The sequence below is a fragment of the Halichoeres trimaculatus genome, unplaced genomic scaffold, assembly GCF_033239565.1.
Source record: "Halichoeres trimaculatus isolate MK-OKI-2021-1 unplaced genomic scaffold, fHalTri1.1 fHalTri1_scaffold_19, whole genome shotgun sequence".
NCBI classification, from domain to species: domain Eukaryota; kingdom Metazoa; phylum Chordata; class Actinopteri; order Labriformes; family Labridae; genus Halichoeres; species Halichoeres trimaculatus.
The window spans coordinates 4390227-4678584 of NW_027437197.1; the positions used below are offsets into that span (position 1 = coordinate 4390227).

The 288358-nt window shown below is 40.0% G+C and overlaps 13 protein-coding genes and 1 long non-coding RNA gene across 27 annotated transcripts in view; 5 read left to right on the forward strand and 9 right to left on the reverse strand.

The window, feature by feature from the left end:
* xpo4 (exportin 4) overlaps positions 1–13432 on the reverse strand; it is a 61274-nt gene extending 47842 nt beyond the window's left edge. Inside the window, exons 1-6 of one of the 2 annotated variants that reach the window (XM_074695246.1) lie at positions 13312–13432; positions 9211–9316; positions 8973–9114; positions 8741–8879; positions 6601–6717; positions 6362–6515 (exon numbers count right to left, since the gene is read on the reverse strand). In XM_074695246.1, coding sequence (XP_074551347.1) covers positions 6362–6515; positions 6601–6717; positions 8741–8879; positions 8973–9114; positions 9211–9316; positions 13312–13401 — 748 coding nt within the window. In that variant the 5' untranslated portion in view covers positions 13402–13432. The remainder of the gene's footprint in view (positions 1–6361; positions 6516–6600; positions 6718–8740; positions 8880–8972; positions 9115–9210; positions 9317–13311) is intronic. The other variant, XM_074695245.1, reaches the window with a different exon arrangement.
* Positions 13433–19353: 5921 nt separating this feature from the next.
* Positions 19354–49567, reverse strand: lats2 (large tumor suppressor kinase 2). Its single transcript, XM_074695477.1, has 9 exons — positions 49383–49567; positions 39821–40503; positions 27276–27408; positions 25582–27188; positions 24460–24687; positions 23992–24346; positions 22453–22635; positions 22052–22158; positions 19354–20933 (listed from the first exon to the last, which is right to left on the reverse strand). Exons 2-9 carry the CDS (start codon positions 40184–40186, stop codon positions 20382–20384), a joined length of 3531 nt encoding a protein of 1176 aa, XP_074551578.1. The 5' UTR covers positions 40187–40503; positions 49383–49567; the 3' UTR covers positions 19354–20381.
* A 6565-nt stretch (positions 49568–56132) lies between these two features.
* On the reverse strand, positions 56133–60123 carry LOC141808518 (uncharacterized). Its single transcript, XM_074695155.1, has 2 exons — positions 59887–60123; positions 56133–58156 (listed from the first exon to the last, which is right to left on the reverse strand). The coding sequence occupies exons 1-2, from the start codon at positions 60062–60064 to the stop codon at positions 56841–56843; spliced, it is 1494 nt and encodes a 497-aa protein (XP_074551256.1). The 5' UTR covers positions 60065–60123; the 3' UTR covers positions 56133–56840.
* Positions 60124–60892: 769 nt separating this feature from the next.
* Positions 60893–65180, reverse strand: ska3 (spindle and kinetochore associated complex subunit 3). Its single transcript, XM_074694940.1, has 11 exons — positions 64890–65180; positions 64726–64787; positions 64338–64509; positions 63670–64255; positions 63463–63524; positions 63168–63367; positions 62852–63058; positions 62006–62197; positions 61794–61873; positions 61474–61613; positions 60893–61379 (listed from the first exon to the last, which is right to left on the reverse strand). Exons 1-11 carry the CDS (start codon positions 65002–65004, stop codon positions 61222–61224), a joined length of 1974 nt encoding a protein of 657 aa, XP_074551041.1. The 5' UTR covers positions 65005–65180; the 3' UTR covers positions 60893–61221.
* Positions 65181–71334: 6154 nt separating this feature from the next.
* On the reverse strand, positions 71335–81737 carry hcn5 (hyperpolarization activated cyclic nucleotide-gated potassium channel 5). Its single transcript, XM_074694469.1, has 10 exons — positions 81309–81737; positions 79903–80089; positions 79175–79279; positions 77203–77340; positions 76495–76656; positions 76314–76407; positions 76081–76208; positions 74317–74463; positions 73990–74227; positions 71335–73239 (listed from the first exon to the last, which is right to left on the reverse strand). The coding sequence occupies exons 1-10, from the start codon at positions 81491–81493 to the stop codon at positions 73067–73069; spliced, it is 1557 nt and encodes a 518-aa protein (XP_074550570.1). The 5' UTR covers positions 81494–81737; the 3' UTR covers positions 71335–73066.
* A 67-nt stretch (positions 81738–81804) lies between these two features.
* Positions 81805–103745, forward strand: popdc2 (popeye domain cAMP effector 2). Of its 3 annotated transcripts, none has more exons than XR_012599890.1 (5): positions 81805–81859; positions 94472–95387; positions 98752–98860; positions 99565–100103; positions 102331–103745. XR_012599890.1 is itself a non-coding variant. In XM_074694475.1 (5 exons), the coding sequence occupies exons 2-5, from the start codon at positions 94894–94896 to the stop codon at positions 102411–102413; spliced, it is 1083 nt and encodes a 360-aa protein (XP_074550576.1). In that variant the 5' UTR covers positions 81805–81859; positions 94472–94893; the 3' UTR covers positions 102414–103745. The 3 variants fall into 3 exon arrangements, 1 of the variants encoding a protein (XP_074550576.1); XM_074694475.1 differs by having other exon boundaries at positions 99565–99961; XR_012599891.1 differs by lacking the exon at positions 81805–81859 and having other exon boundaries at positions 94028–95387.
* cox17 (cytochrome c oxidase copper chaperone COX17) lies at positions 90008–92266 on the forward strand. 2 transcript variants are annotated; one of them, XM_074695100.1, is made up of 4 exons: positions 90008–90118; positions 90967–91091; positions 91168–91277; positions 92070–92266. In XM_074695100.1, exons 2-3 carry the CDS (start codon positions 90979–90981, stop codon positions 91250–91252), a joined length of 198 nt encoding a protein of 65 aa, XP_074551201.1. In that variant the 5' UTR covers positions 90008–90118; positions 90967–90978; the 3' UTR covers positions 91253–91277; positions 92070–92266. The 2 variants fall into 2 exon arrangements, with proteins under 2 accessions (XP_074551201.1, XP_074551202.1); XM_074695101.1 differs by having other exon boundaries at positions 91168–91274; positions 92069–92266.
* A 1649-nt stretch (positions 103746–105394) lies between the features above and the next one.
* pla1a (phospholipase A1 member A) lies at positions 105395–115285 on the reverse strand. 3 transcript variants are annotated; one of them, XM_074694470.1, is made up of 12 exons: positions 114994–115285; positions 114808–114953; positions 111870–112092; positions 111617–111794; positions 111370–111478; positions 110896–110997; positions 108963–109055; positions 108677–108859; positions 107836–107925; positions 107638–107743; positions 106081–106236; positions 105395–105749 (listed from the first exon to the last, which is right to left on the reverse strand). In XM_074694470.1, the coding sequence occupies exons 2-12, from the start codon at positions 114872–114874 to the stop codon at positions 105659–105661; spliced, it is 1398 nt and encodes a 465-aa protein (XP_074550571.1). In that variant the 5' UTR covers positions 114875–114953; positions 114994–115285; the 3' UTR covers positions 105395–105658. The 3 variants fall into 3 exon arrangements, with proteins under 3 accessions (XP_074550571.1, XP_074550574.1, XP_074550575.1); XM_074694473.1 differs by having other exon boundaries at positions 114984–115285; XM_074694474.1 differs by lacking the exon at positions 114994–115285 and having other exon boundaries at positions 108677–108841; positions 114808–114993.
* A 1756-nt stretch (positions 115286–117041) lies between these two features.
* hsd3b1 (hydroxy-delta-5-steroid dehydrogenase, 3 beta- and steroid delta-isomerase 1) lies at positions 117042–124068 on the reverse strand. Of its 3 annotated transcripts, none has more exons than XM_074695664.1 (4): positions 123782–124068; positions 120271–120473; positions 119672–119836; positions 117042–117906 (listed from the first exon to the last, which is right to left on the reverse strand). In XM_074695664.1, the coding sequence occupies exons 2-4, from the start codon at positions 120419–120421 to the stop codon at positions 117098–117100; spliced, it is 1125 nt and encodes a 374-aa protein (XP_074551765.1). In that variant the 5' UTR covers positions 120422–120473; positions 123782–124068; the 3' UTR covers positions 117042–117097. The 3 variants fall into 3 exon arrangements, with proteins under 3 accessions (XP_074551765.1, XP_074551764.1, XP_074551766.1); XM_074695663.1 differs by having other exon boundaries at positions 120271–120497; XM_074695665.1 differs by lacking the exon at positions 123782–124068 and adding an exon at positions 123123–123590.
* A 2715-nt stretch (positions 124069–126783) lies between these two features.
* LOC141808397 (kelch-like protein 9) lies at positions 126784–141466 on the reverse strand (the record flags this gene model as incomplete). The annotated part of the gene is made up of 11 exons (XM_074694968.1): positions 126784–127384; positions 132045–132158; positions 133745–133917; positions 134088–134652; positions 134747–134822; positions 135088–135284; positions 137665–137797; positions 137891–138072; positions 138162–138313; positions 138827–138871; positions 141339–141466. Coding segments are annotated over 11 exons (2262 nt in total), but the record flags the coding sequence as incomplete, so codon positions are not given.
* Positions 141467–143372: 1906 nt separating this feature from the next.
* On the reverse strand, positions 143373–151216 carry hao2 (hydroxyacid oxidase 2 (long chain)). 5 transcript variants are annotated; one of them, XM_074694127.1, is made up of 8 exons: positions 151145–151216; positions 148089–148241; positions 147125–147276; positions 145099–145382; positions 144731–144952; positions 144392–144550; positions 143912–143981; positions 143373–143813 (listed from the first exon to the last, which is right to left on the reverse strand). In XM_074694127.1, the coding sequence occupies exons 1-8, from the start codon at positions 151159–151161 to the stop codon at positions 143758–143760; spliced, it is 1113 nt and encodes a 370-aa protein (XP_074550228.1). In that variant the 5' UTR covers positions 151162–151216; the 3' UTR covers positions 143373–143757. The 5 variants fall into 5 exon arrangements, with proteins under 5 accessions (XP_074550228.1, XP_074550229.1, XP_074550231.1 ...); XM_074694128.1 differs by having other exon boundaries at positions 144731–144949; positions 151145–151202; XM_074694130.1 differs by lacking the exon at positions 151145–151216 and adding an exon at positions 149358–149566.
* LOC141807932 (uncharacterized) lies at positions 149800–178981 on the forward strand. Its single transcript, XR_012599879.1, has 3 exons — positions 149800–149937; positions 151483–151547; positions 178899–178981. It is a non-coding gene; the product is annotated as an uncharacterized LOC141807932 (long non-coding RNA).
* A 13177-nt stretch (positions 178982–192158) lies between these two features.
* On the forward strand, positions 192159–221849 carry wars2 (tryptophanyl tRNA synthetase 2, mitochondrial). Its single transcript, XM_074694947.1, has 6 exons — positions 192159–192299; positions 209095–209355; positions 214350–214430; positions 214894–214976; positions 215344–215462; positions 221252–221849. Exons 1-6 carry the CDS (start codon positions 192195–192197, stop codon positions 221698–221700), a joined length of 1098 nt encoding a protein of 365 aa, XP_074551048.1. The 5' UTR covers positions 192159–192194; the 3' UTR covers positions 221701–221849.
* A 5050-nt stretch (positions 221850–226899) lies between these two features.
* tbx15 (T-box transcription factor 15) lies at positions 226900–267942 on the forward strand. Of its 2 annotated transcripts, none has more exons than XM_074694827.1 (8): positions 226900–227604; positions 233782–233989; positions 238592–238693; positions 248829–249000; positions 256095–256262; positions 256612–256676; positions 262639–262736; positions 266208–267942. In XM_074694827.1, exons 1-8 carry the CDS (start codon positions 227418–227420, stop codon positions 267038–267040), a joined length of 1833 nt encoding a protein of 610 aa, XP_074550928.1. In that variant the 5' UTR covers positions 226900–227417; the 3' UTR covers positions 267041–267942. The 2 variants fall into 2 exon arrangements, with proteins under 2 accessions (XP_074550928.1, XP_074550929.1); XM_074694828.1 differs by having other exon boundaries at positions 226902–227297.
* The last annotated feature ends 20416 nt before the right edge of the window (positions 267943–288358 follow it).

Sequence of the window (288358 nt, forward strand, 5' to 3'; positions counted from 1 at the left end):
TTCCTCTTTTATTACTCACTAAAAATATTAGTCAAGTATCCCACGACGAGTCGAGTAAGGGACAGAGTTTGAACGTCAGCGCCTCAATGGAGGAGGTACAAAAGGCCACACTTAGGGATGCACCGATATGAAAATTTTGGCGAGTTGAATTATTGAATCGTAGTTTTCTGAAATGGCATCTGAAATACTAAACCCATTGCAGTATGAGACTAAGACACTACAACTCCCATGAGCACTGCCTGCACACAGTGTTTGCTCATTGGTCCATTCGCAAAGTCTTCTGCTGACAGGCGTCCAGACACGCTCGTCTCCAGCCTCCGTCTTGGACACCGTGACAGCGCCCAGTGTTTAGCGCCTGATAATGTGATTCAAAACTTCACTCGCGTCTTTTTTCCTCTATATTGTGAACAGATTCTGAGCTTTGAGTCACAAACTAGCGCCAAAACTCCCATAACTTTTTAAAAGTGAGGACGTTCATTGGATGGAGCTCATTTAAACTCACACTGCACAGATCTCACCAGCAACACTCACCATGAGGAGCTGAAGGAACAATATTTAAACCTCCTAATGTACAAAAATTTATCACAGTTATATGTAAAATATTCACTCTAAAAATACTGTAAACAAACCAAACCATTCTAAATAAATGAAACTTATGATCCAGTGTGACTTATATCTGTCGTTTTCCTCTTCATGACATATTTTTTGATTGATACGACTTAAAAAAAATGTATGATTATACTCCAGAGTGACTTATAGTCCAGAAAGTATGATACTTACTTTATTACTGAAAAATTACTGCTGTAAATAAATATTCAAGCAGACAGTGTTTCTAGCTAGTTTTTCAGTTCAGTTTTTATCTTTTCAATTAATCTTCAACCTAAACAACTTTCATTAAATGCAATAATAAACTCCTCCTTTAATTACTTTGTTTCAATAGTGTGCATATTTTCATATTTAAGGAGCACAACCGTTTCAGAGATGAATACCTGATTTATGTTAATCTTTATTCATTTACATGTCATTTACATTTAAAAAGGTTGTAAATCTACTTTAAGTCAACTTTACCATGTCATCATCCGCTTTAATCATATTAAACATAATTATCCAACAACAAAATTGTGGCTGGTGAAAATGCTGAGTGACTAGTAACTTTGGAAAACCACTAGCCACAGTGGCTGGTGAGCAAAAAAAAGTTAATGTCAAGCCTTGTAGACATTGGTGAAAAAATAAATAAAAAAACAATCTGAGAGGATGTGTCGAGGTAGTTATGAGCGGCACGATCATGAGAAAAGACGACCGTGGAAAGGATCAAAGGATGGAGCGCTTGGGATGAACGCGATCAAAAAAAGTCCGTTTTGTCTGTTTTTTGGATCAAAAACAGGAAGTGAGACATAAAAGAAGAGAGTCCACTCTTCTTAGGTAGTTTTGGTGTTTACATAGTCAGAGAAAACAAGATTATTTTGGTCTTGAAAGATCGTTCAAGATGCTCTGAAAATACCGGCAGCTAATGAGTAAATATCGGCCAATACTGATATTGATACAGATATATTGCGCATTCCTGGCCCCACTGCAAAAATCTGAAATCTTATCAAGTGTTTTTATACTTGATATGAGCCTTATTCACCTAAACAGTCCAGAAAAGTGTCTTATTTCAAGTTTTTTGAAGACAAAAATGAGGTCTGAATTGCTTATAAAGAGATTTTTTAATTTGTTACAAGCAATTCAGACCTCATTTTTGTTTTTGAATAACTTAAAACAAGACATTTTTCTGGACTGACCAGGTGACTGTGGCTCATATTGGGTATAATAAGACAATTTTGACAAAAATAAGACAGAAACACTTTATAAGATTTCAGTTTTTTGCAGTGAGAAACCAGGAGAGGAGACTTTCTGCCATCAGTGTCTAAAGCAGCACGGTTCATGATCCCCCACCAACAGCAAAGAGAGGACCTATGAGAGGACCTATGAGAGGACTGATGGAGCCTGACGGGGGCGGCGGGGCAGAGGTGATCCATCTGTCAGCTCAAACAGCCATTTACAGCACCTGACTGCTGCCTCGAGCCCGGACCACGACCCCAGCTCCAGTCAGCCTCAGTGTGGAGTGACACGGTGTTGTAGCGACGCCCGGGGAGCGTGTCTCCGCCAGATGACACCAGAGCTGGAGGGGTTCAAACGGTGGCGTGGACAGATGACACGCATGCCGCTCGGTGCTTTAAAAAGGAGGGAGTCCTCTTTAAAAAGGCTCTTTGATGGCTTGAGGAGCGCGTTTGAAAGGCGGCGGCTGTCAGACGCGCAATTAAGGAGAGGCCCCCTGATACCGGGGCTGGCACACGTTAGCGACGCATCACATGAGCACAGGCGTGTGGTAACACTTGCAGACAGGCGGCCATGCTTATTGCAGCTCTCCCAGCGGTCTCCATCAATCTGTCCTCCTTTTCAGGAGCGGGGCAGACACTCGAGGCTCACAAGCAGAACTTCAAGGAGAATGATTTGAGGAGGCTGACAGACGAATTCAACATTTGTGACGACTCGACGTCAAGAATGGAAAACCACAGCTCAATGTAACGTAACAAATACCTCAAGGAAACCTCTGTTTATCAATTTAATGATACCTTATAGGGGTGGGGGGGGGGAATTAAAATACAACATATTAGGATTTTTATGTCTGACAATATCAAAATCAAGATTCTTAGTCAAAAAATGTTTTTTTGTTTTCCAATTTTTTATTTCAGTCTGTTTACAAATTGGATTAGAAAAAAGTTCCCACTTTTCTCCAGCAGAGGGCGGAATGTTTCTCTCTGATTAATGTGATTAGCATTTTACGGAAAGACATGGCTCCTTCTTTAGTCTGTAGACACTTTTTCACATGGTCTGGTGCTAAAAAGCAAACTAAAAATCACAAAAATAGTAAATACCAATAAACCGCAATTTAAACCAGATCAGCACCCCAAAAATTTTAAAAGAATCGAATCGCAAGAATAGCAAATGGTCCTAGCCCTAAATTCAACACTTTTGACAACTCAACATCAAGACAGAAGAACTACAGCTTAATGTTACGCAACAAATACATTGAGGAAACCTCCGATTATCAATTCAATGATACGCCATAGGGATGGGACAAAAAAACAATATATGATATATCAGGATTTTTATATCTGGCAATATCAAAATCAGGATTCTTTGTCAAAAAACTATTTTTTTAATTGTAAATTCTTTATTTGTTTATAAACTGGATTGGAAAAAAAGTTACCACTTTTCTCCAGCAGAGGGCGAAATGTTTCTCTCCAACTCATGTGACGAGCAATTTATGGGAAAATATGGCTCCTGATATAGTCTGTAGACATTATCATATTTAACTTTTTCACACGGTATGGTGTTCAGGTATTTGCAGAGGCAAGTTTTAATGTTGCGTTAAAACTGAGAACTCTGTCAAAGAATAGATGGACAGTTAAGTTGCAGATTCGTCCGACAGATAACTGTGTCTTCCTAAGTTTTTAATACATTTCACATCTTTGTTAATTGGTCCCTGAGTCTGGATATTTCTGGGCATAATTAAGGAGAAACAGGTAAAAATTGCACACAATGTGACGTTGATGTACTGTGTTGTAATGTATTGATAATTCAAGTAGGCCATCTAGTGTCTCAAAGTGGTTATAGCAATGGTTTAAGTTGTTTGGAACCTTTCCGTAGTTATGAAGTCAGCCATGAGCCTTTCATTAGCCTGTCAGCTTTTGACATTTGAAATACTCAGTATTTTTTACAAAGAGTTGATGTGATATGTTTCTGTGATGAAAGTTGAAATTCTATTCTGAAGCTGAAGTTATACTGATGTATGCTAACTGCTAGCATATCAACGCAGTTTCCCATTTACGTTAGCATCAAGCTTGCACTATTTTGTTATTTTGGTAAATAAGGTGATTTATACCATTTGGAATGTACTGAATATGAATCTCCTGAGAGAGAGTAATGTACATTTCTTTATGAAGTCAGTTCTTCAGTAAAACTTGGAAGGCCTGGCGGCTCCGGCACAATGTAAAGAATTGATAAGGGAGTTGTTAAGCACAAAGACTAACGATATCGATGGATTGAAACATTTCTTATCGATTCTCAACAGGAGCCGGTTTTCGATTCCCATCCCTATCTTTGTAAGGTGTTTTTTGGGGCTATTATAAACATGAGCTGTATTTGTGAATATAGATTCTAAAAATTTCTCACCCATATTATGGGATTCTTTGTGAAATGTAACCAAACTTGTGAAGCTTCATGATTTCCAGGCCCACACTCACCTGCTCTAACCCTGAAATGTCCCAAATATTCAGCATCACTGCTCTGCTGACTCCACACACACATCCAGCTCCTCTAATAATGTTATTCTGTTGTATAAAAGAGGCTGCAACAGCAAACACACACACTCACACACACACACATACAGAAGGAGACACGCAGAGGACTTAAAAGTGCATCTGAGAGAACACACACATATCGAACCGAGCGTGCCGGGCATACCAAGGGGAGCCTGAACAAGCCAAGGCGGGGGCGGAGGGCTCTGGAATGATACGGAGATGGACACGCTGGACACCTCTTTGAAAGTGATACACGGCCCGGGCTGGCAGCAGAGCGCCACTGCAGATCCCCTCAGACAGGCAGAGAGGATGCCAGGCTGGATGGGATTTAGGCCGTAATGAGCCTGGCCTTGTGCACACACACACACACACACACACACACACACACACACACACACACACACACACACACACACAGACATTCACACACTCACCAAGTGCCTAAGTTTGCTCAACAATGCGGCCAACTGCTAAGATAATCAGGACGTGTACACATGAGATGAACTACAAAGGAAGGCTGATGGTCAGATATGCGTCCAGGAGTGTCGCTTTCATACAAACACACACAAACACACTGACCACACACACACACTTAAAGTGATAAATGTTGATTCAATAAAGGACGCTGCAAGTCGACAAACATTTGCAGCCAGGAGAAAACTTCACCCACTTTCTTTCTTTCTGCTTTAAACCAAAACTTCTGTCTGTTTCTTTACACAAAATAAAACTTTTAGACAAAAGTTCTGAGATTTGTGAGATGCTTCATGAGCACGCAGACTTTCATTAAGTCAATTAGAGTCAGCAAAACGCTCTACTTCACCTCCTACAACATCAACAGCCCACCAACTTTCCATGCACCTGTGGCTAACCTCAAGTTTTACAGCCCTGGGAAGATAACTACATCTACAAAAAGACTAATCTGGAAGAAAATACAGATTTTAATTCTGTGTGGATGGATTCACTTAACTGACAATGTGCCAGATTCATATACATGATTGAAATGTGGCAAGAAATTAGCAAACAACGAAAATAGATGAAATGTTCATTGTTATCAATATAAGATATCAAATTTTAAAATTATTTATAAAATTGTAAAATTCTTGAAAATGTTTACAAATCCTTTTATAGAATTTTTTGCACATTTTTTAAAATTCCTATTTTTCAATTTTGAAAATTAATCAATTTTTAATTTTTGCTAATATCTGAAATCTTGAAACTTTTTGGAATTCCATTTTTTTTTAACATTTTTGCACATTTTTGAAATTCCAATTTTTTTTTTAAAAAAATGCAGTTTATATGAATTTCAACTTAAAAAATAAGTATTTATTTATTTACAAATTTTGGAAATATTGATATATATGGGCAATTTAAAAAAAAAATCAAATGTTTCAAAATGTCAATATTTCTGCAGTTTTTATGAATTGCCTTTTTTTAAAAAAAATAATCTATTTACAAATTTTGGAAATTTTAAAATATATTGGCATATTGAAAAAAAAATCAAAATTTTTTGAACTTTCTCATTTATAAAAAATAATGAATTTATACATCACATATACGACTGCATAAAATCAAAAGAGTTCTTGTTCATATATTGTTTTCTAGATTTTAATAATGTATAGAATTTATATGCTGTATTATCTTTATTGTGAAGGTAAAGTAGATTTTTATAGCTTTCCCAAAATGCCTCCTCAGAAATTAAAGATTGCAGACCCCTGGAAAATTGGAAAATGTTTATCTGGTTAAAACCCCTCAAAACACAACAATGGATCAATCAAAAGTGAAAGTGGAGTCAAAGCCTCAGTCAAGACTCTAACTCACTAATGTTCAGTGGTTTCCAGTATCATGGTGGATACGTGATGAGCAAAACAACAAAACCAACCTGATACTCTCACCAATCTTGATGCTAAAGCATTAAAACTTCCACTTTCAGACTTTGGCAAACAGAGAAGATGATTTAATCACTCAGCCTGACCTGTTTAGGTGAACGACTCCCACAGCAGACAATTAAAGGATATGATTTGGCGGCAGGAAGTTCCAGCTGAGGACCTGGTTGGCGAGTGCCAGGTAGCGCTGGAAGACGGACGACATCTGGGCGTTCAGGTTTTCTCTGCGGCTGAACTCCTGCAGCACCTCCATGGTCAACATGAAGATCTGGCGCAGGCCGTCCTCCTGGAGGAGAAGGATGAGTGAGCTCTGAATAATTTAAAAAAAATGCAGGTGTAGAGTAGAAAACAGGGGGGGGCGGGGATCTAACCTGGAACACGCGCTTGCAGCTGCCGTGAAACTCCATGCTGAGGCCGATGCTGCTGGTTTTGCTGGAGCTGGAGAACTCGCTGAGCAGAGCGGTCAGGATGGAGCAGGCCAGCGTTTGCTGCAGAAGAAGAAGGTTCAGAATAAAGAAGAGATGTCACCAAAAGAAAAGATCCATAAGCTCAGAGACAGAGGGGAGGGTTTAGAAATCAAGGGGTAGAAATTCAATGTCAAACCCATGATAGTTCAGCTTTAGTTTTAAGTTTCTTTTTATGTCATAATGCTAACGGTTAGCTTAAATAATGCTTTCAGTTGAATAAAAATGTAACACCTAAATGAAGTCATTAAAAAGCTAAACTGGGGCTGAAAATTAGGGTTTAATTTGTAGAGATATCACTCACTAAAATCTGATTACAATGAGATCAGAACTTTCATCTCTCTGCAGCACAAAGCTGCCTTCATGGGTCATGGTTCAGTGTTGGGACCAAGTGAAACAGTGCCCCCTACTGGATCAGGAGAAGAGGTCAGGTTTGCTTTTTGAAGAGTTTTTACAAATCAGCTCTGACCTCATGTATAAATAATTCACTGTCATGTTATCTTTGAATCTGTCTGAATCTATTTTAGTTTGTTTTTTGATAATGTGATGTTTGATTGTGCTGCATCCTGTGGCTGCCTTTTCCTGATTTTTACTGCATCTAATCTGTTGATGCATTTGAATTGGACTGAATCAGACTGTCTTCACATATTTAGCCCTCATTAATAGGGGTGGGTACTGGATCAGGTACTTTTACAGGTACTGACCCAGCTCTGTCAAAAGTACCGGGAACTGATTCACATAAAATCAAAAGGTACCATGTTCAGGTACCTAAACGCATCCTTGTGACTGTGAGGGAGTGGGAAAGTAGGTGATTTTCCATGCTGGACACGAACACAGCATTTCAAGGTTATATAATGAAGAATAAATATGTTAAATTGAAAGATATATAAGCCCAAGGGTTAGCGCTGCAGCATTACAGCAAGAGGGTCATCGGTTCGATTCCCCGGCTTGGCCAGTGGGCCTTTCTGTGTGGAGTTTGCATGTTCTCCAGCTTCCTCCTACAGTCCAAAAACATGCTCATCAGGTTAAATGGTCACTCTAAATTGTTCCTAGGTGTGAGTGTGAGATTGAATGGTTGTCTATGTGTCAGCCCTGTGATTGACTGGCGACCAGTCTAGGGTGTACCCCGCCTCTCGCCCAATGACAGCAGGGATAGGCTCCAGCCACCTGCGACCCTGACCCTGACCCATAAGCAGTGATGAATGAAAAATATAGATTTATTTTATTACTAAACAAATTGATATTTTTTACCACAAAAACAAAAAAGGACCAAAATTTGTCGTTATTGGCTTGTCTAAACTTAAAAAAAAAGAAAAAATCTTGGTGAGTATTTCTGTTTTATTTTCAGTAGAAAATGCCTTTTTAACTTAATATGAGCCACATTCACCTGATCAGTCCATAAAAAAAGTCGTATTTCAAGTTATTTAAAGACAAATTGAGGTCTGCATCAAGACAATATTCTAGTTTTAAGCAAATTTTTCTTGTTCCATTTGCATTTTTTTTTCCTTGTTTCAAGCAATTCAGACCTCATCTTGTCTTTAAATAACTTGAAACAAGACTTTTTTCTGGACTGATGAGTTGAATGTGGCTCATATTAAGTGTAACAAGACATTTTTTAGTTAAAATAAGAAAAAAACACCTGATAAGATTTAGTTTTTTGTAGTGTAAGCTTTAGTTACAGATATTATAGTTCAAAAAATTCTGCAACAATCAGTCACTTGATAACAAACTTTCCTCGAACCACAAGAACACGCCTGGAGCCTCTTTCCTACAACTGAGCTGTTTTTAATCTTCAGACGGAGCTCTCAGCCGAACGTCTCAATCAAGAGGAAATGTGGCAAAGCAAGACACAAACAAACTTTACTTCAGTGTTGTTGACGTGACTGTGAAGTTTTTCTCAATGAGTTGGTTTGAGTTTTAATCTGAGTTGATAAATTCTGACAATCAAAGTGGGACAGCGATCAGATATCAGCTGAGTTTTCTGAATGCTCCTGTGGTTCAGAGATCTGCTTTCACTGATCTTAAAGAGTGAGGGGTTATTTCTCACCACGTTGGGGTTCCCGCTGCTGATGAGCTGTCCGACCTCGTGAAAGATGCTTTTACAGTTGATGCTTTTGTCGAGCGAGCCTCTCTTCACGATGACCGCCACGGCCAATAAGATCTGCTCACGGACGTATTTCTGGAGGCTGGAGGGAAACAGGAGGGTAGACTCATCAGGGGGAGACCCAAACACGTCTGATTGGATCTCTCTGGATACCATCTCAGCGTTTCTTTCTTACTTGGGTCTCTGTAAGACGTAGGTCAGGAGGAAAGCCCGGAGAGACTCGATGCTGGTCTTTTCCAGCAGGATCCACTCCCGCACCACGGCCTCCATGACGGCTGTGGCGGCCTGGAACAGCACATAGTCCACCTTACTGGTCTCTGGAGCGGGAAAAGGGGGTTAACAGAAAACTGCTTTGTGAATCCAAACATGATAAAACCAGGCTCCTCGTTGAAAAGTTTGAGGTTGAGACTTACCTAATATGTGCTTGCAGATTGCAAAAGGAGATTTGGATTTCCTGAAGGAGAGGAATATGTGCTCAGCATGCTGCCTCTGCTCTGTGCTGACCATGGACGGCGGTGCCTGAAACAACATGGATGGACAACGTGGTCACTTCTGTTGGATTAAACATCAGTCTGAACTTGTGTGTATCTGTCCTGAGCTCACACAGACTTAGTGTTAAAGAAAGAAAGCACACACACACACAGAAACACACACACATACACTGGTATACACTCAGACTTTTATTGAGCAGTGTCGCCATGATACAGCTCGGCAGGAAAGTCACATTCCAGGTCTAATTGCAGTAAAAGCAGCGCTGCGGCTGAAGGCAGCAGAGGAAATAAAGAGCCTTTTATCTGAGAGCACCACTCTCTCTGACACACACACTCACACACACACACGGAGGACTCAAGACATAACACACTGATGAGACGGTAGACACACCACATGCCATGACTTATAAAAATCAAGCATATTGATAAATCTAATAAAACTAAATAAATCAAAATCTGGTTTCCCATTTATCTGTGAAAAGCAAAAAGATTGTTTTCCTTCAGTTTCCTTCAAACAACAGTCGTTATTAACACACACGCTGTCCCTAATTTATGAATTTCTCAGGCACCACAAAGCCAAGCAGAAACAAACTTTAAAAGTAGCTACTAAAACACAGTCAAGCTAGAGATAGCAAATACTTAAAAGAGGTGGAGGAGACCAAAGCAGGCAAAAACTGGTGTCGTACAAAAATCAAAAAGACTGTATTTTTTTCTGTGTTTTCTTTCCAGAGAAATCCTTAAAAGTGTCCTGATGTCAGTTTGGGATTAAAGGTCTCATGTCCCAGCAGGACCTGGAAAAACTGGTCCATCGATTTGTTTCCAGACTACTTAATTACCGTAATGACGTCTTTACAGTTCAGACAGCTGATTCATGACGCTGCTGATTTCTGTCTCCTGAGTCAGATCCAAACATGGAGGAGCAAAGGTCAGTTTTATGATCCAAAATATCTGAAACAAGCTCACAGAAAATATCAGGTCTGATGAAACTCAGGTCTTCTAAATCTGAATTGAAGAGAGTAAAGCTGGTTTTTAATCAAATAATATTACAATGTTATTTTATCACCTATTTTGAAACGCGCAGCAGCCCATTGTAAATGTCATACTCTTGTTCTAAATCAGTCTTTTTACCTAATTTCAGGGACTTATTTAATTATTTTAAATGCTTTCCGTGTGTCTTCATTGATCTTTGAAACAAATATTTAAAGCACTCTGATTCACCTTATTGCCAAAAAACACGGCTTAGAGTTTCAGGGACACTGGTTATATAAGAAAGGCTTGTCCATAAAGTCTCTTTACAATTAAAAAAATATATATTAAAAAGGAAACTGATATCTGATCTTAATCAGATCTGTTGTATGTACTCAGTAGTTATCAAAGTTTTAAATCACACTGCATTTGAGTATTTCAGGTATCCTGATGATAAAATTCAAACTGCTAAATCTCTACTCCTTAAGAAAAGGCTCAGTGTGTGTCATGGTGTATTAGGGATTGGTGCCAAATTGGGTACTTTTATAGGTATTGACCAAATTATTTTAAAAATACCTGGTATGGATTCACGTAAAATCGAAAGGTACCATGTTGAGGTACCTTGTTGAGGTACCTGAATGCATCCTCTTGACTGTACGGGAGTGGAAGAGTAGGTGATTTTCCATGCTGGACATGAACACAGCATTGCAAGATTATTTATTAAAGAACAAATATGTTAAATTGAAAAACTCTGTGATTTTATTCTGAAAAAAAATATATTTTTTACCACATAAACACAGAAAAAAGTTGGTACCGTTGAGTACCAGTACCGACTGCCAAGTACCCAGCATTACCGTATCATTTCAAATGTAAAAGGTACCCATCCCTATGGTTTATTGGGACAAAAATCTGACACGCAGACTCAGCAAAACTACAGAACCAAGTACGAAAGAGATTCACCGTCATGTCCGTCAATTTGTGTACAGCACAAGAAATTATTAGAGATGGGGACTGTGTTGGATAAAAGGAGGAGTAGGCAAGCAAGAATATCTGAGGAAAACATTGATGGTGTGAGACAAGCCTTTTAGCATCCTCCAACTAAATTAGCTCCTCCATCAAATAAAATGAAAAAAACATTGAATTACTCCACATTTTGTAACAAATTTCACATGTTTGTCTGTTTATTTTCTTTTTTTATTTTTTTTTTAGTCAAAATCTTTATACTGAGGTACAGACGGAGGAAATAAAAAGTGCAGTGTGGATCGGTCCATATTACAACTAGGGGTGCACTGAGCACAATTTTCTGGCCGATCATCGATCCTTAAAAAGCCTGACCTGCCTTTACTGATTTGGGCTGATACTGATTTTTATTTTTTATAACTGACAGCATATACTTTCAATCTTCCAATCTAGTTGTATTGAAAATCATTGAACAATACCTTTGAAACAATAAAATCTTTATGTTTTAACTTAAACCAATAAAGTGTCCTGAGTTTTAGGTCTCAGAGCAAAAAGCAACAATGGCTGGCTGTCAGACCTTCCTGGAGGTTTATAAGATCAGTTTTATCTGTAAGGATGGGTCGATCACTGATCTCTGATCACTTATCACGAATCACTGATCCCCCAAAATTGAGGATATCAGTACCTATTGATCGGTGCATGTCTAGTTAAAGCACATTATGACACCAAGTGCAGATAGCAGCTACATCTACATAGAAAAGTTTGAGACGTGTACAAAGAAAACAGACTGCGTTACCATTTTGCTTTTAGGAAAATGAAGAAAAAGATCCAAAAACTCTCCAAAAAAAGATCTAGTTATGCCTCTGGGAAAGGATAGTCAAGCTGCATCTAGATCATGGTTTTACGTGTTTAGAATATGTGTTTAAATCAAAAAGAGACTTTATGGACACCATGTGTAGCTGCACTGTCAAAGGCTTGCTGTATGAAGATCTGTCAGTTTGACCACATCATTGTTTTTAGTCTCTCTACTTGAAATATGTAGAAATACTAAGTATGTGGGATGCAAAATAATGAATCAGAAATTCTGCAGGTCACTGGTTGCATCTTTTTTCACATTCAGACCACTTAGTGTGAAATAAACAGAGTTAAAAATGTGCATCTTCTTGTTTTCACCATGTTCTGCAGGGCTGCTGCTGATGGCATCAAGAGGCTAAAACTGGATACTTGGCATCTGTAGGTGAACCCTTATCTACATCATAACATTTTAACTACAAATGTACTCAGTTAATATGTTAAAAAGCTGTGGTGTAAGTTGTTGTTACAGCAGACCAACCTGGATGCTTTATTTTATAAATATCGCGATAAATAAAACGAGATCTTCTTTAAGAGAACACCTGCTGAACACAACGTGAGGGTGAAACACTAAAGCATGAAAACAAGTGAATAGTGTCTCATTAAAGCGTTAAACTGAGCAAAACGAGTTAGAGAGTGATACCAAAGCAGCAGAGCGGAAACAGCCTGTAGCTAGCTGATTTATCCAGCACTGTGACTCATGGGATGCACATGGTTAGCCAGTTGCTCTTAGCTGGTGTTGTTATCTCATCCCGCGGAGGAAAAAACAGGAAAAGAGGCTTTAAATAGATTTAAATGTGTGTTAAAAGGGGGTGTAGGAGAAGCTAAATGAGCATTACGTGTGTTAACAGCATCGTGATGCTCCAAATGTCTCCGGAGTGTAATAAAACTTGATGCACCACAGCGTCAAAGGAGAGCAGAGCAAGGCGCTGAAGTTTTTAGGAACTGAGTCTGAATAAAAGCGAACACTTCAGGATGATGGTGAGCTTAAAGAGAGGAAGACATGGATGTCTGAGGAAGAGGAGGAGAGCAGAAGTATGAGGGTTTCAGGGATGGAGAGGGGGAAAGAAGGCGCCACGCATCGCGCACTAACGCAAAGAAAAACTGAACACATTTAACAACAGAAACCGGGAAGAGGGCTCAGAACCGAGCCAGAGCCGACCCGCTACACACTAACACACACACAACCAACACACACACGCCTTCCCTCCACTCCTGGTGGTAAAATCAGGTGAAATCTCTCACCATTAAAACTTTGGCAGCGCTCTCCAGCTGTGTGATCACTTCTGGTGCACCGACCGCCGCCATCATCGTCCCTCTCCAATGACGCGCCATGCGCTCTGCATTGTGGGATTACAGTACTGCTGGTACCCGGCAGGGTTAAACCCGGGAGAAGATTATGTAATGTGGAACAGAAGAATGTGTCCTCTTCTAACAAATGTCCTAAAGCTCCTCTCCTGGTGACAGCAGTGTCCGGGTTGTGATATAAAGTGATATTAATAGTGAAGTCCTGACTACCAGGGGCGTGTCTTCACTTTTCAGCTGGGCTGGCACAGACTTGTGTAAGGGGTGGCATGAGGTATGCATGCCAACTCTGAAAGGATGAATTCATTTAATCTGTCTCCTCATATCACTTATTCTTTTTTTTTTTTTTTTTTTTTTTTTTTTACAATTTAAACTCCATCCAGCGTTCTTCTTATGTTATACATCTTTGTGCTACAACAGCGTATTAGAAATAAAAAAAAAAAAATTTTTGAGAAATTAAACTCAAAGTTTTTGAGTTTGTAAAGTCACACATTTATAACTTTTTGAACTCAAAAATGTACTTTCTTTTTTTTTTAACAGATATTTTACTTTCAAAGTGGACTCAGAAATTACAAAATAATACAGGTTTCAGGCTAGAGTCATAGCATTATAATTATTAACATTCAGACTGTGAAAAGACATTGTTCTATCATGGGGCTGTTCAGAACTACTTTATAAAATTCTTAAAATTGTGACTGAAAAAATCTAAAGTTTCTATTTTTTTTTCTTGAAAGTGTATTTCTTTATTAAAGTTCTTTAGTGGCCCTAATTTGCTATCGTATTGTACAGAAAAAGAAGAAGGCACACAAAAGAGTTGAAAAATTTAAAATCTCAGTTCCTTAGGGGTTCAAAAAGAATGATGATACACATGGACGTAGTCTCCTGGGCGTCATTTGATGCTAAGTTTAGAAGCCTATTCTTTAAAAAAGTGTTCACAGATAAAGAAATTAGCTTTTCAATCCAAACCTGTTTCCAGGACCAGGTTGTAAACATGAAATTTTGGCTGTAAAGATCAGCTCATTTGAATGGGTGTGTGTGTGGTTTTCAGTGCTTCTTCAGACAGCCTCTAGTGGACACTTGGTGAACTGCAGTTCTAGCACTTCCACACTGATTTCACAATTTAAGAATGGAGGTTGCAGCTTGGTTTAGATCAAGGGTCTTCAACCTGCGGCTCTAGAGCCTCATGTGGGTCTATGACTCTTTTTAAGTGGCCCCTCATAGCTTTGACAAAAAAATTATTGAATCAAAGATTTTTTATTTTTTCTTATAAAGGGTTACAGAGATTTTAATTAAAAAAAGAGTGAGCCTATACTATCCATATGGTTTGAAATTTAAGTATTCTCTCAGGAGTTTTTGGAATGGTTGCATTTTTTTTTAACTTCAAAATTGTTTGAAGTTTTGGCAAATTTATTACATTTCAGTTTTATCTTAATTTTTGCAAATTTTTGACAGTTTTTTCAAATATATTACATTTCTTTTTTTTTTTTCAAAATTTTGGATTTTCACAAATTGTTGTCAATTTTTGCAAATATATAACAATTTAATTTTTTTTGCAATTTTAGCAAATAATTTTTTTTGCAAATGTATTACAAAAAAAAAAAAATAATACACCACATTTACAATTTCATAAATTCAAAAAACTCTTCTCAGCCATTTCTTTACTTATATTATTTGTAAATGTGCTTTTTTATGATTTTGTTTTTATATTTTTACACCACCACTAACCATCTTACTATCAATTTCAACAAATAAAAATTTGCATATATATATATATATATATATATATATATATATATATATATATATATATATATATATACACATGTGTGTGTGTGTATGTATATATATATATATATATATATATATATATATATATATATATATATATAGTGATATTAAAAAGTTTTCCACTCACACATAAATCAATGAAGCGAAGCGTTTGTCAAAGTTGGTTAATTTAATTTATACATACATTTTACACACAAAGACTGTGAAAGCATTTTTACAAAATCTCAATTCATACGTAAATGTAAAAAAGGAGACAGCTGACATCATGCTGATGTCACATTACATCATCAATAATACTGCGTAGACATGAATTTTTTAACATTAGCACAAGGGAAATTGAAAAAAAGGGGAAAAAAAGATACAAAAAATATGTATATCTGTATAAATATAAACGCAAGAGTAACAGAATTGTATCATACATTAAGGAGGAATCTCCTTAGAGTAGAAATACAAAATGAAAAGGATACACGAGTCAGTCTCATGAAGAACTCAGAAATCAAGTCAGTCAAAGATTGTCAGTCATCACTCTAACTTTAGAAACAGAAAAAAAAAACACATCCAGAAACACCTCACACACTCTTTATAAAGCTATTTTTCATGAAGCAGTCTGTCCTGGTCGTTGAAGGAAAGTCTGACCGACCGGCTGAATACTGGAGAGTGAAAGTAAAACCAGATGGACTGAGATGGGCTGCTTTTTAAAAGTCGGGTTTGATTTGTTAAAGCAGCTCATGAGAAACACTGGATTTGTTTACATGCAGCAAATCGGTCCTTGAAAAAGGAAAGAGCTTTCAGAGTAAATTAATCTCGCCGTCTTTCATTTAAAGGTGCCAACTCCTGACAAATGGCAGGTGAGGGTTGGTAGTGGGCCACATGGAAGGAGCAGGCAGCCTCGGGGAACATGTTACCTTTGACTCGGTCTCTAAATCCCACAGATCTCAATCCAGTTGAGAATCTGCACTAAGGCCGTCCTCACAATTTACAAGCCTTAAAGGATCTACTGCGAGCGTTTTGGCGCCAGATACTACGGCAAACTTCACGCTGTGGCTAATCGTTAGCAGCCTGAGAGACTGGAACTAGCGTATGCTAATAAGGCGATTAGCTAACTGTCCAGCTCTGGATGTCTACGGTTGGGTCCAAAATCACTCACTCATTCCCTACTCACTACTCGCTATATAGTGAATTAGATGTAGTTGACAAGTAGTCCACTCAATCAGCTAAATTGAAACGACATTACGGACTCTACTCACTCATACGCAAGCCGCTGACAGTGACGTATTTACTCTCGCGTCTATCACGGACGGCTGGGGATTTACAGTTATATCTTTTCTTAAAAACTGCAAAACAGTATTTATTTTAGTGATATCTAATATTATATTAAGCTTATTTTCTAAAACAGCCAAATATAATAAAAAAAACGTTATTTTAAAATAAATAAACCATATATTTGCGCGGAACTTGTGCTGTGTTTGAGAATTACAAGGTCCAGTGAATGCATCACCCGCGTGGAACGGTTTAACGGCTAACGTCCGTGTTGTTTGTTTCTCAGCTCAGAGTTGTGAGATGGGCTCGTCTGAAAGTTAAACAGGGAGCTAAGTGTTATTCTCTGACAGTTTTTAATGTTGTCTCAAGCTATTAGTAATCATTAAACATGTAATCAGCCATTTCTTCTGTTTGAACCGAAATGCATGATGGTATATTGCTCATATAGTGAGTATCGCTAATACACTACTTTTCAAAACGCATTGTGGGATACATTGAGTGGACCATATAGTGAATGACCATGCTCACTCAGATTTTGGACAACACTACAAAATGGCGTATTCACTATATGGTGCACTATATAGTGAATAGGGAGTGATTTCAGACACAGCCTACGTCTTTTTAGTTCAATTTCTCCCCAACTTGCTTCAGCTTTTGCCTTTTCTAGTTCCACAGACTGTTACCCAAAAACTAGGATGGGATCAGGATGTTGCTGCATGTAGTCAAAGCCAGTGAACATACCTAAACCATGAGCACTGACCGGTAAAAGAGAGGAGGAAAGCAATCAGTTAAGATTGTGCTGCTCATATAAGAACACAAGGCACATTTACAGGAAGGGAAAAAACGTTCAATACATTGTCAAGCAAAAATAAAAAAACAAAAAAATCTTATCCACACATTTCAATCATCCTGCCAGTTACACATCAGAAAATCAGAAAGGCTCTGACTCTTGTAGCATCCGCAGTCGATTACCAAATACTGTTGGAGCTGCTGGAGAATGAAGAAACAGCTCATTGTGATGCACAGAGAGCGGTTATTGTTTGATTGTCATAAAGCATCGAGGGTGATAGAGTTGTCAAATACAGAACGTGGCACAGCTCTGTGGTAAAAGGACAGAGTTCACACAACACTCAAACTTGTGGTCATTTCGGATAAATAAAGAAAATGTACCAAACACTTACACTTTGTTGAAGTTTGCGGTTTTTGTAAAATACACAAAAGCTTTTTTTTTATCAGATTACATCTCCTGAAGCCAACCTGCCTCACTCCTCATCGTCTGATTTATCTCCTCTTTCATCCCAAACCACAATCCTTTAGCCCCCTCTCTCCTGCAGGTAGGACCAGCCCGTCTACAGGAGGCGAGGAGACCACCATCAGTAACTCTGCAAACACTCATCGTCATCATCGTCGATCACCTTCGTCACAGAACGGAAACACACACTCCAACATTCACTAAGAAAGGCACACAGCTCATTGCTCTCAGACCCAGGCACACTTTGCTAAGCCACAACACAAGGAAACAGGTACAAATGTAACAATTATAATAATAATGTAAATAATATTAACCACAATAATAAGCAGCATGTTGTAACTGAAAAAAGAAAATAATATAAACCAATATATTTGTACATTTCAGTACAAAAACAGGATATTAAGTGTTTAGAAAACTATATATAATGTATTTTCTGTATTGCACATAGTCATACTATCACACGCTTGTTGTTGTAAGAACTCGTCGCTTTGTTTTCACCTCCAGAAATCAGAGGAGGCTGTGAAAGCAACTGAAGGACTGATCTCTGCTGTGAGCGTTGTGCACCGTGGTGTTTGAGATCTGACACTCAGTCAGAAGGTGATTCAGTCCTGAAGGACTCTGTCCAGGTCTGGCTCTGATTTCTGTTTTCAGTCAGCTCTGTCGCTAGAAGACGGCGCAGGAGAGACCTGCAGTAAACAACAAGGGTGATTTGATCGCAGGAGAAATGTTCGTCTGAGCTGATTTGTTCTCTCAGGAAATCTTTGATCTGACGGCAAAACTGATTTATACGACTGATGCTCCAGCCTGGTGTTTGTTATTGTTTGTCTGACTTTGTCTGGTTTTCAGTAATGAAACAAAAACGTATTAAAATTTGATTTAAGCAACGTAAAACCTGTGCAAAGGTGCTGTGAAAGAGTCGCAAAAAAAAGCTCCAAATTTGTCTCGGACAACATTCATTTGTACGGAAGAGAATAAGGGCCAAAAAAAAAACATCCAAATTATTTATTTATTTTTTATTACTTCTTTACATGTTAATTTGGCCTTAAGGATCAGCTCATTTGAATAGGTGTGTGTGTGGTTTGGGGTGCTTCTTCAGACAGCCTCTAGTGGACACTTAGTGAACTGCAGTTTTCAGCACTTTCACATTGATTTCATAACTAAAGATTTAAGGTTGGGGCTTAGTTTATATGTAAATCCTGCTACAATTAATGAAATAATTATTTACACTTGGTCATGAGACTGATTTAAAAATTTTGACACATGTACGTTCACTTTAGTTTGAGCTGCAATTGGTTAAAATGCAGCAAATCGAAATAGCTTGGTTAATAAAAGTGTCTATTGCGTGTTGTAAATTAAGTAAGAATTATTAAGCAAATATAAGCTTTTTTTTTTTACCAAATAATCTATTAGAATTGGAGAATAAGGCAGCAAAACATTGAAAATATAAAAGTAAAGTGGCGCAAAAAAAATTCAAAAATGCAGTACTTAAGGAACAATGTGTTTTTTCTCTAAAAAATATCAAGTTAAGTCAGAAAAATGCTGAAATTTTTCTAACAATGAGACAATTTTTACTTAAATTATTTGTGAATATGCTACTGAGATTAAATTCAGAATTCAGATTATTTTTCTCAGAAAACATAAAAACAAAAAAAAAAAGGACAATTTTTTTTTTCAGTGGCCCTAATCCTCTTCCGTACATTTTTGTGGTTATTTAAGTAAACAGATTTCTTAAATCAATCCGGATACACCAGAAAAAAACTATTTTTATAATTTCAGTCTGAGCTTGGCCTTAAAGGAGAGTATCAGTAACAGAAATATCTCATCAATACACAGATGTTTTGTAACAGCAACCTCTGAGGGAAGAAGAATCGTGCTCCATCTTTCCAAACATTTAACTGAAGGAGCTACAGTTGGCACAATTTTTGGTTAAACAGTCTTTAACTCTGGTCAAATCAAACTGAAACACAGAAAAAAAAAAAAACATAACCTGATGTTGGCAGACAGGACACAGATCCTCTCACACCACCACGTGGAAGCCAAACATTGTGTGTATGAGTGTGTGTGTGCTTGATTCTCTTCTCCATGCAGTCAAAGCAAATATCTGAACACATTGTTTCTGCTTTCTGACTGCGCCGTGCACGACCTGTGCAGGATAACCTTGTGTGAGTGTGTGCACGTGCATGCATGTGTCTTTGTAGCTTATTTTGCAGCAGCTGTGAAAGAGACGTGTTGCTTATTCAGTCACGATTAACATGTTCCACTCCTCACTTTCACGTGTCCAATACTGAGTGTAAAGCAGCTCAGGTGAAACAGGAAGTCGAGCCTGTTTTTTAAAGGAGTAACGCTTGTGGAGGTTATTCAGTTGTCTGTAAGACACAGGGTGGAAGGAATGGGACGAGGAAGCGCCGGAGGAACCAGGAGGTCGCCAAATCGTATCCAGACATCCTCACGTTCCCAAGAATGTTTGTTTCTTTTTCAGACCTGTGCAGATTTTAACCTCGTGACAGTCAGCGCTGTTTCTTGGTCCCGGATCGTGGGAGGTTTTTATTCAAAATCGTCGTGGATGCGCTATAGATTCCACAAGGTGGCGATGTTTGTCAGTCCTGAACCTGCAACAATCACACACGTCAGATCTGCACACACACACCTGAGCAGCATCTACACACAGACAGGAGGAGAGCAGGTGAGGGGGTCATCATCAGGTACAGCTCTAAACGTAAACCGGCTCACACCCCTCCCCTTGCTCTCCCTCCTCCTCCATATCCTCCTCCTCCTCTTCCTCCTCCTCGTCTTCCTCGTCTGGGCCCATGCAGGCAGCTCCGGCAATGCTCTGCGGCCCCTCGCAGCTCTCAGGTGGTTTAGGGTAGCGGAAGGGGCATCCGTGGTCGTCGAAGAACCTGCGGAAGGTGAACTCGTAGAAAGCGTGCTCCGGGTGCTTCCCGTGTGGCGAGCAGAGCATGTCAAGAGCCCGGGTGCTGTCCCCGCTGTCACTCCACGCTCCTGGACCCCCCTCCTCCTCCACGGGGTCAAAGTTGGACGTGTCCATCGGGTGGGCGATCTTGGGTCTGTAGGGCGCCGGTTGCTGCCGCAGGTTGCTGGAGAAGTCCATCTGGGTGAAGAAGGGGTGGGATTTGATCTCGCCGGCGCCGTTTGCACCCAGGCGATCTTCGGCGGAGCAGCAGAGGCGACCGATGATGTCAACGGCCTCGGGGCTCAGTTTGACCTGGGCGGGGACCTGCAGCGTGCTTTCCCAGTTTATGACCTGCAGGGGGAGACAGGTGTGACCTCTGTTAATGATGTTTTAACTTTGTTGGACAGAAAACAAGACAAGCACAGTACATTTTTAAAATTTGCAAGTTTATACACATCCCCTTTTTTCTCATCACATCTATTTCCAAAGATCCAGTTCAAACAAAATTTCTCCCAGACATTGGTATTAACTCAAATAATCCACACATGAAAAGAAATCACATCGTTCAGGTCCATAAATAATGATTATGGTGAATTAAGTACGATAACACAGGAAAAAAGTATTGAACGCGCTAACTGAGATGATGCTGAGCAACAATCAAGTTGTGAATGTCTTCAGAGAGCTCTTTGCCTTTACCCATGATGAGGTGTGTGGTATTTAACTACATGGTGAAAAAACAACCTTTTTTATAGGACCATCAATTTGCTCTAGCCCAGCTGATGTTGGTTTGCACTAATTGGAAGTTCAAGTAATAATTACTGACAGATTTCAGGTGGTATGGTGCATTTCTTTACCAAAGTATACAGCCTTTCCATGATGTGTTCAATACTTTTTTCCTGTGTTATCGTACTTAAGTCACCATAATCATTATTTATAAACCTGAACGTTGTGATTTCTTTTCATGTGTGGATTATTTGAGTTAATACCAATGTCTGGTAGAAATTTTGTTTGAATTTCAGCTTTGGAAATAAATGTAATGAGAAAAAAAGTTGATGCGTTCAATACTTATTTTCCCCACTGTAAATTTAACTCAGTATTGAGGACGACTCAGCAAGCGCAGAGCAGTGACAGAAAAAGTATTTGGTTTGTCCATTTTCTCATATATCGCTCCCTTACATCTGCACCTCTTTAATAAGTCACTCAGACTCACAATTTTGTTGCTGACAGATTTCAGCTGGCCTTGCCCTCACCCGGCCAAACAAACCGAACAAAAGGAGAAAACCCTGCAGAGCTTTGGTGATATGATTCAAACATGATAACTGAGGTCTCATTCAGCCGCCCAGAAAAGAGGTGGGCAGACGGATCAGATGTGGCTGATCCAGGGACACCAGGCTGACATTGATCCGTCCATTGATCAATGTTTTCATTCGGACATTAAAGCAGCTTGAATGTTCTCTCTTTTCACCGACCTTAATCTGAGTCTCGGTGGGTGTCGGGGCGAGGAAAGGCGGCTGTCCCACCAGCATCTCAAAGAGGATCACTCCCACGCTCCACCAGTCACACAGCTGGGTGTAGCCTGAGCAACACATGCAAACGGCAGATTCATCTGTTAGTGCACGTTTCTTTACAAGAAGACAGAAAACTACAGAATGAGAGGGTGACACAAAGTTTGCAGCTGTTGTTCTCCAACGATTAACACGCTGAGACAAAGACGGGATACTGCAAATAGACATGAACCTATCTGTTATTCAGGCTGAAACCATATGACCTGTCTGTTATATAGAGCTGCATAAAGCTGCAGCATCTTTATTCCTATTTCTGAGACAGATTAAAGATCTACTCATCAGTTGTCCGTCATATTCTCTATCACCTTTGCGCAGCAGCACTTCAGGTGCGATGTAGTTTGGCGTTCCCACCAGGGAGTGGGCGAGGCAGCGCTGGTGCTGCCGGTTGGCGCGCTGCTCGAGTGTCATCAGTCGATCACCGCAGCGACAGTTTGACACATCGTCCCAGAAGTCACTGGGCTCCATGCTGTCCTGTCTGACGTGGCTCCCTGGAGAAAAAACATTCAGAGACAGAGGGAACTCCTTGTAGATTTAAAAATATATATTGAAAAAAAGAATTGTTATTTTTCTTATAGAGGGTATTGATGATTAAAGACTCTGACACTAAATAAAATCCTGCGTTAACATTTAGTTGAACTAAATCCTCATCCCATCTGTCAATAAAGCCTGCCACTGCTCTACTTCACCTCCTACAACATCAACAGCCCACCAACTTTCCATGCACCTGTGGCTAACCTCAAGTTTTACAGCCCTGGGAAGATAACTACATCTACAAAAAGACTAATCTGGAAGAAAATATAGATTTTAATTCTGTGTGGAAGGATTCACTTAACTGACAACACAAAACAAACAAACAAAAAAAAAAAATGAGTTGAGCAATATTTTCAATATATGTAATCAAATCAAGTGTTATTTCAAAATTTAAGACATTTTTGATAATTTATTTGATTATTTTTTTACATTTTGTAAATTAAAAATTGTATATATATTTTTTTACATATTGTTATATTTATTTAGTTTTTTTAAATAAGTTATTGAAAATTATTATTATCATTATTATTATTGAAAATTTTTCGAATTTCAAAATTTTGCAATCTTTTGATATGACACATTTAACAACATATGTTACCATATTGAGTATTATTTCAAAAATTTTTAACTTTTTTGATTATTTATTTATTTTCCAAATTTTGTAAATTTCAAAATTTTATAATTTTTTTTAACATATCTTTTTATTCAAAAATGTTTTAAATAAAAAAAAAAAGTTGTTTCGCAAATGTGTGATATTTATTTATTTTTTATTTTTTTGTACAATAATAAGATTTCTTTTTCCGAAATTTTGCCCAATTTTTTTAATTTTAAAATATTGCCATTTTTGATATGATAAATGTAAAAAAAATCTTGGAATTTAATTTTTTTTTTACATGTGGTTAATTTTTGAAGTTTTATTTTTTCGTGAAATTTTGGGATTTTTTGCAAATATTTGAAAATCTAACAACTTTATAAAATTTCTGCGAATTTCAAAAATTGCAATTTATTTAGAAATCTTTTGCAATATTTTTTTGTGATATTAAAATTTTAAAAATATTTGCCAATTACAAAAAAATCCAATACATCACATGTACAATTATATAAATTCAAAAAAAATGTCTTGTTTATATAACTAGATAACAAGATTTAAACTAGGTTTAGAGTTTTAAACATTTTTCTGTCTTCACTTTAAAGATAAAGTAGATTTTGTGGCTCAGAAATGACTTTAATCCAGGTGAGCCAAAATAAAATGGCTCCTCTGAAAGAAAAGTTTGCAGACCCCTGCTCTACAACAATGATCCTGAACTCCTCACCTTTCTGGTAGTACTTTGAGTTGTGCGTCCAGCGGAAACCCGTGCACAAACCGAAGTCCGTCAGCTTGATGTGTCCGTCCGAGTCGATGAGGATGTTGTCCGGCTTGATGTCTCGGTGAATGAAGCCCATCTTGTGGACGCTCTCGATGGCCAGCGTCAGCTCGGCGATGTAAAAACGAGCCAGCGGTTCGGGGAAGACGCCCATCCTTATGAGCAGGCTCATCATGTCTCCTCCGGGGATGTAGTCCATGACGAAGTAGAGGCTGTCTCTGTCCTGGAAGGAGTAGTAGAGACGCACCACCCACTCGTTGTCCGCCTCTGCGAGGATGTCTCGTTCTGCTTTCACATGAGCCACCTGCAACGAGGAGGGAGCCCGACTGAGCCACTTTCATCGAACTGAATCATCAGAAATCTAAATATGATGAAACTCAAACAGCAAAACATTTAAATGAAATTGATTTTAGTGACCTGGTTGCGGTTGAGGACGTCTTTCTTGAGCAGAGTCTTCATGGCGTAAAGTGCTCCCGTGTCCACTTTACGTGTTAGACAAACTTCCCCAAAGGCGCCGATGCCCAGAGTCTTGATTTTGACAAACATTGATTTGTCCATTTTGGCGCGGCGCAGCCGGTTGTAGTTGGACTCTTTCTGGTTCAGCATCTTCCTCATCTGCTCCTGCTCTGCTTCTGATAGGCCGGCCTGGAGACGAGGAAGAAGATGGAAGGTGAGACAACTTGAAGACTCTTTAAAAAGCAGTCCTCAAACTTAAAAACACTTTAGTTTGACATGTCGTGAACCCTGTGCCCTGATCTTTGCCAAAATGACTGTCTGGGTTCAGCTGTGGTATGTTTTCTCCTCTTTAAAAACAGCTTCCACTGGGTCAAAAGGGCAAAAGGCCAAAGTCCTGACTCAGGACAAGCTCATACAAACACAAGAGTGAACTCACTGACTTCTTTCTCCTGCACAAAGGTCTCACTGTCTGAAACAAAGTCCTGAAGGTGAATTCTCTGCATGACAAGCTCAGGACATCACTTAAAAAGTCATTATCATTCTCATCTCAGACAGAAACAAGAACTTATCCAGCGCTAAAACATCAGCCTTCACCATTTTCCCCAAGTGTTTCACCGAGTTCATGCTCTGATTTTCCCTCTGAAGAGTTTGATTTCCTATCAACAAGTGATGAAATCAACCTCAAGAGACCGAAAACTCTTACTAATCAAGCTAAATGTCACGTAGCGGGTCTTCGATGTTTAAAAAGTCTCCCTGACTGGAAACTCCCACATGTTTGACCCTGAACTTTGTGCTCTCTTGGCAGGGTCTCCCTCAGATAGGAGATTTTAATCTCAGGGGACTCGCTGCTAAACAAAGAATATATTTAGAAATTAGAAAAAGTAAACTTGGCTGTTTCTAGGAAATATGTTGCTACTTACATAATTGCGGGGCTTACATAAGAAGAGACTGAGTAAACATACCAGCTGTGTTTTCAACTCCGGCTCAAGCATGTTGTGAGCCTCGGAGGCTGAAATACTCAAACGCAAATGGAAACTATCAGATTAAAAATAAAAATGAAAATGTTAAGAGGTTTGATCTCACCTTGGACATCTCCTGCTCCAGCTGAAGTCTGCGGTTCAGTTTCTGCTGATACGTCTTCATCACGTTCTCGATGTGCTGCTCCATGTAGAACTTAAAAGCGAAGGGCGAGTACGTCTTGATGCGTGACTCTCGCTTCTCCTCGTCGCGTGCGTTCTTCCTCACAGGGACAGGAGACGTCTGGATCTGCTTCTTGTCTTTCACCGCCTTCTCGCCCTTCCCAGCCTTCGTCTTCTCCTTCACCTGCTGGCTCTCCTCGCCTTTCCCGCTCCCTCCGCTGCCACCGTGGGTGTTCCTGGGGGCAGGGTTGTTGAGGTCTGGAGCTCCACACATGGCTCCTGCTCCTCCTTCCATGGCCCCTGGCTCACCGGCTGCCCCGGGCATGAGCAGGTTTTTGGGGTAAGGCGGCGGAGGGCAGCGCGGCTCCTGAGCCGGCTCCAGAGGGTAGGTCTCCTCGGGCATGTAGCCCAAAGGCTCGGGGGTCTCCTGGGTCTGCGCTGTCATCCAGCTGGGGTGGCACGGCCCCACAGCGGTCTTTGGCTCTGGCCTCATCACGCGGATGCTCTTAACCGGCTGCTGGATGGGTGGAGAGGTCACAGCCGTGATGGTGTTTGGGGGGCCCAATGAGGGGTCCTGTTTTCCGGCTGTAGGTGGAGCCGCCATCGCAGGTCGGACTCCGTTCGGCCCCGCAGAACGACTGTTGAAGGAGTTGGTTCGGCTTGGGACGCGCACCTCTCCCCTGAACGGGCCCTGAGGCTGCGGCTGCCTGGCCGGAGGGGCCCCTTCGGGACCTGGAGGCCCCGCCCAGTGGTGCTCATACAGGTCCAGGTTGAGGCTGGCTCTGGATGGTGTCATCAGGCCCTGAGGCATGTCAGAGAAGTCTGGCCCCATGGCTGGGACCCCGCCAGGGGAGCGGGACATCATGTGGACCTGGTGGGAGGTGGGGCTTGCTTGGCGTGGGTGGGAATGAGGCGGCAGGTACAGGTTTGCTGGGTAACCTCCCCCTCCTGCTCCTCCTGGACCGTTCTGGCCCATGGCCCCTTTCCCCTGCATGTTGACGTAGTTGTCCGGAGGCGCCATTTGGGGCGGGGCCATCTTATTCTGGAAGGAGGCGGTCCTCTTCACTCCGTAACCTGCGGGCTCCATCATGTGGGGCCTGGCATGGCCGTAGTCATAGTGAGGACCAGGGACGGGGCCCCCTGGTGGCTGAGGCTGGAGCTGCAGCGGCTGACCTGGGACGTTGTAGCTCATCATGGGGCCGTGCTGCTCCATGCCGCCGGGGTAGCCCTTCTGTGGGGCCCCTGGGGGGTACATGTTGTTGGCCTGGGTGCTCTGAGGGGCCATCACTGCAGGGTAGGTGCCCATACTGGGAGGTCGGCCCATCGGGTTCCCCATGGCGGGTCCCTGCGCTGCACCAGACGGAGGCATCATGTAGTTCATCACCGGGGGAGCGCCCATGTAGGGTCTGGGCATCTCCCCCTCAGGACCGTATCCTGCTGCTGCTTCATACATCGGCGCCCCCATCTGGTGATACGGAGGCATGGCGCCCCCGTCCCCTGACGCTTCCAACGCAGGGCGGTGGTCCATAGAGTTTGGCATGCCAGCTTTTCCTAAAACACAAGAACAAAACCGCTCAGGGGAGACATTTTAAAGAGTAATCTGATGATAAATCACATTCCTGAGCAGCGTTTTCATACCTGGTGAAGTCTGCTTGATGACACGGACGATGAGCTCATTGCGGGGGTCGAGGTAACCCATTTTACTGATGTATTCCAAAGCAGCTTCGATATTTCTACTTCCTGTCTGCTTCAGCGCCCGCACAGCCATCTCCTGTGAGGAAAACACAGAAAACATTGAGAAAATATCCCACTAACAGAGCTCAAAATGGGTTTTCAGAGCAACATGAGACTCAGAACAAGCTTATGGGAGCTGGGTGACAAAAATTATATTTTCTCTTCTTGACTCTACCTCCCAACACATTTTACAATCCCCGAAAAAAATACACGAGAACAGCAGCTGTCAATCATCATTAAACGTGACGCAAAGCCTCGTTTTTAACCTCTTATAACTAATGAAACTTTTCAGAAAGAAGAGGACTTGAATACAAGGCAGCCAAATAATATCGTCAAATCACCACAACAATCGGATGTGAGAAACATTTCTTCAAGGTGTATTAATGTTTTAAAGTTTGACCACAGCCCATCTGGAATGACTGGGGAGATGGATTTTTTGACCTATGCTGCAGCCAGCCACCAGGGGGAGCAGTTTTTGTGGAGACCTCACTTCGAGCCGAGCAAGATGACTTCCTATATTTTTTTTTACACTCCATGTGGTTTACATTAGGCTGCAAACCGCCCTAGTGCAAGATTGAGGTCAGTGATCAATGAGGCCCACAGGACCACATCATTTGCAAAAAGCAGAGATGGGATCCTGAGACCCTGGAACCTGACTCCCTCCACCACTTGACTGCACCTAGAAATCCTGTCTTTAAAACTGATGAACAGAATCGGTGACAAAGGGCAGCCCTGGTGGAGTCCAACCCTAACCAGGAACAAGATTGACTATTGGCCCTTTTCCACTAGTACGCCTCGGCCCTGATCTACTCGGCTCTACTCGATCTGCAGCGTGTTTCCACTACCCTGGTATCTCCTAAAACAAGCCAATTTTAGCACCTACTACGCTCTGGTTCCAAGCGAGCTGAGTCGATACTAAAAGATGACGTCACTGACTGCCGGCTACTGATTGGTCAGACAATGTCGTCATCGATGAGTCATGAGCACGACGCCCAAAACAAGTCGGGACATAAGACAACGAGAGTCACCCGGCATTTTTAAACAACAACTGCAAGAATGGTGTCCTGACAAGTTCCTCCGTCGTCCAATGACGAAGTCCAGACCTTTTTGGGTTTGGTGGCCGAGGACAGGATCCAACGGGGGCTGGTCGGAGCCACGAGGAATGAAGTCTCAAGGCTAATGGAGGAGCATGGCTACCACCAAACTTCCCAACAGTGCCGGGGGAAATTGAAGAAACTTAAAAGTGATTATAGGGCCGTTAAGGACCACAACGACCGAAGTGTGTCGAATCGCCAAAAATGGAGGTGGTTTGACCAAATGGACGCCATTTACGGTCATTTACTGATGGCAATACGGACCAAGCTCTCACTCCAGAGACTGAACAGTGTGTAACAGTGGGCCGTTGACTCCATATTCACGGAGCACACCCCACAGGATACCTCAGGGGACACGGTTGAAAGTCCTTTCCAGGTCCACAAAGCATATGTAGACTGGTTGGGCAATGCCCCCTCTAGCATCCTTGCAAGGGTACAGATATCTTCAAATCACCACAACAATCAGACATCAGAAACATTTCTACCAGGTGTATTCATTTTTTAAAGTTTGGCCACAGCCCATCTGGAATGACTGGGGAGATGGATTTTTTTTTACCTTTACTGCAGCCAGCCACCAGGGGGAGCAGTTTTTTGTGGCAACCTCACTTTCAGCCGAGCAAGATGACGTCCATTTTTTTCCAGTCTATGGAGTAGTCATCTAACTTAAAAGATCTCCAATCCTTTGATTTCTTGGTTTGTATCATGTATTTTAAGCTAAGAATAAGCAAACAAGAGGACGAACCTGTACTAACATTTAAAACTCAGCAGTTTCTGTCCAAAAGTGAAGATAAATTGTTTTAAGGGTGTTGGAAAAATAAACATTGAAACAAGTGTCCCAGTAGGTGCTCTAACACCTGCTTCCTCTCAACTTAAGGTCACATACCAGTGACTTCCTGCTTGCTCCAACACAAGACAGTAAATAAAGTCAAATCACAAGAGCTCGATGACACAAGAATGTTTTCAATCAAACTTTTAACGCAGTAAAAAACGAGAGAGAGATTTTTAAACTGGTAGAAAATAAAACTATTAAAGCTGCAGAATCTGGAGAAGCTTTGATGGAAAACGATGATCACACAGATCCTGAGTCAGCACCAAAGAGAAGTGAGCCAAAGCATTTATCATACCATCGTACGATCATTTGTAAATGGTGCAATTATTTCCCATAAATGAATCAGAAGTTGTAGCAGGGTGTGGTGCTGTGTTTCCCTCAGGGGCACAGACTCGATGAGTGTGACCCAAAGAGCTCGCACGAGTGTTTTCACACGTTTCAGTTCGTTATAAACTTTTTTACACTTTTTTTCCCAGCACACACTCAAAATATTTGACATTTTTAAGTACAATTATTCTCAAATTTGACTGAGCTTTGCAAACTTGGTGGATATTTTAGGATAGTTTTGGGTATCAACTGTTTTTTCCGCCAATATCTTCATGTTTTTATCCACTCTTGTGTTAGTCTGCTTCATATTTGGCTCATCTTCCCTCTTTATATCCACAGGTGGTGCTCATCCCAGACTCTAACAGGTGGGTCACTATGAAAGCCCAGAGGTATTTAGGTCACCGATGTAAAAAATGTTGGTTAACCACTTTGGCATTTTCTATTCATCGGCCTCCGTGTAATTTAAGACGGAGCGGTGAAAATGTGAAGGAGGGAACATTCCTTTTAGGTTTACCTTTTATTAAGTAATGCCAATCATTCCTCAAGGCTGTGATCTTAGAAATTTATTCAGCTTGAATTCATCCTGAACAAGAGTCTAAAGTGAAGCATCACTGCTGTAGAGCGTTTTGACATTTCTAAGCTCAAAGTAAGATCATATATGAGTGAAAAACTGAAATATGACCAAGTGCTGTATCTAAATTTGTTTGCAGTTGACAAAATGTTGAAGAAAACTGTGTTAAAATCATGAAACAAAGAGCTGTAGAGAGGAACTGACCTACTAACCTTGATCTACAAATGCAAAAATAAGAAAAGCACGTCGTTCAGTGTCCAGGAAACGCCATGCTGCAAAGGTTTTAACAGTTTTTATGGAGAAAAATAAATAGTTTGTCTTAAAGCAACAGTACCATCTTCCAAAACAACAGAGTAAGACTTTTCTGTCTGTCTTTTCTAAAACAACAAACACATAAACACGTCTGCACAGAGCGAGACAAACCAAACAGAAAATCTGTCTTTCCCTCGCTGACTGAAGGACCCACACCTAGATGAGGAAATCCCCTCAAATGGTACATGACCTCACTGCAAAGACATTTAACTCAGACCTCTGCCCGGCCCTGCAGCTCTGACTCCATTCAGCCTACGCTGCCCCTGCTGGACACAAACGGGAACTGCAGGAAATCATTTTTCCTCTCCATCTTTTGGGTGACTTCATTTTAGGGGAGTTTTATGATGATGGTCTTAAAATTGTAGTTGGAAAACCGTAAATATAAAACTTTATATTTAAAAAAGTGCTTCAATGCTTCCAAAGATTTACAGACGACTGCGACGGTCTTTCCTCCCGAAAAGACCGTTAAACCTTCAGCACATTCAGGCTGCTGCCGCCAGATTTCTAACAAGAACCAGGAGAACTGAGCAGATTATTCCGACTCTTAAACATTTAGCGTCTTCAGGATCATTTAAGAAGATTTTAGAGTTCTGCTGCAGGTTCGTAAATCACTCAGCAGCCCAGAAGTCACGTCAGAGCCAAAACGGTAGAAAAGGGTTAAACACGTACTCCTCAAAACTCATCCTAAATTTAGAGAGATGTAACTTTTGAAACCTGTTTTCCTTCCTCTTTTTCTCTCTTGTTTTTTCTGAATATTCTCTGTTACACTTTTATCCTTGAGGAGATCCTTGAAGCGACCTTTCAGCTGGACGCCTGAAGCCGACGCTGTGATACTCTGTGTCCTCCAGTTTGTGTTTTATTTACGTACATTGTCCCAGAGTTGTGTTAAACAGAAACCGTGGGCACAGCCTGCTCTGAAAGCCAGGAAATGCCAAGGCCACACACTTTCTGCCCCTTTGTGTGTGTGTGTGTGAGAGTGTGTGTGAGTGTGTGAATAGGTGTAATACACACGCAGCATGCACACGCCTGCTTTCGTCCCTGTAACTACATCCCTGAGTATAAAACTGACAACACACACACAGAGCACTGTTTATACTCAGTTTCCTGTATGTGTGTGTGTTTTTGTGTGTGTGTGTGTGTTGCATTCCTGTGTAGCCAGTAGAAAAAGAGAGGGAGAGCGCTGGCTACGTGAGACGCCCTGTAATGTCACATTTTGTCCTTTCTCCCTGTCCCAGAATCAAACCTCTCCTGCTTCCCTCCTTTTTAACTTTATTTAAAACTTAACTTTAGTATTTTTATAGTATTATGAGAAGTGACTCAAAGACTGATTTATCACACTGATTTTACATTTTGATCCAAGTAAAACAGAAATATAGATGAGGAGGACTTCATGTTAGGGAGTCTGTTGACTCACTTCAAAGACTAAATTTAATCTGAATTTTAAAAAGTAGTTTTCTTTCTTGATGGGTAATATGTAATCCGTTTCCTTAGTTTTTGCTTGGAATACTGGCTCAACAGCTCCCCCTCTGGAGATTTTTGTATTTATCAAAAAACATCCAAAAAAATACTTAAATACAGGGATAAAATATGCTCTTAATCTTGCACCTAAAATGGATTTTTTTTCTTTTGTTGATGAACTTTTGCACTTTTTATTATTGTTGTTAATTTACTTTATATTTTGCAAAGCTAAAAGCATGCTGGCCTTATTTTGGGTTGTCTGTTTAAATGTCTATTAAACAACTGTGTAAGTGAAGGGTCAGATACTATAAGACCTTTCTTCTTTCTGCTCTTTTTCTTTCATTTTGAGACTTATTTTGTTTTCTATTGAACTTCTATTTTTTATGTTATCAAGGATGAAATAAACTAAACTTAACTAAATGTTGTAGGTCAGTGTTGAGTTTGATAGTTAGGGGCCAGCATTTCCAAAACAAAGACCACCATGCCTACGTACATGTATATGTTAGACTGTCATGAGTCAGACTGGTGGTGGTGACGTTCAAAAATAAGTTTTTCACTTTGGAGAATAACAAACCAGAATTCATAATAACGTTGAAACTTGATTAAGTCCTCAGTGTAGTGGAAAAAGTCAAATAGTGCTGTAAATTGTATGCACAAGCTAATATGTTAGCACCTTAGAGCCTCCTGTACTCCACTGTCCACTGCTCATCTATGGTGCAACTACAGTAAAGCTAAAATGAAAATGGTACAGGTGGCTTATAACGATGCTTTGCGAATATTTCTTAAATTTCCTCGATGGACGGGTGTGAGTCACATGTTTGTTTATAACAATGTGCTCACATTTCATGCTGTTCTTATAAACTATATGCACAAATTCATAGCTCATTGGGTTGATTCAGACAATAAAATAATAATGTCACTTACTCAGCTCAAAATGAGAGACACAAAGTTCACATCCTGCTACTGGAAACATTGGTACAAATGTCTCTTTGTGTTTTAAACTGCTGTCAACATATGAACTGTGTTTTTCCTTTCTTAATTTCTTTTTATTAATTACCCGTTTTTCTGCTACTAATACATTTTTGGGGGATCAGTGGTCAGCTCATCCTTACATATATAACTGATCTTATATTCCTCCAGGAAGGTCTGACAGCCAGCCATTGTTGCTTTTTGCTCTGAGACCTAAAACTCAGGACACTTTATTGGTTGTTTAAGTTAAAACATTAAGATTTTATTGTTTCACAGGTATTGTTCAATGATTTTCAATAAATAAGATTGTAACATTGATGGTAAATGCTGTCGATTATAAAAAATAAAAAGGAAAAATCGGTATCGGCCCAAATCAGTATCAGCAGGTCAGGCTTTTTAAAGATCGGTGATTGGTGATCAGCCAGAAAATTGTGATCGGTGCATGCCTATTTGAAACCTTTAAATTGTCTCAGGTAAATAACAAAATCATGAAAATGAGAGGTGAAAAAACATTTCGGTAGCTGAAATGAAAACAGTAGCTAACTTAATCATGAGTTCACAAAACTAACAAAAAGAAACTAAAATTATGGAGAAGTAGTTTCATTTTTTCCATCTTTGACAGATAGACAAACTAAACTAACAATAACCCAAGTTAAGAATGAGCATTTTCAAAAAATAAAAACTAGTAACTCACTTAAAAACTAAAACTAATTGAAATTGAAAACAAAAAGTCAAAACAAAATGAAAACAAAAACACTTAATGCGACCTATAAGGGAGTCCATGAAGGGTTGAGATGGTAGAAAGATGAGGAGTGGGACACATTAAAAGATGCATCATTACCTTTTGGGACGAATATTGGCAAGAAGCTCATAGTACAATACACATCACAAAACTTGGGTCATTTCAGAGAAATATCTTCATTTTTTGTCTTTGACAGATAGCCCACATTACAGAAAGACAAACCAAAAATAAAACTCACAAAAACCCAAGTTAAGTATGAGCATTTTCAAAAAATAAAAAGTTGAAAACCTGCTTAGAAAACTGAAACTAAAAACAAAAAGTCAAAACAAAAACCAAAGAAACTTGCAAAAGTACAATAACTTTGGTACACACTCTCATCAACAGCCTTATTCCCAGCTTCATACTGTTTGTTGCTTCCTCTCAGTGTGTGTGTCAGTGTGTGTGTCAGTGTGTGTGTGTGTGTGCTGGGTGGAGGTGGGTCTGGTGACCCTGGCTGTCATGGCGGCAGATGTTCCTCTCTCACATTCCTCAGCCCAGGGAGCAGGAATTCAAGCTATTCGCTCTCTGAAACTCTTCCTCCAAACCTCCTCTTTCTTTTCTTTCTTTCTTTCTGTTTCTTTTCTTTCTGTTGAAAATATCTCCACCACATTTGTGCCCTTGTCATAATGGTTGTGGGACGGTGACCACCAGGCGTAATCACAGGGCTACAAACACAGAGCCAGCATCATAACAAGCTCAGACTCACACAAACACCTTCTTTTTTAATCTCAGGTTTTTTTATATCAACTGTCTCTTTGACCCATTTCTGGCGGAAACACATTCCAGCGCGGGACCTTGAAAATCAAAGCCACATGGAGGATGTACGATGGATGGACAGGTCGAGAAGAGGAGCTATAAAACACATCCTGCTAACTTTTTCTCCTGATCCACAGCAGAAACTTGCAGAATAAGGTCATTCTCACAGATTCTCACACTGTGAGCGGAGCGAATCCACGTCCTGTAACCTCAACGTACAGACCATGAACACTTAAACACCCTGCTTTAAAGTCACGTCCTGTTTTTTTATCGTTACATAAACGCCGCAGTGTTCGCCTGCTCACACGTCGGAGGCTTTAATATGCTTAGCGTGCATCAAATTCCTTTCCAGGCCGCAGTCTGTACAGAACATACTCACATATACACCAGCAGGGCTGCGGAGGTGCTGAGAGTCCAGGGGAAGGAAAACACCCCTCCTTCCCTTCATTTCCTCTCTTCCCCTGTCATCTCCATGCGTGGCATGCACCCCCCCACCACCACCACCTTCGTTCCCCCTCACAAACATTTCCTCCCTTTAAAAAAATGATTATGTAACAGGCCACATTGCTCAGTAATTTGCAGCTGGAAAAGATGGGAGAGACTAAGTGGAGCAGGAAGATGAGGCTGATAAGAGTCCGGAGAGAAGAGGATACGTAACCCTGATCTGTGAGGGTGCTGAACTGCTGAACTCTCACAGACGTAAGGTGGTCAATGAGCGAGTTCGTGAGGGGTTGAGATGGCAGAAAGATGAGGAGTGGGACATATTATATTTATATACAAGATGCACCATTATCGTACAGGGTGAGTATTGGCAAGAAGCTCACAATACGATAAAATCATGATATCACAACATTGTTTTATATTGCAAGTTTCTACACAGTTAACTACCTGATTGGTAACAGCTTTTCTATTTATTGTAGGCATGCATTGATATCAAAATTATGGCTGATACGATGTTTAATATTAAAATAGCTGTTATGGATAACCGATATTTACCAGTATCGATATTGGTTAAAAAAAAAAAATCTGAGATGATGTGTCGACGTAAGCCACTGTGGGTGAGAGCGGTGCTCTCTTTGGACGAGAGCTCAGCATGGATATGAGGAGATAGATGTGAGATGATAGAGACATAGCGAGACACTGCAAGTCAGAAAAGTTCAGGCAGCTCACGCTCCAACTGAGGATGTGTCGTGGTAGTTCAGAGAGAAAGAGCGGTGGGATTGTGAGAAAAGATGACCATGGAGAGGATGAAGCGCTCGAGATGAATGTGATCAAAAAAAGCACATTTGGTCTGTTTTTTGGATCAAAAACAAGAAGAGAGTCCACTCTTCTTAGGTAGTTTTGGTGTTTACATAGTCAGAGAAAACAAGATTATTTGAGTCCTGAAAGATTGTTCAAGAAATTCTGAAAATGCCAGTAACTAATAAGTAAAAATCAGCCGATACTGATATTTATATCGATATATATCGTGCATCCCTGATTTATTGTGTTTGAAATAATGAAAGTCAGACGCAAAGTTTCATACAAACGCTGAACTTGAAAACATAAAGTTTGTCAAGTTTGCCACTTAAACTACTGTGACATTTAATTAATGCTGGAAAAAAAAATATTGGTTGAAAGTCATGGTCAGTTGCTCATAAAAAATCTAACATTGCTCAAAACATGACTGATTATTATTTTATCAGTGTGCTTCACTGGAAAAATTAAACTTTTAATGATTTGAACTAGCTGACACAGGAATAGAGAGAAAACATTGATGTTTACGGCATCAAAACCCACATCAACAAGTGTAGGAACAAAATATTTTAAATAAACATACAGTGGAAAAGCTCTTTGGCGCCATCTACTGCCTTGGAGGTGCAGAAGATGTACTGGACTTCCAACTCAACTAAAATATGAATTTTTAGTGTAACAAAAACATTGATTTTAAGAATTAAAATATCAATTAAAATTAAAATCAATTAAAATTTTTATTTAAAAAGTAAATGAAGCAGTAGGAATAAATGTTATGTGCATATAACATGAATGCATAAAACATTTGCGGTATATTGTTGTATTGGTATTTTTCAAATCTCTAATTACCGTTAAATTAAAGGGAAAACGTGCAGATCTTCAGTTCATTTCAGTGGTTATGCACATAAGGAATCCCAAAGGTCCCTGACTTTATTTCCTGACTCTAAAAACCAGATTGTAGATAAAGTTTTTGCCACAGTGTCAACAGGCCGAGATGAAATGTGTCAGTTCTGTGATCCCTTGTGTCATGATTGCTCTTAATTATTAACAAACCACACTTGTGATTGGGTTTCGACCAATCAGAATTGAGTATTTAAATAAGTTATATTGAAAAAGTTGATACTTTTTCCACTGCTTTTCGCTTGTGTACACCGAGAAACTTAAAAAGTGATTGTCTTGTTTTCTTTTATTTTTTTTTCTGATTATCATTTATTTCTATTACTCACTGTTTAAATTGTCATCTACATGAAAGAAATAAAGTCATTTACTAAGTATTTAAAGTGTTTTTTTTCATATTTCAAAACCAAACATTTAGTTAAAATGTTAGAAAAATACTTAACGTTTAAAATTGATCAATCTGCAAGGCAAACATGAGTTGGAGTGCAAGAGTTGAACCGTCTCTGAATTAAACCACATCCTGTGCTTTAAGGTTTGGATCTTATCATCTTGTAAACATGAGATTCACACGTCTAAGACACTGTTTTCTGAATAATGTGTAGTTAAACGATTTTCTGCTGTTTGATTACAGCCACAGCTCCACTTTGTCTACCTGCACTGACGGGACTTCAACACGGCTCCTCCTTATTCCTAGGAGTAATACCTCATCCACTGTATTTAATCAAAACAGTGATTCAGAATGTGCGCTCTTATAAAAATGGAGCAAACAAGCGTATTTATTTACACCCAGGAGGGACAAAGACCCTGACAAGGCAGAGACAAAGGAGGAGGAGGAGAGACGACATGTTGGGTGGCGACTCGGCTGCAGGAGGAGGAACTGGTCCACCCTGCTGCCATTGAATGTTCACTTCCTGTTTGTATTGACTGGACCCAAACCGCTCTGGTCCACTCACAATAGTGACAGCAATGGAGGTCGAATGACTGGCAGGAAAAACCGGGAAATGGCAGCCAATGTCACCTACAAGGTTTTTTGGATTGTGGATTCGATTCAGGAACGTGAAACCGAGAAAACAAACAATCAGGACACAGATCTCAGGTTTGCTGTCAGAAAAATAAGCAACAAATGGTTTTGTGTTGCATTTTTTGTTTGGCTTGGCCTGCAGCCTCTCCCTGCAGGGGCAGCCTCATAACTGCGGGTCTGGTGGGAGGATTTCTTCAGAGATCTGTGCATGGGCTTGAGCTGAGCATTCTTCACATGCCGAGCTCCATCACAGGGCCGTCCTCCAGCCCGTTAACCACTGCTGTGCCAAATCCAACCAGGAACAACAGCTTTTTGTGATGACAAGCAGTTATTTGGTTGATTTTCCTCTAAAACCTGGATTCAAACAGTTTCATGAATCTGCTGCAGAAGAATCGTTACCTCCAGCTCAGGCTGCGAGTCCAAAGGTTGGTATGAAAGGTTCAAAGAGTCGGAGGATAATAACGCAGAGGTCTGGTCAAAGGAAAGTGAAGTGACCCCAGCCTAACAGCATCCACATGACACTGACTCTGATTTCTGGGGCTGAAGGTGAAACATGTGAAGGAGGCCCTCGCTCTTCATCGTCTGATGGCGACCTGCATTCCTCAAACTGGACCGAGGAAGAAACGCTCAGCAGCCCACTTCGGAAACCCACCTGAGGTTCCAGCTCAGCAGCGCTCAGGCCTGTGTTATGTAACCTCAGTGAAGTACACTTGGCAGGAAAGGCTTGTATTGTATTGCATATAAGAGGCCGTAGCTCTCCTGGCTGCTTTCATTAAGAATTCCTGACTGAAGGAGGCAGAGCGGCTGCAGACACCGGACTGAAGTGGAGTTTACAGAAACACAGCAACACTTTCCAAGACGACTAACACGCCTGTGTACTGTTACCACCAGAGAGAAACAGCCTGAGTCTGCGCTTTGTGTGAGGAGTCGCTAGGCCTGTCACGATAATCAATAAATCAATTAACCGAACGATAAATAAAAACATCCTCGGTAAGTTTGCCAGCCTCGATAAACTGACACGTGCATGCATGTTTGTTTTCCTCCTCTCTTTCGACCAAAGAGGCTGAATGAGAAGATGGCTCACTACGTCTATCTTTCCTAACATCGGGGTGCATAGGTTCTATAGCGGATTTATAGCAGAGTGAGCATCTGTCAAAAATGCGATCTTTGGGGTTAAGACGGGACTGCTCCTGTGTACACAGAGAGAGAGTTGAAGTGAGCGTCCTGAGGGGTAAGGAGGAAACACACGCTAATATGAGTGATGGCACCAAAGATACGGTTCTTAAGCTGCCTGCCACAGTCCCAGTGTGGGAATATTTAGTTTTTTATCAGAATGAACAAAGTCTATGCTCATGAACACCAACGAGCTGATATGTCGCATTTGTTTGAAAATAGTGGCGACGAAGAAGAAGGAGGGGAGGTGCAGCGGAGCCTTGTTCTTTGACAATCCGCTCTTACTGAGGCTTTTGGTCAGCAAAGTAATAGAAATAAAAGCTCCAAATGGTGGGCGCTCAAAGACAGATACATTACCAAAGATGCAAAATGCAAAAATGCAGCCCTTCAATACGGTTGAAAGCCAGAAATGTTAAAAATGTTTGACAGACAGTACGGATTGACTGGGAAAAAGGACATGTTACAAACAATTCAGGAACTGTATAAACTCCCTTTTATTTAGGCTATAGTTTTTATTGTTTTGTTTTTTTGGAGTTTTGTTTTTTCTTTAGAGACAGGGTCTATGTTTTGTTGTTTTTGATTAGTATTAATTATTTTCATTGACATGTATTTTTTTCTAAAAGAGAGTCCATTTCATTTTCATTGTATTTTTTTTATCTTTCTTGTTTGTTAAATTTATTATATTTTTTGTTTAATTTATTTTATTTAAAAGATCCTGACCTTTTAATTACAGTTAAATAAGAGAAGAAATAAGATTTTAAGAAATTAAAGTTTCTTGCTTTTGTTATCGTGTACTCACTTTATTATCCCATTTATCATAATTACATCAATGAAAAAATGGGAAAAAAAATCAAAATAATATTGACAATAATATCGTTAATCTGTAATAATATTTTGGAAAATTATCATCTTGCAAAATTTGTTATCGTGACAGGCCGAGGAGTTGCACATTTTGATGCAGCATGTGGAAGAAAAGAACTGTGAGGATAAAAAAAACTGCAGATAAAAGTCTAAAAGTCTAGACTCACCTGGTCACAGCCGGCGTTGACGAGCTCCTGCAGCATCTGCCGGTTCACCTCCCCGGCTCCTGCAGGGTGTCCCGACCCGGACGAGGGGCCGGACTCGTTGGCGAAAGGCATGAGGGACTTCCTGATTTCCCTCAGGGCGTTCTGGTAGTTGTTGAACTTCTGCGGGGGTCGAAGCTGCTGCTGGCGGCTGGCCGTGTCCTTCCCGCTCTTGCAGTCGGCCCCTCTGCCGCCCTCGGTCCTGGAGCTGCCCCCATGTAGGGCCTGGCTCACCAGCTTGGCCGGCTGCTTCAGGCCCTCCTTGATCTCCTGAAGCCTCTGGCGCGTGTTGCCCACATAGGGGGCAGCGGGAAAAGTTTTGGGCCTCATGGCCTCAGTGCCCAGAGCAGGCACCTACTCTAAAAGGGAAACACACACACTCACACACACTCCTCCAAATGACTCCTTTCAAGCCGGCTGACCTAAAAAGATAAAGAGTCTCCAGCAGCGCAGGGTCCTCCTCCTCTGTTTGTGTCTCTCTTTGTGTTTGTGGTTCCTGCTGATGCTGGTGGGCCGACGGAGGTGAGGTGTGGTACTACAGGCATTCCATGGTGTGGCTTTCAAGGCTCAGGTTCCAGCTTATTCCAGGAAATGCAGCCGGTCACGCGGGCACCGTGCAGCCAAACCATGATGCAGCCAATCTGCGCCTGTGGAGGAAGGGATGGAGTCAGAGCGTGGAGACTGTGGTCATGCATATTGCGCATGTTTTTCTTATTTTCTAAAATTAAAAACAAGCACTGGGCAGCTTACGTCCTGAGCACAGGAGAGCTTTTAATTAAAAAGGAGAAATATGTGGAGGTGAAGCAGGACTGTCGACAGCTCACTGGAAGGGAAACAGCAAAGAGTTAACAGGAGTAAATGTAGAGCATGACGCTAGATCAGGGTCTGCAACCTGCAACTCTGTAGCCTCCTTGTAGTGGCTTCCTCTGACCATGACAAAGAAAATAATTAAGATGAAAAAAAGTTTTTTCTTAAACTTACTGTATTTATTTATTTATATATTAATTTATTTTAATTTTTTTGCACAGTTATCTTGGAGTTCAAGGTAATACCTTTTTGTCATCAATTAAAAAAAAAAAATTAATAATATTTCAGCTAAAATATGCACGTGTGTGGCAAAAAGGTTGCAAATAACAAAAAAATGTAAACTTGAAAGACATTTTCAGGAGAAGCACAAAGTAGTTTCTGAAAAGTTCCAAATTAAAGAGGAAAACGGTTACGGAAAATTGAGATCAAGGTCGCATCTTACAACATTTTCTGTAATTAATTACAGAATTTGTAACTAATTAATCCAATTAATCACATTTTAATGTCATTTCTGCTGAAGAATTTGGATTCTAGGACATTACAAAATTGTAGAGCATGACTAATCAAATGAATACACGAAGATTAGAAGATTTGTAAATCTACATTTTTTTCAACTCGCCAATATCAAAATGTCTCTATTCGCTGCCGTTGACGTCTATAGTCGTCGATTGTAACCGTTTACTGCGTCTATAGAAGTAAACTATGTTCTTTCATCCACAGGGAGGCAGGGTCTGGCGGAGCTTGTCAATCAAAATCCTGCTCGTAAACTACTGTGGGTGAGAGCGGTGTGCTCTTTGGACGAGAGCTCAGCATGGATATGAGGAGAAGATGTGAGATGACAGAGACATAGCGAGACGCTGCAAGTCAGAAAAGTTCAGGCAGAACACGTTTCAACTGAGAATGTGTCGAGGTAGTTCAGAGAGAAAGAGCGGCGCCATCGTGAGAAAAGACGACAGAGATCATGGAGAGGATGAAAGGACAGAGCACCCAAGATGAACGCCATCAAAAAAAGTATGTTTTGTTCATTTTTTTTGGTCAGAATCAGGAAGAGAGACATGAAAAAAGAGAGTTCACTCTTCTTAGGTAGTTTGGTGTTTACATAGTCAGAAAAAACAAGATTATTTGGGTCTTGAAAGACTGATGAATTTATGAAATTAACGCTGTTAAGTGACAGACCTATAAAAACTTGGAAAAGGACTTAAATAGGCCTACACACTACTCTTTTGTTTGGGGTTTTCTTTTGCTATAACAGGTTGTAACAGACGAAGAATAAAACTTATAAAACTTAAGAAGCTGTGTTATGTTTCGTTGCTCCAGTAGGGATGGGAATCAAAAACCGGTTCCTGTTGGGAATCGATAAGATATGTTTCAATCCATCGATATCATCAGCCTTTGTGCTTAACGACTCCCTTATCATTTCTTTACATTGTGCCGGAGCCGCCACTATCTTAGCTTAGCAGTTGTTTGCCAAAAAAACTCTGATTCAGGATTTTCAGTTTGAAGTTTTACTGAAGAACTGACTTCTTTAAGAAATGTACATCACTCTCTCTCTGGAGATTCATATTCAGTACATTCGAAATGGTATAAATCACCTTATTTAACAAAATAACATAAAAAAGCGCAAGCTTGATGCTAACAAATGTGGGAAACTGCATTGATATGCTAGCAGTTAGCATACATCATAACTTCAGCTTCAGAATAGAATTTTAACTTTCATCACATCAACTATTTGTAAAAAAATACTGAGAATTTCAAATGTCAAAAGCTAACAGGCTAATGAAAGGCTCATGGCTGACTTCATAACTACAGAAAGGTTCCAAACAACTTAAACTATTGCTATAACCACTTTGAGACACTAGATGGCCTACTTGAATTATTTATATATTAAAACACAGTACATCAACGTCACATTGTGTGTAATTTTTACCTGTTTCTGTTTAATTATACCCAGAAATATCCAGACTCAGGGACCAATTACATTTCATTCACTTACAGTATAAACTCAATTAAATGTTGTTGACACAGAAAACCTGTAAACTTACTTTTTGTACCATGGAAATTCACATATGTACAACATGTTTTTAATTAGAGGATTGCATAAACTTCACAAAAGTAACCTAAAACAGTGTCCATCTTGATGTAAAACACGGTTTCAGGAAGTGTTACGAAGAACAACAAACATCACATGAAACCAGTCTGAGGCTGGCATGACCTGGAGGTTTAGGAGTCAGATTCCAGAGATTAGGAGTTCATTTGTAGAGCTGTTGCATACCGAATGCATCACTCAAGAATGTCACCACCTGCCCCCCCTACACACACACACACACACACACACTCACACACACCGTCAATGCATAGCTGTGGTTGCAAAATCGGCCCCTGTCGCTGCATACTTCTGCTCCGTGGTCATAGGTAAACACCCCAGCGAGAGCGCCGAGCGTCCAGCGTGGGGTCAAAACAAGTCAGCAGCCCTCCCATCCTGCAGCGCTCCCCTGTGATCGGACATTCAACACCGTTTCTCTGCCTTATCTTGAGAGACATACTCCACATTCTGCCACAGCGGTGTTACTCCTACAGGGCAGATGGTATGACGTGTGAAATCAATCCACATGTTTCTGTCAGGAGCCTCACGTGAGGGCCAATGAGAGACACAGAAAGTGGAACAACGAGGTACTAAACGTTAGGAAAGAAATCACAACATGAGGACACAGAGCCAGAAGTACCAGGAACCAACAGACGGGCTGGTTTCCTGTCCAGAAATAAGCATCCTCCTCCAGTCTGAGTGGATTTCTGTTTGGCAGGCAGGTGAAGCTTCAGATACCAATCTGGATTGTTTCCTTCGCTGACAAAACGCCAGACACAGTCACATCCTGGCAGGTTCGGACTTGGCGGCGGTTTTACAATCTCGTCTGCAGACTGTTTCTGAAGCAATCATTGTTTAATTGATCTGGTTGATTTGAGCCACAAATATTCTGCTGCAAGAAAATAAATCACAACTTGAGCTGATATCTTATCTGTTAGGACATATTTTGTGCTGACACCACGCTCACATGCAAAACTAGCATGAAAGAACATTTTATTCTCTGCTTTTGTTTTGATCACGCCGTGTTCTTGCTCATCCAGACCAATCAAAACCTGAGCGGAGAGATGTTTAACTTAGTATTTCCATCAGCTTTAATCTGTTTAACATCTTTACTCTGTGTTTAAAGATGAGATACCCACGATGCCTGTTCCTATCTGTTTGGAAACATCAATCTGAGTCGTATCAGTTATTTCCCCGTACAAACGCAGAGGAGTTCAGGGACTGAGACAGTCACACCAAAGTAACCAAACATGAGAAGCCCTTGAACTATTTCCCCACCCGCCCGCCTCCTTCCTGGCAAACTTCATCCCTTTGGGCAATTTCTGAGAAAGACACAGCCCTCACTGTTTGTCCAGATAAAACTTTTATATGGATGAAACCGTTTCTTGTTTTTATGTTCGAGGCTGGTGTGGAGGGAGGGCAGGACCCGCGGATGCCTAGCTACATAAATGTTGCTCCATCTCTGGGATCTCTCGCCTCCATTCCTGCGATGCTTCAGGCGCCGTGTCCGACCGATGAGCATTCCATTCCACAAGTAACTACAAGTAAGCTCATACCACTGCTGAATCATGGGACAGTCTACGGTGACCAAAATAAACCAAAAAACAAGAATTATGGAAGGTCGCTGTCTGGAAACTGGCTGGAGGGGGACTGGGACTCAAAGGCAGAGATACAAACACACAGACTTTGATATTTAACCACAACCTGCCTCAGATGATCTGGTTTGATTTGGCTCTAACTTCTGACTCATAACTGGACCGCACACAATGTGAAAAAGGATCCGCTTTGCAAAAGTACTGAGAAATGTGCACAAAAACAAACCCATGGGAATTTGGACTGACAAGACTTCTGTAGACTTTGTGTTCAGAGTCCTGTTAGTCCCTCTTCTTAAAATATCACTGGAAAACATCTCAACAAACTGCATCTTCTTCATCCCACGTTTCACACATTTAAAACCTCAGAACTGAACAGATAAACACCAGCTACTTAATGTCTTATCAATGGACAAATACTGGATTCATCGGTGCAGCGGAAAGACTAAAACTTATCTTCTCATCAACAAATGTCTCATAAGTTTTCAGGTCAACAAAACTCTAGTGAAAGTCAAAACCTGCAGAAACCATTAAAGATGTTTTTAGCTGCAAAAAATGGAACAAGAGTGTACAATACTGTTTAAAATCTTTAAAATGACCAAATGTCAAATGAATAAGAAGAACAATTAGGAGTACATCTTGTTAAGATTTCTTTCCCCTAATTTCTGTTGCTGATATTCTGGGTTATTTCATGGATTGTAAAGGATAGGCCTTGGCTTCAGCCTATTCCTTTTCCGGTTACAGAGCTTGTTAAAAAAAGTTTGTGGAAAAGAAAATGTTTTATATCCAGAACTGAAGTGTGTAACAGAAATAAAATACTTGTGTCTGATTTTTTAATTTGCCTGTTTGCCAATATTTTGAACCCTACTTTGGTCAGCTCCCCTGTATGAGCATTTCCCTGTAACTTTCGTTGTTGTTTTTCTAAAACAGACATAAAAAAGACAAAAAACATTTGATTCACCATAAATAATCATCCTTGTTCAGACAATCAGACATATTGTTGCTTAAGTAGAGGCTTCTGACAGATTTTAGTGTCTTAGATGCTCTCACTTTTCAGGAACTCTTGGTGATGTTTTCAGGATGACGGCTTTTAAAGGAGGTCAAAGGAGTCCTGTTTGTCTCCTCCTCATGTCACCTGTGCTTTGAAACCATCATAAACAACTATTCTTCTGTCTGTTTATAACATTTCAAAACATTTTTGACATTTTGCATAGGGATGATTACTAGGGATGTCCCGATATTACATTTTCACTTCTGATACGATACAGATACTGCTGCATTGAGTATTAGCCGATATTAATCTGATACGATATCAGCATTAAACATGCATAGTTTAATTACTTATTTTTGTAGTTTCTCTGTCCTGTTAGAAAAGGCTTGATTAAGTGATATTATCCAAACAAAGAAAAGTAGTCAGCAAAAGTAGGTATGAGGAGAAACTGACCCATTTATTATTTACCAATGGGTAACAGAAACTGCTTATATCAGAGATTTTAGATACATTCCGATATGATACCGATACTTGTTTTTTTGCTGATATGGGACTGATATCCGATATCAAAATCAGACTGGGACACCTCTAAAGGGTATCGAATCAGGTACTTTTGCAGGTGCCGACTGAATTCTGTCTGTGGTACCGAGTACTGACTCACATGAAATTAAAAGGTACCATGATTAGAAACTAGGGATTGGGGATGGGTACCTTTCAAATTTGAAACGATTTGGTACCAATGCCAGGTGTCTGGCACTCGGTACCAGTACTCAACGGTACCAATTTTCAGGGGTTTTTTTGTGTTTATGTGGTAAAAAAATATCAATTTGTTTGATAATAATACAATTTACTTTTGTTTCAATTTAACATATTTATTCTTTAATGTAAAACCTTGCAATGTTGTGTTCATGTCCAGCATGGAAAATCAGCTACTCCTCCACTCCCTCACAGTCACAAGGATGCATTCAGGTTCCTAAATATGGCACCTTTTGATTTTTCATGAATCATTTCCTATGAAAGTACCTAATTCGGTACCCATCCCTACTAAGGATGCACAGTATATTGGTATCAATATCGGTATCGCCCGATGTTAGTCACTTTTTTAACATATTGACATCAGCTGATGTGTGTAAAAAAGTTCCCAGCCAGTGTCAGAGCATCTTAAACGATCTTCCAAGATCCAAATAATCTTGTTTTCTCTGACTATGTGATAAACCAAAACTAACTAAGAAGAGTGGACTCTCTTCTTTCATGTCTCTCTTCCTGTTTTTGTTTCAAAAAAACAGACTAAACATACTTTTTTGATTGCGTTCATCTTGGGTGCTCCATCCTTTGATCCTCTCCATGGTCGTCTTTTCTCTTTGAACTACTTTCACACATCATCTCAGATTTTTTTGTTAACCAATATTGATATCGGTAAATATCAGTTATCAGCCATAACAGCAGTATTAATATCAGATATTGGTATCGGACAAAATTTACATATCAGTGCATCCCTATTAGGTACCTAAACGCATCCTTGTGACTGTGTTAGAATAGGAGATTTTCCATGCTGGACATGAACACAGCATTGCAAGTTTACATATTGAAGAATAAATATGTTAAATAAAAAGAAACTTTCAGATTTTAACATTAGAAAAGTATTTATTACAGCATAAACACACACAAAAGTACCAAAAATTGGTATCGTTGAGTACCATCAGTACCGTACCATTTCAAATGTGACAACCAGCGGCTTGCTACTGGTTTGCAATAACTGTTATTGTGTGCTTATAATAAATGCATTAACTTATTGTAACACAGATGGACATTTTTATACCTACAGATACAAAAACTTAATTTTAAGCTTTTGTTGGTCAATGCCTTCATAATATATAATTCAAAAGAAAGAATCATAAATGTCTTGTCTTGTAAACTTCTTGCTAGAAAATATTTGTCAAATATCCAAAATAATTTCCTTGTGTTTTCTTTCACATGCAAGAATATCCTGCAACTAAAACCTTGTTTTGACATGTCTAGATGCATTATTTTGTTCTGCCTTTGAATCATTCAGACATTTTTAAAATTTCAACAACAAATTTCAGTTTCCTTTTCTCTGAAATGCCAAAACAAACCACTTCTAGCAAAGATACTTGGACCAAACACAGCCTTGGATCTTTATCAGATTGTCCACTCAGCACAGTATCTAAAAACATCAGAACTTCTCTTTCAAGCTTCTCCACAGATAATATCTAAACTCTTTTTAGAGAGTCATGAATGATGGCAGTCCTGTTGTGTTTGGAAAGTTATGAACAAGGAAGAAAAAGTAACTTCCTTGAGGGCAGCTGTGGATGTTGTGGTGCCTTCAGCAGGTCTGATAGATGGAGGAGGAGAAGCTCGAGGCTCTGACTGACTCAGCAACTTTATCTACAAATCCATATCTTATGTGTACAAACAAAGAGAATGGTCAAGATTAGCCAGTTTAAAAGAAATTCATTTTTCACGCTCAACCAATAAAAACTAAACCCAGCTTCACTTTGCATTCAAAACATGTCTTGTGAAATCTCCAGGTGACGTCACAGACACTATACGAGCATTGTTCTACAGTTTGTGGAGCGCGGTGATCTCCAGAATCAGACACACATGCACATCGAATCAAACCCAGGCCTTCCTTTGGCACAGGAGCACAAATATCAGAGCCAGGGTTTACATCCAGCAGCCAGAGCGGCTGTCTCATCCCAAATATCTTTGCTATCTTGTCACCTGATGACTTGTTTTGTTTACAGAGGGACAAACAGCAACACACAACAATACCTTAAATAGCAAAAGCTAGCGTCTGCAGTGGTGCAGTCCTCTCTATGCTTCTTCCCTGACAGATGCCTCTGCAGGATTAGATCCAGCTGTGCAGCCTGATACCTGACCACACTGTTGCACCATCACCGCCTGTTTATAAAAGGCCTGATTGTTTCTAAAATGTGACCTCCCACCTCAGGAAACACACAATCAGAAGCACAACATGTCCAATTGAATCTTAGGTTTGCATAACTCTGGACTCAGCTGGGACTGGAGGCGTTTTAACAGCTTAGAGGTGAGCTCATAAGAAATCAAACACCTGAACTGATAAGTAGAATAAACTGCTGGTGATTACACGGTGTACAAGTGTGTCAGATGGACGGAGTAGGTGTGTTTGTGGGTAGTAGTAGTAGTAATAGTAGTAGCACACCTGAATGAAACACATGGCTGCATCAGTGCCAAAGTATGCAGGCCTTTAGGCTTGGGAGTGAAAACCAGACACTCAAAACAAATGATTGAAACTTTACCCCGTTATATTATCATAATAAGCTTTTATACACATTATTAATAAAAAAAAAATGAGTATCCAGTAATTTTTGGGGTTGTTTTGGGCCCATTTTCTCACTTTACAGCCTGTTTTCCAACACATACAACAACTTGTGAGACTTCTGAGTATAAAGCTGGTTCAGAAATTTCATTTTTATACAAATATGACCACAAAGAAAATAAAAAGAAAACATAGCAAAAGCAATTCAATACCTGAGTGATTCCTGAGCCCCTTATTTTATACATAAGAGGTCCCAAAGTAGAGATTGGGTCCCTTTGAGGTTTAGAAAATCCATATCTGGTGCAGAGATTTGGCCATAACTTTGAATAAACACACCACAGGATTTTCAATGAATCAAATCTGAGTCTTTGTAGTTGTACCAAAGTTTTAGAACTGTTACAAAATGGTGTCTGAGCAGTTTACAGTCTTTGCCTGAGGCCCCTGGACATTAAACGCAACGGAAACCCCTGTTTTACCGTCCTGTGGCCTTCCCCACTGTATCCAGGCTGGGGGCTGAGAGAGGAGCAACACCAGAACATTCCTCTGCAGAAAGAATTTGGGGAGAGTCCTATTAACCCTAAAGAGGCCTAAAGTTAGGGAAAGAGTTTTAAAAGTGTCTTTTTCTGGTTCAATAACGTCAACATACCTGTAACGGAACTTTTTCCTAAAGAAACAAGTCGTGGAAATAAGTTACACCACCACTCCCCTCCCCAAAAAAGTAACTCTCAACTTACCATGTGATAGAAGTAGCAAGAATAACTCAGATTAGAGGGTAAAATCCCGTCAAATAACAGCGTTTAAAGTCCGGTTCGCGGTCGAAGAGCTCGGCAGAGACGGAGGGACGGGGTAAATATGATGAAATGAGCCTCCATTTTCTCCCCAGACTGCAGCAGGATCAGAAATGCAGCACAAAGTTGGACACTCGCTGCATTGTTAACATTCCTCAGGTCACGTGACGGACCGACGAACGTCAGCAGCGCTGCGAAGATCGTCTATTGGAATAGTGATCCACTCGGAGCGCTTCACAATCTGAGCTAAACCATAAATAATGTATATAAACCGATATAAACCACTCTACTACTAATATTTTTCAGTTTATTTTTTAGCAAATATAAATAGAATCCTCGTCTCAAAGAGTTTAATGTTACTCTCACTGTGAAGACAAACTAGGTTAATCTTGGACGGCTCACTACATCACTTAAGCTAGCTATTACTCTTCTATTCATGTTTTCAAGCAATGGTGAAATTTCTAAGCTAAGATTTTAAACTTTTGTAAGTTATAATTTGTCAACACGACTTTTAAATTCTTAAAATGTGCAAAGTTTCAGTGAATGTTCAATAATAACCAGTGCTTGTGAGTATTGGATATCTAAGGTACCAACATTTTCCCAAGCTCTTATAAACAAAGTGTAAAGATTTTGAAAAAAGTTCTTCCAGTAACAATAAAAAAGTATAAAGAATGAACTCCAGAGGGTTACATGACAATGAAAGTCTTGTACAAACCAAGGTTATAGTAGTTAACTAAAACGAAACTAAAAACGAAAACTAAAATTTAAAATACATTGCAGTTAACTCAAACTAATAAAAACTAGAAAAGAAAACAAGAATGATAAGTAAACTAAAACTGTATCTTGTGTTCATAAAACTAACTGAAACTAACTAAAATGATAGACAAAATGTCCTTAGTTATAGTTTTTGACAATATTAATAGCCTTTAGGATTTAAATTAATCTGACACATTTTCCCAACCAATTTTAGACAGTTTTCGGCAGTTGTCAGCGCCTTACAGCACCATCACAGCGACGTACTGGGACGTGCTTGTTTACCGCACTGACTGGCTGTGCTCTGTGCTGTGACAAAATGTAGAGGAGCAATGAATGAGAGCATCTGTAATAGTTTAATTGTTACAGAGTCCAAGTTTTTATTTATTGAAGCTCATATTATATATATATATATATATATATATATATATATATATATATATATATATATATATATATTAATAATTTATGTTAATATTATTTTTATGTAATTTATGTCAAAATTATTTTATATAATTTATGTTTATATTTTTATATGAAGTTTATATTATTTTCTTGTAAATAAACAGTATGACAAAATATTTACTCTGACCTTTTTGAATCTTGCACCTGGTTAATAAGGTATGAAAAAACTAAAACTAAACTAAACTAAAACTAAGTCTTGTTGCAAAAATCAAAACTAAATAAAAACTAGAATGCCGCTCAAAAATTAGTTAAAACTAAACTATAATGCAAAATAAAATGTCAAAACTAACTAAAACTAAACTATAATGACAAATCTAAAACTATTTTAACCTTGGTACAAACAAGGAGGACATCAGCAGCTTGTGTCTGAGTATTACCAAAAAGATAAATAACAAATCGAAAGTTACATTGATGAGAATGGGAATTATCTTATTTTTTTTCTGTGACACCATAAGGAAGGATTCAAAGGATCAAAAATGTTTTTTCTTTTTTTTTTCTTTTTTAAGAAATAATGGTTAAAACTGAATGTTAACCTGGTTCATGGGGACTCTAAAAGGCAACAGTGTGAGAGGTCTTACTCTCTGCCCCTCTCTGACCACACATATTCTGGGCGGGGCTTCCTCCAAAGCATTTCTCCCTTTGATTAATCCAACAAAATATCAGGACATTACTCAGTCACTCCCCTCTGGCCTTGGAAGAAATCTTTACCAATGAGTCAAGGGCAGTGACTGAATCTGCAGAACTGCAAAAAAAGACTAAATCATTACATGTGAGGCACGTCCACAAGAGAGAAAACAGCCGAACAAGACACTTAAACCACATGGAGGAAGAAATTAAAACAACACAGAGAACAGTTTGATGCCTGATGCATTTCCTAAACTTTAATTATCCAGCCAGTAAGGAGAAACTGAGAATCAAACCATTAAGAGGTTACACATGATGGAAGCTCATGCATCCATAAATATGATGCAAACCGCATGTCTAATAGCAAGAGATGTGAGATAAACAGAGATAATGTAAGGTTCATCTCAACTTAAAAGCTTTCTAATCATTTTAGAGAAGGAGCTACTGAGTAGTAAACAATCAAACACTTTATGTAAAAAACAAAAAAAAAGATGCACTTTCATGTAAGACTTAAGACATTTAACCACCGACCATTTATTACTCAAGAGTTTCATTAGTCTTAACCCATTTTACACCTCACAATAACCACCAGTATGTCTAAAAAACACATTAATGCTCTAAAACTGACAAAAGAAATAAATAAAGTAAGAATAAGACTGTCAAAGTTGAGCTGCTCTAAAAGATTTCTTCTTCCTTCTTTAAACAACAAGCGCCAAAGTTCACAACTTAGCAGATAGCCATGCAGGAAGTCAGATATTTACCTTCAGAAAGGATTTACATTAATATATTTTGAGATATTAAACACAATCCTTAGTAAGTGCTAATGTCTTTTGAGTTACCCTATCACCTGTGATTAATTTTTGGCATTTCTTTCTGTCTTTTCATCCTTACATTTTATTTGAGATCTGACAGTATTACTGAAAGAAAGCTGAGGGATTAAAGACCAAAAAATTCTAAGACTTAGAGAACAGAATCATAAATTAAAGTTTTCATTGATATGAAAAAAATCCTAGAATATTAAAGGTCCCACATTATGCAAAAATCACTTTATTAAGTCTTTTAGTGAAATTTGTGGGTCTTTGGCTTTCCTCCCAGCCCACAAAATGCGATATTTAATGACAAAACCTGTACTAAGTAGTGCTTGTGAATGTAAAATCCTGACCTAAAAGGAGCAAGTCTGACCTGATTGGTCCACCAGAGTAGATACCCCCTAACCCCCTCCCCGCCCACTCCTCTCCCCAGCAGCGGGGAGGAGAATGCCAAATTTGAAGAGCCATCACTGCTCTGTTTTTGGCTGTAAACAGCCACATAGTTCCATGCTCAAGCTTCCCATCTCTGAAGAAGACAGACTAAGTGTCTAGAGTTCATTTATCAAGGAAATGTTCCAGCTACACTCAGTAAAACTGTGCATGTGTGTGCTAGTCACTTCACGGCCGACTGCTTTTCCAACTTTGGACAGTACAACAGAGGGCTAGCCAATAGACTGGTCCTGAATCCATGCGCATTACCAACCATCCTCCAACAAACCTGGGACCCTGGAAATGTGAGTATTTTAAATGCTGTGTGCTGTGGAGCAGATGGAAGAGCTTTTCCTCAGTGTCCCCCTTGTCTCTGTGTTAGCTTCAGGATGCTAACTTTAGCTGCAGTTAGCCTGTTGTTTTAGCCTGTAATGTTACGGTAAAAGAGCTTCACTGTTTTCTAAACATTGTGCACTCGGTGATTGTGGCGCCGCTCTCAGTGACGCTGAAGAGCGGGGCGGTATCAGCGGTGGCTCATTTACATATGAAGGCCACGCCCACTAAATCAGAGCGTTCTGAACAGAGGGGCTATGAGAGCCTGGAAACAATGCTGCTGTGCTTGATTTATTGGCTTTTTGGACCAAAACATGTTACTACCATTTCATGAAGACATCAATGATCCATATTAAACTGCAGAAAATGAGCAGAATATGGACCTTTAAGTTGGAAACTTTGAACAGTAGTTCATAATCTCTAAGGAGGAAAAAGAAGTAGGATCTTAATCAGATAGCTTTTCACCAGGATAGACTTGTTCCTTTTAGTCTTTTCAGTCTTCAAACAAATGACTGTGGTACTGATGGTTGGTAACCGGTTGGTAGCCTTCGCAGACTTTTCTCAAACCAAAGGTGCAGCTGACTAGATTTAACATCACAGAGTTTACAAAAGATGCCGTAAAAAACAAAGAAAAAGGACATCACAAGTGCAGAGAGGAAGAGTCTGAAGTGCTTAAGGGAACTCTGCGAGTGTAAAATATGAACACATGAAACATAAAACAGTTCATGAAAGACACACAGCCATCCATGGAAAGGAACATCCAGTGGAAAACAGAAGGCACATTCCTCTTTGGGCAACCGCACACCGTCTGCTCATGAAGAAACACCTTTTAAAGCACTTTGAACTGAGCCGTTTGAGTCCGCTCTGTGTGTGAAAACCATCTCCTCAGTTGACTCGAGCCCCTTAGCTGAACCACTTCTGAAACATCTAAGCCGCTTAAGGTCATTTTCTATAATTAGTTGACATCATTTGGAAATTATACACATTAAACTGTAGAGGGTGAACCTTGTGACATATAAAAACTGAATGTGAACATTTCCCACCGTACACACACGAAACGATTTGCTAACACACTGTTTGTGTATGTTTAGCTAAGCAACCAAGCCAGACAGAAAACTTCAGCATACTTCTGATGCAAAATAAATGTTTGTATAAACACAGCACCAGCTTTGCAAACTAAGGCACCAACAACACAAGTCATTTCAAAGCAATGAGATGTTTTCTGATGTTTTCCCGCTTTAATAAACTGAACACAAGCTGGTGAATTAACTCGAGTTTCAAAAATGATCACAAACACTAAAAGGCATTTCAGTGTCCGGGGAAAGTTTTTAAAAATATCCTCCAGCCTTGTCCCAAACCCAACAGACCCGTCTCTGTTGTCCCTGGAAATCAATTAGATCAGAATATGCCGAACGAAGCGATGAGAATTTAACTGTGAAGGATGAGACGTACGTCTTTAAAGCACACGTGCTAAGCTACACAAAGCTGTAGTCAAACTCTGCCAACACGCTGGTTGCCTTTGGGAAATCCTCTCTGTTTTGACTTAAGTCTGTCCTTCGTTTGTAATCAGGTTTCCATGCTGTGTGACTGTAAAGAATCACAGAAGCAGCTGGAAGAGAAAGGGGCTAAAATCCAGGAGAACAATCGCCTGCTTGTGCGATGCGTTCGTCCTCTTCCCTGCATCGTGTGGCTTAGACCAAAGTTGAGGAAAATTAACCTGGAGTGTGATCTCTCTTTAAAACAAGCTCGTAAATATTGACATCAATAAAATCTCTGAGTGGACATCCATCCACCAGGTCTGCATATGTGCTGTAAAGTTACTCCTGCAGCTTCCACAGAGAAAAATACACCAGTACGAGGAAGGATGTGTTGAAAATAACACAAGCAACTCTTAGATTTTCTCTCAAAGGGAAGCTACGATTAGAAAATCCTGGAAATAAGCAGCATGTTTCTAAAAAAGCAGTTAAACACAGTCTGACTGTGCTGAAAAAGCCAATGAAGGTTAGTTCACAGAAAAAAGTGCCACTCTGAAATGACTGCATTACCTCTCTCTGCCAGCAGGGGGCAGCTTCATTGACCACAGGTGGAAGTTTGAAGGTAAATCAGCAAATGAGGAAACTATTTTACCGTAGCATCATCTTTCCTTTGAGTTTATACTCTCAAAGCTTCTATATCCTTTTTAAAAGCTCACTTTTACAGACTGGCTTTAGCCTTTCTCTCATCTTTTACCTCCCACTACTTTTTAGTCCATACTCTTTTTTCCCTTCTTCTATGTTATATTATGTTAAAACATAATTGTATTTGGTTACTTTTATTAAATCTATGACTCACCTTTTTTAACTTTTAATCTTTCCATTGATACCCTCTTAGGCCTTTTGCTGACGTGTGTTATTTTACTTTATCTTTCCTTAATAACAATTATTATTTTATCATCATAATTTCATCTTTTCATATTTGCTGTCCTACTTTTTTTTGGTAGAGCATTCCTATTACAATCATTAAAACCCTCTCAAGGCAGACGTTGCAGATTTGCAACAGCGAATTGCTAGTTACCTAATTACTCCACTTCCACATTTTATGAGTCTTTTATTTTTTTCACAGAAGTGTCACTCCATTAATTTGAAACCCAAACTGCATAAGATAAATTCTGAATATATATAGATACAGTACACGCCAATTAGTAGATTTTATCATCTTTGGGTTTTTCCCTAGGGGTAGCTTTATTTCAATGTTGCAACATCCCAGAATGCATTGCATGTGAAGGTCTCTCCCAAAAAAGACAGAATTGTATATAACTACCTCATATGATATTTTTCCCCAAATATCAGATTTTTTCTGTCACTAAAACTTAATTTGAGCCTGAAAGGGTTAAGTGTCACTTCAACCGTTTAGCTGAAAGTGAAATCACCAATCATATATGTTGCAAAGTTATCGATTTAATGTACTCAGTCATTTGGTCCAAATCTGAAAAAAAGATATCCTTTTGGATTCTGAGGGGAAATGATAATTTCTCTGTTTTTCAGATTTCTTAAATAATGTCTAAAAAAAAAAAAAAAAAGATTAATAAAAAAATATATAAAAATCATTTATTTAAAAAAAAAATAATATAGTAAAAATAATAATAAACAAAAAATAAAAAAATACTAAAAAATAAAATTATAATAAAAATAAAAAATAAATAAATATATATTTTTTTAAAAAACTAAAAAAACTAAAAAATGTGCGTGGCTCTGGCTTTAGCCACTTTATTGTGACAGTTTTTTGCTTGCTGCTGGAAGTATTCAGGACCACTTCTTTTCATTATTATTCCACCTTTCAAAGGGTATAACACTCTTGTATATAGCAGAACATGTAAAAGGAATATCCACTCAAAATATGTTCTACTTTTTGTTTTTAACTGCCTTTTATTGCTGTCTTTTTCTTACTGACATTTGCTTCTTGCTAGGGTCTTTATGTCTTATGTCCTTCTGTAAGACTGCTTGATTTGAAATGAGCCTTTTGTTTTGTTTCCCTGTGTTTGTTGTCTACTCATTTCAGTATTTTGTTTTGGAAAATTCTTCTTTTAAAGTGATTATTATTATTATTATTGTTATTACTAATAATACTATGGTAACTCACAGTCTGCACCATGCGTACCCCAGTGTGAACAATCTCCAACCTGCTTCTAACCACATTTTGCTCTAACTGTTCTTGTGCAATCCCTAAATTAAAGAATAACACCGACTACAACCCTGCCATTCTTTATCAGCTTTGTTGCATAACTAAATGACATCATATCTTAGCAATGTTATTTCTGGATTTGGGAGACATGCTCTTATCTTCAAGTACAGACCGGCCCAGATAACAGGAAGCCTTATGTGCTGAAAGTGTGAATTAAAGCAGATTAAAATGTTTCATTCATTTTCTGCAGTAATCACAGAGTGCAGACACAAAGATGAAGTGTAAAGAGCAGGAGTAAAGGGTGCTAAGGTACCCGGACAGCGTTAAGGATTCACTCGAGCGGAGCAGCAGAGATGCACAGGTTGTTTAAGGCACAGGCGACTTGGACAATCTTATCAAAGGTGGAGAGGTTGGACGTGCGCTCCGAGGCCGTGGTAAAGGGGCTCTCCACGGGGCCTGTGAGCATGGCGTACCGCTGCTTCACCATGGAGATCACCCTCTCCACATGCCTCTGCACACTCAGCGTCTCAGAGGAAGGATCAGTGCAGGCTGAGCCCTCTGAGCTCCCGTAGCTGATGGCAATTTTAAATATCGCTCCTCGGGCAGCTACTGAATCTGCAATGTCTAGATCCCGATTTGCTAACACAACATCACCTGGAAGAAGCTTACAGAGAAATCCACAGCCCTCAGCCAGGCTTTTATCGCTGACGTTTCCCAGCACGCCCCTGGAGACGAATGTGACAACGCCCTGTGGCGCCACACCGATCAGATACTTCAACACATTAAAGCTCGTCCCCACGCCTTGCTGCTGGTTGCCCCTGGAAACCGGCTCCTCAAAGGGCACCGTGAAGCAGTCGACGATGACGGCACAGTCAGGGTGGGAGGCACGGAGAGCGGCGGGGAGGTTCTTCCTGAGCTCGGCTCTTGAAGGCCAGAAGACGGCCGTCGGCACCAGAGTGGAGGACATGATGTTGACCATCTGATGGACTGTTCTGGTCACCATGCTGACTTTAACTCCAAAGCGGTAGGCCAGGTCCTGGTTGCGGAGGTCCAGGCGGAGTCGCATCAGTGTGAGCAGCAGCTGCTGAAACTTGGAGAGCTTCACGTTCTTCATCCCTTCCATGTGAGGCGCCAGCAGCCACATGACTGTCTCCAGCACAAAGAAGTTTGGTAAACCCGTGTAAAACTTGACTTTTTCTGCATCGTTCCTCAAAGAGCTCTCAGAGAGGGACATCCTCTCCACAGACTCCCTGAGGGCCTGGTTCTCCCTCTTCAAGGCTTTCAGCGCGTCCTCAAAGTTCACCGCTGCATCACACACCTGAGCAAACCTTCCTTTCTTACTCTCACTCATAGATCCTTCATCATCATCTTCGTCATCTTCTTCATCAGAGCTTAGAGAAGAGGAGGCGCTCTCCTCCACAGTAGTCTCTTGCTCCCCCTTCTGAGGAAGCTCCTCCTGGCCCGTCTCCCCTGACGCGGAGCTGCCCTGACCCTGCAGGAACAACAAGGCATTGGCAGCTTCCACCCGAGCTTCCTGCTTGTCCAGGACCTCTGGGGCACCTTTCTCCTTCATCTCCAGGGACAAGGGAACCGACGTGAACACAGACGGGACATAATCCGGCGAGCGTGGATTCTTCACCTGCTTACCTGCGTGTGGGAGAGAAGATGGAGTGAGCTCGAGGAAAAACAAGGCAGACGACTGGAAAACGAGCCGCCTATCATGGCACATCTCCAAAGAGCTGCTAACATTAAGGGCTTGTTGTTAAAGGACAAACTGTCATGGGCAGGCGGCCATGTTTTCTTTCCGGGTGAGCTGATACATTGTCCCTGGCTGTAACAGCTGATTATGAGGTTCATTATCTGTCTGAGGGTTGTGTGGGAGCAACTGTTGAGAGGCTGTCTGGGGTTGAAAATTAGGAGCCAGCTCACAAACTTTAAACACTCGAAGATACACACTCAAAAAAAGAAACATTGACTTTAATCAAATGTAACGTGAATATATTAGACTGGATGAAAGCAATACTTTAAGTTCAACATAAATGACCCTAAAATTATTGTTTTTAACTAACCTAATACATTTAATTAAAGACATTTTTTCATTATGTCTTTCCTCAAAATGGAGATTATTTTCCGTAAAAAAAAAAAAAGAAATTGTTTTTTAAGACCAGTCTTCCCCATTTAAATTTTTTTTTTTTTTTTTAAATTTCATTATTTCATTGCTTTCTTATTTGGTAACTTTCTTTTTAATTATTTTATTGTGTGAACCTGATTTTATGTTCTATAATTTTCTTTGAAAGCAGAAACAATGTTTGTGGTTTTGTTAGTGCAAAAAAGAAGAACATTATTTTGAATTTAAACCATTGTATTTCCTTTAATTATATCTCTAATTAAAAAAAAAAAAGAAAAAAAAAATTGAAGAAAAACAAATAAAAAAACAACAACATTTTTTCATGTTTTTTGAGTGCATGTAGTATTTCACAGCTGAACTGATCTTTATCCATGGCTGTCATAAAAGCTCAAAGAGAAAATAATTAGGGATAGACCGATTATCAGCCGGGCCAATTTTCGGGGCAAATTTTTGGCATTTTGAAGCATATCGGCATCTGCTTTTTTTAGAAATCCGACGGCCAATAAGAAACTAATTTAAAACTGCGTTGTTGCGGCTGCTCCACTGTCTGCAGTCAGTACTCAGTCCCTAGCACTGTCCCACCCACAGCGCCATCTGATTGGTTACAAGCAGAGCCATGGGTTGGAAAACAGCCAATCAGCAGTACAGTTATTACAGTTATTGCAGTTACATTGAATTTTTGGAAAACTTTATTTACTGTAGAAAACTTTAGCTATTTTTTTTTTAAGTTTTGATTTAACTTTATAAAACATGCTGCTAAGCCTGGGTACTGTTTAATAAACTCATGCTTAGAGGTATTTGAAGGAAATTAAGTGTTGGAGTTTGCATTGTTAAAAATTTTAACACCAATATTTCCACTTTCACTGCAAAATAATATCAGCTTCAAATGTAGGTTATCTGCCTCCTTGACTACAAATATCAGCTTAGCTCTAAAAAAAACTGAGGTTAAATAATAGTAAGTCCAAATAGCTCAAAAAGGGACTTAATTCATAACAGTGATTAATTGCCTCAACAAAAGATTTATAGAAAAAGTATCACGGAAAAACAACACAAAGAAAATCGTAAAACAACTAGATGGAAGATTATTGAGTTTAATTTGATTTTAAATTTACTTTAAGGCTGTAAATGTGTGTTTTGATACAGAATAACTCACCCTTCACTATGCATTTAAAATCTCCAGCTATAATCCCAACAGGCTTATTTAAATACACAGCACTAGGCATGTTTCATCGTTAACCTGCATCCCCACCTGAGATGAAGTGAGTACTACACAGCCGACTGCCGTCGTTGGGCACCCAGCCCTCCCGGTTCACAGCTGCTATCCAGCGCTGCTTCCTCTCGGGGTCCCGGGGGAACCGGTAGAAAGATAAGGAGGTTCCGGGAGTCCTTCTGTTCCTACAGCCTGCCACCACACATGTGTGAACCATAGTAAGGCCACGGAGAAGCGTGGAGGTGTGCGCTCCTGTTTGTTGGGCGTTTTGACTCCCAAAATGGTGGTCGAGTAGAGGATGAAAAAAAAATGTGATGTCATCTACGGGTGTGTGTATGCGGGAATCTGATTGGATGGTGTCGCGAGGACGTCACTGCAATGTGATTCTTGCTAGTGCAATGATGCACCAGAGCTGACAGTTAAGATTAGTACAAAATCATCCTAAAACTGCAAATATTCGTCTTTAAAATAAATAAATAAAAAAAAACACCCTTAAAATTAAATTAAATTAAATTAAACCTTAAAAACAGCTTCATCTGACCATGATGTCTAAATAAAATATTTTTCTTCAAAGTTATTTTTTACCTACACGGCAAATCCACAAATTTAAACTTCTATGGTTTTGTTTTGTTTAGGATCTGAATAGACTACTTAGAGGAAACTTTTGCAAAGACAAAAATCTTGATTAAATCAAGAACTACCACTTTTTGTGTCTGATTTAATCTAATAAGTAAAAAAACTGAGAAACTGTCAACAGTAATACAGAGATCAGGAACAAGTTGTCTTTGAAAATTTAAGAAATGAAGGTTTTTTTAGTAATCTGAAGTGTTTGTAGTGTTGTCCACATTTTGGAATACCTTACCATACCAGCTTTATCTATAAAGCACTTTTAAAAACAACCAGAGTTGTAAACAAAGTGCTGGACATGTAGATAAAATAAAGAGATAAACACAGATAAGAGACACAGACACATAGACGAAAAAATTCTATAAACCACTAAAAGCAAATAATAAAAAATAAGATCAGGCAAAGAAAGTAAGTCTCACTAAGGTTTATTGTCAATTTAACCTTTTTAATATTTTCAGCAAACTTTTGTTATTTGTTTATTTTATACAGGTCAGTTGAAAACTACAACCAGGCCACAGAAGAGCAAATCACTAAGAAGCCATACAACACAAACATTTAGGTCTAGGAGTGCTATCAAAGAAGTTAACAAGTCTGTTTCCTCAGGATTCACAGGACTCCTCTTGTAAAATTTCCTCTATGCTTTAAATGTACAATCGTGGACGAACAAGATACAGGCAAGGACGATCATCCATGTCACAGGTTTTTGTGCATCCAGATGGGAGCGCACTTGAGTGTCTGAATCAGTTTTTAGCAGAGTGTGTTCAGTTTGTACACTGAGGCATCTCTGGCTCCGCCGACATGACTCAGTCTCTTCAGCTCGGTCAGACAGAGGATGTATACAGGGGTCCTTGCTCCAACACTGGTAATCCTCTTCAGCTCCTCCATCCGAAACTCTGTCTTTTCCCCTGCAGAGGGCGCCACACGACAGTGAATGGTTAAACGCAGGGGGAAGCAGCTGTGATGAAAAACTTTTAGTACTGTGGTGATAAGTGTACCGACCTCGAAACTCTTTTGTGTATTTGTTGATGCTTTGGACGGCCTGGTTGAGGCTGTTTAGAGGCATCTGCTTCAGGTAGCTGGGTAAACTCTGGAACTCACTCTCTGACACTAAAGGCAGACTCTTTGCTCTGGAAAAAGGACTAGAGAGCAGAACAGATACATTAATATCTTAATAAAAACAAAGGGCTTGAATAACATCAGGACACCATAAAAGAAGGAACCATATGACAAATTAAATACTCAGAATCTACTAAAATGGTTACATAAAGACACGGCATGGCTTGACTTTGCGCAATTGTCACACTCTTTTTCATAGTTACCTGATTTTGTCTTTCTCTGGTGTGATATTTGGATTCACAACCTCCTTTAAAGGCTTCTTTTTCTGAGCCTCAGACAAAAGCTACAAAATTAAAAGAGTATTGAGTTAAACAAGGACATATTATGATGACTTTACTCCCCAAAAGTTGAGGAAAATAAATGCTGGTTTTTTTTTACAGCCCTGCATCTTGTCTGTATTTCCGAGTTCACTCACTTTACAGATGTCCTGTGTGACTGAGCTGAGGTCAGGCATCTCTGGCGTGCTGGGCTCCGGGTAGCCCATCCTGACATTAGGTGTCCTGAGGCTAAAGTCCTGGCTGGGTCCATCCAGCTCCAGGCTCTTTAAAGTGGGCTCCTTGTTTATATCTTTATACTCACCTTTCTTTTTTGGCTTTTTTGCACTTTTCTGAGATCAAAAATGCGAAAGAAAAAACAAGCCATCAGTACACGGTATTAAAAAAGCACTTAAATGAAACAGCACTTCATGATGATTAAGATAATTGTTGGAGCTATGTATTTATTTTTTGTATTTAGTGGTATATTTTTAATTTGGAAGTAGGTTGAAGTATTAATTGTTAGATTTAGCTACATTTTTTTTCTTATAATAAATTTAGGTTAGATTTGGGGTTAGATATATTGGCTAGTTATTTGTTTTCTATAATTAGATGTTTTGCATATTTATTATTATTAGTTTTGTTTGTCTGGTAATGATAAACTGTGGGCACCGGATGTTATTTAGGTAGATAGGTGACAGACAGCCAGCATGTACCAGGGTGGGCCTATGGTTTTTTACCAGCATGAGAGAGGCAGCAGGAGCCAAAGAGGGGCAGAGTTGTTTGCCAAAGAATAAACCATTGGAGATCGCATAACTTTTGGAAATTGGACTTCTTTTGCCTGCGTAAATCGCTTCCCCACGGTGCATCAGTGATCCATTAAGTTTGGTTTAAGTTTCAGCTTTGATATTTCGATTTTTTCTTTGAGTTCTTTAAACAAGTGGTCACTACAATAATCTTTGAGGAATGAAAGTCAGTGTGACCTGAGACATTTTCTCTGGTCTTACACTTTGTAAAGTATTTCCCAGCAGAGATTCCAGGTTTGGCATTTCCGGCATCTCCTTGTCCCCCACACCCATGATGGAAATATCCGGCACATTGTACTCCCAGGTGCGTTTGGAGCCGGTTGTTCCGTTGTGAGGAGTGGTTTGGAGTTCAAATAGCTGGTTATTGTCATCAGTTTGCATGGTGATGGGCTCAGTATGCTGTGCACTCTTATGCAGAAAGAACAAGTACATGTCAAGATGAGAACTTTATTCCTCCTTCACATTTTATCTATTGAGTAAAACCACAAAAAAAGCTGACGATGTCATCATTTTTCACCTTTTTGTTGCTGACAAGTCTGCTCATATACGGGGTTTGAAATGCAGGAACCTCAGGGGTTGTGGGTAGAGTTTCAGGAGGAGTAGAGGGGCCTGGATCATTGCTGCCTTGTGCTTGAGGTGTGCAGTTAATGCTTGGCTTTTTAATCTTTAACCCAAGGGTGCAAAACACAGGCAGCTCTGGCGACTCCAACTTATTTGCTGTAGAAAGAGAAACATAGCTGTAAATAGGGACCAAACATGTCCAATTCTTTTTTTTTTCAACTTTAATCAAAGAGGATGCATATGCTTCATACCTTTTGTCTGCAAACTCTCCATCAGAGCATCACTGGGTGGTGTAGGTATGTCTTGTGATGGTCTGTTAAAGAAGAAGAAGACAAGCATAAAGCAGCTACTAGCACTGACTATACCGTCTGAGTGCTGCAAACCCTGCACGTTGCCAGCAAAGGCCAGAAAAAGGTCAATACTGAATACATTTTGATGGACTCATTATCTCTCCCTACCTCTGGGGCTTTGGTTTGTTCTTCCGGAAAAGATCCATTGTGAAGTCGTTGTTCAGACACATGGTGTGCTCAGAGATTCCAAAGTCATGCATCTGTGGTGTCTGCAGCTCATCATCATCCATCCGCAGGGCACGTTTAGGAGTCAAGGGCAGAGGTGGGGGTGCTGGGGTGCTGAGTACAGGATGAGGGAGACTTATTTCTGGCATAGGGGGCACTTGAGAGCACAGCTCTGCCCCTGTCACAGCTCTTTTTAGGTGCATCTCAGTCAGGCCAAAGTCAGAAAGCTGAGGCGTGTGTAGATTTTCAGTGAAAGACGGAGGATGAGGGAGACTCATTTCTGGCATAGGGGGCACTTGGGAGCACAACTCTACCCCTGCCAGAGCTCTTTTGAGGTGCATCTCAGACAAGCCAAAGTCAGAGAGCTGAGGGGTCCTCATAACATCAGAGAAAGGTGGAGGCCCTGGGTTTGAAGGTGTTGTGGGGTGATCACCTCCAACCTCGTCCTGACTTTCCTCTTCAGCTGATGGGTTAGTTTCATCCTCATCTGCTGCTCCATCCTCAGTGTCTGACCCCTGAATTTTCACCTCTGGGGAGGAGAATTTTGATTAGACATGATTTGATTGACTCTAAAACCCATAAATGAAATTGCAGCTGCAGTCATCACTTACTGGTTTGTTTCTGGGTGTCCTGTGGTGCTTGGTAGCCGTATTTCTCCCAATGTCCCTTCAGCGACTGGATGTCCTGTGTGACCCTCTGCTCCATCACTCTACAGGCTTTAATGAAGCTGCTCACTTCTTTCTCTCGGGCTTTCTGCTGAGCCAAATGTTCCTGGATTTGCCCCTGTGTGACACAGAGGAAATAACTGCTATTAAAAGTTAACAGGCGTCAAACCTTTTTATAAATGCTTTGTGCAGAATTATTAATTCTGTAGAAGATTATTAAGAATTTAATAAAGTGCTTTCGTACTGGGTGCATAATTGAATAGGTTTCTTTTTCATACCAGATCCTATTAAGAAATCGAAACACGGGATTGGGATTACAGGCTTTCTAACGTACCTTTAGGTTACCAACATCGCTGTTTAGTTCATGATAGGCTCTCATCGCTCTCGCTGAAGTTTCTGGGAAAAGAGTCGCGAAACACATTGAAAGAGGCTTAAATTACTCTTTTATAAATTTTATTACTAGAACATGATGTGTTTTGTCGTCGCTGGTTCACTCACCGCTGTCATCTTCGTTGTTTCGGCTTTCAAAGTCTTCCTGCAGCTTCGTTGTTTCCGATTCTAAAGTCACCGCCAGCTTCCGTAGTTTGGTGAAGAAACGAGCCGTTGGGTCCATTTTCGGATAAAAGTCTATGTTATTGTCACTATTATTTGTATTCAAAACAACTACAGTTATCTAAAACACCCCACAGGAGGTTTGTTTACCTTTTTTTCCACCTGTGGAAAAGATTTCAATTTTGGCGCCTCTTCCGGACAGAACCGGATGTGAGTCTTCTTCTACGATTTGGATTCACTGCGGAAAATTTCTATGTGCGCGCTCCCTATCGTGACACTTTTGTGGTCTGTCCCTCACCACATATGTATTTATGTAAATTAGAATTTCAGAGTATTTTTTCTTAGCTTTTTTTTTTTTTTTTTTAGTTTTTTTATTTTTTAGTTTTTTTTTAATTTTTCATACCGAACCTTGTTTTATCTGTAACTCTGCTTGATTTCTCACTTTATTTATGGATGCCTTTATAATTGCGTAACCCTCTGTGTTCTAAGATTGTTATGTTCTTTTTTTTTACTTTCACTTTGTTTTGTTTTGTTATGCTATGGAACAGAAATTACCTTGTTTTTATTATCCTCAATTAGAGTTTGTATATTGTGGAATGTTCGAAATAAACAAACAAACAAACAAACAAACCATAGAACCAAACATAAAAAAATCTTTTGTGGTCTGTTTGATATGTGAGTGAATAACTTGACAAAAAAATTTGTGAAAATTTACCTAAGTATTGTGAATCTGGATTCGTATTGCCAACCAGTTGTGTTAGTTTGATGTTTTTCACTGATGTAAATAAAATATATTTACCCAAGAGAATCTCTCTTTAAAGGGACACCACAGCCAGAATGCTTTTGTTCTATTCACGATCACTGTGTTTCTGAAAATTAAAACCTCTGCGCCAGTTATTAGAGTTTTGTGTTAGTAAAATTTGTGATTTAAAGGAACCCCATTATTGTTGAAATAAATAGAACAATATTTTCCTTTTTTGCGAAGTTTATTAAAGATGCTCTGCCAGAGGGCGCTGTTGTCAGTTCTGCAAAGGTCACGTTCACTGACCTCTGCACAGATTTCTATATATTTTTTGCATGATTTGCTTTAATCTGCATTGTTGGACCAGGCTGTTTTTTGATTTGTATTATTCTGGTCCCAAGTTTAAAAAAATGGAATAATGTACAAGGAAAAATTAAAATATTTTTGAGTGCACAGTAGGATTTTGTGTCAGGAAATTGTACCTATACAATTTGCATTTTATTAGATCATTTTAACAATTTATTTCAATAACTTTCTTTAAAAAAAATTAAAAAAAAAAGCACAATTTTGCAACTCTGCATTGCGGCTGTTATCTTAAAATCTGTTTTAAAATGTGTTTTTAACATTTTTTCTCTTTTAATCTTGTTTTGTTTTATTGTATCCTATTATTTTTACTTTTTCAACTGAATTTTAATTGTTTTCTTTTAATATGTTTTGTAAAGCACTTGGAATTGCCTTGCTGAAATGTGCTATATAAATAAACTTGCCTTGCCTTGTCTATATTTAATAAAGAAAATATATTTAATTGGCTCAAATAAACGGTTAGAACTGGCTTGTTGTCCTGTGTGACCAAACTTGGGATTAAGCCACTTCCAAATTGTTTTCAGCACAATATGTTCCTGAAAAAGTTTTATAATAATGTGCAGCACCTTTGCCAACAGTATTGCTGATATATGAGACAGGTTTTTATTCACACTCACTAAATTTCCCTCAGAAAATTAAGAACAGTTGAATCTTTTATTCATTCTCCTGATGCAGGAATTTTGTTAGCATCAAATATTAATGTCGTGTTACTTTGTTTTGAGCATCAAGTGTGAGAAGAAAACTCCTTTCCTAGCGCTCCAGATTACACGTTTCCTCCCAGGAAAGCATCAAATTCACCCACAGATCTGGATTTGTGCTTTCAGAAACACTTTGTGGGGCTTTTAAGGCAGAGCTGACCTTGTGGAATAACACTGTGGAAGCCAGGTTTCACAAACTGATGCGTGACAGTGGCTCGACTCATCATGCTAAGCGTGTTATGTAAATGTAGATATGTGACCAGATGTATGACAGGAACATCTGTCTCGTGCCTTTTAGAAAAAAAAAGTTGTTTCAGTTTTGCTGTTTGTGATGCACTCATTAATTGTGTAATATTCCTTTAACTCAACGACAGATCTGTCATTCTGCTGTGTTTCAGGTTATCACCACATCAGAAGGAGACCCAGATGTGAGACGGCTGACAGTGCTCTACAAGCGCCTGATACAGAGCTGCAAACCCAAACACTGGGTGTTGAGGGAGCAACGTGTCAAGCTGGCAGAGGTGCTGTACGGGTCTTTGTGTTTAACTCGTCTCCCTGAGGGGGTCATTAAAGTTTAATTCTCTCTTATTTTACAAGTCATTATACGGAGGCATGCGCCCTGGTTTAACTGCAGCTGCAGGAGGTCTGAGGTGACACAGCAAGCCAGATTCCTCATGTGCATAAACACACACACTCACACAAACACAACAAGAGGAGGAAAAAACGAGTACAATGACAACAACAATGCATTCATGGAGTTTAAATATCAAACTGAATTGCAGCTATTGTGCAAACTTCATTAATGCATCAGAGCAGCCAATTAGGAGGAATTAATTTCAAAGTCCATTCAGTAAAATGATGCAAAAACAGTTTATCTCCTCACTCAGCGACACAGCTGTGCAGGATTAAATATTCAGTTTCCAGACCAAAAAGAAACATTTGACAGAAAAACATTGGGATCCCGTGGGGGGGAATGATGCATGCTGCATCTCTCTTTTTGGTACGAAAATAAACTGAATATTTAATTCAGCAGAGCTGTGACCTTCTACTGTCTTTTCCTTGTGAGCTGAGTTGGCAAATTCCCTTTTGCTTTCACTGTTGGTGTACAGGAACAAATGTCTTTTTACCCATGAAAAGCAGCGACGACTGAGAGCTGCAGCGGCCTTAAACTAAAATTAAACTGAATACTTGTTCTCAGTGGGGAAACTCACTGAGGTGCACAAGTTCTGGACGCACTTAAGTCGGTGTTTACTTTCTTGCGTGGGGTCAAAGCTTTCTTTTCTGTCTCTGAAAGTCATGTGGAGAACTCCATCTGTCCTTTCCCCCTGAACAAAAAGCAAAATGACCAAGAAGAGATGACGTAACTATCATTCAAACACACTGTATTTCAGAGCGTGACCTTTGTTTTACCCCTCATTAAACTCTGTTTATGAGATTAATTCACAAAATAGCACCACAGCTGCCATAAAGACAGAGTTTTATCAGCCCAGAGTTCACTCAGCAGGAGGCTTGATGGTGTGAGGGAGCCAGTAGCAGAGGATTAGCCTTAATGCTGAAGTACTTTTAGCTTGAAATTGGTGCTGAGCGAGTGATTTGTTTGTGTAATGCTCCTCACAAAGACTTGTTTGCATGCGTAGAGCAGAGCGGTATGAAAGCCCGGTGCTTTCAGTGAAGTGTAAAGAATAGTTTAATTTGGCTTTGCTGTGGAGTCAGAGCCAATCATAGTGAAATTAACCAATAAGGAGCTCAACGGATGAAGTTTGTTCAGTGTGAACGCTGCTGAAATGTGACCCCAGACGTCAGGTCAGAGGTGATGAAAGTAAAACCTTTATCCTTCACTAATTTTCACTAACACTGCAAAAAAAATAAAATCTGATCAAGCATTTTTGTCTTATTTTCAGTAGAAAATGTAGACTTAATATGAGTACATTCAACTGACCAGACGTTATTCTAGTTTCAAGCAAATTTTTGAGCAAAGTTTTCTTGTTACGTTTGCAGATTTTTTTTTACTTGTTACAGCATTTCAGACCTCATTTTTGTCTTTAAACAACTTGGAACAAGACATTTTTCTGGACTTGTCAGTTGGATGTGGCTCATATTAAGCCTAAAAAGACAATTCGTACTTTAAATAAGACAAATACACTTGATAAGATTTCCTTTTTTACAGTGTATGAGCAAACAACGAAAGAGCAGGAGCCACTTTCACATGATCAGTCCTGAAAAATGTCTTATTTCAAGTAAAAATGAGGTCTGAATTGCTTGTAACCAGTCAAAAAAAATCTGCCAGTGAGGTAAGAAAAAAGTTTCTCCTATTAAAGCAGAAGTGGCCAACCAGTCAGAGACAAAGAGCCACATCACACACACACTTCCTCTCACACATAAACAAAAATCAACTCGTACTTAGGGATGGGTACAGAATTAGGTACTTTTAAAGGTACTGACCGAAATCTGTCAAAAGTACCGGGTACGTATTCACATAAAAACAAAAGGTGCCATGTTTAGGTACCTAAATGCATCCTTGTTACTGTGAGGGAGTGGAAGAGTAGGCGATTTTCCATGCGGGACATGAACACAGCATTGCAAGGTTATATATTGAAGAATAAATATGTTAAATAGAATTTTTTTACACTGTATTATCAAACAAATTGATATTTTTATCACATAAACACAGAAAAGTATTGAAAACTGGTACCGTTGAGTACCGGTACCTATTGCCAGGTACCAGTTATCAGTACTGTATTGTTTCAAATGTAAAAGGTACCCATCCCTACTCGTACTTGGAGGCGTGTCAAACACAAATTTCTGTTTTTACTGCAGAAGACACAAAGTTCCATCCATCTATCTGTCTGATGTAGAGAAAAGAAACTGAAACTTAAGTATCAATCTTATCACCCAAGTATTTATCAATACTGATCACAACATCAATATATCAATATTTTGGATTGATTGGCACACCACTACTCATAACCATATATATATATATATATATATATATATATATATATATATATATATTTTTTATGAATGGATCAAAGAGCCGCAGGTTGGCCATCCCTGTATTTAAGCATTAATATTAGTTTGAAGAAACTTGATTACACATTTTTCTTTCCCCACTGGCAGATTTTTTTTTTACTTCTTAAAAGCAATTTGGACCTTTTTTTGTCTTTAGATAACTTGAAATAAGACATTTTTCTAGACTAGTCAGGGAAATGTTGCCTGTGTTAAGTACAATACGACAAATTTTTACTAAATATAAGGAAAAAAACTTGCTTAGATTCAATTTTTTGCAGTGTATGGGCAATAGAGTGAAATATCTGCAAGAAAACACATCAGAAACTGTTTAAAGCACTGGTACAAAAACAGCTTTGGCCTTTCGACACATTTATAACATCCATCCATTTATCCGGGATTCATCCCGAGGTGATCCCAGGCCAGGCGGGCTGTTGTCCTTCCAGGAAGTAAGAAATCTCTCAGAGTAAGAAGCCTCTGAAAGGAGGCGTCCAGGAGGCGTCACAATCAAATACCTGAACCACCTGAGCTCCATCCAGAACTATTGGCTCTATCTCTCCGTCATCGTTCCAGATGCTAAAGCTCACGATCACAGGTGAAGGTTGGGACGTGGACCAGCTGATGAATCAAAAGCTTGTCCTTCAGGCTCAGCTCCCCCTTCACCAGGATGATCTGATACATCAACTGCATCAACTGCTGATGCTGCACTGACACATCTGTTAATCTCACAATCCATTTAACCCTCACACCAAGACGCCTGAACTCCTCACCTGTCTGAGGGAATAATCCAGAACCACGGCCTCGGACCCAGAGATGCTGAGCTGTTCATGCTCAGCTGCAGATTGCCTCGATGCCCTGAGGCAAAGACCCTGTCCTGGATCCAGTCCATGAAGATCAAGGAAAAATTACAGTAAAATTAACATCTCCTTTAACCTTTACCTGTGACTGACACATCACAGCCCCTGTTTGTCTAACTGCTCGTATACCACACTGCACAGGATGAGTTTGCGTTTGTTTTCCTCTCCTACAGGCCAAATGAAAGCAATAAAATCTCTGTGTGTCAGACGAAACAGAAGTCCAAACTAAAAATCGTTCCCCCAATTACCACAACGCCTGAATTTCTCCCGAAAATATCACCAAACACTCGTCAGACAGAGACAGCACACGGGCTCTATGTGTGCACTAACCTTGGATAACCTTGCATCGCTGTTTTTCTTTACAAAGAGTTTGTGACATCTGCGAGGTTTATTTTGAGGAAAGGGAGGAAGTCGGACGGTCCCACAGGGCCAAGTGTTCACTTCAGTTAAGGGAACGAGCCAAAACAGCCTCAGCCAGCCTCTGTTCTGCTCGAACCGTGAGATTTGTAAACACTCATTTGTTCAGTGTGGTTCTGGATGATGATACAGAGCTGCACACACACATGCATGCCACACAAAGCACAGATTCAAATCTTGATAAGAAACACAGATCTGAGTATTTTACTTGTACTGGAGGCTAAAAGAAACAAAAAGCTCTTTAAGTTAGGCCGTTAAGATGTGAGAGGTTTGATGTTTGAACACTGAGACCAAAACCAAACAAAGAGGCAGAGATTAGTTTTAGATCTTTACTGCTGAGGTCTGTTTATTGCTGATATCTGATGGGTAAGAGTACAGAATATATACAAATAAAGATTTATTGATTGTTTGAATAATGCCCTGAAAATACATAGTTTTCTCTAAAACTATCTTATTCGCAGAGAGGCGACAATTTCTCCACACGAGGAATCAGTCACTGGCTGTTTTCCAAACCGCCTCCTACATATAACATACTACATGTGCTGCATACTGCCTACTGATTTTACATGTAGTATAACTGTTCTGTTGGGTATGTTTTGCAGTATACTACTCTGGTTTTCAGTTTTGGAAAGCTGAGCTACAGATGATGGAATTTTGCTTTTGCTTTTATTATAAATATACAACACAAACTCAGGGCAGATCTCAGGATTTTAGTTATTTTGTTAATCGTCACAGCAGAATCATCATATTTTCTTTCTTATCCTACACCAAAAGTTTTATCATTTAATAAAAATAAATCTGGAAGGGATTTTTATTTTTACAGCTGATGGAAAAACCACTTCTAAATAATCCAGGTATGGTTTTAAAAAGTGAATTAGTGGTTTTATAACTGGAAGGGACAAGATTTACCTTTGTTTCTTTGCATCACTTCTCTTGTATTTCACCGACCGTAACCTTAGTGTTGTTGTATTGTAGTTGTAATGCTGACTCATTCCAGTAGATGGTGGTAATTCACCAAAACCTGCCGCCCACATTGACAAACCATAGACTGTATAAATGCAGCGTTCCATTTCCGAGTTCCAAGTGGGAACGCCCCTTGAGGTCGGAATTCCGACTTATAAGTCAAAGCACGCACACCACCCTTGAGTTCCCAGTAGGAAATTCAGAGTTCAGGGGTAAACAGTAATTAAGCTCCTGTTATATTCTTTTCATTCTAGAATTTTTAACTCGTGTTTGTCGCATTAAATCAGCCATATACAAAGTATTATTCCATGTTTATATACAGAAATACTACTGTTATCCCAAGTTTTTCCGACCTGGCAACTGGAACACTGAGCTTGGAGATAACGTCATTCCCACTCCCGACATTACCAGTTTTGAGTACAAATGGAACGCAGCAAAAACATGGACGTAGTCTCCCCGACGTTATTCGTCTGTTTCTAAAACGGTAAATGAAGCATATCGGCTATCGCAGCCATATTGGTAGTGGCAAGGGCTTTGTGTACAGCCTTGTACAGTGTTTGCCGATAGTTAAATTAGCGACTCAGACAGATGTTTTTTGAACCAGGCTGTAAATTGGTTAATTTCTGCTTTGAAAACAGTTTTTTTTGGCTTGGTGTGTCTGTGACTTCCTGTACTTCCAGAGCCAGCCTCAAGCAGACACTCAAGAAACAGCAGATTTTAGCACTTCAGCATTGTCTCATGTTCTTAGACCAGAGGTTACACTTTGGGACAAACAGCATTAACGCTGTGCATTGTGGGAAACAGTATGTAGGTAGACTGGTCCATTGCATACTGAGACATTTCCCTGGATCAGTGGGACATCCGGGGATTTTTAGGATACTGCAGATTTAGCAAGTTTTCACATACTGCCTACGACAGACTGACTTTCTTCCAAAACAGTAGGCACTGCTAGTGTAGTCAGCGGTTTGGAAAACAGCCACAGTCTCATTGTCCATCACATGAAGACTCCAGGAAATTTACGTATCCTCTCTTCTTTTCTTTTCTTTTGTAAAAAAAGTCCAACAGTTTTTCACTTCACACAAGCCCACCATCAGGGTCGACCTGAACCATCTTCTCAAAGTCCTTCCTGACATCTGGGAAGCCCTCCAGCGTCTCCTGAAAGTCGGCCCAGGACAGAGAGAAGCACTGGCAGTCCGTCAGAGCCTTCACTGTGGCCAGATGTTTGCCTTTGGTCAGCACACACGTCTCTGTCGTCCACACACACACACCCACACACAGAGGGGGAACCACAAAGGCGTGGTTAATGGGTGATGGGGGTGAGAACTGACAATTAATCCTAAATTAATTCACCAGACTCAGCCGAGTTGTTCGGGAAGCCTGCTTAGCCTCGGCTGGAGTTCACTGCCAAAAGATTAAGACGTGTTCCTGCTTAAAGTCAGAGAATTAAATAAATCCCCCAAACGGAACAGAGAGGGTCCTTCACTTCAAAAACATGATCACAAATTCAAAGAAACACAAGTTCGAGGGTGAGTCCTGGATTTTTTAAGTTAAAAACCTAAATATAAAGTGATGATGAAGAATTTTTAACTTCAAAACCATCTGCCAAAAAAGATCAGCCTTTTCGATTTCACGGCCGTTCGTCTCATGTCCAGATGCTTAAGCTTTAATTTCCTGATGTTCCTGCAAACCCCGGCCCTCTTTGAAAAACTGCTCCAACACCGGAGACAAACTGATCTCATGAAGCTCTGGCAGTGTGTGTAAGCGATGCTCACAACAACAAAAAATGGCAGCAGCATCTTTTCCTAGAAAAACATGATCCCTGTTACCCTGGATAATCCACAGAGCAAGCTGGACCCGCTCTGCTCCAAAGTACTTCTGTGAAAAATATAAATATGATCCAGAGCGGTTTTTGGATTATCTCACTGTAAACGGTTTTGGAGGGACAGGAAACAACAGGGTTTTAAAGGGAGTATTTCTGCTGTCTAGGTCCAACTCACCTCCAAAGTAGTCCCCGTCACACAGCTCCTTCTCGCAGGAGTCCGTCTCGTAGAGGACCTGTCCGTGGTCGATGAAGAACATGCGATCGCCCAGAGCGTGCTGCCGTACGATGACGTCTCCCTCCAGGAAAACCTCATACTCCAGTTTGAGGAGGATGGAGTTGATGAAGAATTCATCTCTGTCCTGAAACATCGGCACTTTTCTTAACAGCCGGCTGCACATCACCACCACGATTTGCTGTTAGAGAAACACAAATATTTCACCAATGACGGACGAAGAATGAGGCACAGAGAGCTTTAACGAGAAGAGAAGAGACAGAGCTGCACCTCTTTGAGCGCCGAGGACACGGTCTTCATGACGTCCTTCTCGTTAAACCACTTCCCTCCGTAGCGAGCCTGGTAGTAGTTGTTGATACGGAGGCAGAGCTCAGGAGGAAGCTTCATGAAGGTCATGTAATGCTCCAAACGACTCATCTGCACAGAGCACAGAGTGTTTTCAGGATTCATGTGCAGAAATTATTAGCAGGCCCTTTACGTAGCCAAAACAATGACTTTAATGTTTGGTATTGAAAATAAAATGTGGCATTGAAAAAACACCAGGAAACTGAAAAAAGGAACAGTGGCATTGAAGAATGTGGGTTATGAAAAATTATAACAACAACAGAACAGAAAATGACATTAATAACCTTGCTTTTGAATTAAAATCAACGTTTATTACTTGATGTCACTGTTTTATCAATGACGGTTTCTAATTTCAATGAGGTTTTTTTCTTTTTTGATCACTCTTTTTGTTAACTTACTGTCTTTTTTCAGTTGAAACTTGTGATTTTGGTGCTTCAGGTGAACTGTAGATATCGTCCAGCCAACTGCTGAGTTATTCACCATCAATATGCAAATAATATGCAAATCACACCCTTTAGCCTTTCCCCCAAATTCCCCCCCCCCCCCCCCCCCCCCCCCCCCACGCCAAAAGACAGAAAGACAGAAAGTTGAAACTGAAAAATGACAGCAAGCGAAAAAAAAACAAAAAAAAAACATGATCATAGAGGAAAAAAACGTCATTGAAATTATAAATTTCATTGGGTGACATCAAATAAATAAAAAATAGTTTAAATTTGAAAACACCAGAATGCAAAAATTTATAAAATTTAAATGATGGAAAAAATGTTATGTCCGTGTTTTTAACTTTAGCAAAATGTTACCAATGCCATTCCCTGTTTTGATTTGATTACTCGTAATTTTTTATAATACACATTTTTCAAAACCAATGTTCCTTTTTTTCAAGTGTCAGCATATGTTTTTTCAATGCCAAATATTATTTTCAATACCAAACATTAAAGATGCTATGAGGAGGATCTGTTTTGATTGCTCCCCCTCGCCACCTTGTGGCCCGGAGTCCCCGCACGCTGTCGTAAATTACTTTCAGTGAGGCATGTGTTTGTTTTGGAATTAAAAGGAGATCCGACTGACACAAATTTTCTTTGTTCAAGACAACTTTTTACTGGATACAACACGCTGAAGTAAGGTATTTATCAGTACAGTTGTGTAGTGCAACGGTTTGAAACGTGACGACAAGCAAACGTTGTAGCAGCCGGCTATATGTAGTGCTATCGGCAGCATGGTGCTCTGACGTATCTGTAGGCTATTATGACAACAAGTAAACACTGTCAGTTTGTAAGTAGTTTAGTAGCTGTTTATATCTAGCACAGCTGGCAGTCCGGTGCTCTAAGACATGTCTGTAATGTGCAACGTTAGTAAATCCTGGCTATGTCCTACCAGTCATCTACCAATCAGAGCTAACGTAACCTCACTCTTCACTTTATTGATAGACTCTCAAGTTTGAACAGACCACTGCAGAATAACTGCTGACTGTGGGTTGGAATGAACATTAGCACAAACAGTTTAGCCCTTTTAGCCTTTAGCTCGTGCTCTATCTCTCCTGTTTCTCTTTCTTCTGTTCTTCTGTCCTTTTTCTGTCTGACAGTTAGGCTCCAGTGTCCACCATCACTACAAAATTAATCACAGACTTTACTGCTAGGTGACGTTATTTTCTTCAACAGAAAAAAAATCACTGAATGAGATGAATTCGACCTTGCTCTTGTACTCCTTGGCAGCCGGGTCGATGTTAGCGATCATGGTCGTAGCATTAGCCACAAGGACGGTGTACATCAAGCAGCCGGACACCATGCTGACCATGACGATCCACATCTCCACATAATCTGAAAAAAGCAGCACTCAGACTGAGCGGCGCCTTAAAATAAGGGGATGGGTATTTATAACAGGTGACACCTGAGCCAAGGATGAAGAAAATCAATGATTCTCACTTGTTGGAGCGTCCATGGAGCCGTATGAGAGCGCGATCATCTGAGACAGAGCTCGAAAGACTCCCCACGAGTACTTCACGATCACAGTGGCATTCTGGGAGAAATGATTCAACTTGAAGTGACACTTTTTAATGGATCTGAAGCTTCAGAAACAAAAAAAACCTTCAGAGGTGGGTCTCACCATCAGGTTTTCCTTGCGGACCCAGCAGTCCGAGGGAAACTCCTCCAGCATGGGGACAAAGTACTGGATGCAGCCGTTCCAGTGACACAGCAGGAAAATCATCATGAACAGAGACAAAACCCTGAAGAAGAGACGAACCACCTCCAGGTTTGCATTCGACACCTGCCAGGAGGAAATGATATAAGAGCATCTGACTCAATATTCACTGATCACCTATAAAACCTGAAACCTCCTCTTTCAATCCTTTAATAAACCAGCGTGAAGGGAGTGTAAACAACATCTGATTACTTTCTGTGGTGAGCAAATATTCACGTTTTCTCCTCATTGCTCACAGTTAAAGTAGTTCCTGACTTTTTATAACCTCCTGCGGGGACGCAGAGTGAGCCGTGATGGTAGTTCCTGTATAATCAGCCCCCTCAGGCGCTCACTGACCCTGTGATTCCTATTACAGGTACAAGTCCAGTAATGCGTGGGTGGGCTACCTGGAAGGTGCCTTTATGCTAATCCATGTTTGTCAGATCAGCTTTTTCTCGTCAAGGTCAGAGCATGGAAATATAACAGCTGTTTCACACTGATTCGTGACAAAGATGATGTTAAACTCAAAGAAAGAAGTATTCTAAAGATGCCTCATATATTAGTTTTAAATCTTTTTTTCATATATATATATATATATATATATATATATATATATATAGGACTTATCATTACCTTCTCCACTTCGTTGAAGAACCGGACCAGCCTGGACACTCGAGCGAGCCGGATCAGGCTGAGGATCCGCACAAACATCAGGATCCTCATCATCTTGTTGGTTTTGGAGGGGTTGTCGTCGTTGTTGTACTGCAAGTCCTGAAGAAACAAAGATAGAAACTCAAACGTCAAATGGGTCAGTGTAGCTGGAAAGCACCTTTAGGGATTTCATTTCAAAAAGCTGAGATCTTATCAAGTGTTTTTGTCTTATTTTGAGTAAAAAATGTCAGATTATACTCGATATTAGCCACATATAAGTGATCAGTGGAGAAAGATGTCTTGTTTCACGCTATTTAAACAAATTGAGGTCTGAATTGCTTGTAACAAGTAAAAAAAATCTCCCATAACTTCTCACTTGTTCCATTAGCAGATTTTCAGGGTCCTTATAAAATGGCGTCGGCTTGAAATTCGCTCAGATGACAGAGTGGATCATGCTTTACAAAAGTTCTTATCAAAGTTGTTATTTCAGACCTGCTTTTCCAATGAAAAGCCCTCAAAGTCAGTGAACCCCAAAGAAGCCCTCTCAGCTCCTCCCTTTAGAATGAATGGGAGTAGTTGGATCAGCTCCATGGAAGCTGCCACATTTGGGCCTCTACAAATAAAAAACATAAAAGTTGTACAGCTTTAAAAATAACATGGATGGATTCCTGACACAATTTCCCACAAAAATATTATATTTTTGCTGTAATTTGGTCAAAATTGTGGCATCTATGAGGAGTAGTTTCTTAAGCTTTTGTCAATTTCACTCCTCCCCTTGCAGCAGTTGGTGATGATGTCACACTCTGATCAGGAGTTCCGTGCAGCTGGTCATGTGACTCACTGAAGGCGGGAAAATGCTATGATTTTCACAGAGACACATTATAAAGGAATGAAACCTTGACAGAGGAGTTGAAACCATAGACTGTATATAGAGTGGACAGCGTGGCGCCGCATTTATCATTGTACGGATTTGAAGTCAAAATCCTTGGAGAATCTGAGTGGAGCCGGATGACAAAAACAATTATACATTTTTTTTCTTTTGAGAGTCAAATCACTTCTTGACTCTACCTCCCCACATAATTTACAATCCCCGAAAAAAAAAGAACAGCAGCTGTCAATCATTGTTAAATGTGACGTGAAACCTCGTTTTTAACCTCTTATAACTAATGAAAACAAAACTTTTCAGAAAAAAAGAGGACTTGAATACAAGACAGCCAAATTATATCTTCAAATCACCACAACAATCAGACGTGAGAAACATTTCTACGAGGTGTATTCAATTTTAAAGTTTGACCACAGCCCATCTGGAATGACTGGGGAGATGGATTTTTTTTTTTACTTATACTGCAGCCAGCCACCAGGGGGAGCAGTTTTTGTGGAGACCTCACTTTGACACCCATTTTTGTTTTAACAGTCTTTGGTTGTTACAAGCAATTCAGACCTCTTTTTGTCTTTTAACAACTTGAAAAAAAAAAAACATTTTTCTGGACTGGTCAGGTGAATGTGGCTCATATTAAGCGTTCTACTGAAAATAAAACAAAAATCTTGATAAGATTTCAGTTTTTTGCAGTGTTGGAAGTCCAAAAAGCCCCTTGTAGTGATATTGACCCAACTTCCTATTATCTAACTTCAACAAATCAAATGATATCTCTGTCAAAATACAAAGCACACGGGAACTATTAAAGCATGTGTAAGTTAAATCACACTGAAAAGATGCACAAAAGTTCCAACAAACAAAATTTCAGTGTTGACATTACAAACTTGTGCAGTATTGAATTTCTGGATCATCTTTCAAAGTTTATATCAGGGTCTCTTCCCTAAAACAACTTCTTACAGCCCTGACAGAAGTTTCTAATAATAAACCCAAAACAAACTGAGTGCATAATTTGTTTTGACAAACTCTGCCGCACACTGGTGGCTCTTGGCTGCCTCCACACGCTCTCCTAATTATTACCGCAAACAGCAGAATGTATCCGATCGGGAAGGCAGCGATAACGTCCGGTATGAACCATGTCCTCAGGTAGCAGACTCGGATCCGCTTGATGTCCAGAATAGCTTCCTGCAAAAGAGGACAGAGCAGCAGAATGAGCAGATGGATGAGGATACAGAGCAGCACGTGCCACGACCACATGTATAATTTAACACTTGAACTGAACCAATATTGTGGAACTTGGTCCAGAAATTAAAGGAGACTTTGTTGTTGGATGAGATTAGCAGAGTGCACAAAGGAGATCCACATTAATCTGAGTGTGTTGCCAAAGCACGTGCATGAATTTTTCAAACAGAGCAGCAGAAAACCAACTGGAAGTAAATCTGGAAAAAGCAGATGCCTGTGCAGTCCAGAGTAAATAGAGAAAGCATCACAGATGGGCTGCTCCTGATTGGCAAGATCCAAGTCGCACAGCATGAGCAGATGAAAACAAAGGGGGTATGTTCAGCATAAAACTTAATCCGATATGTTTAACTCCTCATTCACCCAATACATCATAATCCCTGTTATAAAATCAAGCAGCAGGTGCCAATATGTCCATGCAGGCGCTGCAGGAGGGGACTCTGTTAATCTAGCCTTTCGTGTATTTGGTAGATTACAGATTGAGCAGAGATGGATTGTGTGTGTGCTTGTCTGTGCAGGGATTATAGTCCATCAGATTGTGTCTGAAAATAGCGCGCAGCCTCCCTCACCTCGCTGTCCTCTGCTATGATGCCCATACGGAAATTCAAAGCCACATCTATCAGGAACAACGTGTCTGAAAACACGTTGAAGCCTTCCCACGCCAGCCCGCTGTGGCCGTCCAGAAACGCTATCTCCATGGGGATCCCGATCAGGTTGAGGAAAGTGATGGCCATCATGCACATGATGTAGTAACTCCTGCAGGGGGAAACAAACATATGTGAGCATGTGCAACTTGTCTCAGATCTGGTTTCCTGTGCAGGGTTGTGGTCTCAGATTATTTGCCAGGAGGACTCATTAGACCGTCCTGCTGCAGCTGGTAAGGAGAGACGATTTATGCAAATGCTCTGATACTTGAATAGCAAAGAGTTTGATTGCCAGGCTCACATAACTCGCTGCTCTCTGATCCTGATTGTTTCATTGCCTCTCTGTTTTCACTCCATGTTATCACCTTACAAGCTATTAATAACCGTGCTGCACGGGCGCGAAGAAAACACCCATCATCAGAAACATGGCATGAAGCTCCTGAAAATCCTGCAGCAAAACCTCCAGAAACATCACCATAAAACTCAAATCACAGGATTTATCATCATCTTCATTTTATCATCCTTTATATAGCAATTCACCTCAAATTTTACCTCCCCCAATATTATTTTCCTATCATAATTAATTCCTCCAGCCTTGTTTGAACCTAAAATGCAAAGCATGCTCTTATTTACTCAATTATTTTACTGCTGACTCATGCAAAAATCTAGATTAGGACTGTAATATGCAAGGCTGCAATTAACTGTCAGCTCCCTAATGATTCACTTTATCTGTGTCCGGTTTTTATTCTTATTTGCATCCAAGCATTTTTTTCTGCTTTGGCTATTTTTTGCAAAAGTGTGTCCTGTGTCTTTAAACTGCGTGCCCTGTTTTCAGTTTTTTCCTTTGAAGTATTTTAGGTAGGCTTTTAACACCTTGGCCAGGGACTAAGGATGGAAATTAGGTTCTTTTTGGCTCATTTTTTGCAGCAAAATCAAACTAGCTGTGTGTAATCCTCAAAGAAAATCAACAACATTGTATAAATCTGTCTGTTTTAGTTGATTTCTGATGCAAAGTGTCAGAAAGTGTTTAAAAATGCTTCTCAAACTTGCAGATTTTCCACTTTTTAAGACTTTGAAATTATGAAATCTTCTGTTTTTTGCAGAAAAAGTAAAAAACAGCAAGCAAAGCATTAAAAGTGAAGAGCTGATAGAGAATCTTATTTCTAACAGACTAATAAAGCTCTGATAAGTGGTAAATAAATGAGAAAAATAAAGTTTCTCCTCCCTTGTAGAAATTAATCCCTCACAGAAACTTGTTTAACTTTTAAAGGATGATTCAGGCTCACAGCAGACGAGGAGTTTCAGCCCGATCTGTTAAATATATGAAGTACCTCATGAGGCTGAACGGATGGATGACCAAGACTCCGCTCTGCAGCTGCCGGACGCACTCCTTCTCCACGGCCATCTCGCTGCCGTACACGTACAGCGACTGGCGGTTCACCTGCGGGAGAAGCAGGGCTCTCCATCCACAGGTGGCTTTGCTGCATCCCACGGCGGGACCTTTTAGTTTCTCCATGGCCCGACCTGGTCCCCTCTCATCAGCCGAAAGCGCAGGCCATCCTCCCTCTGCTGCTGCTGCTGCTGCTGCTTTATCTTCTTCTCAGGACAAGTGAAGTCTGACTCTACCCGTCCTGACCTCCCCTCGTGGTCACAAGGTAATTTTCCATCAAGGCTCCCAACCTCCGGGCGTATTGAGGCTGTGTGGAGTGAGGCGAGTGGATACCCGCCTCTCTCCTCCTCCCCTCCCCTCCTCTTTCTCTCCACTCCTCCTCTCTATTTCTGCCCCCACCCCAACCCTTCACTTCTTTTCTTTTCCTCGCAGCTCATCAACTATTCAGTATCTGTGTCTCATCCTCTCATGAATCAAGCCATGTCAAAGAGGGTAAGGTCCAGCTCGCATTAATACTGAAGACAATGGCACATGTGTGTGTGTGGGTGTGTGTGTGTGTGAGTGTGTGTGGGGAGGATCGCAGTAACTGTCATGTGAAGCAGACATCAGGCAGTGTGTGCAGGGAGGAGCTGAGTGTGAGGCAGTTTCAGGGATGTAATTAAACACTGAGCCGTGAAACCTGATGCTCTCAGCTCCGAGCCGGCTCCTGAGATGTTTGTTTGCTATTTTAACATCAGAGACAAAAACAAAACAGGAACTGGAGCGTTTCATTTCAAGGACTTCAGAGTAGAGGAGAGTTTATCAAATTAGGCGATTTGCTGCAAAGTTTGAAACTGCAGAGCAGAGACGCTGCGACAGACGCGGAGCTCTGGGTTTAACTCAGAGTTCATGTCAGAGAGCAAGGTGAACTACAGCAGCTTAGTGCATGTGATGTGCCTAATAACTCAGGGGACATTTGATCAGATTAATGTTTGTCTCCTCGGTAGATGTGACCAGAGAAGAGCTGCAGAAAGGTAGCTTCTCCTCACATATTTATAGAAAGGATGAGGTCTGTGGGCTCAGAGTGAGGTCGAGGGAAACGCTGTTGGCAAAGACATGTTTCTGTGTTTGTGTCCAGCTGCGTGCACACACCTGAATTCCTTTCAGAGAGAGTCTGCAGCCTCCTCCAGGAGAATAAAACTGTTTCGATTGTACATCTTTCGTCTTTTTCTCTTTGCAACTTCTGACATTTAAGGCAAGACAAACTTCTGGCTGATATGAAATTCTCATTGCAGCTGCATCTTGGACTCAAATCCACTTTTTCTTTCAACCAAACCTTTAAAACAAGTTTGCAGGAGTGACAAATGATAAGGATGTCCTAAAAGTCTGAAAGAAACAGATGTTTTTACTGACTGCTCCTGATATGGAGCCAGATCATGGTCAAAATTCACAAATTCAAAATTGGTGTGTGTGTGTGTAAACTATGACGGTTTACTACGTTATTCACCATCAATATGCTAATAATATGCACATCCCACCCTTTTAGCCCTCCTCTCTAAACCTTCCCCTCTGCACCAAAAGAGTGACAGAAAGTTGAAACTGAAAAAAGACAGTAAGAAAAAAAAGTGATCATAAAGGAAAAAACATCACTGGAATGATAAACTGACAATCAGATAAATGAAATTTGATTTAAATTCAAAAATGTCAGAATGAAAAAGTCTATAAAAATGAAATAAAAGAAAACATTTCTGTGTTTTTAGTTTCAACAAAACATGATTAATACTATTTCCTGTTTTGATGCTGTTTTACTTTTTATCATACACGTTTTTCAATCCCAGTGTTCCTCTATTCCGTTTCAGGATGTGTTTTTTCAATGCCAAATTTTATTTTCAATACCAAAAATTAAAGTTGTTGTTTTGGCTCCGTAGCTTTTCTTAAAGCAGGGGTGGGAGAAAAAATTTGAAAATAGATATATTGCGATTTTTTTTTTTTACAATATCAAAATTGGGATTCTTTGTTGAAAAATCTTTTTTTTTTCAAATTCAAATTCTTCATTTCAGTCTTAGTTTATAAACTGGATTGTAAAAAAAGTTACCACTTTTCTCCAGCAGAGGGCGAAACGTTTCTCTCTGACCATAGACTGTATAAAACATGGACGTAGTCTCCCTGACGTCACCCGTCTATTTCTGAAACGGAAAATGAAGCACATCGGCTATAGCGGCCTTATTTGTAGTGGCAAGGTCTTCACCTACAACCATAGGGCGCTTGCCATCACGTGACCCTCAGCTGTGCCTCTTATTGGGGGAGCTCGCGATCTTAATATCCTCTGAATGGCTGCGTTAGAAAAAAATGGGTGGTGGTAGTAAAATTAGCGACTCAGACAGGAGACATTTTTTGAACCAGGCTGTAAATAGGTTAATTTCTGCTCTGAAAATGGCTTTTTTTTGGCTTGGTGTGTATGTGACTTCTGCTACTTCCGGAGCCAACCTCAAGCGAACACTAAAACAGCAGATTTTAGCACTTCCGCATTGTCTCATATTCTCAGACCAGAGGTTGCAGCTTGTCTCTGACTCATGTGATGCGCATTTTATGGGAAAATATGGCTCCTGACATAGTCAGTAGACATTATCAGCATCATTTAACTAATAGTAGCAAAAATCATAAATATTGTAAAATCACAATTTAAATCGAATCAGCACTCCAAAAATTATAAAAGAACTTAATTGCGACAATAGCATATCGTTTGATTCCATTAACTGTATAATTTTTAGATATATATGTTTCTAGTCTGCGCCTGTGAGCCTGAACTCAGGGCAACACATGAATCTACTCAGCTCTGATTGGCTGAAAAGGAGGGAGACATCTGATTGGCTATAGACTTTCCCTAATGGAAAAATTTAATTTGTGGCTCTAAGCGCGTCAGGGACGTCTCAAAAATCCACACTCAAACACAGCAAGGTTTACAAATGACAAACAAGAGTGCATTTGTGGATTTACTTACGCATTTTTGCTCATTTGCAAATCTGTTTACTCATTTGTGGATGCATTTACACACACATTAATTTTGCCTTTGTGAATTGTGACACTGATCTGACTCTATATTCTGGTCTTGTCTTTGTTCAATATGAGGTGAGTCCTCCCAGGTAACTCAAGGAGATGCTGCACCAACATTGGAAGAAGATTTACTTTATTTAAACACTAATTAATGTCGAATTAATTCATTTATGATTAGGCCCCACGTTCACTAAGTTCTGGAGACCAAGATCAAAATCTGCAAAAACTGGGTTAGTGAAATAGTCCATAATCTTATTTTGGATTCTTTACTTTGTTACTTCAAACTTAGCGACAACTTCAAGTGCAGAGTTAACATTTCTACTATTGCAGCTAATGACAATCAGCTTTAAAACTCAGCTTTAGAGTCTATGATTGAATTATCACCATAAAGAAAGTTCTTTTATGGTCTCTCAATCATAATGTCTGATAAAATAAGGGCAGTCAAAATCTTTGTTTACATGCAAAAGATGCTAATGAGTAAAAACTCTGTTGTGTCAAGAAAACACTGATCAGTGTAAGTGCTCCTCAAACACGCAGTGGTGATCTCTTCCCTCTGTCTGAGGCTTCCTGAGGTCTCTTTTATATTATTTTTCCTTTTTTGTTAGGATTTATTTCTTATCCAAACTGAGGGACTGAGGACAGATGGTTTATTTTACAGACGGTTAAGCCCTCTGAGGCGAACCGTGATTTGACTTGACTCGATTTGACTGGCCGCCTGCTGAAGTGTTCTTAGTTACTTTTGCAGACTCAACACCGGACCTCTCTAAGGGGGTCATGGCATCATTACCATCATTATCCGGACTGACGTTTGCTATTAGGCAAAATAACAGATGTGTCTGCAGTGTGGTGTACTCTGCCGCTCACAGACTGACCTGGTACAAATGCTTTTCTCTGAAGTGATGCCTTTGACGCTTTAGTCTTCTTGAGCGATTTCTGCAGGGAAAACCAGAAAGAACAGATTCAAAGGATGCTTCAGTGTAACTCTTACATTTCAGATTATTTCATTCCTCTGCTGCACAACATGCATTGTGCTTTTTCCTCGTGCAAAGCTGCAGGAGAGTTTTTTTTTTTCAAACAGAGGTGCATATCTTTCACACAGTACAGAGCAAACAAATGATATGCTTACTTGCTCATTTATCTAGCACACAGCTGCCCCCCGAACTAGAATAAGTGAGTCAGTGCTTCTGCTTACGCATTACTTTGCTGTGCTGACGCACCGAGGGCCCAGTAGACATGTGAAAACAAACACATACCTACAGTATTGCAGGACAGAGAATGATCTGTTTTCATATTAAAGAAATCTCTGAAGACACACTGTTGTGGATATTTCACCCACCAGCAGAAGCAGCAGCAGCTACATTTTACAGTACAGAAAATGAGATTGCAGCAGCAGCTGATATTGAAGGAAAACAATAACAGAAGACTCTATGAGGAGGCGGATTTTCAAGTCATGAATGATTTTTTTAGGAGCAGTTTTGCATGGATGCATTTTGAATTTCAGTGAAATCCTACAAGAAGATCATGGTTTACCAAAATAATTAAAAGAACTTAAATGTACTTAATTTCGTTATTTAAAAGTGAGCAGTTTGATAGTAATTATCTCCTTGGTTGAATTTCCAACTGGCCAGCTGACAGTCTTGGGTGGGCCTGGGACATGATAAGCTGAGCTGGGCCCGAATCTCTCTCGCGGGTAGCCTGGCTTCACTCCTCTGCTCCGGGCCCCTCCCTCATCTCTCTCTCTATCACCTCCCTTACAAAAAAGAAGCATACTTCAAGTTCATTTTAATAAGTATACTGAAATACAGGTAAAGTGTATTTTTATTTTTTTCAAGTACACTTTTTACAGCAAGTGTACTAATATTAATATACTAGTAGTTTACTTACCAGTGTACTTTTTCAATACTTATTGGGACTAAATTGGCCCATTATAGTTTTAAAAAAGTATACTATAAGTATTTTTTTAGGTTAAAAGAAGTAAACTTTGAGTACACTACTAGTTTGTCTTCAAGTTTTATTTTGTACTGCAAGTATAATACAACGAAACTTACACGTATACTTTAAATTTACTAGTTATAAACTTCTAGCACACTTTTCAGTTTATGAAAGTATACTGTGAAGTCCACTGATTATATGATAGTAGCCTACTTTTAGTTCATAAAAGTATACTAAGAGAATACTAAAAGCATGTTGTCGAGTTAAGAGTGGTAAACTTTGAGTACACAGCTAGGTCATATTAAAGTTTTATTAGGTACTGCAACAATACTACAAGTATTCGGCAAGTATACAACTTATAAAGTTCCAAACCACTTTGTAGTCGAGAAAAGTGCACTCTTAAGGATACTTCAAGTCTCAATATAGTAAAAAAAATTCAATACGCTGCTAGTTTAATAGTTTTTAAACTGTAAGTATACTCTGAAGTTCTTCTTAAGTGAACTTAACATCATACTTATGTTTGAGATTTTATTTATTGTTTTGAAACCTAAAAATAAAAGAATAGAATAAGCTAAGAATAGAATAGGCACAGCTACAACCCAAATTCACTTCAACGTTAAGCATGTAAGTTTGAGTACTTACTATACTTTTCCTTTGTATGTCTTGATCAAAAGGTTAATACACAGACTTTTCCTTTATACTTCTCAGTTAAAGCCAAGTATACTTAGACTTTCTTTATACTTTTAACTACAGGATAAGTATACTTAGACTTTCAAATATACATTTAAGTAAAATCTAAGTATGCTTTCGCATTACTTTGTTAGGTATACCTGGGATAAGTACATCGAAAGTAAAATGAAAGTGTACCGTCTTAAAAATAAGTATACTAATAGCATACTTTAATAAACTACTTTTTTTTAAGGGCTGCCTGCAGCAAGATCTCTCTCTGTCGAGCTTTGTTACTCAGTGGACGTCGACAGAGCTGACCAGTTAGCTTACATTACAAGGCTAACAAACGTATCTGCGCTGTTTCTTACCTTGCTGGACGTCTAATATACTTGTCCTAGCTTCACTGTCATCATCTTTTTTAAAATATTTATTCAGTAAACTCTAAGGGCTCTGTTTTCTTCTTCTCTTTGTCTTTTCTCTTTTCTTTTCTGGGCACCATATTTGTGTTTACCGGACATTCTGACCGTTACTGAACTTCAATTCTCCTGACAACGTCAGAGTTTGATGATGGGCCAAACCATTTTTGTATTAAGGGGGGTGGTGGGATTCTTTACCATTATTTTAAGGGCGTTTAGAAACAACGTAAATACAAACATTTATGTATCTCAATTATTGTCCATTTTTGTCCACAAATATGACAATTTTGAAAAAAAATGAATGGTTATTCAATAAGTTAATGAGGGCCCAGTTCTGCCCCCACCCCCCATGATGGGCCCGGGACAACAGACCCCTTATGATGGCTTTAGTCAGAAACTGCTTTTTGATTGAGAGGTCACGTCAAAATAAACAAAAAGTGCACTATTTACCTCTCAATGCAACTTGACCTAAATATTTCTACATTTTTTCGCACAAAGTTTTTTGTTTGTTTGTTTGTTTGTTTGTTTTTTGTTTTTGTTTTTTTACTAATTTTAAATCTGCTTAAGTTGTGCTTTTAACAGAACACCTTAGAAAAACTAAGTGAAATCCCTTTAATTCTTTGAAGATACTTTGCAATATAGCTTATTTTGATTCTGATTTTTGTAGATTTAATATTGATTATGTAGAAGTAGCCTATCAGTAGGCCAAAAAAGATGCATCTAAACTTCATTGAAGAACAGTTTTTGATAGCCTAATCAACTTTTCATTGCTCTTTCTGGAAATTTAAGTGACTAATATCATCTTAAAATGTGTTTTTTAGTAGCTTTCATGCATTAAAGTAGCTTTACAAAGCTTCAGTCCACCTATGAAACAAATACTCCTGAGGTGAAACGAGGATGCTTTCAGTCTTAGATAATCTGGCAGTTTAAAAAAGGTTTATCTGAGTTTTTACATCACAACGTGAATAATGGTGCAGCAGCAACTTTATCATTGCAGAGCAGCAGAATGATGAATCTTGAGTGAATTAATTTTTTATAGGTCCAGGGGGAATTTATGATTTGTGGCTGTATGCATGTGTGGATATGGATGGGTGGGTGGAGAGGTCAGAGACTATTCTTATATAGCTGCTGACAGGGCAGGTGACACCTCAGGGCTTCAGGTACAAAACAAAACAAAACACATATGAACTAGAAAAGTTGCATTTCCTTGCAGCAAATGCGTTGAAATGCTGAAGCTGAAGAATGAAAACGAAAAACAAATGCTACAAGCAGTAAACCAGAGTTGAAAATGTGGAATGGAGAAAAGAAATAGTAGCAGAAATAGGAAAAAAAAAGTACAGAAGTTGAAGTAGCAGTAGTAATAGAAGAAGTAGTTTGAGAAGTATAAGCTGTGGAAAAAAAGTTGTATGAAAAATGGAGAATGTAGATTAAGTCAAAGAGGGAGGTATGGTGTTATAAGTTACTGAAGTAGTGATGGGAATACCAGTATGTGAGTGCATGTAAAGGCTGTGGAGAGCTGCACCTGCTTAATAACTTCTATCTGAGACAGAGGATGAACAAGCGAAATGTAGGGTCCAAATTTCCTGAAGCTATGAGGCAACTGTGAGTGCTATGAGATAAACAATTGCATAACAAGCGTGAGAATCTGGAGACTCTGATGAGCTCAAAGATGTGTTTTACAAGTTCTTAGAGCCAAAAATGAGCACAGGAGAGCGAGATAGAGATGTAGTCACAAACATTGCTAAAGGTTGCAGAAAAATGAGGGTTTCTCTTACATTGGGGCATTTTTTGGCAAAATAGTAATTTTTTGTTGTTGCTAAAAGACTCTCTTTGTAAGAAGCAGGAGAAGTCAGGGAAGTCAGTGAAGATTATGAAAGTTAAGACGATTCGTTTGATAAAGTTGCTATGAATCTGCAGCGGGCTCCTCCACTCTAACTGAAGAAGTTCTGCACTCTAGGAGATGAGGTCTGAAAAGTTTATGTTGCTTAAACACTTAAATCTCAAAACTGTTAAAGATATCTAAAAAGTTGTATAATTAATAAATAGCTGAAAGATCAACAAACATTTTAAATCAAAAAATGAAGTCTGGACGTGGAAGTGTGCTGAAGTTATAGCATCTCAAAGTTGAGGAAAACTTAGGAGGGAGAGGAGCAGATTCCCTTTCATTTTAGATACTTTTTTTTTTTTTTTTTTCAGAAAAAGCTGAGTAAATCAAAAAGTTAAAGTGTTAGAGATATGAAAAGTCTTAGATCTCATCTCCAGAAAAAGCTGAATAGTTTAAAATTTGAATTTGATTTGAATCATCTAAAATATATGGTTGTGGATTTGTTTCCTGACAAAAAAAAGATAATAACATGAGTTGAAATTGACTTTTTAAAATTGTTGTTGTCTTAAAACTCCAAAGCTTAGCTAAAATGAGCCTCACTACAGGAAGTTGGAGGATTATACAAAACTTTTCATCTCGACAGATTCATTTTGGTCTCAGATACTTGCTGTCAAATCTTAAACGCTTTGTTGTCTTACATTCTTGCCCTCTTATCCACTGTTTTGTGTACTACACTACATATCCCAGCAGCCTTTGCGGGGGTTTCATAATCACGTGATTTTGTATAAAAGCCGACCATGTGAGCCGCTGTAGTGCGTGTTGGTTTCATTTTGAAGGTGAAGCGTCCTCCTAGCTTGTGCAACCAGCCTCACACATGTAAGTTACATAACTTTGCCGTTCCTCTGCTTCATTTATCGATTATTACTTCGTTAAGTATTCGTTAAACCCTGTCATTAATCTGCTGTTCAGTGTCTGTGGTTACGATTCAAATTAGCACATGTTAGCCTGTGTTAGCTCACTGAACGTTAGCGTTATGCAATGTGTCAGAGCTACATGCTAAAGCTACAAGCTAAACCAAAACAAACTGAGACATGTGGTGACACTTTTATGGGCTTCCGTCACCTTTATGTGTGAAATATTAACATTTAAAACTATTTAAGCTACGTCATTAGTATGTATTAAATGTGACCGGAGCAGGTGAGCTTAGCATGGCTAATGTTACATCAGCACAGCCCATGAAAGAGTAATTACAGGGGTGTGATGTGATTGTTTTATTGCAACGAAGTAAAGCGCTTAGCCCCAAAGCTATCAGGTGTTTTTTGTTTTAAAAGCCTCAATTTTCTTTTTATTTTGGCTGCATAAAGTGAATGATTAACAAAGCGAAATATGTCTATAACGCAGCTTTCATGATGGTGGTTTGCATTTTATTAATGTCCAGGTTGAGCCAGTAGTTTTGATAAAGACCTTGTAGTTTTATGAGTTTTGTCCTTTCATTTCAGTCCTTCCAATTCTTTAAATTTTGTAGTGTCTTTCATGATCCTGATTACTTACACCTGTGTGTTTGAACCCATTTCTTGCTAAATGGGGAGATAATTGGGGTAATCTTCATTGGACAAAGCTTTTCCTCAATTCAGAAAGCGTGTGCCATACCAGAGTAAAATGTGAAACTTTAAGCGTCCAAAAGTTTCTCTTAAGTTTTAAACTTGTTCAATTTCTTTCCCCAGTTCAGCCAGAAGATGTCAACCCTGTCTGCTGCCAGCGTGGAGTCTGCCACTGAGGCCCCTGAGCAGAAGAAGCCACTGAAGCCATGCTGCGCTTGCCCAGAGACAAAGAAAGTCAGGGACGCTTGGTAAGTTTCAGATTAAAATTTCTTACTCCCTTTTTAAAAGTGAATGCATTTATTTAGTGCTCTTTGTTTCTTGTAGCATCATTGAGAAGGGAGAGGAGAACTGCACAGTCCTGATTGATGCACATAAAGATTGCATGAGGGCGCTTGGATTCAAGATTTAACTACTCCAGTTTGGTTGTGTGTGTGGTAAGTATCAAACACACACTTGACATGTGTGGATTGTACTGTTAAAAATGAGTTTTCACCTTTGTGCTAGGTTGTTTGTATCTCTCAGCTGTTTCTGATTCATCACATTCAAGCTGAACTGAGTGAAGAATCACCTGAGTAGTGAATAAAGTTGGCAGCTGCATATATTACAGTTGGGTTGGATCACTGTTTATCAAGCATGGGATTCTGCACCATGCTGTTTAACTCAGTAAAGTTCTAGCTGTGGGGTAAAGTAGCCTTTTTTTAAGAAGTTAAACGTTTTCTCAAGCTAGTTCTCTCATAAATTTAAATGTCTTCATGGCTAAAGCGATGACTACTGCAGTTAGCCTTGACTGTGTGTTAATGTGATGCTGCCAGTTGATCTCCTCTCCCTCGTGTTGTGACAACCCATAAGGTTGACTTGAATTGAGTCACTCCAGCGTGTAATGAACTCCTGCCCTTTCTCTGAACTCTTGATGCCCGTCTCAATGCATAGCCCAGAAATTTCCAGCAGCTCCACGTTTAGATCAGCTGTCTCTGAGCTGTTTTTGTGAATTGTTGTGCACAAACTGCTGGCTGGAACATCGGCATAACAAAAGGCAGGGATGGGAGGAGTGTGTAAATGGTATCTGTAACATGACTAAACATGAAATGTGCCTGGAGCCTTGTGGGTCGGTTCATATTTCAGCTTCTCTGGCATCCTCTTAATGTGTTTGCAGAGAAAACGTTATGTAGAAATTCTCAATGTTTTCACGTGCAAAGATAAAACCCTGATTGTTCTCCCTCTTTCAGTGTTGCTGTGCAAATGGACGCTGACCCCACATCTCCTCTCCTCTCCCCCTCTTATTTATACCTTTGGCTGTGAGGGAAATGATGCACTTTGTCTTTGCTGGGTCGACTGTCTTTCTGATTGTTTTTTAAAGTCTGCAGAATGAGAAATGTGTGATTACCTAAAATGTGTGAAATTAAATAAAAGTCCTATGCAATAACTCCTGCTGTTTGCTGCGGTTTGTTCAGATATTTGTGTTACTCTGGAGGTCCATTCTCTCTCTGGATGTTGCTTACCACAGTTGCTGTCCCTGGTATGCACTTAGGCTTAAAAATAACTCTTGCCCCTGCAAAGTCAATACTTGGCATATCTGCATTCTTGCTCTGTAGTGTGTCACAGTTACTGAGGTGTGTCTGGCAGTGGACTCTTACTATGATTCATTCTGCTCTTGTTTTAAACCACTGATTAATATTGCATGCACAAGTCTAATTGTTTATATTCAAAGAGACACCATGCATCTGACTAATTTCTGGATATATTTGGAAGTTGACAGCCTCAGTGCACCAACTTTTTCAAAACTGGTCCATGCTGATGTTTAAAAATCTGTAAAAATAGTTGAATCCTTAAATTATTTTAGCTTTAGTAAAGTGTGTTTACAAACCAAAAGTTTGGTTAGTTTTTGACCTATAGGATCCTGTTTTCTTCAAAAATATGAATTGAATCTGAATACTTAACGGATAAGTGCTTGTTTTATATAAAATCTTCAAATATTGACATACAATGAAATACAGAATAGAATAAACTTTATTGTCATTGTAACAAGTACAACAAAATTGAAGTCACAGCAGCAATCAAGAAAACAAAAGTAAGAAAGTTTATAGAAAGTGCAAAAAGCTCCATAAGAAAATAGATGCTGACAGCTTGTCCATCATTGTCCAGTCAGCCAGCCTCCACCTCCACAGGGTCCAGGACCGAGCTTCTTCAGCAGTCTGTTCAGTCTCTGTCTCCTGGATCCTGTCTGCTCACAGCAGGTGAAGCTCTTCCAATGTGGCGTTGGTGTCTGATGTTAGCTCTGTTAGCCATGTCTGTGGATAGCATGATGACTGGGTTAGCATGGCTAGCTTGCCCAATAACGATGGATGGAAGGACAGGTCCATGTCGTCACCTCTTAGGTCACATCTGAACCAGCACGTTGTCCTCACCTCCTTCTCCTCACCTTGTGGGGAAACATCCGGCCTTGCACCAGTTAGCATTAACATGCTACATGCTGCTAACAGCTGATTTCACATGTACACAATGCAGCCATGGTTACATGTAGGATCTCCAGACAAACACAGGAGAAAAAGTAGTAAAAATATCACTGAAGACACAAAAAGTTTGGTGTCCATGATCAACAAATGAGCCAAACAGAGTAATGATGCACTGCAAATACAAAAATTATGAAAAAGAGATGAAAAAATTTACAAGAAACAGATAAAGAAGAGAGAGCTGCTGCAAAAGGCAGCCATAGCCAACAGGGCGGTGCCTAGCAACCAAGAAGAAGATGGAAGAAACTGACATGACTACAATGTCTATTCAACACTTTTTTGTTTTTAAAAATATAAACCTATGAAAAAAAAACACTAAGATGGAAAAGTTACAAGCTTTGAAAACTAAAAACAAAAGAGAACTTACAACAGCATGCCCATGGTTTCAGGGTTAAGAGAAAAGCAGCACAAATCCTCTTCTTTCCTGCTATGCTAGCTTTCTGTTAGCAGATACTGATCGTACTGGCCTATTGGGAGCTGCACAAACAAGTTTCCAAGTTTGCCCAATTTGGTACCAATATCTAGTCTTACTACAGCTAATCAGTGAAATTTTGCCTGCTGGGAAAAAAACAACTTCAATTTTGGAATCAGCATGCCAATTTTAGTTTTTTTTTAACATAAAAATCTGACTCAACAGTTTTTTTTTCAAGTTGTTCCCCAGTGTTATTCATACCTACACATTCTCATACAGAAAAATGTTTATGTTTCTTCTTGTAGCTGAAGTTAAAGCTTGAATAAAGCTGAAAGGAGACTTGTGTTGCTCTCTCCTGTGCAGTGACTCCTCCTGGCTCAGAGGTCAGCAGGATATGTGGAGCTGTCGTGGTGCTGCTGGGTGTTCATACCTGAAATCTGACCTGAGCTGATTCAGAGTCTGTAAATATGCTCAGGCTGAGCTCAGAGAAAACTGGCCTCCAACACTTTGGGTGAATGAAGAACTTTGTTGTTGCTGAAGGAACTTTTTTAAATGAGGGTGACGCTCAGAGATATTTGTCGTGGTCCCTGTCCTCCCTCCCGTTTCCTGCCTCCCTCTCGTCCTGTTATGTTAAGTAGCGGGCCTGCTTTCTGTCCACCGCTCTCTCCTCCTTGGGTTTCAATTCCAAACATGGTTATCCTTCTAGGGCTCTATCGACGCCCCCCTCCCTTATCCCTGCTCTTCCAGCTGTTGGCTCCACAGTGCAGGCCGGTGGCTGAGAGAAAAGACAGAAAACTGCACTCGACAGGACTGGGAGTAGAAAAAAGAAGAAGGAGAAGCCAGAGGAGAGAGGAGGAGGACGCAGAATGAGAGAGGAAGAAGAGGAGTCCCATTCCAGCTGTGTTTCTCAAACAAACAGAGCTGTGGGAACTTCTTCACATTGAAGGATTTCCCGCCGCACGCCAAGGGAACAAACATTTACTTCTGACATTTCTTCGTCGACCTTTGTTGCTTGTTTTCATTCAAACTAACGTCTTGTTTTTAGTGTCCTGGGACAGAAATAGCACCAAGTTTCATTTGGATCAGAAGTATTTTTGGCTGCTCTGCTTGTCTTTGGGTGTTTTAACCATGAGCACAGAAAACGCCACTCTCCTGGACAGCTTGTTCTTCGCTCCTCTCTGCGATGGCTGGACCAACAACACCGAGGGAGCCATCTACCATCTGGGGAACACCATGGTCTTCCTGGGCTACATGGGGGGCAGCGGGGCCTACGGGTGCCTCTTCATCTTTGGCTTCCTCACCCCGGCCTTCCTGTGCCTGTCCCTGTGGGGCTGGATGACCATGTGCGGTCTGGACGTCTTCACCTGGAACCTGCTCCTGCTGCTGGCCTGCGTGGCTCAGATCTGCCACCTCATCTACCGGCTGCACCAGGAGGGCATCCCCAGCGAGGAGCTGTCCGCCCTGTACCAGGCGGTCTACCTGCCGCTGGGCGTCCCGGTGCAGGTGTTTAAGGACATTGCAGGAGCCTTTGAGAACAGGGTGGTGGAGCTGAAGGCGGGGGAGACGTACGCAGTGGAGGGGAAGACGCCCATTGACCAGCTTTCCTTTCTGCTGTCTGGGAGGTGGGCATGTGTTTTGACCTGTACCATAGATTTAGACCACACAGACTTCCCACACAGAATGAAAACAATCTAATGATAAACAGCAGCTTATTATCATCCTAACATGTCTTATCCTGCCAGTATCTTACACACTTGAGCAAAAGTGGTCAAACACTAATCATGTTGACTGTCTGAAAACACCAAAACATGAGCTTTGGCTTTTTCAATTTTTGTAAAACAGGAGGAAAATGAGAAGGATAGACCAGAGTAAATGAAAAAGCAGCTTGAAGACACAACAAATATATGAGCAGGTTTGTTTTTGTATAAAAATTGTGAACAAACAAAAAATCTAGTGAATAATTATCCATTTTTTTGTGTTTATGAAATTGTACATGTGATGTCTTTGTTTTTCATTTCTAATGAATTTGCCAATATTTTAAAAAAAAATGAGAAATCTGTAATGCCATAAATCTTAAGAATTTGATACTAAATGATATTAAAATAAGTTGCAAACATTTTTTGAAAAATTAAAATAAAAAAAAAATACAGATTTTTTTTTTTTTTTTTTTTTTAAAAGCACAATTTTTAAGTTGAAAAAAGCGCCAAAATTTCATAAATTTGCAAATTGGAAAAATTGTACTTCAAAAAAAATTGCTAAAATTTGCTCAATTTTCAAAACATTGTAAAAAAAATTCAAAAAAAAAAAGAAAAAAAAAGAATTTAAGTAATTCGCAACAATGCAGAAGTTCAAAAATTCAAAATCAACAAAAACTTCAAAAAATTCCAAATCAGTCAAAACTTCAAAATCGTGCAAATTCTTTAAAAAACTTTTTTTTTTTTTTTTTTTTTTAATTAGAAAAAGTGTCATAAACTTTAAGATCTAAAAATTGGTAATGCCATAAATCTCAAGAATTTGAAACAAAATGAAATTTGAATAGGTTGCAAAAAATGTATTCAAAATTGAAAATCAAAATATATGCAAAAATAAAAAAAATATGAAAAATGTTTTAAACTTGAAAAAGCGCCAAAATTTCATAAATTTGCAAAATTTCAAAAAATTTGCTCAATTTTCAAAACATTGTAAAATTCAAAAAAATAAATAAAAAAATCAGAGTTAAAAAAAAGAATTTGAGTATTTTGCAAAATTGCACAAGTTAAAATAATTCAAAAATGTCTAAAGTCCCCCCCAAAAATAGTCATTTGTTTGGAAGTTGTATTTTCAGACTTAGTGAAGGTTAAAATCTAATATTAACCATTCTTTTACCCCTGTGTAAAGGGGTAAAAGCACCTCCTCGTTAATGCATCAAACTCTTCAGCTGCTAAATGCTAGACTCTCTGCACAGATTAGTTGCAAATTAACAAGCCGTGCAAGTTTTGTGTCATTAGTTTCCAGATAATGTGAAAGTTTGTGGTATTAGTTTAATTTCTCAGCCACTGTTTTCAGTTTTAACCGACCACTGCAGATCCACGTTCCTGTTTCTGGGCCTTCCATGCTGCTGGCAGCCTGTAACTGTAACAGGAAGCGAAGCCTCTTCATCCAAACATCCTCAGAGTAGAGCTGCATTACATTTCACAGTCCTGGAGCCGACACAAGAGAAATGTTGTAAACAGAGTATTTTTGTCTGTGACTCACTGCTGTGCCGTCCCCCCCTGCACGCTGCCAGCTGGTTCGATGGTATCTCTGTAGTCTGGACGGGAGCAGACACTGACGGCTGCTTTTAACTTAAATTAAATGTTGGCAGAGTTAGAACAACAGACTAAATGCTGCATCAGATGTTTTTTCCCCAAAAGCTACAAAGCATGGGCTTCAAACTGTCTGACAGGCTTGTGTGGGACATTTTCTCTGATATGAGATAAGAAGAAAGTGGTGGATCCAGAAAAATTAAAAACACTTCAATAAAAACTCAGTATTACTTTAATAAGGAAAGATGTGTCCAAAAGGAAGAAGTGAGCCTGAATCTTTTGGTCCCTCAGCGTCTCTGTGTTGCAGAGCGCAGCAGCAGCTGTACAGTGACACTTTTAGCACGGCGCTCTTCAGTGGAAATCCTTGCCACTGGCTGTGTAAAGTGCTTTAAAGGGTAATTAACACTGCAGTGCAAAGGGAAAAGGCTCTTAATTTACACCACGACATGAGAGGGGACTGACGCAGGACTTCAGGCTGTTTTAAAGAGAGGCTCTGTTATTGATTAACACTCACATGTTCATTAATTCAACAACAGTCCTGCTGTCATCAAACCGTTGATTCCTTTGGTGTTTTTAAAGGTGCAGTGCGTAGAAATGGAAATATTAAAGGTCCAATGTCCAGGTTAATGTGCTCCCTTAATTACACCTATGGTGCTTAATGGACAGTAATATAAGGACAAGAAGCTAGGTCTCTATGGAACCCCAAAAGGTTCAAAATTGGATAAATAAAAACAACATTTTGAAATAAATACCATTTTGATAAATAATAAAATATATAATATAATATAATATAATATAATATAATATAATATAATATAATATAATATAATATAATATAATATAATAATTATTTTAACAATTTCACACTTGAAAAAACATCTAATTTTTTTCTAAGGTTTTATAGAATTAAAAAAAATAAAAAAAATTAATCAAATTGACCACATAGACCAAGCAATTGTGCTGAAAAATGATATGAAATAAAAAGGGCATTGTAGGAAAGGACACTATGAAATAAAAATTGACTTTGTGAAAAACTTTTTTTTCTTTTATAAAAGCTTGAAAAATAAATAGTATATAATCATTTTAAAAATTATGAAATTTTTGAAATAATCATTAGTAAATATTTAATTTAATAATTTGATGTTAAAAAAAATAATACAACATATTTTATAATTAATATTAGTGCCATATTTACAATTCAATGGCCAGATTACATATTTTTCTGTTATTAATCAAAACAGTATTTATCACAAAATGCTGTTTTTATTTATTTAATTATGAACCTATTGGGGTTCTGTAGGTCTCATTTAAACTAACTTATGGGTTTTATCTGCCAAAGCTTCCCAAACTGGCCAGCCCTGTGGTACTCGTTAAATTACCAGGACAAACTTTGATAAATAAGAAAATCTAGCTTACGATAAGCTTTTATCGTTTCTTAGAAATAAAGTTTTGAGGATGAATGATTCTATGAGAACTATTTCCTGGAAAACTGACTCTTCTGACACCATCCTCTGAAAGATTTAGTGTTCAGAGAGCTGGGTTATCTCACTCTGAGGAAGTTATTCTCCTAAATTAAACCTACTTCAAGGGGAAATCTCCTTTGTTTTTAAATATAATTTGTGAGTGGCAAGAATTTTGACCTCAGAGTAAACTTTGCACTTTCAGTCCCAGCTCCTTTTTTAACTCTTTATCTCTTTTGCAGGATAAACGTTTCTCTGGAGGGTCAGTTCCTGCACTACATCCACCGTCACCAGTTCCTGGACTCTCCGGAGTGGGAGTCTCTCAGACCAAACGAGGAGGGAAAGTTCCAGGTAGAGACTCCACGAGCAGTTTGGTTCAGCAGTTGATTTAATGAATCAGGAAACTTAAAGTGAGGCCTCGAGATGTTTGATTAGTGATGTGACGGAACAGGAAACCGGTCTTGGGTGTCGTGTTGTCTTTTATCAGACTGATGAGGAGAAAGCAGTCGGCTCGTTTCCTGCAGGTATCCTCTTTTCACTCAGTTAAAGTAGAAACTGAACCTGGAGGTCATGTTAAACATTTAGAGTTTGCTCCGGGCCCAATGAGGTCTAAATCAGGGGTCTGCAACCTTTACTTTCAAAAGGGCCACTTTGCCTCAGCTCACCTGGATTACAGTCATTCAGGAGCTGCAAAATCTACTTCATCTTCACAATAAAGACAAAAGAGTGTATACTATTCTAGGAAAAGTAAAAATCTAGTAAATAATTATCTAAGATTTGATAAATAAATAAAAAAAAAATTAAAAAATGTGCAAAAAATGTGCAAACATTTTTAAATTAAAATGAAAAATTACTGAACCTGAATTATGAATTATTCAAAATTTTGCTTTATTAAAAAAAATTGTAAAAAAAAATTATAAAAATTGCAAAATAAGTTAAAAATGGGATTCAAATAAAAACTGCAAAAAAAAAAAAAATTAAAATAAAATTGAAGTTAAAAAAAATTCCAAAAATTCCCCCCCAAAAAACCCTGCTGTTTTCTTCACTTCCTGCAGGTGACCCTGACAGCGGAAGAAGACTCCCGCTACATCTCCTGGCGCCGCCGCCGCCTCTACATGCTGATTTCGAAGGAGCGCTACATCGCCCGCCTCTTCTCCGTCATGCTGGGCTACGACATCGCCGAGAAGCTCTACAACCTCAACAACAAGCTCTACATCAAGAGCGGCGTGCTGCTGGACATCCGCTTGCCCAGCCTCTACCACGTGCTGGCCCCCGCCTCGCAGGGCAGCGAGGGCGGCAGCGGCAGCGACAAGGAGCCGCAGGGGGAAGATCCAGCACCGGCTTACCACACGTTGGATCCACCTCAGCTACAGGGACCAAGAAAGACCTCCCAGGAAGCCCCTCAGCGTGACCACTACCAGAGCCCGTGGTCAGACCCGGAGCTGCCGTCTGGTGAGGACTCCACCAGCCTGGTCCTGGAGGACTTTGCTGATGTGGCAGGATCCTTAACGGATTATGGCAGTGAGAGGGATTATTTGAGGTAGAAGGGAGAGGGTGCTGGAGCTAACACACTGGGTCACCTCTTAAGCTACATGTAAGTACCTCACCTGGGCAGGAGGGGGCGTGGGGGAGCTGTGTGTGCATGGCTTGCAGTGCACATTTCTTACTAACCCAGATCAGATTTGTTTTGGCCTTTTAGCTCGATGAAGCTTCTCCGAGGTGTAATGAGATGTTTTCTCTGGAAATCAGGAAACACTCAGGCAGATTAGACTCGTTTGCAGCACAGCGGCCGGCTCTTCATGAAAACATCCCACATGCTCTTTAATCTGCCTCATGTTAGATGGATGTTAAAGATTGGCTTTGCATGATTCAGGCTGGATTGAAATATGTTAGACAATGAGGGAATCCAAATCACATCTGCTGCAGCAATAAAACATGAGCAGATTTGTCTCGGATGTTATGTAACTGAGTTTTCAGGCTCTTTTCATCCCCTGTTTGTTATTTCTCATCACAATCTGCTTTTTTTTTGGCTGCTCTCAACACACAAAAGAAAAAGTAGAATATTTAACCGAAGTTTGATAAAGTCTCCTCCTGTAAGGGTCTGTCATTTCTGTGCTGTGAGCAGGGGTTTGACATTGAGCCCTCTAGCAGCTGTGCTCCGATCTGACGAGGATTACACTTCTGAAATTTAGGGGATGTCCAAAAAACAGAGAATAAATCAGAGCCATGTTATTAATCCAGCGTGCCCACCCTGTAAGCACTCTGTCTGTTAATTCCTTCATCCCCTCCTCGGCCCCGCCTGCACGCGTCCAAACCCAAAATCAGCTCTCGACCAATCAGAGGAGGAGGATCGTGTTTCATGGCTGGGTGGCGTTGGGGTCAGTGCAGGGTTTGGGTTGCAGGGCGCTGTGAACAGAAGGCTGGATCTGTCACCGGCTGTGGTGCACTGCTAAAAACTGAGATCTTATAAAGTGTTTTTGTCTTATTTTAAGTAAAAATAGTCTTTTTATACTTGATATGAGCCACATTCACCCCATCAGTCCAGAAAAATGTCTTGTTTCAAGTTATTCAAAGACAAAAATATTTGTAACAAACAATTCAGACCTCATTTTTGTTTTTAAATAACTTGAAACAAGACATTTTTCTAGACTGATGAGTTGAATGTGGCTCATATCAAGTATAAAAAGACAATTTTTACTGAAAATAAGACAAAACACATGATAAGATTTCAGTTTTTTCCCAGTGTGTATCGTGACTGACAAAGGAGACATTCACCCAGCAGGAACTTTTCCCAACAACTGGAAACCCCTTTTGAGGAACCCTGCGGCCATGCCCACACGTAGATGGGTATTTGGGAAACCGCATATATTTTTATACGTTTACGCCTGTCGTCCACACGAAACCACAGCTAAATCACTAAAAATGATGTTTACTGAAAAGTGAAGATTTTGGAAAACTCCGGTTTCATGGTTTCGTGTTGACGCCGGTAAACTGAGTTTTCGTTTCTCAAACATCACAGCTGAATGACGGGGGCTCGTTCTGATTGGCTGGCTTGGGTTTTACGTCAGGAAAACCCGGCTACGTGTGGATATGGCTTGCTAGTTTCAACAACTTGAACCAGGGTCCAAATTTAGAAGTTTATCTCCTCTTCAAGGATGGTACTCTTTAAAGATCCAGGAACTTGTAGGCGATGCTCCTGGAACCACAATAACTATAGTTCCTGGAACTTAAAGTGCCATATGGTTGAAAACACCTCTGTATAAAGCTGCGTTTCCACAAAGCAGACCAAATAACCAAGACGAGCCGTCAAACTTTTTGCGACCCTTTCGTATGGGTGCCAGACTGAACCGATCCACTCTCAGAAGGTGGAGCTACAACATTGCAGACCATTGATTGGTCGAAAAAATCGTCACTTCCTGTGTGACAGCGGCTGTATTTCTCCTGGCGGCACACAGACTTCTCTGAAACAAAGCTTGATTGTTCTTTGTATCAAAGAGCTACATGCCAATCACAGAGAGGACGAAATGCTGCATGTCTTCATCTGTGCTCTTTGTTTACTGTGTCGCGTTCTTCTTCTTCATTGGATTTATTAGCGGGGTAAACTGTGTCGCACTGCTACGGCGGGATCAGGCTAAACTGTACCAAACCGTACTGAACCTAACCGGACTGCTTGGTGGAAACGTAGCTTAACATTACGGTCTGGATTGTTCCTGTTTCAGCTCATTGCTCGTCCTCTATCAGTAGGACAGTCGTATTTTTCAGCACTTTTAGTCACATTCCCCAAACGTCTTCCTAACCGAAGCTTTGTTTTGTCTCTGCAGGAGACAACAGCGATGCCAATCTTCCACCTCGATTCCAGAGAGGCAGAGCGCCGCTGGCTCCCACCGACACTCCCAAACTGTGAGGACAGTCTCTCCAGGAAACACTCTCAGATTTTAGAGTCTAGCTGTACGAATGTGTCACATGTCACCTCCTCCTCCTCTTCGCATGTTTCTCTGTTCACCTCTTCGTGTCCTCCTCCCATTCTCTCTTTGAGCTTCAGTTCAGGTGAAAAGAGCCGATTGATATTGATGTCATGTAAAAATCAATATTTGGGGCCAATGTTTTTTAACCCTGTTTAAGATGGATTTAAAGGTACAGTGTGTAGAAATGGGGATATTTAGCAACATCTAGAGGTCAGAGTGAAACAAAACACTCACTTCCTAAAGTCTGCTTCACACATCTACCACTTCTTCTTCTTCTAACATGTGTCTAATCAGGTGATTGCACTTAAATTTGAGCAAACTTGTGAATCAGATATCTAATTTCTACCAGATCTGTTCAGCTGAGTGACACAAAATATCACACACTGCACCTTTAAAGGCCAAAATATGTTTTGTTTTGCTAAAATGTAAGCCTGAAGCCTGTAATCTGCCCTATAAAGTATTTATTTGATTCAATAAGATCTATAAAATATTTTTCTTTTGCTGATTTTAAAGAAAAAACATCAACTGAAGTAAAGATTGATATTTTCACTCACAGATAAAGTATAAAACTTTAAAACTTTTTTAAAAATCAGACATATCCAAAGTTAAATCAGCTCATTGGACAGCCTTCTCCTTTTTATTCACCAGCAGAAATGTGTATATATGTTTTGGAAAGTTACTCTATAATTCTCAAACAGAAAGAATTCAATTTATTCTCACTTATTTTTTGATTGTTAAACATTAATTTAGACTTTTTTTCTTCATAACTTGACGCTAAATCAGAGTTTTTCATGTATTTTTCTGTCAATCACTTGTATACACAGTTACAAACTGTATGTCTACACACCTCAGGTGATCAACAGCTGACAGGAAGTCTGAATTTTCTAACCAATCAGATCATTTGAAAATCAAACCTGCGTCTCGATCCTTTCAAGCTAAAAAAAATAATTTCATTTTCTGCAAACTTATGCCACGCTTATTGATAAAAGCTTATCACACATTAATTATTTTCACTGAGTCTGTTCAGTGTGAGAGACGTTCACTGCATGACACTCTGTCTTTCCTCTTAGATGAGACTGTGGATGCTTGTAAACCATGTTTTTGTAAATTTTGTAACTGATTGAGAATGAATACACACCTCTAGACTGTGAATTTCATCATTTTACCTGTTTTTGTTAAAGAGAATGAGACTACAGGGAATGAAGTTGAGTATTTAATGTGTTTCAATGGGGCCAAGATTTCTCCATAAAGCTCTTTGTGTGCAGTGAGAAAGTGTTTCGTTTGCTTCTTACTTCAAGATCTTTAAACAGCTGAGTTACGTTTCATGTCTCTACAACATCTTCAGAGGAAATTACTGTTTTTCTAACCTTTACAACGGGAGGAGATGAAGCTGGGGTTTCTGTTCCCTCTGTCTGTATCCTAACTCACATATCCGCCTACTCGCTGTGTGTCAATTGTACAAGTCCCTCCAATCCGAGTCCCACGCAAGTAGCAAGTCATTTAGTCAACGTCTCAGGCAAGTCTCAAGTTTTTCTGTTGTGGGCAAGTCAAGTCACAGAGGTTGTCAAGATAGGTCTAGGGATGGGAATCGAAAACTGGTTCCTGTTGAGAATTGACACGAAATGTTTCAATCCACTGATATCGTTAGCCTTTCTGCTTAACGAGTCTCTTATCAATTCTTTACACTATGCCAGAGCTACAGGACCTTACGTGACTACCCTGCTGCAGCTTTCTTAGCTTGGCAGTTAGATAACATTTCCCAAGGAAAAACCCTGTTTAAGGATTTCTAGCTTGAAGTTTTACTGATGAACTGAACACTCAAAGAAATCTACATTACTCTCTCACAGGAGATTCCTATTCAATACATTCAAAATAAACAAAAAAGCACTAGCTTGATGCTGATGTATATGGGAAATTGCATTATATGCTAGCGGTTAGCATACATCCGTATAACTTTGGCTTCAGAATAGAATTTCAACTTTCATCACAGAGGCATACTCTTTTTAAACAATACTGAGAACTCTGAATGTCAAAATACTTTCAGGCAAATGAAAGAAAAGTTAGGCTCATGGTTGGTACGGCAAGGTTCCAAACAACTTAGAGTGATGCTATAACCACTTTGAGACACTAGATGGCCTACTTCAGTCAATAACATATTACAAAACTGTACATCAGCGTCACATGACGTGCAACTTTTACTTATTTCTTTATATTTACGCTGGGAGATATCCAGATCCAGTGACCAATTACATACTTATTCACTTGAAAAAGAAGGAATTGATAAGCAGAATCGATAAGGGCATTAATATCAATAAAATCGTATCAATGCCCATCCCTAGATAAGTCGAGTCAAGTCAATGGTTACATCTGAGGTTTATATCTTAAAGAGAGAAACAATATCTTTCTAAAGTAAATGTAAAAAAATACTCTGCAGATTAGTCTGCAGCTCTGCATGTATTAAACCATTTGAATATTGTAATGGAGATGTATAATTATATCGTCAGGCATAATTTAAGCTACCTACAGTGCCTGGCCATGAACATTTGTTTTGCTAGCATAGGGTCCTTTATCCATGCTCCAAAAGAATAACAGAGTGGGCTAAAAGCAGCTATAGCTAGAGGAAAAGCTTATCGGAGGCTAAATGAGAAGGAAGCCTGGGAATTATTCCCTCTGCTGACGAGTCTAGACTGGATGTTTGTTATGAAGAGTGATAAAGTGTTGAAAATGGGGGCTAGCTGCCATGGATGGAGATTATTGATGCAGTCACACAGGCTACAGTAGCTCATATCAATGTTTGCGACAATGTTTGTCCTGTGTTTGTGTTAAGCTTCAGCAGACAGAAATCACACAGTGTCCAGTTTTATTTCTCTTTCTGCAAAAACAAACTGAATTGAGCAGCTCTATTTCAAAAAATACATTAAAAACATATTTGCCCTGCACACTTTAATCTACATTATAAAAAAAGATAAATCAGAAAAACAAAAGACAAAGGACAAGACACAAAGAATAAAGGAATAAAAATGCCGTAAAGATGCATCATCTTACTCATTTTCTGTTAGAGGGTCAGTGGGGTGTCAAAAAAAAACAAGTTTGCAGGGTGAGACTGAATGAAGCTGTGGCTTAAGCTCCAAAATAAAATACATATCTTTGGCTCCACTAGTTGAGATTTAACTCCGTGAACTCCTTAAACGTAGTCGCACAACTGCACAAAGTCATGTGACCACGGAGATCCTCGTCTGACGTGGAAGTTGTTCACGCACAGCGGCACGTCTTGCCTGAAATGAAAAAAAGAAAAAGAGAGTGGTTAGAGCAAACTAAACATGCTCATACGCTGGGTTTCCTGTGGGTTTTAAAGTGGATTTTTTGTGAAATGTCCCTTTAACTGTATTTCATCCAGCCAGGGCCTAAAGTGACAAACAGTTTCTGATCTACTGCTCATATATTTCATCCTCTATGCGGCAGCTCGACAGGCCTGGAAGGTGTTTGGTCGTCTGAATGATTCAAAGTTTACACACAAATAAAAATCTGTCACATGTAAGAGCCTGAGCAGAGCAGAGCAGTGTGTGTTCAGTGTGTGTTCAGTGTGTGTTCAGTGTGTGTGTTCACCTGCTCGAGGGGATCGGAGAGACACACACAGACTTGACGTGGATGTCTCCCTGTCTGTAGAAACGAGCTCCGGTGTTTTTCAGCTCGATGGTTTGGATCTCACACAGGGGCAGAGGGTGAGCCAACACCGCCCTGTACACCGTGGTATCTGTCTGACTGGAAACACACACACACACACACACGCGTCAAAAACACATGATAAACAGAGACACTTTGAGATAAACAAGAGGAAAGTTATCACCCTCTGTGTTTAATATAGATCAGCCACACACTGACGCTGCTTTCACTCAACACCGAGCGACACTTAGTCATAAATCTCCTTTCATTACTTCTTCATAAAGCAAAAAATCAAACATGTAAAGAGAAATACGTCTTCCTGAACTGAAGTGAACCTCTGTATGAGCTTTTCTCCTCCCTCAGCTTCTCTGTTACTGTATGCTGCACCTGTACAGCACCGTACAGTAAATCTTCTCTCAGAATAGAATCTGTTTGCTCAGCGTTTCTTGGGAGAAAAAAAAAACTTCTGAGATTAAGGAGCTGAAACAGAGACTAAAGAAAAGGTGACCATAGATTCAATATTTTTAAACGATTGTATATTTTTTAATTGCTTGGTTACTTTAATTAGGACAAGACTGATCTGGGTTATGCAGAAGAGGATTAGGTCCGCTGTGTAAAATAAATGAATAAATAAATAAATAAATAAATAAATAAATAAATAAATAAATAAATTTTTAAAAAAATAAAAATCCCCACAAAATCAACTTTTTTTTATTTTTTATTTTTCTGAGAAACTGTTATAATAATAATAATAATAATAATAATAATAATAATAATAATAATAATAATAATAATAATAATAATAATAATAATTATTATTATTATTATTATTATTATTATTATTATAACTAATATAAATACAATAGTGCCCTCCGCTCAGGCCGAGGAGCCTAATAATATAAATAATAAAATAATAATAATAATAACAAATCAAAAAAAAATTTCATTCTCAGTGGCCCCAAGCCTCCTTCATTAGATCAAGATATCCAACGTTAGGGTGTTGTTTTGATCAGGTTTGGTCTGGATTCTATGTCAATGTCAACTTTATTTATATAGCGCATTTACTACTTTAAAAAGCTCAAAGCACTTCACAGGTAAAAAGTTTTAAAGTTTAAAAAGTTTAAAAAGTTTAAAAGTTCAGTAGTTTTAAGCAAATTTTTTAACAAACTTTTTAACAAATTTTCTTGTTGGGTTGGCAGATTTTTTTTTTTTATATATCGAGTATAATAAGACAATTTTTACTTAAAACAAGACAAAAACATTTGATAAGATCCTAGTCTTCTGCAGTGTAATACACTCCGACATTAACACAGAGTGTTTGAATCCGTGAAAAAAAACGTTGTATTTTGTTTTGGTTTCTGACTGGGGCGGAGATGGACCGAACATGGATGTGGTGGAATTTTGCCGTCACTACAATCTCTGTCCACAGGGAACGATAAAATCTTATTCATTAATCCACCGTAACCATTACGATCCTGTGATGTCACACTTGGTACCTACAGCCTGAGTCTCTGCTCCTTTCCCAGACTCTCTGTCCTCAGAGTCACCTCCACCTCGGCGCTCTTATCCAGGGGAGAAACCTCCAGCTGCAGCAGGACGTGGTGAGCTGAGCAGAAAACAACACAGAGGCACAAAAAAGCGATGTAAAAACACAGATTCAGAAACTCTCAGTCCTCTCTGTGACTCTGACACACTCACCACAGAACGGGGACATCGAAGACGTGAGGAGGAAGAGCTTCTGCTCTTTGGGAACTGGAGAGATCGTTATCCCACTGTTTTCTGTTAGTCCTGAAAACACACACACGCACACACACACACACAGGTTAGGGGTCATCCTTTGGGTTGTTGTACATCACAAATCAAAGGCTGTGCTGTACATTAGCTTCAGAGTATCAGGGGTTGAGATGATAAGACGTGGCAAAGCTGTGGGCTGATGTGAGCAGTCTGCTGATACTGAGCGACTTCAACAAGCTGCAGGATTTATATTCTTCATTCTGTCATCTTAATTCATCCATAAACACTTCTGAATGTTGAACAAAGTGAAAACTTTAAAGCTCCTGTGAGTAACTTTATTTTTATGTGGGGTTTGGTGCCCCCTTGTGGACAAAAATATATCAGTCTTTTGCTGATTTTGTCCTACAGCTGTATTATTTTTCCTGATTTCTTCTTTTTCAAGGTGCACTTACTCACCAGGTCTGACACCTACCCCCCCCTCAGAGCAGTCTGAGACGTTAAATATGACAACAAGGAAAAACCCAAACTTTTTGCTGATTGTCTTGTTTGCTTTTTTTAGATTATAAAAAGTTATAAATGTCAAAATTTGTCTCTTTCATAAGTATCTGAAAAATAAACACAGGAGCTTTGAGGGTGTTTGCTCATAGTAGATTTAAAGAAGGAGAAAAAGGCTCCCAAAGTCAAAGTTTCTGAAAACATGAGCTGTGAACTCACGTGTCTCTGTAAAATCTTTACTTTGCACACAAAAATAATTAAATGAAGCATAAACAACAGGTGATAAACACACATCAGCTTTAATTTTTACCTATAGTAGGACAGGAGCCCTTAAAGACCCCACAGTCCACGCAGCTCCCCTTCAGGAAGTCCTCATAGCTGGAGCATGGGATCCCAACCAACGGGCACGAGCCGTTCAGAGCGCTCATGTAGACGTGCAGCGCCCTCATGTGGTCACAGATCACATAGCCGTACACTGGAAAGTAGATCAGAACTGACAGCACACACCAACACTGAGGGAGCCAGAGGTCTGAAGGCCTTTCTTTGATTCTCTTCACGTTTGATTTAAGCTTCATTTTCTCCAGTTTTGGACTTACTTGAAGCAAACCTGGAGCGGGCACATCCAGTCTGATCTTTCCCCCCGTTCAGGAAGAAATCCACATGACCCACAGGGATGGAGATGCCAAAGTCTGATGCAAAGAGAGAAAACCTGCTTACTTAACTGCAAACCCAAGGCTAAAAAAGTAAACCTCCCCTAAATACACCGCCTGGCTCGACTTTATTTATACACTTTTACATCCTCACAACCTTGATGAACACACACTGAGCAAACCTGATCATCTGCATGAAATTGGTGGACTTTCACCAAACAGAAGCTGTAATTTAGGATAATTGCACACTGGATTTTCCAACATTTCATCAGCTGTGAGTCAGCTTCTTTCAAAGTGACCTTACCGAGAAAGAGGGGGGAGCTGGACCACATGCAGGAGAGAACAAACTGGTCTCTGTCTTATTTTTGGTACGAGAAACACACAAAAAGATTTGCTGTGTCGGGCTAAAACAGCAGTTAAGAATGAGTCCAAGCAAACAGTTGGTTACACTGCGACTCCTGTGTGAAGTTTGTAAACATTAGCGTTTATGAGATCAAAGTTAAAGTGGTAGTGGTAGTAGCAGTTTAATTCGCAAAATTAGGAGGTGAAATGGAAATTTAGATGAAGATGATGAAGTCTGATGATGTTGTTAAGTCCCTTGTGGAAGTGTTAATGTTTTTGTTCTGATGGAAGATAACAGGCAGGGGTGTGCACAGGAGGGGGGGCCTGGGGGCACCAGCCCCCCTTATGGCCTAATTGTTGGAAAAACATGCAGTAAAGTGCCATCTTCAGTGGTGCACTGCAAAAAAACAAAATCTTATCAAGTGTTTTTGTCTTGTTTCATGTAAAAATCATAATCAGAATCAACTTATTTGCTAAGTATCTCAAGAATACAAGGAATTTGACCCCGGTTAACCACACTCTGTTCAATTATACACCAAATTTGACAAATATAGAAAATACTAGAGCTTAAGTAATGACGACAAAAAAATGAAAAAATAAAAATAAAAATAATTTATGATTAAAACTAAATCATTATTTTTATTTTTATTTTTATTATTATTATTATTATTATTATTATTATTATTATTATTATTATTATTATTATTATATTTATTTAATTTTTAATTTTAATTTTATTTAGTTTAATATTGTTATTTTTATTATTATTATTATTATTATAATGTACTATTGCTATTATCATAATAAATTTAATTTTATTTTTTTACTTTATTTAACGTAAATATATTTATATGAATTTATTTTTTTTCTACAAAGTTTATTATTAATATAATTATATAATGATAATAATAATAATAATAATAATAATAATAATAATAATAATAATAATAATAATACACTTTGTACAGAGAAGAATGAAAAATGTTAACATATTAAATTTAAATAAAATAAAGAATAAAACATAAAATAGTGAATATTAAAATACTGCACATAAAAAAATGTAAAACTAAAACAGTGAAAAATGTTTTTTAAACTTTATATGAGCCACATTGACCACTCCAGAAACATGTCTTTTTTCAAGTTTTTTAAATAAATTGGTCTTTGTTGTTGGAAACAATTAAAAACAATCTGCCAGATGGGTGAGAGAAATGTACATATACTGAGACATTTTTCTAATCTTGACAATCACATTTTTCTTACCCAATTTTAATTGTCACAAGCTGAAATTGTCATTTCAGACCTAATTTTTGGCTTTAAATAACATGAAATAAGACATGTTTCTGAACTGGTCAGGTGAATGTGGCTCATATTAAGTAAAAAAAGACATTTTCTACTGAAAATAAGACAAAAATACTTGATAAGATTAATTTTTTTTATCAGTGGTGAAAATTTGCTGTAGGTGCCATTATTTGCCCCTGCCCTTCAAAAATTCTGTGCACGCCACTGCTAACAGGTATTATATCAAACGTTGTCTCACAGTCAGAGTCTGTGTGGATGGCATCAACAAACTGAGCGTCAGAAGGGTCCAAGCGGTCGAAGGTGTCCGCTCCTTTAAACATGGGACCAGCAGGGTCCAGACCTGGAAGAAACAGATGAAGGGAAAACAAAGTAAATATTTCTGCACAGCTTTCATCTGTTTGAGATTCCTCCCTGCAGCTGCGGCTCCTCTGACTTATTTCCAAACTTGCACCAGCCTCTCCACTCAGACAGAAAGACCTGATATAAACAAGCGGACAGAGCGGCATTGTGCTCCGGGGACTGAGCCTCTCCTCACAGATTCACAGCCTCTCATCAAAGTGTTTTTGTCTTTTGAAGAGCTCGGCTAATCCCTGACGGTCCTCCTGACGCCCACTCTGGCTCAGAGTGAGACCTTCACTGTCTGACCTTCAGGTAACCGGCCCTCAGGTGAGACTCTGAGGGTGCTTGTGATGCAGAGGTGGTCCACACTCACCTGTGATTCTTCCAATCTTCCCTTCAAACAGAGTTCCAACAAAACCGGCCACATGAGCCCCGAGACTGACCCCGATGAAGTGGAAGGACTCCAGTTTGCACCCGTGTTTCTGTCGGAGAAGTTTCAAACATTTTGATTTTCATCCAAAACTTTTTTTCTGTGAAATGATGAGAATTTTAAGTCCATAAACTACGAACACCGATGTTGTTGTTATGTTTCTATGTGGAGGTATTTTGTGATCTCTGACCTGCAGCTGGTTGATGAGGACTGATATCTGCACGGCCACCTCCTTATAGTTCTCCACCACCAGGTTGTAGGCAAAGGAGGCCCCGTAGATCCAGTCCACCACCACTACGTTTGCATCCTGAGCTCTGAGCAGGGACCAGGCCAGCTCCTTCACCCAGGACGGCTTACTACCCAGAGCCCTGAGGGAGACCGGGGTCAGGTCAGGTCAGGTCAGAGGAGGTGGAACCAATCAACAAGGTGTGAGTTTTCCTCACCTGTACCCGTGGACGATAACTTTGGTCGGGCATGAGATGTTGAAGTAGGACGGTTTCTGAGAATCCGTCAGAGACTCCTGGGTGAAGGTCTGAGCACAGTCCAGGTTTCTGCGGGTCAGGAGCATGTACTGAACCTGGAGTTTGACCCTCCTCTGACGATACTCCTGCCAGGTGGTGTTGTTCAAGTCGGCACACTCCTCATCAGGCTGCCGCTCCTTCACACCTGGTTCAGAGGAGAGATTTCAGACCGACTGAGGGCCGATGTCACAACAACAAGGTCACACAGGACAATTCAGCTCTAACAGCTAATGCTTTGAGTCTTTGACCTCAAATGACTACAAAATAAAGTTTAATGTAAAGAGACAATCTGCAGGATCCTCCTCCTGTCCCGTCGTCAGATGTTTCCCTATTAAAAAAGTCAATAACTAATAGATGCTAAGCTAAAACACACAAAACAAGAAAAAAATGCACATTTCTGGACAATATCTGTCATTTTTGCTCTCATAGGTTTTAAAAGTCGTTGCAAGAAAGAGAAAATGAAAATGAAAGTGACTGAACTTCTGGGTCCAGACCGTTTGGTTAGTTAAAAATCTGGTCCAAAACTGGCTCCAAGTATTTTAAGTTTTTTTTAGCATAATTACTGAGTCACTGTCCCCTATTTAAGAGAAGTACAACACACATTGTCTGAAAACTTCATTAATGACTATAATCTCAGGCAGAATCAGACAGAATCTGAAGTTAAGGGTAAAGTGCACAAGCATGTCCGTACGTAAATAACGTCAAACTTTTCAAAATAAAACTCACACAATTTTTCTTTTTCCATTCATGTTCTGATTTAAAAACATACATTAGCGCTCATAAGACGCTCAGAGGGAAAGTGTCTGCTTTGTTCGATGCATGCCGCCATCTTGGTTTCTGTCCAGTTACATCTCATATCTTAGACTGTCACACTGCACAACCTGCACTGTGTACACAGGCTGCTTTCTTCTCTTCTTCTTTTTTTTTTTTTTTTTAATTTGGTTTCCTTATATTTTCACATTTAAATTTCTATCGTCTTTTATCTTATACTTTCTTTTTTATACTTAAATTTTTAACTGTACACTGCAAGTGTTTTTGCCTTATTTGTGGTTAATAATGTCTTTTTATTCTTGATTTGAGCCACAGTCAGCTGGTCAGTAGAGAAAAATGTTTTGTTTTAAGTTATTTGAAGACAAAAATGAGGTCTGAATTGCTGTAACAAGAAAAAAAAATCTGCCAATGGAATGAGAAAAAATTGCTCAAAATTTTGTTTTTAACTAGAAAAATGTCTTGAGGGTTTGGGTTGCAGGGCGCTGTGAAAAGAAGGTTGAATCAGTCAATGGCTATGGTGCACTGCAAAAAATGAGATCTTATCAAGTGTTTTTGTCTTATTTTAATTAAAAATTGTCTCGTTATGCTTGCTATGAGCCACAGTCAACTGGTCAGTCCAGAAAAATGTCTTGTTTCAAGTTTTTTAAAGACAAAATGAGGTCTGAATTGCTGTAACAAGTAAAAATAATCTGCCAATGGCACAAGAAAAATTTGCTAGAAAATTTGCTTTAAACTAGAATAATATCTTAATACAAGCAACTTTTCTCTTGTTCCACTTGGAAACAAGACATTTTTCTGGGCTGGTCAGGTGAATGTGGCTCATATTAAGTCCAATAGGATATTTTCTACAGAAAACAAGACAAAGACACTTGATAAGAGTTCAGCTTTTTGCAGTGTACTGTCAGAAGAGGGGAACAGTGTTTTGATTTTCCTGTATGTCTTTGTGTCTTGAGAAAACCTTTTAATCTAATTTAAAACGAGCCTAATAATTTGCCCAGGTTTGGTTTAATGTTTGAAGTGAACACTGCAAAAAAACTGAAATCTTATCAAGAGTTTTTGTCTTTTTTTTTTCAGTAGAACATGTCTTTTTAGACTAAATATGAGCCACATCCACCTGACCAGCCCAGAAAAATGTCTCGTTTCAAGTTATTTAAGACAAAAATGAGGTCTGAATGACTGAAACAAGTAAAAAATCTGCCGATGGAACAAGAAAAAAGTAACTTGTGTTAAAATATTATTCTTGTTTCAAGAAAAATTTTCTTGTTCCTTTGGCAGGTTTTTTACTTGATACAGGCAATTTAGACCTGATATTTGTGTTTAAATAACTTGAAACAAGACATTTTTTTCAATTGACCAGTTGACTGTGGCTTAAATCAAGAATAAAAAGACATTATTTAACAAAAATAAAGCAAAAACACTTGATAAGACTTCAGTTTTTGCAGTGAAACAGCCTCTTTCCTGGTAAAATTAATATTGAACAGGGCTTTAACTCAGATTGCACTGAGAACTCACAAAACTGTTAAGAAACACTCGGGAGAAAGTGTCTAAAAAGACTTTAACTGAGCACAAAAACCTACAAAGAGACAGGAATTACGAAAAGGACACAAAACATTTAAGAGTCTTTGTCTAGGCTATTTTTTTTTCTTTTTCTTTTTTTTTATAAACAACTTATTAAGAGTTGAATTTTGTGTAATCTATCCTATCCTCTTAGGTTATGCTGACTTTTATTTTCTTAAAAACAGGGATTTAGGGGATCATTGTGTGGCTCCAGTGGCAAAGAAAGGATACCAAACATCTTAAACTAAATCTCAAACTTTTTTCTAAAATAAAAGCCCACTGAGATAAAATTTCCTGATTTTGTTCATTTCAGTGCTTAAATGTACAAAAAACAGTGTGTTAGCACACAATGTTCAGCCCACACAGCCCACACAGGTCAGAGTCTTTTCCAGCAGGAAATCAAATCAAACTTTGAAATGAAAAGTTTTCATCACACTTCATCACAGTCAGAGAAAAGTCACAGTGTTTGTCATGGCACTTAATCTGAATCACAAACATGTTTGAAACCAGTTAGTATTCTGAGTCCACTTACCCAGCACCAGAGATGTGATGAAGAGCGTGAAAACACAGAGCAGGATCGTTGTGTGTCCCTGAGACATGTCTGCACGGACTGAGCGCTGTCTGTGGTCGTCGGAGCAGTTGCCTGGGAGCTCGGGGTTAGTGACTAACGGTGCTCAGCAGCTCTGTTCAGCTCTGTTCAGCTCTGTTCAGCTCTGTTCAGCTCTGTTCAGCTCTGTTCAGCTCTGTTCAGCTCCAGATTGGTGGATGGAGACCAGCTTTGGGCTTGAAAGGAGAAAATCCCAGCTCTGTGGAACGACTACTCAGCATTAAACTGGCACACAGCACGACAGGAATCCACATAAAGGAGCCCGGGGGCAGATTTTTCCCACGTTTCTTTCCTTTTTAAGCTCCTCTCTGGGCCTGAACGTATCCACAACAAACTCCCCCCTGTTCTTTGGCCCTCCCCAGGGGTGAACTTTTCCCCCTCTCCCTCAGAAAGCGTTTGCAACGAGCCGACAAGTGGTTGAAGCTCTTTGCCTGGTGGTGAATCCATGACCTCATTGGTGTTCAATGGGTATTTGTTTTAAATGTTGGACTCTGGCCTGGCTGTCCTCTGTGTGTGTGTGTGTGTGTGGTCAGAGAAAGCCAGGAGAGGTCATCCTGCTGAGTCTGATGGAAATCAATCCCCAGCTGATTGATTTTTCCACTATGAACGCTCCGTTATGTAATCTCTGATTGATTCATCTGTTAAATCTGTTTGTTTGTTTGTTGTTTTCTCACTCTGAAACCTGTGTGGATCTTTAACTTCTGTTGTTGTTCATGATTAGAGGATCAAAGGAGGATTGTGGCTCTAGTTTTCAGGTAGTAATGACACAAAAAATGTAATCTGATCCAAGGATTATGGGTGAAGATTAAGATTTGTGTTAATCACAGGGATTAGGAGCAGAGAGCTAAGTGTGGGAAAATAAACATGTTTTACACTTAGTGATTTGTAACCTTTACAAGACACTGCAAGTTCCTTATAACGTTTTTTTAAAGCTATTTACAAAAGCTCAGAGGGTTTTTTTGTTCTGTTGTTTTTTTTAATTTATTTTTTTTCTTTTTTATTGTGAATTGAAACTGGGTCCTCCTCTCTTTTGTTCCTGCGTTTCCTGACAGTTTCTTTATCAAAATTTGATATAGAGGCTAAATGTACCTTACTCTTTTTTTTTTAACTTTAATTTCATTACTTTACCTATTAAGGCTGGGACAATATGCTATTCCTATTTGATTCTTTAACGTTTTTTTTGGGTGCTGTTTCGATTAAAATTGCAATTCTTTTTGGGGGGGGATTTTTAGTTTGCTTTTTTAACACAAGACCACGTAAAAAAGTTAAATTACAATGATAATGTCTACAGATTATATCAGGAGCCATATTTTCCCATAAAATGCACAACACATGAGTCAGAGAGAAACATTTCGCCCTCTGCTGGATTCAGTTATAATCCAGCTAATCCAGTTTATAAACAAAGACTAAAATGAAGAATAAGAATTTGAAATTTAAAAAAAAGAAAAAAGTTTTTTTTTGACAAAGAATCCTGATTTTGATATTGTAAAACAAGAAATCCATTTTCTCCCACCTCTGTTACTTATGTTATTTATCTTATTTAAATGAAGGGATGTCATTTCTGCCTTACTCCTGCTGTCGTTCACCTAACTCCTCGCACACACACCCTCATGTACTAGCACACTGTGCAGCAGACAGTCAGGAAAAATAATGTCACAATCACCATGAGAGACGCTGATAAAAGAAATCTCTGCCTATTATTTAAGCACTCACAACTATTTTTTTTTCATTTTTGTTACCATCAACAGCCCTTGGCATCCATAGCCAACTGGCTCCACCCCCAGGAACAGCTAAGTGTTCGTGGTGTATTGACATTTTATGGTGACACAATGATGTGGCTCCAACTCTGAGGATTGTAATTAGCACCAATTAAGCACAAGCACCATATGGGCAGAAAAACACCAAAACAAATTAGCCAACTACATATTGGATGCAGAATTTTACCCTGATCATGAAATGCAAATCGTTGCGTTGCGATGTTGGACGCAGAGTCAGAAAGTCTGGACTTGCTCCAAATTAAAATGTACGTTGAGTAAAAGGTTTTTACCAGATGAAGTTTAATGATAAACAAACTGCAAATGAAGCTAGTGTAAAGTCGAACCTTGTGTACATGTACAGCGTGATCTGTAAGTGACTTTTTCAGTTATATTTATTTAAAAAAAGAAAAGAACAAAAATGAAGAAGGCACAACAGAGGCTTATGTAAAAATCTTTCATCATTTCCCTCGTATTTTTTCCCTCTCCAGAGGCAGCTGCGACGCCAGCCACTCAGTCGTACATTTCCGCGCCTCCTGCCAGGTGTACCTTGGCGTGTACCCCAGCTCCCTCTGCGCTTTCTGATAGGAGAAGCTGAACGTCGTGTTCAACATGGTGAGGAGCTGTCGCCGCAGCGGAGGGACGATGCGCACGAAAGGCTGCAGCATCATGCACACCATCTCCATCAGGAAGCAGAGGAAGTAGAAGAGGCGGAGCGGCACCATCAGTTTCTCCTGAATGCTGAAGCCCAGAGGCGCCATCACCACGTGGTTAAAGTCCGAGTAAGAAATATGAGGCGTGTCGTCAGAGACAAAGTAGAACTTCCCTCCGATGACGTCTCTTTTCTGAGGATCTCTGAGGCTGCGTGCTGCTTGGAGGTGAGCCACAGCCACGTTACCGACATAAACTGGATTCACTAAAGCGTTCGGTTTAGACATGCGATACAGGACGTTGTTGTTTCGAATCCCGTCGCCCATGTGGCCTAGGAGGAAGCGGCACCCCTCCCCGTAGATGTACATGGGTCTGAGGGCGCACGTGGCCATCCGACTCCCGTTGGGGAGCAGCTCGTTGTGGAGCCGCAGGGTCCTCTCCTCGGCCTCCTTCTTGGTCTGGCTGTAGGCAAACTTCAGGTTGCATTCGTAAACGGTGTCCTCCGTGCCGTTGACTATGGGCTCAGCCTTCGAGTTGGGTCCCATCACCTCGATGGTGGAGGTGTAGATGACGGACGAGACGCTCTCTTGAAGGCACGCCTCCAAAAGAAGCTTAGTTCCTGCAGAGAAGAGAGCGTGACAAGTTTTAAGACCTGCTATCAGACACCAAAAGTTAGACTAATTCAGTTTTTGTTGTTTGCAATAAATTGTTAAGTCATTTTTTTGGATTCCCTCCCATTTCTTCATTTTGCTTTTTGAAACTCTTCCTAAAATCAAGTTTTCAGCTTGTCTTAAAAATTTGATAAGAGAAATACAGACAAATTATTTTTTTATCAACAACGCCAGATGCACGCACAACTTGGGTGCAGAAACACTGCGGAGTATAATGGTTTGTCAACTGGCATGGAGGGGTTAACCACCAAAAAACACATTTTTAAACTAAATATCATCACTTTCACGGATGGTAAACAGCTCCCAGGTTTGTGAAATTGCAGTGAGTGGACAGAAGAGATCAGCAAGTGGACAGACGTTTCATGACTGCATTATCCGTGGACACTTACCAGACTGTGACAGACCAGGACGTAAATATGTGTCGTTAAATCAGAAATCCTCCCAGACCAAAAAGAGCACACAGACTGTTGAGTCTGAGACCTGGTTCATGATAAAAGAACCAGAAAACTACGTCCAGAGTTAATTATTTACTCGCAGACGTCGCTGGTGTTTCAGTGTAAAGTGTGACCTTGTTAACTGGTGACTCTCGGCCGTTAATCACTGATACTGTCGACTGAGAGTCACCAGTTAGCATGGTCGCTATTAGCTCCAAAACACCGGTTGCTCTGTGACGGTCAAAACTTGATAGACGTTGCCTCTGTTGTAAAGTATCGTTTCTAAAAACTGACCACGGAACAACCATACATTTTTATGCTGATAACAGGTTGAATTTAGTGATTAAAAAACGCTAACTCGTCTGAATGAATGGAGCTTAACGCTGCTTCTTCGGTCAAGATGTGTGCGCATCTTTATGATGACGTAGACCTGGGGTGGCTAACCAGTCAGAGACCAAGAGCCACAAAAATGACTGTGGTACTACAGAGAGCCACATCACACACGTGGTCTTACAAACACACTTCCTCTCACACATAAACGAAATGACATAAAATGAAAATCAATACATTTCCATTTTCAAAGCGAGATTCACCGTGTTTGTGTGTTTCAATTTGTACTAGAGAAGAGAAACTGAAACTTAAGTATCAATCCCAACTGATCCCAACGTTGGCATCCATATAAATATGTAGTTTAGATTGATCGGATCACCACTACTCATAACTATATATATATTCTTTATGAATGGATTGAAGAGCCGCACACCGAAAGGCAAAGAGCCACATGCAGCTTGCGAGCCACAGGCTGGCCACTCCTTAATTTCCTACACTGCAAAAAACTGAAATCTTATCAAGTGTTTTTGTCTTATTTTCAGTGGAAAATGTCTTTTTTGACTAAATATGAGCCACATTCACCTGACCAGCCCAGAAAAATGTCTTGTTTCAAGTTATTTGAGGAAAAAAATGAGGTCTGAATTGCTTGTAAAAAGTAGAAAAAATCTGCCAATAGAACAAGAGGAAAGTTACTTGTATTAAGACATTATTCTAGTTTTAAGCAAATATTTCTTGTTCCATTGGCAGATTGTTTTTGCTTGTTACAGCAATTCAGACCTCGTCTTTGTCTTTAAATAACTTGAAACAAGACATTTTTCTGCACAAAGACAAAAACACTTGATAAAATTTAAGCTTTTTGCTCTTTTAAAACTCAGGAAAAATGAGTTAAAAAACAGGAAATCTTGGCGTTGCACGGCTCAGACTTCAGTGAATGAAGCGGTCATCTCACCTTGCACATTGACCCCGTATATCTCGCTGTACTCCACTGAGTCAGTAACATCGATAATGGAGGCGATGTGGAAGACTATCGATGCACCTCGGCAGCTCCTCTTCAGGAAATCACCGTCTCTGATGTCTCCTTCCAACACAGTCAGCTTTGTGTCGCCTCGACAGTCTGAAATGCAGAAAATCAGAAATTAACACACCAGTGTTTCAGAAGAAAGCTTAGAAATCACCAAAAGACAGCTGGATTCATATTTTATCAGCCTTGAAATAGCAAAGATATGAGTCAAACTTCTCTTTTGTACATGACTAATCAGTTATTGCTGAAAAATTTGACAAGGACACAGAGATTTTTATATCTGAGGGGTCAGAAAAAAAGTTTAAATACTTCATGAATTAAACTTTTATTACAAAGTGGCTCCAATATATCTTGAGTGTTAAATGTTAATATGGCCCTAGAAAGTTAGTTGAATATTGAGAGTCAAAGATTTTTAAACTTTGAAACTTTATCTGTTAGCTACTCCTAACAAATAAAATCTTTGACACTTGTTGCCGAACAAAAGGAAAAGTTATGAAAAGGAAGAGTTTATCAATCGGCTGATCTACCTTCCAGACTCTGTAAAAGTTGAGCCTTTATTTCTTTGTCCAGCAGCCGAATCTCAGCCGTCTTCTCCTCCTCCAGCAGCAGCCTCACCAGCCTCCTCCCCAGGAACCCACCAGCCCCGGTCACCAAACACACTTCACCCCTCAGAGACATCGCAGGTTAACTCGCGGCTGCTACGTGCACTTCAGCCGACCTATTCAGACGCCTTCTCCAAAAAACAGAAAGAGAGCTGAGAAAAAGAAAGAATACAACTCCTGTGGATGGTTCTGGTTCTGTGAGCCAGGGGAGTGAAGCAGCCTCTGTGGTCACAGACTCAGGACTCCCACTTTTGTAAACTGCAACAACTAAACCAGAAGTAATCAGCAATGTGCTAAAAGGCAGAGTGGAAAAGGGGGATGGACTCTGGTGCTTCAGGGAGGAATTTGATGGTTTTTGTTTGCGACAGACAAAATAAGGGGGCTGGAAGGTTCAGGGTGCCAAGGACGGATTCTGCTGGATTAGTTTTATGATCCAGGATGCAGGGTGGGAGACAGAGTGCACCGGGGGAGAAAAGAGTTCTAGGAACTTTCACAAAAAAAAGATGAAATGTTTTGGTAGATTGTTTCTTTGTGATAATTCTTCTTGGAAATAAGTCTTATTCTGTTGGAAAGTCTGTTTTATTTCCTTTCAAATGGAGCCACATGTGTGAGGAAGATGTGTTGGTGGGATGAGGAGCAGAGCTGAGTGTGTTGGTTGTGCCCATGAAAAATTTTGGGATTAATTTTAGTTTAGGGCTCTGGTCCCTGTACTCACCAGAAATTGAAATTGAATTATAATACAGGCGGTCCTCGAGTTACTAATAAGTTCTGTTCCTTCGACGCATCGTAACCCGAAATTCTGCGCAAGTCGGATTTTGACCCTAAATACCCCCTAAATCTTTAAATAACAATCCAAATACATGTTTTATACTTTATATTCATGGGGAAACAGTACAGACAATTAAAATACACATTTCAATTAAAATAAAATGAAAATATAAAACAAACACAGACGATCTACAACACTAAGCAACTCGAGACAAAGTGTACGATGCTGATGACCACGTAGCACAGCGTAGCTGTGTATTCATACACTTCAAAAACTAACACATGCCCCAGGAGCTTACAAACAGAGCAGCATAACTTCGAAAACCCTATTTTCTTGCTACATATATTTATTGGTGTCGTTGAGTCAAAACAACTTAAGTTGAGAACCACGTAAGTCGAGGACCTCCTGTATTAAATTTGAAGGTGTTTTAAATATTGCTTTGAAATTGTATTTGACCTACTTGAAAACTCAACTTTCTTTATTCCTTAAGTTCAAAGATACAAAATTTGATTTCAGTTTAGGATGCACGTTATGTCATCCTGGTCTGTGAGGAAGAGTAATTGATAAAAAAAGCATCCGCTTCTAGTCAAAGATGCTGTGAGGAGGATCTGTTTAGAGTGGATTGCAGTGACACCTTTTGGTCCGGAGTCACACTCACACCGTCTTGAAGTCTTGACTCTCAATAAGGTGTGTGTTTGTTTTGGAAATAATTTGCGATCAGATCTTCTTTTTAACTCTACTTTTCTTTGTTCAAGACAACTTTTTACTAGATCACAACACAATGACATAAGGTATGGATCAGCAGTTAGGCAGAGCAACGTTTTAAAGTGACTTCAAGCTAACTTTGTCGATTTGCACCGTAGTTTAGTAGCTGACTATATTTTGCTCTACTAGCAGCCCAGTGCTCTAAGACATGTCTGTAATGTGTAACGTTAGTAAATCCTGGTTATGTCCTGCCAGTCATCTACCAATCAGAGCTAACGTAACCTCACTCTTCATTTTATTGATAGACTCTCAAGTTTGAACGGACCACTGCAGAATAAGTGCTGACGGTGGGTTGGAGTCAACATTAGCACAAACAGATTAGCCTGTGTTTTAGCCTTTAGCTCGTGCTCTATCTCTCTCCTGTTTATCTTTCTTCTAATCTTCTGTCCTTTTTTTCTTTTTTTCAGATTTTTTTTTTTTTTTTTTTTTGGTGCAGACGGTTTAATTTCAAGTAGTGGATTATAATCAGAAGTGAGACTTTTTTAAGATCACTTGAAAAGTCCTCATAGGGATTTAGTATTAGTATTTAGAAGTATTTATACAGTTTCATATGAAAAAAATTATATATTTATATGAAACAATCAATGCAATGTCAGATTGTGGTTATCAGATTCAGCTTCTTGTGGCACAAACCTCAGCCCATTCACAGATGTCCACTTGAGGCCGGCTGCAGAAGCTATGTGCATGACAATTCCAAAAAAAAAAAGATTTTAATGCAGAAACCTTCTGAGAACTTTGGAAATGACTGGTTTCATTTCATTGTTGTGAGTGTTCTTGCTGTGTAATTTTGTAAACACTTGCAGGTTTGACTGTGAGTGAGGAAACAAACATGAGACCTTTGTGCTCTGGTTGTTTTCACCAAAAGCAGAGCCTCTCTAATCGTTACAGTCTGCACACAGATCTTTTCTCAAGCTGAACTTTCTGATCACCTGCAGTGACCTCTGTGCTCAAAGTGTGTCTCAAACAGCAGACAATTGAAGGAGGCAGCTGCTTCACTGTGGAGAAATTTACGGTTCATTGTAAAACAGAAAGACGAGCTGATCAGATTTGTGCTGCAGAACGTTAATTAAACCTAAATGTTTCTGATCTTCTGGAAAGTACAAGGTTAGATCAGCCAGATAAAACAGTCGCAGTGATTCAAAGAGAGGTCTGTCTGCAGATGTTTTCTCTCACAGTCGACCACCGTCTGCCCAGTAAAAGGTGCATTGGTTTGTGAAGCTGTGTCAGGGTTTTTATCACTGACCTTCTCCTTATATACACTCTCTTCCTCTATACCCTGGATTATTTTTTCACTTCCTAGCTTCCTGCTGTTCGGCAGTGGTCATCCTTGGTGGCATCACAGCTGCCTGAGCTCTTATCTGGAGGTGAAGGATGAAGAATGGTGTCATGGTCAGTCACTTTAGTATGTTTTGTATGCACACTCATGCTCCTCTGAGGATTTTCCCCTAATGTCCAATCAATGTTGGTGGTAAATAAAATCAACTGAAGCATCACATTTCCTGAGTATAAAAGCAGTGTTCATGTCCTCGGCCTGCAGAACCTGGATGAATAAGACTTTCATGGATCAACCACTGGAGAAAATTCACTTATCAAACAAGACTGTTTATACAAAGAATGACAGGAAATAATTAGTGATGTTTTAGTTATTTAGCAGGGACCCTGAACCTGGTGTCACATGAGGGGCAGCATGAGAAGAGGACTCCTACAGACAAATAAGGATTTGGTCAACGAAGCCAAACAGCAAACAAAGAAAACACAGTTACAGACTTTCCATTAACACAAAAGTCGTGTAGAAAGTTTCAAGGACCCTGGGAAAATAAAATGACAACCTTAAACAGGTGAAATCAGTTTACACTGATTATTTTGACACCAGGGTGAAAACGTGTAAATGTGCTAACTTACGCTGGCTGGTCCGTCATGTCGCAGGTGATACGCAGCCGTCCTTGATCAACATCACCGGGCGCGAAGCTGTGACGCATAAAATCAGCGAAGGGAAGATCGAGCGGGACAGGAAGTCAAAACCGGAAGTTATTCAAACACCCAGTGGCTTCCAAAATAAAACCAACCGTGTCGAAATCAGTTCGTGTTTAGCTTGACTACGATGATAAACGGTCACACTGGGCAGAGCCAGACCAGGAGTTAACAGTGCAACGTTTTCTGTGAAACATCCGTCGCTTTGTGTTACACTTTAACTTTTACCCCGTTAAGCAGGTAGGTAAAAACCATATACTATGTTATAATGGACGTAGTCTCCCCTACGTCTGTTTCTGAATCGGATTTCTGAGGCAAATCGGCTATCGCCGCCATATTGGAAGTGACGGGGCTTCGTGTACAGCGAAAGGCCGCCCGTCAGTCACGTGAGCAGAGCTGTGCCTCTGATTGGGCGAGCTCGCGATCTTATTATCCTCTAAACTGAAAAAAATATTGTCTATAGTAAATCAGTGATTTAGAAAGGAGAAGTTTTTTGAACCAGGCTGTAAATAGTGATGGGCGCCCGAGGCTTTGTTGAGGCTCCGACACCTGATTCGAAAAAATGCTTCATTGCTCGACGCTTCAATGATACAATGAATCTCGTGGTCAATGAAATGAAGTGCAATTGAAATGATGATGAAGTCATTGTTTCATGAGTCATTTGGGATTTGAGCTGCTAATGCAAATTGTTAACGTACACTGCATGGATGAATGGTTTCACGCTCACTCACACTATAAAATACATTTTGAAAAATAAAAATAAAGGCAATGTATTTGTGACGTCTAATTGAAGTTCACAGTAGCTCCATACTTAAGCCTGACAGTAGTCATATTACACCCTAAAACAAATTTAAATGTCACATAGCTTAAAAGATTTTGATGATGATTTTGACACCAGATGTCTCATATTTTTAAATAAAATATGTTATCATTGGCATGTTTGGACAGGAATTGAACTCACTGTTTCAGATGGATAGGGATAATGGGAATAATACATTTCATTTGTTAAAGTCATAGAAAACACTTTATTTCCATTAAAAAACAATGAAAATGTACAAGATATAGCAAAAAAAATAGCAATCCATGCAGCATTGTTAATTTTATTCAGATTTAGATGACACAGCAAAGAGAAACAGGAATCTGCGCTTTCCCTAAAAGAGTTTGTGAACAGTTTAATCTTTGTATGACTGTTGTAAGCAACTAAACCACAGCCTGTATCCCAGTTTCACAATCACTGGACTGATTTAGTCAGGATGATCTTTTTGTACTGATGAACTAAATACGCTCTTCATTGAGTTTCTTGTTTCATATCATTTCTGTTCCCTCAGGTTTATCAATCTGAGTTTGAGGTTTTTTGAGTTAGTTACACGTTTAACTAAAAGGTCAGAAAACTCCAGTTCTGGTTTCAGATCATGTGTTCTCAATCAGAGTTGTAAAGGCCGAGCAGCGTCCCTTCATGGCTTCATTGTCATACAAGAGCTCCAGTTTATTCCCCTCAGCTGAGATGACATCGAGCTCTGGATGCTGTCAGATGAACTGGAATCAATACGAACAGTTGAGACTTGGACGGAGCTGTGCTTTTCAAACAGATCAACTCAATGTCTGACAGACACAAACAAGACTATAACATCTATAGCCCCGTTTCCACCAAACAGTTCAGTTCGTCTTGGTACGGCACGCATTTTGTGGCGTTCCCTTTCACTTAAACCAGGACAAATCCTCAAATCACCAACCCATACCGTCCCACTTTTTGGTTCCCTTCCGTTAGGGTGCCAGACAAACCAATCCAACCCCAGAAGGTGGAAATTATCAAGTGTTTTTGTCTTATTTTCAGTATGAAATGCCTTTCTGGACTTGATTGATGCCATATTCACCTGAAAAGTCCAGAAAAAATGTCTTATTTCAAGCTATTTCAAGACAAAAATGAGGTCTGAAAGGCTTGGAACTTGTATTTAGAAATTATTTTGGTTTTAAATCATTTTCTTGTTCCATTGGCAGATTTCTTTTTTTTTTTTTTTTTTTTTTACTTATACAAGCAATTCAGAGCTCATTTTTGTCTTCAAACAACTTGAAACAAGACATTTTTTAGGACTTACCAGCTGAATGTGGCTCATATCAAGTATAACAAGACGATTCCTACTTAAAATTAGACAAAAACACTTGATAAGATTTTAGATTTTTGCAGTGTTAAAACACGTCGATCACAAAGAAGACAAAATGCCGGATGTCTTCCATTGTTGCTCTTTGTTTACCGTGTCATGCTGCTACATCTTCACACTTTTATGTAGCTAACAGTACTATCAACATCTATCTAAGGTCGCCTGTGAGAATGCAGAAAGGATCATGACCCATACCAAAAAGTACCATGATCCTTACCGGACCGCTTCGTGGAAACAGGGCTAAGGCTAGCTGGTTAGCCATTCTCAGATGATCATGTGACCAAAACTATCTCTTGTTTTTCAACTTTGCTTTCCCATATCTGGTGCAACAGCATCACCACCATGACTGAGACCAGTTGAACTCATGAGATTGATGATCATGACGCAGCCATGAAAGATTTAGACCTCGTCTTGTGATAACATGCTGACGTCTGTTTACACCAAACATACCCCGAGGAGTGGATGCCCTGGCTGAGATGGATTTTTGGTGCCAAAGGTGGAAACTGACCAAAATGTCCCAAACACAAAGAAATGAAGAAACTTCAGATGAAAAGAGTTAATTAACAGCAGAGTAAAACTACAGGGCTGAAACAAGTGGAAACCTCAGAGTGTTTGTGTCTCATCAGATCCTTACTCTGACAAACTTTGCCCAGCAGGAAATGAGCAGCCAAGCTTGGGAAAACAAAAAGGAGTCAAAATAATGCAAATGAAGGACACTTAAGATGGCGAACTACAAGATTGAAAACTGTTGACACCAATTTAACTTGTGTCTATTCTTGAATCAGTGACTTCTGCAACCCACACGGTTTCCTGTTTTTCTCACTTTTTCAGGTTCAGTGGTGGCACATATAAAAACCCCTCCATGTCTCTGATGCTTATCAGCTCTTTGCTGTTGGCAGAGGACAGTCCTGGATCTGGGCCTCGTCCACAGACCCCTCAGGGAGGTGAACTGTCATGGTGCAGGCTCGAATCCCCCCAAGAGGCTCCAGCACGTTAAACACCCTGTCCCATGTGTCGTTTTCTGGATCATACCTCTGCACAATGTCCACCATGCACCTGCTGTTCCAGGAGTACCCCCCCACCACGTAGATCTGCCCGTTGAACACTGTCACACCAACGTCGCTTTGACCCCTTGGCATCGGCGCCACCACCGTCCACTGGCCGGTCTCTGGGCTGTAATACTCGCAGCCCAGGACGTCGTCGTAGTCGCTGCTGCCTCTGAAGTGGTTCCCGCCCATGACGTAGAGTCTGTCGCCCACCGTGCACATGCAGTGCAGGCCGCGGAGCTCGGTCATGTCTGCACGGCGGCTCCAGGTGTCGGTGACGGGATCGTAGCACCAGAGCTCTTTCTGGAAGGTGTCGCGGGTGATTCCACCTGTGTGACAGGAGAGCCAGTTAAAACCTGTGTATGCTGATGTTTCGTAGGGACTGAAATGTGCGTGAGTATGAGATGTTTTGTTGCTCTTTGTTTGTCGGCAGTGTTCGAGGAAAAACGACCACCCTGATGTTCATGAGACTTTCCTGGAGTTTGAAACCCCTGAGCCATGAGCCGACAAACAGATTATCTCCTGATGAAATAACTGTTTTTAATAACATTCTCACAGGACCAACACAACATGTTTGTCTGACTCATCATCATTTGAAGACAGAGCACAGTGTTTATTTTGTCATCTGGTTACTGTGTCTTTAGGTTCGCACACTATTAGTAATGAAACTCTGACAGTTTTCTAAGTGAAGCACTTTGTAGCTTGTGTCTGCACAAAAGAGCTGTTTAAGGGCCTGTGTCCACTGACTGGGGTTTAGTTTTCTGGCAGCAAAGTGAAATTGAACTGGAACAAATTTGATTAGCGTTACTATTAAACAGCTGATGTTGAACGCTTCAGGCGCTCCCTTATGCCCACTACCATCAGACTGATTAACAACTAAGAAAGCCCTCGCCTGTCTCAAAACTGAGTAGGACATTATTACACCGCACCTAAACTCACCCAAACCCTTGAAAAAAGAAAATACTTATATTTATTCTGTCATTCACATTCATACACTGCAAAAAACTGAAACCTTGTCAAGTGTTTTTGTCTTATTTTAAGAAAAAATTGTCTTGTTATACTCAATTTGAGCCACATTAAAACTTATCAGTCCAGAAAATAGTTACTTAAAGACAAAAATGAGGTCTGAATTGCTTGTATCATTTTAAAAAAATCTGACAATGGGACAAGAAAAAATTACTTTAACCTAGAATCATGTCCTAATACAAGTAAATTTTCTCTTGTTCCAAAAATAATGATAGTAATAATAGTTATTTTTCAAAAAATACACAAGAATTGCAGCTGTCAATCATCATTAAACGTGACCTAAAACCACGTTTTTGACCTCGTATAACTAATGAAAAAGAAATATTTCCGAAAAAAGAGGACTTGAATACAAGGCAGCCAAATAATAACTTCAAATCACCACAACATCCGTACGTGAGAAACATTTCTACAAGGTGTATTTATTTTTTAAAGTTTGACCACAGCCCATCTGGAATGACTGGAGAGATGGATTTTTTTGACCTATACTGCAGCCAGCCACCAGGGGGAGCAGTTTTTGTAGAGACCTCACTTTAAGCCAAGCAAGATGATGTCCATTTTTTATAGCGGTCCATGATCTGCTACGATTTATCCCACTTCATGTTATCTTACTGTATTATTGTTAATGCTAATTAGCTTTTCATACTTTGTGTGCAATGCTTCAGTGTTTCCTTCACTGCTCTTACTTCTCACTTTTTGTGTACCGCAACAAAAGAATTTCTCCCCTGGGGATCAATTAGGATTTATCTTATCTTATCTGATATCAGAAGTCCCGCCCCTTCTTGACTCTGATTGGCTGCAGAGAGAAAGGCACTATTGCCAGCTTAGAAAATGCTGTGAGTGGACACAGGCCCTAATATAAATCATATCTGCTTACCTTTTATAAGAAACCTCCAGTGTTTGCATCTGAAATAAACATTTAGATGCTAAACTGACAACAATCTGTCATTGCAAGCAACCGAACTGTTAGTTGCTCTTTTACTTTATTTCACCATGTGTTTCTGGTTCTCAGGCACAAAAAAAAATGTGGGAAAAAAAATGTTTTCTATCTGATCTCAATCAGTCACAACTCTCCTGTGGCTGCAGTGAGAACAGCTCAGCAGCATCCTGTGATCACACTGCAAAGGTGATGAGATGTGTGTTTGGTTATAAAACCTCCCACACTGTTTCTCTCTGGCTAAAGAAACAAAAGCCCTCCAGAAATTAATAAAATATGGCGAATGTTAATAGAACATGGACAAATCTATGAATATTAAAATATAAAAGAATTAATTATTAAAGATATGACAAGATTTGATCTAATTCCTTATGATAGGATACAAAATCAGATCTTCGTATAGAAACCAAGCAGTGAACTCTTGAAGACTCTGTGAAATGTGGACGCTATGAAAAATATACATGAGCAAGCATTACATTTTAACTCCTGAAGTCATCCCGATTAATTAACGAGTGATGATTCAGTTCATCCCTCGCTGTGTTATTCTAAGACGCTGTTGAGTCAGCTGATGACGCTCAAAGACTTTCTTCAGCCCACAGGACTAAAAAACTGTTTTAACCTCTGAACAAATTCACATCAAGCCTGTGTGTTTCTTTATCAGCGGTCATCAGTTCACACAGACCCACTGATTTCAATCGGATTTAAAGCGTCTGTTTTGCTGCACCTTTAAAAGGTTCCCAGTCCCGGCAGGGTTCCTGTAAACACAGACAGGTGTTATTGTAACCAAACTCAGCCCTTGGTGTGAAACATGTTTCACACCAGGAGCGGATCTAGGATTTCAGTTTTGGGGGGGCCGGACGAACCTTGGCTGGGCCTTAAGTTTAAAAGTTTGTTAAAGATTATTAGTTAAATCAATAAATAATAATAATGATCATAATTATGCATTTTAATTAAAAGTCCTCATTATCAAAAGATCTCAAAGTGCTACAGCTTTATAAAAACAGAAAATAAGAAATTAGAAAAAGATAAAAGGGGGCAATAAAACAGTTTAAATTAAATTAATAATAATAATAATAATAATAATAATAATAATTATTATTATAAATATTATTATTAATTTAATTTTAATTGTTTAATGGCCCCCTTCTATCTTTTTAAATTTAGTGATAATAATAATAATAATAATAATAATAATAATAATAATAATAATAATAATAATAATTTTAATTTTAATTTCAATAATTATAACACAAGAATATTAACAACAGTTGAATATAATAATTTAAAATCTACAGGTTTTTCCAAACTTATTTTATGATCTCATCCACATGAAGCTTTCAAACTTTTTTTTTCTAACAGGCAAAAAAACATTGCTCATTAAAATTTATATTTAAAAATATACATGTATACACTATAAGAAACGTTATGGATGGGCCTGGGACCTCTGGGCCCCCCCATAAGGCAGCCCCTGTTTCACACATGTTGTTTTCTTGATATTTGAACAACACATTTTATCTCCTGAGAGTCTGAGCTTTGTTTTGCAGAGCACTGAGACCCACATCGACCACAGATCTTTGTGTTTCCGGCCTCTCAGTCCTGCATGTGAAACTTTTGTCTCTGCTCTCGATATGAGAAACTGGTTTCCTGTCCAAAGCTGTGAAGAAACCCCGCTGCTGATCTGACAGAGAGGTGCACGCTGCTCAAAGGAAGTGTTCTCAAACAGGTCGGACATTATTGACTCATGTGCTCCAGGAGCTTAAACCAACTGGTGTTTCTCAGTTTTGGTTTGAAGGACTGGACTACAGGGGAGCATCAGCCTCTGTAACCTGACCTCTGACCTCTAATAACCCTGCTGAAAACTGGTCCTCTCTAAAAACGGAGAAGCCGTCAGTTTCTAAATGGTCACTCTTACTTTTGACGCCTACAACACACTCACCTGTCAAACTTTCCACTCCTGACACCAAATCAGTCTCTTTGGTGAACATCCCACACTCTGACTTCCTCTAACACAAACTTAATAACTCTTAAACCTGTCACCTGATTCCCCAAAACCTTCAAGATTTAAAAGTTGTGCTGTTACAGTTTTATTTGCACTTTATGAGATAGAGTTCGCTTTAAAGGCTTTAAAAGCTCACGAGGCGCTTTGTTAGGTCAGAAATCTCAGGGAGAGGATGTGACTCAGCTGCTTCATAATAAAATCCAGAGTTTTCCTCCAGCTCCTCCTCATTACTTCAGGCTTTGAGTGCTCTTTCAGCCTTTTCGGGCCCATGACAGTGCATTAAATTTGTTTTTGTGTCATGCATTCAGAGTCTGATTGCAATCATGACCCTGAATGTTTCATGCATGATGTTTGATTCTCAGTGCATCAACAGTGACTCCTGTGTGTTTTTATCTGCAGGTGGACTCTATCCGCTGTGTTATAATACCTGTTTACTTTTTTCTTTTGTCTGTGCAACAACAGAAGTTGCATCTCATGGTGACATAGTTGAAAAACCTCAGAGAGGAAGCCCGTTCAGATGCTTGATGCAGACGATGTTTCAGAGGAACCTCTGCTCGTCTTGCTTGTGAGCAGTCTGTGGTGGTTTCTTTTTTACCACATGGACAAACCTTCTGTTATTTCAGCTGTGACCTTTCCCTGACCATGTCGTTCTTTTTAAACACGAGAAGGAGTCTTTAAACAAGAGTCAGAAGAAAAGGAAACTCAACTTGAAACAATTAGACTGAAAGTTTCATGAGCTTCTTCATGCCCTTTAAAGACTTTGAAATGATGATTTCTTGGTTGTTTTATAAGAAATTAGCTGCAGTTACTCTGAGAGGGCTGTTTCAAATCATAGGAACATTTTTTTCAAAGATCTTGAAGCACTTGATTAACTGTTTGGGAACTGTGGATTTGTTTGTCTCTCATGGATTCATCTAATTTCATCAAAGATTCAAATGAGCGACTCAAAAAACGACAACAGAGTTTGAAAATGTGTTCAGGAATGAAGCAAATCTAAAGAGACAGATTTTAATTATCTACAGCATCTCACCTGAGATGTACATCAGGTCACCATGAACCGTCCCGGCGTGCCCGTAGTGAGGCTCCACCATGCTGTTCACAAACGTCCACTCGTTCTTCTTCAGGTTGTAGCACTCAACAGAATCTGAGAGGAAATCAAGAGAGTTTGAAATCCAACTTTGAAAAGGGTTTAAAGAAATATTCAATTTACATAATTCCTGCAAGAGTTGGGAAAAATTTGAGCTTAAAAAACCCTTAATTTATCAGCTGATGCACTGTAAAAATTCAACTCACTTGGGTCATCTTGTTGCTTTGAATGAGTTAAAATGAATTCAACATGAGGTGTCGAATAATTTGAATTTGAAAACAAGGTCAAGAGGATGACAAAAGATGTTGGTTGAACCTAATTCATCAAGTTTTTACAGCAAAGTAATTTTTGTTGTGGTGGCGTTTTGTAACCGTGAGTGAGGAGGGAACACAGTGGATATAAGACCCTCCTGGACATTAAGCTATTGCACAGAGGGCACAGGCTGTCCATGCTCCACATGGCACAGACCAGCTGTTTCCTAATCCTAATGCATCAACACATCTCATTTATCAGCATTGACACCAAATGCACTGTAAAAAATAATGGGTCTGTGCAGCAGGGCGCGGACGGCTGGTCCGTGCAGTGGAGCACAGATGGCCTCTGCTCCTTGCAGTGTAACATATCAATGTTTAGCAGGGTCTCATATCCACTGTGTTTCCTCCTCACTTATGGTTACAAAATCCCATCACCACAAAAAAATTCTTTGAAGTTGAAGTCCTTGCAGCAGGTTTGCCAGTATTTTACTGTTATTTTAATGTTTTTTTTTTTTTTTTTTTTTTTTTTTTTACAGTGCTGTATTTAAACATAAGAAAACAGTGAGGACATAGGCGTTTTTTATTCCCACTCCCACCCAAAATACCTTCATTGTCAAGTTTATGGGGCATCGACTGTGAAGTTACACTATCAATGACAAAAACATTTTTCAAAATTTAACTCTAAAGAAAACATCTCATTTAATGCAGATTTAGAGAAATATTAGTGGAAAAATATTTGTCAAAAATTATAGTTAAATGTTAAATGTTAAATGTCAAAAAATATAATATATTTATTAAATGTTTTTTATATAATATAAAAAGTTAAATGTAATAAATAAATTTCCTGATCTAAATATTTAAATATATTTCTTAACATTTGGTTTTCATTCTAAATATTAAGATACAATTTCTCAACATTAGCTAAGACCAGATTTTTATCCAAAATTTTTAAATCTCAAGCAAAAATTTCTAGATACTTATTGAAGATTTCTAAATATTTTCTAAGATTTTATTTTTTAATATAATCAGTATTTCTAAATCTTGAGGTACAATATCTAAATATTTAGCTAATATGCAAATTCACACTCCCACCCAACAGAAGTACCAAAATTTAAATGAATTTATTGGTATAATATTTGACTAATAAATGCCACAAATTTTTCTCTAAATCTGCAGAAAAAGTGATGTTTTAGAGCTAAATGTGTAAAACATTTATTGTGCAACTATACAATTGGCGCCCCCTTCAGGTTGACACACATTTCTGATTCATGTGGACAAATATTTTTATGTTGAAACGTATTTAATAGTTGAGATAATACCAGTTTATAATTATGTGTTCAACAACAAATGTGCCAAACCACTTTTTACAGTGTAGCAGTAAAAGCTTACCGATCTCTCCTGAGGCGTTCCTTCCTCCGACGGCGTACAGTTTCCCTTTCAGAGCGCTCAGGTGGAAGAACGTCCTCTTCTCGTTGAGGGAAGCGATCTGGAGCCACTTGTCGAAGCGCGGGTCGTAGCGGTAAGCGCTGTCTATGGCCGTCTTCCCCTTGGTGTCGTAAGTGCTCTGACCTGAGACGCAGAAACACAAACAATCAGGCTTAAATTTTGATTTAAGAGTTTTGCTTTCTAACCTGACTGTCCCTAAACTTAACCTTAAACTTTAACTGTTTCAAAAGAAGGATTAACAACCAATTCAGTTTTAAGCCCCCTAACATTTTGTAAACAAAGTGACCTCTGACCTCCAACGATGAAAAGGAAGCTCCCCAGAAGAGCCACACCATGCTGGTACCGCGGCACCTCCATGGGCTTCAGCGGCTTCCAGCACCCCGTCTTCTCTTCGTACATCCTCAGCTCCCTGCTCACCACCAGCTGCTGCCTCATCACGCCGCCCAGAGCCAGGATGTGCGTGGCGTCCGAGCGTATCTGCGTCCGCTCCGTCTGCAGAGCCGGCTGCATGAAAGGCATCATCTGGTAGTTGCTGGCCTCCAGCAGGAGGTTCACGCAGGAGGTCTCAGAGCGCATCATGGAGTCTCCTTCCTCCTCATCGTCCTGGGAAATCTGGATCAGCTCCCCTGGGCTCATGAGCGGGAAACGAATGTGGCGCATCAACGCGTAGACGGAGGAGCGGCGGTTGGGATGGTCGTGGTTGAGCCATCCTCGGGCGATGTTGTAGAGCTCCACTTCGGAGAAACCTTCCAGAGAGTTGCTGGACAGAGCGTTGGCCATCGTGGCTTCAGAGAGCTCCAGGTAGCGTCCGCTTTCCACCAACGCTGAGATGTTCAGGCTCACAAACTCACCTGAATGTGACAACAAAAAGAGTCAAAGATGAAGAAACAACCTGTAAACATCTCCTGCTTCAGCTTCATGTTCGTCCATCATCGTAACTCTCACCGATATTCTGCTGAACATCCTCCAGGAGCAGGTCGGTGGCGATGCGCTCCACCTCCACACAGTTATCGATCGTAATCTGCATCAAGGAGCAACACAGACAACGTGAGAAACTTTGTGACTTTCCGTCTCCAGCTTTAACTTGGAGCTATCTTTGGTCACTCATAAATATCAGAGAGACGTGGAGTTTATCTGAGGACACGGAGAAAGCAGCTGAATCAAAGCCTGAGCTCATTGAGCCATTCGATCCCTGCAGCAGCTCATTGAACCTGACCTCTAATCTCAGTTAAATGAGCTTCACCTCCAGTGCATCTAAAAATAAAGCTTGTATATGAACCCCTCACCTCGCTGCTCAGCAGCTGGTTACAGAAGCTCAGGACGGGCATGACCTGCAGGAAGTTGGCGGCCTCCAGCGTGTCCTGCAGATTCCCCATGTCCAGGCTGACTTTGGATGTGTAAATAAAGTCGATGATGTTCTTTAAACCCAACTTAGTGACTCCGTGCAGCTTGATCTGCCTCATCTCCTGCTCCCTCATGCCTCCTGGACGGGGACAGACAAAGACAAGGTGAGGGGATGATCTCGCATCGTTTTCGAGGATTTCTCTAAAGCAAAGTGTAGTGTCAGCGAGGTAGAGGCGCTGTAAAGCCGGGCTGCAGGATGATGAAAGACTTAGATAATAATAGGGTCAGATGCAAATTTCATCTGACACCACAGAGAGCACAGGAAGTGCTTCCTCTTTTCTTCTAATGCAAAAAATACGAGTGTAAACATGAGTATGAGATCTTATCAAGTGTTTTTGTCTTATTTTCAGTAAAAAATGCCTTTTTAGACTTAGTATGAGCCACATTTACCTGACCAGTCAATAAATTGAAGTAAAAGAAAATCTGCCTTGCTCCCTTTTAGCCAAAAGACTCATCTTGTCAAAATGGAAAGACTCTGTACCCCCATCTTATGGTCAGTGGGTAAGGGAGGTAATGTGTCTTGTTCATTTAGAGAAAATAAGATATAGAATCAGAGGGTGCACCAGAACATTTCAGATAACTTGGCAACCATTTATAACATTTGTCGAAAATATGCCACCTGGCAATTTATGCATGTAATGTACATCTGTTTATGTGTGTTTTTTTTTTTTTTTTTTACTACACATGTAATTTTTGTTGATCTATCTACCTGATTTATTGTATTTATTTTATTATTATTATTTATTTATTTATTTATTTTAATTTGAAGGTCTTTTTTTATTTAATTTATATTTTATTTTAATATATATATATCTATATATATTTATATCTGCAACACTGTCTGGCTGTTAATTCAAAATTGGGGATTTTTTTTTGTTCTGTGTTATGTAAAAAACAATAAAAAATACCTTGTTCAAAAAAAAAAAAAAGAAAATCTGCCAATGGAACAAGAGAAAAGTTACTCATATAAAGACATTATTCTAATTTCAAGTAAATTTTTCTTGTTCCATTGGATTTTTCTGGACTGGTCAGTTGAATGTGGCTTATATCAAATATAACAAGACAATTTTCACCTTAAGATGCAATGAGGAGGATCTATTTTGATTGCACTCCCTCGCCACCTTGTGGCCCGGAGTCTCACGGAATTAAATGGAGATCAGATTGAAAAAATTGTTCTTTGTTCTTTGTTCTTTGTTCAAGACAACTTTTTATTGGATACAACGCGCTGAGGTAAGGTATTTATCGGTACAGTTACGTAGCGCTACGGTTTGAAACGTGACATCAAGTAAACTCTGTCAGTTTGTAAGTAGTTTAGTAGCTGTTTAGCAAAGCTAGCAGCCTGGTGCTCTAAGACGTGTCTGTAATGTGTAACGTTAGTAAATCCTGGTTATGTCCTGCCAGTCATCTACCAATCAGAGCTAACTCTTCAATTTGTTGATAGACCAAAGGCTAATTGGCCCTTAGCTCGGGCTGTATCTTTCCCGTTTAGTTTTTTCATCTTTTCTGTCCTTTTTCTGTCTGACAGTTAGGATCCAGTGTCCACCATCACTACAAAATTAATCACAGAAATCATTTTCAGCAGAGAAAAACACAGATCTCTCTTCTCTCTACTAAACTTCATCAGCTGGCGTGGTGTTGTCTTAAGCCGTGTTTCCACCAAGCAGACTGGTTCTGTTGGTCTCGGTACGGCGCGTGTTTTGTGGCGTTTGCACTGACTTATCCTGGAACGGATCCCCAAATAACCAAGACGAGCCATCCTTTCGTATGGGTGCCAGACCGAACTGATCTGCTCTCTGAAGGTGGAGCTACAACACTGCAGACCATTGATTGGTCAAAAGAACCGTCACTTACCCCGACAGCGGCTGTGTTTCTCCTGGCGTCACACAGACTTCTCTGAAACAAAGCTTGATTGTTCTTTCTATCAAAGAGCTACATGCCAATCACAGAGAGGACGAAATGCGGCATGTCTTCCATCGTTGCTCTTTGTTTACTGTGTCGTCTTTTTCTTCCATGATGGATGTTTTAGCGGGATAAACTGTGTCGCGCTGCAATGGTGTCACGCTATTGTTTAACGACTTACACTGAACCAAACTGGACTGCTTGGTGAAAACGTGGCTATAGAGACCTAAATGTGCCGTAGATTAATCCAGTCCTGGACGACCCAAACTGAAAGCTCAGAAATAGCAATTTAGAATGACCTGTAACCAGTTATATTGGTGCTGATAATCTCATTTCAAGTGTGGATTATGATCAGACAAATATCTAGAAGGGAGGCTTTTTCAAGATCACTTGGAAACTCGTCACAGAGACTTTAAAATGAGACAAAAACACTTGATAAGATTTCATTTTTTTGCAGTGGAAAGATGTGTTTAGTCACGTCCTGTCCACCCAAATAAACATGTAAACAGGAAGTTTCTAGTGTAGTAGTCTCCCCTGATAAATGAAAGAGGGGACCTCACCGGTGAACATGGCCTTGAAGTAGTCACTGGAAGACGCCATGAGGACTCTGTGGACCGGGAAAGTTTCCTCGCTGTCTCCAGGAACCAAAACGACGTCACAGAGAGTCTCATCTCCCCGAAAAGTATCACAGCCCTGCATAAAACAGGAAAACACACTCTGAGCTGATGATTTTAAGGATGGAGAGTTTGTTGAATAGTTCTCGGTATTGGGACAATTTTCAGTTACCTGCAGCACAGCCGCTCCGTGCTCAGTGCTGTTGAACACTTTGCTCAGAGGCCGAGGAGGAAGTTTGGGCTTCGTGGATTTGTCCGGACGTTTTGGAGGCTTTCCCCCGGGCAGGGGGAGAGGAGCCAGGGCTGGGGTTGAAGCCGGAGCCTGGGGTGGAGCTGGTGGAGACGGCTGGTCATCTGTGAAAGAGAATTGAGAAAAGGAATTAAGGGATGAGAGAAGGTACGTGACACAGTGATGTGATCAGAAGAAGGTGAATAGTACACACCTTGTTGAGCCGGTCTGTCAGGAGCCGGGGCAGCAGGTGGAGGTCTCTCCGGCTGAGGTTGAGGTCTGGGAGGATCCCTGGACTGATTCCTGCTGCCGAAGCGGGACAACCTGCGGGTCAGCCTCCCTGGCCCGCTGTCATCTCCATTTCCCCTGCAGAGGACGAGATTATCCATTCTCAAACCCAAACATGCACACTTCATTTGCTTTAGGGGTTTAAACTCTGCAGTACACTTCTTCCCTCTCTGCACTTCCTCTAAGGTTGAGCTCAGAAACCACTTCCTTCAGATGGATGTTAAATCCAACACGACCAAAAACATCAGCTCTGGTCTGAGGGTTTATTAACGAGGTGTGTTTCCTGAGTGGAGCTTTTCGATAAAGTTTACAGAGGAACTTTGACTGAACCGAGCTGTGTGTTGGTGAGAAGGAGGAACCAGGCGACAATTACAGCAACCACTTCTCCTTTTGATACAAACACCTACTGTAAGAGTATAAACAAGGAGCACAGCCGATCAGTGAAAGTGAAAAGCGAAAATAACGGTTGGTTGGGTTAGGGGGAGGATCAAAATATCTCATGTTGCTTAAAACTTTTCATTTACTTTGACCCAATAAACACTTTTTCCCCTCAAAAAAAAAACCTTAAACAGTAAAACACAAACATCTTACCCCATGTCATTGGCCTCCTGGGGTTGGGGACTGTTGTTGCGCCTCCTACATGGAGACAAAGAGAAGCAAAAAGCTTGTTTCTTGCATCATCACCGGTGGCATGCACAGAGTTTTTGAAGGACAGGAGTGAAATGAACAAAAAGACACACTCAGCAAATTATCGCCACTGCAGAAAGATCTAACTGTTTTTAGAGGCACTTTAGCGCATTTCTCCCTCCTGAGTGGGCAGCTTAGCGCATGTTTTTCAACACCACTGATCACCACAAAGTCACAGAAGTTAAAGGACAAAATAATGAAAGCATACGAGTGTTGCGTTTGATTGCGTTGGCGAAAGTTTGTGGGAGTTTTGACACACCCTTGTCAAAAATAGCCCAAAAAGTATTATCTTATTTTTGGAACTGAGATGTTTATAATGATGACATATTAGGGCCACTCAAGAAATTTAATGAAAGAAAAATTTTGGAGAAAAAAACTAAAAACTTTGAGTTCTGAAGTTGCAAATTTACAACTTTAAAAACAAGTAAATTTGTGAGTTCATGTTGCTGCTTTCTGAACAGGCCCATAGTACAAAAATGTCTTTTCTTAGTCTGAATGCTTATAAAACTGCGATGACTCTTGGATAAAACTGGTTATATCTCCTTATTGCTGAGTCCAATTTGAAAGTATGAACTGATGAGGCTGTGAGTTTGGTCCATCTTGCCGAGAAGCACAAAGCTTCATAACAACCTACAAATTCAAAGCCATAAATCTGTGAGAAATTGAAATTCATGAGTCAATAAAGTTGTAAATTTGAAACTTTATAAACTTGTAAATTTTTGAGGTCAGAAAGTTGTAAAGTTGTAACTTTACAAACTCAAAAATTTTGCGTTTAATTTTCTTAATTTTTTTAAATTGTCATTTATTAATTTAATTTAATTTAATTTAATTTATTTTATTTTATTTTAATTTAATTTAATTTAATTTAATTTTATTTTATTTTATTTTATTTCATTTTATTCATAATTTAATTTAATTTAATTTTATTTTATTTAATTTCGTTTTATTTAATTTTGTTTTATTTTATTTCTAAGTGGCTTTCGTAGTTTATTAACCCTTTTAACAAAATCCACGAAAAATATTGCTACATTATTTTGTTTATGATATATTTTTGTATTACACTTGACAAATTGGTTGGTTCAGAAAATACACATTCTGTCAATACATTTAACACCTATTTCTTTTTTTAAAATGAGTAAAAATTTGGATGTAATTCCTAACGTAGCTAAGCTGAAAATGAGCAATGATTTCATGAGAGCAGCAATTATTAAAAAGGGCCAAAGTACAACTTAAGCTGCCTGTAGTGGATAAATAATTCTCAAGGGTGTAAAATACATTCTAAAAATTATATTTAAACAGGTTTTTAAGGAAACTATACATCATATTGTTGAGATAAAGGTCTATGTAATGGAAAAAAAATGAAATCTTATCAAGTGTTTTTGTCTTATTTTCTGTAGAAAATGCCTTATTAGATTAAATATGAGCCACATTCACCAGAAAAATGCCTTGTTTCAGGTTATTTAAAGACATAAATGAAGTTCAAATTGCTTAAAACTACCAAAAAAAATCTGCCAAAGGAACAAAAAAAAAATTGCTCTTAATACAGGCAACTTTTCTCTTGTTTCATTGGCAGATTTTTCCTCATCATTCCTATTCTTCAATAACTTAAAACAAGACATTTTTTCTGGGCTAATCAGTTGAATGTGGCTCATATCAAGTTGACATGACATTTTTTTTCTTAAAATGAGACAAAAACAGTTGATAAGATCTCAGTCTTTTGCAGTGTGAAACTTGGTGATATGTGGTTAGAGTCCCTACATGCAACAGGTGCTGACGCTGTCTGCGGTGATGTGCACAGACCAAACGGGGTCGTCTGAGAGGAGAGGGGCGCACCAACATATATGTAACAGCTCACAGTCTCCACCTGAGCCTCAATCCTCCTCACTCCCCCACATCCTCCATATCTAAACTATGTCAGATGACTCATCTCAGACCACTTCTTTATCTCTCTCAACATTTGAGTGAGGTTGTTTCCTGAGTCTGGAGACCTGTTGTTGTCTTTTCATAAATGTTTGAAGTGGCTTTGCTTGGTAACATGCTGTAAAGATTAAAATTAAGAGACGAAGCCTTGAATTAGAAAAGAAAACCTAAAAAGAGCAATAACTGAAAAATAACATGTTAACATTAACAGTACACGAGCTGAGCATGCACTGAGTTTTTCCAGCAGAGATCATGAAGCTGACGTGCTCCACAGAGTTTGAAACTATTTTATGAAAACTTTGTCTTAAGTTGAGGATATTAATGTAATTAAATCTACTGCTTCATGCACTATCATAAAAACACGGTACAGTAGAGTTAATATCTTTGAAAGGTTTCCTTTTGTGCAGTTGAAACAGAAACAAACATGTAGATCCTGCTGGTTCCTCAAACAAAGCTGGATCCAAAACACTACACACACACAGGTGATGTGACGTACCTGGAAGAAAACTTCCTCAGCAGATTGGACCCGAGGCCGGACTCCAGCCTGATCGTCTTATCCGCCGGAGCTCTGACAGGAACGAGGAGCAGGAAATGTCTCTGCTCTCTGAAGCATCTGTGCAAGCATCACCGCGTCTTTGTGTTAGCGGAGACCTCAGTCACTTCCTGTGTTACTTCTCTTTCTGCATCTTGACACTACACACCAAACCCCACACTTCACACTGTCACACACACCTCACACTGTCACGTACTCTTTACACTGTTAGTGAAATGAGCAGAAGAGTAGCCTTAAATATTGTTTTCTCTTCTGGTTTAACTTCTTTTTTCTTTTTATGTACTTTGTCTTTATGTATTTACTTCATCATCAAACTTAAAATAAGAATATATCTTTCACATGTTTTCGCAGCAGCTCAATGCATTTAGGCATGTAGACATGGTCAAGACGCTCTGCAGCAGCTCAAAGCGAGCATCAGAATGGAGAAGAAAGGTGATTCAAGGGACTTTGAACGTGGCATGGTTGTTGATCTGAGTATTTCAGAAACTGCTGATCTACTGGGATTTTAACCCACAACCATCTCTAGGGTTTACAGAGAATGGTCCCAAAAAGAGAAAATATCCAGTGAGCAGCAGTTCTGTGGGACAAAATGCCTTGTTGATGCCAGAGGTCAGAGGAGAATGGACAGACTGGTTGGAGCTGATAGAAAGGCAACAGTAACTCTAATAACCACTGGTTACAACCGAGGTCTGCAGAAGAGCATCTCTGAACACACAACACGTCCAACCTTGAGGCAGATGGGCTACAGCAGCAGAAGACCACACCGGGTGACCCTCCTGTCAGCTAAGAACAGGAAACTGAGGCTACAATTCACACAGCAACACCAAAACTGGACAATAGAAGATTGGAGAAACGTTGCCTGGTCTGATGAGTCTGGATTTCTGCTCCACATTCAGATGGTAGGGTCAGAATTTGGCCTCAACAACATGAAAGCATGGATCCATCCTGCCTTGTATCAACGGTTCAGGCTGCTGCTGCTGGTGTAATGGTGTGGGGGATATTTTCTTGGCTCACTTTGGGCCCCTTAGTACCAACTGAGCATGGTTTAAAGTCCACAGAAAAAAAAGAAGAAAAAGGAAAAAAAGAAAAAAAAAGAAAAAAAAAAGGAAAAAAACAAGAAAAACAGTTGGGGACAAAAGAAAAAAGAAAAAAAAAGGAAAAGAAAGGGGAGGAAAAGAAAAAAAGGAAAAAAGAAAATTAGAAAAAAAAAAGAGAAAAAAGAAAAAAGGGGAAAAAGGAAGAAAAAGAAAGGAAAAAGAAAAAAGAAGAAAAAAAGAGAAAAGGAACAAAGAAAAAAAGAGAAAAAAGAAAAAAGGAGAAAAAAGAAAAAAAGGGGAAAAAGGAAAAAAAGAAAGAAAAAGGAAAAAAGAAAAAACAGAGAAAAATGAAAAAAAGAAAAAGAAAGGAAAAAAAAAAAGTCCACAGCCTACCTGAGTATTGTTGCTGACCATGTCCATCCCTTTATGAGCACAGTGTACCCATCTTCTGATGGCTACTTCCAGCAGGACAACGCTCCATGTCATAAAGCTGGAATCATCTCAGACTGCTTTCTTCAACATGACAATGAGTTCCCTGTACTCAAATGTCCTCCACAGTCCCCAGATCTCAATCCAATAGAGCACCTTTGGGATGTGGTGGAACGGGAGATTCTCATCATGGATGTTCAGACGACAAATCTGCAGCAACTGTGTGATGCTATCATGTCAATATGGACCAAACTCTCTGAGGAATGTTTCCAGGACCTTTTTTTTTTAAATCTATGCCACCAAGGATTAAGGCAGTTCTGTATATAGTATATTTTTTCATTTTTCTTTTTCAGTGAGTGTTTCCTAATTTGCTAGTGTGACTTATTTGATGCATCCATCCACAGCTGTACAGATCTGAACTTCTTCTCTGTTTATGAAGTTTTTTGAAAGTTATAAAACAAACAACCCAAAAAAATGGACACAACAGACCAAAACAAAATATGTTCTTCACACCAGCCTGCGTTTATTCAACCACAACCATGGCATCATCTCTGTCGGTACTCTGTCAGTATTATGTAACATAAAACCAAAATATTGGATTCTTTGTTAGTTCGTCCATCCCTTCTAAAGCCAAAATCAAACACTCTTTCATTAGTCACTTGGTTAATCTGCTGCCTGAGGCTGTCGGCTCCTCCAACATGCGTCCTCTGCATGTTCACAAATCTGAGACAGAAAGACGCTCTTCTGTTTCTGCGGTCTCTCAGTTTTTCTGACATGATGGAGAGTCTCAGGCTCGTGTTCGTCCTGCACGTGTTGTTTCTGATCAGTAGTGAGTCCTTTCCACTGGCTGCTGGTCTGTTATGTAACCGCCCTCATCGCTGCCCCCTGCTGGTCTGTTAGAGCTTGGAGAACTGAATGAGGTTCCTGTTGATTTCTGCCACGTTCCTGCAACCTGGATGACAGAAATGTACGTTTTATTTCAGCAGAGAAAGAAAACTATTCTTCTCGTTTAGAACAGAAAAACTGTGTTTGTTGTTTTCACTCTTTCACCTGACAGAGCCATGGACAGACGAAACTCATCATTGAGGATTTGCAGCACTTCCCTCACGCCCTCCTCGCCCTGAAACACCACAGAGGACTCGTAAATACCAGAAAGACCAAACTGTAATTCTGCGATAAACCCCACAGAGGGAAACCAATCCTTTACACGGATCTGGTTCCCACCGACTAACATCATTTTATGTTGACTTGTTTACAGCTGCAGAGGGCTGCAGACCCTGCATCCAGAACAGAAGGAGTCTTGTTGATTTTTTTCACTGCTTTTTCTAAAATCTTGATTTCTCTGTCAGTATTTTCACAACAGTGTCTCCTCTGTTTCTCTAAACCACGCAGGCCTCACTCCAAGGCCCGTTCTGCAGAAATACTAATGATTAAGATAAGCTGAAGACCTCAAGGGCAGCCACATAGTCTGCTGAGGCTGATCTATCTTCTAAACACACACACTCACACACACAGCTGTGTTGTTTGTACCTTGTATGCAAGGCCCCATACGGCTGGACGGCCAATGAAAACACACTTTGCGCCCAAGGCCAGCGACTTCAACACATCACTCCCAGTCCTGATCCCTCCATCCAGATAGACCTCGATCCTGCCCTGCACCGTGTCCACGATCTCTGACAGAGCATCGATCTGTCGCAGGAGAGGAGACAAAAACAAGGTCAAATACTTTCCTCTTGAAACTGACGTTTTAACATGTTTACTGTCTCGTAACCAGCGCTACAAGCATTTCTGCTGCGTCACTCCTGGTTTGGCGCTTTTGTCCCCCCTCTTTGAACAGGAGATTAGGACCTGAACAGAAACAGTCAGTACCGAGGCCGGGCCTCCGTCCAGCTGTCTCCCCCCGTGGTTTGACACAATGATGCCCTGGACGCCATGCTCCACAGCCAGCTCAGCGTCCTCCTTGGTCAGGATCCCCTTGATGATGATGGGCAGTCGGGTGATGGACTGGAGCCAGTACACGTCCTTCCAGCTGATGGAGGGGTCCAAGGTGTTGGCTGGGATCCCGTACTCCTCAGGGCCAGCTGTCTCCTGCTTTTTGTACATGTGGTGGAAAACGCAGCTGCTGTTAGAGCCAACTGGAAGAACATGTCCTCAGGACTACCGCTGGGTAAACATTTAAAGTCACACAACCATGAAAGACAGACAGCGTTGAGCCACTGTGTTTTTAATACTGTTACCTGGAACACGCCGTCAAAGTTCTTGACCTTGAGATGTGGCGGCAGCTTGAACTGGTTGCGGATGTCGTTGCGTCTCTTCCCCGTGTACGGGACGTCGACGGTGAGGACCAGGGCCTTGTATCCCAGCCCCTCCACGCGGTGCACAATCTGCTCAGACAGCTTCCGGTCCCGGTATACGTAGAGCTGGAACCAGCGGTAACCGTTTGGTGCCGCCGCCACGATCTCCTCCACGGAGCAGGTGGAGTAGGTGCTGGTGATGTAGCAGGTGTTCAGAGCCTCTGTGGCTGTGAGACGAGAACAGAGCGGGTGCTGTTAAAGAGTTTCCCTCCTCGAATGCACCGTGTGATTTTTTGGTTGTGATGGAGAGTTAAAGCTGTTTTTGTTTCCTTATCTCTTGATAATCTCTGGGAGACCTTCACTGAAAGCTCAGTAACACAAGCTGGAAGTAACTTTATGGGAAGCTAACGGCTAGCCTCACATTTTCTGTCATGGCATCAACATTTATGACAAAAAACTGTGTGAGCGGTAAAACCCACAAACTGTGTTGAACCTTATACATCAGTTTTAGAGCAGACAAAACAAGAGACTGAATCAATGCTGGTCAATAACAACATTTTTGAGCTGCAAATCATTTAAAAATACCTTATAGAGGCCTTAGACTGACACACTGATTATAACAGGTCTCATTTAAGTTGGCTGTAGATTTGAAGCAGGATAAGAACAGTAGTTCTGAAATGGGGGTACAAAAGACTGAAAAGTGTCGTTTGAAAAACAGCAAACAAGCAAAATTCCTTTAAAACTATTTATTCAATCAATGTTGCAATCTAATGTAAGTTTAAGTTTGTAAACTGAATATCATATCCAACAGTACAGCGCTGTATTTTACGTCTCTCTTTTTTTTTCTATGCCCAAACTGCTTTGCGCTTGTCAGGTGGTACTTGAGTTAGATAGATCGTTGTCTATACATATAAAATCTGAGGAGCTAGACTTTCATATTGTGTTTTCAACATGTCTCAGAGCGCTGTTTCCTTTCACTAGTGTGTTTGCAGAAATCAAAAAAGTAAACAAAGTGTAAACAAAGTGTAAACAAAGTGTAAACAACAAAAACATTACGATCCAGATTGCGGTGTTCACATCGCTTCCTACATTGAATATATATCATCATTTTTGAGAAATACAGCCATGTCATTTCTTTTTTTTTTTTTAATAATGTGTAGAATTTTCTTTTTTGTGGCTTTTTGCACTTTTTAAGAAAGTTGTTTAATTTATTTATAAAAGGACCATATACAATATTTAACATAAATGTCAGCATTTGATGCATTGTACCAGTGTTAGCTTACAGCTAATTTACATCTGCAGTCCCTTTGCAGGTCACAAATAAATAATTTCATTGTTGTAAAAATTTGTATTTGGTTTAGAAAAAAGTCTATACATTTTATTTAAGTTTGGGATATTAGGGTTAAATTGATGTATAGCAAACGTTTTATGCAAAAAAATGACACAACAGCATGTAACAATGTAAACATATGCTCTGGCAGACTTGCCCCAGAAGGTCATGAAGCATTAAGTGCAAATGTGTGGTGTGCCACCAAATGCTTGATATCCTGGGGGCATGAATGTTTCTGTTAAGTGTTTAAAAAGAGATGGGAAAGTGATTTTTAACATGTCAAATGTCTCCTTGTATGTTTGATTCTCTCAAAGAAGAGTCACAATTTCCCCCTTAGTCAGTGTTAAACTGATGAGATTAAGGAGAAAAAGCCAAAACAGTTCTTCCCTCACAGTAAGATACCATAACCAGAGTATGCTGCCCTCTAGTGTTTGAAATGTTTACTGCTGTTGTTATTGTTATTTTTTTTCCTAAAATGCCCCTGATTTATTGTTTCTCAAAGATGAACTGGAATGTAGCTTGTCTCTATTTACAGGTCGTGAAACTTTAACCCTTAACCTGCTAACTAATAATTAATCTGATGCGTATTTTTATTTGACCTCCTTTCCTCCCAGTATGAGTCAGATGAGCAGTCTTTACCTCGAGCGGTGGCCACCTCTCCCTCATGCCAGGCGAGGCAGTGAAAGGCTGTTGGTGCGATGCCCACAGGGAAGCTGATTTCTGTCCCCTGCACCGTGGTCCGCGTGTCACTCACTGACACGTCCCGCAGGATACGAGGCCTCAGGCGAATCCTGAATGAGCAGAGTGTTAGCAATCTCTCATGATGACAACATTTAGTTTTCTTTAAAGTTTTTACAATAATAGAAAAAACTTCTGACTTCCTCGACCAGCCCATGAATAAAAACTTCTCATATCCAGAACATTTTCAAATCCATTAAACTCAGTTACGTCAAATTATCCTTTAAGGACAAATCCTCCCTGAGACGACATGAAGTCATATTTTAAAGATCACTCTGAGATTCTTTTTCCCCTAAGGCTACGACTGTAGATCATTGCAGAAAGACAGAGCCCAACAGTTTCCTCCTGCAGGGAAATAAATGTCTAATGTGACCTCGAATGCACCAGCAAACAAAGCCATAGAAACAGCCTCGTGCAGCCAAAACATGCATGTGTACAACCTTCACACTGAGGCAGAGCGGTTTGTCAGAGAGAGGAAACATGGGGAGAGATGCCAAAAGAAAATCATTAGTTTGTCTGAAACGGTTTCTTATTCAGCAACAGGTAAAATATAAGACTCTTAATGTTATTAAACCACATAAACTGTAGTAAACATAGATTAGAGGGAAGAAACAGCAGACAGAAGTTTGAAAAAAAGTATTAACATCCTTTAAACAAGAGCTTCGTTCGGAAAAAAGACCATTCAGTTGATAATCTCTGGGAGTCATGATGATCTAAATCCATGTTTCTGACGTGCCGAAGGATAAAAATGTGTCAAACAGAACTTAAAATGCAAAGAAAAGAGGATTGCTGTGCGAATCAAACCTCTCACATTGATCCGTCTTTCTGATGTCGAGTAAAATTATGTTTTTCTCTTCTCCTGTACCTTTTGTAAGCCAGAAGATTGTCGTCCCTGGTGCAACATTCATCCGCTCCAGCTGCGTAGTAATCCCACGTGGCCTTTGAGAGATGCTCCTTTGCATACTCCTCAAAGTCTGTCAGGCAAACCATAGCCATCTCTGCACAGTGACCCCCTTCTCTGCGTGGGACGGGAGATCAGGAGTTATCAGCTTGAACATCCAAAATCTCTACACTGAGTTACAGCAGAGCAAATATTTACCACAGAATGTCACTCCACACTTTTACCAACTCTGTGTCATCTGGAAAACTATCTGTATTTACTCCAACAGGCACAAACAGCACAATCAAGACATGAAATGAGAAACGACACCCCATGCAGGGACTCTCAGCGTCAAGACTTACCACAAATGATTGAACTGTCATAAACAAAACTGCTCACTCGCACATGACAAAGCATCCACGAAGGACTGAAGTTGCAACATCACTGCCCAAAGAAAAGCTGCCCCTCCTATCAGCAAATTTACACAATCAACAATCTAACAGTGACCTGACTGAGTGAAGGAAGTAACCTCTTTTTCCTTTTTTTAAACTGAGTTAAAATAAAACTGGATCTTGGTCTGTTGAGTACTGGTGTCCGCCGTGTTGTTTTTCTGTCTGTCAGAATCAAACGTTAACAGAGCCGTGTTGAAAGCCACTGACAGTGTGTGTGTGACCTGAGGGTAACCTCTGCTCTTATTGTGTTTACACAAGCTGGAAATGTGCTGATGGTGACTACAGCTATAGTCAGGACACGAAGCGTCTGACACAGAGCTCTGTGGTTCACATAGATACACTCACATGCTGTCTTCATGGGCCTACAGCACACAAACACACACAAACACACACACACTGGGCTTCTTATAGCAGTCTGGCCTCTTCAGGTGACATATATGGTTTTAAAAAGACACCAACTAACATCTTCATAGACAAATAAACAGTCAGTCAGTAAAAAAACAACACTGTTTGATCCATGCTAGCTCATACACAACAGGTACATGATGAAACATTTCATCACAGTGACTATAAACGTGACAGAAGAGTTAGAGCTCCGTTGAAATAACTTTTTCAATACAATAAAGTAAAAATGCTTCAGCCAAATGAATTTTGTTGTTTTTTTTCCTCTCTAAAATTCTGGTTTAAAGCTGCATAAATGCTCAAAATTGGACAGTTAGCCTATTTATTACTCTCATAAATGCTTAAGTTTATGACTTTGAAGGCAACCAAATCCTAGAGGATATAGAGAAAAAAGACTTACTGAGATCTGGGTTGCAGTTGCCGGTCTTACATCACTTTTTTGGCCCATAATTTTTTTTAATTTCGTCGTCTCTGTGATGGATCTTATTCAGTTGGTCGAGTGTTACTTTAGTGGTAGCATTGGCAAAATTAACTTTTGTCGAAATTAATCATCTTTTTTGTTAAATGTTGTCTGTGAAGTATTTATTATTTAAAAAAAAGTTTTTATTATTATTATCATTATTTAAAAAAAAAAAGAAAAAAAAAAAAAGAAAAAGAAATTTCGCGCTTCTTTCGTCACGTGGTATGTTGACGTTTTTGAACGTAAGGCGGAAATTTACGTTCTAACGTCTTGTAGCATCTTGGATGAATTTACCGTGGTCTCATTTGTTATATTCAATTTAGCTAAGAGTCTCTGGCCCTAATTAGGCATTTTTGTCTAAATATTAACGTCTGAAATTAATTTTCAAGGCGACATTTCTCCTATAACCGCTAAAGATATGAAGAAATTAAGGTTGTTAACGCTTTTTCCGTCTGACTGATGGACGTCTCGTAGAGATATTTTGAAGCTGCTTCTGAGGAACAGGAAGTGATAATTAAAAGTAAGTACAGCTCTGAAACGTAATTGTAAGATTACTTCAAAGTGAGAAATCTGAATTTAATATCAGATTTTCGAGAGAAAAGATTAAAAAAAAATGTGTTTTTAGTCACAATTCTGATTAAAAGAAAGAAGAATTTAAAGATCTAAGTCAGAATAAGAAATAAAAATATAAAAAAATATTTATTTTTTAACTGGCTTAACCACCTAAGTAGTAAATATCGTATCTAGTATCTCATGTCCTCCTCTGTATAACGTCTTTATGTTTGTTTTATTGAATTATAATCCAAATATTTTATACCAGTGTTTCCCTTCTTAATATTTTACACCAAGTTGTCTTGTCTCCTTAAATTGAGTCCACTGAGGTTACTTGTTTGAGTCCCATCACTGTTTAAATGCTGGTTAGAATTAGATAAATTTGACCTGTATAATATCAAAAAACCCAAAACAGACTTTACTAAAAAACAAAAACCAAAACAAAAAAACTAAGTTTGTAATAAGAATAAAACTATGTATTCAATATTTTGCAGGCTTCAAGAGGTAATAGCCAACAGAACTTTTGGGTAAAAGCTTTACGTTCTTTTTCCAGCAGCCATCACAGTTTGAAAAACACAAAATAAACGATTCACCGTCCTCTAAGGAATGGAAAGTCTTGCTCAGGTCTACTTACTCTTCAGTAGCATGAGAAATTTCTCTGACTCCCTGCTCCCTGCAGTGTGACATGTCTCCTCTGAAAAAACTCCTGAACTATGCCGAGGATTTCCTCAGGACGCACCTTAGTGGTGAATAATGCACATGTGACGGCGAAAAACAAAAACAATTCAACAGACTTCTAGAACAGTTACTTCACGACAACAGAGAGTGGCGTGCCCTCCATTCACGGCCCTTTGTGCTGTGTCTGTAAGCTGTGGTCTGAGCTGACACTTCGGCTGACAAACTGAGCCAATAACAGGCAAAATGACATCTCTCAGTCGGAAGTTTAATGAATATTAAAACAATAAATAGTGAGAGAAAATATCTCTTAGTGTCCTTCTTTTACCATTCAACAAACAACTCACTAAATAACCTGTCACCAAATGAGCTTTTATAAAATCACCCTCAACTGTTGGAAGAAGTGTGAGTAACAAAAGAAAGATTAAGACTGACATGGACGACATTTTCCTCTTATGAGCTGCTCATTGTGGGAACAGAGAGTAAGAAGATAGACTTACCCAAAACATATACTCATTCTCTCTCAGCAGGACCTTTTTTTCCTGGCAGATTCATAACCTATGAACAATCCATGAGCAAAACAGAGAGCACAGTGTTTATCAGTACGGCTGCTTTAACTATTTACACTCTCAGATCTATAAATAGTGAAATCAGCTCGTACGGCTGTGGCTGATTCTCTTCTTACGTCTGTGAAAACTGATATTCGTTCAACTAAAAACAGTTCTTCAGCATTAGTTAAAGAGGGGGTATCATGGTCATTTTAAAGCTTGATGATGTCCTATGGAAAGCTGATTTTAAGCAAAAAAAAATCTAAATTTACTGTCTCTTTAAATCCTAGATACTCAAGAACCAAGCACTACTGAAGTCTCCTCAAAGTTGTCCCAAGTGGAGCATTTCTGTTTGGTAAGTGTTGCATTAATTGTGCTTTTTTTTTTTTTTTTTTTTTTTTTTTAAGAAGATTTAACATCTATGATGTCGCAGTTTTGTGCCCTTTTAACTTTTTTTATCTTGTGACTTTAAAAATAAATGTTTGAGAGTGACTTACGGTACCCCCTCTTTAAATCAAAACTATTAACATCTTTAAAAAGGAAAAACTAAAGTAAATGTACTTTGAAAATGATCTTAAAATATATTTGTGTTTTGTTTAACTTGTGTCTGCGCCTGAACAATGAGTAAAAATGATAAAAAGACAAACAATCAAAGAAGATTCAGCTTATTAACATTAATTAAATCTGATCTCAGACTCTTTGTCCTTAAATAATAAAACTAATCGCAGCTAGCTTAATTCCCCAAGCTAACAAAGGAGCTTTCCAGTACAAATCTCAGGGTGAACACTTGAGGGCAGTAAAATACTGAATGAAAGCCGATTCTTTAAGCTCCATTCAACATCTGTGCAGCAGGTAAACTTGAGAAGACGTCTCTCTGTGTCCTTTAAAAACAGCAACTGACCTGATTTAACACCTGGAGCTGTTAAAAACACTTTGTGGAAGTATTTAATCTGAATTTATATCACTTTAGATTTGATCGTTGAAGCTGTGTGTGAGTTATTAAAACAGCTTTGATCAAATAAAATCTCTGTAATAGTTTACTTTGTTGAATTATTCCTAAAGGACGTCATTTCCTGTATGAAACGACATTTTTCAGAAGTTAAATTTTGCCACTAGGCCGTGCTGTTTTTTCCTCCCTGAGCCGCATCATTATCACTCACTGTAGTTATTTCCTCAGTGTGTCTGAATGTGTGTGTGCTGAATGTCAGCCTCTGTCCTGCAGGCTGTGAAAGGTGGAGCTCATTTAGACCCAGTGAATGGGCTGCTCAGGGCACATTGTGCAGGTGAATTTCTAGAACACCTGGTGTGTGGGATCTAGAGAGCTAAGCTAAACAAGGCGAGGCTTTAACCAGCTCCTGTCTGACGTTACTCCTCTCTAAAACACAGGCCTGCTCAGATTGTGCCGGGTTAGGCCGTTGGCTCTGAACAGGAGGTGAAAACATCCTTGTTGATTAAATCTTTGTGTTTTAAAAATGTAAACAAAGCAGAAAAGAAGAGATCATGAGTGTGAAAACAGTTACCTGAGTGGATAAAGTCAGTCTTACCTTAATCTGAGCTACCCCGCTGGCCTTCAGTACTTGTAGGTTCCCCTCTCATATGACAGGGTCGTGTCAGAGGCCAATCCAGCCCCCTTTCCCTCCATCCGACCTCCCCCCATCCCGCCTCCCCCCGCAGTGGGATGCTCCGCCCTCACCGCAGCTCGACACCGGCTAAGCCTCTCGTCAGCACTCTGGGCCCCGGCCTCTCTGGCTCTCCACACCTAAAAACACCAAAAACTCAGCCGGGTCAATGTTTGTAGCTCCCCCTCCGTCCTCTCTCCTTCTTTCCTCCTCTGTTTACCTCCTCTGCTTGCTCCTTTTTGTTAACCATTGTAGTTTTGCGTCTTTGTTGACAGTGTAATGAATCATTGTTCTAAAGTTAAATGCATGACTGCATCCTCCTCCTTATCTCCTCTTTCCTTTCTTCTGTATCTTTATTTTCCTCTAACTAAAGGTAAAGGTGTGCTCTCAGAGACGACCTGCAGGTACGGTTCCTAAAAGGAAGACATGACTTCACTTTTTTCAGCTCGTATGTCGCACCAGTTTGTCTTCCTCCAATATTTTGGAGTTTATTTTTGAGTCTTGTGTTTAAATCATCTGAAAGAGTGCAGCAAAGTTCAAAGGAAATTATCGTTAAGAGGCTTCATCTTAACCTGTTCATACCCAGATATTTTTTTAAGGTTGTACGCTTATAGTTTTATCAGTTGAGTCCTTCTGAATCATGTATGTTTTTATTTTTTTTTCCATTTTGTCTTTTGTTTTAGGAAAAAAGCCGGTAGTCACACGGCTTTTCACTTGGTCACTTATTATCATATACGGTGCCAAAAACTGAAATCTTATCAAATGTTTTTCTCTTGTTTTTAGTTTAATGTCTATTTAGACTTGATATTAGCCTTTTTTAACTGACCAGGCCAGAAAAATATCTTAATTCAAATTATTTAAAGACAAAAATGAGCCTAAAAAAGATCTTCCAGTGGTGTTAGAGAAATGTGCTTTTCAAGACTAGAAAAATGTCTTGAAACAAGCACATTTCTCTTACCCCACTAGCAGATTTTTTTTTACTTGTTACAGGCAATTTTGACCTAATTTTTGTCTTTAAATAACTTGAATTAAATCATTTTTCTGAAATGAAACAAAAATACTTGACAAGATTTCATTTTTATTTGCAGCGTAGAAATAATAATAATTATAAAGTTATGACAAAATAATGATGTACTTTAATAAATTAAAAAAAAAAAAAGTAGTGTGAGGGTGGGGGATAATAATAATAATGATAATACATTTTATTTCAGGGCGCCTTTCATAGCACTCAAGGTCACCTTACATAGGGTATCAAATGGTAGGGGATGGTAGGTGTTGGCCATGGTAAGTACATGGTAAGTACTAGTGTGGCAAGAAAATTGCGCCTAACAAGTAGATTATGAGCAATGCTGCAGGCAGTGTTTTCCTTAGTTAGCGACTAGCTATGTGTCCATCGGCAACTTTTGTTGCCACTCACAGAAATTAACCCATGAGCAAAAAATTATTTATCCCTGGTACATTTTTTGGGGGGAGAGTTACTCTAGAGACTTGAATGGTTAGATAATAATAAATATGTTTGGGGAAATCATTAGAAATTTATGAGAATTGCCTCTTTCCAGGACGATTTGCAGCTGCCATGTCTTCCACTGGAATGAACAGGAAGCAGTTAATGTCATGTGACAGGAAACACTTGGAAACTATTTTTTATAAACCAAAACCTTTGTCTAAGTTGTCTACTAGCATATTAGTGGAAAAAGTTGCATTAGTAATGTTAAGATTATTATTAATTTTATCATTATTATAAGTAATGTTAAGATTTTAATAGTGAGTAGAAAATAGGGATATACCGGTTATCAGTCGAGCCAATATTTGGCATTTTGGAGCATGTCGGCATTGGCCTTTTTTTTTCTATCCAAGGTCAATATGAAACCCATTCATAACTTTGTTGTTTTGGCTCTGATGCTTCTCTGCACAATTCAACAATTTCTCTCTGTCTAAACTATGGAAGCCCTGGATGGTCATTTAAAATCAGTCATGTAAAACCAAACAGAAAATTAATTCAACTTGCCTGTAAAAGGCAGCACAAACTCAATTCTGTCCAGTCTTGTTACAGTTACATTGAAGTTTTGGAAATTTTCTCCTTGCCTCCTAATAATCAGTACTCGTATCAGCCCCAAAAAATCCATATCGGTCTATCCCTAGTTGAAAATGACAATGAAACACTAAGGCAACAGTTGTTGCAAAACAGGTTAATGCTGAAACTTTAAACGCAAAAACAAACTGAAACAGTAAAAAGCACATTTGCCTTTAACTGTAAAGCTCCTTTTGTTTAGGGCTCTGTGGTAAGAACGTGTGATGTTTAACTGAAGTTGTCCATGTGTCACTCAGATCACTGACTTCATAAACTTCATCCGACTGATCAGATAAAGAGACAAAGGAGAAAAACAACCCAGCGCCTCTTTGTGGAAATGTCAAACTTGTCAAGTGGAGTGTGGACTTTGCAGGAGGGTCTTCTCGTATAAAACACAGATGTCCCGTCCTTTGATTTCAGGAGCGTGTTATGGCAGGGTTAAGTGATGGATGGACGGCAGGATGTGGGAGAGAAGGCCGTGAATGCTTCAGTGTCTCAGCTTGCAGCGAGTGAATCTAAGCGCCCCAAAAAGTTGTTCAAGCGTTTTCAAACAGCAGTGATGTTAAATTAGATTCTCTCTGATTTCATTTCAGTGTTTGAATTAAATTTTCTCTTTGTAAATGTAATATCTTTGGTAACAAAACCTCGCTGTCAGAGGTGTGTCCGTCTATCTTGACCTGGAATTTACGTGTTTTGTTTTGGCTTTAACAAGAAAGCCTGCGAAGGTGGAGCCAAGGGCCAAATCTGACGAGTCGGACCTCCACAGGGGACGTGAGGGTGTTACCTGCGCAGAGAGGAGGTGCAAATTGTGTTAATCTGCAGCTGGCCTCGTTGCCTCGTACCTCAGAGTCAGATCTGGCTCTGGCCGCCGTACTGGAGGTGCTGGACTTTCAGCTGAGTGGAAAACCTCTTCCACATGCTCGTTGAGGCTCTGCCCCGAGGCGGCGGCCCAGCACGCCGCGGCACATGTGTGTTGAATTGTCAAGGTGTTATCATGCCCCGGCGAAGCTAAGAGCTCCTCCACCTCGTCTCTCTCAGGTTTATTATCAGACTAAATACAGCAGAGTCCACAGACACAGGCAGGCTTTGATTTGGCTTTACAGCTGAACGTGACGGTTGTCCATCAGCTTTAACTTTAACCCACCAGAGAATCACTGAATCTGGAAAAAGAGCTGGTTAAGAGCTGGTTTTCAAAAAGTTACACACAAGTTACTCAAACATTAACAGTCTAAAGATCCAAAGATTAGACACATCTGTGTTTTAATCTGAGATAAGGTTGTGCTATTTTGAAAGATATTCAATTTTTCATTTTAAAGATACAAATTTAAGACTCCAGGTGACACAAGGAAGATTTTTCATACAAAATCAAAGAGCTGAGTAAAAAACAAAATATGATTTTCTTTTTTTTTAACTATAGATGGATACAGGTTGATTTAAAGTAAATAAGAGGTAAAATAAATAGTTTCTACCTTTAAAACTGAGCGATGTGATTGAGTTATTTTAAGGTATTAGACTCATAGAAATCAATAAGTGTGATGGTAAAGTATCAGCCAAGTTGGTCCCATAATCTTTGTTTAAAGGCTAACTAAGGCTTAAAAAAAGAATAAATACATAAATGAATAAATTCATCAATAGATTAAAAAAAATGAATCATACATTAGAACTTTCCATCTTTAAAAAGCCTGATCTGCTGATACCAATTTGGGCCAATACCAATTTTTATTCTATTTTTACAACTGACAGCATTTATCTTCAATGTTCCAACCTTATTTTATTAAAAATCATTAAATAAAATATTTATTTTTTAACTTAAACAACCAATTAAGTGTCCTGGGTTTTAAGTCTCAGAGTAAAAAGCGATAATGGCTGGCTGTCAGACCTTCCTGGAGAAATATACGATCAGTTTCATATGTAAGGGTAGGCCAATCACGGATTAAAAAATTAAGGAAATAGACATTGCACGTCTATTAAGGACAAAAAGAAAATTAAAGTGCTTTAAAAGATACTTAAAGGAAAAGCTGGAAAAGCACAAAATTACACCCGGGGGGCGATTCGGAAAAAAAATCTGTAGAGCTAGATTTTTATGCTGATTAAAACTAAAACTGGCACGCTGGTTCCAAAATTTCTGTCAGTTTTTTTCTAGCACGTCAAGATTTTTCTCCAGATGAGCAAAATTCCTCTGATCAGCTGCAGTAAGACTTGCCAGCTGATTACGATTGGACTCATCTACAGCTTCGTGTCAACTTGTTTGTGCAGTCACAGCTGGGACAGTGCGGTGAGATCAATATCTGCTAACAGAAAGCTAGCATAGCAGGAATTAAGAGGATTTTTACTGCTTTTCTCTTAGCCTTGTAACTATGGAAATATTGTTGTAAGTTCTACTTTGTTTTATGCTGTTTTTTTTTGTTTTCAAAGCTTGTAACTTTTCAATCTTAGTGTTTTATCTATATAGGTTTATTTTTCCTTTGTTCCAGATCATGTCGGCTCCTGTAGCTCCTCTAGTAGCTGTATCCTTTATAAAAACATTGCACTCATGCCTGTTTCTTTCATATTTCACAATGTCAACATTTGAAGATTTTTATAAAATAAGCACATATCTGTTAAGTGAAGTATTTTTCTTTTCTTTTCTTTCTTTTTTTTTTTTTTTTAGAAAATAGTTATCCTATAGTTCAAAAACTTGACATGGCAGAGAAAAACTGAGATCAGTTTTGGATTCCACATACAAAAATCCGTTAGAGAAAGCTGTCAGACCTAACTCAACAAAAACTGTGTTCCCCAGTGCTATCAGCAGAATTCTCTTTATTTTCGTTATTATTATTTTTATTTTTATTTTTGTTAGTTTTGCATAAATGATTTAAACTAGAAGGCAAATAGTTGAAGATGACAAAAACTACATTCAAGAAAAGTATGCAGAGTTCAGTCCAAGGAGATATCAGGGAAGTTGCATGTGTAAGTTTTTAGAGAGCTGCAGTAAATGGTGTTTATTGTTACAGTCATAGATTTAGCATTGCTGTGAAACATTATTGAAACCAACAGATTTTTTTTTTTATTGTTGGCTTAAGTTAAAATTAATGCTATGATTGTCACAGATAGAGATTTATTTCCTTCCCGGACAGTTTACTCTGCATTAATGTGAGGTTGTCAAGAATTAGAGTTCTATTAAATAATGAGAAACAAAGAATAATTGGATGAGAAATATTTATTTAGACATGTATTTGTATTTATCGTCAGAGAAGTCCTTGGAAAGTCTCAGGAACTACAGCGCTGCAGTGCGTCTGTATCTCAGGGGAAGTCATTGTTCGGCGCGCCGAAGCAAAAGCGAAGGAGCGAAGACATCAGTGGCTGTAAATGTCATGTAGCGGCTGAGTGATGGATGTCCAGATCATTTCATGTCTGAGGGAGATCTGAGCCCAACGCACAGTCAGCAGTCACGCCATTTTTAGACTCGTATGATTTAATCCATACACACACGCAGCGGGCCGGGTTCTCACAGCTACCAGAGAGTGGTGTGAACGTATTTTTTACTCCTATGCAGGATGTTCATGTCATCTTTTCTGTATGGACGATTTATTCCTCCTCAGAGCGAGCTTGAAGCTACGGAGGCAGTGACTTTCACTCTGGTTTTCCGTGCTGTTTCCTCCTGACTTTTCCTGTTGGTAGTAGCCCTGTTAAAGGAACATGACGTCTTTAAATGCACTTAACACACCAGTCAGACTTTAAGGAGTGTTAGCTGGACGTGGCATAGAATAAAACAGGATGATGAAGGAGATATTTAAAGGATTTCATTCGATTCCCATCTATTTAAGTTAACAAACAGGATTTCCTGTTGTAATTACTCAATCAGCAGTATGCAGGATAATGTATAATGAGCTGGTGGTTAAATGAAATGATTTCCCTTCTGGATTTGACAAAGATTCAATAAGTTTTTTTTCATAACCAAAATATTCCATAATAAAGTTTTATAAGAAACTTTTGAAGTTTCTGGCGCTCGAGCTCAACTCGTCTAATAATCCTGCAAACAAACTGTGTCCTCGTGCCTCGCCGTGTGAACCCTTTTACTGGGGTCGGTATCTGAACTCGCCTCTGGAGCACAAAGACTTTATGAAAATAACAGACGCATAAAAATGCATAAACTCTCCGCAGCTCTTTGACTCCATAATGTGCAATAACTGCTTTGGTATGAGTCTTTGTGATCAGTGAAAATCCAGCCAGCTTTGATGATCCTCTCCTCCCTCATCATCCCAAGACTTTCATGAGTCCTCGAGCCTCATTTGGAAAGCTTCATGTCCAATCAGCGGCTGCAGAAATGTGAATCCACTGTGACATTTTCTCTAATCAGAGCTTCCCTTTTCTCTTCATACAAATTATGCAAATGGCAGCGTAATAACCCGACCAATTTGAATCAAACCAAACTTTCCTATTCTCTCTTTTTTTGTTGTTGCCTGTGGAGGGGAAGCAGAGGACACAGAAGATGAGCGATGCTGCGGTGCCAGAGCTGCCAGCGCTCAGAGGAGTTGTTCTGCATCTGTTAGTTTTGTTTCCTCTCTGATTGTTTTGTTGAGATGGGTGCGTTATTATTGACACCCCCACACACATGCTGGAAAGTCGACTCGTCTTTCTGAGCTCTTTGTTTTTCAGTTTGCAGCGGCCAAATGTTCAACTCTGGTACAAAAGAGTTTTATTGTCTACCTCAGAGAACAAAGTAGTCTGGGGTTTAACGGGAGAAGCCTTTTATATCAGTTTTATTTCTTAATAAAAAACAAAAGTTGGTGTGCTGTCAAACTGTCAGGGTCTGGATTGTTTCAGACGTATGGCACTGCGGGGTCTGCTTTGATTTCACGCTTAAATCCACGACTCAAAAGTACTGGATGAGACAGGGATACTGGTATCCAGGCTGAAAATCGAACCTATAAAGTATTTCTTCTGATAACTGCTTTTTTAAGAGCTAGTTTTGAAACAAGAACTAAGGTAGAGGGAGATGAAATTTGCTGAAATTATGATGTCATGTCAGTAAATCCTGCTCTGTTCTTTGCTCCTTTGAGTTTTTCTGTCTTTTTCTAATCTTTCCAGGTCAGATTTAGAATCCTAACATCCAATATATCACAATTTCATCAATTTGGATTGAGAAATACAACTTTTTGGCACTGCAACAGCGGAGGAGGCTTCTCGAGTGCTGGCTTTCAGGGGGCTTTAAAAACAGTAGCTTCAATAGGAGTTAACAGGAAACCATTATGAGGCATGAGAAGCTTAATAAACCTCATCAGGACTGTAGAAATGATTGAAACAATGACGTTAAATCCACGTAATCCTTGCTTTAAAATGAGATTATCTGCGCCAATATTGCTGGTTACAGGTTATTTTAAATTACTACTTCTTAGCTTCTCGTTCAGGACTAGATTTATCTATGGCACGTCTAGGTCTCTATGGCAACACCAAGCTGGCTGACAAAGTTTCGTAGAGAGAAGAGAGATTTGTGTTTTTCCCTGCTGAAAATGATTTCTGTGATTAATTTTGTAGTGATGGTGGACACTGGAGCCTAACTGTGAAACAGAAAAAGGACAGAAGAGTAGAAGAGCGCCCGAGCTAAAGGCTAATTAGCCTAACACTACAGACTCCAACATTTAACTGCATTTAAATGCCTTCAAGCATATGGTTATTAAACAGCTCCCAGGCTTAGCAGCATGTTTTATAAAGTTAAATGAAAACTTTAAAAAATAAACGACTAAAGTTTTTTATAGTAAATAAAGTTTTCAAAAGTTTCTATGTAACTGCAATAAAACTGGACTGAATGGAGTTTATGCTGCCTTTTACAGGCATGTAATGCAGTTTAATTAATTTTCTGTTTGGTTTTACATTACTGATTTTAAATGTTTTGACCATCTAGGGCTTCCATAGTGTAGATGGAGAAACTCTGTGCAGAGAAGCATCGACAAGCAGCTCCTGAAGGTCTGCAGTTTAAAACATTTCTTATCATTTTTTTAAGAGGCAGAAAAACTCATTTCTGTGGTTATTGATAAGAAGAATGATTTTTGTGTCTGTGGAAGTTAAAAAAAGCTCATAGACAGCTAACTGCGTTAGCCGGTCATTGGGATTTTCCATTGAAATAAGCATTATCGGCCTTCGGATTCAAAGACAGGCCGATGCCGTTATGCCCCAAATGATTGGCCCGGCCGATAATCAGTCTATCCCTACTCTATGACACAGGAACTAATCTGTTTGTGCTAATGTTGATTCCAACCCACAGTCAGCAGTTATTCTGCAGTGGTCTGTTCAAACTTGAGAGTCTATCAATAAAATGAAGAGTGAGGTTACGTTAGCTCTGATTGGTAGATGACTGGCAGGACATAACCAGGATTCACTAACGTTACACTTTACCGACCAGTCTGAGAGCACCAGGCTGTGAGTAGAGCTTAGTATAGCCGATGACCAAACTACGCTACAAACTAACAAAGTTAGCTTGATGTCAGGTTTCAAAGCGTAGCTCTACATAACTGTTGACTAACCTCGTGGAATTGGATCTGGTAAAAAGTTGACTTGAGAAAAGATAATTTGTTCTGAAACAAACACCCCTGGTTGAAAGTTATGTCTTTAAGACAGTGTATGCGACACTCTGGGCCAGTAGGTGGCGCTGCAGTCTGATTCAAACAGATCCTCCTCCCAGCGTCCTTACCACACATAGGTAGCTGAGATAAATACTTTTAAGTTTTTTGCCACACAATGCCACATTTTTTGTTTAGTTAACCAAAAAATAATTTTCAGGCCAAAGATTTCAAGATTTTATTTTTACAATGTGTTCAGGGTTTCTGTTTATTGACTTTTTTTTTTTTTTTTAAAGCCAATAGCACTACTTTTAGCCAGCTACTAAGCTACATACAAACTGCCAGTGTTTACATGTTGACACGTTAGCCTACAGAAACGTCGGAGCACCTGGCTGCCGATAGCACTACATACAGCCGGGTGCTACAACATTTGCTTGATGTCACGTTTCAAACTGTACTGCTACGTAACTGTACTGACAAATACCTTACCTCGGGGCGTTGTATCCAACAAACAGAAAATTTGTTTTGAACCAATCTCTATTTAATTCCAAAACAAACACCTCCTCACAGCATCTTTAATGTCAACGAATCACAATAAGCTCTTCATTACTCACCAAAATTACACCCTTTGCGGTTTTAAAGTGTCTTATTTCATTTGTAATGGATTGTTTCTTTTGCAATTTCAATTATTTAATTAGTAGAACACTCTTTTACAACTCATTCTAACACATTAAGCAATTAAATCAATCAAAAAAACAAAGGAATACTTTAGCAGAGTGTTGAATTATCCCACCCTAACATCAGGCTGCTGAGTTAAATCACTGAAAAGACCAAAACATTTGGTCTAAATATTTCCTCTTCATTACCCCAGTGAGGGAAACGTAACATGCTTCATTAAAAAAAGTCACTGGAGGGTTTCAAGGAATGAATCGTAATGCTTCACTCTGCGCGCAACATGTTCGACTCAAAGAACAGGACGGAGGGAGTGAGGTGGCATGTTTCTGTTAAAGTGGGTAAAAATAGTGAGGATTCAAACTTTGGAGTAAATCTGCTGCGTTTCTGGACTTCATATCAGAAAGCATCAATCTTCAGATGTGTCCGTTCCTTCAACAAACTGCTTTGCATCTCTAATCTGTCTCAGGACGGACAGACTGATGAAAATCAGGCACATGATTTGTGACAGCTGCACATAAAGAAGGAGCAACAACATTTCTCACGGTCCAATCAGTTCGAGGACGACTGGAGAAGTATATTTAGCTCAAAGAGCCGAGCGGGGAGTAAATATTTTTACTAGACTTTTCCTTTTAATGATATGCAGCAGATGTGGAATGAGGCAAGGCGAGGGGAATCACTTTACTGACTGACTGTGTCACTGCCAATATCAAACCAGTGACAGACAAAAGCTGACTTTAAAGCAGGCTTTAAACATTTGAAGGTTAAGTATGTTTAAGTGGGGCTCTTGTATGAACAAACCCAAGACCCTTCATCTTTGAATAACTGTGTTTTACAACAAAACGACTGCAGTTGTTTTTGTCGGACTGAGCCTTTGATTGTCTGGTTTGGCAGAGAGGATTTGTTCTGCGTTACAGTGCTACACTCTTATTTCCCTTCTCTGATGAAATCCGGACAAATTGTGGGCTCCTCTCAGGACCAGCTGCATTGTGTATGCCTGTGTGTGTCTGAATCTTCCTCCTGGCTATCGCTGCGAGTTGTCAATCACCTTCTTTCTTAATACCAAAAAGATGATCGCTCACATGCTACAGCCTCTGCCTCTGAAGCCCGTTGGTCTGCCTCTCGCCCAAAATATGGCACCATGGTGTCGAGCTCACAGAAACATATTTACCAAATGAAAAGTGGCGCCACATTAGTTTAACACATTTTCAGTTCGATCCAACAAAGCATTAAATCCTGAAAAATAAGCTGTATCAGATAACAAATGAAAAGCACAAGCGTCCACTTGGAGAGTGTGTAAGAGTGTGTGTGTGTGAATCTGAAGGGATGAAGTGAAACGTGCTGTTTCTGTCTTGGCTGGAGGGTGTTTCATTTAAGCCTCGTCTCTAGGATATAAACTCATCCTCATCATCAGAGTGTTCATGTGAAGAAGTCAGTTAATCCAACTCTTGACAGCTGAAGTCATCTTCACTGAAGAAAGAAAACAGCTTCATCTGATTTTCTTCTTAAACAGGTTAACTTGTGAATTGTGCTGTGAGAAATCAGAGGGATTAAAGCCACAAGCGGTGACTAACAGACCCTCGCGTAGCCGTGGATGTAAATGAAGCCAGGCCCCTGAAGCAGGCAGACTTCTTGGGTGGCTACAAGAGATCAGAGTTTGACGTGGCGCCAAAGCCGCACCCTTTAACCACGGTGCCAGAGCTGAACAATGAGGCTGCATGAAGGTCTGAAGGACTTTCAGACGTCCAGGACTTGTATTATTTTCATGCCTCCTGGACGCCTCGCTGGTGAGGTGTTCAGGGCACGTCCCACCGGGAGGAGACCCCGGGGCAGACCCAGGACACGTTGGAGAGACTACATCTCTCGGTTGGCCTGGGAACGTCTTGGGATCCCCCCGGAAGAGCTGGGTGAAGTGGCCAGGGAGAAGGAAGTCTGGGGCTTCCCTGCTTAGGCTGCTGCCCCCACGACCTGACCCCGGATAGGCGGAAGAAAATGGATGGATGGATGGCACTGAGTCATCATAATTTTCAACTCTGTCAGGAAACAAATTATCGTACAAACCTGCAACTAACACCAAATTGTAGCAGACAGTCTGCTGAAAGGGAGTATAACATTAAAGTCGGACTAAAGTGTTGGTGACAATCACAATATACTTGGCGTGCTTTTCTAGTTGTAACTGTGTCCAGTGTACATATTAAATCTGAAGATAACCTGAAAAAAACTCATCAATTTTTTTTTTAAATCATAAAAAAACGCCAAAAACATTTTACTCAAATATTCTGATTTTCTGATTTGGACATGATTTCATCATGCCAACAAGAGACTTTTTTGTAGATCTTGGCCATATATTGTAAAAAAAAAACAGACGTCATGTCTCGCTTGGCTTAAAGTGAAGTCTGAAAACAGCTCCCCCTGGTGGCTGGTATTTTAGGGGGCACATAGCAACACAAATCCATAAAATTTTCACCATGGCTAAATTTTGTGGCATGCTTCTTTAAGACTTTGAGCACGATAAAAGCACACAATCTAGGGTCAAAGAGGCAAGGTTGGAGAAATTTAAACCCTTATGACCCAGGTTATTTGTACAAGTAAAGAGAAATTTTTGTGTAAATGAATATAATTCAGTCCCAGTGACGTTCCCTCTGCGTCTGAGTTACATCACCCCTCATTTATAACCTCCAAACATATTTTAAGTCAAGACGGAGGCCAAGATAAGACTGTTTTGACAGGGTTTGGTTTATTTTCACACTTTGTTCCCTTTGTTCACAGAAAGCTGCCAACTATTGTGTCTGGCAAACAGCACAGCGAGCCTGTTGTTACATTTAAACCTGATGGAAATAATACAAAAGTGTTGTTTTCACTTTCCCATTTTTGCATTTCCCGTCACGCTTTTCTCTAAACACACAATAACTGATCACGAATATCAGCTCTGGACGTCCACTGCAGGCTGACTCTGATCTCAGGTTGTCAAAACTCATGAGGAGGACGAAAAGAGGAAGAGAAAGTGTTGATAGATTTATGAGTAAAAGATTTATGTTTCAGGCTCCATTCGTTCTGCACAGTGTCTGGTATTATACCTGCAATGTGCCCTTGTTTTCCACCTGCCATGTAAGAGGAGGGCGCCCCCACCTGGCCACCTGACGCCTGCACTGACAGGTGAGGACAAAGATCCTGCAGAGAATAAGGGTTTGCACGTGGCACCTGGTTTAACAAGCTGTCACCAGGCTTTAGGGGACGACGGGCTGACGTGAGAGTAGCTGAAGGTAGTCTCAGCCCGAGTGTGTGTGAGTGTGTGTGTGAGTGTGTGTAGGATGGGGCAGGAACATAGGAGGCGCCTGGACCTGTTTCCAGTTAAAAGCAGAAGCCCCCACAACAAAGGCGCTGGCCGGGGGAGTCGTAACGAGGAGAATATCATTTTTCTTTGGCCTCTGTGATCTGCCATTCTTACATTTCACTTTCAAAGCTCGGCTCGTTGGCAGAAGTCCTCAGCTCCGCATCTCTGATGGAAAGAAGGAACACTGCCCGCCGCTTCTCCTCTCCTCACCTCCCATACAGGCATCAGCAGAAAAAAAGAGACAAAAATTAGACAAAAAAAAGGGTCCACATGCCCGTCTTGGTTGCCATGACTGATAAAAGCAGCGTGGGTGTATTTCTCTGACATCTCAGCTCTGAGGAGATCCCGCAGTAATCCTCTGACAGGCCGTTTAATGCCTGCGGCTTCCTAAAGGTCGCTTCAGGAATCCCCCTTTTCCCTGCAGGCAGGATTGAAAATCACTGGATTTCTCAAACTTCACATCCTGCCAGAAATTACCACGGATGCCAAAAAGCAAAGTGGATGTAACTGAACTTCAGAAAAAGACTGAGAATCAGTGTGAAATGAAAATTATGCCCAGGACGCCATGAATAAGAGTTTAATCTTAACCCTCTATGGTACGCATAGGGATGCTAGTTAGAAAAAAAATGTTTTGGGTGTTTTTTTGTCTTAAAATAGATCAAATAATCTAAAGAAATGTTCAAAAAAATATTTTTTTATAGATATTTTTGGCAGTTTGTAGGGCTCGCGTTTGTTTTCACTCAGGTCCAAACAGTTCGGACCTACAGCAGCTGGCTGAGCCTTGTGAAGCCACGGCTCAGTTCTCGTTAACGGCAACATGGTCGGCTCGGTGCAGACCTCTCAGTCAGCTGGTGAAGCAGCGGTCTGATGAGCACGACGTTCGTGACATGTCCCGTTATGCCCGACTATACTCAACGAAGTTTTGACATTGCCAGGGATGATGACACCTGATCATGTGTTGATGCAGTGCGAAAAGTGAATTAAAAAATTAATAAACAATGCTTAGCCTGGGGTGGGGAGAGCAGGTAAAGCCTTGCGGCTAGGCTTATAATACACTGGAGGAAACCCTGTACTGTTGTGTAGGAACCATGACACCATGTGTACCATGGAACAAAATGTTTTAATCACTCACTAACTTTGCTAACGTTACTATACTCAGGCCGTGACTAGCAGAGACAACCATGCTAATTAGCGTGCTTTCAGCAGTAGGGCATTATAATTCATTATATTGTATTGTTGTTATTGTTGTTTTTGTTGTTTTGAGTGTACGGCAGACTGTAGCCAGAGGCTATCAACTTAACTCCAGGCGTTGTGTAAGAGGGAAGTGGTAGCTCTCTCATCTAGGGCTGCAACAACTAATTGATTAAATCGATTGAAATCGATTATTAAATTAGTTGGCTACTAATTTAATAATCGATTTTCATCTGCAACTAATCGCGGGTGTTTTGGTGCATGAAATTGTAGCTTACAGTATGTTAGTTCAAAGGAGATGAGCCCGCTTTCTTGCCGTAAGCTACTGAAAGAGGTGCGCATGCACTGAAAATTAGTCAGTGGCCAATTATATTTGCAGATTCACTACTTCCAAGAAGGAGAAAGCTGTAATAAAATATTACTGAAGGAAAAATGCTTTTTATTGTCTTTATTGCTGTTTAGAAAATACCTAAAACAATTTTAAGCTTGATTGTAAAAGAAAGTGCAAAAATGTGTCATTACCCGATTCATCGATTAATCATTTAAATTATCGCCTGATTAATTGATTATGAAAATAATCATTAGTTGCAGCCCTCTCAACTTAAAAAAAAAAAATTCTCACCTATTCTCTTTTGCTTACTAATCTCTTTTTTGGTTTCAAATCTATTCTTTTTGATTGAATAACATAAAAACAATATTCTCTCCATTTTCCTGTAGCTGCTCGAAAAAAATCTCACAGCCGGCGTCAAAGTAAATGTGTCTTTGTCTGCGGATTGGCTTTATTTCTCGGTTTCAGGAACAGACGGATGTCGTCCCGGAGGCTACGTCCATGTTTTATACAGTCTATGGCTTGATTGCGCTGGCTTCTGTGAGATTTCGTCTGTAGGATCAAAAAACATCGAGTGCGAGGTCTTGGCTCAAGCGATCTGAATCGATCTGATATTTCTTGCGCTTCTTTCGAACTGCAATGTTTGATTGACATTTAACTCCATATATTAAAACAAACTCCTCCTCGCTGCAGTAAAACACTCAGCTCTGTACGGCCGTTTGAAACATATCGTATAGGCTGAGCCGCTCCCAGTGATGGTCATGCCTCTCATGTGTTGAGCAGATCTGAGAGTTTGACTCCATGCCCGTAGTGTGGTGGGGGATATTATTCATTGAGCTGGTATTTATGGGCGGAAGGAAAGCGCCTTTGATAGAGCGTCTCTTGAGCGCTCTCCAACACGAGATGTACTCATGTCCTCGACCTCTTGCCTCTTCCCCCTCTTCATCGCTATCTTTATTTCCCATCAAACAGAACAGGAAACCTCTGAAGCTCATATGTGTTTGAGAAGAGAGGACACATCTTAAAAGCTCTGCTCTTTTAAAACGAGGCCTAAATCTTATTAAACTCTTATGAAAGGTGGTGTAAAGTGCATGCGTACTCGGAGGATACCTCAGGTCAGGTAAAAGTGAGGAAGACACTTTTAATCGTTTGCATTCGTGCTCTTTTAGTGAGCATTTAGCTGTGATTCAGAGCTTTGTAAAGGATTAAACCATGTGTTGCTGCTGTTGTTGTTATTGTCCTCACTGCTGTAATCCTTCAAACACATGTATGCCACATAGAGGCCTCAGAGAGGGCCGGCCCTGCCTGTGTGCCAGTTGTTGCCTGAGAGTTACAGAGCTGACTCTACAGGGTTCCTCCTCGCTGGGAGCCGCTCCAGCCTTTAATGCTTCAGGGGGAAGTACTGAGGCTCTCATGCTGTTTTAAATACAGATGTAGCCTTCATACAAGCCCCACATTTTACTGCACAAGCAGCGTGGTGTACGACATCACCATCAAACCGAGGCACTGCCCCCAAGTGGAGACATTTGGTACCAAAAAGCAGAAAGAGGAGGTTAAAAATCTTCAACCTCCTCTCTCTTTGAAGACTTTACAGAGATTTCCTGCTGATGTGCTGGAGAAACCCAAAAGAAAACCATGTGTGAGTGTTGGCTTCAGACTTACACTAAATAGATGCATATATGAATGTAATTTGTATGGCATAATGCTGCTATAAAGGCTTATGGCTGGATTTATGAGCCAGTCTTCTGATGTTATCCCAGATCTTCCCTCACATCTTCTCTTTATCCCTTTTTTCGTCCTCAGTTTGAGGTTTTTATAGCAAAGCTCACAAAAGTGTCAGACGCTGCAGCTCGGCCAAAAAGAAAATCTCACATCCCGACTTTTCAGGGCCGCAGCGCGTTGTTGTGAAGCTCTGCCCCCGCTGCTCTGTTTCTCCTTCACCCAGGACACTCCAGCATCCATACATCTGTGGAGCAGGTTGAGTATCAGGGCACTGTGCTACATGTGCAACATCAATCTGCCTCAGAGGTCTGCTGCACATGTGTGAGAGATGACGGCTGGTGTTAACTTGAGTGTGTGGGTTTTTTGTGTACATGCATGTGTGTGTTAATTTATTCAAGACATACAGATCAGGAAATGATAGGACAGTGCAAAATGTTGCTTTTCAACCTGAAGTAGCAGGAACTTCCCTCCAAAAATAGTTCCCGTGGCCTGTTGCTGACTATGTTTCCACTGACGCTCGAACTTCTGTGAGAATTACAGCGCCATTTACACCAATCAGTACGGTTTGGTACAGGTGGGCTTGGTTAAACCTGTTCCTGTTTGCGTTTCCACAGCCAACTCTGCCCCCTTGTGGTAGGCAGCGTGGACGTCGAACTCCAATAGCCGGATCAGTTAACTTGATACATGATACTTCATTTTTTTAAACTTTGACCTATCAGCCTCACTAAGGGACACTGCCCACATCATCTTTTGGTGAAATCAAAACATTAAACCCATTTTAGTAAAAAAAAAACAACGCATTTAGGTATAATAACACTAACAACAAACACCTAATCAAGAACTCATAACACAAATGATCAAACTTCCCGTACAAAGACCAAGTTCAATTATACTTATTAGGTCTTACTTATACAAAATAGTTAGGTGAATTAAAAAATGCACACCAGACAAAAGCTCAGGTCTTAAGAGGTTAAATAGTAGCAGTGCGACACAATGTACCCCGAAGAAGAAAAATGCGACACAGTAAACAAAGAGCAACGATGGAAGACATGCAGCATTTCGTCTCTTTTTGTGATTTCCATGTGGCTCTTTGTTACAAAGCGCAATCAAGCTTTGTCTCAGAGACGTCTGTGTGCTGCCAGGAGAAATACAGCCACTGCTGTTGCACAGGAAGTGCCGATTCTTTTGACCAATCAACGATCTGCAGTGTTGTAGCTCCACCTTCTGGGATTGGAACAGTTTAGTCCAGCACCCCAACAGAAGGGTCCCAGAAGTCTTGGTTATTGAGGGACCTGTCCGGGGATTAGTCAGTGGAAACGGCCTAAAATGCATGAGAAAAAGAGAAACAGCAATCGATGCTTAGTGACAGCAGGAACTTTCCAGAGGAACTAAGGGGGAACTCTCTGGGTTTTAACAGCAGGAATCAGAGTCTAAAGCCGCATTTCCACCAAGCAGACTGGTTTGGTTCAGTGCAGTACAGAGTGCATTTTGTGGCGTTTCCACAGACTTATCCCGGGACAGGTCCCCACATGACCGAGATGAGCCGATCCGCTCTCGGAAAGTGGAGCTACAACACTGTAGTTCGTTGATTGGTTGAAGGATTCGTCACTTACCCCGACAGTGGCTGCATTTCTCCTGGTGGCACAGACTTCTCTGAAACAAAACTTGATTGTTCTTTGTATCAAAGAGCTACATGCCAATCACAGAGAGGATGAAATGCTGCATGTCTTCATCTGTGCTCTTTGTTTACTGTGTGGCGTTTTTCTTATTCGTTGGATTTATTAGCCGGGTAAGCTGTGTAACGCTGCTGCAGCGTCACGCTATTGTTTGACAGCTGCGGCTTTCAGCATCTGGCTTACACGCTGCCTACCTTGAGAGGGCACAGTTTGGTGTGGAAACGCAAACAGGATCAGGCTTAACTGTACCAAACTGAGCCAAACTGTACTGAACCGAATCGGACTGCTTGGTGGAAACGCGGCTTTAGCTCTTTAGCTCCAGGGAACTTCTGGGGAAAGTCCGTGCTGGGGATGGTATTTACCAAAGGTGCAGGAACCTTGATGGCAGGGCCTCAGGACTGGATGTTTCAGATTGTCAAAGTTCTTGCAGTGTTTTATTTCACCTTCTGTCTGTAATACCGCTACACTCACTTGGTTTAATAACTCGTAAACAGTGGTCTTTTGAGCCTGACAGTCCTTGGTACATAGAAGAAGACCTCAAGAATAAATCCTAGTTTAGTTTTTGTATTTAACTGTCATCCTTGCAAATTAATGATAATCTATAGACAGGGAGAGGAAAGGGGGACGTTGCAATGTCTGTATGTCTGAATGTCTGAAATTCACAAGGTTGCCTTGTGAACCAAAACACCAGCCAATCTCTGCTATGGCTACAAATGCATCTTTTCTTGCTTTAAATCAAGTAATTCAGGCATTTTCTTCTACAATCTACTTTGCCACCAATGCTAGCTTGCGCTTGACTCCTTTCAAGAATTGAACATTTGCAATGCAGCACTAGTTGGTGGTCGTCCAATTCTTGGTGTTGTGCAATTTCTGTCTTTCTTGAGTTGAGTTGTGTCATCTTAACGGGTTGAAACACAAATGAAAATGGGCCATAGGAGCCATCTGGTTCCTTGAAGAGATGAGCTAGAAGTTCCTGGGACATTCGGTAAAAAACACCTCGTTTGTCACACTTGTGTACACACTTTTGGATAACCAACGAGGTATTAAAGTTTGTCTTACACACTCAGCTTTAGAGTCTACAAATAAGCCAGTTGTTGTTTGTGCTGACTGTTAAAGATGAAGTCGATTAAAAACATCCAAGTGACCCTTTCTTTTAATATAATGCTCATGTTTTTCTGGTTAGGACCCAGAGCTCCAGGCTCTCATTACCTCACTCGTTTCTCTTTGCGTTGTCTCTTTGCGTTTCATTTCAAGAAAATGAGATTTCCACTTCAAATATCTCATGCTCTGTCATCAGAGGACGCTTTTTAATCATAACAGGAATAAGACAAACAACATCTTCATCCTCATCGTTAAAGCTCAGAGGTTTTGTGTTATTGTTTTTTTATAGGCTGTAAACAAACCAGTTAAATGAGGGTTTGATTTTATTATGAGGAGGACCAAATAAAGACGTAATTAATGCAGAACACAGAACATTTGTTTAGCATCAAATAGACGGGGTAATCTGGTTCTCGCGTGGAGGAAAGAGGAGGATAACCACTGTCAGAGAAATAACATCCCCCTCGTCTCCAGACCCCAGTCAGGTGAGGAGTGACGGTTGGGATTGAAGCTGGCACCTCACCCTCTGAGGGGGCTTAAGGGGGACAGAGGCCCAGCCCCAGGCGGTCCGCTGCCAGCCGAGGTGAGGGATCGTGGGGGAAAGGAGACATGGCAGCTCCACTTCCTCTCAGACCTTTGCGAGACTCGACAGCGGACGCCAAATTGGAGAGAAAAAGAGCAGAGCCGTGCCTGATCTCCTCATCTGTCATCCTCCTCTCTTCTCTCACTCTTTTTGTCTCCTTTATCACTCCGATCCTTCATCCTCCTCTGCCTCGGCTGGATTAGGGTGCAGAAATACAGTCCAGATGATGGTTGACCACAAGTCATTGGAGAGCAGCGGGAGACGAGCAGAAATCATCAGGGCTGATAATCGCTTTGCGTCTTGATTATGTTGAGACATTTTGGTGGAAGTCCATGAATTTCCTTCTGCTGTAACATCGTGTATTTTTTGGGAGACTTATTAGAATTTAAATCCCAAATCTTGGGAATCTGAGATAACTTCTTTGACTTTATTACGACATCTAAGAGCTATCAACTCGTGACCAGCGCTGCTTCCCTCTCCGTCTGTACATAAGCTACATTAAATACTTCTCTCTGGCCTGCTTCGTCTTTCCCTCTCTGCTCACACACCAGAAGAGCCGAACTCCTCTCTGTGGGTCTGGTTTCAATTTCTGGAAAATGAAGAGGTTGTGAAGAAGTAGAGAGGAAAGACTCCTGCCTTGTAAATCCATTAATGTTCAGGATATATCCGAAATCCAGCTTTAATACTTGTGTTTGTTTAGGATCTACTCTCAGTGCCCCGGCTCTATAATCCCATTCGCCGAGCGGGGTTTAGCCGCACAAATAAACACAGTAATGGATCCCTTCACACACGGCTAAAGGAAGAGGCGCAGGCTGAGCCACCCTTCCACCCAATCTTTTCCAGATGGCACAGATAGATCACGTTATTTACATCGGCTGTGTTCGGGTTTCCCAGACAACAGCGCTCTACTCTACAATTGTTTCCTCAATGACCCGAATCCTTTCAGTTTTTCTCTTACCCGGGTCTTGATTGGCGGAGAATCCAAAGAAGATGGATCCCCTTCTTGGAAAGAGGACGCTACTGATGCGCAGATGTGGTGTCACTCCAACGCACCTTCCCCAGAGGATGAAACCACCAGGCTCCCACCTCCACCCATCTGGGTTTCCTTATGATATTCAATCCTCCAGCTTGGCCGTGCGTTGCGCTCTGATCAGCGTGCTTCGTTTCCATTAGCGTAGCTCGCTCCCCGTCATTCACCCGTGCACTGTGGTTCAGTCTTTGGGACTCATTACCCCTCTGCTCAGTGTGGTTATGGATAGTTAGCATCGTTCAGGAACCTTAATTGTTTCTCCTTGTCTTCTCCTCTTCTCTGGATGGACGAGGATGAACGCTACAAAATTTGTCCTGCAGGCGGAGACCTCGTGGTTTGTAAGAAATCTGTCTAAGTTTGTGAGTTAGTTCAACTCTTCCTGTCTGTGCTGTATAAGCTTTAGTTCAAGATTCATGGGATCAGACGTTCACCTGTAATGACATAAAATCACCCTGTTAATACGCTGTTTTTTTCTGGCAAGAAACCTGAGGTTCAGAGAAACATACCTAACTCTACAGGATCCACAGAGTCCTTTTCTACTTTAAGAGACGTCTGAAAACTCATCTGTTCAGGGAACACTTAGACCCTTAATCTGAGCCTTCTCCTCTTTGTCCTCAGGGGTAGAAAGAGCCTGAAGGTCTAAGACTCAGCTCTTAGTGAATTTTCAGCACTAATTACTGAATGTTGTTGAAGGTTGAAGTATATTGTTGCAGCAATTAATTGTGGTTCGTTGGCTAGTAGGGCTGAACGAATTTGGAAAATAATCCAATTGCAATTTTTTGGGCCCATATTGCAATTTAGCATACGATTTTTTTGGGGGGCATTTATGACCAACACGACAAGGGATACTGTCAGCATACAAACAATTATTTCCTGCACTTTTTAATTGAAAAAGAAAAAGGAACTCTGAAATTTTACTGACCTCCAGTTGTCAGTGAGAGTAACAAACCACACAGAATAAAGTGAACAAGGGGTTTAGCTCATAGCCTGAATCAAGAGTGGACAATGTGGCTCCACCATTTCCCATTGTACGGTTTTGAAGCCAAAATTCCCCCGTCACAGGCGCCGCCATTGGCAGCAATTGCAGCCAGAGACTGCGCAGTAGAGATGATGAGGGTTTCTGGGAAAATCTGAGTGGAGCTGAGTTAATTTTTTTTTTTTTTCTTTCGAGAGTCTAATCACTTCTTGACTCTACCTCCCAACATATTTTACAATCCCCGAAAAAAATACACGAGAACAGCAGCTGACAATCATCGTTAAATGTGACGTAAAACCTTGTTTTTAACCTCATATAACTAATGAAAACAAAACTTTTCAGAAAAAAGAGGACTTGGATGCAAGACAGCCAAAAATATCTTCAAAACACCACAACAATCAACGTGAGAAACATTTCTACGCGGTGTATTCATTTTTTAAAGTTTGACCACAGCCCATCTGGAATGACTGGGGAGTCAGATTTTTTTTTACCTATACTGCAGCCAGCCACCAGGGGGAGCAGTTTTTGTAGAGACCTCACTTCGAGCCATGCAATGTCAATTTTAATTCGATAAATTGTTCAGTCTAATGGCTAGACCAGTGGTCCCCAACCCCTGGGCCGTGAACAGGTACCAGTTCGTTAGTCAATTGGTACTGGGCCGCACATAAAAAAATACTCAGCTTAAATTATTTCAGTTTGATTTATTATCTGATTTTGAACGATGTTTTATTTAAAAAAATGACTGGATTCTCTCCATCATACCTGTTTATGACCCATTCTTGACGCCATACTCCCATAAAATAGACAAAAACAAACATCTTTGGAAAGTTTCTTTAGTCAGGGTAAAAACAAACAGTGAAGAGCAGAAGAGCCGGTTTGTGAAAATATTGTCTGACATTAAACTGGTGCAAAAAAGTTGGGGACCACTAGGCTAGACTATTCTACATTATTAAAAAAAAAAAAAAAAAAAAAAAAAATTTGTTGCATTTAATGGCAGCACCTGCAGCCAATAACTTGTGGCACTGTTGTTGCACTAACTATGTTTTTCTTTCAGCCTAAATTCTTGCTTGTGTTGTACGTCGCTTTGGACAAAAGCAAACTTTCTTAAAACTTAAAAGTGCAAGAAAGAATTTTTTTTATTGTTTATTGTTTGACAGTATCCTTTGTTATGTTGGTCATACTATGCAATGATTTATTGCTTGTGTTTAGTAAAGAATACAAAGATAAATGTCCCCTCCAAAAAATTGCGTGCTAAACCACAATTGCAATATGGGTAAAAAAAAAAAACTGCAATTAATATTTTTTCGGACACCGTTCAGCCATGTCGTCTACTGCAGCAGGGAAGTAAAAGTCTAATATAGTGCTTACATTCACTACTGGAGGTCAGTGTTTACTGAGCAGGAGATGAATCCTAACTCTGACATGGAGTCTGGAAGTTTTTCTTAAATCTTTAAAAATAGGATGAAAGTTGTTTTTTCCCTCCAAATAACCTGGAAAGGTACGGTACTATCATAGTTTTCCATCCCAGGGATGTGGAGTGAAGCTGTCTTCTTCCCGAAGCTTCTTGTTTCTGGCTGTGAGTCAACCTACGATCTGGTTTTATTCTGACTACAACTGAATATTTAAAATCTGTTTCTATGTGTGAGTTCCTGTCCTGCTCGATCTGATGCATCTTTGCTCCAGCAGGCCTCAGCCTTGGATATGACTCTTGTGGAATTGAAGACTGCAGTTTTTGTAACTTTCTCCTCCTCTACGTACTTCCAGGTATTTCCAAAACAACATGTTACTGAATTAAAAAAACGTCAAATCCCTGAAGAAGAAACATTCAAATCCATCTTTGCTCTGTGTCCAGTGGGCTCTGAACTCCCTCAGTGTTGATTATTGACAGATTTACTTCAGAACAACAGGAACATGTGTTCTCAGTCTTCAGATAAACAAATTTTCAGTCTGCTGAAAAAGCTAATGTGCACCAGCGGAGACCTTACAGCTGGACTTATTCAACCTTTAACACGAAACACGCCGATGAGCCAGCGTTTCACTCCCTGGTCACTCAGGCCGTCCAAATCTTACAGCGAGCGTGTCGATCCACATGCTCCTGCCTGGAAAAATGTGCTCTGACTGTGTGTGTGTTCGATTCCTGGCTGGACCTGCGCTGTCATATTTCTCTCACTCCACACGTTCCTGTCTTTGTGGCGGAATAAAACTAATAAAACATTGCCGAGAAGTGGCGGCCCACCGTCCCCCTGCCGTCCAGAAAACTCAATTAAAACAAAACAATGAGCAGTTAGTGCACGTCCGGGCTCCCTGACAGGGATAAATCATCCCGCTAACGACAGATAGGTGCTTGATTATGTGACATTGAGCTGTTTTGACCAGATGGGAGCTGAAGAAGACGAAGAGGTGGAGGAAGCTGGAAATGTAATTACAATTAATGTGGTTGGTGGGAGGCCGGTGAGTTTGGAGGGTAAGCAGAGGTCTGTCGGTCGGCTCTGCAGATGGTTGCGGGTGCGAATCCCTTGTTGGGACGGCCGGTGAAGGCAGCTGAATAAACCCTGCAGAGGAATGTGGAGGCAGAAGGAAACTCGTGGAGGACACAAGCTCTGGATCAGGAGATGTGAGACGGGAAGGTTGGACAGAAGATGGAAGTTATATTTAATTCATTTATTACATTTCCCTACCTTCCCTTCCCTTCCTCAGCTTCCTTTTTGTGGGGCCGTGCAAATCTCACAGACTACAAAAAAAAAAGATAAAATAAAGGCACAAGGAAGGAAGGAATATATCTCTTCACGAAAAAAAACCCCAGCTGTGACGAATCAGGAAGTATCTGAATTTCTTTTTGAAGCTCAGTCGTCATCACAGATTCACTGTTATTGTCACCCTGCAGACATTTTTCTTCTAATTACCAGCTTTTGGTCACGTCTTAAAATAGCCGCTTCACACCAGACATCCAGGGAAAATCCAAATGAGTCTGACACCAAGCCGGGGTTCAGCAGTAAAGTCTGCCGCTGAGGAGAAAGAGACACAAATAAGAGGAAGTTACTGGTGGACAGGCTATAATTAAACAAACGAGGAGCATCTTTATGTGACATGATCTCTTTTTAATCATGAATGTGTTCATAAACAAGTCTGTGGGAGGAAGTTTTGTTTCCTCTGTGCAGAGGAGCAGTAAACAGGTTTTTAGAAACATTTGGAGTTTGACTTTTTAAAAGAAGGAGCCTGTTGTTTACACATTTACATTTATGCTTATTTTTATTGTTTTATTATTGAAGGCATCCCAAATGACTGTTTTCCTTTGCATCTCTACAGCAGGCGGATGATTTGGGTTTTAATGTGGTATAGCTTAAAAAAAAAAGTTATTTGTTGCAGAGAAATTTGCAGAAACATTTCTAAAAAGTTAAAGGGATCAGAAAAAAGCAGATTGCTTCGTGTGATTCAAACACTGGACTTAAGGGATGGGTACCTCTCACATTTGAAATGATAAGGTACCGATGCCCGGTACCTGGTATTCAGTATCAGTACTCAATACTACCAATTTTCAGTACTTTTGTGTGTGTCTCTGTGGTAATAAATATAAATTTGTTTAATAATGAAATCTTGAAGTTTTTCAAGTTAACATATTTATTCTTCAGTTTATAATCCTGCAATGTTGTGTTCATGTCCAGCATGGAAAATCACCTTCTCTTCCACTCCCTCACAGTCACAAGGATGTGTTTAGGTACCTAAACATGGTACCTTTTTTCCTTGGTACTACAGGTGGAATTTAGTTGGTACCTATAAAAGTACTGAGTTAAGTACCCATCCCTACTGGTTATAAAATCAAATATTTAAAAAAAAAAAATATACTGGCATTTTTATGTCACATTTAAAATCCTAAAATATATAAATATATTGGCTCTGTTCATGTATTCATTTCTTTCTTTCTTTCTTTCTTTCTTTCTTTCTTTCTTTCTTTCTTTCTTTCTTTCTTTCTTTCTTTTATTTACTTATGAAAAATGCATAATTATATCCCCATTTTTTCAGAATAATTATTTATTTTACTAATTATTCTGAAAATTTTGGAGTTATATCCCCATTTATTAATTAATTAATTAATTTATTTATTCATTCATTCATTCATTCATTTATTTTATTTACTCATTATTCTGAATAATGCATTAAAATATCCACATTTATTCATTAATTAATGTATTTCTCTTATTTACTAATTATTCTGAAAAATGTGTAGTAATATCCCCATACATTTATTTATTTATTTATTGTTTTTTTTACCAGTTACTTTGAAAAATGTGAAATTATATCCACATATATCTATTCATTTAATATTTATTTATTTATTTGTTTATTTATTTCTCCTTTTTTAACTTATTTTTCTAAAAAATGTGTTAATATATCCCAATTTATTTATTTATTTTTATATATATATATTTATTTATTCTATTTTATTTATTTTTATTTTATTCTGGGAAATGCGTAATTGTACATCCACCATTTATGAATTTATGTATTTATCTTATTTACTTACTTTTACTTATTTACTTATTTTAATGCATAATTGTATCCCTATTTATTTAGATGTTTATTTATATTATTTGCTTATTTTTCTGAAAATGTGTATTTGTATCCCCATTTAGTTATTTATTTATTGATGTATTTACAAATTATTCTGAAAAATGTGAAATTGTATCCCCATCCCACATCATTTCAAACTGACCACTTGGACTTCTTCTCTAAAGCACAGTCAGTAACACAGATATAATCACACTCATATGCTCAGAACCTCCTCGTGCATGAAAATCATTCATTCATCTCCTTTGACTCACAAACAAAAACACAGAAAAACTTACGTTTGTGTCTCTGTTTTCCACAGTGGATGCGAAGGCGGTTTGGCTGAATCTTAAATGAAACTGAGTCGACTCGGAGGGAAGATGGCCGGCGGTTCCAGCTGCATGACTTGAGTAAAACAATCCTCCATCTCACACACACACACACACACAGAGCCAGGATCGGACGTGCTGACAGCAGTGATGAGGACTTGAAACAGATATTACACATCTATTACACATGTGAGCAGACCCGTGCACATGCACTGAAACACACACTTTACATGTGGGCTATCACCGGGCCTGTCTCTTCCTCACATAAAAACACACACATGGGAAGAAAGAGGAGAAGAAGAGGAGGAATACTCTGGGATGTTTTGGGCTCAGATGGAAAATAGTTCAGTGTAAGTGCGGCCGGAGTGAACGGAGCTGATTAGATGAGTTTTCAGTTTCACAATGACCACACAGAAATATCACATTTAAAGAACAGTTTGTGGCCAGTTTGTTGGTAATTTTATCCAAAAATGATCAAATAGTGACGTTTTTTTCCCCATGAACAAAAAGAAAAACTTTATTCAAACCTGCAGATTAACAGAGACAAGGCTTCACAGGATTTAAATCTCTGAGTTTTTAATGTTTTGTTTTAATTTTTGTTGCTGCTGCACATTTCCCCCACTTAGGGCTGCTGACTCAACAAGGGAATAATTAGCATCTTCACCATCACATGCACGCTCTTCTGCAGCTTATACTCAGCTGCTTGTTAGGCAATCACTTGTTGAATACTTTCCATCAGTTAAGCACGTTTTACAGCGTTGATTCCCACGTTTACAAATATATTTGAGTCAGAATTATAAAGCACCGCATATTACAGTTTTTACAAGGGTTGCATGATATATTTGGTCAATATAGAGTGTATGCGTTTACATCACTTCCCCTCTGTGACACGTTAGTTATGAAGTTATGAAATTGGCTGAATTTTCCCAGAGTGTGGGTAGTGTTATGATTTTTTTCAGCCTTTTTGTTTAAAAGCCATTTTCAGAAATAAATATACAGCTTCAAGTATATATTTTTTCTTATTTTGCATAAGAAATGCATATTACGTAACTAATGTGATGAGAGTGTGTACCATAAGACAATACAGACCTGATCAAAATCTTAAGACCAGCTCAAAATTGCTAGAATTTAGCTTTTGTACATTTGGATCTTAATGAGGTTTTAAGTAGAGCTACAATATGCAAAAGCAAGAAGAGGGAGTGTGACAAAAAGCACTTTGAAAAAGTGATTTGTTGAAAACAACAAGTAAACTGAAATAGGCTGTTTATCAGCTGATCAAAAGTTTAAGACCATCGCTCAAAAAATTACAAAAACTCTCCTAACCAGAAGAAAAGGACTCAGTAATGAGTAGCTCCACCGTTCTTGTTCGTAACTTCAAAAATCAGTTTGGGCATGCTCGATGGGAGTGTTTTCAGGAAGCTTTTGGGAACTTTGCTCCAAGTGATGAAGATGGCTTCATGAAGGGCATCAACTGTCTGGAACTGACGGCCATTTTTATAAACTTCCCTCGCCATCAATCTCCAAATAATATAATATTCTCCCTGAAGAAGTCCTTCATCAAGCCAGCATTGTGACCTGCAGCGTTGTTACCACACAGACCAGGGCCCTCAGTCATGAAGGATGCCTGCTGCAACATCTGCACATAACCAGCCGCCGTTTGACCACCCTGACCACCTGAAGCTCCAGTGTTCAGTGAATGAAAAAGCTCCAGATCATGAAGGACCCCCTCCACTGTGCCGGGTAGAAAACATCTCAGGTGGGATCTCCTCGTCATGCCAGTAACGTTGAAGCCATCTGGTTTTTCTCATTACAGAATCAAATATTTTTTTACACCTTTCATTGTCCCATGATGCTCCCTGGCAAAGTCTAAACAAGAAGTTTTGTGGCGTTGGAGGAGACGAGGTCTTTGAATTCGTTTTTGTTTTTAAAACCCTTTTCCCACAGATGCCGTCTGATGGTTATTGCGCTGCAGTCGGCTCCAGTAAGGGCCTCAATTTGGGTCGAGGACCGCCCTGTGTCTTGACGGACAGCCAATCAGGTCCTCTGGCTTGGCGCAGGTGTCATTTTTTGGGGTCTACCACTTGACTTTTTTGTTCCATAATGCTCAGGATCTCTCAAAACTGCGTCCAACCTCAGCAGCAATGGCACGCTGTGAGAGGCCTCGTTTATGCAGCTCGACGATCCGACAACGTTCAAGAAGAGACAGCTTCTTAGCTTTAGCCTTCAGGAGGGCATGACCGTGTGGATGCCTGACAGGAAATGAACATTTTGGCTTTAACAGCCTTTAATCTTAAACTTATGATCAGCTGATAAACAGCCTATTTTAGTTTTCTTGTTCTCAATGAATTACTTTTTCAAAGTGCTTTTTGTCGCACTCCCCCTTCTTGCTTTTGCATATTGTAGCTCTACTTAAAAACTCATCAAGATCCAAATGTGCAAAAGGTAAATTCTAGCAGTTTTTCAGCTGGTTTAAGGATTTTGATCGGGTTTGTTACTCCCAATACAGAAGAAAGATGTTCATCTCTGCAATTATGTGAGCAGAAAAAATATCGCTATCAGTATCTGCTAAATAAGTTGTTAGATATTGGCATGTCTGATATCAGCAAAAAATCCATTTTGTACATCACTAGTTTTGTACACTGAGTTTTGAAGCTTTTTTTTTTTTTCTAACGCAATTGCATCATTTCAGAACAGTCTGATAAGATTTTCTCTCGTCCTTCATGCTCCAAAATTTTACAACCATCATTCTGTCATTCCCGACCCCCTTCATAAAACCGTTCATATCCACAGTATGTTTGCAGACCATATGTCAGCCTGCAGCTCTCAGTGTGTGAGCTATTTCAGGACAACAGTAAATCAGAGATAGTAAAGACTAAATATCCTCTGATAGAAGGAGGTTTGGAGTAAAATTTTCATTTGCAAAGAGATTCAGAGTCAGATCTCGACTCTGTGGACGTGGGTGACGATTGTGATAGTCGAGAGCTGAACGTCTGTCTCAAAAAGCATCAACGTCCATCCTGTCGGAGTGACCTCCCTGTGCGGCTGCTCCGGATTAAACCATCAAATGTCAAAAATACCAAAAGGGCGGACGTAAAAAGTCTCTAACTGATGGTTCCTCGTGGTCACGGGTCACATGACTCCATCTGGAGTCAGCGGCTTCCTCAGGCAGAGGAGAGTGTTTTAAACCTCCTCGAAGAGCAAACACCACCGACCTCACCTTCGCTCCTTCCTGCTTTTAAATGAGAGTAAATTAGGTGTGATAATGTTGCGGCTGTTTTTAGTGGCTGCTGGGAACACACTCACACACACTCACACACACACTTACATACACACACACTTCCGACAGATTGCTGCATTTGCAGTGAAGTTTGTTCAACGTTCTGACTCGTAATCAGTCATCAAGTTCAAGGAGAGGCAGGCGAGATATGTAAACATGAACACACACTTACTCTACACACACACACACACACACTCTCTAACTGAATTACGTGGTCACATTTGAGCTTCAGGGTTTATTTTGGACTGTGGAGCTGCTCTTTAATGATTAAATCATTTATTTGTTCACGTTTTCTTGACTCAGCGTTGGCACATGTGTCTGTCATATCCGGGCCAGCTTCACACGTCCATCGAGGAGTATTTCGAAACTTTTACCTGTTTGGATTTTTACACAAACTCCAAAAATCCTGAGTTTTCATGAGTCTGGTCCCTGTTGTTCTGTTAGCGTCTTTAAAATCTTTAAAATTCCAGAGAGAATCCCAAAGAAAAGGTAAATTACTTAAACAGACGAATGGTAAATCAGCCAGAGTTTGTCACTCTGAGAAGCAGAAAACATTCGTCTCACTTAGACGATGAAAACACAAGAAGATGACCAAATCACGAAGCATCTGACTCTGGGAATATCCAAGTCTTGAGGAATTACACAACAGGCAAAACAAGAAGAAACCGTCACCCAGATCATCTGCGTGACTTCTCTTTCCTTTGGTCTCTCTGAGAGGAAGGGGGCAGGGTTGAGACTTCTAGAGACAGTCATTATTTTTCATGTCACAGTGAATAAATGAGGGCTGTCAGGCTGACTAATGAGGCTCTGTGCTGCGGTGGAATCAGGAGAAAGTCTCCGTCTGCTGATGTCAGTCATTTCGGGGATGGACCCCGGAGCTGATGGATTGTGGGGTCTGCTTCTGATTACATGCTGCACTGGAATCCACTCATCCCTCCATCCTTTTGTTGGTTTGGAAATGAGTAATAAACACACACAGACACAGCGGACTTTTCTGCATTCACAAAAACACACAGCAGTCTTCATCAGATCTGACACTTTCTGCAGCTTGACTCAGAGGCTGTGTGCTTGGACTGTGCAAACAAACAACCCATCCCTCGCTTTAAAAAAACAGTGAATCATGGCTTTAACTTCACACTCTAACTACATAAATCTGCTCATTTCTAAGTTCGATCTCCAAAAGTCCTCCCATCACAGCTTCAAACCGCTCTGATCTTCGCGTTCAGACTTTTATTTTGTGTTTCTCCTCTGTGATCACGCTCAGAGGAGGGACATCTCGGGAATGTGAGTGTGACAAACACAACAGCTCTTACGCAAAATGGAAATAATGAGGAGGAATGGTCACAGCAGCCACAGCGCATGGTGAAGTGTTGGTTCATCAAAAATACAAATAACACATTTTTCACCTTTTACCCCTGAGATTTTTACCCGACAGCTTCTGCTTGTGTTGAAACACTCACAGCCTCAAGTTAAAAGTCAAACAAACCTCCAGTGAAGGACTTTTGTTTTCTGTTGTTTTTGGCACCCCCTGTGGGCAAAGATGGAAAATGTTGAGGATTTTGAGAAAAACACCAGAAATGGATGTTTTTGCAGAAGAAAGCTTTCATAGTTCAGCTATTGAAGTTAAATCATTCCCATCAAATAATCAGATGGTATAACAACAAAAGCTTGACAAGTATTAATTAATTCACTTCCTGGGATTTATCCTGGTGTAGGTTTTTATTTATTTATTTATTTATCTATCTATTTATCTATTTTAACGAGGGAACAGTGCATATCAATGAACATTTTTACAAATGTAAATATGCCAGGTTAAAGCCTTGGGCTAATTTCCATCTGCAGACCCCCTGACAGGTTGATGCTAACATATACATACAAGACACTAAATACAGTAGGACAAACCTGAGGACAGTAGACAAATTAAAAATAAAAAGAAACATATACATTGCAAATCCTCCCAACACAGAGTCCATCAAGCATTTAGCAAATTCAACTTCTGTTGCACCGAATGTTATTGCACAGATTTAAATTACACACACCCAGTGGTGCGTAGTGATGAAATAATCGCTTTGTTATCAAATATAATCTCAAAGTACATTTAAAATATATACTTTCTAAACTTGATAACATGGGTTTTGTTGTACTGAGCAGTCAGTTTGCCATAGACATCAATGTTTTCTTTCTATTTTTGGGTCAGTTGGTTTAAAATCATTATAAATGCCATTTTTTACAGTGTAGTGCACAGATGAAATCATACTCAGAGGAACTTTTTTGTGCAATATCAGATTTTCTATGAGAAACATTGGTTAAACCAAAAGTTATTTACCAGTTTCACGCTTTTCATCTGTCTAAGAAAGCTCCCTGATCTGTCAACCACAGGAGTAAATAATAAAACCAATTATTTCTCTTCTTTTTAGATACTCAACCTTGAGTTATGCTGTAACTTAACCAAGACAGGGTAAAATCAGGGGTAAGAAATGCATTTAGGGGAAATTCTTTTCTATGTTTCAAATGTTTTTTTTGTACACAAACAGCAGTGAACATTACATCTGTTATTTTATTTTTGTGTTTTTTTATTTCTAGTGTTTTTGTTTCTCTTTCCACAATGTGACTAATTGAACGGACTGTGTTGTGTTCTTGTTAATTTAGATGTATGTATTACATGCTTGTAAATATGTGTGATTTTAGCCTGGACCCCAGGAAGATTAGCTGTACTCTAGGGTACAGCTAATGGGGATCTAAATTAAATAAACACATTAACAAATAAACAAGTGGATAGATACTTATTAATACATATTTATTTCTCATTTCACCACTGTATTTTATTTCATCCTTCTATTTAATTTTTATTTTATTTTGCTATTTGCACATTTTCTACATTCAGCTGACAGGGTAAAGTTATTGTAGTATTTATTTGTCATTTCAAAACCAGCAGTTATGTTAACTTAATCCTGTTATATATATATATATATATATATATATATATATATATATATATATATATATATATATATATATATATATATATATATATATATAAAAGTAGGATTCTATATAAATCCAACTTTTAAAAAATTATATATATATATATATATATATATATATATATATATATATATATATATATATATATATATAAAGTAGGATTCTATATAAATCCAACTTTTAAAAAATTATATATATATATATATATATATATATATATATATATATATATATATATATATATATGTGTGTGTGTGTGTATGTATATACACATATATATATACACAATCCTACTTTTTTAGAAAAATTTGAGTACTTGTGGTCATGTATATTTTTTATTGTTCAACTGGCTCTGACGATAACTGCTGTTGTAACATCATAATTTCCCAGTTTGGGATCAATAAAGTTATTCCATTCTATTCTATTTCATTCTATTCCATTCTATTGTATTCTATAAAATGCTGGCACAAAGACTTAAGTCTATCATCTGTGGCTTTTGTGGGCCTTCATTAAGCCTTTCCACAAACTTACCTGACTATGAAAACCAAACTGTCTACCTGCAGACTCCAGTCAGTTAAAGTTTGGATAAAAAGAATTCGCTGCAGTCTTTTTTCCAGATGCTCGTTCATGGACTCATCCAGCAACAGTTGGAGTGAGACTTCATGCTTCAGGCGTTGGCTGAGGAGAAAAATAAAATCAAAGGAAAAAGCTGAATTTTGTTCGGTATTTTAAAAACCTAGCTTCCTTTTGTTATTTTCTCCCGCATTGCCTGCCCGAGCTCTGACAGAGTTTTATTAATTAGATCACAAACAGTCTCATGTTTAAAAAAGTGAAAAACTTGTTTGTTTAGTGCTTTAAATTAATATATAATACCAATAAAGTAAAATAGCACCAGTAATATTAATAAATGGTCCTTTTTTTGACGATGTTATTACTGAAGCTGGTGAAGTGTCGGTTTGATCTGCTGTAATTCTCCTTCACCCCATCTGCCCCCCCACTTCTGTCCTGTCATCACTACAACAGGCAGAGAGACAAGGTGCTGAAACAGACCGGCTCCCTGAGGGACCCCAGAGCCCCCACTGCAACTCCTACACACACACACACACACACACACACACACACACACACACACACACACAAACACAGAGAGTCCACTGTGATCGACAGGTTACAGAGCCTTTTTCGGTAAGAGATTAAATTATGATTTTGATTATCAAATGTTAGAATAGCCAGATTTAGTGACAATCGGTACCAAAGACGGGAACAAGCTGGACTAACCTACAAAGCTTTGATATCTGGTCATCTTTTCAAGACTCTTAAAGCTAAAGAGACCACCAGGGTCCACATGGTGAAACAGTAAATTCATGCTGACATTTGTGCTCCGGGGCTTGAAATACTGGTGTGAAACGCATGAATGCATGATAAAAATAACAAGAGAATTTTTTTTTAAATCCCAGTTTCTCAAGTACTGAGTCATGCAACACTGCAAAAAAAGTGAAATCTTATCGAGTGTTTTATTTTCAGCAGAAAATGTCTTTTTTGACTTAATATGAGCCATATTCACCTGACCTGTCCAAAAAACTGTCTTATTTCAAGTTATTTAGAGTTAAAAAAAATGAGGTCTGAATTGCTTGTAACAAGTTAAAAAAATCTGCCAAAGGAACAAGAGGAAAGTTTCTTGTACTAAAGTGATACTCCAGGATGGAACAAGTTGGGTCTTATCACAAGGTTTAGGGCAGAAATTACCCCTACAGCAGTGTTTTTGTGCAGCAGAAGCCCAGGGCGCTCACACCAAACACCCCCTCCCTGCTCCTCTGCCGGTTTCCTCTGCACTCAGACGGGGCCATATTTTACTTGACCAAAAACACAAATAAACGGACTCTCACCGAAAAAATCTGATATCAGTCTGCATTCACGCTTTATTTAGAGAATTTTCAGCGCGTTACTTTCACACAAAAACACCGCTAAATAAGGCTCTAGTTCTCATTGTGTCGTAAAACGGCGCTACCTCCACTGCAGAGCCACAGCTGGCTACGAGGCGCTCGCCACTTAGTGTATCAGTCCGCCGTAGTCTGCCAGGACGAAGAGACACGATGAGAACCAGAGCCTTAATTAGGGGTGTTTTTGTGTGAAAGTAACGTGCTGAAAATTCTCTAAATAAAGCCTGAATGCAGACCGATATCAGATTTTTTCAGTGGGAGTCGGTTTATTTGTGTTTTTGGTCAAGTAAAAAATGGCCCCGTCTGAGTGCAGAGGAAACCGGCAGAGGAGCAGGGAGGGGGTGTTTGGTGCGAGCGCCCTGTGCTTCTGCTGCACAAAATCACTGCTGTAGGGGTAATTTCTGCCCTATACCTTGTGATAGGACCCAACTTGTTCCATCCCAGAGTATCACTTTAAGACACTATTCTAGTTTCAATCAAATTTTTGCACAAATCTTTCTTTTCATTTTTCTGGACTGAACTGTTGAATGTGGCTCATATCACGTTTAGCGAGACAATTTTTACTTAAAATAAGGCAAAAACACTTGATAAGACTTCATTCTTTGCACTGAAGTCTGATGCAAAAATCATAAGAAGTTGAAGAAAAGTTCCTGGAACCAAAAGTTTCTGGGGGTAGAAAAGTAGAAAAACCTGCATAGTTGTCCGTAACGCCCAGGAAGACCAGTGATACGCAGAGAACAGCCACTGCTACAATTTTCATGACCTGAGCTCTCACTAAAGATGGCCTCCTTCTGCAGAAACACACATGCAAATCACATGCACACACTCGTATGTGCACACACACTGTTTCTCACACATGCACAGTCACACAGATTAGTAATGAAATCCAGACTCTCCTCAGGGAAGCAAACATTGCTTTACACAAAATACTCTGTCCTCAGTGTTTATTATGCTTGCCGAGGCTTCCCGCTCCGAGAACAGCGGGCCGGGGAGGGAGTGACGCTGCAGGCTGTGTGCGGTCGAGCCGACAATTCAATCACTGACACGTACTCTGCACTGCTCAGCATCACACTTTATTATGTTTTTGTCCCTCCGGCTGAATTCTCAAAGCATCCAGCCATCGAAGCGTCTCTTCGTCCAGCTGTCCCGGCACTTGCTCTCGTGTTTGTCCTTCTTAACTCCGGCCGGTGTGATTTATCCATCATTCATTCATCTGTCTGTCCATCCATCACGATCTGTTTGTCAAGGTGTCTTTCTGTCATTCTGTCCATCCATCCATCTCTCCATCCATCTGTCTGTCCACTTGGGTGGTGGACGTCATGTGGACTCTGACTGCCTGCAGTGTCAGAGAGGAGATCCCGTCTTTCAGCATCAGGATCCAGAGTCCAGAAAACACACACTCTGGTCCCCAGACCCCCACCTTAACATCCCATCATGCTTTGCCTGGCTGTATTATGACAGGTGTAGTGTTGGTACCACCCGGCCTCCTGCAGAGTCACCTGTGAGAAAACATTTCACAACATGTGTTCAGGAGATTCAGATGAACAATAAGAAAGAAAGGATGAGAGGAATCAGAATGAGACAGACAAGGAGCAGGATTGAGCGGAGGTAGGAGACAATTATCAGTCATGTGGTTAGAAAAGCATTGAGTACGAGGAGCAGCAGCAGGAGGTGCAGGACGCCTGATGAGGATGAAAAATGAATCACGCTGACGCTGAAAGGAGAGCGGCTTCGTGATGAAAGCACAACGTCTTCACTCATCACCTGTTCGGCCTCTGCTCCTCTCTGGAGATCGCACTGCTGAGTTTCTGTTTCTTCTTCTCTGCTTCAAACTGAGTGATGGACACTTTTTAACACATTAACCACCGCTGAAACGAAGACTGAAAGAAACACAACCACATCTACTTCCTGTAAAACTATTCAGGGTTAAATCAGTGTGCAAATGTTACATCACGCCGCAGAAACCTGCAGATTATTTTCTCTCAGCAGCAAGGCTAGGGATGGGAATCAAAAACCGGTTCCTGTTGAGAATCAATAAGAAATGTCTCAATCCATCGATATCGTTTGCCTTTGTGCTTAAAGATTCCCTTATCCATTCTTTTGTACTGGAGCCGCCGGGTCTTACGTCAACTCGTCTTACAACTTATCCTAGCTTAGCAGTTAGCTAACGTTTCCCAAGAAAACTCTGATTCAGGATTTTCAGCTTGAAGTTTTATTGAAGAACTGACTTCATAAAGAAATGTACATCACTCTCTCTCAGGAGATTCATATTCAGTACATTCAAAATGGTATAAATCACCTTATTTACCAAAATAACAAAATAGCCAAGTTTGGTGCTAAGGTATATGGGAAACTGCATTGATATGCTAGCAGTTAGCATACATCAGTATAACTTCAGCTTCAGAATAGAATTTCAACTTTCATCACAGAAACATATCACATCAACTCTTTGTAAAAAATACTGAGAATTTCAAATGTCTAAAGCTAACAGGCTAATGAAAGGCTCATGGCTGACTTCATAACTACGGAAGGGTTCCAAACAACTTAAACTATTGCTGTAACCACTTTGAAACACTAGATGGCCTACCTGAATTTTAATATATATTACAACACGGTACATCAACGTCACATTGTGTGCAATTTTTACCTGTTTCTGTTTAATTATGCCCAGAAATATCCAGACTCAGGGACCAATTACATTTTATTCACTTACAGTATAAACTCACTTAAATGTTTTTGACACAGAAAACCTGTAAAGCTACTTTTTGCACCAAGAAAATTCACAACAGGAATTGATAAGGGAATCGATAAAGAAGAATCCAGAGAGATGCACCATTTATTTCACCATTTAATCAGTTTCATCTCCAACCCGGACTTCACACTTTGTTTCCCACATCTTTTACTGTGAGACTCACACACAGCGAATATATGAATAGATAAATATAAAGCAGGAAGGAAATTCTCTCATACCAAAAACGAGGGAGAAAAATGAGGAAAGAAGAGCCAAGACCAGGAGGACCGATCTGTGCTGGGTGGCCAGGAAACAGGAGCTGACAGCTCACACACACACTCACACCAGCAGGCATACACTGTCAGTGTCAGTACACCGACCAGCGCTCCCATCACTCGGGCGTGAGAGAACATACAGGCTGGAGTCTCTGAATGTAAAGCACCAAAGAGCTCGGCCTCAGCGCCTCGGGAAATAATAATGAATATGGAATGATAGTCTGTATTTTGTTGCTGCAAATGCAACCAGATGCAAAAGGTGGAGTGGAAAAAATCAGGAGCAGATGTCTGAGAAAGAAGAGGCCGGTGTGCCCTGCAAACATACTGTAACCCTACCCACAGTGGAGCATGATCACATATAGAATGTATTTATATATTTATATATTTATATCCACACTTTGTAATGAGGAAGGTATGGAGGTGCTCTGCAGCTGCTCCCTGGGAAAGTTTGGTTGTTAAGGAAGCAGCCGAGCTAGACACAACAGTACCCAATTAACATGGAGATGTCAGACAACGAGGAAACCGCACATGTCTGACACATTTCTATAGCCTACTGTACATGTGGTGGTGGGCGAGCTGTATATCTTCCTCCTCCATAGGCTGCACAGAGCTCAGACATGCATACAGAGCAGGGCAAGGCAGAGCCGAGCAGCAGCTGGTTTATTATTTAGCAGAAAAAAAAAAAGCTCAGAGCACGCTTTACCAGGAAATATCTATGAATTTAAAGCAACACGGCTTTTCGAACTAGAATTTAAATTTTGTTACATATAATTTTGGTGTCCATATCGACTGACACTTGTAGTTTTGTGCACACTCTTTCAGAGAAGATTGGAAACACTGACTTTTCTTCTTCTTCTCCTTAGATTTTTGAATGCACATTTTTTTTAATGTAAATTTTGCTTTGAACAGCAACTCTAAGGTTGTTATTGTTTAGCTGCTTTCCAAACTTTTTGGTAATGATCCTGCAGTAATGCATCATAGTTTAAAAAGTTACTGTATGAGTTCTGCATTGCATGAAGATGATTTTTTTTCATAAGCAGAGCTTAACAGTTTGATTTCCTGGCTATCCACAGGGTTTTTTTAAGACTAAAGTGGAAGAAGTGACTGTATTTTTCACCATTTATTTGATTACCTCACCTGTATGTATAAAAATTTTGTGTATCTGGGGTTTCTTGGATTTTATTTTCACTAAATTGAATATTTTTCAATTTTTTATTTACGTTTTTTTTATTACAGTAACACATATTTTTATTATCCTTTTATTATTATTATTAATAATAATAATAATAATAATAATAATAATAATAATAATAATAATAATAATAATAAATAATAATAATACTTAAAATGAACATAATGCTACTAATAGCCTAACAAAAATACTACTACTACTACTACTACTTATAATAATAATAATAATAATATTAATGATAATTATAATAAAAATAATGATAATAATGATAGGGTTTGTAATAATAATATATTTTATTTATGTAGCTCTTTAAAAAAAATCAGACATTGTAAAATTGTTGAAATTGATACCAGCAAAAACAAAACATATTTCATTTTTAAAATAAAATAAAAAACACAAGTCAAACAAAACAACAGTGAAATCAAAAATTGAAAACTAACTTAAAAAGCTAAATTTTTAACAAGGATTTGAATGTTGACACATCAGAGAAGTTTTGAATAGAAGTAGGAAGTGAGTCCCAGAGGGTGGGGGCAGCAATGCAGAACGCTCTGTATCCCCAGGTTAGGTTATGTTTTTTATTATAGTAAGAAGCATTTTTATTATTATTAAAAAAAACAAAACAAAATGTAAAAATAATGATTTCACAGTTTCCTTTTAGTACAAGTTATATACAGATGATGGTGTGATTTTGCTTTAAGTTTGTACTATTGGGGCAATTTTTAATCCAAAATAACATTTAGAAAAATCTAAGTGTACGTTTTAGTGTAAATACCCTGTTTATTGACATCTAAAGTAAAAGGCAGGAATAGGAGCTGTATTTTCTCACCTCTCTTCGATTTTGCTCCACTTGTCCTTCCAGAGCCACCGTACTGTGACATCACGCTCCAAGATGGCGCTCCCCGTGCGGACAGGCGTCAAACATCTCTTCAGGATCATTCAAAGATTTCACCCCCAGGAAAGATTTTTCTGTGCAGGAACAAAACCGGAAAACAAGGTACGTGATCCGGATTACAAAGTCCGCTCTGTGTGATGTTTGTGTCTCTGCTGGAGGAGGATTTCAGGCTGTCGGTACATGGACAGACTGAGACAACGCTGTACGATCACCTTCTTTTTCTCCTTTTATCCTCTCTTACAACATCCCAACAACGTTTAATTATTTAAATAAAGTTTTAAACGACAAGAAAACCTCAGTGTTACTTTAAAAATCCGGCGTTAAGTGAAAGTTTCTTGGAGAAAACTTGCTGGAGGTCATAGTATTTCTCTTTTTTACACCTGGATCAGATGTTCAAACAAACCTAAGGGTTTTTTAAGCTTGTTCCAACTTATTTTTGTTTCTCACTAGTGTTTAGCAAACGTTGTTCAAAGTCTATGTTAATACCTACCAGAAAACAGAGAGGGTCCCATAACAGCATGTTGGAGACTTATTTAATCCTGATGAAAAGAGTATCATGCAGACTGTCCTGACAGCTGAATTTCAAGCCTTCAAGTTGTGCTTTTTCCTAATTTAACCATTCATTACTAAGTCTATCTTCAGCTGTAGTTTTTTTCTGGTAGTTTTTATAACAAATATACATTTTGTGTGTCTTGTAAGATAAAAAAAAAACAGATATAAAAACTGTGTTTCAAAGTCAAATTCATTTTTGCATTAAGAACATATAAGTACACATAGACAACAGGGACTAAAAATCCAGAAAAATCAGACATGAGTGCAGGTTTGTTTCTTAGTTTACCAGGACCTGATTTCTGTCTGAAGCGAGTTTCATCAAATCAAGCAGAAAGTCTCTGGATTTTACCGTCCCAGTAAAAGCTTTCTGAGCAAAAGAAATGGAAACTTTCCAATGCTCCGGTGGATCTGCTGCAACTTTGTGGTCCCTATGCATTTTTTCACCTACCTGCTGGTGCATGCAGTATTATATTCGAGCACTGTAGGTATGGATAGCAATGATTTTCAGCAGTGTTCAGTTGTTATACTTGTTGCTCTGTCTTGTCTATTGTTTGAGTTGTTGTTGACATGTAAAACGGTATCTTATGATTTTTTTTGCAGCTGATTTTAAGCCAAACACTGACACTTTAAGATGTTTTATTAGATGAAATAACTTTTCTACAATTTTGAAATTCAAATGCTCTTTTGTCTGGTGAAATGACAAAAACTCTGCATTTGATTTTAATTGATATATATTTGTTTGTGCACTTGGTGTTTGTAGAATAAGTTGTTATATTGTCGTCACACAGGAGCTGATGTAGGGTGTGATGCAAATGCCACTCTTGGTTTATGAGTGGCAAAAGCACAGTTGAACTATGTGAAGACTTTCCTATCTGTCAGGGTCTTATGAAGCAACTTGAGATCATTTTATCATAAAAAAACACGACTTTCAGAGTCCTATTGTAGCAGTGTCTTCTGACAGTCGCTGGTATAAACACACTGAATGTGTGTCAGTGCAGCAGAAAGTTCTGGTATTTTGAGCAGCTGTGTTTAGTTTGACGGCAGAAAGTGTTTTCAGAGACTTCAAACCTCAAAATCAAAGTGCGAAGACTTCAGTCGTGATAAAAGCAAACACGGTTTTCCCCAATCCCAAGGGGAGAGGGTTTCTGGGAAATGGAGGAAATCGTATTCTGAAGTTGTGCTGAGAAGTTAGGCTGTTCTTCATTAAACAAAAAAAGCAGTATTGTATTAATTGATTGATATAGTTTTTGTTAATATCTGTTATTTCTTTTGAGCTCTGAGTGGCTCCAACATTTCTCAATCATTCAGTCTCCAGCTTTCATTCATGGCTGAAACGTTTCCTCCTCTGTCTGCTTTTTTTTTTCCTCGTCTGGCTCGTGACATCATCTCCTCAGTAGCACTCCTTGTGTGCAGCTTTTCACTTTCATGGTCTGCAGAAACAAGCTTTCTTTAGCTCAGCTGAGGGTTTTCTATCACTGCTCAGCTGCCTTAGAGGGACAAATGGGGTGTCAAGGCAAACAACGAGTCCCCTGGCACCTGTAAGGATAACCTGAGCGTTTCAGTACAACAACCCTGCTAATTACTGAGCTGTTCTTACATTACGCTGCAGTTAAAGACCTCAACCATCTGCCCAAAGCCCTGTGTCTGCTTGATGTATGAGCTGTAGCACAGTACGTGCGTTCACCGCTGTCCCGCCTGTGTTTTGTTAAGCGGGAAACCTCTGGAGAGGCTGGAGAGGTGTGCGACGAGAGGGAGGAAGGAGTGGAAGTGAGGGAGGCGGGGGCCCAGAAAGCATCACAGCAGTGCTTCATTACTAGCAATAACATCAGAAATGAAGTGTTGGTTTTCATTTGTTTTAATTTTCTCCAAATGTGGAGGGCCGTGTGCAAACAGCGGCGTGCTCACAATGCCCTGAGGTGTGATGTGCGTCAAACGAGACGTTTCTCTGCACTGGAAAATGTGTTTAAAAAGTCACTGAACCTCAGCGGACTGACACAGAGATGAAGTGTGGCCTGTGTCAGAATGTTTGTGAGACGGCTTTTGAAAATTTGTCACACTAAACTGAAAATAGACTCTCATGTTACTAAATATCTTTAGATTCTGAAATAAAAACAGCTCAAAGTCACACTCTGACTTTAATGAACTCAACTATGTGCACGTTTTTCTTGTGAAGATGACACTTACAGCTCTTATATCTGTTATTTTTCTAGTTGCACAGATTTGACAGACTAAATACAGCCGTATGCATTTGTATTTAGAGAGTGGCTGTGTGCACCTGTTAGAAGAAGAAGAGAAAGAAGAAGCGAATGGCTGTTGTGCACATATGAGCATTTAGACCAGGGGTCTGCAACCTGTGGCTCTTTGACTCCTTTGCAGTGGCTCCTTGTAGCTTCAAAAAATATTGAAATAAAGAGTTTTTATTTTTCTTACAGAGGGTATTGATGATTAAAGACACTGACACTAAATAAAATCCCGCGTTAACATTTTGTTGAACTAAATCTTCATTCCATCTGTCCATAAAGCCTGCTACCGCTCTACTTCACCTCCTACAACATCAACAGCCCACCAACTTTCCATGCACCTGTGGCTAACCTCAAGTTTTACAGCCCTGGGAAGATAACTACATCTACAAAGAGAAAAAAAACAGATTTTAATTCTGGATTGATGGATTCATTAAACTGTCACATGCCAGCTTAATATACATGATTGAGATGTAGCAAGACATAAGCAAACAACAAAAAATGAGGATGTGGGCAATATTATCTATATTTATTACCACACTTAAGATTTTTTTTTTTTAATTTTTAAAATATTTTAAGATTTCAAGTTTTTTTTTTTTTTTTTTGGCAAATGTTTAAAATTTCAAAATTGTTAGGATTTATAACTTATTTTTTACATTCAAGATTTATGCAAATTAAAATTCCTGCAAATAAATTTAATTTAATTTCAAATTGAATACAAACTAAAATTATAAAATTTCTTTTTTATATATATTTTTGCAAATTTTTGAAATTTAAATTTTTAATAAATTCACTCCAATTTGATTTTTTAAAGCAATTTTTTTTAATGAATAAATAAATTTTTCAACAATTTATTAAATTTTCGCAACATTTGATAACATTGATAATTTGTGCAAATTTGTTGAATTTTAATTTAATTCAATTCATTTTTAAAACAATTTTGGTCAATTTTTTAAGATTTAAAACAACACATCACATGTACAGTTTGCAAATAATTTTGCTAATCAATTAAATTTCATTTCTCAAATATTTTTACCAAAATGAGTAAAATTTATTTTTATTTTCAATATTTTTGCAAATTTTTGAAATTTGATCAAAAAAATCATTCAAATAATTATTATTTTTATTTATTTATTTTTTTTAATGTTTATTCTAAAACTTGAACAATTTGTGTAATTTTTGCAACATTTTGACAATTTCTGCAAATGTTTGAATTTTTTTTTTTTTTTTTTTTTTTTTGGCAATTTAAAAAAAATAAAAACAACACATCACATGTTCAGTTTTATAAATTAGCAAAACTTCTTCTGATAATTATTCACTAGAATTTAATTATATTTAGAATTTTATCTTTTTTCTTTTCACAATTTCAAGTAGATTTTGTGGCTCTGGAGTGACTTTAATCCAGGTGAGCTGAGGTAAAGTGGCTTCTATGAAACTAAAGGATGTAGACCCCTGATTTAGACACTGATACTTATGTTTATTTGTGATGCTTCATGCACTAGATTTTAAACATTAGAAGAGCTCCAAGAGTTTATTAATTTAATCAGGATGCTTCTCTAAGAGTCAAATTGAAAGCCGTGCACTCTGCCTCCCCGTCAGCCTCACGTCAGCACAGCGCCCCCCACAGCTCCTTCCTGGCCTGTGGTCCTGTTATTGACTGGTATCCGTCATGTCAGCCCTGGACTCCAGGAAAGAGGAAGTGACTTCTAATTTGCCTCTCCTTTCTCCTCTGCTCTAAATTCACTTACTCGGGTGTCAGTTAAAACCATTAGAGCGGCTGCGGCTCCACATGGGAGAGCCCAGCGCGAGCCGGCAGAGGAAACATGGCCTCCCCTTTGAGGATGTTCATTAACTGCCCTATTTATTTTCAACTGTCAGAAAAGCCTGCTAATTCTCAGCAGTCCCCTCTGTGTAATGAAGTTTGTCGTGCTTGTTCTGGAGCCAGCGGCCTCACTCAGGAGCTTTTCACATTACCCGTTTCTCCAGACTATCCCACATGTCAACAGATCCTTTTATAACTCTTCGTATCTTAAATGTTGAGTTACAGTATCAACCTGTCGCTGCACGTCCACGTCGCTGTCTGGGAGATCTCTTTAGATTTCTTCTGTTTTACTCAACGTCCGATCCGATGCCTGACATTTTTAATTAAAACACACAGTTTCTGGTTTTCTGCCATCGAGCTGCACTCGGGTCAACAAAGGCTTTCCTTTGCACGGGGAAATTACAGAGAAGCTGCCGGTGGAGGTTTGCCCTGAGTGTTACCATAATTACACACTGATAAATTTATGAAGTGTGTGCCGGTTATTTTTTGCTGTGTTGTGACTTTTATGGGTTTTTCAGGTATCATTAACTCGCCTGTCAGTCATTTGTTTCCTGCAAGTGAAATAAAATTAAACATGTCCATTCTGAACGCAGAAGAAGGAAGTGGTATAATGAAAGTATCTGAACCAATTTGGACGGACTCGGCGAATGGAAACAAGTAGCTCTGACATGAGTGTGTTTATTTAACTGTGAGAAAAGTAACACAAGAGTTCGACGGGTCTTTGCTTTTCCAGCTGCACACGACTGCTAACGAAGACTGTTAGCAAAGCTGCTTCAGTTTAAACTGTGGAGGAATCAGTTCAGTTTTAAACAAACCAAGACTGAGGGGTCCTCTGGGAGACAGGTCCTAAAACTACCGTTAAAACGCTTCTGTAGCAACGTTTGATTGGTCAGAGTCTAGATACAGCAGTTTACTGTCGTTCTGAGCTGTGAGATATGATTATTAACATGCTGATGCTAAATATTCATATATTTTAATTAAAAATGTGGCATTTCAGAGACTGAGTCTATGTATTATATTATTATTATTATATGTATTTTACAGTCTATGCTACAGGCTCATCAGAAAAATCAACCACAGACTCTTTACTAAAGTGTGACTCAGCAAAATTCAGGACAAAATACTTCACGTTTTATTACACAATGAATTTAAATGTAAATGTTATTGTCTTCCCTCTGGTATAAATCTGACGTGTTTACATCTCATGTGTGTACATTTTTATAACACAAAGAAACGCTCGTTTCTGAAGTTAGTACTTCTTTAAATGAATTCTGATGGTAAGAAGTGTCTGAAGCGTCATATGTGAGATAAACTTGAAAAGGAGCCGCACATTTCACCTGGCTATCCAGTTTCTACTGGACGGCAGACAGAAGTCCGACCTCTGCAGATTACCCAGGATGCAGTAGCATGTCCAGTCTTTAACCAGCCCAGAACAGCCCAGTGGCAGCTCCAATCAAATTTGAAACTCTTCTTCCGACTTAAAAAACATTGACAAAAACAGCTCCTGTCTACCTGGGTGGCTCTGAATCACTAGCCAGACTCTTCTCCTCTGTTGTTCCCAAATGGTGAATAAATTACCTAACTCTATACGATCCACAGAGTCCCTTTCTACTTAAAGAGATGTCTGAAAACTCATCTGTTCAGGGAATACTTAGGCCCTCAATCTGACCCTTCTCCTCTTCGTCCTCAGGGGTACAATGAGTCAGAAGGTCTCAGACTCAGCTCTTGGTGAATTTTCAGCATTGACTACTGAATGTTGTTGAAGGTTGAGATATACCGTTGCAGCAATTAAATGTGGTTAGTTAGCTAGAACTAGGTTTTCCTTCTGTCTAAATTCTTACCTGTGTTGTACGTCGCTTTGGACGAAAGTGTCTGATAAATGAAACTGTAGAAATTAATGTCAAGACTTTGTGAAACTTCATCGACTTCAAATGAAAGAAGTTTGCAAACACTGGGAGTTTGGATTGCAAAAAAGGCTCAACAAACAAAATCTCTGGACGGAAAACCAGAAGGATCAAGAGACTGATGCTAGACAAGAAATAGCGAAGCAGCATGGTCACTCAGAATACAGAAAATGTACATTTAAATTTATTATGTCATATATTATAAAATATTTCATCCTGAATGTTACTGGGTCATCCTTTAGAGTGTGTTTTGTAGAGAAAAGGGTGAGGATAGTAACATCATAACAACTGTTGGGACTCGGATGCTCCGAAATCCATTTTGAGCTCTCAAAGAAAAACTTTTATGGGACCTAAGGGGTTGCACTTCCAGGTCCTGGTCCAGTTCCTGGTCTCATTCCTGCAAAGTATAAAAAGATAGTTTAAAGTTGGGTTGCACCGATCCAACTTTTCTGGTTCTGATACTGATACCAGTGTTAAATAATAATCTGCCTGCCCTACTGTGGGATGAGACTGGTAATATTTTAGGTGAAAGGCAAAAAAAAAAAACCCAAGTAAATGGAGTTACTGAAGTTAATATTTATTTTATATTTAATTATAGAATATTTAAATGTTTACCAGCAGCTTTTTAAAAACTTGTTTCAGAATGTGCAGAAGTTAATTTTTGATTGTAATATTTTTATCCTAAAGACTGGTAATTCAGCAAAAAATAAAGAAAGAGCATCAGAGGTAACATTTCAAATCAAGTATCCAAGAGCGCTGGCAAAAAGAAAAAAGGGAGAAAGCTGGTTGCCTGGAATCGGCCTGTTCCCACCTATACCGATCCAGCTTTAAGGGTCACCAGTGCACTGATACCTGATACCTGGATCGGTATCGGTGCATCCCTAGTTTAAAGTTATGGATAAGTAGGTCAGGTATTTTCTACTCATTGTACTAAATCAATAAATCAGTGCAACAGTATCCTATTTTGATGAAGATTGTGGTCTTTGACAGTTAGCTCTCTTTTGGTTTAGGGAAAAAAAAAACTCTGGAGGCTTGGAAAGCACTTTATTTTTCTTACTTTTTAAAAATTTTGTTGACCAAATAACTAAAAAATTACCAATAACACAGTCTGAACTCAGCTAAAGTGAAAGTCATGTTTCTTCTAAAAACATCATTGGGTAATGGGACACTTGAGAAGATAAAATATCTGTTCTGAGCGTTTGTCACTTCACATAAAGCAGAAAAGTCCCCAAACGTTCAGTTTCTAATGAGCCAGATTACAGCTTCCTGTCTTGAGTCGCTCCTCCTGGTTATCTGCCCCCAGGTCACGCTGAAGTCTGCTTCCTCCAGGAGCTGCTGCCTGTTAGGGCTGGAGGCTCCCACTGCCTCCCCTGCCTGGTTATTTTTGGAGCACCGTCGGGCCCTGTCTGCGGGGAGTGCTGTTTTTGAAGGGCCTCCAGTCCCATTAATCAGCCCAGGGACCCCACGGTGCGAGCGGGCCCCGAGCCCTGGCCCGCCACACTGCAGCGTTCTGTTCCTGTACCCCCGCTCTCCGCACAGTGTGAAACTCAGAGGAACCTCATCAATCTCACCTGTCCCACACGTCAACCGCAGATTTAATCAAACGCTCCTTTCGGGCCTTGCCCCCGGCTCCCCCTTCGACACTCAAGGAGGAAAAAAAAGGAAAAACAGTCGACTCAAGTCGCTCTGTGGGTCTCATTTATTTTTTCATGTTTAATCCTTTTTTCTCCAGCTCTTCGTCGTGTTGCTTTTTGAAATTCATGCACATTCTTGTTGTGCCTGTTTTTTCTGTGGTCATAAGCACTTTGTTTCAAGCTGTGGTGTGTTCCCACGTCAGCTAAACACACACACGTGCTGTCGGGGATAAAAGGGGGTAATACAGTAAACCCCATTTCCTTTTTGATACCTGAGTGAAGTGCTGCTCAGTTGGTCGCCAGCGTTAACAGGTCCCAAAGCGAGAGAAAGACAGAGATGAAGAAAGATACCGAGTATTTGGGGGAAGGTGTGCCGAGGTGCGTTTCAGCATGATGCCGGTGCTAATGGGGTGCATGGGGCGCCGAAAACAGAGGAGGAACACTGGACCCTGTATGTCTGACACCCAGCGGGAAAAGTCCGCCGTGTGCAAGCCCATCAGAGCGCAGCCAAAGTCGGATCTGAACTTTCTTCCCCGGCCGACAAAGAGCTGATGGTAATTCACAGCAGGGCGAGCGGCGATGCTCCAAGAGGCGGATTTGAGACGTGTTGAAGTTGGCGCGGCGAAATGTTGGGGACTGTCGGCTCGGCTCGTCAGAAGCTTGTTGAGAGAGATGTCAGTGGTCCACTCCAGGACTCCCAGGCTCTGATGTGATGTATTAGCCCCGAGGAAGCAGCCAGAACAGATCGGAGAAGAAAATCTTAGCTGCACAAAAACCCACGGCTGTGATTAATAACACAGAGTGAAGCTCCAACGCTTAATTATCATAATGGAGAAACCCATTTATGACATGCTTTCACTTGAATAAAACCTTTTCTTACACTGGCACCAACTGGATTAAGGTCCAGTTTTGGGAAAACCTCATACGACCCAAACTATCCACCCACTCCGCCCCAAAACCATCCTTCATCTTCACAGATTCCTCTGCACAGATGCAATTTCTGTCTCTCCCCAAATGATAAATGCAACACTTGTCATTCAGATCCAGCGATGAAGTTGTTCCAGACTTTGGATGAGAATGAGAAAAGTTGTTTCCATGATGCCCCCGAGCCAAGTGTTGATTTCAGGAGAAGAAAGGAGAAAATCGTTTTCTCGATTTTATTGTTTTCCATTCGTTTCACTCTGCAGCTCGTGGGAATCTCACACGTTTTTTATTTACCGTCCGACACTTCACTTCTTGAGCTGTCACAATCATCCAGACGAACACCTTCACAGCTTCACTGATGTTTATGTAGGCAAAGACTGCGACACGTGTGGACGTAGGAACCTCTGTGTTTGCACATGACCTCCATCCCTGCGGAGATTACCACACACATACACACACGGACAAATGAACACGGATTCCCGGAAAGGTACCGCAAGTGTGAAAACATGGCCTTTTAGTGTATGTAACCTTCTAGCTGTTGGCGTTAATGTCACACACACATGGTGCGTAATGCGTTCAGCATATGGCAGACATGGATGAAGAAAGCTTTCGTCGCTTTTGGTGATGCTGCACGACCGCAGCTTCGTTTTTCTGTCGATGTGAAATACGAGGAAAGAACACGCGGCGTTTCTCGTGTCTGCTGCTGGCCAGCGATGGATGTGGGCGGTAAGGAGACAAGAGTCTACTGGACACTTGAGGAACTGCACATCGTTTGGCTTCGTTCTGACCCTGAAGTAATCAGCTAACGGGTCAGATTAGGGCTGGGCGATACGGCCCAAAATTTATATCACGGTATTTTTCCTTCATAGTGCGATAACGGAATTATATCACTGTTTTCCAACATTTAACAAAGTGAAGTCTTTTCAAAACATGATTCTGATTCTGTTCTGTGTTATAAGTGTAAACGTCGTACCTAGCAGGTGGAAAATGTTTAATACTGTAATAGAAAAAGGCCTTTGCCCACAATGTGCTGTTGGAAGAGAAACTTATCCCATTTCAAGCTTAAAGTGAACTTTACTGGTGAGCAAACTGGGTCTGAGAGATGAAGAATACTTACAGAAAAAAAATAACTTTTTGCATTTTATTTTAAAAGGGTTAGCAATGAACTAATATCATTTTGGAAGCCAACAAATTTGTTAAAATTAACATACTAGTTTTTCCTAAGTGAGTTTTCCTAAATTTATGTTCTGTGTGTTTTCAGAAGCCTGTAAGGTTGTTTAATGAAGCACTAAAGATTTCTGAGCTTTTGTTCCTCTAAACACTGCTGCTGTAAAACAGACGGCTGTGGCATGAGATATAAAGTTACGTTGACGTGTTTTTTCAGACAACAAACTTGCACAGATACAGACAGATCGTTGATTTTGACTGAAGAACAGAGGGCGACAGTTCGGACTCAGAACTTGGACCACGACCAAAAAAAACAAAAACTTTTGAGGCAGTTGCTCGATCTACAGCTTTATCAATCCAAGGTAGAATTCTTGAATTATTTAATGCTGTTTTAAGATATTTATCATCATCACTCACAAGGAGTAAAAACAACAACCTGTCCCGACAGAACAACATGATGTGGCGCTGGACAGCGCTCAGGCCTCATCCTCAGAACAAGAGTCTATCAAAGACATTTTATAGCTTCATGTTTATTGGTCAAAAAAAGTGAAAACAAACTTAAGCAAACTAGCACAACGCTTGTTGTCCCTTTCCCATCAGCAGAAACACCTGCAGACATGACAGCGGACACTTCGTCCGGCTATTTATGCCTAAGCTCCGCCAAAGCTCTGCAAAACTCATATTTTTCGTTGCCGCATATTTTATTGATAACGAAAATAATTGAGAAATTTGTTGATTTTAATGCTATGAGGGTATGAAGCTCGTTGGACCGTAAAAATCTGTAATTTAGCCGCACTATTGTGGTTCAAAGCGTGTGAAAAACCTAGCCGCTCACAGTCCGCAAACTACGGCTTCAGTGTGATTCAAAATGTTTATTTTGATGCCACTACTTTTGTTACAAAATTGGTTGTATCACATTTTAGGTTTTGAGGTTTGACCATAGTCTCTTACCTATAGCGATGTACAGCCTGTGTCCAAAACAGGGTAACCGTCATCAATCATGCACATCAGCTGTTTCGCTTTCTGCACGCGGTAAATGTTTACTTCGTCACGTCACTGATTCGGTGCTACTGGCCTTAAAGTGATACTCCACAAGTTGGGTCCTATCACAAGGTTTAGGGCAGAAATGACCCCTATAGCAGTGTTTTTGTGCAGCAGAAGCCCAGAGCGCTTGCACCAAACACCCCCTCCCTGCTCCTCTGCAGGTTTCCTCTGCACTCAGACGGGGCCATATTTTACTTGACCAAAAACACAAATAAACAGACTCCCTCAGAAAAAATCTGATATCAGTCTGCATTCACGCTTTATTTAGAGAATTTTCAGCGCGTGACTTTCACACAAAAACACCGCTAAATAAGGCTCTAGTTCTCATCGTCGCTACCTCTGCTGCAGAGCCACAGCTGGCTACAAGGCGCTCGCCGCTTAGTGTACGTGCGCAGCGTGCCAGATATAAACAAATGCAGGTAGTCTGCCAGGACGAAGAGACACGATGAGAACTAGAGCCTTATTTAGCGGTGTTTTTGTGTGAAAGTAACACGCTGAAAATTCTCTAAATAAAGCGTGAATGCAGACCGATATCAGATTTTTTGGTGAGAGTCCGTTTATTTGTGTTTTTGGTCAAGTAAAATATGGCCCCGTCTGAGTGCAGAGGAAACCTGCAGAGGAGCAGGGAGGGGCTGTTTGGTACGAGCGCTCTTATCACGTCAGGAGAAATAAATCTCCCACATAGATTAACCACGACTTGGACTAAAATATGTGTAACAATGCTTTACCGCGGTAATTACGGTATAGCAAAATTCATTTCGTGACAACATATGAATCTGGTGACAGTGATGAAACCGGTATACCACCCACTCCTAGGTCAGATATGGCGGTCACCCATGGCGAGGTAAACTGGGTGGGTATATTTTATCACTCCTGGCTCTGAGGCTCAGTATTCGTTACAGACATTAATTGCTTTACAACACTCGCTGTCGGCTCTGTCATCATGCTGTGGTTGATTTAGTTCCTCGTGCAAACTTCCAGGAACCAACCCGGCCCGTGTTTAAAGACACCTCCCTCCAACAGTAACACGAAGGTGTGCGGTGAAGCAGCATAATGCGCTGCTGCAATCGCCCAGTGGCTAGTTAGCCGCGGCGTTGACTCTCATTTGACACTCGATTGGCTCAAATGACACCATTACCATGTCTGCATGGCTAATGGCTTCCCCCGGGGGCTGCAGCAGAGGCGAACATGCGTTTGGCGTGTCAGCTCGAGGTGAGAACACACATGAGCCAGACTCGGGGCCCCGTCCGCACCCAAATCAATCCTGACACCTCTTAAGAGGCTCTCAGCATCAATGGCACTCCACTGCAATTACCCCGTCGGTAATGACATAAGCACCCAGTTCCTTCCTGCCTCTCTGTTGCAGGGCAGCGACCAGCTCCCTCAGGCCAGTCGATGGAGACTGTGTGGACCACGCTGGCCCCAGAACAGTTGTTATTTGATCCCTGAGGGCCCAGAGATGGGGAAGCTCTCAGCCGGACTGGTGGGAGAGCAGCTGTTATCTGATCTTCCAGGCTGCGCCGAGCCGGTCCCTCAGTCAGATTGGATGTGATGTAGCCCAGCTAGCTGTCAGGATAACCGGTTTCTCAGCAGCGAGTGAAGAGGATATCCTCTGAAAGCTTCGGGTTTTAATGATTAGTTATGATAACCTTGAGGTGTGCAGCCTGGGAACGTATAATCGCCGGTCAGATCTGAGGTGATAACACCGAGATCCCGCGGGTTTTGAGGGGGAAAGTTTGAAAACGGGCTCCTCTGTCCAGCTGGTGTTGTTTACGAGCCTTCAACACGTCTCCTGTCCTGTTAAAACAAACTTAACCTCATTCAAGCTGTGGGTCATTTTCTGTCAAAGTTAAACATTTATAGGAACAATATCAGCGCAAAGTTTGAACGTATTTTGATCCTTTATCACATTTATCATCAATTAAATGTCCTTTCAAACTTTTTATCTACTTGATTTTATTGCAAGACTGCACAGACATCTTGCAGGCTTGAGACAAAACTTTAAAAAAGTGGTTTGAGTTTAAAAACAAACATGGGCAATGTCTTAAATTGCAAGGGTTAATGATAGGGATAACAAAATCAGGATTCTTTGTCAATTTTTTTTTTTCCCAAATTCAAATTCTTCATTTCAGCCTCAGTTAGGGATGGGTACCTTTCACATTTGAAACGATACATTACCGATGCCCAGTACCTGGCAATCGGTATCGGTACTCAATGGTAACAGTTTTTGGTACTTTTTGTGTATTGATGTGTCAAAAAATATACATTTGTTCAATAATAAAATCTCTTTTTTTTCTATTTAACATATTTATTCTTCAATATATAACCTTGCAATGCTGTGTTCATGTCCAGCATGAAAAATCGCCTTCTCTTCCACTCCCTCACAGTCACAAGGATGCATTTGGATACCTAAACATGGTACCTTTCGATTGTACGTGAATCGGTACCTGGTACTTTTGACTGAATTCGGTTGGTACCTTTGATTTAGGAATCCTACCTTGGATTGATAAAGCTGTAGAAAATAATACAATTATAACGGTTGTCACTTGAGCCGCGTGTCCACCAAACAATCCAGTTCGGTTCAGTACGGTTTGGTACAGTTAAGCCTGATCCAGTTTGCGTTTCCACAGCAAACTGTGCCCTCTCGTGGTGGGCGGCGTGTAAGCCGGATACCGAAAGCCGCAGCTGTTAAACAATAGTGTGCGACACAGTTTACCCCGCTAATAAATCCAACAAAGAAGAAAAACTGACACAGTAAACAAAGAGCAAAGATGAAGACATGCAGCATTTTGTCCTCTCTGTGATTTTCATGTAGCTCTTTGATACAAAGAACAATCAAGCTTTGTTTCAGAGAAGTCTGTGTGCCGCCAGGAGAAATACAGCCGCTGTTAGAGTAAGTGACGACTCTTTTGACCAATCAACGGTCTGCAGTGTTGTAGCTCCACCTCCTGAGAGTGGATCAGTTCAGTCTGGCACCCATACGAAAGGGTCCAAAAAAAGTAGGCCGGCTTGTCTCTGTTTTTAGGGATCTGTCCCGGGATAGGTCAGTGGAAACGCCGCAAAATGCGTGCCGTACCGAGACGAACCGAACAGGTCTGCTTGGTTCATGTACCAGTGTGCTATATGAACAACATATGTAGTTTTTAAGAGCACCGACTGCATGAAGGCACTTTATTTCTTTGCCACTCCACGTGAGCCCACATCTCATTTTATTCGGTTTTTCGGTCTTCTCTTCTTCTGCTATTGCTGAGTCTTCTACTCCTTCCTCTTCTCCTGTTTTGACTGTACAGTTGTCAACCGAGCTCATTACTGCTCCCATCACTTCAGTGTGAACCACAGTTAGGAGTCAATTGTGCCAGTTGTTGGGGCGGTTGTGTTCTCACTGCACAGGAACTGCTACAGGGCTCGAATGGAAGCGAGCCGAGACCACCTATTTTTGGCGATCTTGGCCCACTTGTTTTGTGGTATTAAAAATCAAATTAAAAATCGTAAATATCAAAAAATCCCATTTTAAATTGAATCGTGATATTACCATATTGTCCCAGCTCTAGTGAATGTGTGTTGGAGTAATCTTTGGATGAGATTGTGAGCTGCTCTGAACGGCCTTTCATAAAGACACATGAGATTCCGGCGAGATTACGATGAGATCTGCTCAATCTGTGACATCACAAGTTGGTGAATTTCCAAAACAGGGTAAATTTGCCGTTAGAGATAGAGAAACATCAGTAGAGGAGGCCTACAGGGTGCTGGAGGGGTCTTAAAGAGACAGCGTCTCAAACAGAGGAGATCTGTGTGAACCTCATGTTCTGCTGTGACCTCGTCCATCTGGAAGTTCATGTTTAGAAACGACATTCCTCCTCCACCTCAATAAAGACATCATCCCGTCTCACCTGTGAGCCGAGCCCCCTGCCAAACCACATCACCGCACCTCTGCCGGGAACCAAAAACACTTTGTCTCTCTAACTGCCCAACAAAACACCAAGTCCCAGCCTCCATCTTTGTGTTTTTCTGCGTTGTTGAGCTCCAATCTTCTGTGAAACGACTCTGGTGAAGCAGCCCGAGTTTCTGCGTGCAGTTGTGGTTTCACGTCTCATGACAGGTGCCGCTCTGCTTGCCCTCTAATTGTCTCATGTGGCGCTCGGTGCCATGAGCAGCGGTTTAAAGCTTTCTTCTGGCACGGCTGTTTGAGAGCCAAGGCTCAGCGGAGTGGGTCGATGCCAGACGAAATGAGGCGGTCTGGCTGGGCGAGGCTGTGCAGAAAGAGAAAGACAATATTTACCTAAAGAATCACGCTTTGAGTTATCTCCTCATCCTTCCAGAGATGCATCGACTAATCTAACTCTGGTAATTAGCTCTAATGTTTGATTCCCCCTTCATTCCTCTGTCGGTGTCCTCCTCTCTGTGGTAACTGAGGCCTTGGAGTCGTCTGGGTGGATGTAAATGGTTATTGTTGGCCGCTGAGGTGATGCATTCTTTGCCCTGGATGTGTTTGGGAGAGAACAGAGGTGCTAGCCATGAAGTTAGCATCACGGTAACACAAGCATGACGGCTGCTGGCCTCCAACCTGCCAAGAGTTTAACACTGACACTTCAGTCCCTGCAGGCGTCTCCAGTTGTGACTTTCTCACCTTTTCACCTTCACCCTCTTGCACAGAAAACCAGTTCGTTTTTTCTTCTTTTTCCCTGTCCTCATTTCTTTCCTCAACTCTTTATTTAACGTTTCTCTCTTGCTGCTTAGGTTTTTTCTGCTAGTTTGTGTCAATGTTAAAATTATACAAATCTGAACTAGATATTTCCTGCTACAACTTTGTGGAGGTATTTTATTATATTTCTTTTTTTTTTCTTTTTATTCTTTTATTATATTTCCAACCCGTACCGTCCCACTTCTTGGTATCTTTCTTGTTGGGGTGCCAGACATACCGATGCGACCCCAGAAGGTGGAGTTAGAAACACTGCGGCCCGTTAATTTGGGCACCGATCCAGCCTTTCTTGTCCTGATACCGATACCTGGGCTTTGGGTATCGATCGATACTGATCCTGATCTGATACCAGAGTTAAAAAATGACCTGCATGCTCTACTGTGGGATAAGACTGGTAATGTTTTGAGTTAAAGACAAAAATGAGTGTTACTGTTTAAATTTTCAACAGCGGTTGGGTGAAAAAATGCTTGAAAATGTACAGAAATGACTATTTCATCGTTAAATTTTATACCCTGTAGACTAAATAATGGTTTAGCCTTAGTAACAAGTTTGGACCAATCCTTTCCCACCAATACCTGATCCAGCTTTGAGGGGCTGGATCAGCACCGATACCCATTGTCAGCATCCCTAATGTTAATTGGTTGAACTAGTCGTCCCTTCCTCTCACAAAGAAGACGAATTGCTGGACGTCTTCAATCATTGCTCTTTGTTGACTGCGATTTTCTTCTTTGTTGGATTTATTTACTCTATGTTGCACTGCTATGCTGTCATGCTAATAAATAGCTGGAAATGCAGACAGGATCAGGCTTTTTTGATCCGACCCGTACCAAACTGAACTGATCCTTACCAGACCGCTCAAAAACGAGCTTAGCATAAATCTCCCCTGATCATATCTCGTATCTTTCCTCCAGGTGCCTTCAGGAGGTGGACGTGTATTTTCAGGGATTCAACCAACCGGGGTTCCCCACCTGGGTAACTTCCTGGGTGCCCTGGAGAACTGGGTGGCCCTACAGAACCAGTATCCCTCAGTTCTGTACAGCATCGTGGACCTGCACTCCATCACCCAGCCTCAGGATCCGGACCAGCTCAGGAGCAACATACTGGACATGGCGGCCAGCCTGCTGGCCTGTGGCATCGACCCGGATAAGGCGGTTCTCTTCCAGCAGTCTCGGGTGAGCAGAAGGTGGTTTCTTAAGGATTTTGTAGTTTACAAGAAATGAGGTGAAATGGGGATTTCAGATACAGAGATGGATAATTGTACAGCTTTTCTTACATTTTATTCACTGTAGATTGTTGGAAACTGATAAAAGACAATGGAATGGGGATATCCTGATCTCGATCCCAAGTATCGGATTGGGACGATTCTTGCATTTTTTAAAGTTTTGGTGATCGGGAATTCTAGCTGATCCTCTCAACTTTTCATTCACGTTAGCCATGTCTGTGAATAGCATGATGCTACTCTGCCTTCTGGTATTCCCTCTGTTGCTGGGTTAGCGCAGCTAGCTCGTCCATCTTATTGGAGATAGATCTTACGTTCCCAATAACAATGGATGGAAGGACAGGTCCATGTCGTCACTTCTTAGCTCACACCTGAAAACCAGCACGTCGTCCTCTCCTCCTTCTCCTCACCTTGTGGGGAAACATCCGGCCTTGCACCAGTTAGCATTGACATGCTACAGGCTGCTAACAGCCGAGTTCACATGTAAACAATGCAGCCATGGTTACATGTAGGATCTCCAGACAAACACAGGAGCAGAAATAGTAAAAATATCACTGAAGCCACAAAAAGTTTGGTGTACATGACCAACAAATGAGCCATACAAAGTAATGATCCACTCCAAATGGAAAGATTACGAAAAGGAGACGAAATAGTTACAAGAAACAGACAAGGAAGAGAGCTGCTGCAAAAGGCAGCCATAGCTAACAGGGTTTAAAAGTATTAAAAATAGATGTGTCTCCTCTTTCAAAGGCAGCTTCTCGTCCTCTCCAAGTTTCCCGTGGCGACAGCCGTCCATCCTCGACTGTTTATTTTACAGCCGCTTATTTGATCGCTCCTGATTCTTATCTCCAGCGTACGCTCTGGAAACTCACAGGGGCTGAAAAAACATTTAACTGTAAAAACCACTATTAAAGCTTCGGCTTTGGCCACATGAAGGAACGAGGGATGAGGAAAGGCTGATCGGAGATTTCTGTTCAGTCACTGCGAGATCAGATCAGCTGTTTGGTTTTCCTTCATGTCTCGCTGTTTTCGTTAATTTCTCACAAGTCTGGGATTGTGAGAGTTAACTTCAGTCCATCTGTGTTTCTTTGCCAAACCCCCACCTCTACACACTCCTTCACTCACTCACAGTCCTATTTTTATTCCCGTTTAGCTTCATGCCACATAACTTGGCAGCGGGACGACCCTCCTGTTGAACACGCCTGCTCCACATGTAAAAATACAACAGCTGCCCAAAGAAAATACTCAACTCCATTGAAAAAAAAAAGAGAAACAGAAAGAGAGCAGATCTGGCGATGAACTCCACTCAGTTGTTGAAGAGAAGGAAGTAAATGAATCAGCAGATCCACAAATCCTCCAGGGTTAGAAAGGTATTGATGACAAATGTGGATTTCCTCTGCAGAGCCAGCTCTAATCGGTTGTCTAAAATCCTTTCTCTGCCGTCTGAAGAAGCAAAAATCACTCTCAGTATCTGCATGAACGAGCTCCTTCTTCCTTCAAGACTTTTATTGCACTTCAAAACAACATCCTTTCCTTTCTGCGCTGTCATCGACATCTGTCCCATCTCTGTCTGCAGAGTGTAATGAACACCGACCCCCTACGTGTTCGCCAGAGATCCCTCTTTATGTCCTCGCTGTTCGCCGTCGACGTCACGCTCCCCAGAATGCTTTTCAAGCTAGCCGCAAAAAAAAAAAAAGGGGATGGCAATATAGCCAGCGTCCATAAACTTTAATTTGCTGAGCAGAAGGATATTTCCTGCATCCTCACACACATTTCACTCCATGAAAGCGGATACGGTTAATTTACTGCCGCCAGATGCACGAGCTCCGCCGCGCTCCACCGCGCTCCACCGGCGTGAAGATTCATCTCTGCTCCGCATAATGACGCCATTATTGATTTCTTTTAACCACAGGTGGGAGCACTTTGTCATTAATCTGATTCATTAGCAAACCAGTCAACAACAGCTGAAGGTAATCTGAAAACAAAACAAACCTTAAAGGGCGAGTTCGCGTATTTACGCCACAATAAAAGCAGAAGTTGTCAAGATTATTTTAGTGTTTATTAGCTGGCTTCCTCTGAGTAATAAGCTCCTGTGATTTACAAACTCTGATGTGACCCCAGCTGGTTTGAATCTGAGACTGTTTCCGTGGTGGTAAATCACAAAATATGTTAAAGTGAGTGTTGTTTAACTTTATCTCTCAGTGTGGGAGCCTCTTATGGTTAGAAAGTGTAAGACTCCATCTTATTTAAAGTAAAAGATTGTTCAGATTCTCAAAACAATCTGCAGTTAAGGTATTTATTTATTTATTTTTAAGATGAAACAAGTAGAAGAAACATTTTAACTATATTTTAAAGCTAAATCAGGAAATAAATAATATCTATCCTGGCTGTAAACACAGGTGTGAGCAGGTGCACTGAGTCACAGAAGCAGCCTGATCAGCAGTTCTCCTCTCTGCCACTTGGAGGCGTTAGGCAGTCACTCTCCTCTTCCTCCTCCTCCCCCTCCTCCTCCTCCTCTGCAGCTGTCCCTGTGCAGAGCTCTCATCCATTCATCTGTTTGTTTAATGTGTCGGTTTAATGGGCTTCTCCTTTCCTCCTCTCTGCGGTGACGAGCATTTGTCTTTGTATCTCTGACTAAATGAAGAACACGTGTCTGATTACACATGTGTGTATGGAGGGCACATGTATGTAAACAGATATGCTTGTATATAAGTGAAGTTGGTGTTAGGGCTTTTAATGAATGCTCCAAGCTAGCTTCACAAGGAAAGCCATGCACATCCTGTAACTTCTTGTTTGGGCTGCAAATTATGAATCACATATTTTTTGTGCTGAATGAAGGTCACAATTCTCTTGCACATTTTTACTATTTCACAAAATGTTCATTACACTGATGAACTTTAAGAAAACAAAAGAAGAATATTCAGATGGTTGTTCTGATTTAGCCACAGCCAGCAGCAACTCACGTGTTGTAAAGACGCTTCACCTTTGGCTGAAGGAGAAGGCAGTGGCAGTGCTGTGATTGGAGGACATTCGTTTACAAACCAGCCCGTAAAATAAAATGCTTAAGAATCATCCATATTTAGAAATAAGATCATGGACGTGTGTGAATGGAGATTTCCATCTCTGAAATATCAATCGTGTAGCCTGACTTTCTCACTTGAAAAAAAATAAAACTAGTGTTTTTGTCTTCTTTTCAGTAGAAAACGTCTTTTTAGACTTAACATAAGCTACATTCACCTGAGCAGTCCAGAAAAATTATCTTATTGTCTTATTTCAACTTTTTTAAAGACAAAAATGAGGTCTGAATTGCTGTAACAATGGAACAATAGAGAAGTTGCTTGCATTAAGACACTATTCCAGTTATAAGCAAATTTTCAAGCAGTTTTTTCATGTTCCGTTCCATTTTTTACTTGTTTCAAGGGGTTCACCAATCACAAATTTCTGGCTGATTGCAATCTTTAATAAGCCTCACCTGCCGATACAGATTTTTATTATTTTTATTCTTTGTAACTGAAAGCATTTACTTCAATGTTTCAATCTTATTTTATTGAAAATCATTGAACAATACCTGTGAAACAATAAAATCTTTATGTTTTAACTTAAACAACCAATAAAGTGTCCTGAGGTTTAGGTCTCAGAGCAAAAAGCAACAATCATTTGAATCACCCCCCAAAATTAAGGAAATCGGCACCGATGGATCGATCGATGCATGTTGACTTAGACCTCATTTTTGTCTGTAAATAACTTAAAACAAAACACTTTTCTGGACTGGTCAGTTGAATGATGCTCATATCAAGTATAATCAGACATTTCTTACTTAAAATTTAACAAAAACACTTGATAAGATTTCATTTTTTTGCAGTGCTGTATGTGAATAATGAAGAATGAGGAGAAAGGGTTTAGCTTCTGCTCTGTATTTAAAGTTTAAGGCCAGTGCACTCATCCCCATCCCTAAACTTTTGTTGATTTCCTGCATTTGACACATTAAAGTCCAGGGGAAGGTTTTTCTTAGGGATGTACCATATATTGTTATCAATATTGGTATTGGGTGTTATTAACTCACTAGCTGACCGCATTTTTAGAGCATCTCAAACAATCTTTCAAGACCCAAATAATGTTGTTTTCTCTGACCATGTAAACACCCAAACTACCGAAGAAGAGTGGTCTCTCTTCTTTTGTCTCTCTTCCTATTTTCGATTAAAAAAACAGACAAAACAAACTTTTTTTGATCGCACTCCATCCTTTGATCCTCTTCATCGTCGTCTTTCTGCACTATCAAGCAGCTCTTTCTCTCTGAACTACCTCGATACATCATCTCTGATTGTTTTGTTTTTTCTTTAACCAATATCGATGTTGGTAAATATCGGTTATCGGTCATAACAACAATATTGATATCATATTGGTGCGTCCCTAGTTGTCCTGGGTCTCGTTGGACTTCATGCCCCTTCACAGATTTGCGTTTTTTTATTTTTCATAGACACATTTTACTTTTTTTAATGTAGTTTCAAAGCAGTTTTTCTCTTTTAAAATAAGCATTAAAATTAGTCATCATTGGGATGCAGTACGAATTTTATGAATTCGCTGCATTTTGTTCGGTTCAAGGCTTATAATATTCATGTTAAAAAGCTTTTTACTTATATATAAAGAATTATTCATGTTTTGACTTTAAATATTTCTTTTTCTACACTCATTCCTTATTGTGAAACACCAAAACATCAAGTCCAAGTCCTTGAATGTGTAAACTTTGAGGACAATAAACCTGATCTACTTCTGCTCCTCAGCATAACTTGAAAGCTAGCTGACGTTGAGTCTGTTTATGTAAACGAAGTCAGCTACTGATGATGTCTTAATTTGTCTCGTAGGCAAAGATTTCCATCCATATCTTGGAATAATAAATGAATATTGCACATGTCTTCTTCACTTCTCTAATCTCTCATCCCCTCGCAGGTATCGGAGCACGCCGAGCTCTCCTGGATCCTCGGCTGTCTGACCAGCATGCCGCGCCTCAGACACCTGCCTCAGTGGAAGGTCAGACTCTAGGAAACCTTTGTTTTATTGTTTATAATATTAATGATAATTGGTGTCATGTGTGTCTGACTCTTCTCTCATTGTTTCAGAATCAAACTCTTGAAAATCACTTTATGAGCTGCATAAAAACTCTCTTTTTTTCACCTCGCTCTGAGTCCTCGGCATCCCTCCAGCTTCCCTGTTGTCTGTTTTATCATTTTCTCCATCTTTCCCACCTGCTGGACTTTTCAGGCGTAAATAATTACAGTTGTTGTTAAGACGCAGTGATGGAGCCAGAAAGTTCCCCACTGCTTCATAGGAAACAGCTTTTGTTTACCCGACATGAGTTGATCGCAGACATGGTGGAAAATGCCGCGTGAACTCACTCGTGCTCTGTCAGGAGCTGAAAGTCGATGGCTCGTACGGGTGAAAACGGTTCCTTCAGGGTTGATTGTTTTTCTTCTGTCTTTTAATTTTCCTGCAGATGAAGAGCAAACAGAAGAACGAAGGCAGCGTTGGTCTCTACACCTACCCCGTCCTCCAGGCCGCAGATATCCTCCTCTACCAGTGAGATCTCAGGATGTGTTTCTGTTATTCAGTGATTTTCAAACCTCCACTTCATGTCTGTGTCTGTGATCACCAGAAAGAGACTGAGCTACTTCAGCCCCTTTTTTATTTGAACCATAAAACAACCAAAACTTAATTTCCTGTGAAAAGAGGGCCAGAGAGAAGCTCCTCTCCTCTGCTCTCTGGGTTTTATTAAACATGAAATAAATGACCCGTTTCCTCCACACTGACAGTTGCAAAGTTTCCAAACCTTCGCTTGAAGAGTCAGCTGCAAGTGTCTCCATTCTGAGCCCACGTCTTGTCGTGTGTTCATCTCCTCTGCTTTGTGCTGTGTGTTCAGTCCTGTCCCCTTTGGTCCCTCTTTCAGATCCACTCACGTCCCCGTCGGGGAGGATCAGGTCCAGCATTTGGAGCTGGCAAAGGATCTGGCTCGTATGTTCAACAACCGCTACGGAGAGATGTTCCCCGAGCCCGCCGCCCTGCTTAGTAAGAACACACACACACACACACACACACACCAAGTTTGAGTTTGAGTTAGTGTTGCCTGTGGAGAGTCAAATTGATCCTGAATTGAGGAAACAGCACAATGTCTGAATTCCTCCTCATCTCTGACTGACTTTTGTCTCATCATCCTCAAATCTTTAATCATGAAAACAATTTCAAATTAACACCTCATCGATCCCTTATTGGAAATCTTTTTGTCGTAGCAGCTTTAACAACAGACGAGACACCAGATCAAACGTTTAGCAAAAGAGATCTCTGCAGATCCTGGCTGATCTTTCTGTTTCAGTCCTATCTGTGTGTTTACTTGTCTAAAATCGATGATCATCACGGCCTGCATCCCCAAAATATCCCTCAGACGTTGGTCTCCAGCGTAAGGTCTAAAAAGTCTTTTAAATATTCTGCTCTTAATTCTTGAAAAAACCTCAGAAAGATCTGCCCCAGCCGGTCGACTTAGGGTTAAAAATATCGTTAAAATATCAGCCTGGGCCTCTGTTTCTGTTTTATAATTGTATTAATTGTTCCAGTAAACGCTTTGTTCGTATGATTTATTGCAGTTTTATTGTGAATTGTTTCGTGGTGAATGCACTGAGCTTGTGCAGATGAACCGTCTGTAACTGACTGTGCTGCTGTCTGAGCCGGGTCAGTCGTATAAAAGAGATTTTAATCTCAATGAGGCTTTTTACCAAGTTAAATAAATGATTATTTATTATATATGAATAGAATGAGTTCCTAATACCGGCACACAAAGCAATAAAAAAAAACCTAGTTAAAGTGACTTGTAGCGCCTTGATTTTTTAATATAAAGGAATAAAAATAATATATTTGACTTTAATCCAGATTTCAGTGTGCACTAACGACAGTTAAAGTTATATTTAAAAACAAATCCAGGATGGCAAAAAAAAATAAAGACAGAACCACAAACGTAGAAATCCTGGAGGAAAGGAGAGGCTGTGCATAAAGGTTAATACTTCGTCTTAGCAGAGGTTTACATTTTTATTTTATTGTTATGTATGTGTATAATCTTTACTGGGTTGTGTTTATTGTGATAAAATCAGAAATAAAATGTAACAAATATTAAAAAAAAAAAAAAAAAAAAAATTGGAAAATGTGTTTTTAACCTCCTGAGATCTGAGCTTTTGTCTGGTGTGCATCAATTATTTCTCCTTGCAATTTGGGACCAGACAGACCTTACAGTATACAAATGTTGGACCGTGTTTAGCATGGAGCTCTGAGATTTATCACTTACTGTGGATTTTGGACTCATCACTGCACTTTATACTCTAAAGTCACTTGGACTTCTTTAAGTGCGTGTCGACTTGGGCAGTGGTATGTGTTCGTTTAAAAAGCCATCGTTGGTAAAATTCCTGACTATCTTTCCTCCTTATTACTCTTGAAGGATGGTCTACATAACCTGAGATCAATGAGCTTTTTACAGTTTGTTGTTCTCAGAGTCCAAACTGAATTGGGAAAGAAGGCTTTTAGGTTCTCTGCACCTTCTGCATGAAATAACCTGTAGTCTGAATTTAAGCTGCAGAGCTTGGTGTCTCTGAATGTCTTTGAATCTGCAATGAAAGCTCTGGGATACAGAAGTTCTGAATGTCACTGTTTTTAACTGATGGCTTTTTATTGGTCTCCTCACTTTTTTGTACTGTGTTGATTCTGTGTGACTGTTTGTTGAAACTGTGTTTTGCTGCCATTCTTGGTCAGGTCTCCCTTGGAAAATAGATCTGCTGATCTCAATGGGATTAACCTGGTTAAATAACGTTTTAATCATAATAATAATTAGAGGTAGACCGATATTTGGACATTTGTCTCTATCAGCCATCGGCCGTATTTTCTTTTAAAAAGCCGATTTTTGATCCGTTGTATAAAATGATGCAATTTTTGATCAGGCACAAAAAAGATGAGCACCTCAAACTTGTGGAACCACTTGGATACATTACATACTTTTGTTCAAATTATGTTAATAAGTTTAAATTTCTTTTTTGACATTTTAAGAAGAGTGTGAATGTTTGCTACTGCGTGTTACATTGTGTGTTTACTCAGACAAAATATGTCATTGTTTTGAAAGCTGAATAAATGTTCAGAGGACTGGACACGACTTGTTGTAATAGATTTCTTTTAGTTGCTCAGAAATTGCTGCGTTTCACAAAAATGTGATAAATACATATTTATTTAACAATCGGCCTGAATATCAAATTGGAAAAATCGGCTATGCATATCGGCATCGGCTGCCCAAATTTTGGAAAACATCGGCATTGGCATCGGCCCCCAAAAAACCCATATTGGTCGACCTAATAATATAGTATAATCAGGGATAGGAACCTTTTACATTTGAGTACCAATGCCCGGTACCTGGCGATCAGTATCAGTAATCAATGGTACCAATTTTTGGTACTTTTTGTGTGTTTATGTGGCAATAAATATATAGATTTTTTTAATTATCAAATCTCAACATTTTTCAATTTAACACATCTTTTCTTTAATATGTAAACTTGCAATGACGTGTTCATGTCCAGCATGGAAGATCACCTACTCTTCCACTCCCTCACAGTCGCAAAGATGCATTTAGGTACAGAAACCTGGCAGCTTTTGATACCTAAGTAAGTTGGTAATATTTAAACCTGGTCTTTCTATAGAAAGTTGTAGTTTTAAGTTGTATTATTAAGTTATTAGTTATTTGTATTATTGTTTATAAATGCTCTGGTTTCATTCAGAAAATTTGGATCTGCTTTTTTTCTTTCTCTAGTTTCCTTCGGGAGTTCCTGTTGAAGTCTTTTACAGATAATGCCGCCGTCTTGTTTTCACAAAAGTGTGTGTAATGTTGCGATATCAACAAACGATGACCTGGGCAGTGTCTCTAAATGTGGCTAACAGGTCAAAGTTTAAAGAATTAAGTATTACAGGTCAGAGAGGTAGAGGTGTAGTTTAAATGCAAACTATAACAGGTAGAGAGCGTGTAAATGAAACAATAACTAAAGATGTAGTTTGGTAACTTCATCCAGCAGTACGGGGTTATAGGAGCTGTAGTTTTTGATAAACAGCAGCTGACTCAGAGGAGAAAGCTTTTTCATGCTTATTTTTTTTCTTTTTAAATCAAAAGTAAAATGAGAGGTCAGAGAACAGGACTAGAGACGTCCACAACAAGGATCCAAACAGACGTGTTTGAATCTGAATTTCTGACTCCGTCCTCCGCTCCGTACCCACGGTTTCTCACACACACATGGTCAACATGTTCCCGGTTTCATCCTCCCTGATCATCAGCATCATAAAAGCCGAAGATGGAGTCAGTCATGTGTGCAGAGCAGCTTTGATTAAAGAAAATCTTCTTCCTCGTGTATCAGAATAATAGAGTGATAATAGCTGTGGGGGGATGTCCTCGGGATGACTTCAGGGAGGGGTGTGTGTCTCTGTGTGTCTCTGTGTGTCTCTGTGTGTCTCTGTGTGTCTTTGTGATGTGATCAGCAGATCCTGGCACACAACGATGGATCCCTTCATTTTTTTTTGTTGGTCTTTGGCAAACCAGAGTTGCCAGTCACCACCATCCCTTTCAAACCGAACCAAAGACTCAGAGATTTTTTAATTTAAAAGAAATGAGACGCCGAGGGGGTGATGAGGAGGATGTGGGGAGGATGTGGAAGAGAAGAAGAAGAAGGAGTTCGATCTGGGAAGATGGAGGGAGGAAGGGGCTGATAAATCAGACAGGAGAGGAAATCCAGGCTCCTGAAGTCTGCTCGTCGCTTCACACACACACAGACGTAATGGGACTGTAACTCTTCTTTAGCTCTTGAACAGAGTCTGTCTTTGCCTCTTAAACCAGCAGCTTAAACACATTTAGATTTATAGAAATAATGTTCTGATAATGTCGTCGAACTCCTTAAAAAGTTGTCACAAACTTCACAGTGACATAAAGTTACAGTTAGCACAGAAAGCCGTCAACTGAAAATGCTCTGTCCTCCAAGTTTTCAGATGAGTGTTTGAGGATGTGAGGGTGATGATGAGGATGTGACTCAGACCGTTGAGTCTCAATCTCAGATAAAATCCTTCATTTAAAACGTGTTTGTAGTCAGGGATGCATGATATATTGGTATCAATATCCACCAATATTGGACATTTTTTAACACATCGGTGGATATTTACTCATTAGCTGCTCTTGAATGATCTTTCAGGACCCAAATAATCTCATTTTCTCTGACTATGTAAACACCAAAACTACCTAAGAAGAGTGGACTCTCTTCTTTTATGTCTCTCTTCCTGTTTTTGATCCAAAAACAGACAAAACAAACTGTTTTTTGATCACATTCACCTCGGGCGCTCCATCCTTTGATCCTCTCCATGGTTATTTTTTCTCACAATTGCACTATTTTTTCTCGCTGACGTACCTCGACACATCATGTCAGATTGTTTTTTGTTGTTTGTTTTTTGTTTTACTTATATCAATGTCTGTAAATATCGGTTATCGGCCAAAACAACAATGTTAATATCGGCTATCGGTATCGGCCAAATTTTAACATCAGTGCATCCCTATTTGAAGTCAGTGTAAAGATGCTAAACCAGCTGTGAAGTAAATTTTATTACATTGGTTTAAATGCTGGAAGCAATAAATAAATAAAAAGATAATATAAATAATTAATAAATAATAAATGCTGGATGCAAAAAATAATAGTAATAAACATTATGATAATAAAAATGATACATATCAACTATAATAAATAAAACATTAATACATAAATGAATAAATGCTGGAAGCAAAAAACAATAAAGAAATGAATAAATAAATAAATGATTAAAGCAAAAATTATAAATAAGTACATAAATAAATGCTGGAAGCAAAAAAAAACAATAAAGAAATGTATAAATAAATAAATAAATAAATAAATAAATAAATAAATAAATAAATGCTTGAAGCAAAAAACAATAAAGAAATGTATAAACAAATAGTGAATGCTGGAAGCAAAAAACATTAAATAAATAAATTAATTAATCAATACAAAAATAATGCTGGAAGCAAATAAATAAATAAATAAATGCTGGAAGCAAAAACATTGAATAAATAAATAAATAAAAATTGCTGGAAGCAAATAAATAAATAAATGCTGGAAGCAAAAACATTGAATAAATAAATATATAAATAAAAAATGCTGGAAGCAAATAAATAAATAAATAAATAAATAAATAAATGCCGGAAGCAAAAACAATAAATAAATAAATATATAAATAAATGCTGGAAGTATGCACCCGATGGTTGTTTTCATCCTGCAGAAGACGCCACCTGTTGGACAAACTCTGATTTGTTTTTCAGGGTCAAATGTGACAGAAAGCGTGGGCAGAGTGGGAGTAGATCAGAGACGAGCAGTTTCTGCTCCAGAGACGATTTAAATACATCAAATCTCTGCGCTCATTTGAAAAACAGACTCAGAGAATTACAAAGAAGTAATGCAGAAAACATCTGTGGTGGAATCGGCTGCTGGCGAAACTTATTTTACCCGTCAGAACTGGCCGGTGCATCTTTAGAGGAGATGATGAAGCTCAGCCTCTTTTATCATTTCTCTTTTTAATATCCTCTCCTGCTTTTATCTTTCTACCACACAAAGTTCACCAGCAGGAAGGATTTGTGGACTTTCTCTGGCGCTGGCTTTGTCTGGCTGGTTAAACTTCAGTGCTGTGTCATTTTTATGTACGAGGAGTTTGACGTTTCAAAAATCTGTGATGAATACGTCTTTAAAAAGATTTTCCTCAAGCTAATCCATCGCTCTGATTTCTTTCTACAGGCTCGACACGGAAAGTCAAATCTCTCCGTGACCCTTCTGTGAAAATGTCCAAATCTGACCTCCAAACCATGGCCACCATCACCATCACAGACTCCCCCGCCGACATCGCACTCAAGATTCGCCGCGCAGTCACAGACTTCACCTCCGAGGTCACGTACGACCCGGAGACGCGGCCGGGCGTCTCCAACCTGGTGCTGATCCACGCTGCGATGGCGGGGATCAGCACGGAGGAGGCGGTGCAGGAGGCCCGAGGTCTGGAGACGGCTGAGTATAAGAAAGTGGTCGCTGACGCTGTGATCCAGAGGCTGACGCCCATCAGGGAGGAGATCCAGAGGCTGAGGGGGGACCCGGGTCACCTGGAGGGAGTGCTGGATCAGGGGACGGGCAGGGCCAGGGAGCTGGCTGCTCCGGTTCTGAGGGAGGTCCGACAGAGGGTGGGGTTCTGCTGAGAGGCAGAAAGACGGACTGTAACCTCTTCCACTCCGGGGTGAAGAAAGATGGACACTTTCTGCAGAATACTCAAGGAGTCGGACTAAAAACTGATGATCTGACGACTTTTTCTTTGTTTTTGTTTGTCTCATTGAGCAACAACACTGTTCTTTTTTATATTTATCAGCCTTTAACTGTGGGTATGAAATTATTCACCTCTTTTCACTGTGTCAGAGATACGATCTGTTCAGACCCAAATGTTTTTATTTTTTTGTAAAAATCATGTTTATTTCTGCTTTTTTTGAATGGGTGTCTATGTGGTTTCTGGTGTTTCTGCAGCTGCCTCTAGTGGACAGTTGAAGAACTGCAGTCTTTAACACTTCCACACAGGTTTTCATATTTAAAGACCAAGAAGTCACACATTTATACGTTTCTGTTCAATCTGACACAGATATTTACAGTCTCGGTTTGATTCATTAAATCTGGACTGACAAAAAATTGAAAACACAACCCAGACTCAAACAAAGCTGTGGGACATTTTTAAGACTTCTTCCTCAGAGTTTGACGGCTTCAGAACAAATGTGTGCCGCTCATCAAACGTGGTTTACAGAAACGAAGAGATGGAAGAAATTAAAGAAGTGTGAAAATACCCAAATACCAATCAGAGAAAAGAGCAGTTACAGTCGCATAGTGGAAATGCTTTATAACGTATCCGCCTGGAGGACTCTGGTGGTGTTGTTTACTGTCTGCAGAGCAGAAACATGACTTCACAGGCTTTCTGGAAATTTATGAGACGGTTTCTGGACAAAACAAAACAAGGTATGTTTACTCATCCTGTCTCTGGAGTGTCATCTTGACCTGTTTTTATGGAATCTGTGTTTGCTTTAGCATTTTATAAACTTCAGGACAGCATCTTTAAAACTCAGTGGATGGATGGAGGGATGTAACTGTGGATGTGTTTTTAATCTGCTGACCTTCAGCCGCAGGAAAAACGTCGTCGACCCTCGGCTTCCTCAGGATGGAGCATCAAACATGGAGGAGCCAAGAGTGAAAGGTTTCACAGGTAAAGACTTCAGACTGAGCACTGAGGTGATGCAGGGTGTGTGGTGGGGAAAGTCACATGAGGTTTGGCCTTTTTGAGTTGCCGTAGTCTCTTGAAAAGACCAAACACAACTTTTAAACATGTTTATTTTTTTTTATCCCACTTGCAGAATGATGCACCTTAAATCTTAAACACACTCTGCCTTCACTAATTGAAAATGCACCTCTCAGTGTAAGCAATGTTTCTGCAGGGACTCAAACTACACACATATACACACACACATACACACACACACACACACACTCTCCACACAGCCAGGCCATGCAGTGTTTCTTTCCATCCTGGTGTTTACCTGGGAACAGAGTGTGTCCACGCTTTTTTTCTGGCTCTGGCAGCTGACGGTGTGTAAATGTAAATATATAGACTTAACGCACATGCGCAGACGCAGCACCATGCTGCTCTGCCTTGTAGCAGTATGACGAACACACCAGCCTGCGCTGCTGCGTTTTACTCCGGGTCACTGCACCGTCTGAAGCATGAATTAAAAACTTTTATCAGACTGATTAAATAAATTGAAGGTTTAAATTCAATAATTAACTTTTTTTTAAAAGCGAATTTCACGCGATTTAACCCAATAAATTAAATTAAGGACTAGACTATGTTTTATTAGATTTACTCTATACCATTACTTGATGGAAAGATACACCAGAATAATCTCAAAGGGGCCTGAGGGCGCACTCTAGTGCCTCTAAACACACCAACACACAAACACACTGAACAAGGATTGTGAAAGAAGGAACTGGCAAATAAATGTAACGATACAGTTTATAATAAAATAAAGAGAAAATAATTAATAAATTAACAATTAAATCTAAAACGATTACATTTAAATTAGGCTGCATCATGAAATTAATGGGTATAAATTGAAGACTTATGTCCATAAACGCTACAGTGAAATTTTATTAAAACTTCAAAGCCCTGAGATTTTTTTTAACTCTAGGTTTTTTTTATTGAACATCTGGAAAAACTAAAGAATCATTCTTTGTCCGTCATTTTTTTTAAGTATGTTTATTTTTTTAATGTGTTCAAATTGATAACTGATCAACAAATTTTCAACCCCATAAAACTCAAAAGCTTAAATGTGTCAGTCTAAAACTAATGCGCAGTAACATTTCTATTACACTTTAGAAGAAGAGAATAAGACGCACACGTAAGGGGCTGGTTTTCTCTAAATATAATTTACTCTTGTTAATAGAATTAACTTGTCTGTCCATTTATTATCATACATTTACACATATTTAATATTTGCCAACTTATGTTGGTAGTACATGTTTTTTTCTTCTTCTCTTTTTTTAAATCAACATTTAAATACGTGATTTTTTTTCATTTAATTATTTTTTTTGTATTACTGAACGTTAGACTTAATCTGTGAATCTCAAACAAATAAATAAATAAATAAATAAATCATAATAAATAAAAATAAAATACAGTACTTAAAAAAGGCAAAAAATATATATACTTTTTAAAATTCAAATGTTAGTTCACTTTCATACCTTATCTAGAAATGATGCTAATTTTATCAGTAAATTTTTTTTAAATACCTTCATTTAAAAAAATGTAATTTTAGCTTAACAAACACTGAATGGTTCTTGCTCACTTTTACGCACAGGATCATGACGCACAAAATCAACTTTGTTGCTTGTTTCAAGTCTGAGAGATTTTTTTTCAGTCATGCTTTTTTTTTTTTTTTTTTTTGCTTATTCTTTGTGAAAAGATGAAAAACAAAATAGGGGTTTTCCCCGTATTCTCGTGTTTAAAGTCCAACATGGATTTTGGAATTACGCTGCAGGAACTTAAATCTCGCTGCGTAATGTATCTGTTTTTTGCGCCTTGAGTTTGGTTTCAGCTCAGAGTAACTCTCCGCGCTCAGGCCTCACATCCACTCCACCATCGTGCAGCTGATCACCACCACACCACTCACTCACAGACTCTGTTGTCGGCCCGGGCTGGAAGGTGCTGAAACAATCCGAGAGCTGCTGTCAGTTTGATGCTGCAGCCCACAGCATTCCGTGTCCTCCATCCCCCGGGGTCACACGGGGTCAAACGCTTTCTTTTCCTAATTGAATATTAACGCCACGTTTGGCCGTTTCCACCCACCTCCGCACGTGTCTGTCTGGCAGAAGGAGGTGAGAAACAAAGGCTCCTCAGAGAGGATGGAGGTTTATGACTGCTCATGTTTGGCTTGAAGAGTCAGAGTATCACACACTTTACTCTAACACTGAAATCCAAACACGCAGGAATAGAAAGTTTTAAGAGTTGTTAAAAACGAACTCCAGGTGGATTCAGGAGAGAAAATATTTAGATGCGACCAACTTCATCTAAACACTAAACATTTAAAACATAAAATCAAACCGAGTTAGGAGTGAGAGCCAACGCTTCAGGTTTGACCTTCATGCTCCAGGTTTTGGGTTCCTGAGAGGAGGGATTTAAACAGCTAACAGTTGGTTTTGGGTTTTACTGCTCGCGCTTAACGAGTTTCCTTTCACGGAGATTAACCCACCCTAAGCGTATTTACTTTACCACTTTTTACGCGCGTTTCTGTGAAAGTTGGTGCTTCCAGCTTAAATATGTGAGTTTGATTATCGTATAGATTTTCTGAGTTAATAATAATTTCCAGGCTCGTGTTTCTGAATGATTATCTGATATTTTCTGAGATTTATGACGTGCACTTTTCATTTTTTTTTCTGTGTGTTTAACACCAAGAGCAACAGGCTGAATTAATCCGCTCGGTTTGGAATCTGTTTGTATATTTTATTCCACCCCACTGTCTCTAAAGATTTCTATTTGTTAGAAACTATGAGCAACAGTTTCATCTTGGTGGTAAGACATCCAGCAGCGCAGCGCTGACCTGTGGTTTGTCTTCTGGTTGACTTCAGGCCTGCTCGGTGCGCACAGCCGCAAACTCCTCTGACGGAGCAGAGCAGCAGAATCCTCAGCACTGTTTGGCTCCTGGTGTTTCTCTTTAGCTGCTTGAGGAAAATAAATGACTAATTAAACCTTTTTACTGGCACAATTAGCTGTTTTTGATCTGAACGACATAAAAAAAAACAGGAAATCTTTGCAAAATGCTAATGCAGTTTTTAATAAAGCGATAGATTTGATTTTTAGGATCTGATCACTTGCAAGAATTTGACCAAAAACTCTTTCAAGAAGAAGAAAAAATATTATTTATTTTTTAAAGTATTATTATTATTATTATTATTATTATTATTATTATTATTATTATTATTATTATTATTATTATCTTAATTTTTGTTATTATTTTTCTATTTCTAGTTTCTTAAATTTTATTTTCTTTCAGTGCAAGGATCAATACTATAAATATATTGTTAAGTGAAAAATATTTGGATTTATTATTTATTAATGAAATAGCCGTAATTAAATTTAATTTGAGTTAATATATTTCAGTAACTTTGTGCGATTACTTTTTTAACCAGGATATTTAACTGATCGAAAAACCAGCCGACAGGTCGCTGACCCGAGGCAAAAACCTGCTCTTCCTTCCCGCTTTTTAATGTTCTGTATCTAAAATTGCACGCTAAAGTTATTCATGGTTATATCTCCCTCTCCTCTCACTGACCTGCTGATCCGCGGAAACACGCGCCAAACACACCGAGCACAGCCCGTTTCCCGCGCTGATCTCCTCGCTCTCCTTTTGTCTCCATCAGCTCTGAGGTCAGCCCACCTGTCCCCTCCTCAGCTGTCAGGACAACAATGAAGCTGTAAATGTGACTTTTCCTGCAGTCCCGCGTAATGATGCACTCAGCGGCTCAGACACACACACACACACTCTCACACACACTCTCACACACACATGCAGTGAGAAGGCTGCAGATCTTAGCATGGCTTTGGGATGGTCGGCATGAGGCGAGGGAGGCCGCATGAGAGGCCTTCAATGCGTTTTTATCCGAGGTCGTCAAATGCAGACGCTGGTGGATTAACCAGAGTGTGAAGCTCAAAGAGGAGACACAACTGCATCAGCGGGGTCAATAAAATCACTCATTTTAATCTAAATAACAAATTCTGTTGATTTCTTTTGACTTTTTGAAGGTGAATCCGTGCATCAAGCCTTCACTGCTTTAACTCAAAAACAATTTAATAAAATGTACATTTTTTTCTTTCAACATTTGAAATTATAGGAATAGTTCATCAGACTTCTGCAGCCAGGACGCACATCTCCCACCTCTGCCCTCATTGGACAGCGAACTTTGTCTCACTCCCTTGTCTCACTCCTCATTGGCTGTTGTAGTTTGACAGATCACTATAGCCCCGCCCCCCGTGCCTGGAGAAAAAAACTCCTCCAGAAGTGAGTATCAATCAGCGAGGAGTTGAGGGGACAGAAAGAGAAAAGAAAGACGCGGAGAGGAAGGACGAAGAGACGCGCACAGCGGCACACCGCATCCAAACGGTCAACCGTCCCGGACTCGAGCTCGCGCGCAGCCAGGATGGCACGTTCAGCCCTTCAAAGTTTGACGCGGCGTTTCTAGTCACAGTTGGGATTACTTTGAACACTTGGTGAGTTTGCCTCCCGCTGTAAACACTGACGTGTGCTTTTTTTCTGTTTCGATCACTGCGTTGGACGCACGGAGAGGGTTTTTGGCCGCGTCCTCCCCCCCTCGGGTGGATTTGAGAGAAATGAGTGAGAGGAGGCGATCTGCCGCAGCTCTGAGCTCGAGAGCCCACGCTTTTTCCGTGGAAGCCCTGATCGGCTCCAACAAGAAGAGGAAGCTGCGAGGCTGGGAGGAGAAGGAGCTGGAGTTGTCCATGGAGAGCCTCGCCGCGGACGGAGAGGACCCGGCGCACTGTCTGGATATGGACCCGGGTCAGTGCGCAGACATGCATCACTGTGTTTGAATGTCGGAGCGAGCTGTGCCGAGTCAGATCACGGCTGTAAGATCCACGGGCTCGGTGTGAGCGTGGAGAGAGAGGTTCAGCTGTGCTGCAGCGCTCTGACACATGGAGAAAATGTTTATTGTTTCAGATGCAGCCTGTAGACTTAACGTGTGCAGGCCTACAGTCAGGGAGACAGTGTCAGGAACATGTGCGCGTAGAAAAGTCCTCAATTACTTCTTTTTACCTTAATAAATCCACAAATAAACCTTTAAAGAAAATTTTAAAAGATATTTATCTGAGCAAAAACTGATTTGAAGGAATCCTCAGTGTTATTTTTTAAAAGCTCCAAAAGGAATAGGTGCCACAATTTGAGTCAGGGCGTAAAGTTGTTTTCCTGTTTTGACTCTAAATGTGTCTTATCTGGCTGCAGGCCTGCAGGAAGGCCTCCGCTGGTTGCAAAAAAACGCTTTGCATTTCTATTTCACTCATCGTAAAACCTGTAAGACGCAGCTGAGGAAAGGCCCTGACCTCTGCGCGAAAATGTAAAGTTTGCATAAAGAGTGAAATGTGAAGCGCCCCATGCAAAAAAATAAAAATAAATAAATAAATAAAAAATCCAAGGTCCAGGTACAAGTGAGCGCAGAGATGAGTTTAAAGATGAATTAAGCAATAATCTGACAGAAATCAACAAGCCCCCACCAAAACACTGGTAAATTAAATGCAGGCCTTTTTAACACAAAATAAAAAATAAAATGCTGAAAAAAATATTTTTTAAAAGGATAAGAAGAAATGTTGAGCGTAAAAATAAGTTTAAAAATATGTTGAAAACTTAAAAAAGGAAAGAAACTATTTTCTGGAACTACTGTTGCGGATAAGGTTTGAAGCAACTTTTTCTGCAGGAATTCATTTTGTAGATATTTTAATATTTATCTCGCTGCGTCTTCAGTTTCTAAGAATCAAAATAAACTCTGATCATACAGACGCGACTTCCTGCTTCACACTGAGCTGAGACAAACGCAGAGCTGCGGATTTGATTGAGCCATGAAGCTGAAAATTACAGACGGTTCAGTTCAGCCTCTGATCAAAGCAAAGAGTAAGTTAAGTCATTTTGCTAATTTGTCAGGAATGATTTCCATGCACGATCAAAGATTCAAACGAGGCCTCTTCTCAGTCATGTGGATTTAATTTGACGTTATAGACACATTTTCTGCCCTTTTGATGCATCATTTGCAAATCACAAGTTGTTTTAATGTTTAATTTAGAAATATACACACTGCTTGTTGCTCGGACAGCTCCAGGCAGGCTGACCTCTGGGGCGCTGCGCCTTTACGCACAGCTCGTCTCTGCTCTGGGAGCTCCGTGTTCAGAAAAATAAAACGCAGTTACAGGAGGATTTGTACAAACATATTTTGCTTTATGAAGTCAAATTGTAAAAATATTATTTTCGTGTTTAAAAGCAGCTCTGTGGCGCTGTCTCTAACTAAAGTTTGATTCGAGTGCTGCTGAAGGCGAACAGCTCCTTATTATTCTGTGTTTAACGGGCAGACATCGCTCCAGACATCATTAAAACAGCCTGCTCTGCTTTTCCAGTCACCTCTGGTTCCGCGGGGCAGAAAAGTCTTTCTGTTCATCTCCCCTTGAGGTTTTGTCCCGGGGAGTTTTAGGATTTGTGGCAGAATGAATTACCCAGTTCCCGGTCCCTCGCCCCCCTCGGTGCCGCTCATTAGCAGGCGGGTTCCTGGCAGGTTCAGTGGGTCCTGCTCGGGTCCCAAAGCCTCCGCTTTGACGCGTCGGGTGGCAGTGACCGAGAACAGCGAGTCTCTGTGGTCAGATTATGTGGTCTGAAGGAATCCTTAACGGAGTGATTTTATTTTTTCTCAGCTGCGGGCCAGGCTGGGAGCCGGCTGGTCGTATAACACGTTTATTAGCCTGAGAGAACAGGGCAGGACTGAGGGAGGCAGGGTTTGAACCAGGCTCACATTTAACGGTCTGCCTGTAAGAGCGGAACGGTTCAGCTAGTAAGACCTCACAAAAGTGCTGCAACCACATCCATGGGATCCTGCCCTTTAATACAATAATTAACAAGATGAACTACACCTAGTATAACTTCATATTTAATGCCACTGAGCCGAAAATACGTGATTTATGAGCTGACGCTTTTACGCACAGATTTTACGCACAGGTATTACGCACAGATATTACGCACAGAACTAAGTTACAACTACAAACTCCTATTAAAGGTGTTTGTTACTGTTTTTATCGATTGCAAAATATACAGGCACTTCTTCCTAGAGTTTCCCCACTGATGAATCTCTTAGTCTGCTTTCTGCAGGCTGATGACAGCGGTGTGTGTGTGTGTGTGTGAGTGTGTGCCGGATTGAAGCTTTCACTGAGTCTCCATCAGAAGGAAAGAGAGCAGGTGCTCTGATTGTGTAGATTTGGTGCATTAGTGGTGTGTGATGATTGTCAGGATGCTACTTTCTGCTGCAGGTTCATCAACTGTCTGAACATCACATGAAGTGAACTTCTCTCTGCATTTAATGAGCCTCAGCAGACTCACATGTCAAAGATGGCACTGAAAATCCTGTTAGGGTGTTAAATTTGACATTTATGAAGTATCAGGCATTAATTGCTTGAATTAAATCAAAACAATATCTCTTTTAAAGTTAAAGACAGTTTTGTGATGGATTGGTACATCATAGAAAACAAACAAACAAAAAAAAAAACATAAAAATACAAAAATAAGCGTTTGTTGTGGAGATTTCCAACAACAGAAAAAATAATTTCTAAAATCTCTCTTATGGACTTTTCCTAAAATAAAACCCTCATACAGAAAGAAAATCTTGCTTTTAAGCTTCAAAAATGTTTAATATGTCCAGAAAAATGTACTCTTTGAAAAGCCAAACTTGGATCTGATTCTTTATTAAAATCTATTTCAGGACATTTAAAAATGTGTGTTAAAAACCTGTGCAGAAGCATCAGACACAGCGCCCTTTCACAATGTGTTGCTTTATTTTTAAAAGGCTTTAAAAAAATCTAGTCTCAAATATTTAGGAGGTGCCAAATAAAACTGTAGCTTTCAATATGTCTGATCGCACATGGTTGATAAAATGAAAACACAATTTGCTTTAAGACACAGATCTGTTTTTTTTTTTTTAAAGGTGTCTTGAATTTTAAAATTCATAAAAAAATCAGGTCCAAAAGATTCTAGCTGCTGCGGCCTAAAATCAATCACACCTGTAAAATTCTGCTTCATTAGTAGCTTAATAATTATAATTTAAACACCTTCACAGGTGCATCAGTCACTTAAACAGCTCTTCTTCTTTAATTGCACTATTTCTATCAGCAAATGTTAGCCGTTCCTAAGCTGGCTGTGCTGATGTTTGTGTGTGTGTGTGTGTGTGTGTGAACTGTGACTCAGAGGGTAATGTGATGTAAAGAGCTTCCTTGATTGAATTCAGATCAATTAGTGGCTCCTTTGGATGTTAACTTCAGTTTAATGAGGCTGGCATGAGCTGATCGAGAGCGTTCAACCACAAGATACAGTGTGTGTGTGTGTGTGTGTGTGTGTGTGTGTGTGTGTGTGTGTGTGTGTGTGTGTGTGTGTGTGTGTGTGTGTGTATAGATAAAGAAGGAGAGGAGCTAACCACAGCAGATGTCAGAGCTGCGTTTTGCTGAGTGGACAAGTTTTTGTTCATCACTAAACGTCACTTTTTATTCATTCAGCTTCAAACTGAAACAAACTGAAGCTTCAGAAAGAAAAGTGTCTCAGAAACTCAGTTCTCTATCATAACAGAGTTTCTGTTTCTATTTTTATTTTTAATTCATTTTAATTTAATATAATTTTTAATTTTTGTACCAAGTGTTTAAGGTGATAAAACATTTGTCTCCAGGCCTGAAGTGTTACTCCTCATATTATCATTTTAAAGAGTGTGTGTGCGTGTGTGTCTGGTTAGTGACACAGACAGCTCCTTCAGCCTGTGTTTCCCTCCTCTTCATCAGTTCCTGTTCATTCGAGCTGTTAGCTCTCTGGAGTGTGTGTGTGTTTCTACTGAACGCTGCGGTTCACACACTCTCAACCCCAGGATTAGATTTCTGCTGCAGATACTTTGTGTCTTCTAGAAACTTTTTCAGACTACTGAATGTGAGACCAGTTTCTGATTTAGAGTTTGAAGCTCTTTGTGTTTCTTCAGACTCAGGACAGAGTTTCAGATGTGTCCCTTTGTGCAGGTGCTGAATGAAAGAAGGAGAAAAACTGTAAAAGCTGTAATTTAACAAACAAAACACACCAACACTCAGCAAGTGGATACAAAAAACTTTGGACCAAGAGAAATGATTCTTAAATAGAATCAAAATATAGAGTAAAATTTAATAAATGTGATTTTTGGGACGGGATAAAATGACCAAAACTCCTCAGAGATCTTTGACCTCATGGAAACCAGTTAGAACAGAGCTGCTCAAAACTGAAATAATCTGGATTATTAATCCGTCAGTGTGTCTTTCAGATTGACAGCAAAGCCAGGAGTAATTTCTAAAAACACCAAAATGACCTTTGAGCCATCACAGCGTTTACGCCTGATAAGAAGTTGTTGAAGTGTTGTTGTTGGAGTGAAATAAAGAGGAACAGAGTTTAAACTTTAAAGCAACGATCATCAAATGTAAAATTTCTAAAATAAATCAGAAGTCAGAAAAAATATCATTCAGAATCATACAGATACAGTAAGTGAAATATTAGTTTCAAAATAAAATGACGGAGAACACACCTGCATGAAACAAAGACCTGATTTTACGTTTTCACCAAAACAACCAGAAACTCTGAGTTAAAGCTTCAACATGAGGAGGAAATCCAAACACATCAGGCCTCTGCTCGTCTTTGTTTGCCCTCTTCTTCAGCTTTCTGACTGAGTGTGTGTGAGAGTGTGTGTGTGAGTGTGTGTGTGAGTGTGTGTGTGAGTGTGTGAACAGCTCAAAGCAGAGGAGCTGCAGATAATAGTGTGTGACAGTCCCACCAGCTGCAGTGACACAGAGAGGATCTCCCACAAAGATGATGGAAACTCTGCCTGTGTCATTACAGACCCTCTACCCCTCCTCTCCTCCTCCTCCTCCTCCTCTCCTCCTCCTCCTCCTATCTCTATCCCTCCTCTCCTCTCCTCTCCTCTCTGTGCTCGTGTTTCCAGCAGGCTTGGCTCAGCCCGGCTCGGTGGTTTGGCCCGGGGCTCAGTCCAGTCTCACAGCAGCTCTGAATTTGCATAACCATATTTGTGCCCGTCAGTCTGCCAAGTCCAGCTCCTCGTGTCGGGGCGCTCGATAAATAATACATTATTAGATTCTCCTTTGGGTGGTGGTGGTGGTGGAGGAGCTGGAGGGGATGAAGGATATTTAGGGATCAGGTATTTCTGAGAAAAGTGACACAAAAGATAATGTGAGGGTTTCATCAGGTTAGAGCGTCTAAAACATTTTAACATCACTAAGTTTTTAAGTTTGATAGAATAGATTTTCTTTTGTTTGTCTCTACATTTGGTGTTAAAGTGTAATTAATTGCAGGAATGTGCTTTGATTTGGTAAATAAAAGAAAAACTTCTTGATTTTACAAACTGAGCTCTTCCCTTGAAGCTTGGATTTTGATTAAAAAAAAAAAAACAGTTTGCACAACCCAAACGCAGAGGACTCAGAGGTCACTCTGGTTCCTATCTGAGAGCCTGAGCTCCAGACGAATGGAAATCTCCCCTGTAGGTCTGGATTAGATTCAGGATGGAGGAAACGGTTTTATCTGCTCTGACACTGTGACTGTGTTGATGGTCAGTCTGTTAAACTCGCTCCAGAGGGAGAGCTCGAAGGAAAAACTTCATTTTCTGAACGTTTCCCCGTAGAATTCTTCTTTTGTGTGGTCCAATTCAGAGTTTAATATTTTCTACATCGCAGTTCAAAGGCGTTACGCAGCATTTATTCTGCTTTTGAAATCAGCCCAGGACTTTACGACCGGCCGAGCCAGAGAGACAAACTCGGCTGCGTCGCCTCAGGCAGCAGACGGCAGGTGATTTGGCGTCAGTGAGGAGAACCGCTGCACCTCCTCGCTGCGCCAAGTTTCCTGCGTAAAAAGCCAAAGGCGCATTAGTTCCACTGTTTCAGAGCTGCCCTCTCATCAAAACCCTCATTTCCCCTTCAGACTCGGAGGCGAGCCCCGGCTCGGACGGAGAGGGTCTGGCCGAGAGGACATCGTGCTCCTTCGGCTCACCTGACGAACTGGCCCCGGGTCCCTGCGAGCCGTCGCCCCCGGCCTCCATGGAGGAGATCCAGGTGGAGCTGCAGTGCGCGGACCTGTGGAAGCGTTTCCATGACATCGGTACTGAGATGATCATCACCAAGGCGGGCAGGTAGGCTGAAACACGCACACACACTTTACCACGTAAACACACCCCGTCAGACCCAAAGGCCTTCATGCAGAGGCGCAAACCGAATTAACGGTCATTTTTTAACTTTTACGCACAGAAATAAAAAGACTCAAACTAACCACACGAAGTACTCATCATTTGAATAATCTCTGTATTATTCAAAAGTAGTCACATCTTCAAAAAAAATGAGTATTCAGAGTCAAGTTATGGGAGATGCGAGATAAAACATCGTGTGCGCAGGCGCAAAGACAAACGCGTTGACCCACAAACTTGACATTTCAAAAGAACAGTTCAGTTATAGCAACACGCGCACACACACACGCACACACACATCTCTGAGCCGTGTGTGCAGGGTGTTAATGTGTTGCACATGCAGGCCGCTGTGTCGTGTTCAGGCCTTCATGACGCGGCAGGTTATCCCTGATGTCTGAGAATAAGGAGAGCTGGATTTAATTAATCTCTCTGTAACATGTTCCGGGTTTTTCTCCCGAGCCAACAGTCCAAACCGAGACTGAGAGCAGGAGCTGACCTGTGGATCCTGCAGGAAAGACCTTTCCCCGCGCTCTGCTGCGCCCCCCGTCACTAACATTTCCCTCCTCTGCTCACATCAATCGGCCTGAGTGATTTTCAGCTTTGCTTCAGCTTCACGGGGAAAAAAAAACCTTCATAGTGAGAGTTTGAGTGTTTTGGCGGAACTTTAGAGCATTTATCTGTTATTAAATATGAACTCACAGCCAGTGATTGGGAAAAAAAATCCTTATTTTGATAGACCTCAAAGATAAAGATAGGAACAAAAGTTTATTGATGCCAGACTTTTAAAAACATGAAGGCCTGATTTTGCAAAAAACTAACGCTGATTATACAAATCTGTTTCAACTTTACGGCGCGTAATTGCTAAAAAATGAAAATGACCAGACTCTAAATAAAAAGTTTTTTTTTTTAATAATAAAAAAAAAATTAACTAAAAATTCCATAATTTTTAAGCAGCATTTGTGGACAAGTTTCTTTGGTTTTTTAAATTCTATTGCTAAAATAAAAAGAAAATGGCGCAAAAAAAATAAAATAAAATAAAATAAAATAATAATAATAATAAAAAGAATCAGCTGAATGTTTTTTCTGATGATGAGAGCTGCTTGGTTTATTTATTAGAATTAGTTTTATTCTATTTAATTCTTATTTAATTTTAATTTTTATTTATTTATTTATTTATTTTTACAAAGTTTGGTCTCTTCTTAAATTATTACATTATTATCAATTAAATTAAATGATAGATTATTATTATTATTATTATTATTATTATTATTATTATTATTATTATTATTGTTATAGTTATTATTTTATAGTAATTATTATTATTATTATTATTATTATTATTATTATTATTATTATTATTATTATTATGTCCTGTATCTCCGCTCTGCTGCGTTTTATGAATTGGCTTTAAATTGGGAATCAGCTCATAAAGGGCGCAGTCTTCATTTCGCGCTGAAGCAGAGTGAAGGCGGACGCGACTATGGGCGTGTGTGTGTGTGTGTGTGTGTGTGTGTGTGTGTGTGTGTGTGTGTGTGTGTGTGTGTGTGACTGAGTGTGTGTGAGTGTGTGTGTGTGTATACTTCACGGCCTGCTCATAATAAAACCATAAATCGCGAAGGGGAGGGGCGCAGGAGAACAGTCCTCTGCTCTCATTAGAGAAGTTTAGATTTACGACTTTTAAATGAAATCCTAAAAAAAGTTGCTTTTGAAGTGCAAAACAAGGAATTAAGTCAAAGTGTCTCGTTTTTTTATTTACTGTAAGACTCCACCTTCTCTTTCTTTTTTTAGACCTCATTTTTATGGTCAAACGTTGAGCTGCTGCTCCGAAACGGGTGGAGCTGATCCTCATAAATATGTCAAAAATAAAAAAAGAAACATTTACGACACAAAATACAACAATGGAGTTCAAATATAAAAAATGTTTATGTTAGAAATAAGAAAAAGTGCAGAAAGTTATGAAGTGCAAAGGTCAGAGGTTAAAAAAAGTAAAGAAAATGATAAATACGGGAGCAGAGAAGGGACAAAAGTGACGTAACCACATTTGAGCTGTTGTAACACTCTTCAAAGAGCCAGTAGTAGCAAAGTGAAAATGATTAACACACATGCTCTCAATAAATCTGATTATTATTCCCTTTAAAGATGAATCTCCTCTTAGTTAAATGTGGTGATCAAAGGAAGTGACGTGATTGGATGATTTTATGTCCCTAATGAGCCAATCAGGAGCAGTTAGTGTCAAACAAACACTGGTGCAGACTCTCTGTCATGTTGGTTGTTTTTCTTTTTTAAGGTAAAAAAGTGTGTGTTCAGTTTAGGTTGCAGCTCACACATCAGTGTGTTTTCATGAAACAGGAAGTAGAAAAACTCAGCTTTCTGCACAAACAGACTTTATCCTGTAACAGAGACAGAGCTGCACTCACCTGTTTGTTATGATGTTGTTGGCTGTTACGCTGAGTGTAAAGATCCAAAAAAGAGTTGAGCAAACATTTGTACGGATCAGTGTAAGGATCATAAAGCAGCAGCTCACACAGAGCGGCTGTATCAACGTGTTTTTAGTCTGTTACATTAGAAAATACACCTGGAAGCTGTGGGAGTATTTATGTTTTCAAGACTTTAACAGGTCTGCTGCTCTGAAATTCAGGAGGAATGATATGATATGATTTTTAATATTTTTTTATGGTCTTCTTTTTTTAAACCACTCATGTCTCAGAGTTCCTTTGTGTTATAAAATTTAGATTTTAAACCAAAGCATTTCTTGTGTTCATCAATTTATTAATTGATATTTACTGTATCTAAGTATTTATTTGTGCTTTTATTTTGAAAGATTTGTTTATTTTTGCTTTGGCTGTTGTCTAATTGCACGGTCAGGCAAAATATGTTGTCGGTGAGGATTCAACAAGAGGAGAAAACTCACTGATAATGAGACAGAAATGTAAACACACCGTACGTTTATCCTGACTTACCTTGTGTGAAAATGCAACCTCTGTTTTATTTATTTTTCTGTGACATTTTGCTGTTTTTCATTCCTAAAGTGTGAAGTGGGTTGTACAAGAGGTCTTCTGCACCCAGCTGCCTGTAAACCCTCAGTGAGATCTCTTGAGTCTCTGTTGTTCTCAGGTGATCTGCTGGTTTTTGCTCCTGTTTTCAGACAGGCCTCGTTTTAAAAGATTTGAATCAATCAATCAAACTTTATTTATAAAGCACTTTTCATGCACAATGGTGGCATCACAAAGTGCTTGACAAAACAAAACAAAACAAAACAAAACAAAGCAAAAACAAAAAACAAGAAACAACACATCAGTGTACAACCCTGCTCGTCTGACCCACCAACCCACAGTTAACTAAAATCCCTGCAGATAACCTGAGGAACTATGGAAACGCTATCTGGAGACCTTAATGAGGAAACATTAAAAAAAAAAACTAAGCTAAAAGAAACAAATAAGATAATAAAATATCAAAAGATTAAAGAAGTAACAAAGAATTGTTGTAGATCTCAAACTTAAAGATACAAAATGAAAAAGCTGAAAGTACCAGTGCAGTGAATAAAAAAGATAAATATATATTGAACTAAAAGTTAGGATTCTTTGTGTGAACTTTTGGTACTGTTAAAAATCCTGGACCTGAAGACCTGAGGGCTCTCACAGGTTCACCTGATAAAACCAAGTCTTGAGCCCTCTCCACTAGTTTCGCTGTTTGGAGTCCTTCCAGGGGACGTTTCTTGTAGTAGCTATCAAGCTAACATGATTGCTTTTTGTTCTCTTCAGGCCAGAAGGTTAATTTTATCAAAATGGACAGACCCCATCATCATGTGTGTTGTCCATCTAGAAATATTTAGATATACGATAAAGGGTTGTACCAAGAAATTTTTTTGAAACCTGGCAACGGTTTCTATCCTATGTTGAAAACATGGCAGCTACCAACATAACCCTGCAACCCCTTATGTTATTCCCTTTTTTTAAAAAAAAAATGTTATTCTTCTTATTATTATTTTAATTTATTATTATTTTGTATGTATGTATTTATGTACCTGTGCACAAAGTTTTTTAAGAGTGTGTTAGGTATTTTTGTAAGTGTAAATATTTCTATTTATATGTATATATTTATATATATAGATTAATTTATTTGTTTATTTTTAAAAAAAAATTTTTTACAGTCCCCTCTTTTTAATTTTTTTTTTTAAGAATGCATTTATGTATTTGTGCACATGTGTTTTTAAGAGTGTCTTAGGTATATTTTGTGTGTGTATATATATATATATATATATATATATATATATATATATATATATAATTTTATTTATTTATTTATTTTTTGTATGTATTTATGTACAGTTATATTTGTGTGTGTACATATTTTATTATTATATATACATTTAATTATTTATTTATTTATTTATTTATTTTTCTATTTATTTTTCTATTTATTTATTTATCTTAACAGCCCCACCCCTTTTTTTATTTTTAAAAATGATTTTTATTTTTGAATGATGACCCTGTATTTGGGGTGAGGGGGATTGGGACACATGATTAATCGATATGTGTTTCTCTGTTTCAGGAGGATGTTTCCGGCCATGAGAGTGAAGATCGCAGGTCTGGACCCTCATCAGCAGTATTACATCGCCATGGACATCGTGCCTGTGGACAATAAGAGATACAGGTACACACACACACGTCAGAGTAAAAAAAAAAATCAGCTTTAAATCTTTTGCCTCTGCACGGTTTATCCACATTTTACTGCTTTTCCAAATTCATCCCAGAATCCCCCTCAACCCGCTCCAAAACCAAATGAATTCATTCTTCTGGGCCTCAGTGGGGAGATAAATGCCCCATGATGGTCTCAGTGCTGTTACACATTCTCTTCAGACATGACAGGAATGAAATTGCGGAGAAATCGCTGAGTAATTGTGCTTTTTTCTGCTGAAAGGGAATGAAAAAAAGTCACAGATGCAGCATAAAAAAAGCAGCTTTCAGCTCTCTCAGAAAATCATTTGAAGGAGCGCACAGCTGAACATAATATGGACGAACTCCGGCGTATTCCTCCACAGCTGGAGCTCCACGCAGAGCGCTTTATTTTCCTGGATGAATCTCAAAAAATGGAGCCGAGTACAAACACAATGACCCAGTTGGATTGACGTTATCTCAGTGCCATTTCTCATCGTAGAGTCCTCGTAACAGGGTTTGGACTCAACAAAGATATTCCAGCCTTTTGTCATCTTTCTCATAACTGCGCTGAGGCGTGTTCCTGTCTTCTTCTTGGCTTTAAAAAGGGTAGATCCTCCCATCATTTGCATGAGTGAAGGGAAGTGAAAGTGATTAAAGTGTGCATGTGCTGGAGGCAGGCCTGTGTGTGATGGATCTCTCTGGATATGCAATAAGACCGACATCCTGGCTGCAGAGCCAGCCCCTGAAGTCGGAGCCAGAGAGGAGATTGAAATGTATTCATCATCCCACAGAGGCCGCCTGCAAATAGGATAACGCTCAACATCCAGGTCTGATGGTGGAAATATGGATGTGGGGATGGAAAGAAAACTTGAGATGCTGCTGTAGGGAAAGTTTTATGGAGTTACTTTACGGTCCAGTCGGAGCTTTTCAAGTGTTCAGACAGAAACGAGTGAGATGTGTGAAGTTTACCTGCAGGTTTAGAGGCTGTGTCTGATATTAAAGATGTGAAAACAGGCTGTTAGTGCGTTGTAGGATGTGATAATGTGGTCAATAACCCTGAGCCGGCTTTAAAACAGCCTGAGACACGGAGCTGGAGGAGAGGTTCTCAATATGAAGCTGTTGTTTGGTGTGTTTTTTGTTTTGTTACTTAAACTTATTTCTTGATTTGACAAGAAAAAAAGCAGTTGAAGCTAAATTTTGACACAGCAAGAGATGAGGCTTCTTAGTCCATAGCTATAGGCTATCAGTAGAGCTAAGACAAGTAGTATGAAAAAAGTTACCTCACACGTGTAAAATGATTTTGATGATGCTACGCCTCTTCTGGGTGAAGTTATTCTTTATTTCTGTTTCATGTGTTACTGGAGCTGCAGTTTGTAGATGTTTCATTAGAACAAAAGCCGCGCTTCACAGAGGACAATGTAAGTTCCCCAGCGCTGAGAAAAGCACGTTTGTAGCTCTCAGTCTACGTTGCTGTGAATGCAGAGAGGTGTTGCTTTGTCAAAGCAATGTTCCATATTTCTTTTTTAAGTTATTTTTTGGTGTTTTATGCCTTTAATCGGATAAGACAGAGAAAAGTAGACAGGAAAGAGGATACAGACTGGATTTAAACCCAGGCCTCCTGCACGAGGTCGAGCCTCATGGAGAAAGACCTAATCTACGAGGCCATCAGCGCTCCATGAATAACTTTCTAACTCTATCAAAGTTCTTCACAAAGCCCCAGTTTCTTTACGATCTTTTCCTTAAGGATCCTGAAAAGTTAAAACACAACATCAGCATAACAAAGTCAAAAGTTTTATACACTTACGGCTGTGTTTTTATGCTAATAAGCCAAAAGATTAAATAACTTCTTATTTGTGAAACTTTTACTAAAGTTAAACTTCACAAGATGCTTCACAGTCCTTGTTTCAGCACAGGCGCTCCCCTGATAGACTAAAGCTACAGAGTTTATTTTTATATGACTTTACTCTCGTAAATTTATGAGATTATGCTCGTAAATTATTATTCTTTTTTCTTATTTCTAACATGGCCCCGATTATCTGTTGTAGGTTAGACACTTTAACCTGAAGAGCAAAGGATCGCACACATTTTCACGTTTTTTTCTCTTTGTGCAAACACAAAAAAAAGACTCGCTGCTTTTGATTTATGGACCCTGAATGTTTGTCTTAACGTAATAGACCAAAAATGGATGAATGGACAGATAATAGATTATTACTTTTATATTTATCTATTCAACTTTTATTTAACCAGGTTGGTCCCATTGAGATTAAAACCTCTTTTTCAAGGTAGACCTGTTCAAGACAAGCAGCATCAAAACACAAAGTTACAGACAGGGAAACACAAAAAGAGACGAAGCAGAGTCAATAAAACACAAGATCATGGATTAAAATCACATTCTAGGAAAAAACCAAGCTAAAACACTGACATCTTACAGAGCCGGCCTCTATGTCTTTTGTTTTAGTTTTAAAGAAATTTAAGGAGCCAGCTCCTGGAGCTTTAAGTCGTTCTCCAAGCTGAGGCTGCAGAGTACCCAAAGGCTTTTTTCCCAATTTCTGTCTAGGCATTTGGGATAGAAAGCGTAATGCGGTCCTGAGAACGCAGAGAGTGTCTGGGACTTTTTTGCACAATAAAGACACATAAATAGTGAGTGAGGTGTACCAATGTGTGAGCCTCCGGGTCACCAAAGCAGGCCGGGCCTCTCCTCTTTTGTTCTGTTCCTGAAAAATCCATTTGTTTACATTTTCTAATGTGGTTACTTTAAAGCTTCAATGAGTGACTTTTGGATTGTGAGGTTGGATTGGATCTGCTGTTTCAAAGATCTACACAGCCCATACTGGCACCTTGCTGATTCATATGAAAACAGAAACCTTAGAGACACACTCCATGTTTTTACACATCTCTCTAAATGAGTTTGTATCTGTTTGAAGTCGGAGTAAACCACAGAGTTCTCATCTTGGAGAAAGGCTGAGAAAAGCCGAAGTGAAGTCAGATCTAATGACAGAAAGCAGGTTAGTCAGAGAGAAACTGAAGTCTGCATTAAAACAAACAAGTTTCTGACTCCTCTTTGCCTCGATGCCTCCGTCCTTCATTTCACGTCAAACTTAATGTAAAACTTTCCACCGCAGTGAATGAGATGTTGCATGTTGCCGCCTCTTCCTGCTCCCCCTCCAGCGAACCAGCCCATCACGGAGGCTTTCAGGGACCAGAGGATCTTGTAAAATTAAACAGGATTTTCTTCCTGGCTGGGGAGTTTACCACAGGGCTTTACGGACTGATCTGGGATCTGTCTCTGGTGTGTGTCACAGTCCCGAGGAGTTAGGAGTCTGGGAACACGGTCTTTATTGGACTTGCTTTGCTCGGGCCGCCTGCCTCTGTTCAGGAACATCTCTTTGGTACTGCGCTCATTAAATCTCCATATATCAGGTTTTCTTTAACGTGGGCTGTGACTGGTTTGTTCTGAAACTAAAATCTCATCAAGTGTTTTTGTCTTATTTTCAGTAGAAAATGTCTTTTTATACTTAATATGAGCCACATTCAACTTATCAGTCTAGAAAAATGTCTCGTTTCAGGTTGTTTAAAGACAAAAATGAGGTCTGAATTGCTTGTTACAAGTAAAAGAAAAAAGCCAATAAAAAAAGAAAAATTTGCTCGAAAATTTGCTTAAAACTAGAATAATATGTTAATACAAGTAACTTTTCTATTGTTCCACTTGCAGATTTTTTTTTACTAGTTAAAGCAATTTTAACTTCATTTTTGTCTTAAAACAACTTGAAATAAGACATTTTTCTGGACTATTCAGGTGAATGTGGCTCATATTAAAGGTTAAATTGTTAGTTTGATTCAGACACACTTTTTGTTTAACTGGTTAAAATGATCTATATGTCCGGATGGCAGCAACACATGATGTCGTCTTAAATGAGAGTGAATAATATCTGCTGTCTACAGCAGGAGAAAACCCAGGAAAACATCAGCCAACCTGTTAAACCAATCAAATCCAGTCCTGTCGTTTTACCCTCCACCTGGCTTTCTTTTCTTTTTCTGTTCCCCTGCCTTTAACTACTGCCCCTCTGCTCCACCTCGGGTCTGTCCCCTCTGACCTGATGAGGCACTTGGCTCTGGGCTGTAGTCTGGATCAGAGTCTAATAAACTCACCACAGGGGCTCTGACAAGCAAAAAAAATCACATTTAGTAAGTAAGTAAGAAAATGTACATGAACTATTTGTTTTATAGCTTTACTCCTGATATGGTGTCACAGGTAAAAGTGGATAATGCTAGCTAACAAAAGTCATGTTTGTTTATTTGTTTTTTAGCTTTACGTTTTAACGTTTTGGTGTTTCCTTACCTCTAAATGAGACATGACTCGACGTAGTGCAAAACATAATATGATGTGCTGAGTCTGTCTTTCGTGAATCAGCGACGTTCGTGCATGTGAGCAGGAGCGTTGCTTTGGAGGAGCTCCAATGGGAGGGGGAGGAGGGGCTAGGCAGAGTCCTGATGAGATGCTACATTCACATTCATGCTAGTTTTTCAGGACCGCTAACCCTACCTTTAAGTCTAAAAAGACTATTTCAAATAAATAAGACAAAAACACTTGATAAGAATTCAGTTTTTCTAGTGTGTGGAAGAGTGCACTGCAAAAACTAAAATCTTATTTCAAGTTGTTTACGAGAGAAAAGTTACTTGTGTTGAAACAGTATTCTGCAAATTTTTGAGCGAATTTTTCTTGTTCCATTGGCAGATTTTTTTTAACTTGTTACAGCAATTCAGACCTCATTTTTGTCTTTAAATTAGGGGGCCGATATTTGGCATTTTGGGGCATATCAGCATTTGCCTTTTTTTAATCTGACGGCCGATATGAAACCCATTCAAAACTGTGTTGTTTTGGCTCTGATGCTTCTCTGCACACAATTTCTCCCTGTCTACACTATGGAAGCCCTAAATGGTCATTTAAAATCAGTCATGCAAAACCAAACAGAAAATTAATTCAACTGCATTACATGCCGGTAAAAGGCAGCACTCACTCAATTTTGTCCAGCTTTATTGCAGTTACATAGAAATTTTGGAAAACTTTATTTACTGTAGAAAACTTTTGCTATTTATTTTTTAAGTTCTCATTTAACTTCATAAAACATGCTGCTAAGCCTGGGAGCTGTTTAATAAACATATGCTTAAAGGTATTTGAATGAAGTTAAGTGTTGGAGTTTGTATTGTTCAAAGTTTTTTACGCCAATATTTTCACTTTGACTGCAAATTAATATCGACTTCAAATATTGGTTATCAGCCTCCTTGCCTACTAATAATCAGTATCGGCCACAAAAAATCCATATCAGCCTATCTCTACTTGAAATAACTTGGAAGAAGACATTTTTCTACACTGATAAGTTGAATGTGGCTCATATTAAATGTAACAAGACAATTTTACTCAAAATAAGACAAAAACACTTGATGAGATTTCAGTTTTTTTGCAGTGTGACGACCAAAAAATGACATCGAAGTAGACAATTTTTAATTTTCACACCTCTTATTAAATTCAAAACTGTATTTATTTTACTCCATAATCTAAAATTTCTCTTTATTCCTGATATATTTTTAACCTTAATCTAATTAAGACGTCTCAGTTTTTCTGTGAAGACATTTGGTCCTCATAAGTATGAGAAAACTGAGAGAACACACACACTGTACACACACACACACACTGTGCAGCTCTATCAGTAACTCAATCGCAGTATTTACTCTCAGTACAGTAACCCAATATACAGCCTGGGTTTGGCAAGTGTGTAGCGTGTGTGTGTGTTTTTATGTGCATGCCGGCCTGTGTTAGACTATATGTGTGATGAGCTGAGAACGCACACACACACACACGCAGAGGCCTCCACCTGTTTTAACTTTAACTGTGTGTGTGTTTCTGGACGATGTGTGTTGATTTCAGTGTTTTCAAACGGTGACATGAGGAATTAAAGAGTGTGTGTAGCAGTTTGGATTTGTTAGCCGTGTGTTTTGTTGTTGGCCGGGAAGTGAAAAGCCCGCCTCCGCCTTCTCCTCCGCCCCTCCTCCACCCCGTCCAGTCTGAGTGTCACATAAAGTCCAGTCTTTACTGATCGCCATGGAGCCAGATGGCAGATTTATAGAAGATGAAAGCGAGGCGGACTAATCAGATTTCCAGTCCTGTTTGGGGCTAACGTTTCCTCGTTCCTTCACACTTTCCCCGCGACACAGAGCGTAACCCTAAACAGCGCTCCAAACAGGATATTACAGAAGGGCCTGGCACCCCTTTGTGGGTGGATGTGTCAGGGTCAAAAGAGCGGCGTGTGGAGGTGTTGGCTTGGCGTTAGCGACAGGAGAAGAAAGGTAAAAACAGGTAGTAAAGCCTGGTGTTTGAGGTCGTTTGGACGAGGAAAAGAGCTCTACAGGAATAAAAATACTCCTCTCTCCTTCAGCCAATGACATTACACGACAGTTTGCTTCAACTGATGTTTTCATGAGCAGGGTTAGGCCTGTTATGTCTTTTTCAGGGAGGATAGGACAGCTGATAGATCAGGAAACTCAGAAAGATAGGAGCAGGAGTGACATTCACGATGAAAGGTGCAAATCTGTCTTTAAATAAATAAACTTGGTGGATTTGCTCAGAAATGTATGAGTACAAACAAACCAACAAGTTCAGAGAGCCGCTTTTACCTGTCTGTCTGTAAACTGTGTCGCCTGTGGTTGAGATGGGCAGAGCCTGGGTGTTCTGGGTAAAACTGAAATGTTATCAAGTGTTTTTGTCTTATTTTCAGTAGAAAATCTCTTTTTAGACTAAATATGAGCCACATTCACCTGACCAGTCCAAAAAAAAGTCTTTTGTCGAGTATTTTTCTTGTTCCATTGTCAGATTTTTTTAAATTGCTACAAGCAATTCAGACCTCATTTTAGTCTTTAAATAACTTAAAACTAGGGATGTGTGATGTTGTTGTTTTTTTTGCCGATATTTGATATGCAGATATTTAACAACTTGTTTAACCAATACTGATGTTTTTTTTCTGCACACATAATTGCAGAGATCATCAACTCTTTTCTGTATTGGAAGTAACATATTGTCTTATGATGGATACTCTTATCACATCTGTTATGTTATATTCATTTCTTATCAAAATCAGAAAAATATAGACTTAAAACTGTTGATTTACTTTGACAACTGCTTTCAAACAAAACAATCCAATAGAGAAATCCTACTCAGATAAAGCTGGATGATGCTCTTCCTGAAATAAAATCATAACATTACCCACAACAAGGGCCAATTCGGCCAATTTAATAACTGACAGTCAGTAAACGTAATCACGGTTAAACACAAATTGAATGAGACAGTTTATTTTGGTAAATGTGCCTAAACTAGTCAGCTAAATTGTCTTTACAGACAATTTAATTCAAGTTTAGCTCAAAACAGGAGCCAAATATAGGACGACTCAATCTGAACTGTGCAAACAAAATCACAAAAAGTGCAAAAAAATATGCCCAGCTTCAGCCCATTAATTTTTTTGTTCATTATATCAGCAGAATTTGGTGTGTTGTGAGTTAAATATCTGATAATTTATATCCAAGCCAATACCAGCTGATACCGATAACGTGCCGATAATACCATAACTCACTACTTAAAACTAGACCTTATTCTGGACTGACCAGTTGAATGTGTCTTGTATCAAATTTAACAAGACATTTTTTAAAGTTATTTTTTGGAGCCTTTCATCATCATTGAGTAGAGGACAGTGGATAGAGTGGGAAAGCGGGTGAGAGTGGGGGACGACTTGTGGGAAACTCGGACTGGGCCACCTGCTCAAGGGCGAACCTCATGGGGTCCGACCTGAAGCGCTAGGCCCTAACGAGACAATTTTAACTTAAAATAAGACAAAAACACTTGACAAGATTTCAGTTTTTTGCAGTGTGACCTTTGGACTCTGTTTGAATAGATTATATATAACATGTAGTATGTGTGTGAGTGTGTGTGAGACAGTGTGTGTGCGGCTGTTGGAGGTAATAACAAAAAGACCAAATGAGAGTTTTGTCCATATTTCAGCCGTGAGTGATGACTTTGGCAGAGACGCAGCAGATAAAACTCTTTCAAGTGAGCGCGGAGGCCAGAACTAAAGGCAAACAGCTGTGCTTCACACTCGCTGTCCTCCTCTCATTCTCCACCTTTATCGCCCACCCTGTCTCTCCTCCTCCTCCTCATCTCACCATCTATCGACTTCTTCCCTCATCTCTTTTTGAAATGTTTCACTATCTCTGTCTTCTCGCCTTTTTTTCCTCCTCCTGCTGAGTTTTTATCCCCTCGTTTCTCCTCCTCCTCTGTTTTATTTTTAGTCTCTTTTATTTTTACAACAGTGCATACATTTTCTGGCTGGTGGTTTGTGGATTTGTGATTTAAAAGGAGGCTAAAAGTCACTTTCTCCTTTCTTCTTTCTCCCTGCTGTTTAATGGGTGGGACGCCCCAAACTCACACACACACACACACACACACACACAATCATCAAATATTATGGCTGGGCCTAATTGAAACTGTGCGGCCGAGTGTGTGTGACTGCATATGGAATATTTTAATGCTCCTCTTGTTCAAAATGTCGAGCGCAGTGAAAAAACAACAGATGAGTTGAAAAGGCCCGTGTTGTGGCAACGTGGCCGAGTGTTTGGAGTTTGTTTTGCAGCGGAGTGAAGACAGCAGAGGCGCTCGGCTTTTCTGAAATCCAAACAGCTTTTATAATGACCCGTCCACCCCTGGAGTAACCTCGGAGGGTTTAACGAGTTTTCAAAACAGGAGGACGAAGAGCGAGCGTTTGTCCTGGAGATGGATCATTTAGTGGAGAACATTGTGTCTGCTAAAAGCAAAACATTGTTGGAGGATTGCTTTGTTCTTTTGCAACTTTCATTCAAACTTTTTCAAGATCTGAATTTCAAAGTGCACCGATTGTTTTCCATTTTTCCAGAGTAAAGGAGCAAAATGAAGCCGATCTTCTTCCTAAAACTACCCTGGGAACTTCCTGTGTTTCCAGCTTTGTAAAAAAATGGTCCTGCATGGTCTTAAGTGAAGGATTAGGTTTTAATTTTAGATTTCTGCTGTTTTTCATTTATTCTAAGTTGATAAACCGGCTTCACGCTGGCTTTGGTGGTGTGAAAGAGAACTCTTGGCACGTTGCATGAAAAAAAGAAAGTGAATCCACAGCACAAATGGAGAATAAAAACAACCCTGACACTCCTCGGCTTGCATCATCCGATGTTATTACGCTCAGAGTTGATCTCTGTGGACGGATATTTGCATATGTATGCAGATTACAATCTGGTCGTAGTTGTTCTCTCCACTCCAACGCCTTTCTCATGTCTCAGGCTGCTTCTTGAGCTGCAAATAAGAACAGAGTCTTGAGTCAGGAATAGAATAGAATAGAAAATACTTTATTTAAATTCAGGAGGAGTCACAGTAGCAATCAAGAAAACAAAAGTAAGAAAGTGTATAGAAAGTGCAAAAAGGTCTGTAACAAAATAGAAGATGACAGCTTGGCATTGGTGTATGGTGTCTGCCACTCTGCCTTCTGGTATTCCCTCTGTTGCTGGGTTAGCACAGCTAGCTCGTCCATCTTATTGGAGATAGATCTTACGTTCCCAATAACGATGGATAGAAGGACAGGTCCATGTCGTCACTTCTTAGCTCACACCTGAGAACCAGCACGTCATCCTCACCTTGTGGGAAACATCCGGCCTAGCACCAGTTAGCATTGACATGCTACAGGCTGCTAACAACTGATTTCCCATGTAAACAATGCAGCCATGGTTACATGTAGGATCTCCAGACAAACACAGGAGAAAAAATAGTAAAAATGTCACTGAGGACAGAAAAAGTTTGGTGTCCATGACCAATAAATGAACCATACAAAGTAATGACCCACTCCAAATGCAAAAATGATGAAAAAGAGATGAAAAAAATCACAAGAAATGGACAAAGAAGAGAGAGCTCCTAGCCTAGCTTGCTAACCAAAAGGGAGAAACAGAAGGAAAAGCTGACAAATTAACCCGAATGTGAAGGTGTCTTTTCTTCAGTGACACTTGAAATCTGTCTTTCCTACTTATCTAAGTCTAACTTTAGCGATGTTTTCTGTCTCCTCCTCCAGGTACGTCTACCATAGCTCTAAGTGGATGGTGGCAGGAAACGCCGACTCCCCGGTGCCCCCACGAGCCTACATCCACCCGGACTCTCTGGCCTCAGGAGACACCTGGATGAGACAGGTGGTCAGTTTCGACAAGCTCAAACTCACCAACAACGAGCTGGACGACCAGGGACACGTAAGAAGCCTTAACTTTTCATCCTTACTATGCTGTCCCTACATGTGTCGCGAGTGCAGCTAGAGAGCTAGCTAACAAGGATCCAACTCTTCAAAAAGACACAGGGGTGGCTTTTCCTGGACTTGACTTTGGGTTGAATCCACCTCTGTAAAACTGTCATATTACAGAAAATAAAACCAAATCAGACTATGTCAAAGAAACATTCCTGACAATTTTTCAATATTGTGCATCCCTAGTGTTTTTTTCCCCCGTCTTAAAGGTCCCATATTCTGCTCCTTTTCTGCAGTTTAATATGGATCATTGATTTCTTCATGAAATGGTAGTAACATGTTTTGGTCCAAAAAGCCAATAAATCAAGCACAGCAGCATTGTTTCCAGGCTCTCATAGCCCCTCTGTTCAGAGCGCTCTGATTTAGTGGGCGTGGCCTTCATGTGTAAATGAGCCACTGCTGATACCGCCCTGCTCTTCAGTGTCACTGAGAGCGGGGCCACGAGCGCCGAGTGCACAATGTTTAGAAAACAGCGAAGCTCGTTTACCATAACATCACAGGCTAAAACAACAGGCTAACTGCAGCTAAAGTTAGCATCCTGAAGCTAACACAGAGACAGGGGAAACACTGAGGAAAAGCTCTTCCATCTGCTCCACAGCACACAGCATTTAAAATACTCACATTTCTGCACATTTCGGGGGTATCTGCTCTGGTGGACCAGTCAGGTCAGACTTGCTCCTGATTGGTCAAAAAAAGGAAATCGCTGATGTCGGCAAATCCCCAAATTCCACACAGCTCTTTTTAGGTCAGGATTTTACATTCACAAGCTCTACTAAGTACAGGTTTTGTCATTAAATATCACATTTTGTGGGCTGGGAGGAAAGACAAAGACCCACAAATTTCACTAAAAGACTTAATAAAGGGATTTTTGCATAATATGGGAGCTTTAAGATTTCAGTCCAAAATTGACTTTTTTTTGCTCAGATTTGGTCCCCACCAGCTCGGGAAAAAAACTCTAATTTAATGCCATGTTTTTCAGAGAATCAGAAACGTGTGAAACACCAAACTGCAGGGAGCCATATTCACCTGACTGGTGAAAAAAAAAACGTTTGTTTCAAGTTATTTAAAGACAAAATGAGGTCTGAATTGCTTGTAATGAGTAAAAAAAATCTGCCAATTGAACAAGAGAATTTGAGAAACTTATATCTTTTTTCATCGGCAGATTTTTTAACTTGTTACAAGCAATTCAGACCTCATTTTGTCTCTAAATAACTTGAAATTTTTCTAGATTTGTCAGATGTCAGGCTCATATTTAGTCTGAAAAGACATTTTCCATTGAAAAAAAGACAAAAACACTTGATAAGATTTCAGTTTTTTCCAGTATAAAGTGATCTCCCTCTCATAACCCAAACAAACAATGGATCTCATTTCTGTCCCAATTTAGACTCAGGGATCAGATTTTCAGAGACGACTCAGCTGGAAAAGTTTGGGTTTTGATATTTAAGCTGCGATTCATTAGCTTTTCTTTGTGCTCTTTGTGAGACGTGCCTTGGATTGAAATGTTTCTGATGTGAGAGGAAATTTGACACAGCTCTTCATGGACTTGATGCTCTCATGGAGCCGTGAGACTTGTTCTGAATTGATTTTCTGCTAAAACTGGACCGTCGGCTCTGCCAAGCGCTGCCCTCCCACACTCTGGGCGTTTCATTTTGAAGATGGTCCATCCTGCCTGAGTATTATTAGTTTTGAGGATTTCTGTGGAGAAATATTAGAGGCCTGGGACTTGAACCTGTGCCTTTTTATTTTAATGTATCATATTCATTTCCTTCATGGCTCTGTGAAGCCTTCATAATGAAACGGTTTCGTTAAAGGCACTTAATGATTGGATTTGATTTGTAGTACGCTCCAGCAGCCACACCGCAGGGCTAAATCTGAAGTCCGACCACAATCTGGCTGATTTACTGCCGCGCTCGTAGCCAGCCGGTAACAGAGGTGGTGAGCTAAAGTGAGTCTCTTATTGGCTCTTGGCTGCTCTTGATGTCTAATGTGGGTTTCAAAGGTGAAATATTTTACTGTAACTCAAAAAAGTGAGACCACAATTGGGTTGATTTACAACCTTTCCTTATGTTTAATCAGCGAGTGGGCAGCACGCTGAAGTGAGTCCCTTATTTGCACTTTTAATGGCTTTCATGGGAGAGGGACAGTTGGAGGTGGAAGGAACACTGTGTTAGCGTTTTATTACGAGCTTTATTTGACCCTGAATCATAAACCTGCTGTGAATACTCAGTGAATAATTCTAGTGTGTTTCCAAAGGCCAAACTGTGGAGTAAAGACTCCCTGCAGCTCCGTGTTTCACACGTTTCTGAATCGCTGAAAAAAAATGACCTTGAATTAGACTTTTTTTTTCGAGCTGGTGGGGACCAAATTTGAGCAAAAAATTAGCCAATATTGGACTTAAATCTTTAGATGGGAAAAAAACAGCGTGAGTTCAGCACAGATGTTTAAGGGGCCATTTAGACAACAACAGTTTTAGGGTGAAAAGCAAAAGTTTTTTTGCGTTTCAGCCTTGCATTCACAATTTTTCTGCCAACACTGTTGCTGTGTAAACGGACCCTTAAATCTGTTGTTCCACTTCTGCTCTTAGCATTCACCAAGGTTGGGGTTGGAAATGGATAACAGGTTCCTGTTGAGAATCAATAAGAAATGTTTCAATCCATCGATATCGTTAGCCTTTGTGCTTAACGAGTCTCTTATCGATTTTTTACACTATGCCAGAGCTGCAGCACCTTACGTGACTAGCCTGCTGCAGCTTTCTTAGCTTGGCAGTTAGATAACATTTCCCAAGAAAACCCTGTTTAAGGATTTCTAGCTTAAAAATTTTACTGATGAACTGAACACACAAAGAAATCTACATTACTCTCTCACATGAGATTCCTATTTAATACATTCAACATGGCATAAATCACCTTATTTACCAAAAACAATATAAACAAAAAAGTGCTAGCTTGATGCTAATGTATTCAGGAAATTGCATTGATACGCTAGCTGTTAGCATACATCGGTACAAATTTGGCTTCAAAATAGAATTTTGACTTTCATCACAGAGGCATATCACAGTTACTCTTTTAAACAATACTGAGAACTTCAAATGTCAAAATACTTTAAGGCAAATGAAAGAAAAAATAGGCTAATGGCTGGCATCATAACTACAGCAAGTTTCCAAACGGCTTAGAATAATGCTATTACCACTTTTGGACACTAGATGGCCTACTTGACTCAATAACATATTACAAAACTGTACAACGTCACATGACGTGCAACTTTTACTTTATTTTTTTTTAGATTTACGCCGGGAGATATCCAGATCCAGTGACCAATTACATATTTATTCACTTGTAAAAGAAGGAATCGATAAGGGAATCGATAAAGAATTGAATCGATAAGCAGAATCAATAATGGCATTGATATCGATAAAATCTTATCAGTGCCCATCCCTAAATACACCAGATGATACAGCTCTACTTTGGTGGAGATCTCCCAAAAGCTTCTAGACAAGACAGTTATAGCGCCAACTACAGGCCTGGCATGCTTACTACAGCGTTTTCAGTCCCTCAGTGTTTCTGTGGAAACACAGAGTCTTTTCTCTGCGTTTTAGCAATTTTGGATGAAATGTTGTCGAGTAAATGGGGCCTAAAATATGATGTTTGTTGTTTTTTTGCAATACTCTACTGCCCCCTAGTGGCCAGAAATTGATCAATGTAGCCTTAAAGGTAATAGTAAAGGACACATTTGCTTATGTTTAGCTGTTTGTACCATTGACTCCAACTCAACTGGATTCAAACAAGTTGTCATGGTGTCAGGATGATGAGGCCAAAAAGTGTTAGAAAATAATTAATGTCAATTTATCCTTTCAAAATAAGATAACATTTAAAGGAATTAAAAACAACAGACTGTGATGTTAGAATGAAAATTAACTTAAATACCCCACTTTTGTTTCTTCTTTGTGGAAACCAGACTCAATCAAACTCCATCTGCTTTTCTAATCTAGATCTACAGATCAGATGATCATCTCTCCTTCTGAATCACATAATCTGAGTGTTGAATCAGAGGGAGATGGCTCGCTGCCTCCTGCTCTCACTGTCAAACCCTTTCAGAGAAACCTCATGTGATCGCCGCGCTCCGGGAAGCCGATGAAGGCTCATGAGGAGCTGTTACGAATCGATTTCTGCTCAGCGTTTACCATTACTGCTGAGCTGCCAGGTGGAGCAGGGTTTTCAGAGCATCCAGCTGAGCGTAGCTTCGTCACAGCTCTGCAGACGATCACATCCACACAGAGGTGACAAATAAAACAACACAAGTGTTAACGAGTGAGGACTTCCTCTCTGGACTCTCCTCTCCTGCTGCTCACTTTGAGGAGTTTGGTTTTCCTGGCGGGTGCTAAAACGCCACAGGAAATTAATTTTGGAGTGGAAAACAGTCGCTATGTCTTACTCATCCAAACTCAAGGTGTTGTTAAATATTTGTCTCATTAGAAACAGACACTTTCAAGGTGTGAATCATCACAGGAGCTGAGTCATGTCTTAGACGACACATTAACTCAAAGTGGATACGTTATCATGGGTGTTCATGGGGGGTACTGAGCTTTTTGATCCAGCCCCAAGTGGCGGGTCAAGGAACTGCAGCTTTTTTTTCTTTTTCCAGTGGCTTCATGTTAAAGACCAGAGGATGCTGCTTGGATAAGAGACAGAAACAGGGACTACATGAAACAAAAGCCGCGTTTCCACCAAGCAGACCAGTTTGGTTCGTCTCGGTACGGCGTGCATTTTGTGGCGTTTCCACTGACTTATTCCGGGACAGATCCCTAAATAACTGAGACGAGCCTTCACACTTTTTGGGACCCTTTCGTATGGGTGCCAGACTGAACCGATCCACTCTTGGAAGGTGGAGCTACAACACTGCAGACCGTTGATTGGTCGAAAGAATCGTTACTTACCGTGCGACAGCGGCTGCATTTCTTCCATCTATGCTCTTTGTTTCTCTGTGTTGCATTTTTCTTCTTTGTTTTTGGATTTATTAGTGGGGTAAACTGTGTCATGCTGCTACGGCGTCATGCTATTGTTTAACAGCTGCAGCTTTCGGCACCTGGCTTACACGCCGCCTACCACGAAAGGGTACCAAACAGTGCCAAACTGTACTGAACCAAACCAGACTGCTTGGTGGAAATGCGGCTAAAATCTGCTCCGTACAGCAGACAGGAAGTCATACGATTAGCAAATGACAACAACACCTCAAAAGTCTTATTGAAAAAATAGCATCAGAGGTATAAAAATACTTTTTGCATGATAAAAATTGGAATATTAATCTATTTGTTGCTGAAAACAGTCAAAAGTTTGTTAATTTTTTTCAATTAAGTAAGATTTCCTGAGAGGAACTTCCTGTTTGTGTCAGTTTTGGCGCCCCCTCTGGACAAACTGTGAATTGAAAACTGTTCAGAATTTTTTTTTTTTTTCAAGCTAAAGCTTTCACATATTAAATAAGGAGCCTTGATGAATTTAAAATGACTCAAAATTAATGTTAATATGAAATGTTGAGCTGGGTACTTCCTGTTGTTGAGCGTGTGTGCACTCTGGTGATCAGCTGTTTGTCCTCTTGACTTAGAGACAAGTCTGCTGCTGAAATCAAGAAGTGAAAAACCAGACGAAGAACATATTTTGTGTTGATCCAGCAACATTTCACCAGAATCAAACAGTTTGACGATGTGTCAGTCTTCGGGATGCCTGGTTGGCTGTTCAGACTCTTTGTGTGTCAGTCTCGCCTGTCGTCTACTTCCTCATTGTCCTCGCTGGTCTCTGGGAAAACCTGATAAAACCCTCTGAAACAGGCTGGATCAGCCAACAGATTCTTGGTTTGGTTTCTCTTTTGTTGCTCTGTTGCTTTGTTGTTAATGAGCCGTTTCTTTGGGGGGAAGGAAAAATGCTGCTGTTGTGTGAAATCGTTCAGAATGAGGAGATTTCTGGTTTTAACATTTGTCTTGTTCAGGCAGAGTCCTGTAGGTCTGTTTGGTCTTTGATTGGATTAGGTTGTTCCTCTCCTGGTGGAGTATTTACACTAACTCAATAAGCCGAACTAGTTAGCGCCTGTGTGGTTTGCTTCATTAAGCTGAGGGTTTTTACGCTCGTTAAATGGTTTCAGACTCAGTTCAGACTTTTCTGTTTGTTTAAAGTTTGCAAAACAAAAGAGACAGAGACTTTGTTCACATCCGTCTCCGTGCACGCAGGTTGTGTTTGCATCTCCCGGGTGTGTGAATTTTTTAAAGAGGATGAAAAAGAACGTCATTACTGAGCGTGAAAATGAAAACATCACTTCGGTGTGAACAGCGGTCAGCTGATGTCCTCTGGCTGCACTCTCCGTCCTTTGTACCGAGATGTGAGATCACCTCAGGGCGACCGGGGACAAAAAGCAGCTGCGTGTGAGAATTTAAAAGCTGTTTTTGCTAAAACATGACAACACATACCTGCATCACGAAGGTTGTGTTTGGTATTTTGGAGCCTGTTGCAAAAAGTGGTGTGAGTATGAGATGCAGCCCTGGTTTTAAACGACCTCCTCTGAAGCAGCGGAGCAGTGGAGCAGAGCATTCTGGGTGTTTGGCTCTAAGAAAGCTTTCTCAGATTAATCAAGAGCAGACCGAGGCCCCGAGGCGACGCTGAGGCCGACGCCGTCTGACGCCTCGGAAATAACACTCGACCCTTCACCGAGCGTCATCACAGTGTGAACACACTCAGGTCCTGGATCTGGATCGAGCTGAGAGTCAAACTCCCCAGATGATCAGAAAGTCGTGAAGGTGTCGTTCAACAAATTAACTTCCTCAACCTTGAATCCTGAAATCTAATCCCCTTTCTGCACTTTTCGTTTGTTTCCTGCTCGTTTTTATTCATAAGAACAAACAAAAACAGAGATTGGTTGTGTCTGATCTCGCCTGCAGTAAAAACAAACTGGAGTAGATTAAAAAAAGCTCAGAGAGCATGATTTCCCCACGCACTCAGCTGCAAATGCACGTTAAGAAATATAATTTTCCTTAGACTTTCCTCTCTGTTCACCTTTCAGATCATCCTCCACTCCATGCACAAGTATCAGCCCCGTGTTCACGTCATCAGGAAGGACTTCAGCAGCGAGCTGTCTCCGAACAAAGCGGTGCCCAGCGGGGAAGGAGTCAAAACCTTCAGCTTCCCTGAGACCGTCTTCACCACCGTCACCGCCTACCAGAACCAGCAGGTGAGCATCTCTGCAGGGTGAACGCAGCTTTAAAATAAAAAATCACTCATGCATCACCTTACACATTTAAACAAAGCCTGATTTCCTCCCTCCGAGATTAGCCCAGCGAAAAAAATCCTCCCCACATGTTTCTGAGTGAATATAATTTGATTCAGAGGAACTTTTATGAGCACTTTGTAAAAACCAGAGTCCCAGAAATTCTGCTTTTGGCTGATTTGACCTTCATCTGCAAGTGCTCGTGAAAAAAAAAAGGCTGTGCAGCTTTTCACGTTTCCACAAATTCACTTTAAAACATAATAAATCTGCAGTCTTCCTAAAAACATCCTCTCCATGTTCCTCTTGTCCGCAGATTACCCGACTAAAGATCGACCGCAACCCCTTCGCCAAAGGATTCAGGGACTCTGGCAGAAACAGGTCAGTCATGTCAGCATCTGTTTACGCAGCGAGCAGCAGAACAATCCAGCCTGTTGCTGCTTTCTTCATGCTACCCCACAAAAATTCTTCTTTTTATTCTCCTCTCTTTAATATGGAAATAATCCTCTGAAGATTTGCACTTAGCTCCAGATGCTGCTGCTTATTAAAACAGCTGCTTTGTCTGATGCCAAGAGGAAAGCCTTCAGATCTGCAGCACAGACACACACACACTCACACACACATGCAGGGTCAGTGGTGGATAAAGATGGAGTCACTTCAGCACCAAAGACACCTCTGTTTGTTTCTGCTGTCGTCCTGAAATATGCATGAAAGAAGCAGAATCTGGAAATAAGACCAAACACATAAAACATGTGACACACTGAAAAATATGAGCCGCGTTCAAATGGGATTTCAAAAACACTTCTTATTTGAACAGGAAAATTAAGGCTTGATCTTCTTCTTTTTATCATTATTTTTTAAATTAAACAACAAAAACCTAAAAAGGAGTCTAAACCAGAATTTAAACTCGTCATTTAAGGTAAAAATAAATAAAATAAAATAGAATAAAATAAAATAAAATAAAATAAAATAAAATAAAATAAAATAAAATAAAATAAAACAAAACAAAATAAAACAAAATTAAATTAAATTAAATTAAATTAAATTAAATTAAATTAAATTAAATTAAATTAAATTAAATTAAATTAAATTAAATTAAATTGAATTAAATCAAATAAAAAAACAGAAATAATTACATTCATCAAGTAGAGGTGAGACATAATATCCATACAGAAATATATTGTGATACTTTCACTGCTAATACCTATGGAGGAGGATTAGGGCCACTGAAAAAAAAAAAGGAAAAGGAAAAAAAACCCTCCAATTTTTTTTTCACACTTTTTTTTTTTATTGAATTTTTTCTCATGAAAAAAAAAGAAAAAAAATGTGGACGTTTTCTTTTTTCCAGATCAAAGATGGATTATAAACAGTGAACAAAGACACATTTTAACTCACCAAACAATATATTTAATTTTGAAAACACAGTGATTGGAAATCAAAGCCATAAACCACGGCTACGCCAAAAGAAAATTGGTTGGGCTGGATTTTTAGACTAAAGACACGAGCTGAGTCACATATATATAGCAGCAAAGTTAAGAGCTTTGCAAATCTGCTTTATTGTAGCACGGCTTTTTGTTGTAAGACGCAAACAAACTCTGGATTTTAGCCGCCTTTCATGAGATCCCTCGGGACACTTTGTCTGAAATGCGACATATTTTTTGGTGTGGTGTCTTCGGACATTATAATCTTTCATCTCTGCAACACACTCGTTGCAGAGCAAACACGTTGGTTTGGTTTTTGGACTTGGTTTGGTTTTTGGACTTGGTGCTAAAACAAACACTTTTCAGTCCACGAAGGATCAAACTGATGATTTTCCTTGCTGATTTTTGGTTTTAGGGTAGAAAGAGACATGCTGTTTTCAACCCTGTAGGACTGCTAATGTTAACTTTTCAAACAGGCCTGCTCAATGACACAATGCATTATGGGTTAGGTGCTAGGTTAATAGTGTCAGTAAAAGATGTTTTTCTTGTCAGACCAAAGTCCCAATCACATGGCAGCTGCTAATGATGATTTTGAAGCTGATGCATTCACTTTACACAGCTTTAAAAAGCAGGAGAGTCTTGCAGCGTCAGTTACACTCAGGGGCGGCTTCATGGGTGGGCCCAAGGGTCCCAGGCCCACCTCAGACTTTTCTTCGTTTTTCTTTTGCAATCAGTTTTAAGGAGAAATATTAGGCTGTACATTTTTTCACTTCATGCTTGGTTTGTTATTGTTAGATGCCCTATTTCTATAAAATGCCAAGTTTGGCAACTTTTAGCCTGTTGGAAAATAAGTTATGAATCATTCAGCCTCATTTTATACCGCTAGGACTAGAGAATGGTTTTAGGAAATACTGTAGATTTTTGTTTTTTATTTAACTGTGGTTAATGTTTTACCTGCTTGTGCGTTATGATACCATTGAGAGCCATTGCTGTCTGATGCACTAAAATGTAAAAAAAAAAAAGATCAAATATTAAAGGATCAAAGAAACCAAATCTGCTTTAAAACATAACTATTATATAACACAATAAATTATTTACAAACTTTTGTAATTAGAGACCCACCTAAAATTGAAATCCTGGCTCCGTCCCTGGTTACACTCCAAAAAAAGGAAATCTTATTAAGTGTTTTTGTTTTATTTTTAATGGAAATTTGACTTTTTAGACTTAATATGAGCCACATTCACCTGAGTAGTCCAGAAAAATGTCTTGTTTCAAGACAGAAATGAGGCCTGAATTGCTTGAAACAAGTAAAAAAAAAAAACTACCAATGGAGCAAGTAAAATTTGATAGAACATTTGCTTGAAACTAGAATAATGTCTTAAACAAGTAACTTTTCTCTTGTTTCATTTGCAGACTTTTCAAACTTGTTTTAAGCAATTCAGAGCTCATTTTTGTCTTTAAATAACTTGAAACAAGACATTTTTCTGGACTAGTCAGGTGAATTTGGCTTATTTTAAGTCAAAAAAGACATGTTCTCCTGAAAAAAGACAAAAACATTTGATAAGATTTCCGTTTTTTATAGATTTTGAATAATCAGAGTAAATCATAAGAGCGATAACATCAGAGAAACATCTCTCAGACAGGTGGGCGCGTTGCCTTCTTCTTTGCCTGTTTCTGGCTCTGCAGAAAGTCAGCTGGAGTCTGCACTTCCTGTGTGGTCATTTCAATCAGGATTCTCCTCAAAAACCAGTGTGAGATCTCAGAGACTGCCTCCATGTTTTTACAGCCTCAGGTACAAACACAGACAAGTGCTGCCCTGCTTCGTCGTCTGTCGTTCATGAGAAAAGAGAAGCTCTCACTCTGCTTTCCTCTCCTGGTTTCTTCCTCTTCCCTCCTCTCCTTCCCTCTGTCTGAATTATCATATATAACATTTGTGGATGGAGGAGGAAGAGGAGGGAGGGTTCGCACTCAACCACCAAACCCCTACGCACATGAAAGCAGCCCCCTCATCTGGTCCGCATTATTGGCACGCAGATATTCAAGACATCTTTTTTCGTTTTTCAAACAATAGACTGTTTGATTTACGAAGTGGCGTTAGAATCTCATCGCAGAAAAGCTACAGATGAAAAGATAACGTGGAGTGAGATATTTGTCCAGAGAGAGAAAGGGAATGAGTTTATCCTCACGTCCCGCTCGGGGGGGCTCCTCCCTGCAGTTCGGTTTGGTCGGGATTAAAAAAGGAGCTGCAGGAAATCCAGAGGAAGGAGTCGGCTTGTGTCGCCTCTGAAATCCTTTCCCGAGTTGTGAATCAACATTTTCGCCGCGAGCTGTTTTATCTCTTTGATCAGTGGAGCTGCGGCTTTGACCTTTGACCTTCCTGCTTCTGTTTTGCATAATTAAGGTGATGCAGGAGTTTGAAGGCCACACATTCAGGACTCTCAGGTGGCCTCAGGGGTGGCCAATCAGACCGTCTCACTTAAATCAAGCTTAATTCAGATGTTTGATGATAAATTTTGTCAAAGAAGTTTCTACTTGAACTGAAAATGCTGGAAAATCCCGCCTCGCTCCTCTCATTCAGCCAAGAAGGGAAAAAGTGAAAGGCCACAGCTGCAGCGAACAGAGCTGGAAACAAGAAGCCGCAGACATTGAAACCAGGTGCAACATCTTTTGTTTTTGTTGCTCCGCCACGCGCGTCTTATAAACATTACTCAGTTTATATTATTATCGGATATGAGCGACATTAACAGTCCTGAAAAACACTAACACGCCTCTCGAAGTAAAGCTGTGGAACATTACCGACTAATTCCACATCGAGGGGAAATTCAGATTAATAGAAAGGGCAAACCCGCTCTGCTAATTCTCAAATTAAGCACCAGCGTGTTTTCCCTCTCTGGCTTTAACGGCGTCTTAAAATAGAACCAGGCTCTACGTTCGCTCCGTCTGCAGAGCCGGCTTTATGGCCTGGCGGAGGGATACAGCTCATTTGTTGGGTTTTGGTCCCGCAGCAGTGCGACTGGATGAATGAGCGCTGTGATGGCGATGGCGAGGGCCGATTAGTGCGGCGCACTAACGAGCTGGGAGCCAGTGGCCCTAAAATAACACGGCGAGCAGCGTCAGGCGCTGGTTTCAGCGGGACGGGGGCCGAGTGGGGGAGTAAATCACGCAGGAAGGAGAGCCGCGTACAGATTCAGGATGAAACGTCACGCAGATTTATGTGCACTGTAAAAACCTGCTCCTTTTTAATGGCTCCAGTTTCCTCCGAGCAGGACTCCAGTTTCTCTCCCCCTCTTTTTCTTTCTGTCTTTCTTCCCTGGTCTGGTCAGCTCCTATCACCCCTGTCTGATCTGGGTCTGGATTCTGCTGTTCTCCTGTTTCCTTCTCACTTTCCTGTTCAGCCAAACAGTTAAAATATCACCCGCCTGTGTGAGTCAAACACCATCTCAAATAATATAACCTGATATCACAGATTATAAACATTAAACAGGGATTACAAGAAACTTAATGTGACGCTGAGAAAACAACATGAGGTCATACAGACTCCAAAATGACTTTACACTTCATCTTCATTTTTTATTTTCAGTTATTGTGCCGTGTCTGTGAGCTCAAACATCGATCAAGCTTTGGTGGACATTAGATCATCCCAAATCAATCATCACATCCAAAAACTACGGATGTCACTTTAACGCTTAAATAAGATTAATTTATTACACCCCAAACTAATGCGTTTTAAAAATAACGCAGATTAACTCACTAACTTTACTATATGAACACCAAAACCACTGTACTCTTTTTAATCACGTTCATCTCGGGCGCTCCTTCCTTTGATCCATGATCTCCGTCATCTTTTCTCATGATGGCGCCGCTCTTTCTTTCTGAACCACCACGACACATCCTCAGTTGGAGCATGAGCTGCCTGAACTTTTCTGACTTGCAGCGTCTCACTATGTCTCTGTCAGCTCACATCTTCTCCTCATATCCATGCTGAGCTCTCATCCAAAGAGCACACCGCTCTCACCCACAGTAGTTTACAAGCAGGATTTTTAGGGATGGGCGAGTATCGATACCAGGTATTGGTATCGGGCCGATACCAGCCTTTTTTCAAGGTATCGGTACTCCTGAAGCCTGCCGATACCAGCAGCCGATAATCAAGGCAAGAAAATCTTTTGTCGAGCAAGTCCTTCTCACCAGTTACTGCTGTTATTTGCTGCGGTTTAACACCACAGGATATATGGGTCAGGTCCTGTTCAGACAACATGAATGAACCAAGGAGAGTTAACAGTTAAACCATTTTACTTTGCACCTCAATGCTGATAGTTATTTGTTTTATTGTGCACTTTTAACATTATTTTTTAATATTTATTAAAAAAAACAAACTCAGATAGAGTTGTTTGTTTTTTGTTTTGGGCTTAATGTCCGAGGGACTGTGCCGTCTTTGATCAAAATGATCTGTCACTGCTGATTTAATTTTTATATATCAAAAGTACTAGTAGTATTGGTACTCGGTATCGGTGAGTACTCAAGAGAGAGGACTTGTACTGGTATCAGTCTGATAATAAGTGGTATCGAACATCCCTAATGATTTTGATTGACAAGCTCCATCAGACTCCGCCTCCCCCTGCTGAAAAACATAAAGTACTTTGATAGACGCAGTAAACGTTTGCAATCCAATTGAGAAAAATTAGGATTTTTTTATTAGTCATGCACTTCAACTTTCTAATGTCCTAGAATTCAAATCCTTTATTTGGGACCTTAAGCAGATATGAGATTAAAATGCGATTAATTAGATTAATTAATTACAAATCCTGTAATTAATTACTTTTTTTTTTTTTTGAGATAACAAATATTTTCACTTTCATCTTTGAACAATCTCTCAGTTTTCCATCAGTGTGCCTCATCTTTTTGTGTTTGTGTGTTTCTGTCAGGACTGGACTGGAGGCGATCATGGAGACCTACGCCTTCTGGAGACCTCCGGTGAGGACTCTGACGTTTGAAGACTTCACCAACATGCAGAAACAGCAAGGTGCGTGAAAACGACTCTTCCTCCTCTGTGTAGAAGAAAAAACTCACTGCTTGTGTTCGAAATCAAATGCACTGGCTTTTTGCTGGGACTTACTTTCAGAGCAGATGCATCATTTTCACATTACACTCATGCAAACTTCATTTTTTTGTTGGATTGAAAAGTCAGGGTAAGAATTCTAACCAAATAAAAAAATATGGAAGTGCACAGAAACGAATGAAGAAGCATTTCCAACCCCATTACTTGGAGATGTTTTACACTTCTTTCAGTAAAAATGACTTAAATCCTGCTGATACTTCAGAATACAACATCTTACACCTCCACTCCTTTACTGCCCATGGATCGGCCTTTGTATTCATCAAAATAAAACACATTTATAGGATCATATGGCAAAATATCATCATTCTTAAGTCTGGCTTTGACTTAAAAAACATTTAAACAATTTGAACCTCTCAGTTAATTATGAACGCATCAACTTGTCAACACAGAACAGTCGTCTTTGTGCTTAATTTACAAATTAACACCAAAATGATAAAGTTTTCTTCAATTAAATCCACTCTAACAGCCCTCTAAACGTCAGAAATGTGGTAAAACAATCTCTTTCTGCAGATTTAACTCTCTCTGTAATTATCGTGACCTTGTTGTTCGTCCTGTCCCAACCTGAACTCTCTGCATACTTTCCCTGCGTATATCACCCATCACCGCTCCGGCTCTGCTTGTCCTTCACTTGAGCTTGGCCATATGTTGCTGCTCTGGCACACCGGCCGGCGTCTGCTGAACTTTTCACATCCCGCGCCGCCCTTCAGAATAAAATCGTTAAACAAACCCTGTGGCTTTTGGACGGCTCTGCGACACGGCCAGCTTCAGTCGCAGTCGCCGCCCTTTGTCTCGGCTCGGGGGGCCCGGCGCGAGGTCCCCTGGTTGTTTCTCATATCGAGGGCCGCTGCGCTTTAAAGGAACCTTGTTTCCTCAATGACTCGACGCCGGTTACCTCAGCAGGTCAGCATGACGTGACGCTACGGCTCCGTCCAAGCAGGCGCACACATGTTTGTTATCATTAGACGCGTCCAGAGTAATGAGGATTTAATCAAAGTCCGTGAGTCGCCAGTGAACCCTGTGTCACCCTGAGAGGACACGGCTCTGCATGTGTGTGACTTTCTGTGTGTGTGTGTGTGTTTGCCCTCAAAGCATCAGGCCGCCTTTTCCCTCCAAGTAATCAACTATTCCCTCTCGAGCTTTCTGACTGGAGGAAAACATGACATCACCAAACTCTCATCCTCTCATCCTCCCTTTTCTTCCTTTTTTTACTCCTATATGTCCACCTTACTTTCCCTCCTAACCCTTTTTTTTGTTTTCCCGCTCCATTTCAATATTATCGAAGGCATATGGTGCAGAATCAGAACCCCAGCCAAGCCAGTCCTGGATTATTTAGTTCTGCCTCCGCCTCACTCCTGCTCCAGGCTGAATTATCCAACGGCAAGACGAACCGGGGCCAAATTCTCATTAATAGAGAAAAATGTGATTGATATCCCACAGCTATCATTTCACTGTGAAAGGCTGAGCTTTTTAAAGATACACTTTGTGCCAACAATGTGTTTTTTAGTCTCTCGTATATAAATTTTCCTCCTCTGGCTGAATGAGTGCAGTATATATAAAAACTCAGTGGCTTTTTATTTAGAGGAGAGCCGGGGATGTGGGCGGCTCTGTTGACCACACATGGTCAAAAACTGAGTCTGTGTTTATCTCCACATACCGGTGAAATATGGTGTCACATCCAGATGATTCAGGAGGAAATGCTGCGTAAATAGTTTGAGGATGAGAGTTTGAAGAAGGTGTAAGAAAATGGCAACACTCAGGTGAAATAAGCATAAAGAAAAATATAAAATCACTGAAATAAGAGATTTTAAAAACAGAAATAATCAGCAGACTGAACAGATAAGAAAAATGTTGGACTCACTGAGGGCTGCAGCCAGCGATCATTTTAGTAATCGATTACTCTGATGAATATATTTACGATTAATCAGTGAAAAAAAAAAGGATGAGAATGCAAAATGGTGAAATTCCTAAAACCAAACAGTTGATGCCTTTTTTTGTGGGGATGGGTACCAAATTAGATACTTTATAGGTACCGACCAAATTCTGTCAAAAGTACGGGGCACTGATTCACATAAAATCAAAAAGTACCATGTTTAGGTACCTAAACGCATCCTTGTGACTGTGAGAGAGTGGAAGAGTAGGTGATTTTCCATGCTGGACATGAACACGGCATTGCAAGGTTATATATTAAAGTTTAAGTATGATAAGTTGAAAAGTTTTTATGATTTATTATTAAACAAATTGATATTTTTTACCACATAAACACAAAAAAAGTACCAAAAATTGGTACTGTTGAGTACCGGTACTAATTGCCAGATGCCAGGCATCAGTACCATATTGTTTCAAATGTGGAAGGTACTCATCCCTAATTGATTGCTTAAAGATATATAGGAGAAACAATGTATTTGAACATAGTTTAAGCTGACAGCTGCTACATTTATAAAGTATAACCAATTACATCCATGTATTGTCACTTAAAATATCAACAATTTGGGCAAAAGAACAGAAAATATATTGTTATATCATCAGATTAAGAACTTACTAAATAAACCAATAAAAATGTGTCCTCAATCTTTTCACCTGCAGGTCAAACAGTTCACCCCCTCTGCCATACCACTATCTGTAGCAGCTAACGCTGATGCTAATGTTCGTTGAATGAACTCCTCATGGTTTTCAAATAGGGTGACGATTTTCTCAAAAGTCTAAACGAGTCTTAAAAGACATACCATGAATTTCACAACTTATAAAAGGAGTAAATGTGAGATTTTTTAGCTCCTCACCTCGCTGTTGAGCTCCCGGCTCGTTATCGATGAGCCCAACCTGATAGCGTTGCAGTCGTACTGCTATGCCGTGCTAAGTCATTTTATAAAAGTTGCAGTTAACACGCTGTGTGCTTTTACTCAGTGTGAAATTCCCTCAAACTCTGGAAATTTTGGGACGAACGACTTCTCCAGCTCTGTCATTATTCAGGTGTTTTCTTGCTTCCCTCACCTGCCGGCTTGGCTCCTCCTCCGTCGCGCTGATCTGTTTACATATGACACATACAGCCCAGGTCATCTACACTCCAGTCCAGCAGGTGGCGGTAATGCACCTTCAGCTAATTGCCAACCGCTTAATGATCCGACAAAAAGGAAGAAGACAAATGAGCATGATGCATCGATTATGGAAAATCATTGTTGACGCTTTTACAAGTTGATTTTTATCGACTCATCGTTGCAGCCTAGACTCAACGCTGACAGACTGTGGTAAATGCATGACTCAAAATGCAAAGGTTGGAGGAAGAAGAAGATGCATGGATGTGTTTCTGTGTCTGTGTGTTTGGAGGGAAGGAAGAGAGGCGTCTCTTTGTTTAACCCTCTCTGTGTCTGTGTATTCCAGGTGGAAGCACTGGCACCTCCCCCACCACCTCCAGCACGGGCACCCCCTCTCCTTCCGGTGCAGCTCACCTCCTCTCCCCCTCCTGCTCCCCTCCCACCTTCCACCTGGCCCCCAACACCTTCAATGTGGGCTGCAGAGAGAGCCAGCTCTGCAACCTGGGCCTGTCCGAGTACCCCGCCTGCGCTCGCAGCAACATGGCCGCCCTGCAGGGGTACGGCGGCCTGGCCGACAGCTCCTACGGACGCCTCCAGGCTGCAGGGGGCGCTGTGGCTTCCGCTCAGCCCTCTGAATCCTTCTTGCCGCAGAGGACTTCCTCTTTGATCGCAGCGGGCATGCAGGGCAGCGCTCACGCCTCCCTGACCGGCAGTGGGAGCGGCGGCAGCAGCGGAGGGAAGATGGACGCCTACAGCGGTCAGCTGGGCTCCTTCCCGGCGTCCCAGCTTCAGTATGTGATGCAGGCAGGAGGAAGCTCCTCCTCCGCCTCCTCCTCCTCATCAGGATCCTCCCCGTCCTCCGCCCACATGTTCAGTGGGAGCCACCACCACGTGCAGCAGGGCTCCTACAACGCTTTCTCCCTGCACAACCCCTACAACCTGTACGGATACAACTTCCCCACCTCCCCCCGCCTCGCCGCGAGCCCCGAGAAACCGCAGGGAGGTCTGCTCTGCTCCTCGGCGCCTGCCGGGGCCTTCGCTGAGCGCCAGTACCTGTCCAACGGAGGCATGGACTCTATGCACATGATCGGCAACTCCACCGGAGGCCAGCAGGGGGGCGGCTCCTGCGATGGACGTCAGTACAGCGCCTCCTCTCAGATGTCCATGCACATGGTGTAGGAACAGACGTCTAACCTCACAGTCCTCCAAGTCTTTCAGCTGAAAAAGGAAACGTCTCTGAAGCAGGTTTAGAGTTTAACGCACTGAGGTGCAGAAAAAACATTTGAGGAAGGAAGTCATCTCGTGTTTTTGTTTTTGAGAGACACTCCACCACTTACAAAGCCTTAAACAGGGAGTTAAGACGAATATTTAATGATCTGTGTATGAATAAACCAAGGTGTTGTCACGGTAACTTCACTCTCACTGTCTCCGACGGGGGAGAAGGAACAAACTCAGACTGTAACTGTACGTTAGAGGAGGTGTCAGTTTGGAATATGGTGCAATATGAACGCCCGTTTCAAGAGACTCCATCTTGTTTATTTGGACTCAAACTGGATGAAACCAAAGAATCTTCACTGTGATCCAGACGCCTGGACTCCACGCAGCACTTACCGTCTCAGAAGTGTCTAAAGGGTCAGTAGTTTTGCTGTTCAGTAGCTGGAAACAAAAGGAACAACCAGACACGATTGCGGCTCCACAAACATGAAGAAAACTTAAACACTGCAGCTCCTGCTGTTCTGCAAAAACAGGGTTTTTAAAAAACACAGACGTGAGGAAACAACCTCATCCACCGTCATCCTCACAGACTGGTCTGGACTTTTTGAGTGGATTATGATTTTAGGTCTATATAAATATATATATAAAGATGGCGAATGCAATCAATAACATAAGCTTTAAAGTTGTCGTGTGAAAAGTTATAAAAGAAGCAATAGCAAAGCAGAGAAATTAAAGTATGTTTGGTGTGTTGTAGAAATGTGTATTTAAGTGCTGAGCAGTTTAACATGTTACAGGCCCTTCTGTTAAAAAAACGTGTGAAAAAAAGAGAAATAGCAACATTTTTGAGGCATTTTGAAAAAATGTAAATACAGGTGCCAAGCACGTAAAAAGCTCAATAAACGATTTAATTCATGTACATGGTTTGAGTTTTTCCTCTTAGTTGGCACGATGTGTTTTAAAACACGCTTCAGAAAATTATTTTTTTTAATTTTTATTATTTTCTGGAAATTTTTTAAAGATGCTACACTGCAAAAAGTGAAATCTTATAAAGTATTTTTTTTCTTATTTTTGGTAAAAATTCTTATTCTTATTCTTATTCTTAAAATGAGGTCTGAGTTGCTTGAAACAAGTAAAAAAAGAATCGCCAATGGAATAAAAAAAGTTTCTTGAAACTAGAATAATATTTTTTTACACATATATAACTTTTCTCTTGTTCCATTGGCAGATTCCCAGACCTCATTTTTGTCTTTAAATAACTTAAAACAAGACATTTTTCTGTGTTTATTTAAAGTCTAAAAAGACATTTTCTACTAAAAACAAGACAAAAACACTTGACCAGATTATTTTTTTTTGCAGTATATGAGGAGCATCTGTGTTGATTGCACTTTCTCGCCCCCTGGTGGCCCCGAGTCTCACACACACTGTCGTAAATTACTTTTAGTGAGGCGTGTTTGTTTTGGAACTAAATGGAGATCTGATCGAAAAAAACTTTCTTTGTTCAAGACAATTTTTTAATTGACACAACGCACTGATGTAAGGTCTTTATTAATACAGTTACGTAGCCACACAGTTTGAAAGGTGACACCAAGCAAACGTTGTGGCAGCTGGCTATATGTAGTGCTATCGGCAGCCTGGTGACGTATCTGTAGGCTGACGTGACAACAAGTAAACGCTGTCAGTTTGTAAGTAGTTTAATAGCTATCTATGTTTAGCGCAGCTGGCAGCCCAGTGTTTTAAGACAGGGGTCCCCAAACATTACTATACCAAGGCCCCCCAACAGCATTAGCTTCAGGCCGGGGACCCCCTCTGGAAACCAACAGACAATGCCTCAGAATACGTAGAGAAATGTCAACTTTAAGAACTTTTTTCTAACTTTTATTCACTTTTCAATAACTATTACAATTGTTTAGAAGAGGAAATTATTAACAAACAAAAGCCAGATGCACACATGTAGGTTGTAGCAAAGAGAGAGGGCATTCATAGCTTTGTTTGCCTTTCTTACATGTAGCCAGTACCATACCATACCAAACCAACTTTGTTTAGAGAGCACTTTTAAAAACAACCACAGCTGTAAACAAAGTGCTGTACAGGTAGATAGAAATAAAAGCTAAAACTAAAAGCAAATAAAAGGGAATAAAAGAAAAGAAAAGGGAATAAGACCGGGCGAAGAAACTAAGTCTTGCTGAGGTTAAAAGCCAAGGAATAAAAATGGATTTAAAGATGATTTTTCAAAGTGGACAGTGAAGGGGCCTCTCTAATGTGCAGGAGAAGACTGACAGTAGGAGACAGAAGTTAGACAAGGGAAGAGCCTCAAAGTTCAGTTCAGTTTTTTAGATAGCTCAAAAATAGGCGCAAACTGCCAGGTTGACACAGATCATGACATCGTCATGGCAAAGTTACAGCTGTCTCATGAGGTGTGGTTAGGTACAATCGGAAACACGTGAATCTGACAGTTATGGCACTTTGTGTGTTGTATGTTCAGGACAAATTGTTCGCTAATTAGCCTTTAGCTCGTGCTCTATCTCTCTCCTGTTTATCTTTCTTCTGCTCTTCTGTCCTTTTTCTGTCTGACAGTTAGGCTCCAGTGTCCACCATCACTACAAAATTAATCCCAGAAATAGTTTTCAGTAGAGAAAAACACAGATCTCTCTTCTCTCTACTTAACTTCCTCAGCTGGCGTGGTGTTGTCATAGAGACCTAGACCCAGTCCTGGACAACCCGTACTAGATGCTAAGAAGTAGCAGTTTGAAATAACCTGTAACCAACAATATTTGCGCTGATAATCTCTTTTTAAAGTGTGGATTAGGATCAGGCATATATCTAGAAGGGAGACTTTTTCAAGACCACTTAGAAACTCTTCACAGCCCCTTTAAAGTCATTGTTTTCCTCCAGGGATCAACACTTAGTTTTTATTTCAAAACACTTTAGAAAATGGTGTAGAAATTGAGCCACATTTCAGTCAAACCCGTCAAAACCAGGATAACAAAGAATGACACGATTATTAATCTCAGCAGAGACACACACACATCTGCTCTGCACCACATCACAGGCCCGAGCTTCAAACGCTGACGTAATGCATCGATCATAAACCAAACTGGAGGGAAAAAGACCCCGAAAAAGCCGGATTTTCTCCCTCCTGGTTCTGTTTATCAGGAGAAAAAGAAACCGTGCGCTCGTGAGCCAACTGCTCTCAGCTGCACGGCTGCAGAGCTCCACGCACATAAATAAGGCACCTGTTAGAAAAGACAGAGAAATCCTCTTGTAATCATTTCAACCTCTGAGAGGAGAAAGGGGGAAAACATGCAGCGTTTGGGTTCATTACTTCTCCAGCTCTGTGGTTCGCCCCCCTTCCCTCTCTTCCTTCCACATTCCCAGGCCCCGGGGATTTAGCCGGGGGCCAATCAGCGTCCATTACACGCATGTCTCTCTGACCGGCTCTCCCCAATCACTTCCTATCACAGCACAGCTCCGGCCATGAAATATCATATCTGAACCATCATCAGAAAACGAAGGCCTCCGTATTGAAAACACCTGTTTTTCCAAGCATGACTTCAAATAATGAGCGCAGTGATGTACCGGAGAGAAGCGCATGATTTCATAATTTGGCTCCGCTCCATCTATCTGGACATTATTTCCAATAATTATTCACGTTATTTGTCTGATATACGCCCCCCACCGCCCTCCTCTTATTGGAAATCCTCCTGCAGCCCCCCAGTCCTTTCTTCACCGCAAATTTACCTCAGGGTTTGTTGAATTAGGAGACGCTGCATGTCTGTTTTTATACCGTCAACTGACACAGAAGGGAAAGCACGAGCTGGGGCAACAGACAGTCTTTTCTTTAAGCAGCTGCTCCACCAAACAGGAAGAGGAGTAGATGCAGATTTAATAGTTAAACAGAGATCAGCATCATCACGAGATCCATCTAAGACAAGGGTCTTCAACCTGTGGTTCTGGAGCCTCATGCGGCTCTTTGACTGCTTTGTAGTGGCTCCTTGTGGCTTTGAATAAACAAAAATAAAAACTTTTATTTTTCTTACAGAGAGTATTGATGATTTTAGAAATTGACAATAAAAAAAAAAATAAGATTTTGTTGGACATAATAATAACCCCTTGCAATAAAGGTTTACAATTTTTTCTTACGAGTTTTGCATTTTTATTTTTTATTTTGGAACTTTTTGCAAATTTTGGGAATTTCAATTTTTTGTACAGTTTTTTTGATATTAGAAAAACACCACAATTTTTTTTTTAATTTTGTACATTTTTTTTATTTATACAAGTTGCATTTTTTTTTATTTCTCAAAATGTTTGCAAATTATTTAAATTCCATAAAAAAAGGGACATTTTTTTCATTTTCACCATTTTTCATTTTTTAGGGAAATCGTTATTATTTTTTTAATTTTAAAACTTAGGGAATTTCTGTAAAATTTGAACATTTTCATTTTAATTTTTTTTTTAGAAAAAAAAAAAAATTTTGAAATTTAAAATTTTGAAAAATTTTGCAATTTACAGGAATTTCATAAATTCTGAAAATTTATGGCATTACAAATTTTAAAAATGTCTCTACATTTCTTAAAATAAAAAACCTAAAACATCACATGTACAATTTTACAAACACAAAACACTTCGTGTTTAGAGTAATATTCGCTTTATTTTTTATTATGTCTAGAATTCTATACACTTTTTTGTCATTATTGTGTAGATAAAGTAGATTTTGTGGCTCCCGAATGACTTCAATCCAAGGAACTGTGGCAAAACGGCTCTTGCAAAGGTTGCAGACCCCCGATCTTAGAGATTCAAAAGGGCATAATCTGCAGATTTAACCCCATTTCAAGCGGGTAACCCATAATCTCTCCTGTCACAACCGCTGATCTCTCCATCTAAACACAATTTGGACATTTTATAAGCCTCAGGATCACTCTGGAGATCTCAGCAGACCTAGGAGGGTTTAGTGACTGCATTCGAACAAGAGGAAACTGAAATCTCTTGGACGACTACGCCTGGATTTGATAATTCTTCGATCCTCCAATCATAATTCCTGGTAAACTGTTGCCCTCTTGTGTTTATTCCTCTCTTTTCTTGGAGATTCCTCAGTTGGACTCATCTCCACAGTGAATTACAGCCGACAGCAGACGGAGACCCACTTCTCTGAGGTGTTACAGCGCGCCTGACATGTGTATTGAAGTATTAAATCACTGCTGCTTCACAAAGGGCTTTCACATACCTTCAGCCGCCGTACGCCAGTGTTTTTTTTCCTCTCCTCCTCTGAGGAACATCTTGAAACTATTTTAGGATTGATAAAGTCATGATACAGATGTCAAGCTCACAAAAAAGGAAAAGGCTCTTCTGGTGATGTGGCCAATGTTTTTACAGTCACTGAGGAGCAGATCTCTGAGGGCAGGTTGTGTAATCCTGAAGTTTGATGACTCAGAGAGGAGAAAGTACACGGACTGTAAAAGACGTAATGATCCATTCTGATGAGTCCTCTCCTGAGCTGGATGTGCCAAACAGTTAAAGATCTGTTTGAATTCCTTTGTCGGGGCTGGAGGGAGTTTTTGCATGTAGTCAAAGTGGTTTGTGTGGAGGCTGCAGAAAGGATGCAGAAGTCTTTCAGTAGCAGCGTGTTTTTGATGTTGCACAGACTTCTGCATTAAAATCAATCAATCATGTCTTTATTTAAAGCATTTTTCCCAAATTAAGATCATGTAACTGTTGCAGGTTGGTTAGCCTTATTAGCTAAGACCATATCTGGCAGGATCCCTAATTATCAAAACCTCATAGTATTCTCACTAATTCGTTTTACCCGTGTCTGCCAAACACCAATCTGCATCTTTTAATTTTTAAATAACTCAAAAAATCCATCTGGAAAGTTCCCTCAATCCTCAGTTTAAAGATGCTGGGAGGAGGATCTGTTTTAATTGGACTGCAGCGCCACCTTCTGGCCCGGAGTATTGTCAAAAAAAAAAATGTGAGTTTTAACTAGGCATGTGTTTGTTTTGGAGCAATTTTTCTTTTTTTAAGTCATTTTTTACTGGATACAACGTGATAAGGTAAGATATTTATCAGTACATTTATGTAGTGCGGTTGTTTGAAACGTGACAACGAGCAAACGTTCTGTTTGTACTGTACGTCAGTAGCTGGCTATATGTAGCATTAGCCCGGTGCTTCAACGTATCTGTTGGCTAACGTGACAACAAGCTAACACTGCCAGTTTGCAAGTAGTAGCCAACCTGTTATCAGCATAAAAATGTTCGGTTGTTCTGTGGTCAGTTTTAAGAAACGAAACTTTACAACAGAGGCAATGTCTATCAAGTTTTGACCGTCACGGAGCAACCGGTGTTATGGAGGTAATAGCGACCATGCTAACTGGTGACTCTCAGTCGACAGTATCAGTGATTAACGGCCGAGAGTCGCCAGTTAACAGGGTCACACTTTACGCTGAAACACCAGCGACGTCTGCGGGTAAATAATTAACTCTGGACGTAGTTTTCTGGTTCTTTTATTATGAACCGGGTCTCAGACTCAGCAGTCTGTGTGCTTTTTGTGGTTTGGGAGGGTTTCTGATTTATTGACACACGTTAACGTCCTGGTTTGTCACAGTCTGGTAAGTGTCCACGTATAATGCAGTCATGAGCATCGAGTGACATTGTGTGCTAATAACGTCTGTCTACCTAATATCTGTTCACTTGCTGATCTCTTCTGTCCACTCACTGCTATTTCACAAACCTGGGAGCCGTTTACTATCCTTATGAGTTCTGATATTCAGTTTAAAATGCTGTTTTTTTGGTGGTTAACTCCTCTACGTCAGTTGACAAACCGTTATATTCTGCAGTGCTGCTGCACACGTTGCGCGCGCATCCGGCGTTGTTGATGAACAAGTAATCCCTCTGTATCTATGCAGCTGGCAGCGTTGTAACGTTGGTGAATCCTGGTTATGTCCTACCAGTCATCTACCAATCAGAGCTAACGTAACCTCACTCTTCATTTTATTGATAGACTCTCAAGTTTGAACAGACCACTGCAGAATAACTGCTGCATGTGGGTTGGAATCAACATTAGCACAAACAGTTTAGCCCCTGTGTTAGCCTTTAGCTCATACTCTATTTCTCTCCTGTTAATCATTTTTCTATCTCTCCCCTGTTAATCATTTTTCTGCTCCTCTGAACTTTTTCTGTCTGACAGGCTCCTATGTCCACCATCATTACAAAATTACAAATATGTCATAGAGACCTGGACGTGCTGTAAATCAATCAATCCAGTCCTGCTTGACCAAATCAGGAAGCCAAGAAGAAGCATTTCTAAATAACCTTTATTGGTGCTGATAATCTCATTTTAAAGTGTAGATATCTCATAGGGAGCCCCTTTAACCAGCACCAAGTCAAAACAACTCAACAGAACTCAGTCTGCAGTGTTTAAACATTCAGAGACACGTCTGCTCACACACAGACACACACAGACACACATGGATGCTGAATAAAACACACTCACACATTCTCACACTTCAGCTGTGCCATGCAGGTCAACAGGAAACGCTCTAAATGATTTTCTTCTTCCTCCTCAGGAGGGAAAAGATCTCAAAGATACACTCGACCCATACAGGCAGGTGGTTCTGATAAACCCCCCCCGCCCTTAATGTCCCATGATGCCGTGCCTGCAGAGTACAAAGACGCCCCACAGGGAAGCCCCCGTGTCTAAATGAGAGAGGTCCGGTGTGGTGTGGCAGTCTGCAGTCAGGCCCTCAGAGATCCAGCGGATAGAGTGACTGACCGGGCAGGTGACCCGGATAATGAAACCCCCGTGGAGGGTTGATGTTAGAGTGTGAGAACGGGAGGTGGAGACTGAGGAGTGTGAGCTCGCTGTGGGGGTGAAGCTGAAATGTTGGTGCACAAGCAGAGGAAAGACCCATGAGTTAGTCTGAATATACCACTGATCTGATTGATGGATAAATTCTCGTTCTGAGAGTGGACAGGTGTGTGTGTGAGCACCATGAGGCTGAAAGCAGGGACTCAGAGGAGCGTCAGGAGGAGGGGTGTGTGATGGGGTGTAGGATGGGACGGCACACAGATGTTTTTGGATGAAGGATGGGGGACTTTAAGGGGGACAGAGAGAGCTGCTGGTGCAGATTCAGTGGAACAGGTGTCTCCAGAGCTCAGGCTGGAGGACTGGAAGTTAGGAACAGCAGCTCATGTATACAGGTTTAAGCTGTGTCCCAGTTCAGGGGCTGCAGCCTACGAAGGCTGAGTTTGAAGACTAGTTACGCCACAGCGGTGCGTCTAAAGCCGTACCATTTTAAAGGCTCCTCCTAAATGCGGCTGATGTGGCTGATGAATCCGGCACTGTGTGACGAGGGTGAAAAACAGGAAATGCTACATAGACCAGATCGTCTCAGTTCATGTCTTGAAAATTAGTACATAACTTCTTTAAAATAATGTCCAAATTTATTGTCACAAGTCACATTTGGTAGGTTTTTTCCAGTTTCTTTGAAATTGACTCCAAATTTCAAGGTAAGAAGGTGAAGATTAGCTAGTATTTCATTTGAAATTAAATCAAAACCCACCACAAAATGTTTTTAGAAGTATCCCAATGTTTCTGCTGTTTCCAGAGAAGCAGGTGATAAACAGCTGCTTAGTTCTTGAAAACAGAAGTTAGGTTCATTGTTTCCTCTGATAATAACCTTTGAAATGTTCAGTGAATAATTCAGTTTCCCAATAAGCAGTTGATAGTTAGCTATTTGTTATTTATGTTCACCAAGTTCTTTAGTACCCAGTTTGTTGATATGCGTAATTAAGATCACATGTAAAATGATAAACCTTTATGATTAGGCCTATAATGTTTGACATGATACAACTGAAGGCTTCAGATGTGATATTCACCAAGAGTGGGGTTGTAAATTGGCCTTACCTGATTGTGATAGACACAGCGAGTACAGGCGCACTGCAAAACAGAATCTGGCCAGAAGTAATGAGCTAATTTTCACCAAATTCTCATGAAATTTTGGGGGTAATTTCAAAGAAATAAGAAAAACTTTGTCTAATTATTACCTAAGTGCGATGAAATTTGCGGTCCTCAAGTAAAGTGTTACAGACTGTAACTTTCTTACAGCATATATGCTAGTGGGTAGCATACATCAATAAAGCTTTGTTTTTTCTAGTGAAATAGCAACTTTCATCAATAAACACAAACGAGTGTAATAGTCTTGCACAAGAGAGTCATTTTTAATCCATTCAACATGTTATATAGCTCTTAATCTACCAAAAACGATATAGAGCACTTGGCACTAGCTTGATGCTAACGTACATCAGGGATTCTAATGGTATGCTAGCAGTTAGCATACATTGATGAACCTGTTTCCAGCAGAATATCAACTTTCATCACTAAACACACCAACAAATGGTAATAATTTCTTGACAAGAGATTCATTTTCAGTCCGTTCAATGTGTTATATCTATCCCACAGCACACAGCAGTGGTTCATACCTATGTATGATCACACATAATCTCCTTTAGCGTGTAAAAAAATCAGGCCACAACTAAAAACATGAACATATCTATCAATATTAACCATACAGCAACAACGATAATGCACTATTTTGGATGATTCAATGACAAACATTTAATATTATCATTCTGTAGCACGGCACTCTATGGTGACAGGAAGTTTACATGCCACTGAGTTTTTAACCAGATATACGTCATGCTCAATTGTGCTTAAAGCCTATTGGGACACAGCTTTAGTCTTTGTATGAACACTACATTTAATGAGCATGGACTTGGGTTTGGGATGGAAAGTGGTGCATTACATTCTGATCTGTTGCAGTTTGTTTACAGGTGAATACCTGAAAAGTTAAGCCAGAGGTCAAAGCCTTCGATCAAAGGTCACCGTCTTATAAAACAGTGTTTGTGTGTTTGCATCATCCTGCCTCCCCTGTCCTGGACGCCCCGTCCTCCTTAAAGGGCATCCAGAGTTTTCCATTCGCTACGCTCATTAGTTTCACAGGAAGTTTGTTTAACGCTCAACGCCGTACAACCAGCTAGATTTGAAAACACAGACCTAATACCCCTGGAAGAATATTCTGGAAAGGCTTCAGCCTAACACACATGCGTTCTATAAATCACCTTTATAATGCTTGTCACATAAAATGTTACTACAACTGTGGGCTTGAGAGCGTGTCCGCTGTGTTAAAGCTGGCCTGGTTTCAGGACAGCCACACAGTTTCCCCCACCGCCACCATCAATCTATCTATGGGGGCCATACATGCCCGCTGGTGCGTGTCTGAATGCGAGTTTGAGAGTGGCAGCTGCGCTCTCTCTCATGGAGCTCACCTGCACCGGCTGGGCAGACGCCAGGGACAGATTCACAGAAATTTCACGGTGACATTTCAGCGAGGAAAGTGTGTGACTCAGTGATCTGATAAAACAACATTCTATTGTAGTCGAGGGAACAGCGGCGAACAACGCCGGGCTAATCCGCGGTAACAGGCCTGTTGAAAGCTGAATCACACCCGCGCTCATTGTTCTGCATTGCGACGTGCGCTCGGAGGGGAAACAGGAAGCGGGGTCTTCTCTGTTTCCCGCGGTGGAATTCAGAGAGGCTGCACATGTTCGTCGAGCTCCTGAAACCTGTGCGTCCTAAAACTCTGACCAACTGCTCCAACTCTCTTTTAAGTCCCTGAACACATCCCATCTGCAGCTTCGCCCTTCGGTTAAAGAGCTTTTAAAGGAAACTGTAAAGGTTTCATCAGGCAGCAGATCTTCAGCAGCAGTGTTCGTCTCCTCAGTAACGACGGCAGGTGTTGAAAGAGCAAAGACTCGAGGACACGCTAAGAAACATGCAAACTTTGGTACCAGCAGCTGACGTTTCTGTGTGAGTTATACTTTATGAACAGCTTCTTCTGCCGCTGGCTTGCTCACTTCAGTGTGTGAAACAATCTGCATGTGAGAGTTCAAGTTCAGATGTCTCACAACATGTACGGTTTGTGAGACATCTGAGCCTAATCCCTCACACCTGCTCCGTAAAGGAATGCTGAGTTAAATTTACAGCCCGGAGTAAAGGCCCAGTGGAAAGAAGCTTTTAATTGAGGATGGCTCTGTGACATTCAGACAGTTGTGTATTTTTTTTTTTTTTAAGTATCAATCTCCTTAATGTTTTGAGTCTAAGAGGCTGAAAATGATGTCAGAATACCGTGATAGTCTCAGTGCGCCAACATTTAAATCAATCAAACACGCTTTAGACTTTCTGAGGTTGTAGTGTGGTTTAGTAGATAAAATATCAAAGATATTGTAAAAATGGTTATGAAGTAACAAAGCTGGTTGTTCAGATGAAATGACTGCAGAATTTCCAACCTCTACGAATTCATATGTTGAAGAAATCCCTCAATCCATCTGTATGTGGCAGGGACAGGCCTTGTTAGAGCCAAATATGTATCAACGACCAGAAATGTAACAAGATGTTAACACCAATGTTGTGACAAATCAGGCTCTAACAGACCTCAAATATACAAGTCCGCCCCTAGCTCCATCCCTTTAAGACCTTCAAAGGGTTGGCCAATCAGAGAGAAGAGGGTCTGTGGAGCCGGGAGCCTTAAAGCTGTGTTATTCTTTCCCACAAGAACATCTCATGGAGAAGATTTTTACTCCGTTTACAACTTTTTATTTGTTGATTCCTCTTGTTCATCACATGGTTATTGGGGTGATCTCGTCATGTTGAATCAAATAAATACTATTTTTAATATTTTGTACTTTGGACACAAGGAGCTTTTGTCTGTCTGCCCCGAAGTTAGAAATTTTGGAAGTAGCACGACGTGAGGGGGTGAAGCTGCTAAAATGGCGTCATTGGTCTGCACGAAGCTGCACAGACCTCATGGATGTGTCAGCATAAACCAAGCTTTAAAGGGAAGGCAGGTAAAAAGAAATATGTTTAATTTTAATAATCAAAAACAACAACAACAACACCAGTGTGAGAAAAACAGATCATTTTGAAAGCTCTTAGGGGCCGTTTACACAACAATGGCCTCGCAGTTACACGGAAACGTTTCAGCTGACCTAAAACGCAAACTTTTGAAACGGCCCCCAGAGTGGGATTGTTCTGAAATGCTCCCGTCACTGTTGCCGTGTGAACAGTCAGCCGGCGTTTTCAGTGGAAACGCTGACCTCACACTCCGCCACGCGCGCGAGGACAACAGCACTGTTGTTACGATCGTCGCTAACTACCCTGTTGTGCATGTGCTGCTCAATCTGCTGACTGTTTTTAAATGAAATGTGCATCTGTTACTCCACTTTTTAACTTAGTATTCCCCAATACACCAGATGATCAGCTCAACACAAAGTGGCTTCTTGACAAGACAGTTACAGCACCACCTGCAGGCCTGGCATGCTTACTACAGTGTTTTCAGTCCATCAGCGTTTCCGTGTAAACCCAGATTGTTTTCACTGCGTTTTAGCGTTTTCAGATGAAACGTTGTGTAAACAGGGCCTCAATCATGTAGTCCTATCCCTGTGAACAAAAGAGACACTGAAAAGCCTATCAGAACAAACAAGAATACCCCCTCTTTGAGGATCAACAGGTCGACTCTACAGCCTCCAGAGCAGGCTTTGATCATGCTCTGACCTCAGCACTAACTGCCTTATTATGACTGTTGTATTTATTAATAATCTCATTAACAAAATGCAGTGAGAGTAAACAAAACCCTCAAATAAGCTGCTCTAGAAACCTTTCATGAAACTGAACCAACTTTTTACAAAGACAAAATATACGTCCTCAATATCTGTGCAACTTCCTATGAACCTGAACTGATATGATTTAAGAATAAAAAGCACTCTGATAAGGGATTACTTTTTTAACTAACCTTAAAATACTGTAGTTTTAAGTATTTCTCATGGAATATTTCTAGTTTTTATTTTATCCTCTGTATTTACCAAACAGTAGTCAGGTTACGTGGTAACTATGTGACACCCTCAGACAGATGTGTGCTTAAAGAGTATTTGACCAAGTCTTTAAATGAGTCTGAGCCAATCAGAGGAGAGGACCTGAGCGTAAAGAGTGAGAGTGGCGCTCTTTGCAGGCAGACATGTCTGCCGTCCAGATTGAGACCTCACGCTCAGCCCGGGCCTGGACAACAGGTTGTGTTTGGACTGTGTGTCCCGGGCCAGAGCTGCTCTGCCCTGCATGGCACCTAATCCACTTAAAGCCAATTACATGACCATTACTGTGCTCGCCATGCTGAAAATGACCACGCAGGGTGAGCAGGGCGAGTCCTCTGCTGTTATCTGCATCAGCCTCAGTGTGCGTCGAATAATCATGTTTCGTCTACAGAGAGGGGTTGACGGGTAGATTCCTGCTCTGGAAAAATGAGAACCAGAAGCTCCAAGTCAGCTTCAGCTCAGTTTGTTGGGAGGTTAGCTTCTTAATATAAGCTGGCATCCTGGAGTTTGCTTCCCACAATGCAATTCTTTTCCTCTCTCAGCTGATTTGACCCAAGTCAGGAAAATTACTCACATATCCAAGATTACAAGGAGTCAGTGGGACGTCAGACGTTTCCCAGCTTTAAGTTTTGTTCAAAGGAAACAATAATCATCCCTTGCTGAACTTGTGTCTCTTGTAGTGTCTCTGCTTTATTTCATTTTTGTTTGCTTCATGTGAAACCCAGCTGCCGCCTCCCGCAGAGCGTCTTCCTAAACCTGCTGATGGCGGGCAGTAAAACCTTCAGCCGTCTTTATTAAGAGATTCAGAAAGCGTTTTATGTTCATTCCTGCGTGTTGGAGTGTGTGTGTGAAGAACAGTAGACAGACAAAAACAGAAGGGGCGTGTGTCATCGTGCATATGGCGAACACACACACACACACAGCATCACAAACTGTACGACACGTTGTTTTAATTACACAGGAAGCCGGGCTGTGACATTCTTCTGCTTATTTATGATGTGTTGCAGTCAAATACATCTAAAGCAAAGCGAGAGGGGGGAAATCCAGGGCAGCAGTTAGTCAGGAATTTAAACCACTTGTGTGGGAAAAACACTCAGTTTCTGTGAAGACTGATTACCAAAACAAAAACAAATCCAGCTGCGATAATTTTAGATACAGGACACCTATTTTAAGTGACGACTATATTAGAGAAAAGTGGCAGTTTGTCTTTTTTTTGCTCTTCTTCCACTGTTGGCTGACTGTTCAGTGAATGTGAAAGCTGTGATGTTCTTACACGACAGAGTTTCGATTGACTGATATCTGAAACTTTTCCTCTGGAAGCCTCAGATGCTAAGTTCAGCTCTGGTCTGACAGTGTTTTGACTTTGTATTTTTATTTTAGCCGCAAAAACAAGCTGAAAAAAGCTTGAACCGTCCCTTAACCAGCTTAAAGTTTGAAGAAGTGCAACAAAAGCAAAGTGCAGACATGTAAAAAGTAGAAACATAAACTTTGTAAAGTCTGTCAGCAAAAGCAGAAGTCACCAACTTTTAAAATGTTTGCGTTTTAATGGAGGTCATGTTGATCGTTTCTGATGCGTTCAAGGACGTCAGGAGATTTGAATCCTGATTGGCTCTCATGACACAGCTAAGAAGCCAAGAAGATTTGCAGCTAGAAAGTTTTGATTGAGAAAGGATTCTAATATAAACTTGCAAAAATGTGTTTACAGAAGAATCAAAATCAGAAGCTCTTCATTGTCCTGTGAAGAGAAATTAGTGTTGCAGCAGGAACACATAAAAGACAAGGTACACGGCAACAACATCAGCAGAGAGAATAAAACAAAAGGTAAAAAGTATAAAAAGTCTAAAAGTCTGAAATTAAGATTATAAAAAGCAACACAGTACAAGGAACATCATACATGTTCAGAAACTCACTAACAAATGTTCAGTCTAGAGCTCACACAAAATATGGGGAATTAACACCAAGTACTGCTAAAAAACGAACAATGTTTGGATGTGCAAATAAACAATAACAGTGCAAGAAGATCATGAGCAACCTAAGGGCTGATTCCCATTTAGTAAGTCAATTGCACTGGTGATTCCCAGCTTGGCCGGTGGGCCTTTCTGTGTGGAGTTTGCATGTTCTTCCTGTGCATCCGTGAGTTCACTCCGGGTCCTCCGGCCTCCTCCCACAGTCCAAAATCATGTTCACCAGGTTAATTGGCCACTCTAAATTGTCCCTAGGTGTGACTGTATGCGTGAATGGTTGTCTGTCTCTGTGTCAGCCCTGTGATTGACTGGCGACCAGTCCAGCGTGTAACCCGCTTCTCACCCAATGACAGCTGGGATAGGCTCCAGCCTCCCGTGACCCTGAACAGGTTAAGGAAAATGAATTAAAATTAATGAATGAATTACACTGGGGATAAATGAGACCTGAAGTCTTTAGGTCCTCCTCATAGGAACCCTAAAACGGCAGCCTGAGGACAAAGGCTCAAACTCATTTCGAAGTGGATGATTTAGACAATCTAGAAAAGCATTAGCCGTCCTTAGGACCTCTGTGTTAAGGCTCTGTTATGTTTTCCATGACGCACAGAAATAAGACGCACGAGATCCACGCAAGAGGTTTTTATGCTTCTTATTACTCCGCGTGGTGTCCATTCCCAAACTGCAGGGGGCGATGCATCACAAACGTACGTCTACCAGAGAACCAAATGAGAGTCGAAGAAGTTTGCCTTCGTTTATAACACATTTACTTTTCTGTCCCAGAGATTTTTCCAGGTTCTTTTAACTGATTCCTCTTCTCTCTATGCCATGAATTATTTACAACTCATTTATCACAGTGAGTCAAACAGATGTCTGTATCTGCACTTAGACCACTAGGAAATCCTGTTTTCCCACCATCTTGTGCGCCTCCGTTTGGCAGGTTAGAAATTTTCAAGTGTGGGGCAAAGGTGTGAAAATGACGTCATTAGTCCGGATGAAGCTGCACAGCTCCTGCGTGGATCTCGCAGACACATTAGGTATAAATCAGCCTTTATAGATAGACAATACCTCTGCTGAGATTCTCCTACTGAGACAAGATTCTTACTGGACCATTTCAGGTTTTCAAACCATGCAACAAAACAAAAGGTTAAAAAAGATTCACTCAAACTTTTGAAAAAAGAGATTGATTATCTCAGAAGAAACATGGAAGATTCTCATTTTCCTTGAAAAGAACAATCTTTGCTTAACCAATTTGGAAGTGATATCAACCTGGGGTTCGAAACAAAGCTTATTAAAGAAACCACTCGGATATTTTTCGGTCATAACCATGTCAACATCAGCACCTTTGATAACAGCTGATGGTGGAAAAGAAGTAGACTTCTTTATATCATTAATTATGTCTTTGGTTTTCACACGTTCAACTTGAGAGAAGACAAAATAAAGAGAAAGTAGACTGTTGGATAACTTTTAATGAGTGGGGTCGTTAGTGCAGTGTCCCATCTTCATTTGGTCTCTGTTTGAACTGTTTCCCCAAATCCTGCTGGACTGTAAACTTCCTGCTTGAGCCACCTCTACATTTTCCATGCATTAGATGTAATGAGTGGTTAAGATTTGCTGCTGTTGTCTCTGTTTTTGTACCAACTTTGACTCTGCAAAGCGTCTCCAGCACATCACCATCATGTTTAAGAGTCTCATCTGGCTGTAGGTTAAAGTTAAAGCAACAGTTTGGGAACGGGGAGACCTGCCCCTCAGATGCCTGGATGTCTCAGTGTAATTTTATATTTCTCCTTTTTTTTATCTCTAGTGAGTGAGTTGCCAGCTTTAGTTGTGTAGGTTACAGAGCAGGCACGCTGGGAGCTATCTAGTTACCACTGCTAGTGTGTGTGTGTGTGTGTGTGTGTGTGTGTGTGTGTGTGTGTGTGTGTGTGTGTGCAGGCGGGGCATTTGTTGAGTGGAAAATGGTCTCTAAAGCTCCTCTACTCACCTTTCGCAGTGACAACATTTAGCACGGTGCGGCGACCCCCCGACTCCCCTCTCTCACGCGTCAGCACCCTCTGATTCTTCCTCCTCCTCCTCCGTGTTCAGATTTCTCCTTTTGAGGCTTCACAACCTGTTTCTGGAGTGATAGAAGGATAAAGTGGTTTTGTGGGAGTGAATGCCCTTCAACAGATGGTCAGACTCGACAGTGGATGGCGGTTGGAGGAGGAGGTGGCGGTGGTTGTGTTTTACAGTTAGGGTCCCCGTCCAGCACCCACTGTGGCCGAATGTGACAAAATGCAAAGTGGAATTCGCCGGCCCCCTCCGATCCAGAATTGGCGCAGGGAAAGAGCATGTGAGAGGCACGATGGCATGTCCTTCGCAGGCCGCGCGAGCTTGTGTGACAGCTGCGATGTTTATAGGCCGGCTTCGATGACAGTCAGCGGGGGACGGCTCGGCTCTTTTCAGACAGGAATTAGGTTTGTCATCAGATTCTAAAATCCTTCTGATTTATGACGTTTCCACTCCTGTTTTCCCTCATACCCCTTTGACCCCCACCGACAAACGCCCAGCAGGGAGACGATGACTTTCAGCAAAATTGTTTGTTTGTTTACCTCTTACTTTCACCGCAAAGGATGGACTTCCCAACCTTGCAAACGAGGAGCAACTGCAGCAACAGCAGTACTCATTCATTAACCGTCTGAAAACATTTCCTACACATAGCAAACCATTTGAAGTCTGGGTGAAGATGGTCTTCTTGTTGCATTTCTTGAAAATAAACTTTGCTAACACCTGTTTTAGGTTCAGCAGAAAAGAATAGAATAGAAAATACTTTATTTATTCCTGAGGAGAAATTCAGAAGGAGTCACAGCAGCAATCAAGAAAACAAAAGTAAGAAAGTGTGTAGAAAGTGTAAAAAGGTCTATAATAAAATAGATGCTGACAGCTTGTCCATCATTGTCCAGTCATCCAGCCTCCACCTCCACAGGGTCCAGGACTGAGCTTCTCCGTTAGCCATGTCTGTGAATAGCATGATGCTACTCTGCCTTCTGGTGTTCCCTCTGTTGCTGGGTTAGCACAGCTAGCTCGTCCATCTTATTGGAGATAGATCTTACGTTCCCAATAACAATGAAAAGAAGGACAGGTCGATGTCGTCACTTGTGAACCAGCACGTCGTCCTCACCTCCTTCTCTTCCCCTTGTGAGGAAACATCCGGCCTAGCACCAGTTAGCATTGACATACTACAGGCTGGATTAAATTCTTGTGATTTCCATCCCATGTAAAGAAGATGTGTGGTCTGTCTTGAAATATAAATGTGAGGCTGAATTGATTTTTTATTGTGTGGGTTTATAGAAACTACACACCTGCTCTGTTAGTGTTTGTGCGTGCGTTCCCCAGTCAGAGCACCTGGCACGGAGGAAAGCTTATAAATTCCCCTGATAAGGAGAGGGGAAGTGTCACATAGCTCAGTGTCGTTTCTTTTAAGATGTGAAGAAATGCCGCCTGCCTTGATTTATTTTTGACGTTCGGTAGAGTTTAGCATTTCAAATACGGCAAACGCTGCGATTCTGCTTCAGAAACCAGCACGTGATGCCACAGAGTCCATGTGTAAGTTTTACATCATCTGTGATTCAGACCAGAAAAAAAGAGGATAATAAAACTGTTGAACATCTAGATTACATTCTGAGGCCTGCAGAGTTTAAACAAATCATAATCCAGCTGATGACTTGACAGGATGTTAGGCAAGCAGAAACCAAACACTGATCCCTGCTCCCACTCGGTATTGTGACACCAAAAATTTCACAGTTATTTCCCAAATGCTTCTTCCTAAAATAACCCCCCCACCCTCCACCGTCCTGCGTCCCCCCGTCCCCTGGTGATCTCTGGGTTTCCTCCTGTTAAACTGCCTCCCTACATAACCGCACTGCCACACAACCCTCCTGGTATTGATGACACGCTCCTATTAAAAGAGATGTTCAACACATAATCTCCTCATTAATTGGTTGTCAGGTGATATATTTTGTCGTGGTCAGATGAGACACTAGTCTGCTTGTATCTCTGTATCAGTGCTTCATTAGTAAATGATAGGTTGGGGGTGGGGGTGGGGGGGATCAGGGAGATTAGTAAGCACTGAAAGGGAAACCTCGCTCATCAAGTCATACTGGATGGACACGTGCGGAGTAATCTGCTCAGAAATTAAGTTGAGTGACAGTCTGCTGCTCTGCTAACGAAACACAAAAACAAGTCTGTTCTGCTGAAATATCAACACTGTGCCTTTAATGAGTCAAATTAAAGCTTGTGAGAAACTCTGAGAACATTTTTTTTAGTTGGTTTGTCTGCAGAGGAAAGAGAAAAACATGCCTTTAAACTTTTCCTACATCTGGTCACGCTAACTTCCTGACTCTGACTCAATGTCAAATTCTACGACCTCGAGTCAGAAATACTTTGTCCTCTTCTCTGCACAAAAAAGTGATGAGGCAAACTCAGCGGCCTTAACATTGAGCCAAAAAAATTGAATGATTCATAAAAAAAAAATCTAAAGCTAAAGGCTAAAACTGTAAAATGTGACATCAACGTCACTCCAGAGATGATAAAAAGACGAGGTTAGCTCCAGCTGTTGATATTAAAACAACTCAGTGATGTTAAGCAGAGTCAGACATCATGCTGATTTTACTCTTCAAACCCAAATAAAGTTTTTTTTTTTTTTTCATTAACTTCCTCTTTGCAAGAAACCACTCAATTTGCTTTCCATTAGCCAGAAACAGAACAGAACCATCGTTAAAGACTGGTTGGTACAGAGGAAAGCAAAGAGGGGTTGTGTTTGCAAGAGCGACATGAAGCACATGGCTGCAGAACGTGTGTTTAAATGTCTGGTTACTTTATCCAAATCTTACTGAATTCAAACTGGCTTAAACTTTGTGTTTTTCAACAATATACTTCAGAGAAAAGTTAAAAAAAAAAGAAAAAAAAGCAGGGGTAGTTTGTAGCCGACCTTCTCTTGTTGCTAGGCAACACCTCGTTGTAGCTGCCAGTTACAGTAGCTCTCTCTTCTTTGTCCGTTTCTTTTAATTTTTTCATCTCTTTTTAGTCATTTTTGCATTTAGAGTGGATCATTACTTTGTATGGTTCATTTGCTGGTCATGCAAACCAAAATTGTTTTGTCTTCAGTGAAAATTTCACTAGTTTTTACGGTGGCCCTGAAGGGCAATGGGAAAAAATATTTAAAAAGCGCAAAATAAATTTCACAAACCACAAATATATTTCACAGAACAAATATTTATTTCAAAAAACAAAAAATACATTTCACAGAATGCAAATAAAATTCATGGATCACAAAATAAATCTCACCGATCACAAAAACAGTTTCATCCAACGCAAATTCAATTTCACTGATCACAAAATACATGTCACCGATCAGAAAATAAATTTTATCGATCACATATAAAATTTCGCTGATCACACAATACATTTCACCAATCACAAAATAAATCTCACTGATCACAAAAAACAGTTTCATCCAACACAAATTAAATTTCACTGATCACAAAATACATGTCACCGATCACAAAATAAATTTTAACGATCACAGATATAATTTCACTGATCACACAATAAATTTCACATCGGTATCAGAGATCGGTTTTCAGCGACAAGTAGCATGGTCCTACCCTTTTTCAGTTAATTGAAATTTATTTTGTGATTGGTGAATTTGTTTTGTGATTGGTGAATTTTATTGTGTGATCAGTGAAATTTAATTTAGGATGGGTGAAATTTAATCTGTGATCCTAAAATTTATTTCGTGATCAGTTACTTCAATTTGTGATCAGCGATTTTTATTTGCATTCTTCGACTTGTTTTTGTGCCTTTTTTAAAAAAAATATATTTGTGGTTTGTGAAATGTATTAGTGCGTCTGAAATGTATTTTGTGCTTTGAAATATTTATTCCCATTGCCCTTCAGGGCCACCATAAGTTTTGCTCCTGTGTCTGGAGATCCTAGGATTGGATCTAATCTGATTTTGAAATCCTTCCTTTTCTTCCGAACAGCCCATTTGTAGAATTCAATCCAATCCAATAACTAAAATCCAACTAGATTACCTTTGAACAACTGGCCCATGATGATACACCTGTACATAGACCCCTTGTTCTCTTTGGTCAGTCTTTACAGAAACCATTTCACAAGCTGTGAATTCAGAGCAGACATATAAATCACACAGGACACAGCTCAGAGGGTCCAGTGACGGGATCTGCAGACTTGGGACCAGGGGTCACTCGTGCTATTCCAAACCCAGTCAAGCCCTTCAACCTCTGAAGGGACGACAAGGAGAGTCGGGGGGCGAGGAGGAGGGCATCGCTGTACTTAGCAGGAATCAGACAGATCCACCAAAAGTAGTACAAATATATCCTGAAGCAAGGGAAGTGTCCAGTCAGG

Coding starts and splice junctions, on each gene's coding strand:
- pla1a (XM_074694470.1), bottom strand. CDS start 114,874: ATGTCTCAGGGACACACAACGATCCTGCTCTGTGTTTTCACGCTCTTC. Junction 110,998..111,369: donor GAAGATTGGAAGAATCACAG/GTGAGTGTGGAC, acceptor TGTTTCTTCCAG/GTCTGGACCCTGCTGGTCCC. Junction 106,237..107,637: donor AAGGAGCAGAGACTCAGGCT/GTAGGTACCAAG, acceptor GTGTGTTTCCAG/TCAGACAGATACCACGGTGT.
- popdc2 (XM_074694475.1), top strand. CDS start 94,894: ATGAGCACAGAAAACGCCACTCTCCTGGACAGCTTGTTCTTCGCTCCT. Junction 95,388..98,751: donor TCCTTTCTGCTGTCTGGGAG/GTGGGCATGTGT, acceptor TCTCTTTTGCAG/GATAAACGTTTCTCTGGAGG. Junction 99,962..102,330: donor AGACCCGGAGCTGCCGTCTG/GTGAGGACTCCA, acceptor TTGTCTCTGCAG/GAGACAACAGCGATGCCAAT.
- hcn5 (XM_074694469.1), bottom strand. CDS start 81,493: ATGGAGAAACTAAAAGGTCCCGCCGTGGGATGCAGCAAAGCCACCTGT. Junction 76,209..76,313: donor CTCCATGGACGCTCCAACAA/GTGAGAATCATT, acceptor TGCTTTTTTCAG/ATTATGTGGAGATGTGGATC. Junction 74,464..76,080: donor CCAAGGAGTACAAGAGCAAG/GTCGAATTCATC, acceptor TGCTCTGTGCAG/ATGAGTCGTTTGGAGCATTA.
- cox17 (XM_074695100.1), top strand. CDS start 90,979: ATGTCAACCCTGTCTGCTGCCAGCGTGGAGTCTGCCACTGAGGCCCCT. Junction 91,092..91,167: donor AAGAAAGTCAGGGACGCTTG/GTAAGTTTCAGA, acceptor TGTTTCTTGTAG/CATCATTGAGAAGGGAGAGG.
- hsd3b1 (XM_074695664.1), bottom strand. CDS start 120,421: ATGTCTCTGAGGGGTGAAGTGTGTTTGGTGACCGGGGCTGGTGGGTTC. Junction 119,837..120,270: donor ACTTTTACAGAGTCTGGAAG/GTAGATCAGCCG, acceptor TCTGCATTTCAG/ACTGTCGAGGCGACACAAAG. Junction 117,907..119,671: donor ATACGGGGTCAATGTGCAAG/GTGAGATGACCG, acceptor TCTTCTCTGCAG/GAACTAAGCTTCTTTTGGAG.
- LOC141808518 (XM_074695155.1), bottom strand. CDS start 60,064: ATGGTTCACACATGTGTGGTGGCAGGCTGTAGGAACAGAAGGACTCCC. Junction 58,157..59,886: donor TAGTACTCACTTCATCTCAG/GTGGGGATGCAG, acceptor TCCCACACGCAG/GTAAGCAGGTGAAGAATCCA.
- lats2 (XM_074695477.1), bottom strand. CDS start 40,186: ATGAGGCCCAAAACTTTTCCCGCTGCCCCCTATGTGGGCAACACGCGC. Junction 27,189..27,275: donor CATCAAGCAGACTTCACCAG/GTATGAAAACGC, acceptor CTTGTGTTTTAG/GAAAAGCTGGCATGCCAAAC. Junction 24,688..25,581: donor TGGAGCAGGAGATGTCCAAG/GTGAGATCAAAC, acceptor CCTCGTCTCCAG/GCCGGCCTATCAGAAGCAGA.
- wars2 (XM_074694947.1), top strand. CDS start 192,195: ATGGCGCTCCCCGTGCGGACAGGCGTCAAACATCTCTTCAGGATCATT. Junction 192,300..209,094: donor GAACAAAACCGGAAAACAAG/GTACGTGATCCG, acceptor TCTTTCCTCCAG/GTGCCTTCAGGAGGTGGACG. Junction 214,431..214,893: donor GACACCTGCCTCAGTGGAAG/GTCAGACTCTAG, acceptor ATTTTCCTGCAG/ATGAAGAGCAAACAGAAGAA.
- tbx15 (XM_074694827.1), top strand. CDS start 227,418: ATGAGTGAGAGGAGGCGATCTGCCGCAGCTCTGAGCTCGAGAGCCCAC. Junction 256,263..256,611: donor CCGCCTACCAGAACCAGCAG/GTGAGCATCTCT, acceptor TCTTGTCCGCAG/ATTACCCGACTAAAGATCGA. Junction 256,677..262,638: donor AGGGACTCTGGCAGAAACAG/GTCAGTCATGTC, acceptor TGTTTCTGTCAG/GACTGGACTGGAGGCGATCA.
- hao2 (XM_074694127.1), bottom strand. Junction 147,277..148,088: donor AATCTTCTGGCTTACAAAAG/GTACAGGAGAAG, acceptor CTGCTCATTCAG/GATTCGCCTGAGGCCTCGTA. Junction 143,982..144,391: donor TATGGGGCCTTGCATACAAG/GTACAAACAACA, acceptor GTGGTGTTTCAG/GGCGAGGAGGGCGTGAGGGA.
- ska3 (XM_074694940.1), bottom strand. CDS start 65,004: ATGGACCCAACGGCTCGTTTCTTCACCAAACTACGGAAGCTGGCGGTG. Junction 64,788..64,889: donor AAACAACGAAGATGACAGCG/GTGAGTGAACCA, acceptor CTCTTTTCCCAG/AAACTTCAGCGAGAGCGATG. Junction 64,510..64,725: donor GCGATGTTGGTAACCTAAAG/GTACGTTAGAAA, acceptor TGTGTCACACAG/GGGCAAATCCAGGAACATTT.